Below are 288,358 nucleotides of genomic sequence, written 5' to 3'. Positions count from 1 at the left end.
TTTCGATTCACTTTAAGGATGATTTCATATTAGGTCAGCTTCACTTTAGTCTGTAATGATCTCTGTCCACGAAGCTCCACTTCCTGTCCTCTGTGTCTCTGTCTTCACCTCTGTCCCTCTCGCTATCCGTCTCCATCTGTCTTCAGGTGTTGTCTGTCCGTTTTAAGAGGGGGGGCAATTAGGCCGTCAGTCTCATTAATAATACATTGTTAAGCTCGTTAATTATTTACCTTAATTGCTGATTTAAGTTTCCCTTTCCTTGACACAAGAAGGCACCCACACACACACACACACACACACACACACACACACACACACACACACACACACACACACACACACACACACAACACACACACACACACACACACACACACACACACATACATGCACACTCAGGTCATTCGCTCAAAGGTGACGGATGGATTAAGTTTCTCCAGCTCTCTTTATCTCTCCCTCTTTTTTATCCCTTTGTTTTCTGTGGTTGGTGTGTGTGTGTGTGTGTGTGTGTGTGTGTGTGTGTGTGTGTGTGTGTGTGTGTGTGTGTGTGTGTGTGTGTGTGTGTGTGTGTGTGTGTGTGTGTGTGTGTGTGTGTGGTGTGTGTGTTTGTGTATGGTGAATCATGGTTCTCAGATCAATACAGTTGATTGAGTGTAAATGAAAAGAGTGCGGCAGCTACTAAAACTAAGTGTCACCATGTTAATGAGGCTGCAGGCAACAGGGAGTACTGATGTTTTTATTGGGGGGGGGGGTTCCTCTGGGTTTGCTGATTCGACAATCAGAAAACTGATCAATTGAACTGTAACCAATGTACAATACGTATACAAATACACACATTTAAAGCTGGATTTGAATGTGTCTTGCCATTTGACAAACTGAAACAAATCACTGCAATTTTAGCTCCGTTTCTGGTCTCCAACAGGAAGAATATCCGTCTCTTTAGCTGCTAAATGGTCCATTTTGTTCACTGTGCAAAGGTCAGAAAAGCAACAAAAAAAAGGCGAAAAGAAGCTCCAAACTCAGTAGGGACAATACAAATATATTCCACATTACTTTTTATACATTTTTCATAATAAACACGTTAAAAATACAATACTAGACTCTTATCCTAGAGTAGAAAAGACCATGGACTTCATACTGTGTTTTGCATGATCTCCTTCACTTCTATTGGTGTGTGTGCTCCTTGCTTATCTACAGGAATCTTTGGACTTAACCTTGACTTTCAGACCCAGATATCAATGAGTCTTTATCAGTAATAAATCCAGTATGTGTGATAAATTGCACAAACTGGATGTATCAGCATTTATATTTCTGTCTATCTTCATCCGTCCTCCTGTTGGTAACTTCCTCTCTGTTGGTCTGACAGCATACCTCTTGGTTTTTGTTTCTGTGCAGGTCGTTTCCATCTCTCAGTACTGGGAGACAGACGGATAGACGGACAGATTGAGATGTAAAGACTGTGATTGTAATGCCCGTGACGTGTCGCTGTCAGTAACAAGGATTCATCCTGTTGTGATTCTGCAGGTTGACAGGAAATCTCTGTTACTGTGAGCGAGTGTCACACACACACACACACACACTTCTGTCACTCTTTACTGCATGTTCAAGCATCTCATGTTTTGTGATGTCCTTTTGAATAAATAAAGATCTAAAAACTCTCTTCAGCCTCTCTTGACTTACAATACTTTTGTTTTTGCCATTAAGCTTTAAGTTGAAGTTGAATTGTATGTGCAGTAGGTCAAAGTGTTCTAAACTGTAGCTTCTCAACTATTTACATTTCTATAACATACCCTGGGAAAGTAAAAATAATTCACAGTTTATTTTCTCATTTTAATTGGACTATTTAACCACTCAGCCAATCAGAACAGAGCAATTATTCTTCTTCTGCTTCTTCTTCTTATAATTTCATTCAATGATATTGCACATTCTCCTATTAGAGTGTGTGTTCTGTTGGTGCGAGCTCCCATCACAACTGGACCTCCACACACACACACACACACACACACACACACACACACACACACACACACACACACACACACACACACACACACACACACACACACACACACACACCCTCTCTCCTCTTAGCGCCTACACTGGTTTTGTTTCACACGGCTAGTTTGTAGACAGGGTGTGTGAGTGTGTGTGTGTTGTGTTTATTTACCTGCCACACAGAACTTTTACTCCACTAAGCCCTTCACTCTGACCCTGGGGAACCTGTACACACACAAACACTCCGCCTGAAGGCATACACACGTGTGCGCACACAATTAAGTACTGACAAAACTTGTGCCTACACACACACACACACACATATACTCTGCCTCTGGTTGAAGGACACAATAAAGCCTCTGTACACACTCTCACGTGCACTCCCAGACCCCGCGAGGCCTCCCGTTAGCTCTCCGGCAGACGTTTGGTCGTGACACGCCGGAGGAAAGGCGGCCCAGCGGAACCGAGCATGGGCAAACAAACAAACACAGCCAAACACATGCCAAAACAGCAACAGGAGAGCTGAGCGGCAGCGAGAGGAGGAGGAACACACACACACACACACACACACACACACAACTACTGCTCTGTCTGGAGGGAGCAAGTTCAAACCCCCTGCTGAATGGACGTCATCATTTCAGTTGATAGAAACCAAAAATGCCATGGTGTTTGAAATGGAGATCAGTCTAAAAACCTTAATTTTAATTCATAACAAGGCACCATATTTATTTTAATGATCAAATTGTGTGTGGAAAACCCTAATATGCAAAGTTACTATGACCAAAGCTATCAAATTAATACTCAAATAGGGTCCAGGTGGGGTCTAGGGGATGGATAGGTGAGAACAGACATACAAAATCACACATAATTAAATGAAGTCTTGCAATTAAATCACTATTGGCGTTCGAAAACACTGCTAAACACACATGTTGTATCGCAGTGTAATGCTCACCAGGGAGGGGCTGAATGGACGCTGAGCGGAGCGTAGGGTATCACGGGCCGTCCAGAAAAAGGTTGAGAAGCGGCCCTGGAGATCTATGTGGATCCTCTCTGTCTCTGAAAGATTTCTGCTCATGTTTCCCTCCAGCAGAAAGTGATACCATCCCCACGGAGCCTTTTCCCTTTAACAAGCCCCAATAACAGTAAAGTTGTCATATCAGCCCGCTCCTCAGGTTGTGCTTTTCACATTCATTCATTTCTATTTTCGATTTGGACATACTCTCCTTACCTAAGATACCTCATATTGACCTCTGACCTATTGCCTGTAAACCAAACCTTTTTTGCCAAGTAAAGAGTTTTTTTTTAGAGTAATTCCTTTTGCCTGTGGTTGTAAAGAAAAGGTGTACCTGCTTTCCAAAAGACATATCCAAGAATGATATGTAAAAAAACACTTAATTGTATTTTGCTACCTTACAATATGCTGATCTCAACAGGTCTGACCCGGAGTGAGTCACAGCCAGAAACGGAATAATAGACAGATCTTCAGTTATTGGAAAAGTAATATAGAAAAGCGATTTTCCAGTATGTTTCTTGGATGAAGGCTTACTGTAAGTTCTAATTGTATAAAGGATGTTTGGAGACTGGAGGACTCTGCCCTCTCTGTCCTTCACTTTCTATTTCCTCATGCTTACACACACAGGCTTCCCCCCGTGTGTGTGTGTGTGTGTGTGTGTGTGTGTGTGTGTGTGTGTGTGTGTGTGTGTGTGTGTGTGTGTGTGGTCTTGATCTCTTTACAGTGACATTAAAGTGGACCAGCGTCTCCTCTCCGCAACTGACTGGGACTTAAAGTGTATTGTTGTCTTACAGAAAGCCTGGGGGGGGGGGGGGGGGGGGGGGGCAATCTCTCTAATACACACACACACCAAATCCATCAGAGCATAGAATGGTGCAGCAATGAGTACCAAGTCCAAGAAATGAGTCAGCATATTAACACTTCTAATTCCGTTGTCTCTGTCAGTGGTAAGGGGCAAACATTAGCAATTGGGCCCCCTGCTTTCTGCCCAAGGTTTGTTGTATAGCAATAGGTTTTAGTAATTGAAATAATATGCATAATTAAAACAATATAATTTCAAAGCGATTCATATTCTTAAACAAATCTGCATTTAAAGTAACCAAACTAAAACTACTGACACCTGGGGGCCCTAGAGCTCCTGGGAAATACAATAAACTAATCTTAATTTATTTCAGGTAAACTACCAACTAATCTTGACATCAAATATAAATGTGATAAGTGTGAATGAAGCATACAAAGTGAGCAGTGTAGTGTAATTAGAACCTGTCCATCAATCTGCCTTCCTCAGGTGAAACCATGTGATCAGCCCAGTCTAGTGTAGAGGGAGATGATACTTCCTGGCTATCATATCGCCATGGTGACCCACTATAATTAGAACTATCAGATCTATAACCCCAACTCTACAGATTAGTCATTTAAAAAGGCAGAGTCAGCAGCATGGGACAGACCGAGGAATCGAGTGAGACTGAAGAGAGCTGCTGCACGATTGTAAGAGAGGGGTCTCTTCAAATTCTCTTTTCTCTCGGGTATTGTGCCTCTGACATTTGAACATGTCTTAATGTCCAAAAATGTATTTTCTCATACTGCCTGTGCTGCAGCACCTCTTTTCACCCTCCATCTGAAACCATAGCCCAGTCTGCTCTGATTGGTTAACTGGCCGGCTCTTGAGTTTTGTCAGCTTCTTAGAGATGTCCCACCCCTTAGCCTATCAGGTACAATGTGTTGGAGCGCTAGCCAATAGAAGCATGAGTGTTACACAGTGATGTTACGGAAGTAAACAAAGGTACGGTGGCCCGGAAGTGCAAGACACCACAGCATTTCACAAAACACCACAGCATTTCACAAAACACCACAGCATTTCACAAAACACCACAGCATTTCACAAAACGCCGCAGCATTTCAGAAAACACAACAGCATTTCAGAAAACGCCGCAGCATTTCAGAAAACACAACAGCATTTCACAAAACACCGCAGCATTTCAGAAAACACAACAGCATTTCAGAAAACGCCGCAGCATTTCAGAAAACACAACAGCATTTCACAAAACGCCGCAGCATTTCACAAAACGCCGCAGCATTTCAGAAAACACAACAGCATTTCACAAAACGCCGCAGCATTTCAGAAAACACAACAGCATTTCACAAAACGCCGCAGCATTTCAGAAAACACAACAGCATTTCACAAAACACAACAGCATTTCACAAAACGCCGCAGCATTTCACAAAACACAACAGCATTTCAGAAAACACCACAGCATTTCACATTGGACGGAAAGCGTATTCCTTTAGGGAGAACACTTCTTGTTTGTGATTGGACAGAGCCAGCCAGAGAAGCACTGCTGTGATTGGTTGTTTTTGCTGCCAGTCAAGAAATGACGCTTCGTGATTGGTCAGCACCCGACAGCGCAACATGTCCCAACACATCAACCGTTAGCTGTTCGCACACACTCAGAGCTCACAGCTCCTCATATCTGTTCAGAAACTGGACAAAAGTTAAACATGTACAAACCACAGACTGTCTATGTCATGGTGAATACAGTCGCTGCTTTATTTATGTCTGTATGACGTTGTGAGTGTGGACGGAGCAGCTACAGGTTAGTTTAGCCTGATGGATCCGATTCCATTCAGAAAACACGCATTTTAAAAGCTTTTCGCCTGCTGTCTTGTCTGCAGACTTGTCAAAGCATTAATTCATGGTTTTTACTAACCGGTATCAGTATGTAGTTACTTCGGCATCACTTTGAAACATGTATTACAATTAAATCACGGTCAATATGTTCATTTTGTTGTAGTTGGTATCTCCCATAGGATTTACATGGAGATACGCCCCGCCCCCTCTCCAGCGCGTCTTGTTTGAATGACAGGAGCAAACACAGCTGACAGCCGCGGTGAAACTCGAGCGATTAGAACGATGCGAATATTGGGTAGTCTACCATAGTATTTACATGGAGATAAGCCCCTTAAAAACCATGAATTAATAAAGCATTAATTCATGTTTTTTTCGCATCGCTCTAATCGCTCGAGTTTCACCGCAGCTGTCAGTGTTTACTCCTGTCATTCAAACAAGACGTGCTGGAGAGGGGGCGGACCGATCAGGCTAAACTAACCTGTAGCTGCTCCGTCCACACACAACAGCGTCATACAGACATAAATAAAGCAGCGACTGTATTCGCCATGACATAGACAGTCTGTGGTTTGTACTTGTTTAACTTTTGTCCAGTTTCTGAACAGATATCATCACTCATTAACACTTTACCAACCTGGGTACCTGTCCCCTCATTATGACATCATCACTCATTAACACGTTACTAACCTGGGTACCTGTCCCCTCATTACGACATCATCACTCATTAACACTTTACCAACCTGGGTACCTGTCCCCTCATTATGACATCATCACTCATTAACACTTTACCAACCTGGGTACCTGTCCCCTCATTATGACATCATCACTCATTAACACGTTACTAACCTGGGTACCTGTCCCCTCATTATGACATCATCACTCATTAACACTTTACCAACCTGGGTACCTGTCCCCTCATTATGACATCATCACTCATTAACACTTTACCAACCTGGGTACCTGTCCCCTCATTATGACATCATCACTCATTAACACTTTACCAACCTGGGTACCTGTCCCCTCATTATGACATCATCACTCATTAACACTTTACCAACCTGGGTACCTGTCCCCTCATTATGACATCATCACTCATTAACACTTTACCAACCTGGGTACCTGTCCCCTCATTATGACATCATCACTCATTAACACTTTACCAACCTGGGTACCTGTCCCCTCATTATGACATCATCACTCATTAACAATTTACCAACCTGGGTACCTGTCCCCTCATTATGACATCATCAATCATTAACACTTTACCAACCTGGGTACCTGTCCCCTCATTATGACATCATCACTCATTAACACTTTACCAACCTGGGTACCTGTCCCCTCATTATGACATCATCACTCATTAACACTTTACCAACCTGGGTACCTGTCCCCTCATTATCACATCATCACTCATTAACACTTTACCAACCTGGGTACCTGTCCGCTCATTATGACATCATCACTCATTAACACTTTACCAACCTGGGTACCTGTCCCCTCATTATGACATCATCACTCATTAACACTTTACCAACCTGGGTACCTGGCCCCTCATTATGACATCATCACTCATTAACAATTTACCAACCTGGGTACCTGTCCCCTCATTATGACATCATCAATCATTAACACTTTACCAACCTGGGTACCTGTCCCCTCATTATGAGATCATCACTCATTAACACTTTACCAACCTGGGTACCTGTCCCCTCATTATGACATCATCACTCATTAACACTTTACCAACCTGGGTACCTGTCCCCTCATTATGACATCATCACTCATTAACACTTTACCAACCTGGGTACCTGTCCCCTCATTATGACATCATCACTCATTAACACTTTACCAACCTGGGTACCTGTCCCCTCATTATGACATCATCACTCATTAACACTTTACCAACCTGGGTACCTGTCCCCTCATTATGACATCATCACTCATTAACACTTTACCAACCTGGGTACCTGGCCCCTCATTATGACATCATCACTCATTAACAATTTACCAACCTGGGTACCTGTCCCCTCATTATGACATCATCACTCATTAACACTTTACCAACCTGGGTACCTGTCCCCTCATTATGACATCATCACTCATTAACACTTTACCAACCTGGGTACCTGTCCCCTCATTATGACATCATCACTCATTAACACTTTACCAACCTGGGTACCTGTCCCCTCATTATGACATCATCACTCATTAACACTTTACCAACCTGGGTACCTGTCCCCTCATTATGACATCATCACTCATTAACACTTTACCAACCTGGGTACCTGTCCCCTCATTATGACATCATCGCTCATTAACAATTTACCAACCTGGGTACCTGTCCCCTCATTATGACATCATCACTCATTAACACTTTACCAACCTGGGTACCTGTCCCCTCATTATGACATCATCACTCATTAACACGTTACTAACCTGGGTACTTGGTCCCTCAATATGACATCATCACTCATTAACACGTTACTAACCTGGGTACCTGTCCCCTCATTATGACATCATCACTCATTAACACTTTACCAACCTGGGTACCTGTCCCCTCATTATGACATCATCACTCATTAACACGTTACTAACCTGGGTACCTGTCCCCTCATTATGACATCATCACTCATTAACACGTTACTAACCTGGGTACTTGGCCCCTCAATATGACATCATCACTCATTAACACGTTACTAACCTGGGTACTTGGTCCCTCATTATGACATCATCACTCATTAACACGTTACTAACCTGGGTACCTGTCCCCTCATTATGACATCATCACTCATTAACACGTTACTAACCTGGGTACCTGTCCCCTCATTATGACATCATCACTCATTAACACTTTACCAACCTGGGTACCTGTCCCCTCATTATGACATCATCACTCATTAACACTTTACCAACCTGGGTACCTGTCCCCTCATTATGACATCATCACTCATTAACACTTTACCAACCTGGGTACCTGTCCCCTCATTATGACATTCATCACTCATTAACACTTTACCAACCTGGGTACCTGTCCCCTCATTATGACATCATCACTCATTAACACTTTACCAACCTGGGTACCTGTCCCCTCATTATGACATCATCACTCATTAACACTTTACCAACCTGGGTACCTGTCCCCTCATTATGACATCATCACTCATTAACACGTTACTAACCTGGGTACCTGTCCCCTCATGACATCATCACTCATTAACACTTTACCAACCTGGGTACCTGTCCCCTCATTATGACATCATCACTCATTAACACTTTACCAACCTGGGTACCTGTCCCATCATTATGACATCATCACTCAACACTTTACCAACCTGGGTACCTGTCCCCTCATTATGACATCATCACTCATTAACACTTTACCAACCTGGGTACCTGTCCCCTCATTATGACATCATCACTCATTAACACTTTACCAACCTGGGTACCTGTCCCCCTCATTATGACATCATCACTCATTAACACTTTACCAACCTGGGTACCTGTCCGCTCATTATGACATCATCACTCATTAACACTTTACCAACCTGGGTACCTGTCACCTCATTATGACATCATCACTCATTAACACTTTACCAACCTGGGTACCTGGCCCCTCATTATGACATCATCACTCATTAACAATTTACCAACCTGGGTACCTGTCCCCTCATTATGACATCATCAATCATTAACACTTTACCAACCTGGGTACCTGTCCCCTCATTATGACATCATCACTCATTAACACTTTACCAACCTGGGTACCTGTCCCCTCATTATGACATCATCACTCATTAACACTTTACCAACCTGGTACCTGTCCCCTCATTATCACATCATCACTCATTAACTGGGGGGAGGGGGGGAGGGGAGGGGGAGGGGAGGGGGAGGGGGAGGGGGGGAGGGGGAGGGAGGGGGGAGGGGGAGGGGGTGTTGTGGGAGATGAAACTCCTCTAGAGGGAACACAAGGATTTTTATTTTACCCTTTGCAGACCATTTACATGCACAAAAACTATAACACTACAGGAAAGCGATAACCCCAAAAAAGCCTAATAGGGCCTCTTTAAAACTAAGGAAATAAAGCTGTAAAACTGGACTAGCATATCTTCCATACCTAAAACAACCAACAGAAATATATGAGGAAGATAAAAAGGTTAAAATCCCAAACTAAGGTGACTGAATGGCGAGGCGTCCGGCAGCTGAGACACAACTGTTCTCTTCCTCCAGCCTTCCTTTACATGGGTCGTTAGTGCAGATCAGGAACACCTGGTAGAGGGAGCAGAGAGTTCAGAAAGGGGGAGTCCATTTAAATGCCTAAAATGGATTTAAACCGTCCAAAATACATGAATATATGGATAAAGAGAATTAAAAAAACTTGATTAAAACATAAGTCTGGAGCTTTTATTTAGTTTTTAATTATATGCACTGATACTATCCATGGACCACAGTCATTAAATGGATGCCTGACTGGGGGTTTACTTCTAAAGGTTTGTGTAAGAAGGGGGGCGGGGTAGAATTATGGAGAGGGAACGTTTTTTTTTTTTTTTAAATCAGGTAGAGAGCAAAACTGGGTAATCAAGGAGCCAACTACTCAAGTTTAAATTAACAATACAATTTATTTAGGAGAACATAACAACTTTACTAAGAAACAAAAAAGCCTGAAACTATTTTAAAATACAATTCACCCCACTTAAAGCAATACAAACAATTCAAATGCTAAAAATATTTTATTTAAAACCAAACTCTTTCCTTGGCTGCAAAGGTGCTCCATCCAGCTGCTTCTTTGAAGGCCGTCAGCTGCTCCAGCTTCACTCCCACTAAAAGCAGATACAAGCAGCAGTCACTTTTCTTATACAAATCAACAGGTCTTTTCCTTGAGAGTGTTCGCTACTCACAAAATAAGCTTCACACTCTCTCACTGCCGGGGTCTCTTGGTTCCTGCTCTCCTCTGATTCTGCTGTCTCCAGTCTGGCTTCTGCCGCTTCTGCCTCTCAGTCCCTCTCCTGCTGCTCTTTCCTTCTATTTATAGGCAGGGCCCATCGGTGCAAATTGGCCCTTAAGGTGTGGCAACTCATTGTCAATCAGCATGACAGAAGTCGGTTAAAATCCAATCCAAAGATTTCAAAATAAAAGCATGCAGCAGGAAGTAAAACCAGGTAAAAAGAAAACACATTTCAGAGTAAAAGCACACAATAAAATCTGAATAATAAGTATGAAAAACACACATAAAAACCATGCAATAATGAACAATTAAAAATACTCTGCCATGTGACTTATGGATAATTAAAAGGCCACTACAAGAAGACCTGATGGAGACCAAAGAGAGCTTTAAAAAAGCAACATTTAGATTTTAAAGTCAATTCTGAAGCTAATAATAAACCAATGAAGAAAATTAAGATGATGTGCTCCAATCAAGGTCTGTAGATAAGACATATTTTTGATTTAGTGAACATAAGTGCAAACAGGGAAAACAAGAGAAGAGGAGAAAAGAGAGAAGTCTGATAAACAGTATAAAAGCAGAAGATAGTCATATAAAGGGGGAATAAAAGAAGACAAAATGAAGATGGGAAGGGAAGAAGGAACCATTTCTCTCTCTTGTGTTGTCACCGGACACCCGAGTGGACTGCAGTAAACTGGACTTTAGTTACAGCAGAGAAATGACACCGGATCCACTGAGATCAGGTCGCATCTCAGAGGAGGAGAGAAGAGAGAGTTCAACAAGGGATGAGGAAATGATGGAGGAGAAGCGACAAAAGGAGGTTTTATAGAGATGTTTACATAATGAACATGGTAGCAATGCAAGGGTTCTGTAGGATTCATCATCTGGGGATCACGAATGTTTGATCTGCATACAATTCATTTTCAAGATAATCCATCCAATAGTTGCAGATGTTGATTCCTTACAATGTGTGTGTGGCTGTGGCTGTGTGTGTGTGATGGATGCTCCAGCAGAGTGCAGTGGTTAGCATTAAAGTGCAGCCTCTCGGGTTCCTCGTCTGTCAGTATCAGCAGCATCACCTCTTCTCTCTATGAATTCAGTTCCATTTCAAGAAAAGTGTTTGTTGGTGTGAGCATACTGGGATTAAGCAGAGAAGATGCTCGTGGGGGATCGTGACATATCAAGTTCTGCAGTGTGTGTCATTACCCTCGGAAAACAGCACTGATAGGATGCATTTGTGCAAATTGGGTGTATTTCAAGCAAATGTGTGTAATTGTAAGATACTATAATGATTGTGAGGACACAAGTAGTCCCGTATGTAAAACACATCTCAGTCTCACCTGCACCAGCAGAGTGGTTTCCATACATAACAGTATGTCCATCACCATCATAGTGAAGCCTCACAGAGAAATGATCAGTCTCTGTTTCCCTCTCCCTCTCTATCATCCATCTCTATCTCCCTCGCCCTCCTCCTCTCCCTCTGTTTGTGTCCTTTGCCCACTGCGGTGGTCTCTGGTTTCCTTAATGGTTCCCAAGATGCATTGTGGCTTTGTGGGAGCGGTAAGGCGCAAGGGAATGTGAGCGTGCGGGTGTGTGTGTGTGTGTGTGTGTGTGTGTGTGTGTGTGTGTGTGTGTGTGTGTGTGTGTGTGTGTGTGTGTGTGTGTGTGTGTGTGTGTGTGTGTGTGTGTGTGTGTGTGCGTGCGGGCAGAGAGAGGTGATGCGGTCATTTCGACACATGAGAGGTTTTCCATCAGCAGGCTGAGCGAGCCTTCAAAGGCACTTACACACACACACATACACACACACACAAACATACACACACACACATACACACACACTCCATAGACACTCAAACTGACGAATTCACACATTATGTACATTGTAGTTGGAAAGTGCTCCATGCTAATACATTGTATTAAAAATCCATCCCAGCGGAAGCTATCTGCTGTTTCCGTTTGTTCGTCTAATGGGAACAGTTCCTCACTGTTTGTCAGGACTGTACTGTGTCCTATTTAAAAAATGTTTTACATAAAGGAAAGTTCCAATAGCAAAATAATGCATTACATCGTTCTTAGCAGATGATTAAAATAAGGTTTGTCATGAAAAAAGTTTTATTTCACAGATTCCTCACGTAAAATGGATGCTTGTAGACTCTATGCTGGGGTCACTGTGCAATTAAAAAATCTGGGAGAGGTCAAGAAGTCTGGAACGGTAAGGAAAAAGAGGCAGGAATGCACTTTCTAAGAATGAAAAAAGTTTAAGGAAAGTATTTGAATAGTAAATTATGTTACAGACCCTCCAAATTCCAGATTATTTTTGGAGGAATCAACTATTTTCTTCAGAATCTCGTCCCAGATCGTCTGTTGACCTTAGCTGACCTTTGCAAAAGCAACCCAGCAGGCCCGTTTTTTTCCCAGAATGCAACACACATCATCTCACTGTCACTTTTCTGTCTGACAAAACACACCAGTTTTGCATTTGAAGTGTTTTGTGAAAATTATACCGATTCAGCACTTATCACAACTTAGACATCTCCACAGTTGAACGTGTGTGTGTGTGTGTGTGTGTGTGTGTGTGTGTGTGTGTGTGCGTGCGTGTGTGTGTGTGTGTGTGTGTGTGTGTGTGTGTGTGTGTGTGTGTGTGTGCGTGCGTGCGTGTGTGTGTGTGTGTGTGTGTGTGTGTGTGTGTGTGTGTGTGTGTGTGTGACGCAGCTCAATATGTTTGATCAAACCAATTAAAGGCGCGTCGCGGCGATGGCGTCGATGGATGAGTTTCTAATGATGAGAGCGTCAGTGAATATGCAAAGCGCCAGCGGAGAGCAGATTTCATAGCGACAACTTGATTACCTCATTGATTTTTATCTAAAGTGGCATCAAATATGAATAAATATTCACATTAGTATGTGAGGGACAAAACGTGTGGAAGTCCGAGAGATGCAAAGGTGTGTGCAGTCATCCACGGGATTATGGGAAGGGGCCATTTGGGAATCTTTCTATCTCTGTGAGAAGTTTAGGACTTTTGGACTTTCGGACCCTCCACTGTCCTGATATCAATGTAGTGTACTTTAAACTGATCCTGGATATATAAATTAATCAATTTGGGAACCAGGGCTTTTGGAGCTGCATCAGTCCACTTTTCATTGGGTATCACGCCTGCTTTTTTGTTGTCAAAAGCTCTGTTATTGTGAACTTATCACCAAGAGAACCACCATCTTATCTGCCAATAATGGAACATTTTCCATCAGTCCTCTGACCTTGGCCTAGCCGGTCACCTTCACTCTCTCTCATTAGTCCTTCTCTGTGACTTCAAGTAGTGATCAGTTTCAATATGAAGCTACGGTCGCCCTGAGAGCTCAAAGCACTGCAAGAACATAGAGAAAGAAAATTAAGATGACATTTAGACAAAATACTGCAAATGTAGAGAAAACTAGCATCTATAGAATAACACTGCAATTAGCTTTCATTGCAACATCAACTGCAGATCCATTTAGTTAATTGCGTAGAAAAAATGCATCATGTTCATCTAAAAACCTGATATAACTTGAAAAAATTACAATTTGCATGATCTGAACTACCATTGAAACCTATTTGGATACATACTATTTAACAGTATTTGTATGTATTTTGTATCTTGTGTTTTTGTACACTTCTACAATCTATATTTTTGTTATTATTCAAATATTTCTATTGCTCCTCAGTTAATTGATCAGTGTACATTCCACACATAAATACAGAAAATGTGCTATGATCGTTTTTCATTTTAAATCTCCACGTGTCAACTGGTAGTGTCTCTATGTTCCCCCTATCTCTCACTCTCCCCCCCCCCTCCTCCCCCCTGCCTGGTAATTTGATGCTGAAATATGTATCTGAGGATATTAAATAAATTATGTATCTGTTATTTACTAATGGCCCTATCGACTGCAGAGGCTGCCCTGTGATAGGGTGAACCGGGAGAACTGGAGAAAGACATGATGGAGGGACAGAGGGAGAGAGAGACAAGCCTTAAAAGGGTTTCACTGGTCCCTGGAGGGGGGGGGGGAGGAGGTTGAAGCCATCGGTCTCTCTCCTCCTTCCCTCCTCCCTCTTATCTGTGGAAAACACTTTTTGTCACATTTGAAGGCAGATAGTGATGCATTCAGAAATACTGTAACAGAAGTCAAGTACAAATCAGAGTCAATGGTTCCAACGAATAAACTGATGCATGTGTTTTTGTGCATGTCAATGGTCTGCAATGGCTACAATCCCTGTGTTTCTCTCTCACACACTCCTCCCCCCTGCCTGAGACACCTCCACTGTACTCCTTTGTCTACTTACGGAACAAAGTGACATCACTATGTGACACACGCGCAATTCCGTTGGCTAGCGCTCCAACACATTGTACGTGATAGGCTAAGGGGCGGGACATCTCTAAGTGGTTGACCAATCACAACAGAGCCAGCGAGCTAACCAATCAGAACAGACTGGGCTCTGGTTTCAGACAGAGGGTGAAAAGGCATTATGACCTCTGAGTTTCTAGTTTTTATTTTACATTAAAACAACAATTTAATAAAGTTTACCTAACTAAAAATAACAATTTCGTAAGTACTTTTTCATCATTGGAGGGATTCCCGACCCCCCCCAAAAAATTCTTAAGATTAATGCAACTACAGATGTGGCTGGAGTCTATAAGTCTGAACCGTTTGTGTGTGTGTGTTTGTATGTGTGTGTGTATTTCTTATCAGCATTTGATTCAAAGCTCCATGGCACCGAACCTGGGATCAATGGGCCTAGACCAGCAGACGCAGAGTTTGTGCGAGTGTGTGCTGTATGTCAGTGTGTGTGTGTGTGTGTGTGTGTGTGTGTGTGTGTGTGTGTGTGTGTGTGTGTGAGTGTGTGTGTGTGTGTGTGTGAGGCCAGAGTTATAAGAGTGTGCATCTGTACATCATTGTTTCTCTTGAAATGTGTGTGTGTGCCCATAGTGGAGCCAGTATGTGACCAGATAATGTTGCATATCGGACCAATTGTGGAGACCTCAACCAATACACTCTCAAGTGCATGACAAGACTTATCAGTGTGTGTGTGTGTGTGTGTGTGTGTATGTGTGTGTGTGTGTGTGGTGGTCAATATATTTGATTGTTCCAGTCGCTGTATTAGTGGGAAAACAGCAGCGCAGAATTTATTTGAGGGGCCAGCAGACAAGGAGACATGCTGTCTGTGGCTGCACACACACACACATACACAAACACACACACACAGAGAGACAAACACACATGCATTTCTTTCTGTTGCTGTGGTTTCTTTTTGTTTGCCCTTCATCCTGCATCATATAACTGTCAGTGGTCACAATAGGCACAGAGTCACCTCTCAGTGCTGCAAAAACACGCCGGCTGTTTGTTGCTCTGAGTTATTTTCCTCTTCCTGTGTGAACGGTGTGCACACATCACACTCCATCAGTTGGGCGACGACAGAATTATTATATTATCGCTGATATAGGTGTATGGCAAATGTAAAAAATCATACAGGTTTGACATGGGTTAGCTTCAAGACATACCGCAAAACTCAGGGCACAGAACAGTATCAACAAACTGTGTATAGCTATAAACAATATTTAAAATATTTGAGTTGAACCAAAGTAATGTACAAACCAACAGACGGACATGCAGCTCTATCTTGGCAAGGACATTCTGCCAAAGTACACTTCAATTAGAATCAAGCAAACAAGTGGTGCCAGCAACCAGTCCTGTCTCCACTGGTGTAATACACACTCTCTTATGTCCTGGATTGTTCAAAGTCAGGTTACTTTATGGTGTCCCATGGGAGAACCTTGTTGTATCAAGAACAGATGAAGCAATGACAGAGGGGCTAATGTATGTAGATTGACTATGCTTCCTGTACCCCCTACCGGAATCACAAACACATACTTTTTTTTTTAAAGTCAAAAAAGCCCTCAACACTAACCTTTCACTCTTGGCTTTAACTGTTATTACTCTACTGTTGCTGTCTTATTTCTACGTGATATGTATTTTTTATTTTATAGTTTTACATTAGCGTTTCCAGTATCGTGAGCCTATGTTGCATGTTTTTACTTGTTATTTTAAATTAAATGTGTTTTTTAGGAATGAAATAAAAATAAATAAAGTGAACATCCTGGAAGAGTTTGTTATGGCCCACTATTTAAGCAGCCCTGTGATGCTAACGACATTCAAGCACTGGTCCAAATACACCACAGAAAGACCTGTAAAACAATTAAATGAAAACGATTTATTACAAGGAAAAATAATAATTGATGCCTAGGTTGAGAGGCAGAAACAGCAGCAGTCCCCAGCACTTCCTGCACGTGCACCTCGTCAGGCACCTCTTCAGGCACCTCGTGACAACAACGCAGCACACCTGCGTAAATATGTGCTTATTTCCCTCAAGCTTTCATATTTGTTCATCAGTTTACACTTTTTTTTATGTTCTTCATGGTGAAACTTTATGTTGCTATGTCATTTCCGACCTGTGGGGGTCACTGTAAACCATTCCATGCCGAGGGGAGACACACACATGGCTAAATGGCTGCTAGCAAACACAGCAATACTTCAAAGGTGAGTCAACACACACACACGATCAAATAAATGAGCCACATTACTAAAAACAAGCTAACAAACACACACTGTTTTAATAAAAGTAGATGTAATGTTTGCTGGATAGAGCGTGTGTGTGTGTGTGTGTGTGTGTGTGTGTGTGTGTGTGTGTGTGTGTGTGTGTGTGTGTGTGTGTGTGTGTGTGTGTGTGTGTGTGTGTGTGTGTGTGTGTGTGTGTGTGTGTGTCAAACAGTGTCATTTCTGTTTTAAATTTAAAGCAGCAGCAGTAGGTAGTTGCTATTAAAGCCAACTGTGTTTCCCAACAATTAGCTGGTAGCAGCTCACATTAAAAGCAGATGTTTAAATGGCTAACAACTGGATGTTCCAGTAATACTGAATGTCTCTGCCAGGAAATGCTTAGCAACATTCCCAAACTCCTGCTGACGGACCCTAGCTTTTGGTTTCTCTGTTTGCTGTTTCATTTTGTAAAATGTCATGTGTCATGTCTGCCTTGGTACAGTAGGCCTAAGTCAACTGTCATAGTAGCCTGGAATAAAGCTTTATAGAAGCACAAGACAACAACAGCCTTAAAGGTATTGATAATAAAGTTAAAAAGAAAATTATTAGTTAAGTTTAATATGTCAAACTAAATTATGTTGTTCAATAAAATGTTTAGTTATTAGAGAATATACTCATTATATTTACTTCCCACTACAAAAGTATATGATCTTCTCCATAATAGAGTCAAGAATTAAACAACAAATACTAAATATTAGGTACACCAGTTTATTATTATATATTTATCTAATTTTTTATATAAAATACATATGATATGTGTTTTTTGTATTTCCTCTGCTGCACACAGGGATAAGTTTAGGAGAAAAAAAATCTGATTTTTCAGTTTATTCACAAAAGTGTTCGAACCATACAGTACAGTGATATCTCCAGCAATGAAGTCTGGGAAATGTAGGCAATCAGATACTGACAATAAAATCGAATAAACGCAACTCTGTTAACACAGACATAACAGTGTACATGGAGTATAGGTATTGGTCAATGTCTTTTGCATGTAAACATGATTAAAATGCACACACACTTTTCATTTTGGCCTTTTAAACACCACATTGTTTCTTTGTGTTTGGGTTTGGCCGACATTGTGGCGAGCCGCTCACCACAGACCTCTTGGCAGTCAGACTCTGGCCTCAAAACCTCTTTCAACACTGTGGTCTATCTGTGTGTGCGTGCGTGTGTTTTCCGTCCGTACATCTTCACATACTGTAGGTTCTGCCGGAGCTAAATGACACATTGAGAGCTGTTCGACCTCTCTATTATGGACTTATTTTATTAGACTTATTCTTAATATAGTTTATTTGCATTGAACACAATTTATCTGCACATAGTTCTTTGTGCAAAACATTTTCTTAATATAGTGAAGTTCATGCTGCTGCTCTGGCCAAAGCAACTTATAAAGAGTCTGAATTCAGTCTTATTTTTGTACATCTATTGAGAAAATAACATTATAAGAAAAATACAATTAAATCACATTTGTAGATGTAGGAAATCCGTTTACCTCCTGTGTCCCTGAATTGTGTTTAAATGTCCAATCATTTGACAATCTGATATAGCGGCCACCTGCTGCACTCCTTAGCTCCTCTTACCTGTAATTACACACTGTATAAGAGCGTGTGTGTGTGCATGTGTTGGTGATAATTATGGTGTTCAAGGTAGCGTGGCGGTCTTGTGTCAGAACAAGTCTGCTATTAACGCGCCACTGATCAGGTTGCTGCGCGTGTGTGTATGTGTGTGTTTGCTTGGTAATTAGCTGCAGCGTCATTGATAGCTTTGATGTAAAGAAGCAGGGAGACATGAGGAGAGAGTGGACAGATGCAGGAGGTGTGTCCCCTCAAACACACAGCAAACCAAAGCATCACACAAACACTGCCGGTGTGTGTCCCATTGTTTGACGGACTGTTGTAGCGTGGATGATCATTTCTATATATGACATCACTTTGGGGGCTAATTAGGGTGACCAGGTGCCAACAAGCAACATGTTGGACAAACAGACTAACCCTTCTCATAAAACCATTAGCTTATAAATACAAAATGTGATGTACTTGGGCCAGTGCTTTTGACCGGAGCTAGCTTACTAACAGTTTGTTGACCTGTATGAATGTGAGTGCTGCACAGGGTGGTGAATGTTTGAAAAAAACCTTGGAAAAGTCATACAAAACTCAACCAAAAGTCTCATGCTACACGTTAGATGACTGAGAATGAAGTGTCTCTTGATTTCAACCCATTTACAAGCCCTACTGTACATCTGACTTTATGACCAATGAAACCTATGCATGTAGGAAGGGTTAAATGCAGAGTCTGTGTGTGTGTCCTGTGCATGGAGTGCGATCAAAGGTTTATTCCCTTTTAATCCTTTATTTCTATTAACTTGTATGGAAGTGTCAGCTGCCCTCCTTGATGGCTTACATAGTGCTGATTCTAAATGCATATAAAGATGTATGCATTTAAGTTGTTCCTCTATTTAATAGAACAGTAAAGAAGCAGGGGCAATATTAATACCAACACAGAGTGACATATATACTTTGTTGTGTTAGGATGGACAGCATTCCCTTTATTATATCAGTTTTTTCTGTTACTCTTTTGAGAGTGTGTGTGTGTGTGTGTGTGTGTGTGTGTGTGTGTGTGTGTGTGTGTGTGTGTGTGTGTGTGTGTGTGTGTGTGTGTGTGTGTGTGTGTGTGTGTGTGTGGTGTGTGTGTGTGTGTGTGTGTGTGTGTGTGTGTGTGTGTGTGTGTGTGTGTGTGTGTGTGTGTGTGTGTGTGGTGTGTGTGCCATTAGTCCATTAGAGCCATGGTATCACACACTTTGAATATTCCACGTCAAGTAATCTGCTCGTAATACTGTTAGCTCATTTGGGATGTCGTAATGTCATTAAAGCCATCACATAGACAAACACACACACACACACACACACACACACACACACACACACACACACACACGAAGTGGTAATGTGGTTACTGTAGGCATTAACAACCACATTATACAGTAAGTGTGGCATCCATGTGTTGCTTTTAAATTCACTCATTATGTCATAAACACAAACACACACAGTCGTCATAAACCTGGTCGTTACATCGTAAGCCTTTACACACACACACACACACACACACACACACACACACACACACACACACACACACACACACACACACACACACACACACACACACACACACACACACACACACACAGTGTGTCATTAAAGCATAGCCTTTACAGTTGGTAATAATGTCATAAATGTCAAAAACATAACGTAGAGCAGTCGTCAGCCAGTCGTCAGCCAGTCGTCAGCAGCGTTAGTCCTCGTTACTGCAGGAGGGCCACATGTGCCCGCCCCTCTCAGAGCTGTATACCCATCATGCTCCTGGTTCCTCGGGGGGCTGTTGATTAGCCAGAGGATGTAAAGAGGAAATGTCCTATTTGGTTAGCCCAACAGGCAACTTTCAGGGTCTACTTTCACAAGAGGATGGAGCTGCCTGTATTATCATTAGCACAGAATGGAGACATTTGAACATGGACACTGCATTTATTTGTATTTCATATACTGTATGGGAGAAATCTTGCTATCCTGTTTATATTCCCCCTCGAATAACGTTTTATTAAACCAAATGGTCTGTGTTTTCTCTTCTCCTGTCCTTCCTGTACTCTGCTTCCTCACTTTTAACTGAGTTAAGGTGAACTTTGCGGACTAAAACTTTACTCAAAAGTGCTATGGCAGAAAAAAAACAAAAAATTACCAAATAAACAAACAAACAAACTAAACCTTTAACACACACACAGAAATGCACTCCTGAAATCCACATGGGACCAATTATCACATTTACCATGCTCTGTTTGCCAACCCCCGATGTGTACACTGACAGAGAGAGAGGGGGAGAGAGAGAGAGAGATGCTCACACACTCACCCTCTCATTAGCCTTAGATGGCTGTGTGTGTGTGTGTGTGTGTGTGTGTGTGTGTGTGTGTGTGTGTGTGTGTGTGTGTGTGTGTGTGTGTGTGTGTGTGTGTGTGTGTGTGTGTGTGTGTGTGTGTGTGTGTGTGTGGGTGTGTGTGTGTGTGTGTGTGGTGTGTGTGTGTGTGTGTGTGTGTGTGTGTGTGTGTGTGTGTGTGTGTGTGTGTGTGTGTGTCCATTTAAAGGAAAACATGACATCATCCAGAAAGCTTTTATTAAACCATCACAGAGCTTTGCTATTGATCATCATGTACATCAAATACTCCGATAGCTTTATGTCCACATTCTCTATGTTCATGTGCAGCTGTCCTGCACACCACCAGGTGTGTCTGATGGAAACACTGCTTCACTTGCATCATCCTGGTGTGTGTTCAGGAGGAGGTATTTTACTGGAAGAATCCGGCTACTCCTGCTGAATCATCAAAATGGAGGCGATGGAATCTCCTTCACATCTCTCTGTGAGACACACACACACACACACACACACACACACACACTCACACATGTTGTATATGTCCCATGAGTGGTCATAAGAGGTCTTACTGGTCCTTTATGGGCAGTGTTGCTCAGACGATGCATCATCATTGACATCTGTTAGACTGACACACACACACACACACACACACACACACACACACACACACACACACACACACACACACACACACACACACACACACACACACACACACGCACACAATGCTAAATGCTACCCTCTCACATGACATCATCAGAGCTCAATGGAAAAAAAGCATTGTGTGAGTATAGTACTTCTGTTTCTCAAATCTGGATTTAATATGATGGTTCACATTTAATATAGACCACCATAGTCATTAAATATTACAATTTCCTCTATTGGAATAAACCAAGACATTAAGTTTTGGTGCCTGAGTTCAAACTGTCAAAGTTCACCTTAGTGATACAAGTGGACAGCTGTTGTGTGTGTGGGTCGGTGTGTTTTGGTGTGTGTGTAGGAGGGTGACTAACTGTGCTTCAGTATTTTCTCACACTGCTCAGACAGACGGACTACCAGGAACATCTCCGTTTGAACTTTTTTCCCAGAATTCCTCCTCGACTCCCTTTGAGTCCATGGGATGTCTGAAGCATTCATCACATTGTCTCTGATGATGATGAGTATCACTGACTTCGTACAAATATAATGTCAGAAAAAATAATTCCGAGGTGTTGGCGAGGGAAAGAAGGTCCCCATGTGGATGTCATTAGATGTACTTTAATGGTAAAGCCCCTGTTTGATTTTTGATTTTTAAAAGGAGAGTGAAATAGTTGTATATGATTTGCATTTCATCTTAGGGCTAAGGATAGCACAAGTCATGTATCTTTCTGGCTTTAAAGGCTGCATAAAAGAAAAGGGATGTATTTTTCTGAATTCACTAATAAGTGACAGCGTAAGATTATAGAGGACAGTGTGTCTCAATGTGAGGCCTTGTGGGTAATTCAGTCAGCCATTGGACAGCATCCAGTGTGTCTGCTTCTGTTTGTTGTTTGATTCAAAGGCCACTTGAACTGTTGTATTTTAGCAGCTGGTAAGAACACACACAGCGACGTGCCCACACACACACACACACACACACACACACACACACACACACACACACACACACAGCGATGTGTACACACACACACACACACACACACACACACACACACACACACACACGTAAGCAGGGTCTGACCTGGTGGGGTTTGATGTCGTGGGAGCTCCGTGGGGTGTAGAAGGGGAGGAGGGTCAGGGAAAGAGCTGGAAGAGAAGGGATGAAAAAAGAGTAGGACGAGAGAGCAGATACTACTCTTTGTTTCATCACTGCTTCTTCTGGGGACCAACATCAGGGATTTATTTTCTGTAACACGTCATAAAATGATGTCATAGAACAAATCGTGAAAATCTCCTAAGCTAGTGTTAACCACATACACATTTCAGGCTTCTGACAGAAACACAAAAAACCGTTGACTTGGGACAGGAAGTGGTAACATGCTGACTCATTTCCGGGTTTTAGGATTCACCCCTCTATCCACAGTTAGTTACTGTAACTGTTGAGAATAATGCTATGTTCTCTCTCTCTTCAGATTTTGCCCCCCGTAGCGGTGTCTGACCCCGGTGTGACCCAGGAAGCTGCAGCTGGAGGTCATGTTGTGTCTGGGAGGGGTCAGGGGTCAGCGGGTGAGCTGCCTCCCACTGAGCTCTCCCAGGACAGACAGTAGGACATCTACCGACCTGATTCCCAACCCAGTCCTCAACTACCCTCCGTCCTGAGAAACGTAAGCTTTTTTCTAGACACTGTGCATCAGTAACAAACAAATATTTAACATAATGTGTTTTTGCTTTCAGCTGAGCTTAGCACTAAACAGGAAGTGTATTGGCTCTTCTTCAGATGGGTGTCAGAAACCCATATGGGTGTGGGTTAGGGTTAGTGTGTGTGTGAGGGGGTTGGGTGAGGTGGCTTTGTTGCGGTTAGGGAGGGGTAGAAGTGTGTCAGTGCAGGTGTTGGGGTGTAAGGAGGCGTATATTTGAGGGTCAAGTTGCATGTGTTTGTGTGTGCGTGTGTGTGTCTCAAAAGGCTGATTACATATAGTTAACCAGCAGGTGTTTGACCACACACATATACATTACAATTAAAATGTATTTAACAAGGTTTTCTTTCAGACTTAAGACTCCTGAAGCTGTATACCCCTGTTTGCAAAGGCTAAACCTTAGCCTAATGGCACAGTCCAATTAACCAGGCTTATCTACATAGGAAGGTGTTGACCAGCAGCTCAGCCTTTTACCAGAAGCAAGGTGCAGAGGAGTCTTCACAGGGCTCCTTTAAGTGTCTGCACTCATAGCTTGTACATTTTAAAGTGATAAATATGACAGCAGCTCTCTCTGATGTTTCTTTTTATCAACTGTCTTGGAGCCACAGAATACATTATACAACATGTCAAGTCAGTGGAATTCCCCTTTAAGTATTGTTACTCACATGCATCCTGTATTAAAAGCAACGCGGTGATCAGTTCTACGCAATATAAAACAGCAATGGATACACTTCTCTCCTTAACTAACCTTCAAAATGCTCCTACACACACACATACACACACACTAGTGGTCACAGTGGTCTGACAGTCTGACCTGCTGTGAGGCTTGGTGAAGTAAAGGTGACTCACTCCCTCTGTCTAACCCCGCTACAAACACACAGACCACAAACGCACATATGGGCGCTCACAAACACACACCACAACGCCCTCTCCCTCCGTTTCGCTTGCCCTAACCACAGCTACTTCCTCGGTGAGGACTGTTGGCTGAGGGGGGCAGGTGGTTAGTTTGATTACACACTCACACACAAGCACACAACAAAGCCACAATGCCAGATTAATAGAAGAGAAAGACTCTTCGGCGACTTTGAATGTCAAAAAGCTCATCAACAAGGGGATCTGGAGAACCACATACTCAACGCTGAGAGAGAGAGAGGAAGATGGTGACAGAGAGGAAGAGCGGAAGCAGAGCTGCAAACACGTCCACGGACAGAGAAGACACCATGTAGAGAAAGGTACACAGAATGAGTTTTGTGGATTATTCTGCATCTGAGTGGACGACTGGGAAAACCAAGGAGCTTTTTCAACCACCTCTTTCTCAGGAGCGGGACACCTCAGCTGGGGTAAGAGTGCCTCTCTACTATTCAAGTCTTTCTGTTTGTATCTCAGGGTTTTAACATTAGAAGACAAATAAGCATTAAGGGGGAAATCATCTGTGTTCATTGCTATGTAAATCATTTTTAAACTTCTTCAAATTTGACCAGGATGGAGCTGATGCATGTTGAGTTTTTACACATCTCGAAAGACGTTTCCAGTTTTAGTTTCGTCTTGGCAGGAAACACAGCTCCATCGACCTCACTTTGTCATCATTTCTGCACGAAACTAAAACATAGCTGCACTTGAGGAGAATATACCCAAAGTGCTTGCTTGATACTCCGTTCTTCTGACCTCCATGCCTGTGCACGTGAAACATAGGAAGGCAGAACAGACATGCTCATCATTTCTTGTTGCGCACGCTTTTCTTTAGTTTAAAAAAAAAAAATGCAGTTACTGTAGATTACATATTGTTTGTTTAACATCCATTAACTTGGCAACAGATGTTTTTTTTTATCTGCAAGCTTGTCTGTTTGATTTAGCATACAATTAAACACCCTACTATTCAAAACTCAAAATGTTCTTATTAACCGTAGCGCCAAATGTTAGTTATCATTCTCTGTAATTTAATTTAAACATCGCTAGTGTTCAGTACCAGTTTACTTCCAAGAGGCAGTTAACCAGCTGGGGGTAGTTAGGTCTGGCTCAGGCTTACCTTGGACCAGCCCTTAGTTTTGCTGCTACAGGCTCAGAAGGCCTTAAACAGAGCTCCTTCCATAAATGAATAGAACTAACTCAGCATCTGTGTTCACATAATCATTTTTGTCATGTAGATTGCCTATTGCAGTGCAGTGAGTTGTTGTGAGCAAGACTTCCTGTAACTGGTGTAGATCAGCGAGGGTTACATGTTCCCTTTCACATACTTGCACGCCCACATAGATGTGGTTTGCGGTTTAGAGATTGGCCATGAATGTTGATGCTGCAGCTCGTTGGAGGATCTCCTATTGACCTTTCATTTTCTGTTTGTATTTGTGATTTTTCTTATTCAGATGAAAAAAGGTGGAGTCTGAAAAACATCTGAAGAGTAATCCTTTCATGGCATCCAACAGTGTCTTTGGGTCATTGTCGTCAGCTTTGATTATAGGTAAGTGTTTTTTTTTTTAGCTAACGTACAGAAAGGTATACTGTCTATTTAGGGCCAGATTACATTGCACTTTACTATGTGTGTGAGATTGTGTGTGCCAAAGAGTGAGGTAGTCATGTTTGCATTGTGTTATAGTTGGGTTGACTTTGATAGTGCTGGACTCTGGTTCTCGTGGTGGTCGAGCAGGGAGCACTTTACGTTGTAGCCAATATTTTATTGATCCATTTAGGACTTTTAATAAATCAGGTCTGCAGGCATTGTCAGTTGTTGGTGGATGCATTTACAGAATTCAGTGTGAGCATATTCAACTGGAGGCTTTAAACAAAGCTTGGGTTTGTAAAGTATTTCCATTGGTTTTGTTAGGGGAAAAAGTAAATGCATTGTACTGAGAAGTGACAAAATCAAGTCAAACATCACATGTGGTTAAACCATCTGAATCTCTGTGGTTCTCAACTCTGATTGGTTTCCACCTCCTACAATCCTATTGGTTGTTTCTGAGTGGCTATGGCCTCACTCAACTCTCCTCCAATTTGCACTTCCACACGTACTACTAACAAATCTACTGAATGCACGTTGCCTCTTTATCTCTCTTCTTGTATACGTGTGTGTGTGTGTGTGTGTGTGTGTTACTGTAGTTGTTCCCCCGTTGAGATGATCTGCTCTGACTACAGTAATTTAAAGTTTTTCAGCTTTACTGTTAGTTTTCATATTTCTAAATGTACAAAAATGGTTACTGAATTGATCACAATAAAACATCCACACACTGTTATAGGCCAAAAATATCTGTCAAACCTGTAAAAAAAAAAATTAAACAACATTTTTGTTGTATTTTTGTATGTGTAGAAAATCCTCTGAGCCTGAATCTGTTGTGAATCAAAGCTGTGTACTGAACTTCAACTAATCTGTAGATTAGAAGAGATTTAAACTGAATTCGGAATCCAGAATAAATAAATATAATTCAATTAAATAAATAAAAAAATAAAAAATTAAATGGTAATATTACAATAAAAATACTGCTTGTTGTTACTTTTAAAAATATATATTAAAAACATTTTAATCTTTAAAATAACAACAATAGTCTGCATTTTTACTTTTCTCCATCAATGTAATTTATTTGACACACTTCATATTTCCTCCGTCCCTCCTTTCCCGCTCCATAAATTTCATATTTTTGGCTGAAAACGCTCCGCCACTCCAACTTGTTTTTGTAAATGTCCACCCGCTTGTTGTATTAGCATTGTTCCCTTCTCTCTGTTCATATATCAAACTGCTCCGGAGCTGTTTTTCTGTTCTCCGGAGTCCTTTTTTCTTTAATTTACGCCTCTCGTTACGTGTGAACCCATCGTGTTGCGTGCCACTCTCCACTTGTGCACATTGTTGGCCCGTGGTGTGCGCCTGTGCAGATTCTGGTTATCTGGACGCTGCACCTGCACACAGAGACAGCAGCTCAGCGTTATCAGGAGACGGCAAAGAGAGGCAGAGGAAACTCCACAGGTCTGCCTCTGCTGATTTTACAAGAGATGATGCTGACTCTCAGTGTGCAGCCACAGAGCACTTATACAACCTCACAAACACTAATATATGAGCTTTCTGACATTCATCAGTGTCAAAGCGCAGTAAATAAGAGCGGTGCAGTCACTAACAGGCTCCAGGGTCAATACTGCTGCAACTAGCTATGTTCTTCATTATTTAGGATATAAAAGTGACTAACAGTTCCAAAGTAATGTTGTCAAATCCCATGTTCTGTAGGACTAAAACGTATAATAATTAGAAGAAGAAGAAATTGATAATAAGAAGAAATTGATAGTCATATAAATATCTGTACAATTATATTATTCCATTCATATAAAATGTAATTTCATGTTTCTTATTTTCACAATAAGAGGGTTTGTGAAATGTTCACACGGAGGCTGTTTCACTCTTTCAAAATGTCTGTTGGCTGTGTCTGTGTCTGTGTGTGTGTGTGTGTGTTTTGTAACAGTCAGAGAAGATAGTGAAGGAAGAAGGAAGCAGAGAGGATGTGTGTGAACGAGCAACCGTTAGAAAGACAAGGCCTCGCATTCAACTCTCACACACACACACACACACACACACACACACACACACACACACACACACACACACACACACACACACATGGTGTCGCGGTTAACTTGCAGGAAGTAAATCTACAGTGCATTTTAGTGGGTTGTTCACAAGCAGACGTTGATACACAAAGTTTGTGATTAACTGTAATATGATAGAGGAACCGTTCTAAACAAATATTTGTCCATGCACAATTTGAATGTAGACATGTAACCAAATGACCAGAGAGAGAGAGAGAGGATCAGTGTGTGTGGTGCCCAGTTTTGCATTTAGAGAGTATTGGTTAACCATGCTGGTAAACCACACACACCCACATTCACACACACAAAACTACAGCATGACGGGAGCTAAATATGTTCCACTTCTGCAGATTTACCACATTTCTGATTGGCTCTGATAATCTTTGGGTTCCTTTGGATATGGTGCCCAAAAAAAATTGGATCCATGCATGTTGACTCGGTGTGTGTGTGTGTCTTTTTGGTCATTTGTCCAGCTGTGATCTCTGACTTATTTTGAAGCCTGGGAATAAGCATAGCATGCCTTTTTATATATACATGTTCTCCCTTATTACACACACACAGACACAGAAACACACACACACGCACACACACACAGTGGCTCCCATGTGGCGTCCTGGCCTCACATCACACAGATGGGCTCTGCTGTTTGATCTCCGCACCGCCCCCTGCTAAAAATGTTGACACTCACTTTTATTGTAGATTAGCACATATTCCATATAAACAGACAGAAACAGTGTGTTGGGGACTATTTTAAGCGGCGGATTAATCCACATTTGGTAGTGTAGAGAGTGTATGTGGCCGCAGGACGGTGTGTGTTTGAGCAGAAATAAAGTGTGTGTGTTCATGTTAATTGTGGCCCATTGTTGATTTTTTTACACACAGGGAAAAGATTGAATGAAGTTAAATCTACTACAATAACTGCAGATCAGTTTAATAGGGTCTACTTGTCTCCATCCCTCCTGTATGTGTGTGTCCATGTCACATGCAACACTGCATTCTCTGGGTAAGAGTTTAGCGTTCCTTTTCGAGCCTGTTTCCCTCCTCCACTTCTCCGCCATCAGCTGCAGCAGGAAGACGGGGCTCCCATAAAGATCCTTTCATTTCCTCTCCTCTTTTTCATCTCTCCTTCCTTCCGACCGCCCTCCTTAATCACTTCAATGTTGTAATATCAAAGAGTTCTGGATAGCGTCTGCACTGGTGTTTGGTGAGATTTGACTGATAGTTTCACACATAGATATTTCTTTGAAGAAGGGGATAGATTTCATTACAGAGATCTAAATATTGTTTCAAATGCTGCCGATTTGAGTTTGAACCAAACACCAATGAGAGTTCCTCAATGAATACCCCACTTGGCGATAAACCTCATTCTGATTCAGTTTTTTCGTGTGCGTGTGTGCATGCATGTGAGTTGTGAGGGGTACCACCAGCTAGGCCACAGAACCATAATAATGGTAAAGCTGAACCATACCACAGTGTGCTCCCAATCCGAGCACACCAGTCAATGCCATGTCCAATGTGTGTGTGTGTTTGTGTGAGTGGTTGTGTGTTACAAGTGTTGGTCAGTGGTTAGCCTTGCAGTTGGGTTTTGTTACAGGGAAAAACATTGACAGTTTTTCTTGCGCTTTTACAATAAACATAATATGTTAGCATTGTTGGTTTTAAAAATGGCGTCACCAATCTCTATTTTCAGCCGCCCTCTTTGCTTCGCTACAGTTCCCCGCTGATTTTAACCTCTCCCGAAGTTTCGAGAAACCGCCAACAGCGAACAGCCATCGCACGATCGATGGAGCCTCTGATCATCCACAGCTTTTCCAATGTTTCCTCCAAACCGCACTGCCTCGCCCTCAGCCTTAATGGGCGAGACGGCGGGTGCGTGTCTGTAAAGTCTGGTGGGACCGGGTCCTGTGTGAGTCGAGGCGAGGTCCCTTCAGTCCTGTGGTTAACGAAGAAGCCATGCAAAGAGTCTCCTCACCCTTTTCTCACTCCTCCTCACCCCCTTTCTTCCTTCCATCCCCATTTGTCGCCACATTGTGGTTAACAAGTGAATGCAAAGTGTTGTCGTTATGTGTGTGTATGTGTGGCTCGTACCCATTAGCGCCCTTCTATTCTCTATTCTAAATTCCGCCCAACGACTACGCCTTCTGATTTATTCATTGGCTCGTTTGGGACTCCTGTGTGTCCCCGTGTGGTCGGCTGCAGTGAGTCTGATTGGCTGGTTCCTTCCACTTTGGTGATCTATTTCTGTTTTCCAGAACCTTCGAGCTAACTTGGCATGCAAATGTGCACTCGCATAAACACACACACACACACCCTACAAAAAGCATAACGTAGCCAAAGCCTGAGGGGTGTGAATGGATGATTAGTTGATTGTAAGTCTGCTTCTCTAACTGTCACAAATGATCTCGGCCATGGAAACACTCATTGATTTTTTTGGGCTGTCTTGAGTGACTGGCATATTGAAGTGTATGTAGCTACAGTGTGTGGCTTTTAATAATGAACATTGTCTTGATAAACCTGAGCCAGAGACACACCGCTAAAGTCAAAGTAAGAATGTTCCTAGACAAAGACCAGAATATCCATGAAGTTATTCCCTTTAGCATTAGCCCTTTGTTTAGTGATAGCTAGTGTTTGCACACTGAGCTAAGATGGCTAACATGGTAAATATGCTTATTATAACCATGGACAGTAACCATTTAGCTCAAAGCACCACTGTCTCCAAGTAGCTGCTAGCTTGGCTGAAACCTGAGCCTTTTGGAAAGTTAAACAGCTGTGTGTGATAAAACAAAATGGAGCTTTAGGCCTCCCGCACTGGATGGATGAACTGTTCTGACATCACATAAGATAAGATAAACCTTTGTTCATCTCTGTAGGGTAATTCCTCACATGTGCTACAGTTTTAGTTTCTCTTAGAGGACCGGCCCATCTGTTTCTGTTGGCTTTTGAACGTCACAGATATTATAAGTCGCACTTTATTTACTGTCTGTGTCAATCCTCCAGCAGAGTTTTGGACATTTGTATCAGTCCACACAACCTGCATCAGTGTGAGGCGTGCGTCATTCAGCTCTTCAGGAATGGATACTGATGGGACCTCCTTACAGTAAAGCTTTCTGATCAGTCGTGAGGTCCATATTCACTGTCCAGCCCCAAGTGTGTGCATGTATGTTAGTGTGTGTGTGCGTGTGTGTGTGTGCTTGCCTGTCTGTGAGTTAAAAGTTTCTGCTCTAATACACCTGCTCAGCCATTCAAACTGCACTAAACACAGCCTGAGGCACTTCTGTCTTCCTCTCTCCATCTCTTTCTGTCATGCTGTCTCCCTGCCTCAGAAACACTGTCTCACTCTGCTCTGTCTATTTCCATTTCGACATTTCTACGATGAAAGAATGAACATTTAACTAACTTTGACTGTGTGCATGATTGAATAGGTATCCCCCCCCCCCCCTCTCTGTCTCTTTCTTTCTCTTTCCCTCTGTTTCTACCTTTCTCTCTTCCTCTCTCCCTCTGTCTGTCTCTCCTGCATTTCTTGTGTCAGAAAATCAATTTTTAGTTTAGCAAGAATAAGCCCATCTTCTCTCATCGTAGAGGCCGGTTGAATAATTCAACACACACACATGCACACATTTTTTTTCACTTCAGGGAATCTTCACTTAGAAAATGATTAAGACATTATTGGACCTCATAGGTCTACCAACAATTATACCTCTTTCCCAGTATAATCTTTTCTTGAAGAGGCTCAGTAACAGCTGGCCAAGTTAGTAATACATATGTTTATGTATTCTTGACTATTTGTAGTGTACAAAAAAGCATTTAAGAAAAAAAAATATATACCACTGCTCTTGATTCAAGGACTTTTAATGGTTTATCAACTATGGAAGCATAGTTTGCAGTAAAGACTGTCACTGATTGGTCAAACCCTAGACTGTTTTTACAGATGGTCCATACTTCCTTGAAATGTAGAAAAGTGACGCCAAAATGTCCTGAATGCAGGCACTGCCATTTTGCACTTTTGACATGATTTCGAGCCAGAATCTGCACAGAAGTCCTCGGGTCCCACCCAATCGAGCCAATGACACTCAATTTGTATCCATCCTGTTCCCTACGCCTCTTCGTAGGTTATCCATGGATGACCTTTGCTGACCTTTGCTGACCACCAACCTTTTCACCTCTTCCTCCATCCTGCAGAAACACTGAGAGCTTTACAACAGCTCCCCTTCGTGGTTAATGCCGTAAAGCAATGCCCCTCTGTGCCATAAAGTAATCCAGTCACTAAGCGGCATCATGCAGTAAACGGTGCAAGTGTGCAAAAGTTAAGTAGGTGTATGGTAGAGACATAATATACTATAGTTTTTGCAAATGAGGCACATTAATGCTACATGCTTTATTTTTTTGTGTGTGTATTGGGGATTATATTTATCTTAAAAACAGGATGATTGAAGCAATGTGTGTGTGTGTCATTGTGAGAGTCTCATGTGAATAACCTACCGTGTGTGTGTGTGTGTGTGTGTGTGTGTGTGTGTGTGTGTGTGTGTGTCTGTGTGCTGTGTGTGTGTCGTGTGTGTGTGTGTGTGTGTGTGTGTGTGTGTGTGTGTGTGTGTGTGTGTGTGTGTGTGTGTGTGTGTGTGTGTGTGTGTGTGTGTGTGTGTGTGTGTGTGTGTGTGTGTGTGTGTGTGTGTGTGTGTGTGTGTGTGTGTGTGTCATTTGGTGCTGCTGCTAACTGATATGTCAGAAAATCAATTAATTACTTTTAAGCGGCAGTTAACTGCATCCGCACAATACACCCCATGAATTATAGACGAAGTGTGTGTGTGTATGTGATAGAATTGGCTGCTCTGTTAACTAGAGACAATTGCGAGCTCCTCCGTCACTGATCAATTGATGAGAGTGCTGTGATACAAATCAACTGAGCACACTGAAGTGACTGAATTGACTCTATATCTATCGCTCTCTATCCTTTTTACTGTGTGTGTGTCACCATGTTCATCTTACTTGAAAACAACAGGACTGCCACCTTTAACATTCATGGTTATTTTACATTTAGCGTTTGGATCTTCATCTGTGTGTGTGTTTGTGTTACTTTTTTGATTTTGCTGTAGTGAGAATGCCTGGGTATTTTTATAAATGGTATTATTAATACATAAGTGGAATCATTTTATAAAGTGGTATAAATAATTGTTGTTAAAAGTCAAAAAGTCTCTCTCTCTTTCTCTCTCCCTCTCTCTCTCTCTGCCAGCGGCTGTCTGTCCCTCTCGTCCCCTGAGTTGGGGCCACCCTGAGGCCAGTGACAGTGGCATGGCAATGATCAATACCACACACACACACACACACACACAGACACCCGCATGCTGCCACCCTTGGCGAGGGATCGATGGAGGGATAGATTGTTACTTCTGCTTTTATCTCTGGTACCTCATCAGCACCTTAACACCTTCAACATCCTGTTTTTCAAGAATATATGAACATCATAATTTATCTATATATTTTATTTGTATTAACTATTATTTAGAAAGTTAAAACTACAAGGTTACTGAGTTGAATTTGATGATCAAATCAGATTTCAAAATCCTTAAATGTCTTGCCTTGGTGGAAAGCCTGTTTCAAAAACGTATAAAGAAATGATTTGTCAATGTACAATAGAGCCAAATGGACATAATGCAATTAAAGTCAACAATATAGGTTTAGTATACAATTATTCTAAGTTAAAATCACTTAATCACTTAATAGCGGTATTCTTGTAGTAAAACCAGTATTAACAAATCATCATTGTTACACACACGCAAACACACTGTCACGCACGGCTGGTCTGAGTTTGCAGAGTTGTCATATGTCGCACACACAGATTCTTTCTCTGAAGACACAGAGGCAGTTTTGTGGTGATGTCGGCAGCCAAAGAGCCGCTGAGAGGTGTGTGGGTGGTGTGTGTGTGTGTGTGTGTGTGTGTGTGTGGTGTGTGTGTGTGTGTGTGTGTGTGTGTGTGTGTGTGTGTGGTGTGTGTGTGTGGTGTGTGTGTGTGGTGTGTGTGTGTGTGTGTGTGTGTGTGTGTGTGTGTGTGTGTGTGTGTGTGTGTGTGTGTGTGTTGTGTGTGTGGGTGTGTGTGTGTGTGTGTGTGTGTGTGTGTGTGTTGTGTGTGTGTGTGGTGTGTGTGTTGTGTGTGTGTGTGTGTGTGTGTGTGTGTGTGTGTGTGTGTGTGTGTGTGTGTGTGTGTGAAAACAGGAAAAGTGATTAAGTAAATTTGACATACCGCAATAGTCTGCTGCAGAAAATGAATATTAGTCAACTTGTAGAGAGCTGTAATCAGCAACATTTGTAAAGAAGTTGGAAGTGGCTAATGAGAACCACACAACCCTCTACTTTAAACTCTAATTTGAGTTATTTTGGACATTTTGTTAGCTTTTGTTAGCTTGTAGGTAGCATATAAACAAACCAAATGAGCAACATGCTAATCAAAATGTACTCATATCCAAATGTTAAAACCAAAAAGATATTGAATATAGCCAAAACAGCCACTATCTATCTTTCTTTCTCTTTCTTTGCCTATCTACCTGGCTGTCTGGCCAAACAAACTATGATCGTTAGCCCCTTTTGTTTCATCTCTACAAGACATATTATGTAGTGTTCTCAACATGTCTACCTTTCACAAGCTAAAACGATGTATATTAATCCCATTTATTGAACACAGTTTTTAAAAGAACAAACAAATAACTCGACAAATGGGCAATGTGCAGGTTCAGTACTCGTCAAACAAACTCATATCACTCAAGTGTGTGACCTCAATTTTCACCCAGAACTTCCGAATAGCAAGGAAGAAGGAGGGGGACGGAGGAAAGGAGGGAGGGAGAAAATCATTTGAGTAGCTAAATGAAATTAGCAGCTTTAAAGAGCCCGAGGGCAAAGTGGAGTCGTGTCCCCCGTGGCTACGCTTTAGAGAAGGAGGGAATGAATTCAGCTTGACTGGCTCCTCTCCTCCTTCTCCTCTCTCCCTCACTTTAACTCCCTTATTTTTTTTCTATTTTTACTAATATGTAGGGTGAGATGGAAGGGGGGGGGGTGATGAATGAGGCGTATAAAAGCCGTTTGGGAAGGTGAGGATAGAGCTCTTTTTTCGCCGACAGTCTTTAAAGTGTTCTAGTTGACTTCCAAAGTTGGACTTACCCAAAGTAGAAAAAAATAGTTTGTTCCTTCTCTTTGCCTTTTTTCTTTTTCTACAAATTCCCTCTTACTGTTCTTACCTCTTCGTCTTATTATTTTATCCCTTGATACCCTCTTTTCTCTTCCCTCTGGGTGTTGGAAATTTGGCCCCAGCTGTTGCTGCTTCTGCACCCAGGATTGAGGCATGAACCCTGGGGCATTCTCCAGCTCTGGCCCCCTGTCCTGGGCCATGTACCTGATGAGGAAAGGCCGGACAGGCAGCGGACTCTTTGGTAAAGCTAATTCTTCTTGACACCTCATATTCACCTAAATCAATATTATTCAAGTTCTTTGTTTTACTATGTCCAACTCAATGTTGCTTATTTCATGTTATGTTGTAGAAGAATTGCCTTCACATTATTCTGGCCACAATTATCCTGTTCATTTTCTGTGATTGTTCTGAGTAGCGTGTCACACTATAATCCTCAAGACATTTGATATGCACTTCTTTTCTTGGAATATTTTGCTTTAGTTTTCCAGCTCGAACAGCTGATAGTTTCGAAGAACTTCGACTGATGTGCAATGCGACACGGTGAACTGAACTTAGGACTGTTGTAGTCATCTTTCCTCTCTGTACTTTTCCATACTTACCAAATTCCTTGGATTTGTAAGACTTGTCTTAGTGATAGTATATTTCCTATCCATACTAGAATCATCCCAAGCTCCAGGAGACTTCTTCTGGAGCTTTAAGCATTCTTCTGGTGGTTCTCAGACAGGTTTTAGAGGTCATTTGGGTGTCCTGGAGTTCTTGAGGATCTATGTATTAAGTGGTATTAAATTACAATATAAATATTCCTAAATCTACATGCTGCTTATACTCAGTTAAATTGTTCATTGGGTATATTTTCTATTTGGTATATATTTAATTGACCCACAAACAAACAACAACAACAAGGTATTTACTGAGACTGATAATATTAGGGAATGCTGGCATCAATAACTGATAGGCAATTGTGACTGCGTATTGATTATGGATCAGAGTACAGCTAACATTTCAAGGCAGTGGGAAACGCTGGCGGAGCGAAATCCCACTCCCTTCCCTCTGTCGCGGCTTCTCTTTTTTTCTTGATCATTTCACTCTTTTATTAATGTCTTATATTAAAATAATCTCAAATTATTTTCCCCTTGCATGACTAGTTGGACTCAAATCTTAAAAGCATCCAATCCAATTTAATTTTAGGAGATCAAGTCAAGCAAAGCATTGAATTATGAAATACATTATAATAATGAATATTAAAAAATGGTGGCATCATTTTACCACAAATAGCCATCAGGGTATATTTGTGTATGATGTTACATGGCTATATGAATTGCTCACAATTGCTTCTATAGAATCAGTCTTTATTTGGCATAAGGCCTCACAGATATATAGTTTCAAAGCATCCTTCAGTGTTCCTGAATTATTAATAAGTGTGGTTATATGAGGAATAAATGTCCAGTGTCAGATGTAATGTCACTAACTTTGATGAAATTGCAGGTTGACAGAAGTGCTTTAGCTGCAGGTTTAATATTGTGATTGTAGAGAAACTGAAGAGAATACAGTGAGGATAATTCCAGTGTTATCAGGGGTAAGCATCTGAATTGATCATAACAAGTAAAAAAGCACAAAGAAGCCTTCGATGAGGAAGTGAAAAATAGATATTTCCGGGGGCAAATCACGTCACGTCCATCTGAGGCCGAGACCAGAGTGCAGGCGTTTACATTTTTTATCATCCCCCCTTTGGCTACAGAGGGATGGACGCAGAGGCAGACTGGCGTTTCCCTAAAACTCATCCGACAGCGTGTTGAACTAACTCAAACTGAACTGACTGAATCCAGAATGGCTCTCTGTGAAACAGGCGGGATGAGCCTTGAGATTGTTAAGTTCTAAATCCTTATCTTAATTCTTAAAATGAACGATGAGCAGGAAGAAAACAAAAAAAAATGTTTTATATATAAAGACATAGTGAAAAACGACGCTTCTTAAATTCAATATGAATGAATATTCATATATATATTTTAACTTTGAACGTGCAAATACATTTTTGAAGGTGAGTTTTTTTTATTTACTAAATGTAAATAACCTAGTTTAACCTTAAAATACCATTCCAACAGTTTTCAAAATGTTCAGGTTAGTCTGAATTGTCTCAAATAAGAAATAATGGTTGTAATTATTTGAAATGTAAAGCAAATTTATTTATGGCATTTCAACTGAAAATCCACGAAAGAGCTTAGCCATTTTACTTTGAGATATGAATGAATGTTGTTTCAGTTTCTCTCTTTAAAATCCAAAGTGCATAATTTAAAGTCATTTATTTTAAGGGACACAAATGCATTGAAAAAGGGATTCATAAAATAAAAATTTCAGTAAAGCATGGCTTAGGACATGTCTTTTTTAATTGGGCATATTGTATTCGGTTCAATGACAGTTCTCTGTCATTGAACCGTTTCTCTATATAATCACAACAGGAAACATTTTTAAATAAGCTGATCCAAATCAAATCCACAGACGTAATACTTACTTCATTAAAATGTTGCACCCACTTCTATGTGAGTTGAAAATATCATCCTAATTGGGACAAAATATCTAAAACAAACGTAATCCTAAAGCAACATAAATACACCTTCGAATTATCTTGCAAAATAAAACGGACTGAAAGATTAAAAAAAAAAAAATGTTGGTAAAATACAACACCAAATATAACTTCATTTTTTTAACATGGAGTTTGGTGTAGGACTTAGATCGCCTACTGCCCCCTGCTGTCTATATCCGGAACTGACAGCCTGCAGCAGATGCACTTGTTTTGCATAGTTTTAATCAGGCGACGGCATGTAGTATTTCTAAGTTGAAATCTTTAAGGATGGACTAGGGTAAAATATATTTTACGTTTTAAATATGTGGATTAACATAGGGAGACATTTGGAAAACCTTTTTTAACATAAGTTTGAAATGGTATTCAATGTAACTGAGTTATTTTAATGCGGCTCAATCTTTCCTTTCCATGTCCATTGTGTGCGTACCTTTACCCAGATATTAGACATGTCCCTGAATTCAAATACAATATACATATTGAGCACATAGTGAATTCATTCTCCGCAAAAGAGGAAGTACGACTGCCTTCTCCCCCTCTCAGTTTCCCCTAAACCCCGCCTCCTCTCGGACGGACATAACTCTGATTGGTCAATCCCTTTCCGCGGCGACCCCCCTCATTGGCTGAGAGCTTCTGGAGCGCAGATGAGATGCAAATCGCGAGGTCTGCCAGTAAAAGCCCTGCGCTGTCAGACGGGATGTCCATTCATCTCAAGGGGGAGGGAGAGAGAGCGCAGCTTGTTCGTAACACTGCATCAGTGTAATGTTACAATCAGGAGGAAACGACATTTAGAGGAAAATTACTTCACATTTACCTTCCTTTTTTCGTGTTTTCGTCAGTTTCCTTCCACTTTTGATGCCAAACATGTGTGATTTTAAGCTGCAAGAAGATTTTCCAGCTGTCATCTCAAGTCTCGAGTCTTGAATTCTGCGTCCAGGTTTTTGGAAAGCTGCTTTCTGCTTGGTTCTGTCCGCGACTTTTACGCACAACGGCTGAAATCCGGCGCATTTGGATAAAGCGCCTCAACTGGAGCATTTTTACCGTCGTGACACGCTCTTAAAAAAATATACATACAATATTCTGCTTCCTGTTCTCCAAACAAGACGAAAATCGGGGGGTTTACAGTGAAGCAATCTGGGTATACCTGGACGCACCGTGGCGCACAAATGGTGTTCCTGTGGGACGCGAAATACGGTACAACCATTTCTCTACGATCTGTTTGTTATGCTTTATAGTAGCCTACGTGTCTTTGCACACACACCTAATATACCTACGTTATCTTTTGTGAAGTTGGGAGCTTAGTCTCTCTTATCTTGTTACTTGTGAAACTTACCATTTCATTTAGAGCGTGATGCATTATAAAAAAATATTTAAAAAAACTCGTTCCTATCGTAGGTTAATATCATATTAACTCATACACAATATTTGTGTTTTTGTATTTGTGAGGATATCAGCTGAGGGTGCATGGACTCATTTAAAGACTCATATTATACACAAAACAAAACTGGTTTTCAAACATTTTAAAAATAATTTAGTGTCCATATGATTTACAAAAGTCATTCATTTTTTCTTTTCTTTTTTCCCTAAATTTAAAATACTTACCAGACAATGTACAGTTCAACAAAATGTGAGATATGATCCAACTTCACTTCATTATCTGCTGCAGTAAACAACATCTCCTTCCACGACACATGCTGACTTTAAAACAAATCGTTTTAATTCTCACATTTTGTCCAAAAAAGCGCACAAATAACTCTGGATCTCCACATTATTAATGCAACTTTTTAGAACTGAACTCTAATACTTTACAGTGAATTTAAAGTTTTGTTTTTTTAAATCCAACACACAGGCTTCACTAACACACATTGTATTGTATGTGAGGCTCTCTCTTCATTATGTGACATGCTCTGAAATTGACCATTTGTGTTGATGGCGTTGACCACTTCCCTCACTTTTATTCTTTTATAAGAGAGGGCAGAAGTGCTGCTTCTGTCTTCAGTTTATGACTCCACTCTGTGGTATTCAGTCAGTGTGACCACAGTGTGTGTCATCATGTGCTGTAAATGTGTGTTTGTGTGTGTGTGTGCAACTGTGTATCTGTTCCATTAGTGTTTATATATCACAGTTCTCACTGATATGGCTGAAACTATTTTTCTTTTCTCCATGGCTCTTTGAAGGACATATACAGTAATACTGAGCGATATTACGCTTTCAAATATCTTGTGTTGCCAAACCAATAGTCCGAAACTCAAAGAAAATACATGTACGATTATAGAAGACTGAGAAAAACGTTTTTATTATTATTAAAATAATATAATTATTAAAATAAATATTATTACTGTACAGTATTTATTCTACTATACATTATTTATTTTACATTCTGTTTTATCTGTTTTTTTATTTCATTTTATTCTATATTCTAGGTTATATTTTTAGAATTACTTTATTGATCCTAATTTGGGAGTAAGGCATTTCACGTAGAATACAAATTAAATAAATTAGAGAATAAACAGAAACAGTAAATATGTACAGGGAAAAATATATATCCGTAGAGTATCTCTATTGAATACACCGTATAAATATACAGTATTGAATTAAGTATGCACTATAATAGACCACATATCTTATATGTATACATATTTATTACTCCTGGAATTCCTGTACATTACATAATTGGAGGATTCTGTGACCTATTGCAACAACAAATACTGCTATTGTGCATATTATAATAAATCCTTAGAATATTTGAGAGGACTGTGAAGTCTCCTTCTCAGATATTTTAATCGTTTTATTCAACCAGCGATCATCATGGAGATATTAAGAGCAGAATAACCAACTCATGTGTTCTGTTTCAGACCCAGCCCCTGGCCGGCGTTACACCCCCCCCTCCACCACCCTCGCCTCGGGGGGGAAGATGGCCGAGGCCCTGCCCCTGGGTGCCCAGGAGGCCGGAGGCGGGGCCTCTCTGGTGGGCAAACTGCGCATGGCTGACCGAGGCATGGTGGAGGTACGCTGACACACACTCCTTATTAATATCTGTTGTAGTGATGTAAATGTCCCTCACGGCTCTCCGTTGTCCTCTCAGGTGATCTCAGATCATCCGGGGGAACTGGTGAAGACGGACAGCCCCAACTTCCTGTGCTCCGTGCTGCCCACACACTGGAGGTGCAACAAGACCCTGCCCATCGCTTTCAAGGTGGGTACCTCCACCCAATCCACTGCTGCATCCAACAGTACCCTTAACCTATTAGGTATGATAAAACATATCGATTTGTTAGAGATTAAACCGCCACACAGTAAACATTAGATTAGATGTCATTTATTGATCCCAGTTTTATGTGATTATTACAATTATTTGTTACAGCAGCATGTAAACAAGGCATTGCAAATTAATACAAAAATAAAATATGATGGAAAATCAACATACAAACAACAGTAAACATATACATATCATCACCAGAGCAATATATCACAATCGCATACACAATATAAAATATAAACATGCAGAATAAGAGACCGTTAGGTTGCTAAGTTAGTTGTATTCCTCGATAAAAAGTAGTATTTTAAATAGTTGATTCACTTAAAAGTAGGAAAATCTTTCCGTACAATTATTTTCGTATTATAATATATTACATTATTACAATTCCTTCCATGTAAAACTCTCTCCATAGACGACAATTTGACGATTGTTTGGGTTTTATACTATTTCCTATGAGAAAGAGAATAATTGGATATATCATGGCTGTGTATTCCCTCGTGTGTGTGTGTGTGTGTGTGTGAACAGCTTATCTGCACTTTGAGACAAAATGCATTTGTGGAAAAGCAGCTTTTAGCCGCAGAACACACAGCTGATTGATTTATTGAGTTTTATGCATTAGTGTTCGCACATGCGTGTGTGTGTGTGTGTGTTTGGTGCATTATGCGTCATGAGCGGATGTCACTGCCTCTTACTGATAATGGACGATTGTTATGATGCACACACACAACCAGAAAACATACTATAAAAACCTATACTATACAGAGAACTGTTCACACAATAGGTGCACAAAATAAATGTATTAAAATATGAAACTAGCAAACAGAATCTGATAACTTCCTAAAACTAAACTAGAAATGAATTAAAAAGTCAAACCATTAATATCTTTGTATTCACAGGCACCTGTTTTAAGAACACACACACTGGCCTTTTCCTGTTTATCCGCTGGGCTTGTGTGTGTGTGTGTGTGTGTGTGTGTGTGTGTGTGTGTGTGTGTGTGTGTGGTGTGTGTGTGTGTGTGTGTGTGTGTGTGTGTGTGTGTGTGTGTGTGTGTGTTGTGTGTGTGTGTGTGTTGTGTGTGTGTGTGTGTGTGTGTGTGTGTGTGTGTGTGTGTGTGTGTGTGTGTGTGTGTGTGTGTGTGTGTGTGTGTGTGTGTGTGTGTGTGTGTGTGTGTGTGTGTGTGTGTGTGTGTGTGTGTGTGTGTGTTCTTTCTTCCTCTTTCAGTTCTCCTATATGAAATTATTTTTGTGCCAAGACTTGTATTTTTGTACCCAGAGTAACTGTTTCTTTAAAATCCCCACTCACCATTAATTCCACCATTCCACTCCAGATCAGCTCAACACTGTCGTCATCATCAGCACAGCGAATTTTCAGCTCATACCAAAGAACTTAAGACATAAAGAACACGGGTATAGCAATATGTTATTAAAAACAGAGCAGTTAGCTCAGGTGACAGAGAGGAGAGTGTCTGTTACTCATTTGCACACGGACGGTGTGATCAGCGCTCGTATGGAAATGTTGCTGGAGGTGTGGAGGAGGACAGTGTGCTCTCTAGTGCACGGAAAGTTTCATGTTTACATGTTACACATACGGAGAATCATTTACCTTTATTCCATCATTTGCAACTTGTTCATGAAGTTTTGAGGTAGTCAAGCTTATCGCTTCTCTGTGTCTGAGTATTTATCTGGGTATGTGTGTGTGTTGGTGTTCGTTTGTGCGTGCGCAGATTCCATATATATCCCAGTATGAGTGTGTGGTTGCTTGTGTGTCTGTGGGCCTGGGTGCAGCACATAAGGTCACTATCTGTTGTCTGCTTCTATCCCCTAAAAGCATGATGGGAACTGTAGTACGAGTGAAACTGAATATCATTATTTTAGTTTTAAACTATAAACACATGTATAAACTCAAAATATCCTCTATCATGAGACATCACACATCTCAAACTTTTCGACAATTTTCTTCCATGTCTCTAGGTGGTTGCCCTTGGCGACACCCCTGACGGCACCTTGGTTACGGTGATGGCGGGAAACGACGAGAACTTCTCCGCTGAGCTTCGTAACGCCACGGCCGCCCTCAAGAACCAGGTGGCCCGATTCAATGACCTGCGCTTTGTGGGCCGCAGCGGAAGAGGTACACACACAAACACACACACCAAACACACACACACACGAGTGCCATTGACCCAAATATGAGTGAGATGGGGCTTCAAACTCTTACACAACACAGCATGGATAAATTAGGGGAAGTAAATGTGAATAAAAACGGTGTTGTCTCAACTTCCTCGTAAAACCCCGTTTAACGTCCCCCCCCCCTCTCTCTCTTCAACGGACACACTACACTACAGTTACACTAAATCAGTCGCAGGCAAATGTCCCCACTAATCTATTTAAAACAGTGTGTACACATGCTCTGCTAACACACTCACACACGTATAAAAATGACAAGTACTCCCCATGCTGCTGAATGGAAATATGGAATACCTGTCAATATTTGATAGATTCCACAATGCTGCTGTTGGAAAATTAGCATACATTAATGATTCATGTGCAGTCCAATTCAAATTTAGAAAGTTGAGGAGTGAACATTTGTTTAGATGCAAATGTAAGCGCACAGAGGACAATGAGTACATTTTCACAGTATTTTAAGATACAAAACGTGATCTTCTTTGGAGTTATTAACTCACATCTGCAACATAAGAGGGAGAGAAACTGTCATGTATCATATTTCAAACTGAACCCTTTACATTCTTCACTTTTCTTTTTGTTATGAGTAACTTGCTAATAAAGATTTTTTTAGATGTATTTCATGTGCCACTATAATTTAAATAATTTAAATGATAACATTTTCAAATGATTCTATACATGATAATGTTCATCCATTTGGACTTAACATTCCGATATATTCGAGTTATATTTATTTAAAATAATTTGTTAATGATAAGAGCATATTCTTTCAAAAAAAGTAACACGGGCAAATACATGTTTTTTGTATAACACTGAGGAATATTAACGTTGTTTCAGGAGCTTCTCCTCCATAATTTGTGGAGGAAACAGTGAATCATTTGCATGTATCATGAGATAACAAGCCACATGTGGAGCAGCTTCTCCACCAAAACCTCCAAACGGTCATCAACTGTCTGTGGTGAGGGTTAGCTTAGCGGCTAACCCCAAAGAATGGTTTGGTGGTTATAGTAGCGGTGTGTGTGGTTGTGTGTGTGTGTGTGTGTGTGTGTGTGTGTGTGTGTGTGTGTGTGTGTGTGTGTGGTGTGTGTGTGTGTGTGTGTGTGTGTGTGTGTGTGTGTGTGTGTGTGTGTGTGTGTGTGTGTGTGTGTGTGTGTGTGTGTGTGTGTGTGTGTGTGTGTGTGTGTGTGTGTGTGTGTGGTGTGTGTGTGTGTGTGTGTGTGTGTGTGTGTGTGTGTGTGTGTGTGTGTGTGTGTGTGTGTGTGTGTGTGTGTGTGTGTGTGTGTGTGTGTGTGTGTGTGTGTGTGTGTGTGTGTGTGTGTGTGTGTGTGTGTGTGTGTGTGTGTGTGTGTGTGTTCACACAGGGTGAGATGTTGTGAAAGAGAAAAGTGATTGTCCTGTTTAAAAGAGGAACTAAAAGAGAGACTGAAAACTGGTTGCCCATGAGCCATACACACACACACACACACACACACATTGGCAGTAGGCTGAAACATCATATGAGAAAACGTATGAGAAACCGCATGACACATGCTGCATCATCATTTTCCTTCGTACGTATGCACTGTTGCACTGAGATGCCTATAGGTTAAATCTGTATTGCTTTCACGCAATGACTTAGCTAAAAAACATAACAACCTTTACTCAAACTGTAACAGCGGTGCATCAAACAAGAGGGTGCGTTGCTGGAGGCATGCTGCTTCAGGAACTGATGAGATTAGGAGATATAATGTTGGAAACTTGATTGAGTCACAGATCTACGAGTTTGAAGGTCTGTCTTGTTGCATTGTGCTCAGACAGTACTCTCATTGAAATGAATGAGGGAACGGCTGCAGCAACAAATCAGCAATTTCTCCCAAAATCGTTTTATATGTTGGTGTTTTAACATCAAGGCGATAGTTTTGGGGATTTTTGGATTTGGGGTTGCCATACCACTCAGGAATATAATTGTATACGATTATTATTGGCAGGAAACAGATGATGTTCACTGATATGCAGATATCAGTATGTGTTCTGCAAACACACACACACACACACACACTGATGTTGCTTTGTTGAAGATGGTAAACAAGAGATTTCGTGTGATCGAATGATTATGAGTAAAACTGGACAACCCCAACTCAGCAAGCCCTGACACGATGCGATATACACACACACACACCTCTTGTGAAATTCGCTCTTATCTTCAGTAGATGACAGAGACATAGAGGTGATTATAGAGGCCTGAAAAACACTGATGTCAAGATACACACGCCTTTGTGATTTGGTGTGTGTGTGTGTGTGTGTGTGTGTGTGTGTGTGTGTGTGTGTGTGTGTGTGTGTGTGTGTGTGTGTGTGTGTGTGTGTGTGTGTGTGTGTGTGTGTGTGGTGTGTGTGTGTGTTGTGTGATGTGTGTGTGTGTGTGTGTGTTGTGTGTGTGTGTGTGTGTGTGTGTGTGTGTGTGTGTGGTGTGTGTGTGTGTGTGTGTGTGTGTGTGGTGTGTGTGTGTGTGTGTGTGTGTCACCGGCTGGCTGATAGACATAACACACACAGACTTCAGCTGTTCTCTCCCTCCTCCTGTGTCTCTCTATCAGCCACCATATCTTACTGTAAACTCTCTCTGTAAGCAACCTGCACTAAGGACAGGACACCATCTGAGCATTCAGTCAGACAACAAAAAGGGCAGCATTGGTTTGGGCGTCTTGCTACATATACTAATGAGTTTGAGTATTTGATCTATGAGTTTAAACGTCTATCAGTCACTATAAGACTGTCAAATTGTTCATAATATTCGTGAAGGGACTTTACAAGTGTGGAAAGTTGGCACAGCTGCATTATTTTGCATTTACGACACAATGGTCCTTATCGAAAATGTAAAAAAAAATGGCTGTTATGCAACAAAGTAAAGAAAACAGATGTTTTAATTATATTCATATTCCTTAACTTTTGGTGTTATTTGATACGTAGAGAGAGAGAGAAGTGAGAGTAACACCTGGCGTTACCAACAAAAGTATGGTGTGGTGTGGCATCACACTGTCTGCATGTGGTAACTTTACTCCGGCCCTGGCATAAAACAATAGTGTGTGTGTGTGTGTGTGTGTGTGTGTGTGTGTGTGTGTGTGTGTGTGTGTGTGTGTGTGTGTGTGTGTGTGTGTGTGTGTGTGTGTGTGTGTGTGTGTGTGTGTGTGTGTGGTGTGTGTGTGTGTGTGTGTGTGTGTGTGTGTGTGTGTGTGTGTGTGTGTGTGTGTGTGTGTGTGTGTGTGTGTGTGTGTGTGTGTGTGTGTGTGTGTGTGTGTGTGTGTGTGTGTGTGTGTGTGTTTGCAAAAGTGTTGAGTGAGTGTCTACCAAAGCTGTGTCTGGCAATGACCCCCCCCCCCCATCAGGGTCCACACATACATACACTAAATGTATAGTCCTATAAATGTGTACAGGAGAGAGAAAATTAGGAGGACAAATATACTAGTACTAATAAACACTTCTTTCCTTCCCTGTTTTTCTTCCTCTTTCTTCCTCTCATCTATACTCTCTCTTGTCTTCTTCCCCTTTGCCTCTCCTTTTTCTCTCATAGGGAAGAGTTTCACTCTGACCATCACCGTGTTCACCAACCCTCCTCAGGTGGCCACGTACCAGAGAGCCATTAAGATTACAGTGGACGGCCCCCGAGAGCCAAGACGTGAGTGACACATCACTATGTTCTCCACAGCAGATTATAACATGTGGAGTCCCACAGGCTTCACATTTGGGTCCCCAGAACGTTTTACATTTTGATTCATGCATATCCTGTAGTCTATAAGCTAGATACTCAGAGAAGACTGTAATCCATAGACAGACTCTCGGTTTGTGAGTCAATAAGGATGATGCAACACTGAGTTCCTGTGTGATGACACATGGGGAATTCTCAAGGCATGTTTAATAATAAACACGAATACTTATAGTTTGCTTTGATTCGGAGTGAATTGAGCGACGGTGTTCAGATAAGACATGAGGTGACAGAAAGAGAGGAAGACTCCTGCCAGCTCCGCTCAGCTGTGAATAACCATCACTCGTCTCTAACTCGCCACACACACACACACTCAGTATAAATACACACACATGCACACTTCCCCCATTGGGAGGAAGTGCCTGTAACTGGATCTCAGTCTCACTGCTTTGAAGTGCAGCCAACACCACAGACAGCGTGACAGACCACCACACACCCAGCCACACACACACACACACACACAGGGAGACAGTCAGACCCCTATGCGGCGCCCATCGTCAGATTTCCGAACGCATTAGCAGACAGTGTGTTAACAATGTTGGGACATTGTTACAGCCTGCTTTGGGTTGTAGCTGTTAATGTAATCCTTATATTATGTAATCATAACACAAGCAGGAAGTCATCTGCTGACAAATCACCTCTTCATATTTTGATGGAACGGAAAATGAGGACTGAAAACAAATCCATGTTCAATCGTCACACAGCACCACGCACACAGTGAAATTGAGCCTCTGCATTAAACCCATCCTATTATTGTGGGCAGGTATTATAGCTCAAGGGCAGTGCCTAGAAGGTGAACTGGCACCTCTCAAAGTACTGGCCAACACTTTCTACTTTTACTTAGTTCTCAAGACACTGCCATACACTTTCAATTGTGGAATAAGTTGGTGCTTTGGACCTTCATATTTTAATTTGACCATCATGACAGATTTGTGTCATCTCTTCCTCCCAGGTCATCGTCAGAAGATGGATGAAGTTAAACCCGGAACGCTGGCTTTCTCCGAGAGGCTCACAGAGCTGGAGCAGCTGAGACGGAGCTCCATGAGGTTGACGCCTCCTCACCACCATCACCATCAACACCCCGCCAACAGCCGCCAGTCTGCAGCACTCAACTCTGCCGCCTTCTCCAGCCCTGCACACGCTCAGATTACTGCTGGTAAGAGATCTAAAGGGATTAAATCCATGAGCCCAAATCAAGGAATTAAGGGAATTGTCATTTACCATATTGTACACAGCAAGAATGAGGCTTTCAGGGATGAATTGACTTCAGGCAAAGTAACTAAAAAACACAACAACCAAACAACTTTTCTTATCAATTCAAACAAAACGCTGAGCTAAGCTAGAGTTGCTAAACCAACCCATCTAAATACGTTGTAGTCTTAGACCCCGGATATAAAGTATGACTGGTTCATCAGGCTAGAATTTAGACTATAATACATCTTCTTTTAAAAGACAGGGAATTCACAGATAGATCAGAGATTTACTTTCATGGAAACTAATTTACTGTAGCTTAGTTTAGTAGAAACTTGAATGGTCACTGTTTTGATAGATAGCAGCACCGAAAGAAAGTTCCCCCAAAAAGACTTTAACATAAATAGATGCAGAGAGAAATAAGTTATTTATTTATGATTCCTCAGAAACCCTGTGTGATGAGCCATCACTTAGTTCATCTATTTCTGGAAGCTTTTTCTTCTTTGGAAATGATCTAGTTGCATGATATAAGCATCATAATAATGATTCTCAGAATAGTCAGAATGTATGACGTTATTAGGTTGCCCCCAACCCTAACCCTACTTTCTTATAACCGGAAAGCCAGGGATTTGCCTTAAACTGCAGTTTCTTTAATGGCCGGTAGCTGCCTCCATGCATCCACACTCATCAATGCGCAGTTAAGCAGCAATGTTATTAGCATAAACCTAATTTATAATCTTTAAATCTAATTACATTTTAGAGCGGGATCAAACTGACTCGTTTCCAGCATTTAATCAACGTCAAAAAGCGTGTGTGTGTATTTCCCAAACTTGTGAATTCATGTTGCATCAAACCTCATTGTTCCTCCTTGTGGTTTTAGCGAGATCCATTGTGGTCTGTGTGCGCGTGTAGGTGTGTGTATGTGTGTGTGTGAGTTTGTGTTGCGGTTGCCGTGGATACACTACCACCAAAATGCATTATCTGTTCCTCTTTTGCCTTAGTGGTAGTGACGCCACGTGTGTGCGTGTGTATGTGTGTGGGTGAGGAAGCAAGTCATGCCTGAAGGAGGAAATGAGAGTCAGCTGGCAGGAAGTGCTACTGTGAGAAAAAAAATCAAATGTATAACTGTCAGAATTTGAAGCATCCGAGATATCTGAAAAGTGTGTCAACCATTGGCTATGATACATTTTACCGTCCGAAATATCAAAAGTCAGGCCTTAGATGACCATAAACAAATAATTATAGTAATTAATAAATGCAAGATAGACCAAAACAAACACTGCTTTTTCTTTATTTATACTTATCTTCTGAACTTCACCTTTTAACCAAACTTAAATACAACATGATAGCCTTTGTTTCATATTCAAATGTCCAAAACAATCTCTCTCGGGGTGAACAGGTGTCCCACGCCGCGTAAATTATGCCAATGTCCAGCATTTGATTGACAGCTGCCATTTTAAACTTGCCTTTTATCCAATGGCAGTGTAGAAAAGAAAAAGATCACCATTGCCTGTGTCAGCTGTCAATCAATCAACACACACGTGGGCAGGTCAAGGGCTCACCGTTCTCGTTTCCTATGTTATGCCCAATTCGCACAAAACAGCACCAGCTACAGACATCCACTTTTTGGTGGAATAGGATGTATTATCCATCATAGTCATTATCATATCTGCTCATCATATTAGAATTTCACTAGCACTAACTGCACATGGTAAAATGGGTAAGTGTCATAATTTCTGACATTAATTAGCCTACCGTTAAACGCCACAGATACAGTATGTAGTTCTTTGTGTTCTACTTCTACTTCTTAGCAGCCAGCCGGGGTGACTCCTGCCTCATATTAGTGCTCTGTGCACGGGGAGAGAAGCCTGGAGAGGAGGGGGCTTGGCACAGGGCCGGCCTTCATCACCACCCAGACCACACCACACACACACACACACACACACACACACACACACACACACACACACACACACACACACACACACACACACACACACACACACACACACACACACACACACACACACACACACACACACACACCACACACACACACACACACACACACACACACACACACACACACACCACACACACACACACACACACACACACACACACACACACACACACACACACTCTTGGCTAGACTTGAAAAGCCTTCATTGACGTCTTGGCTGCTGTGTACAATTTGCTTCCTCGTCTGACTGCACATACACGCACAAACACACACATGTACACACTCTTGTCTGCAAGTCTGTGGGTGATCAGTGCTATTTATTAGACTGTGTGGAAAAAGAGGGGATTGAATGAAATATCTCACACACACACACACACAGCCCTTCCTTTCATCCGTCGACCCCCAGACTGAGTTAACTGCTTCCTCTTCTCCGTCTCTCTCCTCTGTTTCTTTCACTATCATCAGCCTCTGTCTCAAGTCATTTAAAATCACCCTTTCTTCAAAGATGATGCTATTTAACTGTATTCTTACTTGTCTTGGTGAACAGCATTGTGCAACCACATTTAAATCCTTTGCTTTACATCTCTAAGTTTCTCCATGATTTTATCTCTCTCTCTCAGACTCCAGGCAGATGCAGTCATCTCCATCTTGGTCCTACGACCAATCGTATCCCTACCTTGGCCAGATAACCACGCCCACTGTCCACACAGCCAATCCCCTTTCGCCTGGTCGATCTTCGCTCAGTGACCTGTCCTCGCGTCTCACAGGTAAGACACACGAGCATGTACACTGATCATTTTCAGTCTGTTCATATTGTTTAGAGGAACGCAAAATTAATATTCTAAATAGCAGTTAAAAACATACTAAAATCTATTTCTCCTGCACCCTGGGACTCTATCTGGTACAATTCTATTGTGCGTCCTCTGAACAGTTGTAACCTAGCCTATGTACTTGGAAGGCCACTTCTTTCCCAGGATGCATACTTGACTTTGGGAAAACAGAGAGAATAGACTGTATAAGTAACCTTTTACCTTTGCCCTCTCAGGTCCTGACCTCACAGCCTTTGGCGACCACAGGATGACCTTGGAACGACCTTTCACCTCCCTCCCCTCCTTACCTGACTCCCGCTTCTCGGATCCCCGGGTCCACTACCCCTCTACAGCCACCGCCTTCACCTACGCCCCCTCTCACAACGCCGTATCCAATGGCGCCCTCGGCCTATCCATGGCGACGGCCATGGCGAACACTCCAGCGGGGAGGTACCACACCTACCTGCCTCCCCCCTACCCGGCGAACACCCCCCACCAGGGTCAGAACGGGCCCTTCCAGTCCACCTCCTCACCGTATCACCTGTACTATTCCACCACCGCCGGATCATACCAGTTCTCAATGATGGCCGGCGGTGGGGGAGGCACCGACTCTCGCTCCCCGCCCAGGATCCTGCCGCCGTGCACCAACGCCTCCACAGGCTCCTCCCTCCTGCACCCCTCTTTGCCCAATCAGAATGAAGGAGTGGGGGTGGAGGTGGAGTCCAGCCACAGTAGCTCCCCCACAAACATGGCCGCTGCAGAGTCCGTCTGGAGACCGTACTGAAGCAGGCTTAAGGTGCTCCCTGGTCATGTGACTTCACTGAATATACACACCAACACAAAATATGATGTGACACGAGGCACAAGTCAATGTAAAAACGATAACTCGCTCCAACAATCTTATCTCGGTTAAAGGATGAGGAAGTCTTTTTTTTTACGCATAAAGAGCGCCAAACCAACCATGTGTGTCTCTCTCTCTGGATGCTTTCTGACTTCACCATCCTTCTGTGGCTCTCTGCTATCTATGTTGTTCCCAGATTTCATCCTAGACCTTACTGATTTTACACACCTCTACTGTGAGTGGAGTTTCATCACAGTCAGGTTAGAGGAAATGTTGCCACACAGGGTACAATGTTGAGGGTCACCTTTCCTTGGGTAAACTACAATTTTAAAACCTGCTGACTATTTTATTTATATTCAAGCACTGGATTTTTTTCGTGACATTAAATATTTGGAAAGACTTCACAGAGCACGGTTCGTCATGACTTACCCAGGAGGGGGATAAGAGCACCCAGTTTAAACAGCAGTGAAATAACATTGAAAAGGGCTGGAGAAAAATGAGTGAATATGGACGGATGAACGCAGCTTCCTTTGTAAAACTTTCTCATAAATGGTGTTCATTAGAGATGATTTGCTGATGCCAAATAATGCGATTGCCTGTTTATGTTTATGTTTGTCATTGTTTCTTCCCATGATTGTACCTCCTCTCTCATTCTTCTGACATTTTTCAAAAAACTGCCCATTATTGTCATCAATAAAATAAGATGACTATTGGTGTTATTACGGCCCTTAAGACAAATTTGGACAGAAAATATAAAAACTGCAACAAATCTTAATTGACATTGATTACATATTTATCATGGACAGGCCTTACCACACTGATTTCTACATATTTTGAGAGAACATTACAGCATGGAGTTCTGTAAAATGCATTAATTTATTCCATTTTGGTAGCATGTTGTGTGTGTGTATGTGTGTGTGTGTGTGTGTGTGTGTGTGTGTGTGTGTGTGTGTATGTGTGCGTGGGTGAGTGATCCACTGTCAATTTGTACTGTATATAACCAAGGCTGAAAATGATACCGGCATTTGATCCTGTTTTCATCACCCCTTCTCTTTTTGTTCTGACATGTTGATAGTACATTTCTGATTTGTGTTTTATATAAAAGTTCTTGGGAAATAATCCAACTTTTTTTTCTGTGTTTACTGGTTGTCTGATCCTTACCCTATGTAACCCACACACACAAACACATTTATCCATTGCTATTCCTAAAGCTGTAGGAATTTACAGGCCAACAGACAAGCCCTAGCTTGCCTTCTCTGCCAGTTTACACACACACACACACACACACACACACACACACACACACACACACACACACACACACACACACACACACACACACACACACAGAAGTTGCTAAATAAAGGTCAAGTGTAGCCAGACAGTGAGTCCACAGTATGAAAAGCTGTATACAGTTAGATAGTACTTTTACATTGACATAGACCCTAAAGGTACAAATAGCATTACTTCAACTGTATACAAAACACACATTTGACACAAAATGTCCTTATTTTAAGATTAATAACAAACAAGAAAAGCACAATATGCTCGAAGGGCAGTTAAACAATTTTCAAATATGGAATATTTTGCTGCTTGGATACTTGTTTAGCTTTGGTAAACAGTGACTTCTAGTGGTTTAATGGCACATTATCTTCCCAATTGGGTATAAAGAGGTTAATTTTTCGACTACAATAAGAATGTTTTCTTATAGATGGAGTTCACTGGGCCTAATGCATCTTCATTTGGGGGTCGAGGACATGCCATGATTTCAGCAGCCCTGTTAAGGTCACTAGCCATCAATTCAAACCTGACTTTTGATGCAAATAGCACTACTTTTCTCTCTTCTTCACTACCAAAATATATGAGAATTGATTTCCTAACAGCAGCCATCATATAGCCTTGCTGAGGTTCAGATGTGATTGATGACCCAGAGTAATGACAAACGAGGGAGAAATTAACATGGAGAAAACATTTACATAATGTCCTATTAATCACTGTGACAGAGGGACAGAGGTGGAGATTGCAATGAGAGGTGTTGGGCAGGGGGGGCAGCTCTAGCAGGGAAATTCACTGTCCTCTGTGGTCATCAATGCACATTTTGCCATGATGACGCACACTGAATCACAAGGCTTTGCTGTTGCAGCTGCTCCACAAGTTAAATTACCTACAAACCGTACAACTTAAGACCAAAAGGGCATACACTTCAATATGAAGATACTAACATATTAGTGTTGTTTAAGGAAGTTGTGGCTTATATAATATTTATGCTGGCATATTTTCAGCTCATTATTATGTGTGTTATCATGGTGCAGCAACTTCAACATAGGATCATTGTTATAGATGTATTAAAGATGTCATTTATTGAAAAACTCTAATAGAGTTTGATTCCTAAAGTGGTAGATTTTCCTTCTTAGATCAGTACCCCAAATTCCATTTTTGTTCTCTCTAAAACAAACGCAACACGTACGTGACGCTTGACGTCAGCACGCTACGCGCCAAATTTGTATAGTGCGGAAGGCGCAACAACAAAACGTTAGTGTCAACAGCTGCAGTGTTTTTAGCATTTTGTCGGTTATTTTCTGGTATTTTAGAGAAATTATTCCTCTGCAGTATGTCTCAACCGAATGGCTATTCGCCGAGCTTCAAGCGACCGGCTGAAATTATGCGAATGAGGAGGAAAAGAACCAGAAGCGACGCCAGTGTGTTCTCCAGCCCGAGCGGACAGGGCTCCACTGTCGGGCAAAGCGACTCTTCGCCGGCAGGAGTTCGGCCTTTCTCCCCGGGGCCGCTTTTTAACACCCAGAGTCGTCCCGGAGGTGGAATAAAGCGCAGAAATCCGTTCGCAAACATTGAGAATACGTACAGTCCAAGCAAGAAATGTCTAATTTACAACGAGGACGGACATGCAGAAGCTGTGGACCGGTGCAAGAGAAAGAAATTGACAGAAAAGGAGGGAGAGGAGGAGATGTCAACAAAGACGGACTGTAATGCAGCGTTACCCCTCAGTGCGAGGCTGACTGAGGCAGAGAAACACGAACACCAAGATGTTAACAGCAAGGTCAGTTATACACCTACTACTAGTATTTTAACTTGCAAAACCCCACTACAAGCTGCACAGCTGTTATGAAAAACAAGGTGCAGTATATTAGCTTTTCAGAACACATTATTAGCCTACTTAACCTCGTGATAATCAGAATCAGAACCAGAATTAAGGTTCATTTCACATAAAAGGAATTTTCTTTGGAGTTTGGTGCAAACATAAACATAGCATAAGGAAATAAGTTGTAAGAGAAGATCAAAAAGATAACGATTATATAAAGAAAAAGACAATATTATGACAAACAGCAGTATAATATATTGTTGAGTGGAAGGCTGCAGATTTAACATGAACAAAAAAAAACGTTATAAGTGCTTTACAGAGCGAGTTAAGCTAAACAAAACAATAACCATGACTACAACAACCATTGAGAAACATCATTAAAAAGACATGGACAGTTAGTAACATAACAGATCTCTAAATATCAAATGCATCACGCGAGGCATTGGGGCAACTCGCTTTTAGCTATAGGTCTATCTGTGTTTAATTATCAGGTGGAATTTATATTTATTATGTGATCCCTGTTAAATAAACTTGTAAGGAAATGTTGCAATTGATTACTTCATTTATGCATACTTTTCTGAAAGACAAACATAGTGTTTAGGCACCAGAGACCTTTAGTTAATGTTCATCTGACTCCTATTTTTATGTATGAATCATTTGTTAAAGATGAGAGGAATACAGGACATTTGTTTTTGGGGTGACATGCTGACATTTTGATATCTTTACCCTTCTGTCCTCTGCTGTAGAAATGTCTATCTTTCTCTGAAGATGACTCCTTGTTCGAAGAAGAGGAGGAAGATGTCGTGAGCCCACTAATAAAGGTTGGATTCTTCTCTTGATGTTTTGCACTCTGATTAATCATATCTATACAAAACATCTGTTGGTATGTTCTAACAGAGCCACATGTGTTTAAACACTTCTTCAATGTCTCTCCCCAGAGTCCCCAGGCCATTGCTCCTGCCTCCATCGCCCCCCCCGTGTGCACAGTGTTTCCCACAGACTGGAGCCTGAAGACGCGCCTCCTCTTCACCTCCCCCCTCACCCTGTCCTGGGCCGAGAACCCCAAAGCTCAGGAGGAGGCCACAGGGCTGAGTCAGCACCTCAGAGCTCACTTCATCACGCTGCCACACAGCCTGCAGGTACACTCACCACTGGATCTCTTACATATGACATTACAGCCGTTATCCTCATGTCTTTTCACCTACACAAGAAACAAAATACACATTGTAGTCTAGATGTTTGCTGACATGTACCTTGCCAACCTTGTAAAGACAACCCTGCCTTTTAATAAATCAATATTATGTAATATGGACCAATATCACAATAAATATATATAAAAATGAATATGACTGACAGTGCAATTATGATATGATATTAGAGGGATTGATTATTTTGCATAGTTTTTCCGTCGTCATTTGAAAATGTATTAAAATAAATAAGCTCGATACCAAATAAATATGACTTTATTATTAAGTCGGCAAAATATGATTTGTAGGCTTTTATTTATTAAGCCTAACAAACAATATTCCTACTGCGGTTTGATCATTGCACTAATCTATATTTTGTATTATTTGTAATTAATTGTACAGCCCTAACTAGGATCATGCTACTTATGAAATACTTCACTGTTGCTGTTTTGTAGAAATGTAGTTTCTCAAAAAACAAAACATTCCTTATAAAAAAATAAATGTTTAATAGGTTTGCTGAACTTATCAAAGCTATCCTCTTCAGAATGAACCTGTAGAGCAGGGGTGTCAAACTCAAGGCCCGGGGGCCAAATCCGGCCCGCAACTTCATTTAATGCGGCCCCACAAGAGCTTGCAAAGAATATAATATGTTTATTATACGGTTACATGCTACTTTACAGAAGCACGTTGCCCATAAACTACATATCCCACAATGCATCTCAAATTTGACTTTTTTTCTCCGAATTTGACTTTCATTTTGTGACATTCTCACTGAAGAGACTTGCAATTATTTGCCCTAGACTTCTGCTTTCAGACGTAGTTAATTATGAAGTTATTACCCTATCCGATAATAATCCAACACAGAGGCAATAATGTAATATAATATATAATACATTATTTTATATATATTCAATATTTATATATGTATTTTTATATATAGTCTTAAAGTTACAACCGGCCCTTTGAGTGCAACCATAATGCTAATGTGGCCCGCGAAGAAATTGAGTTTGATACCCCTGCTGTAGAGAGAGAAGGACAATAACAGCAACAGTAGGGAACATGTCTTCAGGGGTTTGTAAACGATGTCATTGCATCTGCAGGACCCCCGCTCGTGCTCGGAGCTGCGCTGTGCGTTCCAGCAGAGCCTGGTGTACTGGCAGCACCCCTCCCTGCCCTGGCTCTCCCTGTTCCCCCGCATCAACGCTGAGAGGAGCTTCACCGGGAAGTGCACCCCGTGGGCCCAGGACCGCGCCCTGCAGCAAAGTCTCATGAGCGAATGGTGAGGCTTGAGATACAGTAGTGTACAGAAACAGTTTTGTGACCTTTTTGTGACTTTGGGACTCTGGTTTTCTCTCAGGTCCGTGAGTCTGTCGTCCCTCTACAGTCTGCTGAAGACCAAGCTGTGTCCGTACTTCTACCTCTGCTCATATCAGGTACATGCCGCTGTCACTTGAATCCCGTTATAAAGGAGGGAGAACATGCTTGGTGGTGCTTTTCACACTACCATCCAAATAGACATTTTCACTGCAACTTTGTGTATAAACTGGTATAAAACTAAATCCCCAAGTGCCGTACAAGTACCTCCAGATTGTACTTTAGTACAGTAATTAGTTGACTTACCAACTCTGATTATTTCCCTCTACCTACTCTCAGTTCTCAGTGTTGTTCAGGGCAGCAGGAGTGGGGGGGGTCCGGCAGCATCACAGCCCTCATCTCTCCCACAACCCGGGGTCTCAGAGAGTCCATGAAGGCTGAAGGTGAGTCTTACCATTACACTTTTAAAAAACCTTTATTCTGACTGCATATTATGGTTCTTCGTTGGACTCATCTCTATCGTGTCCCTATGCAGGTATAGAGTTCAGTCTCCCCCTGGTGGAGGACAGGAGAAAGGGCAGGGAGCAGCAGAAGCACCCGGGCGAGGAGGAGGAGGAGCAGGAGTAAGAGTCCGCTGTTCTCCACGGCAACCAGAGTGTTGTTGTCATTTGTCTGGCCTCGTCTTTAGCGTACAGGACTTTGCATTACGCTCACTCATCCACACATACACGACTGATACTACTGACAGACACACTTCATCTTGGTAGCTTTCCTTTGGTTTGTTTATTTAGCCATAATAAATACATTTACTTTACACATACCTCGCGTCCTTTCCCAATTGTTGTCATGGCCAAGAGCCAGACCATGACAATCAGTCTCCAAAGTCCCGTTTTGGACAGGCAACATATGGCAAGACGTCCCAAAGGATTTACAATTGTATTCAGACTATGAACATATGGCAAACTCAAAATAAATAATAAACAAAACATGTTGTATTGATCTGCAGGTGTTCTGAGCTGAAAGAGGCTGAGGAGCGCGACGGAGAGAAGGACGAAGACAACGACGATGAAGACGGCAGCTTCTCCTGGCTGAAGGAGATTGGGGTCCAGGACAAAATCAAGAAGCCCGACAGCATCACCATCCAACTGTATCCTCCCCCTCCTTCTGCCTCTAAAATGCAGACTCATTTCTATGTTTAGGACTCATTCCTGCACCACTCTGTTGTACCGTGTCTAATTAAATGTATGATAGCTGCAGTTAAAGCTCCTTGACCCCAGTGCAGGCAAAAGGAGGGTCAGACCGTGTCTCTGGACCACAAGCCCGAGTCGGTGGTGTGTGTGGAGGGAACACACACCTTCACCCTCATCAACTTCCTCATCAACTGCAAGAGTCTGGTGGCTGCGGCGGGCCCCCAGGCCGGGTTACCCCCAACGCTTCTAGCCCCGAACGCTTTCAGAGGAGCCACCATGCACACACTGAAGGTATGGAGAAACACACACACACACACACACACACACAAATATTGCTATGTCTGCAGTGCATATGACTGAATGTGTGTGTGTATTTCAGGCCCGCAGTGTGAATGTAAAGAGCCAGATTGGGGGTTCCTACCAGGACATCAGCAGTCTGGAGATCACAGGTACTTTGTCCTATTTCATATCTCCATCATGGTTAGACATGGTAGCAATTTTATTTAGTTGTGGAAGAAATTGACTTTTTTTTAATGTCATTTTTCTTCAGGACCTATCCTCCCCTCGTCTCTCCACACAATCACCAACCTCCTCCGGCCGGCACAGAAGGGAAACTTCTCCTCTGCTCTCTACACACACACTCCTACCGCTGTCATGAACACACACACCACGGAGCAGCAGGTAAGACTGCCTTAAATGGAAGGCTCACATTTTGCCAGATCTTATTTTCTTCCACTTTTTGATGAAATAAAAGCGATGGATGCTCACATCAGTTGGAGATACTGATGAGGGTTTATAAGGGGGTCACCCACAAAACACTTTTTTAAATCATAGTGTGTTGAAAAATATGGAGAGAAAAGTCCTTGCATGGCATTTTAAAATATGAAAAAGTATAGTGTACTTTTAGAATTTGCTCCACATGTATCCACCCACTGGATGCCAGAAATGCTCCTGTGACTATGATGTGTGTGTATAGCTCCACCTGGTGGTCACTCACTGCACATGCTCTCCCTCCTGTCTGCAGAGCTCTGCCGGCTCCTCGGACCTGTCTGCCTGTGGCCTCCACCCTGCCTCCATCCAGCAGCTGATGCAGCCCTCCACCCTGGGAAAGACTGCTCTGAGCCACATCAGCATGATCAACTACAGCTACACCTGGAGGAGCTGATGGAGGAGTGATGGAGCCATCAGCTGTGAGAGGGGGGAGCACTGCTGTTCGATCTGCTTCACCTTCTCTTTACAGACACATCAAAACAAACTGTTTCTGTCCATACACATTTTATTGTATTTTAATATCTATATCTGGCATGTATTGTGAATGTGTTTTTAATGTTGATCAATTTATTTTTTCATTAATATGTTTTTAAATGTATTTAATGACTTGTAATTCGTTTTTCTTGATGACGTATTTTCTGTTTTATCAAATAAAATGAATGTTGCAACATCAAATGTTTTAAAGTTGTGATTCAAGACCATCATTCATGGTGATGCAAACAAAGTTTGTGGAAAATATTAAAAGAAAACGACGTAGTATAGTTTGTTGAAAATGTGTGGAAAAAACAATATAGTATAGTATGTAGAAATGTTTCTATATTTTTACATGTCAAAGATTACTATACTATCTATATATAGATTACTATACTTCTGGGCTACAGGCTCTGATAATGTATACATTTCATACATTCATTATTTTTAAATATTTTCTGTTGCTTAAACATGTTTTGTCCATGGAAAAAATGTAAGAAAGAAAACGGCATAGTATGTCGAAAATGTGAGATAAACTGTTAGCTATTTTAAAAATCAGCATTCATATATAGCCTATAAATAAATGTTTACAATAAATATAAAGTAAACTAGGTGAGAATAAGACTATGACAACAATTATTTGCCATGGATAGCCCAACTTTAGCAGGCTCAATTCAATGTTAACAAACTAAATATGAAGATGGTTTATTCTGCCATGGCCCCCCCACAGGATGGTATGACCTGTAGACGCCCCGCCCCCTGCTGGCCAGAGACGCTACATAGGTAAGGTCAGCTGACTGATACGGATGACGCAATGGCAACAGCTCACAACAACTTCGCCAGCTCACGAGATGCACACGGAAGAATGACTGGAGGGAATAAACAGCGATAACTAGAGTTTCCTGTTATTTAAAAGGTCAGTCAATGGCCAAACGTCCACACAAACTTAACAAATAAGCAAATCAACACATAAGCGAAACAAATAAGCAAACAAACACATAAGCGAACAAATAAGCAAACAAACAAACACGTCCCCGCTGTGTTAGCTTACAGCTATGCTAACGCCGCTACAGTTGCTACAGTCCGGCCGAATAAACAAACCGCTCATTGTCAAATTCACCCGAGTCATGGTCACTTCGAAATAATAAAATACCATGACATTTCATACTTTTTTTTTAATGGACTGTGTGATATTTTCGCTACTGTAGTTGTCAGTGGATGAGCACTTCCGGTTTACAGGCTCTGATAATGTACACACATCACTTCATACATGATTCTCTACATTTTCTCTAGCTTAAACATGGTTTTTCGAGGTATTTAATCCATTTGTGTTGTATGTTTAGCAGCAGATATACTCTGTCTGCAGTGGTGTTAGGGTGCAGTTTTATTCATAGGCACATTGCCTATCTTGTAGCTATGATGTGTGTGTATAGCTCCACCTGGTGGTCACTAACTGCACATGCTATAAGTCTTTTCTGATATTTTCATTCTATAGTCAGTACGTACTATTCTGACTTCCTGGTGTCTTTTTCTTCTTTTCTCCCCACAGGACTGCGAGGACATTCATCTGACATCAATGAAGACGGTGGCTTCTTGTGTTTCTGAAGAACTTACGGTACTAAACTGTGACTATTTCTGATATTGTCGACATACGTCGACAATAACGTCGACTATGTCGTTTTTGTTCATTTTTTTGGACATACTATACTTTGTTCATTTTTTGCATTTTTATATATTATATATATTTTCATTCTACTAAACTGACGTCATGGTGTCTTTTTCTTCTTTTCCCGGAACACCGAGTGCAAGTACATCTGACATCAATGAAGACGGTGGCTTCTGGAGTTTCTGAAGAACTTACGGTACTATACTATGACCATTTCTGATATTTTAGACATACTATACTATGTCATTTCTTCTGATATTTTAGACATACTATACTGACTTCATGGTGTCTTTTTCTTCTTTTCTCTCCACAGGACTGCGAGGACAATCATCTGACATCGACGAAGACGGTGGCTTCTGGAGTTTCTGAAGAACTTACGGTACTATACTATGACTTTTATGATATTTTAGACATACTATACTATGTCGTTTTTTTCAAAATGTCTTCTGATATTACTATATTATACTTTTTCATTTTTTATTCACATTTTTCACCCTAATATATTAATAGTTTTTTTTCTAAAACTTCTATACTGTGTAGTTTTTACTGACATTTTCAATCTACTATACTGACTTCATGGTGTCTTTTTCTTCTTTTCTCCCCACAGGACTGCAAGGACATTCATCTGACATCAATGAAGACGGTGGCTTCTGGAGTTTCTGAAGAACTTACGGTACTATGCTATGACTATTTATGATATTTTAGACATACTGTACGATGTTTTCTTTTTGCATTTTTCCGGCATTGGTTAGGGTTAGGGTTATGACTTGCTATACATGCTATATTATGACTTTTCGGTCATCGTTATCGACATACTATACTATGCCTTGTGTCTACGCACTAAACCGTGCCTTATTTCCACATCAAATACGATGTTTTCTCCGACATTGGTTAGGGTTATGACTTTTTTGTCATTTTTTCAACATGCTATATTTTGACTTTTCTGTCATTTTTTACGAAATAAAATACCACGCCTGGTATCCACACACTATACCGTGCCTTATCATGGCATAAAATAATTAATTTTATTTTTTTCCAAAAAAATCGACATACTGTGTCGTTTCTAATTTTTTGAATTTTTTATAAATGCTATATTATTACTTTTCTGTCATCGTTATCGGCATTACTATACTACGCCTTGTGTCTACGCACTAAACCGTGCCTTATTTCCACATAAAATACGATGTTTTCATGGGTTAGGGTTAGCTATACTGACTTCATGGTGTCTTTTTCTTCTTCTCTTCCCACAGAGAGTGAAGACCCCCCCCCCATCATCGGCTGCCTATGTTGCTGAAAAACTTGTGGACGTTTTCAGCCTTGGGGAAATATAGCAGACTTAGCAGCCTTTGGGACGTATAGCAGACTTAACAGACTTAGCCAACTTGGGGCGGTGGCTGGGGTGCCGAGCGCCCCCCCCCCCAGCCACATCAGCCCCCCGACTTAGCAGACTTAGCAGGCTTAGCAGACTTAGCAGACTTAGCAGACTTACAGTAGCAGGCCTACAGACTTAGCAGACTATCGGCAGTGGCTGCAGGGCCAGTCTCACTGCCAGGAGTGCAGTGAGAGCCGGCAGCCACCTATCGGCCGCTTAGCAGACTTGGGGACGTTTAGCAGACTTAGCAGACTTAGCAGACTTAGCAGACTTGGGGACGTTTAGCAGACTTGGGGAAAAGGCTACACTGCTATGTATGAATTGTATGAATAAATGTGAATAAAAAAAAAGTTTATTAAAATACATTTATCTCCTTTGTTCATTTCCAGTTCCTAAGATAGTATCCTATTCACTACTCTCTTACTTCCTAACCCTCCTTTCTTCTATTCCCTTAATTAGCATCCTATTAACCAATTAACCCTATTAATGTATTCATGACCCCTTTATCCTTATCCTTATCTACTCTCTGCAACGTATAAGGCTCGAACCTGCAACCTCTGGCCTACCAACCACCCTTCTTATCTCCTTGAGCTATCAGACCTGATGACAGTTCTCTGCTTTTACTTGTATTTGACTTCTTCATCAAGGGAAAGACACATTCAAACTCTGCATGGCACAAGACTCAAACTCCTGGGATCTTTAAACTCAGTGGACCACCCGAGGTTTGAACTCACGTACTCTGGTCTCCAAGACGGGTTCTTATCACAGTGAGCCATCCGACCTGACACAGTTAGATGTTCAAGCACCTCTTATTTGACCTGAGACATTATTGTTTCGTAGAGCTTATGTGTTGTTCATTTGGGTTTGTGGACCTGAAAGATGACTGCACCTGAAGAGCCTTGAACCGACAACCTTCAGTCTCACAGGCAGTCTTCTAACGCTCTGAGCCATTTGACCTGACACAGTATGGGAAGGTTTTCAAGTGGTTTTGCCTTTTTATTTGGGATGATGGACTTTAAGAAACAATGCACCTCACAAGGATCGAACTAACAAACGTTAGGTTTCGGGGCAATGTTGTATCTCTCTGAGCCATTTGTTCTGGCTCTTGTCCTTTTCATTTTCTAATCTAATTCTTCACTTTGGTTGTTGCTTGTTGGCTTTCAAAAATCACTGCACCTTAAGAGGATCGAACTTAAGACTTTAGGGTTGCTGAGCGGTTGTGTATCTCTTTGAGCTATTTGATCTGAGCATCTGGTGTCTGGTTTGGTCAACTAACCAATACTTCACTTTGGTTGAAAGATTGCAAAATATCACTGCTCATAAACCCTAAGCCTAAACTTCAGCTTTCTACAATGGTCCTCTGTTTGAATCTGTTGTCTGTATTTCATGTACTGCTTCAGACTGAGGTTAGGACCGCCCACCTCATTAGCATACGGACACATAAATAAATAAATAAATGTATGTCGAGTAAATGTAGAAATATATCCGTATGCTAATGAGGTGGGCGGTCCAAACCTCAGAAGCAAGAGATTCGTGGCAAGTCATATCTGTTCATTCTGAGCCCTCTGCCAGAAATGATCACACACTCCTGTAACCAATCCTGCTTCAGACTGAGGTTAGGACCGCCCACCTCATTAGCATACGGACACATAAATAAATAAATAAATAAATGTATGTCGAGTAAATGTAGAAATATATGAAGGATATATAATAACGTGTGTTCTGTTTTATTTATTTATACATTGGTGTATTTATTTCCATATTTATTTATGCATTTATTTATTCTTTTATTTATTTATTTATACTTAAGTCATGTTCCGTCCTCCATAAAAATACAAAGCTCAAGAACAGGAACCAGATTACATTTAGAAATAACAGTTATAAAAATAGCTTTTTGTTACGTGGGTAATAATGGACACATTAAAGAAGGAGAGCCAAAGCTTGCATGGAGTGATGACCTTTTATTTGAGGAGGATAGTGCTGACAAACATTCATATTAAAGTGAGGTGGCTTTACAGAAGAGATGCTGTGAGGCTCGACACTTTGGTACATTCTGGTAAGACAAACTGAGGGAAATATATAACTATGTTCATAATGTGAATGGATATAATATTAGTTTGTACATTCAAGTGTGAACAAAGGTCCCAAGCTGGATCATAGCTCCTTCTATTAAATATCAGGGTCATTTCCTATGAAAACATTCCCATGTTGAAATCAGATGACCTAGTTGTTTTTGACACCTCCCTCTAGAATAACTATCTTTTGCTCTGATCTGGTTGTGTGGGGCAGAAGCAGATCTTTAATCATGGGGAGATTACAAATAAAATAATGCAATTATCAACTGCACAATTAATTGAAATGTATAAAAAATGATAATGATTTTATCCGGAATAGGGTCTTGTGGCGCTGCAGAGAAGTCCCAGTGTTCTACAGACTAAATAAAAAATCCTGTTTGGGAGTGTCCTCTTTAAAAACACACCATGATCATTTTTAATATATCTTTCAGTTATATAACAAATCAGAGTAAATGGATATGCTTACCTACTAGGTCATTTAAAACATTGCAAATAAGTGTTAACCCTTTTTTTGAATCTGGTACAAAATCACAAACAACACTACCTCATAAAGTGAGTTACATTCAAATCACAGAACATTAGAAAATCTCATTTCTTCTTGTCGATGAAAAAACTGTAACAATTCCATTCCTGCACTGGAAAGGGAGCAGAAGAGCCTCTCAGGGAAATCGCTCAAAGATTACCAAAAGCCATACGAGAAAGGGGAGTGCAGAGTGAACGGGCCACAGGGTCGGACCCCCGAGACCACCAGAGGCTGCAGCTCTAGCAGTGAAGGCAGTGTTCGCTTCTTCTTCCTAAAGTGATACAAACAAACCCCCCAGGTCGGGCTCCGATTGGTAGAACCCTGAAAGTAAAAGTTCTGGTCCCAAAGGCAGTGATTCTTCATTCCTCACATCACACAGGTGTGTCACTAAGTTAAATACGTGCAACAAAAAGGTCCTTCGAGTGCAGCTTTATCAAATATAGCCCGTCGTGACAGGAAAGGGGCTTTAATCCAGCTTCTTCTTCTCTACCAGCAGCAGGCCTTGGGAGGGGGTTCTTGGTCGCACCAGGGTCTCATTCCAGTCCGAAGGTGCTGGTCTCCTCCACGGCCGTCAGCATCTTCTCGTACAGCATGGAGAAGGAGGGGTAGGGGGGCAGGTCCAGGCGGTTGAAGCAGGTGTGAGCTCTGCAGAGGGGGGGGGTAGAGTTAGAACGATGTCATTCAAAGGATCAGTTTATTATTGAACGTCTGTATAATCAATATAACATTTTAGCCACTGTGAAGCTCATGTTGAAGTGGCTTTACCCTTCTGAACACACCTCAATCTAATTGTATTCATTATAGCCCAATATCACACCAAGGTATTGTTTTATCAAATGAAATATACCCTTAAAGGTGGGGTAGGTACGTTTGAGAAACCGGCTCGAGATACACTTTTTGTTATATTCCATGGAATGCTCTTAACATCCCGATAGCAATGAATATCTGAAGTGCTTTGACACAAAATCCATAAAAAAATTTAATCTGTGGAAGCCGTAATACTGTAAAAAGCACGACCAATCATTTTAGCCGGCCCGGCTAAAATAACTGGATGGCCTACCTGCCTGTCAGCCTTCCATCTGTGCACAAACTTATCTCGTGCCCTCATTGGTCATGTGTGCGTTCGTGTGTGTTGGAGGAGGGGCTCTGTAAGGAAGTGGCAGATTTTTTCCGGCTGTGTATTTTCAAATTTTAGCGCACTCGAGTTGGTTTCTCCAAAATGACCTACCCTACCTTTAAGCAAACAAGTAGGGTGTGGAACTGTGACTGCTATTTTTACCTTAGCACTTCAATTTGAGCCAACTAATGACTTATATTGTGTTATAATAGTAACAAAAGAAGAGAATACTTTCAAAATGAACGCTGGTTTATCTCACTAAATGAATGTTGATTTAAACATTTGTGTTTTATTAATGTATGGGATTTTCTAAAGAGTTCCATACTAAGGCTATACAACCATGTCTCCATTCCTTGGTATTTTACTTATTTAAACCTAAAGAAGAACTAGGCATTGTCATGCCACTTGCATCACTTTTTGCCACCGAACAGTCTACCTTCCTGAGGCTAAAAACGATGTGAAATCAGAACTTATTTAAGTTAAAATGTCCAGAAGCAGACCATGCTGAGCTTCCTACCTGGGCAGTGCGCTGACCTTCCCCCACTTCTCCACACAGAACCTGCGGGGCCCGTTGCTGCCTCGCAGGGCGGCGAAGCCCTCGTAAGGAATACTGGACGTCCCCGTCACAAACTGGAGAGGGGGGGGGGGGGGGGACAGAAAGAGAGGGAGAAGATGGGGTTCGAACTGTTGTGCTTTACCTCAAAGTTGAAGAAATATCACAACACACACACACACACACTCTCACACACACGTACCTGCAGGAGCCGTAGTCTCTGTTCATTATTGAACCTCTCCACCGCTGCCCAGAACCACCGGATCACAATATGGTTGTCATGGTAACCTAGACATAAAACATCATATCAAATCATCAAGAAGCCTGTAATCGGATCCCTCGAAAAGCATGAAATAGCCGTGCCTTTATTTCCTATTTACAATAGAGGAATAATAATAAAAGCAAAAGATATTGGGTTGCAGTAAAGTAAATAAAACAGCATTTAAAGAATCTAGTCTGTTTTTCTTCCTCACCTCCTCTGTACTCCGTGTTGCTCCTCCAGTCTGATAAATCGATCTCCGCTGTGCCGGCGATCACCAGCTCCAGCTCCCTGGCATCGAACACTGACACCAGCCTGGAGTCCACCACCTGGAACACAACATGAAGAGCCTCTGAGGATCCCATTTGCTACTGTACCGGTTTATACTTCTTACATATCAGATGGTTTCATGAAACAGATGCACTTTGATCAGAATATGAACTGTACATAGATCGATGCAGAAAAAGCTGAAGTACCTCGTAGAAGCCTCTGACCAGGCTGTCGGTCTGCTGCACCACCCCTCTCTCTATCCTCCACTTCACCATCCGCTCGATGTATTCCTTTTTGTTCTTCTCCGACACTGGGATGTCTGCTCCTCCGGGCCTCAGCTCCCTCTCTGTGATCTACGCACACACACACACACAGGAAATCAAACAAACTGAATCCACATTTGTCATCGCTTCTTTTGTCAAGACACATCACAATTAAATACAAAGAAAGCTCACTCACACCGATGCACACCATTAAGAAGAAACACACACACACACACACACACACACACACACACACACACACACACACACACACACACACACACACACACACACACACACACACACACACACACACACACACACACACACACACACACACCACACACACACACACACACACACACACACACACACACACACACACACACACACACACACACACACACACACACACACACACACACACACACACACACCACACACACACACACACACACACACACACACACACACACACACACACACACACACACACACCTGTCCGAAGACCTCCTCATTGACGGTGAAGGTGAGGTCCAGCATGTCCTCGATGTCGTTGTCCTTCATCCACTGCAGGGACTGATGGAACTCCTCGTCCAGGTACTCCAGGTCACTCAGCTCACAGGGGCTGGGGGGGGGGGGGGCAGGGGAGTGAGTGTGGGAACGTGTGTGTGTGTGTGGCCGAGGGGGAGCAGCACATGTGTGGAAGAATACTCCAATATTCAACATTTTAAACACGTCAACAGAAATATATAGAAACATTGAATACATGTGTATTTGTGCATGTACACACACACTGTACGTACATGCGCAGTAGGCCTTTGTAGAAGGGTCTGGTGAAGAAGGCGTCCAGCAGGTACTGATGGATCAGAGCCAAGCCCAGAATACGACCACTGAACCGGAACCTGAAACACACACACACACACACACACATTAGATCCTCTGTGCGCTTCATTGTCTGTTGAATAAAGCTGGTAGTAGAAGCTCACCATTCGTGGTGATTGTCTACGAAGGCGGACATGGGGCTGATCTGCACGGTGTAGGTGTCATTGGCCGAGTACTCAAACAGACCATAATAAGGGTTGAACAGCTCCCTGGAAACCAGGAAGAAGAACTCTCTGGAAGGCCCGCTGTAGTCCAACCTGCAAAACACACATTTAGATACCAATAGTTACTGCATTGCTGTACACATTACAATCCAAGTTATGATGATAACTCAAAGTATTCTGATTCTGATGGATATACTTATTTACATTCCACCTGTGTGGGTTTCATGCTTATTCCTTCCCTCCCACCTACTCACCCCTCCTCCCCCACAAAGCTGACGTAGAGCTTGCTGCGCTGCAGGTCTTTCCGGGAGTAGCACATGATCTGATTGAAGGCATCCTCCAGCAGGTGGTCCCGGCGGATGATCAACCTGAGACAGGGACAGAAGGCAGGTGAGCGGACAGACACACAGAGACACAGAGGAGATGCTTTTCTCCGACAGATGTGAATCCCTTACTTGAGCTTCCCTGGTCCCTGACCGTAGCCTTTGGTTTCCAGTTTCCTGTAGAAGTTGCGCAGTTTGGCCTCAAAGTCTCTCTTGTACGGGGCTGGGGCTCTGGCATTGGCTCTCTGAGTCCCTACAGGCAGAGAGGAGGGGGGGGGGGGGGGGGACATGTACTCCTTCAGGGCCCGTGTCCACAGCTGGTATTACTGGATATCAATGCAGGTCTGAAGGCAGCTACTGTAGGTTCTAATAACTTCTGCCTACAAGGTGTTGGCCTTAATGCAATAAGATGCCATGTCTGTGTCTCTTACCAGGAGAGTTCTGCGGGGAGGAGACGGGAGACCCCCGGGGGGCCTGGCAGTAGCTCGGGTGCAGTAAGGCGTGAGGCGGTACGTAGCACATCACTTCATCTTCAAACAGACTGCAGAAGAGAGAGAGGAGAGACTGAGGTAACTGAACACATTCAATAGAATTGTTGAAAGGCAGGAAGTGCATTAGGAGGAAGTGAAGAAGAAGAGTGATACACAGATAATACAATAAGACGAGTAAATGCAGCTGTTACCTTAACAGCATGACAAGGTCAGCGTCACCTGACAGCCGGGCCAATCCTGAGCCTCCGTCAGTGCGGATCAGCTGCACCTTCTCCCTGTCGTCATAGCAACATTACAATGAAACAGATGCTGCTGACTGTAACTGTGATTTTGAATACAGGACTCGTAACAGGTTTTTTACCCATCAGACAAATGTGTGAATCTGAGTGTGTGTGTGTGTGTGTGTGTGTACCTGAGTGAATGGTTCCGGTTGAACTCAGGTTGTCTCTCCTGTAAAATCTCGAAGATGTTTGGTTGTCGAAGAAACGCCACAATTTTGTCGTTGTAAGCTGGAAGAAAAGCAGAGACATTTGTGTCGGTCATATTTGACTCATTTCTGAAAAGCAGACGGGTTGTGTGTGTTGGTACTGACCCACTGGCACCACGTCCTGACTCTGCCCCCTGTTGGTGGAGCTGAAGGTGCTTGAAGGTCGCGGCAGGACCGGGGGGCCGGCGTGACGAGGGTCTTCACCAACCTTCAGAGAGGACAATTATTTTAATGTACGGCTTAGTTGAATACTGGATCCTGATTGGTCCATTTCCACATTTGAATGTCTGTTATTACTCTAGAGAAGACTGCTGCTAGGTATAACGTTGATCATAGGACGTTGATAGATGTATTTAGTAAGCCGTCCTTAAAGTGGGATAATGTGCAGTTAGCTGGTCAATATTACACTGCACATTTAAAACATCAGTCTACTTTAAGTTATTTGGGATGACACACAGGTGCTTCAGGTATGTAGCTGACGTACCAGTCGCCGGGGGCTGACCTCCCCGGCGCTGTGGCTGCGTTGGCGGGTCAGGTGTTGGCGGTGAGCCAGGACGCTGGGGGGTCGGGTGCTCTGCAGGGGCAGCCGGGGGTCGATGAAGCTGGTGGCGCGGCAGTTATGATCCACAAAGAAAGGCTGCGTGTATACACAACACAAGAAATGTCAAGTATTACATTACATGTCATTTGTTAGACGCTTTTATCCAGCACACTACCCACTGAGCCACAGCCTCCCCAAGTATTTCTTCACATATTTTAAAACATCAGCTCAGGGTAGACAGCTTAAATGAACTCTAGATATATTCAGGATGGAGGTTTCAAATGTAACATAATGCTAAGGACTTTGGGTGCGCCCCCACCTTGCCGGTGTGGTCGTGCTTCATCTCCCAGCCTCGGGGCAGCTCCAGCTGTTTGTTGGCCATCATGTTGAGGAAGGCCACCAGGTCTCTGTTGTGCTGGTAGCGCTCAAAGTGGTGAGCATCCCTCCGCACCTTACTGATCATGTGCTTCAGACACGTGTTGGTGGTGAACATACGGTAGGCACTCTGAGCAAACAAGGGAAGCAGGAGAGGAGAGGAAGGAGAGAGGAAACGTGGAGTTAAGTGAAGTGGAACCACTGGGATATTATATCATCTATATCAATTCACCAATTTGAGAAGTAGTGTAATGAGTAAAAGCTAAATGTGTGTGGGGCAACCATCCAACCCTTTCCAGAAATGAATGTAGTTTTGGCAAATAGTGAATTATCTACGTCAGTGCGACCTATAATATGGAGGTAAGGGCAAAGAGAGACTGATCTTTGGAAAGAATAAAGCGATAGAAGAAGAAAAAGAGTCCGTACAGGGTTGGAATGAAGCACAGTGAAGAAGTCGGGGCTGGTGAGGAACTTGGCGCTGGGGGACTGGAGCAGCAGGCTGAGGCGGGACCTGGAGCTGGACTGAGCCACAACGCTGTCCCTGCGGAGTTCTGACACACACACACACACACACAACGTATCAGTATCTAATCATGCTTTACACATGGACCAGAATGCAGTGCATCGACAGGATCACCTGGGATGGACGGCTGCATGTCGGTCTCATCTGGAGGCAGCTCATTGGCTGGCGGTTCCTCTGGTCTGCCGTCATTGGTTATTGTCCTGCGTATACTCTGATACCTGCAGAAGTGTTGAGTTAATTACCATAGTGACACGTGTGTGTGTGTGTGTGTGTGTGTGTGTGTGTGTGTGTGTGTGTGTGTGTTGACCTGCGGTTGAGCTGCTCCATCTGCTGTATGGAGCTGGACCTCTGGAGGGTCTGTGGGGGGGGCGGAGCGGTGGGACGCTGCCATGTGGTGGTTCTGTTCACGTGGTCCACGTAGAAGATCCGACCGTGGCTGTCGATACGAGCCTCCCAGTCTGGCACACACACACACACACACACACACACACACACACACACACACACACACACACACACACACACACACACACACACACACACACACACACACACACACACACACACACACACACACACACACACACACACACACACACACACACACACACACACACACACACACACACACACACACACACACACACACACACACACACACACACACACACACACACACACACACACACACACACACACACACACACACACACACACATTGACAGAAGTGAGAACACATTCTGCAGAGTAGCTTTTGTGCATATGATAATAATAAAGCCTTTGAGTCTTTCTCTCTGAAAGTCATAATTACACCATATTTTGAGGTATGACAAAATAAAGAACGTTTTTACTGAGGACGTGGAGGTGAATCTCTAACTTATTTAATGCTTAGTGTCAGTTTAAGTGATTGTTTTCTATAGTAAATCATACAGAATACATGATAAGCATCAAGAAGCAGTTCATTTAGAATAAATCACACACACACACACACACTCACTAGGTGGTAGTGGCTCGTCCACTCTCTGGTAACGACTGATGTCATGGCGCACAGATGGCAGAGAGCGAACAGACTGGTGGCCATTGACCTGAGCTGTGGCACCTACACACGCACACGCACGCGCACGCGCACGCGCACACACACACACACACACACACACACACACACACACACACACACACACACACACACACACACACACACACACACACACACACACACACACACACACACACACACACACACACAGAAAACATGATGGAAAGTGCTCCAGTTTTATATTATTAATCCCTGATCCTATGACACGAAAGCTGTGGTCCACATTTTGGATGGGGATGTTCCTCTTATTACTAATTTCGGTACAGCATATGATTAATTTGGTCATGGGATTAATTTGTTTTAATATGCCACTTTCAAATGTGAACAATTCTGTCAAATAAAGGTCGTGTGTGGAGAAGTGTTGCTATAAAAACGGTTGTATATAAAATGACTTCTCTGTTAAGCATCTCACCCGTCTCCCCCTCCACCCCCACTTCCTGGGTTTGGACCGGGCCTGCACAGGCCTGCAGGGACTGCCTCCTCGTCCACACCTCCTCCTCCTCCTGCTGCTCCCGGCTGCTCCTGCTACTGGCCCTCGCTCCTGTAAACAACAACATTTTTAATGTGTGAATGAACTGTAATGTGGGAGATTTAAAGTCATTCAAACCGTTAGACACATTTCATATGACATATAGTATTGTAATCATTGTATTTTAAACAACCACCTACCAACTTCTGATGTCGCTCCTGCCTGGTCAGCTGTGCTGCGGTTTGCAGGAGCAGCTGCTACCGGAGCGTTGGCCTCGCTGCTCGATGACTCCCCCTCCTCCTCCGCCTTTGGAGCCACTTCGTTCCTTGTGTCCACCACCTCCTGAGGACAATAGAACAAGAGATTTAAAACCTGCCAGTTTGCTATTCTGTCTCAAAACTGGTGGATCAAGCTCTCAATTGATATCAGGACAGCCAATCATATACGCATCAGTTTGGTTTATTTGAAGCTAATGTGTGCCAGTTGAAATAAAAGCTACATTTGATGTAATGAAGAGATTTTGAAGTTAGTAAGTTAGTCAACAAACTACAGCTGCTCACCTGAATGGGGGAAAGTGGACCAAGTGAGGGGGTGCAGGGCAGATCACCCATCCTGCTGCTCTGCTCCTGACAGGTACACTCCCCCAGAGCCCCCCCCGGCCCTGCTGCTGCTGCTGCCTCCGCCCCTGCTGCCTGAGATGAGCTGGGAGCTGAGGAACTGTCTGCAGCTGACGGTCCAGCAGCTGTTGCTCCGGCCTCAGTTTGGACGGCCCCCTCTGCAGCTCCAGTGAGGGTCTCTGCGTTTGGACTCTGGTTCTCCTGAGACTCAGAGGATGTCTTTGATGAGTCTGTGTTCTGCAGCGTCCTCGCCTCCTGCTGCCCTGCCTCCTCATCCTCGTCTGAGTCTATGTGCAGCATGGCGTTGAGCCGCGTGTCCGTGGGAAAGCTGGAGCGCAGTTTGGGCGAAGGCCCCGCTGGGGGCCGCTCCCCTGGACTCGTGGGGGCCTCGATGGCGTCCAGGTAGTCGTTGAGCGACACCTGCCGGTGGGTGTGACCTCCCGCTGCCAGGGCGAGCAGATCCTCCTCTCCCATCTGCCCAGGGTCCCGCCACACGCTGTCATCGCCATAGCAATAAGCGCCATTGACTAACAGGGAGTCCTCATCGGGGCCGGTGGGAGAAGGTCTGTATACGCGTGGGGAGGAGGACAGGTGGGGGAAGTCTTCGTCGTCTGAGGGACTCCCAGGGTCCCCGTTAACTGCGCCGCCTAGGAGGGTCCCCACTATGTCAGGAGAGGCTTCTAACAGAGAGAGGGGGGGGGGGGGGGAAAGATTCAGAAAACGGCATATGTCATTTTGTAGAAAATGAATACAGAGAGAATCACAGCGACTTTGTCGATGCTTTAGCTACGTTTCTGGAAATTGTCGGACTTCATGCCAATTCAGATATCATTTATAATAAAGTTAAAAACCCTCTGGTTTCTCTTACCAGTTTTCATGCATTTCTTTATTTCAACAATACATGCAAATTTGTTTTTATCCCCGCCAAAATACAAGTACATACTGGTATTTGAAACTTGAGGACTTGTTTATAGTTACATGTATGTGATTCTCATATACATTCCCAACAAAAAGTATAATGTACAAACACACACACACACACACACACCTTCATGTCCAATAGAGGTGATGTCCACTCTGAACACGAGCTGCCCGCTCACATGGTCCGTAGGTAGACGCCGACACAGGCTGTAGCTGACTGCCTGATCACTGCACACACACACACACACACACACATAGGATTTCAATACTAAGGATACATTATCAGAAGTTCCCAGAAACACCAAATTCAGGCATACAAGCAATTGTGTGCACCCACTACATATACCTAACATTTCTGAAATATAATATGCATCTACATTTAAAAAGGGCCTACAAACGGTCCCCCTGTGCACACACTATACATCACAATTCACTAAAGTACATGATGTCCTCAGTCGCTAATCAATATCAGATCAATGTCTGAACGATGAGCTGATTAGGACTCATTGATCGGTATTGACTCAAGTTTGTAGAGTCACTGTGGTTAAGTGCTGAAGGTCACATTACTGCTTTCTGTCTGAGTGCACATTCAAAAAAGCAAGAGGTGCTATGGCTATGGCTATGTATGTGTGTGTGTGTGTGTGTGTGTGTGTGTGTGTGTGTGTGTGTGTGTGTGTGTGTGTGTGTGTGTGTGTGTGTGTGTGTGTGTGTGTGTGTGTGTGTGTGTACTTACTCCAATGCCGGCCCCTCCAGAAGTCTCTGCACAGGGAGGATCAGCTGACCCAGAAAGCGCTTGATGATTGGCCGGCTTTTGGCAAACTTATCCTTCACCTCGATCTCCAACACGTCCGTCATCAGCGCCACAAAGGTGTACTTCTACAGAGATAAATTGGATTTAAATGTTATTAAATGTTATTATATTGGGTTAGTTCCATCTCTGCTTTTGTCCCTTAACTGCTGAAATTGTGGAAGTATTCCCTATTCTGAATATTTGCTACTCTAGGGACACCTCATTGTGCATTCACACTAATTGAAACACTTTCGGATGCCTTGGATTCGTCGGTGTGTGTGTTTGCGCTGACCTCTACGTGCCACTCAGGGTTGGTGGTGTTGGCGATGATGGAGGAGCGTCTCTCCTGGCCGTGGTGGGTGAACTTGGGGAGGCCGCTCCTCTTCCCAGGCTGGATGGACATCTTCAGGTAGGGGTCGGGGTTGAAGAACATGCCCTTCTTCAGACCCACCGCCCGGATGTCTATAGTGGAAACCACGTTAATAAGAATGGACGTTTATTTAACTACACCACAATTGAACAGAATCACTCCTCGCACCTGATAGGGTGAAGCTGACTAGTTTCCGACAGTGCTCAACGCCTGATTGGTCCTCCACTTGGCCTTCACCTCCCACCTGATGAGGAAACCAATAGGAGAGCAGTATGAGTGGATTACTTTTGACTACTTTAAGTGATTTATTAGGGAGAAAAATACATGAGAGTTTGATGAAAAGCTAAAAGAAGGAACATGAGAGAAGGAAAGGAATAACGGAGAGTTCAACATAACGGCTTTAAACTTTACTGACTCAACTGGAGCAAGCGTCACTTCATCTCAGTTTCTTCTGCCTCCCTGCATTCTCTATTTTTGTTTCTATGTTTGCTAAGAGGAGCCCAACATGTTATGCAATTCAATCTAGGTGTTAAGGGGCTGCAGTGAAGAGGACTTTCTTCGTAGACCACACATGTCCTGAACTGAACCCTATTAATAGCCTTCATTTTAAAACATTTGTATATACCGGTAGTAGGCAGTGGAAAATGCTTAATGCCTCATACGCACAGGCCTTATCTATATGGAGCAAGAGTCTCCAGTAATACCATTAGCTCTTTAAGGCTGTTCTTGTTCTGAAATATGCTCACTGATCATCTGGAATCCGATTAGGCAGCAGGATTGAGCATGTGAGAGAAATTCCAATGCACAGAAAAACTGGGAGAACAGTTGTCAAGGAAGGAACATGAGAAAGAAAGGAGTAGAGAGAGAAAATAGGAGGAAAGATTGGGTAACGTACCGGCACTCCAGGGTTCTTGACAGTGATGCAAGGTGTTGTTGCTCTTAACGCTCCACTTACACCATGATAGTACTTAAAGCAGATCTTAGTCTCCGCTGTGGGGAGAACACGTAAAAAAATATTACACCATCAGGATATCACCGGGATTTTTCTCTCAGACTTGACTCAATTCTTCCATGTCCGATGGAGAAGCAATAGAGTGGTCCACCTATTTTGACCTGATAGGTGGGTCGGACTACAAAACTACATCATCTCTGCCCCACTCTGTACATACTATAAAAGAGTCTTCACATGTAAAGTGGGGTTAACTTAGAAAAAAAACACCACTCACTCTCCGTGAAGTTGGGTTCCGTCTCCAGTCTCCACACTATCTGTCCTCTCTGGGTTCCGTTCACTCCACGATTTTTTGAGTCCCAAACATTGGCCACGCACGTCTCATCTGTGAAACACACACACATTTACATTCAGAAGCTGTAAGACATTTGGCAAGGTCACAAAAAGCAACGCTCGACTTAAATGTGGAGGAGTGGTGGTTTCTTTAATGTCCCGAGGCAGACGTAAAAAGGAAATACTCAGTCAAAGTAATTTAAAATTGTACTCAAATACAGTAAATGTACTTTACTATGCTCCACCTCAGGCCACCACTCAATTTATGCTGTCACTGAATGTCTTTCCTGTATTTCTTTCATGTTTCTGTGTATTTTAAATGAGGTAAGGAAGCGTGTTGGTGTTAGTTATTCCAGAGGGAGACCCTGCCCTCGGGTCATAAAGCACATCTGTGCCTGTTGAGCCATCAAACATTTATGTGTGCGTCCCGTGACAAATGGCCCGTGTCCTAAAGGATCAATGCTGATGTCTGTCAGCTTCACACACCCTCTGTCACACCAGGTCATTGTCAATCAATCCTCAGCCTTTGTATGTGACAGTGGATAAGCATTCCTCACACACACACACACACCTATTTGACCTGATAACCCTGCAATCATCCAGACCTTACAGTCAGAGATGCGACACACACACACACACACACACACACACACACACACACACACACACACACACACACACACACACACACACACACACACACACACACACACACACACACACACACACACACACACACACACACACACACACACACACACACACACACACACACACACACACACACACACACACACACACACACACACACACACACACACACACACACACACACACACACACACACACACACACACAGGTCAGAGAGCAGGGTTAGATGGAGCTCAGGGTTCCAGGGAGGCACGGCCGACAGTCAGGCTGGAAACAGAGCTCATCCCTGGGGAGAAACACCCCCTGAAATCCTCCTGCATGGGTCAATACCATCTGCAGAGAGATAGATCACCTTTCACCGGCTCTCTCTGCCTCCAGTAAAGGATTTCCCACTCTCTCTCTTTCACACACACACACTTGGTCACCTGTGGTTTGAGATGATATAAGGCTTTGTGTGTGTTATTGGCAGCTCTTTCACACCTGAGCCTGAGAACTGCTGGGCATCACATCACAGACCAACCGTTAGCAGAGAACGGCTTTTAGCTCACAATAATCTCATGCTACATTATCAGATTAAGACAATAGTAGCCAGTGGGAAAACATATATGGATCAATGCTATAAGGAAGAGTAATAAAAAACACTTGCATGTCTAATTGGCTGTATAACCTGTGCAATATTCAACTGTGCAATACTAACTTGATTATTACACTTGGGTATAGCATGTACATATTGCGATTATATATAATTATGTTATAATAACTACTAGGTGGGGAGGTGTGTTTGAGTTTCTCACCGATGTGGTACAGGCCGATCCAGTCGGTGGCGTCCACTTCCTCCTTGATGTCCCAGGAGATCACCATGTGGGTGTGGCCTAGAGTCAGCTGGTACGTTGACGCCGTGAGCGATGAGCGGCTGTCTGATGTCACCAGGTCTGTGTCGCTATTGGCCCGCTGGAGCCCCACCGTCGGCGTTTCTGATTGGCTCCCTGGGGAAATATCGGAGGGGGAGGAGGACGCAGATTCTTCGACTGCGCCCGTCGAAGACAGACCCTGGAGGTTGTCCGGACCAATGGTGTACGGTCGGATGTGCGGGGTGCGCCGACGCACCGCCAGCAGGTGCTCCCGGGCGCTGCTGTTGCCAGGCGATGAAGGCGGGGGAGAGGAGGAGGCAGTGGCAGCCATCGCCATGGCTCCCTCAGAAGAGTGGCCGGAGAAGGGAGGAGAGGATTGGTGGTGGTGGTGATGGTGGTGGGGCTGGGGGTGAGGATGGCGGTGGTGATGATGATGATGGTGGTGGCGGGGGGAGGAAGGGGCAGAGGAGTGAGAGGGTGAGGGGGAGGATGATCGGGGGCAGGGGCGGAGGACAACGGTTGCTAGAGAGGGCCGAATGGTGGAGGTCAGGTGGGTGAGCCAATAAGAGAAAACAGGAAGTCAGGGAGGACGAGAGACAGGAAGTAGACACTTTAGCTTAAAAGTGCACCACTAGTCCAAACTGAAGTCGCTGGAGAGATGAAGAGAAGAAGAACTGAAAAAAGATGGAGGGATAGAGGTACCGAAGGGCGATCACAAGAGAAGTATGCTGTCAAAAGCAACTTAAAAAAGAGGGTTCTGAATTCCTTGATGTACATTTCATTGGCCCTGCTGGCATTCCATTGGGCAAGGCACTTCAGAGTTCATCATTCAAGGTCTCATGAAGCAATATGAACCATAGTTTGTCTTCTGTCTTTGATCAGTCATGAATATTAAGTTTCCACCTGGAAGTCCTAACACCCTAGGACACCTGTCCAAAGTCCTGCTCTAGGACGATATAGTTCTTGGTGAATAATCCAGCTACCCATGATGAAGGACAGTGGTAGAAGTGGGAAAATATGGATGTATTGCGATCCAGGGAATTCTTCTGCTGGTCTGTCCACAGGGAGGAGAGGGGAAGGTGAAGACCTATAGGATAAAGAGAGGAAGAAAGAGTTAGAAAGCTGGTCGGGGAAAGAGGAGGACAAAGGGGACAGCAGCTACAACACAGATTAAGGTATTTTGCACTTCCTGGTTCATATAAATCCATATCTGCTCAACCCTTTAAAATATAACCCACACACACTTTGGTTTCCATAATGAGGGTGTTTACGTCCAAATCAGTCGCGTCATCCAATGCTTTCCTCCCTTCTATTGTTTGCCATAAGACTGGATGAATGGATGTGCACCATCCCCCGAAGCTTCAAAATGAAGCAACATGCTGCTGATAGAGAGATGATGTATGGGAGGTAGAACTCAATTAACCATCGAAGAAGAAGAGAAGACACAGGGTATATTATGGAATATTTGAAATGCCTAAATGTTGGCCACTTGGGGGCAGAGCAACATGACATAAACACTGATACGGCCCGTCCACACGGCGGCGTGAGTTGAAGCTTCAACGCTTCTGCCCATTCACTTTGAATGGGGTGACGTCACGCTTTGCCGAACTGCATTGTGGTTCCGTCGCTTCGCTTTGCTCGTGTTGCGTTACGCAGCGTCCACACGGCGGCGTGCGTTGAAGCTTGCCGGTGGGCGTGTCTGAAACTCGACCAACAACCAATCACATGAATCTCCCGCCCCGGACACACAAGCACGCGGTTTGATTGGCTAGAGCTTGTACTGGCATATGATTTGTTTGGCTGACACTTCCGCCGAAGCTTCAAAAGTTGAACATTGCTCAACTTTTGAAGCGAGCAAAGCGAAGCGACGCGACCACAATGCAGTTCGGCAAAGCGTGACGTCACCCCATTCAAAGAGAATGGGCAGAAGCGTTGAAGCTTCAACGCACGTAGCCGTGTGGACGGGCCGTTAATGTTCAACTTTTGAAGCTTCGACGGAAGCGTCAGCCAATCAAATCATATGCCAGTACAAGCTCTAGCCAATCAAACCGCGTGCTTGTGTGTCCGGGGCGGGAGATTCATGTGATTGTTTGTTGGTCGAGTTTCAGACACGCCCACTGGCAAGCTTCAACGCACGCCGCCGTGTGGACGCTGCGATAGTGGATATGGCTGGTTAACTATTTACACACCTGTCACATATGTGGCAAAATTAGAAGGGCAATTATTTTCATATTACATTAATCTGACACGCAGTTTGTTGAAGTTCAGAAAAGGATGCAAAAGCTCTTTCTTTCAGTCCCCGATAATTGGAATGTTCAATGTAATGTTTTACAGAATATCCCTGGCCATGCTAAAAAATATATCAGCTCATATAACAGGACAGCACATTATTCTTTTTCTCATAATCTTGACAAATATTTGAACTTCTTAGTAAAAAAAATCCAACCAATTTGTTTGTATCCATGGCCAAAAGATTTAAATACAATTAAATTATTAATTGAGCTCCAAAATTAAATATATTTTCTACTACCCACAAATAATCTTTTGTTTTGCTATTTGTCCATGTGGGCCACCTGAAGTGTTCCACTGTACTGTGTGAGGTTGATTTAGTGCAATTGTTCCCTCAGCAGTAGCTCCAAGTCTGCAGGTTATTTATACATGGTGAGACTTTGTGCCTAAATATATACACAAGCCAGTGAAAAAAAAGATCCAGGCACTGACATCAATACACCAACCAGTGGTAAACACACAGGCAGGCACAAACACTCCTACTACTCAAACTAGGCTAAGACAAATAAATGATGAATAGCATGCACAAGTGTTTCCTATAAAACCCTAATGTTTGTAAGCTGGACAGGAGGAGCATTTCACCCTCTAACTCTGCACTAAAATCGAAATACTGCTGATATTCGTCTTTGTGAGGCGGGGCTTGGGTTATGCGTACAGAAAGTGCTACATTACTGAATTATGCAAGTGCTTAAAAGCAGCATTAGGAAAGCTCAAAATGTAAAGAAAATCAGCCTAATTAAATCACAAAGTGGCGCTCCAGCTGAGGCTGTCCCTAAAGACATGCCAAAAATGTGCCCTATTTCCCCAAAGAATGTTGTGTAATGTTGTTGTGCTACACTTCTCTGCAGGGAGAAAATGAATACAAACCGCCCCTTTAACTGCCAGCGTACAAGATTTCTGGTTGGGTGTTGTTTAATATGGGAGACAAATTAAAGGTCTATTAAGTTAAATTTAGATCTGGATGAGGTTTGTACAAACGCACACACACACACACAGTCCTGAAATAGCTGTAGCGTGATTGGAGAACAATGAGGCGGTCCCGTCTGAGGCGACAGCTTCCTGTCCCCAAACACAACCATCACATTCCTCTGTGCCAGTGCTTGTGTGTGGGTTTGTTTCATGAGATTCTTTCACTTCTAACTTGTGCGGATCAAGTGCCAAATACATTTTGACAAGACATGACAGTGCTCCACCAACGAAGACACTAATTTATCCCCCAACAAATAGTAGTAAGGGTTTAAAACAATTGGATTTGAATTGAAAAAAGACGACTGGGTTGCATTATGGTTGTGTTTTCGTGGCTTCACCCATACGTCATGGTATCTCGGCCTCTAATGCTCCAGTCATTTCCTGTGGATAGAACATGAAAATCTACAGGGTCTTTATCTGGGATGGGAAATGATTTATCTTTTGTTGCCACACTTTGAAATGCTGTGGTTGTTTTTAAATCATGTGCCTAACAATAAAGATGCATATGTGGATTTGTTAATTAGCGCAATATGGCAGCAGTTTTATCCAAGAGCAGATTAGGAAAGGTCTTTTCAGTTGGTTTAATACAAAAAAGCATGGGGCAGGATGCATCAATAATTGAAGTATCACATAACTGGTCAATAGGCGTAGTAGTCTAAAATAGTCTCATGCACTTGAGTCTCCCTTGTACTTGAATGCAACGCCAAACTGCAGCAGAGGGATGGTGGAGTATGTAAATGCTGCTTCAACTTCTACTAAAGTGTTTTGAGCAGTACTCGACTTTCTACTTGAGAATTATTACCATTAAAATGTACTTATTGTACCAAAAGTACACTTCTTTTGTTGTGCATAATAGTCCATATAAATTCAATTACTGGATTATGATGTATTAATGTGATCATAAATGTGGAGCTAACTGAAAAAGATATACTGCTGCTGGACACCTTAACATTTAATAATATATCATAGTTCATGTATTAGTTTATTTTGTATTGGCTTATAATTTAAATCTGTAGTGTAACTAAAGTGATTCAAATTAATGTAGGGGAGTAACAAAATATAATATTAGCTTATAAATGTGCTGGGGTGGAAAAACTCAAATAAAGTTTTAGTACATAACTACAGTACTTGAGTATGCACTTACTTACATTACGCCAAGCCACTGGACTTACTGTAAATGTGTCAGTTAAGGCTATTCCTTCAGCATGAATCTGCTAAAGGAAGCCACATCCTCATTGATCGCAGCACAATAACGACCTGTCAATCATTTTCCTGAAATATTTAACCCCAGATTACACTTCCAGACATATGGGGCTATAAAGTGAGATAATAGGAGATGAGCTGTTATTCTGAGGTTGATCTAAATTGTGATTACTGCTCTGATCTGATTTACCCACATTATTTAACAGTGTGTAGGCTATGTAAGCACTGTTGACTTGTTTTTGCTTTTTGCATAAAGCTCCTTTTTATTTAGAACGTACGATGATGCTGAAGATTAATTTTGGCTGTTGTTGTTGTTTTTATCAGGCCTTTAAATGTTGCTCATGCGCTCAACATACCACATTAAAGTATGACTTCATCAGTTAAAAAGCAGCCATATACACAGCAGTAAACACATTTATGGGTGAAAAGAGATATGATCAAATGCATTTGAGTTCAGAAAGAGGGTCGTTAAAGGCAACATACGAGGCAACCCCCCGGTGTAAAATCAACCACATAACTGTCTATTATTATAACATACATCTGAGACGCGTCACTTGCCTTATTTACACCGAGTTAAACGTCGACTACGACCACACCTGAATGCAAGCCCTGCAGAATGATTATGAGCGAAGGACCTCCATACGGCCCGGGCACCACCGACCCTTCATCGGCTTCCAAGCGGGATCCAGAGCTCCAGAGGCCGGGCGAAGAAACGCTGCCCCTCGGTAGCCAGTCTGGTCAAACAAGCCAAACAAAACAATGTAATTCCCGTTTTTAAATCATAGTTCCGATCTCATTCTCTGAAAAATCTCCGTCATGATGCCAGGCTGCATAGAAGGACGCGTTCATCTCTTATTTATTCGGCTGGACCTCTCCACATCCGCCTCTCCGTTTCCGCCGCTTCACGCACTCTGCTCCCGGGCAGCTGACGCCCTGCCATGCCGGGGGAAATACAACCAGCCGCCTTCTGGTTATCACAATATGGAATCGTTATACCTGCTGGTAAGGAACTTTGTTTTAGCAGTGCATACTGATCGAGCTCAGCATCAAAATAACTGCTTTAACACCTCCCACCACCACCCATTTGTAGGTTCCCAAGATATAGGTCGCGGGTTAAAGGGGTCGCCAGACACAGGGACCACAACTTTGCTCCATTAAAGGTCCCATAATATCCTATTCTCACTCAGGTGTATTTAAGTCATTTTGAAACCATTAAAATATGTTCACATGCTGTTATTAAAAAAACATAGATGAATAGCTATTAAAAAAAGGCTTGTTTTTTCTGACACATATGTAAAATACCAAAAAATTATAATATGTCACCTTTAAGAAGACCATGAACCACTTTGTACTTTTCTCAGCACCTACCATCTAAACATGACACCCAGAATGACTATATAACTATGTAGATATCATGAACCCACTATTTATTAACTTCAAAAGAAGGTAGGTATATATTATTAATGATTACTAAGATAATATTGAGTACAACGGGCGGTGCAAATACGGAAGCAAAATCATAAATATTAATACTTTTATATTAAATATCTTGTACTAGAATGTGGCACTTTTTTAAAATCATTTTATTATAAATAACTACAATGAACATCCCACCACTTAATGAAGTACATGTAAATGATAACAAAAATTAGATACTTGAACTTTTACTGAGTATTTTCATTTTATGCTACTTAAAACTTCGAATCAAATACATTTTGGATACCAATATTGTATTTAACAAGTAGTTCATTCTTTTTTGATGCCAATACTTACGATTTTCAATGCAGGACCTTTACTTGTAACTGAATATTTTCAAAGTTTAGTTTTGCTACTTTTAATTTTTCACCACTGATTTAACATATGATCTCAATCCAGACAGATATTACAGGATTATTACCATTATAACAGGTCTTTTATGCTAGTTATGATTGAGAAGGAAAACGTTTAGTAGTATTTATACTGCGTTTTGAACAATAGTACTGCTCACATTATTCAGTGGCTGGGGAAAGCCCCTCCCCTCCATAAGTAGGCTGTCCCGCCTCTGGCCTGGCCTAGATGCAGTGCAGTGACCCGGGAGGGAAATATGATGGAAGCAGATGCTTGGGAGAGGAGAGGGAGGGATTTGGCAAATAATCCAACAGTCTTAATCCCTGCAATCACAAAAGAAAAAGGATGTCCATCACTCTTTCTGTCACATCACTGAAAACAAAAACATTTAAAAACAACAAAAAAGCCACAGAAGCATTGTGTCAATAAAAAGAAAAAAATGTAAACATCTTTGGTTCGAGTGAAATTCTTTATAAAACAAATATGACTTTCTTTACATGATGGGTTATAGCAGCCTTATTATAGTCTTACTGAAGCATTAGGACTGTATATACATTTATAAATAATGCAAACGTAAATCAAATAATTCATAAGAAAATCGGACATTTGCTAAAATGGGATTGGAACAATTATGAAATTGCCTAAATTAATTTAGCAGTAGTGCTACCAAAACTAGAAAAATATCAATACTATGAAATACTCTTACATCTCACAGCCTTATATACAACATAACTGAAATTACAGCATTTATATACATATGTACAGCTGGTTTGTACCAAAAATGCCTTGCTTACAAATGAATCAATACAGAAATAAAGACATTTCTAATTAAAAATGTAATACATTTAAACTTTTATTATTTTGTGTATCTGTATAAAAGGTATGATTTACCTTTTAGTACAATTTGGACATTTTTTTATTTACTTTTTTCTTATGTGTAAATAAATTTCTTCAGAAAACCCAATTTCCACCTAGGATAGATAAATATCTTTATTCTTTTTTCAGACAACGCAGTGTGTTTTGATGATCTGGTGGGCCATGTTCATGTTCCCGCTGGCCTGGTAGATGAGAGACAGGTTGAAGGCGATCTCTCTGCTCAGATCCACCTGATCGTCAGGGATACCCTGCATGGAGGGTCAAAAAGAGACAAAAAGAGGAAAAGATGTTGCGTTATTGAGGTCTACTGGAGAATTGTGCACAAAACTAGCAAAAAAGTAGTCACAATGTTACAGCAGACTGTAATAGTATGCGGTTATGTGATAAATAGTAAAGAAATGGTTATGTGATGTATGGACACACACCTCTAGTTTCTGAGCAGGCAGTTTCAGTGCCTTTTGATAATAATGTATAGCCAGATATGCGAGGCCCATCTGATGCAGCGCTCTGCCCAGGTTGTACATGCTCTCCTGACACACTCCCCGCAGCTCCACATACCGCCACAGGAAGGAGAAACCCTGAAAACACACATATTTGAATAGGAGAGTATGTCACTGTACAGAAACTGTTAAAGAGGGAGTATGATTCAGACTCTGTACCTGTAGCACCAGCGCATGGCGTTTGGCCACATATTTCTGAGAGGCCATGTGGAAGAAGGTGAGGCCCACACACAGGCTGTGGAGGGGGGTGTCGGGGTGAGTCTGGAAGGCCTGGACATACTGGCCTAAAAAGAAAATGTGTTAGAGAATCATAACAATGGAAAACAAACAAATACTGCCTAATCTCACACCAGAAACAAACAGGGCTAACGGGACGATTTGTGGAAGACCTGAAAGCAAATTTAAATTATAGTAGCAATTCAAATCTATGGGCAACAATGAACAAACCTGGACATCAGGAGAAGGATGCTGTAACAAACAATGTTGAACTTAAGTAGAATATAATACAAATAAATTAAATATAAAATGGTACCTAGGGCATGTTTGAAGCTTCCGGAGACCATGGCGTTGTGACCGCACAGGAAACACAGGGCGTGGTTGTCAGGATGCTTCAGCAGGAGGCGCAGACAGAAGCGATGGTGACGCTGGTGTTGGGAGGTGATAGTCAGCTGAGGGGGAGAAAAAACATATTAGACATGTTTTATTTCACAAAAACAGCCACATGAACAGGAATAGGTACAAGATTGTTTGCTATTTAAATGAGCATTTACTACTCAGAGGGTCAGTGGTTCGATCCCAACACAAACAGTCAATTTGCCAAAGTGTCTTTGGGTAAGAAACTAACTTAAAATACCCACATTTTCCCCCCAGGCATGTCTACAGTATTGAAGTATATGCAGACCTGGTTGAAAATATTCCAAAGCTGAGGCTGATCCCGATTTTCCATCAACATCAATCTGGTGAGAAGAAGGAAACAGACACAAGACAATTCTAACTTTCAACAATTAACCCTCCATGTGAACATCTGCCTGATGGAGCTGTACGCTTGACTCTACCTGATGTAGTTGTATGCTTTGTAGTAGTTGTGGTCGAGGATGGTGGCGGACAGGCCGAAGAACTCCAGCTCCTTCCTCCGCGGCTTGTTGTCGTAGAAGGAGTAGAACTCCATGGCAGACTCCACCAGCAGCTCAGACTCCTCGTAGCGCTTCACCTCGCTCATCGTCTGCACGCAGCTCACCAGCAGCTGCCACCAGTCCTCTCTGGACAGGACGTTGGTCTTACCTGGGGGCGAGAGGAGGCCAGCAGTATGAAATGTAATGACTCATAACAAGAGTGGATAAATAGATAACACTTTATATTGGCTTTATTTAATTTTCTACTTATCATAGACAGAATAGAATTGGGAGGGATGAAACCCTCTTTTAATGGTCTCGCATGCAGAGCACACAGCACACACAGTGAAATGTGTTCTCTGCTTTTAACCCATCCTAGTACCAGGAGTCTAGCACTAGGAGAAGTGGGCAGCTATTGTACAGCGCCCGGGGAGCAATGGGAGTGAGGGGGGAAGGGGGCTGTCCGGTGCCTTGCTCAAGGGCACCACGGCAGGGCAGGAGGTGAACTGGGACCTCTCCAAGTAGCAGTCCACACTCCATATTTTAGGTCTGGTCGGGGACTTGAACCGGCGACCCTACAGCTCCCAGTCCAAGCCCCTACTGACTGTCGGACAATTACCTGTGTTGTCCAGATATGCAGCCTCATGATCATCAATCTCTGGCACCATGTCTTTAGACTTCACCAGTCTCAGGTGACTCTCCCCCGACAAGGTGACAGAACGCACACACACCTTAGCTCGCTGCATGGACACCTAACACAGAAACATGGAATCATCCTTTAATGACAGAATGAATGTCTGAAGCTTCTATGTGTCATATAAATAGCGGTTACTAACAAGTGACTAAATGAGACTACACTACACAACATTAGCCGCCTTTAGCTTAGCGGTGGTGACGTGAAGATGTGTAGTTCCTTAATAGCCTAGTGTTAGCTTTTTGTTTCTGTTGATTGCTTTTACGCTTTAACTATTATAACAGTGTTGTGTGAGTGAGTGTTACCTTCAGCAGCATGGAGATCATAGTGATCATAGCATCCAGGTAGTCCTGTGTGAGTCCCTGGGTCTTCAGCAGGGTGGAGCGATGGAGAAGCAGCTTCAATTCCTACAACCACGGCACATATAGTGATGAGAGTATACACACATTGACAACTCAATAATCCTGGCACTCTCTAAAATCCATAAAGTAGGACAATGGGGGTACTGGATAACTTGAGTTTTTTTGTAATAATGTATTGCCCATGAATTTAGTGATGGATCCCTGCTCATACCTTCTGTGCGGCTGAAGAGTCCTGTGCCAGAGTGTCACTGTCGTACATGGACTCCAGAGCTTTGAGGGCGCAGTCGGGTCGGCCCAGCTGCTGCTGCAGGGTGGCCAGGGAGAGCCGCGCCTCCAGGTGCTGGGGGGCCATATCCACCACTTTAGTGTAGCTCTGTGCCGCCACCTCCATGTGGCCCAGCGCCTTCAGACACTCTGCAAAAGTGTCCAAATAGGTGATTACTATACCTACTATAATTAATAGCTAATTACATTTTTCTGCCATATATGCCCCCTCTTCTGCATGACAGTCTACAGATTGTGTTTTGTTCACTTTAACTTTCACTTCCTGTCGGCCCCACCTGCGTGTCGGAGCCAGACGACGGCCAGGTTGTACTTCTCGGAGATGACGAGGGCGGACAGCAGAGGCAGAGCAGCCATGTACTCGCCCTCCTCCAGGTAGGCTTCAGCTACATCCAGGTACAAGTCCCCGATCTCCTCCTGACTCTGCTCCATCAGCGACGACACCAGGCCCTGTGGGGGGGTTCGTACAGAGATAGATGTTTTGTTTATTGAACATGTCAGAAACAAAACGTTTACGACAAGTCTCCAAAAAAGTTTAAACTCAATGGTAAAAGTAAAGTTGTGTTTACCTCCAGGGGTGTGATGACATGCAGGTGAATGAGGCAAACCATTAGCTTGGCCCTCAGGTCCACTGGGACACTGTCTGGTACTTGGACATCCCGAATTTCACCTGGGGAACAACAAATAATTCTCAATAAGCGTAACAATGCACGTTGAATACAGTTTGTTTGTGATGAACATTTGGATTTTGTGTTAAAGGATTGTCTATCTTAATCCATTTTGGCTACATAAAGTACCCTTTGATAGTGATGACTAGTGTCTGCTCATCTCTGATAATTGCATAATTTTGAAAAATAGTTACTCACCGTTCTCTTCTGCAGCTATTTCCTCTACAGTCTTCACAGTTGTTGTACATTCTTCATTCGTATTTGCTTCTTCCTCAGTCATCTTCTCTGCCTCCTTCTCTTCTTCCCTTGGTTCTACAACATCTGGGTTGGATTCATCCCTGACCAAAACTATAGCTGCAAACTGGACCAGCACCTAGAAGAGCACACACAGAGTATTTGCTTCACTAAGAAAAAACGCACCTTTTATTCCTCTGAATGACAAGCAAACTGTTTATTCACTGAACACACACACACACACACACACCTGCAGGGCCTTGTTGTACTGCCGGTTGGAAATGAAGAGCTCGGCGGCCATGTTGATGAAGTCATCGCTGACCAGGTCGGGGTGTCGCGCAAGAGCTTCCTCAATTACCCCCAGAGCTGAGGGCAAGTCATTACTCTCATAGTAGCTCCTAAACAAGACACACACACAGAGATGTTGCTAAACCTACAACCTTATGACACTTTATTAAGGAAATACTGTGATAGTGGATGTGGTTTGTCTCTCAGTGTGTGTTCTGTACTTGGCCATGTCCTTGGAGAGCTGCATGAAGTGCTCCCCGTCCTCCATGGGCAGCAGGGACAGGATCCTGCGGTATCCGTCCATGCACTGTTTGTGTTCGCCCAGGCGCATGTGCAGGCTGGAGCGCTCCCACACGTAGCGTACGTTGGTGGGGTCATATTTAATAGCTGCAGAGGACAAGAGTGAACGGAGAATATTAATATTGATAGTAGGCTCAATATTGCATTCTTTCATTGTTAAAAAAGTAGGTGAAAGAGTTATAGTTGTGCTAACCCAGAGATAGTAACGCAAAACACAATTATCCAATAAGTGGTGCAGTGTTAGGTGTGGATTGATTCAAAAGACGATGATGAGAACAGCCTACTCAACTTTGTGGCAAAAGTACTCGTAGAACCCCTTGCTAGACAAAGAATACACCATGGTTCTTCTCATGTTTGAATCTAAAGTCACTGACCCTTCGAGTAGCAGACGATGGCCTGTCGGATGTTGTCCTGCTCCAGAGACATTTCGGCCAGTCTGACCCACTCCTCGCAGTCTGAGGGGTTGAGATGGGCCGTGATCAGACCGAACTGCAGCGCCTTCTCCATGTCCTCCTCATCCTCGTAGATCATGGCCAAGGTGGAGAAGGGCTCATAGGCCAGAGGAGCTGCAAGAGAGAAAAATTCAGTATTGGAGAAATATAAAAAATAATAGCTAAAAGAAAACAACATACAAGTGGTCTCATACCCTGTCGTATGATCTCCATGCACATCAGGATGGCGTCCTCTTTCTCTCCTCGGGCGTAGCGGATGTTGGCCTCTCCCATCAGGCCTCTCAGAGCTCTGGGCAGCTTGCTGCGATGACGCCGCTCCTACACACACACATTAAGTTGAACACTTGCACACATTCAAAGTTTGGAAACACACCTTCCAACTCTCGTCCCCACCTTCATCATCTTCTTGTTTTCTCGGTTCAGCTCCATCTCCAGGGCAAACACATCCCCCACCGTCACGTCTTCGTCCTCATCCATCTCTCTCTTCTTCTTCTTCTTCCTGCCTTTTCGTTTTCTTTCTATTGTCACCCCTGGCCCCTTCTCTGCCTCCTCTACCTCTGCCGCCTCCTCTATGTCCATCTCCATCTTGCCCCCCTCATCTTTCTCCACCTTGTAATCCTGATCTTCTTCATCATCCACGTAGCTCAGGCTGTCCTCCTCCTCCTCCTCCTCTTCCTCCTCCTCCGGCTCTTCTGAAGATGCTGGTTCTGGCTTTTCTTCCAGCATGGAGGCGAAGGCCAGCTGGACCCCCGGGCTGACCCCCTCCTCTGTGAAGGGATGTGATCAACAGTAATAAATATAACAGATACGATAATAGTTGTATTCTTTGATTGATTATTATTTTTGGGAAATCTGCTACATGTCATTTATGGCGTACTTTATTGTTTGAGTTTGTTAAAGCTTTCAATGTTTTTCAGAAACAATATATAATTGAAACAATAACACTGTAAAGTAAAAACTGTTTTGAGACTGTTTTACCTATCTTTCCCGGGATAATGGAGGAGGTGGAGGGCTGAGCATCCTCCTCGACACCTGCAGGTACCTCCGACTCCTTAGAAAGGAAAACATATATTTACCTTCACCGTTTGAGCAACGTAACAGAGTCAAAATAAAAATCAAGCATGGAAGTATTGTCGTAGTACATTATTATCAATTACATGTAAAGGGGCATACTGAGTTAGCTAGCTTGTTATGCTAACTTAGCTCTACTTTTGAGTGCTGCGGCTCTCCTTACCTTTGCTTTCCGCTCATCTCTCCGCTTGTCGAACTCCTCAAAACTTATCCTCCCCTCCAGGTAGTCAATGAGCTCCGCGCTGAACCCAGACATGTCTGTCTGCTGAAGACCCAGGAGATTCTTCTTTATCAAAATGTGTCCTGTAACATCCTAACTAACTCTCTATACAGCCATACTTGCTACTGACTAAAGTAAACACAAATCGCCCGGATGTTACATACGTGACCTGCAGAAACTTCCGGTATAGCGTGTCTTAAAGCACCACAGAAGAAGAAAGGTGTTTCTGGCGACCTTCAGCGGTGAAAGTAGGAAAGTACAAAACACTGTATTTTCTGAGCTTCAATTTAGCCTAAATACTGAAACTACAAATATTGAAATATATGTATTGTTACTTTATATAACTAAAACGGGGTTTTGACATTGAAAAGTGAAGGAGTGGATACATTTGGATGACATTTAAGTGATACAAACTCATACAGAGGCTCATCTGAATTAGCTGCAGTCTAATCGATTAGTCATTGTCTTTCTTGAGTGTGCTTCTGGTTATAATAAATAAATAACATGTTTAATATGCACATAAAGTTCCATAAAGTAGGAACTTAATGTGCATAAAGCAAACACAACTGCAGAGCTCTTATACAGTAAACAGGTTACAAGGGGACACTTTACATGTTCTTGTTTTGTCAAACCAACAGTCCAAAAATCTAAAGACACCAATATAAATATATATATATACAAATACAAAGAAAAGCTGAATATTCTCACATTTGAGATGCTTAAGCTAGCAAACATTTAAATACAATTAATTAAACAATGAAAAAGATTTATTGACTAATCAATAAATCTAATATTTTTAACAAATGAAAAATTATATTCTAGGTACATTTTACTAATAACGCTTAGCCTACTGTATGCTTTTATATCATATTGATATAATATCTAATCAATGTAATTTAAGCAGCATATGGTATGTTTAGCGCATGTTTTGGCTTCTGTATTTGTTGTTCTACTGAAGAAAATTACAAATTATTTTACTATATGAAAGTGTAGCCCAAGCGTGAAATTTTGATATGACATGTTTGTTTTGTTATGAACAGGATGGAGATTTACGTCAAAGCATATCTGCTTTTCCATTTCCCTCAAATCTATAACAGTAAGGCAGCGGCTGCTGTTCATTCAACAGGATCCTGCTGCTGACGTATGCTGCATTCTCCTTTTATCTCCCCTGTAAGAAACAGTGGGAACACAGAGGGATGGAGAGGAAGTGTGATGAAGGACGGTTTTATCAGTTGATGCTCCTCCTACTTATTTCCCAGTGTCCTTCCAATGTGCACCTGCTGCCTTTCCTCATCAACTTTAATTATGTCAGTGTGCTGGATGATGTTCCAACTTTGAGATGAATGCACCTGAAGGTAAGTAAACTTCATTATCCACAAATAATGACTATGTCCTGGGGATTTTGGGTATGAAAGCCTTTTTAGTTTATAATCTCTAAGGGATTGAGTTAATTACAGGGTCACACGTACACGTGTATGTTTTTTTGTATGTCTGATTTTTCAGGCCCTTTAATTTCGTCATGCACCAGATTTATATTTTATTTATCTGTATCTCTTGAGATTTACTCGCTAATCCATTTTACACATATTTGTAAAAACATGCCTTGTGTGTACGTCATAGATGCATAATATTTTCAAAATGATGATCTTTCAGCAAAAAATTATTAGGAATAGATATGCATTCGAGTCCCCCAACCCACAACAATAATGTGTAGTACTGTAACTTCAGCCCTGTTTTATTTTGTGCCTTTTCACTGCAAATGTATCTTTTACAATCCATGTGTTTTAATGAAGCAACAGGGAAGCAGTTTGAATCAATATCAGTGTGTAAACAGTGAACACTTGTTTGGGTGCGCGTGTCGATGTTTTTGTCCCTTATCAGGAACAATTCTTCCCTCTCAGTTGTTCAGCACAAAGGCTGCAGACTGAGCTTCATAACAACCTCTCTCCTCTCATATCTCCTTCTTCTCTTCAAAATAATGTAGTGTGTACTCAGTGTTAAAACTATATACATCTCTCAGTATAGGACAAATTAAGTGGAAGATTTGAACACCTTGTTCACCACCGCCGGCTGAATGGTACAGTTGAAGGCTTCCCATGACTGAGTCTCCGCCTCCTCCCCATCATGAATGCGACCCCCGGCAGTTGCTCGGCAGAGATGCCGTACGGGTTCCTGCCCCGTCTGAAGGGCCTCTACATCGCCACTGAGCTCATCATCGCCGTGCTCGCCATCATCGGAAACTTCCTGGTGTGTCTGGCTGTCAGCTGGAACAAGAAACTTCACACGGTCACCAACTACTTCCTGGTGAGGAAATACAGTCCTGCAGTCTGTTTCATCCCCATCTAAAATGTTGGATCTTAACATTGAAACCTGTGATTTGGGAAAACTGCAAGAAGTCCAGGGCTAAATATCTATATGTATCTAGATCTTATATGTTGTAAATATATTTAATTTTGTTGCATTATCGAGATTGAGGTATTTGACCCAAGATATCCTGACATTTGAATTAATCCATAACTATAAACACTTATCCAAAGGAATAAAAGTGTGTTTTACTGTGTCTGAAGGTATCGTTGGCAGTGGCAGACACTCTGGTGGGTTTGGTTGCGATCCCCTGTTCGGTGCTCACAGACCTGGGTCAGCCTCACCACAACATGCCGCTCTGCCTGGTGATGCTCAGCATCCTGATGGTGCTCACACAGGTAGGAACATCCACTAGATAGTAACAGCAAAATCGTTTCAGCATCATTTTCTGATACCCCTCCCTCAAGATTAACACTGGCCCTTAACACAGAATTGGAGGTAAGCGTTTCATTACAGAAGTGTTCCTTCCCTTCAAGAGCTCCATCCTGAGTCAGTTAGCAGTAGCAGTGGAGCGCTACATGGCCATCATCCTGCCCTTCCAGTACCAGCGCGTCATGAGCCCGAGGAACGCCCAGCTGGCCCTGCTGCTCACCTGGGGCCTGGGGGCCATCTCCGGCTCCGTGCCGCTCATGGACTGGAGAAGACAACAAGCAGGCTCTAGGTAAGAGGAGGAAGAGATGGATGAGGAGCAGAGTGAGTGGTGCAGGGATGACGTGTATTTGTAGGCCAATCTAGAATTGCAATGCTCCTAAGAAAAGTGGGACATTGTCTGATTGGATTTTGGAATATAGTGCCTGACAATGTCATGTGACGTGTGCTTTTATATTATATAAATATGCCTCCCTGTCTTACCAGCTACTGTGTCTTCACTTGTGTGGTGAACATGAGCTACATGGTCTACTTCAACTTCTTCTGCTGTCTCCTGGTGCCACTGCTGGCCATGTTCATCATCTACGGCCACATCTTCCTCACCATCCGACGGCAACTCAAACGCATCGCTGTAGCCAGGGGGTCTTCGGAGAACACGAGAACTGCTGGTAGTGGGAGCACCGGGACCGAGGACAGTGGGAGTTCTGCTGCTTGGGGACATGACACAGGGAATAGATTCAGTAGACAAGCTAAAGAAAAGGCGGGAAAATGCAAGACTGAAGTGAGGGCTGTGGAAGAAGTGCAATCCAGCGTTGGTTCTCTTATTGACACTGAGACCACCGCTGTGTTTACAAATCCAGGACTCGGGTCGGCCTCGTCTGGGTCCAGCAGCTCCAGCTGTGGTGCGGCTGACCCCCGGCCAGGCAAGCCAAACGATGCCAGATCAGGCCTCCGCTCCCACCAGGAGGTGCGCAAAGCCACCTCCCTCTTCCTGGTCCTGTTTCTGTTCATGGTGTGCTGGATGCCCATCCACATCATAAACTGCGTGCTGCTGCTGTGCCCACAGTGCCAGGTGCCCATGTCGCTCACACTAGCGGCCGTTCTGCTCTCCCACGCCAACTCCGCTCTCAACCCCATCCTGTATGCGTACAGGATGAGGTCATTCCGACACACTCTGATAAGGATGTGGAGAGCATTGAGGAGCTTTAGGCTGAAACGCCAGTAAAGGTGTGGTTCTTTAGCAATTATTGTTTAAAAACGTGTTTTGCTGTCTGAGTTCAGAGGATTTATTGGAGTTTTTGTACAAATATTATCTATTAAAAACAAATAACGTCTTATTTGACTATCATAAATATTGCTTACATGGCACATAAGGAATATAAGTGCCCTATGTTGTTGGTTTCTATGTAATAGTTGAATAAATTGATTTTATATTATATAAATTGCACTAGCCACTTTGTGGCAGATTTTGAGGTTGTTTTAAAAATAAAAAATGCATTTATTGTACCGTGCCCATTCCGCAAAAAATAAACACAATACACAGAGAATCAAATCAACATAACTGCGTGCTTTATTGATATACAGTAAAGCATTTTATAATACAGTAGTAAGGCATATATTTGGTGGAATCTGATATGTTGTGAAGTATTGAACTGTGTTATTTAAAAAATGATGCGAGAATGAAACACAAACGTTAGACATGAAAAATAAATCGAATTCAGTGTCTGGATCAGAACGAAAGCCTCTTAGATCATGCCGCGAGAATATGACGCCAAAAACAAACGAGTGTATGAAGCCGCGCGACTTCTGAGTGGTTACACATTAAAGAAGGATGAGCTGTATATAGTCACACATGCTAATATTGAACACCTCACACGGCACAAAACAAAATAGCTTTTTAACCGAGGACAAAAAGACACTAAAATAAAAGCATCCTCCACACAGAAAACACATATCTAGTATGTCCCAGGTCTGACAGTAGTGCACACTGATTCATTTGTGTGAAATGTTTTGTAACTGGTCGTAAAGCTCTGATAGAGATGCATCGGAACATTCAGATTGGAGGCTCTACAGTGAATCAGAAATAACTAATAAATAATAATCTGAAAGGTGTTGAGTGCATTAGAAAAAATGCCGGGCTTTGACAATTTAGACGAGGTAGAGCTTACTGGGCTTCCTAAAATATTTCTCTGTTAGTGTTCAGACGGAAGAATTCCTTTAAAATAATCTCAGCTAGCAGCCTTGCAGATTTAAAATCACATTCTTCTTACAGTGCTCCAGTCAGCTTAGAAACCAACACTCAAGAGTACCGCGGGTCCTCAACCGGCCCTAAAGAGACACTCGGAGAGCATCGTAGAGATCAAAGATGTACCAGTGCAATAATCAGGACGTCTTTCTGAAGGACTGTGTCCAGGCCTGATTCAGAACTGATGAGGAATATCAGTTTGGATATAAAAGATGTAGCTTCCTTTTCCCCTACAAAAAAAGTTGCATTATGGGAAATGTATGAGTCAGTGTGTTTAAAGCTGGACACATATTAGCTTCAAAAATTGACTTCAGCTGCAGCTTTCCCCCCAGATTTGGGGTAAAGTACCATTTATATTAAGTTTGAAAATGATGCAGGGACATTTTAATAATATGTTAATTAAAGATGAATCGCATAGTAAAAAAATCTAAATAAAATGTATATTTGTTTCCGTAGGGATGCCACACTCTAGGACTATCTGGTGCTTAAGAGAAAAATAATCTGAGTAAAATCGAAATAAAAATGATGTCTAATTCTTGCCCAATATGTGCATTAGGTATGTAGTGACGTGTCTCAGTTCTGAATCAGGCCAATTCCAAAATCTGTCTACACTGATAAAAACTAATTCAGGTATAAAAACGTTTGTAAATCATAGGAATTACGAACTCACTGATGGATGGAGCGACGGACGGACGAATGCATGATTCAAACATGGGGTTTGTCAGCCAAAGCAACGTCAAAGCTGTAATGCAATGTGGAAATTAGGCACCACCACACACACACACGCACACACACTCACACACAGACAACGCACTGTAAAGATCCAGGATGCCTGCATTACCTTGACAGTAGTGTACGCTGTTATAGAAATTCATTTTCCTCTTAGAAAGCACCCTTATGATTACAATCATTCTTTTTCTTTTTTGATACAAATGTCTGAAATGCTTTAGCCGTTTCCCCAATTACAAAAAGATGGCCACACTAAACACACTGATTTGTATCTCTCTTTGCACCCACCCCCCCTCTTTTTTTTTTATACAATTGCATAGAAGTTTAAAAACCAGCCTCTGTTATTAATAAAACAACTTCAGGACGTTTTAAGAAACTACTTAAATCTACAAGGTATAATGTTATTCTTTTGTTTGTTTTTTAACGTTGCTGGAACCGCGATCCTTCACAAAAATAGACGTTTATATATTCTCTTTGTAAACTGTGTTTCCAATCCAGTTGTTTGACTAGAAAAAGCATGCGATAGGTAGGAAAGGAGGGGAGGAAAGGAAGGGGGGAGGGAGGGGGGGATAAAGGGGGGGTCAGAAGGGCAGGGCCTCGTGCTGTTCGGCGCTCTGCTCGTCTGTCATCAGGCTGACCAGCGACTCCATGGCCCGGCCCACACCATCGGCCATGTGGAACAAACTGCCGACACCTGGACCTGGGGAGAGACCGAACACAATCAGAAACACTGACTAACATCGCAAAGGTGACACAAGAAGCTGAACACGGCTGGTATTGGTGCTACATGTAGATTCAAATGAAGAAACGGCCGCAGAAGTATAAACGTTTTAATGGTGTAGCTGCTAAATGTCCTAAAATCTGTCTCCGAGGCACCAGGAAGTGACTCTAACATGGGATAAAGCCCAATGTCCAGCTCATCATTTCATTTTCAATGATTTAAACATAAAATAAAATGGCTTTACCTTCCCTTTTGCCCTGGTAAAAAAACATGTCTTTCCTCCATCTGTCTTCCAATAAATAACAAATCCCTGCTTTCAAAATAAAAGCATCAACTCAATAATGACTATTAGATATTACAAAAGAATGAATAGCTTCAACACATGGGTTTACTATCTATTTTCTCTATATGGTTCATCATATGTACATCAAACTTCCTCTTGCATATATTTAGCTTCAAGTACAAAAGGGCCTGGTTCCATTTCTATGGACGCTCATATTTGAAACAGATTAAACAAATCAATGTAGTGAAACGTGTGGTTATGAGGCTACACTGAGAGCACACAGAGACAATGGACTGCATAGAAAAATAAACATGTGACAGTAACTAAACATACATTGTGGAGATATTCTAATGTTCTGTTCTAAATGAGACGTTACTGGAAACCACCATTCGAAGAAAAATATGATGAATGCCTTGCATGTTATTGTCAACCCCCACATTGTGAACTGATGTGTGACATTAATACATCCCCTCATTCCAGATCTACATGTTGGTCTAGACACACACCCCCCCCCCCCACACACACACACACACACCCCCCCACCCACACCTCCCTACTGTGAGAACAGAGCGTCAGGAGACAGAGGAGGGAAAGGAAATTAAAGGCAGTGAAAGGGAGGGAGGAAAGATATTAGATTTTCACCATGACGTCCCACTCTGTTGTTTATTCTTTGCACCGAATACAACAGCCGTTCCCATTATTAAACCAATTATGAAATCGTCTTGTGAGTTTTTGTTCTGATAGTGGTGCATGCATAAACATGGCTTTTGCATGATGAGGAGGTGGAGATGGAGGAAGGTGAGCAACTAACCTCTCACGGGTATCCCCTTCTTCCTCCTGGCTCAGGGAGGAAACAAGGAAAGGAAGACAAGAAAGGCAGAAAGAAGGAAACAAATCAGCTTTGTGTCGCTAATAGAGAAAAAGAAAGTAGGGGGTAATGCTTCATTTAAGGACTAATGAAACTCAATTTAGGGTCAGAAAGGGATTTGATTATGCACATCTTAAAACAGTGATGGCCATTTTTTATATGTTTTTTATTTATTAAGCATGTAAACTAGTTCATAATAGTTTTACTGACTTTAAAGTTGCCAGTTTGACCTTTCTCTATGTGTTATCCCTTAAGAAAGGATTCATTCTCCCATTTTTGTTCTACTTTTCAGGAAATATAGCAGAATTGTATCTATTGATTGGATTTTGTAGAGAAAATTGAAAATATTGCATGTAAGAAATGGTGGTGTTAGTGTACTGTACCATGGCTATGAGGAAACGAATTGTTGAGCTGCTCCATCACTTCCTCCAGACCAGATGCATCCTGGGAAGGGCTGGACAGTTCGTCATCACCTGAAACAGGAAGACCATTTTTAGAACTACAGGCGGCTGAAACTAATGCTGAGTCATGGTCTCACACACACTAAAGCAGTTCATTGTAAGTTTAAGAGGTGTGTGTTCTCACCCATGGTGTCAGTAGTCTGGCTGGCGGCCACACGCAGCAGGGGGAGGGACGAGTCGGAGCGCTGCGAGGAGGTGGAGGGGGAAGAGAGGGCGGTACCGTTCACCTTGGAGTCCGTCTGAGACACACACACACACACACACACACACACACACACACACACACACACACACACACACACACACACACACACACACACACACACACACACACACACACACACACACACACACACACACACACACACACACACACACACACACACACACACACACACACACACACACACACACACACACACACACACACACACACACACACACACACACACACACACACACACACACACACACACCACACACCCACACACACACACACACACACATTAGATACACATTGGCATCCAAGCCACACAGCTTACTTACAGGTAGTCAAAATGTTGATGAACAAACTATAAAAGAAAATTATAGCTTTATTGGTCAGATTATAACATCATTGGATTTTATTACATTATCTGGCATTTTAAAGAAATTATTACATATTTGGGTGCTTCAGTTTGTGAGTTCCTGTGTCTGTACTGGCTTCATGTTGTGTTCCTGTGTGTGCATATGTTTCTGTGTATGAACCTGCTCCAGTGTGTGTGTGTGTGTGTGTGTGTGTGTGTGTGTGTGTGTGTGTGTGTGTGTGGTGTGTGTGTGTGTGTGTGTACCTGCTCCAGCAGCTGCCTGAGGGGGTGTAGTTGTGACTCCAGCTGTTTGTTGGATCCTCCAGGGATCTGCATGCGGGCCTCCAGGCGTCCTTTGTGCTGACGCAGCAGTTTTGGCCTCTGCGATGAGCTCGGCGTCGCGGGCGCTCTGCGGCGACGCCGGCATCATCTCCGGGGGCGACGGCAGCGGGGACAGGCCCTTCCTGTCGTGGGCCTTCTTCAGGCGGTCGTACTCCGACTGCAGCTTCCTGTGGAGAGGACAGCAGGAGGATCAGTCACATGAGAAGTAATAAACACACAGCTATGGGGAAAGGTCACTCTGTCCTGTCACTCACATGTTCTCCTGCTCCAGGTCGTTGAGGACCCTCTCCAGCTCCCCCTTCTCCTCCGTCTCCATGGAGATGAGGATCTGGGCGGGGCTGCGGGGCTGGCTGAGGGGAGAGCCTTGGTTCAGGGATTGGCAGTAGTGCTGGATCAACATGTGCTCATCATCGCTGCACACAGACAGAGAGAAAATGATTTAATTGAAAGAGAACAGAAAAAAACACCACAGAAGAAGAATCTATGAAACAGAGGGGATCGTACAACACATTTCTCCGGACATTAGATAGACATTTGGAACACTATAGGAAGTGTTTGTGAGGTTGTTGTGACGATGTTAATTGGGCCAGGTATTGAGAGGCTGCTGCGTTCACTGCCCTGCTTTCAGCTCGTTCATTGTGAACACTGTAGGAGCTGCAGAAGTGTGGCGTTTGAAGATTACTGCTCACATGAAAGTAAAACTCATTATGGGAGCAGTGTTAAGCTCTCAGTCTCTAGATGCTCTCTGCTCATCTTTTTCTCTTCATCATTCCACTTGTAAGTTATGTGGATATATTTATATTTGTACTACTTTAATTACAGGGTTACGTTTTCATGTCAGACTCCTAGCACTTCTTGTACAAACTTTGATCTTGTTTGCCCCTGATGGGACATTTACTTGCAGCTAGACTAAATATAGAACGCACAGACTTAGGATATACAATATATAACATAGTTCATGGACAGTTGTAATCCAGGGACAGTGAGGGAAAAATCTATTCAAATAAGAATCAAGAATTGTATCTTCTAAGACTATCAATAGATTGATCAAATTCCCCTAAATCAAAATATGTGATGATAGAAACACAATAAAAAACCACAACATGGGGTTGTATCCAGAACATTGAGCATATGTAACATTCATCACAATGAGACAATGTAAACAAAGAAGGCGGAGCCAGTTGACACACAGCCAATCAGTGAGTGAGGTCAAAGCAATCAAACAGAAAGCGGTTCTCACATGCTCTCATTGGGTGAGATACTGTCATTCAGATAAGAGCCATTACGATTCTCCATTTCTGCTAACCTGCGGAGGGGGGGGGGGAGAAACAGAGCAGTCAGTACCAGAACCACACGCAGCACGTTCTGAGGGGAGCGGACCCCTCAGAGCAGAGTTAGGATTTCCTTTGCTCCGGCATATGCTGTAATCATTTCACCCTGTGTGCATCCCTCTGTAAGCGTCACTCTGTTGCATTTTATTTGATAGCGTTTACAACTGATGCACTATAAACTCAAGTTGCACCTTTTTTACAAGTTGGCTTATATTGCCTTAAAGGACCCTTGTAAAAGTGGCAACTGGCAGACAACTAACACGTAAAACTGCTGTTTGTTTTGACTTCATTGTCTGACAGCCTTTAAAACATTGATTTACAGCAGTCTCATTAGTCACAAACACTGCAATAGTACTGTATGTCATGTGGGAATCGAAGATACTATGACATTAGGGGTTTTATTTGTCTATATTTTGAGATATGTCTCTGAATGGTATGTTTTTTATTTTTCCATTTATCTCCACTTTTTGTTTAGGGGCAAGGGGGGTGAATAGCTATATGGGTGGCACTAGAAATAAGTAAAAAACATGTGTTACGTAATATTGTTGAATCACAAAAAGGATAACTAAAGACAAGCCCTGTGAACACACTCCCGGCTGTTCTTCTATCATGATGAAGCAAAAAGCCAGAGATTTAAATCGCCGTGTCGCTATCTCCACTAGATCAGTTGCCGGTGTTTGGAGTGTGTGCCCAGAGCGCAAAGAGATTTTGGGGCTTTATCAGCTTGGATAAAAAAAGAAGCTTGGTGCTTGGCACTGAGTGTTTAGGCAGATGGAGTGTGACAGGCCGGTGTGTGTTTGTGCTCATAATCTGCTGCGCTACAGAAACAAGATAACCTCGTGGTTCGGAGGATCACTCCAGGCTTAATGATGTTACTTCTCCGCCCTACCACCTCCCTTTAATCGTGCTATCTGGAATCCAACAGATCTATGCGCAACAGCGGGAGTGTGACTCAGCATGTGTTTGTGTCAGTGTATTTATACGTGTATGTGTGTGTGTGTGTGTTATCCCGAAGGCAACAGTGAGTCGTGTCAAACACTCTCTGGCAGGGGTCAGAGGTTCAGCCTCACACTGACTCCACTGAGGAATGCACGGAGGGAAAATAAGTATTTACATCCTTTACTTGAGTAAAAGTACCAATAAAATACAGGGGGGGGGGGGCATTTCCAGTGGTTCAAAGTAACTGACTGATTCAATAAGGGATTGATTGCCTGTTTGATTGACTCACTAGGGTTGATGTTGCTTCTAGTTCCTCAGTGGTGCATTCTGGGAGCAGTAAGCGTCACTGCACAACACTGAGATGTTTTGCATTGAGGGATTTCTCTCCTCTGAGTTCATCATTAATGACGTTTTAAAGCACATGCTGGTGAACTGGATGGCACAGGCAACATCTCAGGAGCATTAGCATATGCTATTATGGATAATTCACCATAAAGCCAATGCATCACTTTATCATGTTAACAGATTCTAATATATGCAAAGGGATATCTTGACATTTTTCTGAGCAAATTTGTCATTATTACCCGGCTAGTAAAATAATTGTAGCACATTTAAAAGCATATGTAAGTACAGTTTTCTTTTATGCGAAAACCCCTGCCGTGATTTCACTTTTCAAAGGGATAGTTTGGATGTTTTGAAGTGGGGTTTTATAAGGTACTTCTCCTACAGTAGATAGCGTTCGGCACTCCCCAAGTTTGGAGAAACAGACAGGAGCACCTGCAGGAAGCTAAGAAAAATCAATATCATCTTAAGTGCACGCTATATTTAGAATATTTTCACTGCTTTACCTTGCTGTCAGACAGCCTTTTTCAAGGGGGAACTGAACCCTTTATGTTCTCTTCAAAGCCGACAGACTCCTTTGACAAAAAACATGATTTTACCCTGCAGGACACAGGATTGCTTGTCTGGCAGGATTACAAAGTGCTCAGCTCAACAGAATGGTAAAGCAGTAAAACTGATATTGTTTTGAGGTGGGCGGTCCTCAGCAGTACATAGCTTAGCATCCTGAGGCTACTCCTGTCTGCTTTGATAAACCCTCATCGACTGTAGGTAAAACATTGACTATGACACTTCATACAACCTTACTAGATACATAAAGTACCTGGTGATACCACATTATAATATAGTTTATCAAGGTATCCCAAAAAGATTCACCAATCATGCATACACTACTTTCAAAACACTAACATATACAGCCGTTCATATGTTGAATATTCATCTAGAATGAGTTGTTCTAGCTCTTAAAAAGGTACTTGAATGCACCACTGATTATAAAGTGTATCAGTTGCTGTTCTTGTGTCTTTACTTACATTCTCTCTGTGGGGCATATTATCTCTACTAAATTCCTGGGACAGTAACGTATAGACCTTAATGTAGATGGAAGACACACAAATGGGAGTTTAGTTTCCTTTAACTAAATAATAAATATATTACACGACACAATTGGATTATATATTAAACATAGAATACCATTGGACTGGCTGTATATGACAGGTGCTTGAAAGCTGCTTCACATCTGTAATGTTAAGATTAAAGATTACTTATATAGACTCACTGTGTTGCAAACAATTGCTTTAAGTCTCTCAAACATGCCTGAGTAGGTAAATGAGAATTATGTGACTTTGCCCAGCTCTCATATGTGATTAAAGAATTAAAAAAGCTCTTTAATAATCAGCTTTACCATCTATTAAGTGTAATGAAAAGGAAATGCTGAACCAGAGTTCCCCTGAAACACGTCAGCAAGAAATGAGGGCAGCCGATCCCCTGTGAGTTAAAGGCTGCATGAACACAGCGAGGGGAAGAAGTGTGCTGGGATTTAGCTTTTTTTATTCTCCATCACATCAATCAAAAATGTTTCTGGTGTCTGGAGTCACAGGGAAGGTGACTTCAGTTGGCAACACTGTGAGTCTACGCTGCGAGGAGCTGCTGTGAATGCAAAGAGTGTGTTACCGGTTGGCGTAGTGCTCGATCCGAGTGTGTGTGTCGTCGTGAGAGAGCTGAGGGGACGATCCAGGCCTGCGACACAGAGAGAGAATGGAAAAGGTTTGACACTTTTTCATGTAAACGTTTGTCTGTTAAAAGCCAATAAATAAGTTTTCCCCCACGAAGTAAAGGTGGATGAGTACGAAAAATGTCAGGATAATCCAATTACACTTTAACATGATATATGCCAGACTCTTGAAGCACTTAGTGAATATTTGTCTTGCACTTCTAATTTTGTATTCTGAATGCAACTGGTGTTTCTTTCTGTGTAAAAGTGTGTGTTCTGCAGAGGAATGACGATGACGCACATGCTTGTGGTAATTGTTTTTCAGATGACTAAAATGAGCTAACAAATGTAGCTATTACACACAGACTGTCGATCTGTTTAAAGTCAGAATCCGAGGAGACTCATCCTGAATCACAGATCAGGGAGGTGGAGTTGTGTTTGTGAGTTTTGTTTTGGATTTAAAGAATTCAATGTTATCAAGTCTTTTTGTGAGTGTTTGAGCGTGTGTGTGTGTGTGTGTGTGTGTGTGTGTGGGTAAGGTACTCACGCATGGTCTACAGGCCAGAAGTTGATCAGGGTAACAGGACTGAAAGACAAAAAAACACAGATGATGACACATCACAGCAAGGCATGATGGGCAGAGTCATCATTGGTCATTATGAGCCAAAACCACCCGTATGTGTATTTAGAGCCAAAACTAGTATGATGTGGATTTCTATAATCTTAAGTATTCATCCTCTTAAGATGCTTATCTCTTTATGGTGTTTCAGTGTAATGTTCTTTTTTTCTTAGCATGATCTGTGTGTGTGTGTGAGACCCACGTTTCCATGTTGTCCCCCTCCAGGATGGTCTGCACGGGCAGGTAGCCCATGCGGGGGTGTTTGGCGAAGTAGCGCTTGGTCCTGAACTTGTTCTTCAGCACCTTGGCAAAATCCCTGACATCCTCTCCTGACGTAGTCTGCAGAGAGACAGGGCACAAAGGGGGCATTGTTCATTCATGGAAGTGGGGCAAACTTCCCTTTTGCTCTTATTCACACATCTAGCGAGTGAAGTTAGCTTTGGAGGCTAAAGTGAGTCCTATATATGAAGACTCTGAAGTGCAGAGGCCTAGAATATGGTTTTCACTTCATAACCAGAGCAAGACAATTATTCAAGAAGTCTGGCACCCTAACATTTCCATTATCCCAATTTCCCTACACACAATGCAGAGCAGGAATATAAATACATTCATACCGGAGTGCAGTACTCGACCATGGGGTACTGCATCTTATGTCCCTTGGCGACGCGACCGGAGAAGAAGCAGCTTTGGCAAATGTCATAGTTGAAATGCTTCAGACTCCGATATCTGGGGACGGAAAGCAGGGGAGGTCAAGAAAGCCCAGACAAAAGGAGGAGGGTAGGAGAGATGTGGGAGTGAAAAGAAAAGAGAGCAAGGAGAAAAAGGGAGAAGGTGGAGAAGCAGGAGGAAATAAAATAAAGACAGAGGGAATAAAAGGGGGATTTATGGCTGTGTTTTCTCCAGGGTAGGAGTAGTTAAAGTTCTTTCAGCCAAGTAACTAAAGGACATATTTATTCCCTTCATTAAAATGTATCACTGTCAAGAATAGCACAGACACACCTCCTTTAAGGGCTCAACCTGAAGCGGGGCGAAAAGCTTCCTGAGCATTAAAGGGCTGAGGCTACACATATAACAGCCAGTATAATCACACCATCAATCAGTTATACGTACTCATAGGCTGCCCTATTGCTCTGCTACTTCTCATGTTTGTATAAATATTGTTAATTTCTTTTGATTTGTAAAATAATATTTAAATACTTAAATTCTGCTGATTACATTTGCGCCGTGCATGAAGAGTGGTGATGCTTTATGGTTGTACGCACCTGAACCCGATGATGGGACACTCCTTGCAGATGTTACACTTGGCCTGGTGCTTGGCGGTCTCTGCAGCGGCCACGCGGTGCAGGACGGGTAACCACACCATGGACTGAGGCTCCAGGCGCATCCAGTCCAGGAACATGGCCGCTTCCAGCTCCGGTTTGTTGTTGGCCTGGACAAGAAGAAGTCATGGTAAGCATAGTGTGTAAATCAATCAAAACATGACCTGATTGTAAACTATTAATGGGTATTTAGTCTGTATCCAAGCTTGATATCTCCTTAGTCTCTGTAATCAAGTTGAATTTTGTCAAAAAACTGTTAAAAACCCATTCCTTTATCCCCTTTGAACACACACACATTTGACTCAATCCTAGATACAACTTCCTGTGCCAGAAATATTAACAAGAGAACCAAATATTGATAAATACGCCGCTGAAAATAGTCCCAAGCAAATAAACAATTTCATGACGACTGTTAAAAACACTCTCTTGCTATAAATAAAAGAGTTGGACAGACGGGGAAAAAATACCCAGAGACAACATGTTGGCTTCATCCACTGCTCTCCCCTCAGCAGGGACTCTGGGAACTCCGGGGTTTTGGAGTTTCCATGGAATTGACCCCCCCCCCCCCCCATGTCCCTCTTTCTGTCTCACGCCCACATGCATACTGCCTCTTCAGAGGGAGCAGCTGGGATGGTGCTAAGCTAACTCCAACAATTTTAGGGCTACATAAGATGAGATGGTCCACCTCATGTGTGTGTGTGTCTTAGTAGAAGATTTCCAGCAGCATCTCTGCAGCTGTTAGGGATCATTTGCAGGCTGTGGTTCATGCAAAGACTCTTACTCTGGCCCTGTTTACTGGAGTCATGAACTTTTTTATCCCTTTTGTTTTATAATCCTTGGTTTTATCATTTTTTTGTCCTGTTCTCTAAATCTCTGAGCAACAATCCATTTGCCCTTTTTTAACTAGACAAGCATTGTGACATTGTGTGCACTGTGCTCATATGTTAGCTTCATCTAGAGGGCCTCGGGCATCAGTGCATGTGGCTTTTGCAGTCCTCTTATCATCATGCATGAGTGCCTTTATTATGACTAAGATAACTCAAAACCAAAAGCTACAAAATAAGAGTTTGTGTGAGGGAGCGACGTACAAACTGGAAGCAGCTGCGGACGGAGGGCTCGATGTTGGAGCCGCCGAAGGAGGCGACCTCTCCGAGCTGCCGGGGGATCTGGATGGAGTCGTGGAGGAGGAGGCCCAGGCGCCGCTGGTCACAGAAACCTGTCGCACTGGCAACCTGTCTGAACAAGACTGGACAGAGGAGAGGTAGATAGTTACAAGATGACCACATACATTACTACATGCATCCCAAAGGTGGGTTATACCTCAAATATTGTAATTGTTTGTCATCAAAGTGCCTAATGTGGTGTGAGTGACTTACATCTGTATTTATCCTCCAGGTGAGCCTTGCAGAGTGAGATGATTCCAGTCTTGAACGATAGGGTTCGGATCTTTCCGGTGCGACCACTGACCAAACAAACAAAAGAAACATGTGAGCAAGAATTCCATCTAACTCCGACTATACTACTACTACTACTACTACTACTACTACTACTACTACGGTGTGCTTGTACTTGACGTACGTGTCGTAGACGTTGAGCAGCCAGTTGAGGCACATGTCCACACACAGCGGGACGTTGACCAGGTGAGAGTGGCTCTGCTCCAGCCGCTGGTACAGGCTGGTCAGACAGGTGACCAGCTGCGCGATGTCCAGCAGCTGCTCGTTCTGCTTCAGAGCGTGCTGCTCGAACACCTCGCACGCCATCTGCATGCTCAGCAGATCCACTGCACACGGAAACAGAGCATTGTGGGTTAGCAGACACACAGCTGAGCTCACTGTCCTCCATCAAAAGCTGCTGACCTTAAGGTGTCCACTACAAGGTTGGGAGGGGTACTTTAGAAATGTATTCAGTAACCTAATCTTAGTATCACTATATTAAGTAATCTGATTACTTTACATCACTTTCGGATAACAAATGAAATGCAAATAAAAACAAGACTATTTCCAAAATTCAAGGAAAGGGTTAAAGGAAACTAAAATGCCAGGCGCTTCCATTGCAAGGGTTAATACAAAAATGTTTAAGTTATATTTATTTTGATATCCTCCTTTCCATAAATAGTGTTGTGTGCTATACGGCACGATCCAGCCATCCGCCCTAAAACATATCACACATACTGTAACAGCTCGTAGGCGGCTCACACTCCTCAGTGAGAGACGAGAAGGATGTAAACAACAACACACACACACACACACACACACACACACACACACACACACACACACACACACACACACACACACACACACACACACACACACACACACACACACACACACACACACACACACACACACTCACACACACACACACACACACACACACACACACACACACCCACACACACACACACACACACACCACACACACACACACACACACACCTAGACTATCAGAGCAGAGATGGCAAGAGAAGAGAGAAGAAGAAAAAGAGGAGGAGGAAGACAGAATAGACAAAGGAGGAAATGAAGGGAGACGATGGAGAAGAAGAACGCCGCGGCAAATGAGGTGAATTTAAGAGAACAGACGTGGAAAGGAAGAACAAAGGAGGAGTGTAGGAGGGCTGGAACACAATAAGAGAAACAATCATGGACACAGAGAGCGTACTTGAACTATATGTGATGCACATTCAGGAGAAGTATAGAAAACGATATATAGAGTGTACTTACAGCAGAGAGCCTTCTGCAGGCGTCTGAGCTTCATGGCTGTCCGGTAGGCCGAGAATCGAACATTGTTCAGGTCGGCTAAAGGGCGAGAAAAAACAGAGTTAGGGATGAAGAGCAAGGAGACATTGGTTCCATTATTTCTGTCTGTTTATGAATTGGCATCTCACCCAGAGACTGGTAGAGCTCGGCCATTTTGGGATGATCCCAGCATGTTGTTTGGGTCTGGTGGCTGGAGAGGGATTCAAAAAGACGGAATGGTCAGATGTCGAGTAGATCAAACACATCATCATCCTAAAGCTCCCCTTATTGGTCATGAAACATATCGCTACATTTGCTAATTAACACTGCTGAGTTTTGTCGGTACCAGAATGTTGTTATACCTTTAATTGTTGAATGATTACATATTTGATTGGATGATGACCCTAGAGGAAGTGTTATGGATCGTCAAAGTCCTTACATCTCATCCTGATGGGAACATGATTGCCTGGACCAAATGCAATCCATCCAATAATTGACACTGACATCTCCAGGGACCATGAATGTCTGTTTAATGTCAATATAGCCAATCGTTGAGATTTCTGAGCCTGGACCACAGCCATGACTGTCTAACGCTGCCATCACATCATGTATTTCAAGCCTTGTACATTATCCATATTCACAGGACTTATAGAACACTGGCTGTGTAAAATAGACATATAAAACCCTCTAGATAGTATGTCAAATCTGAAGGTTATTATTTAAACAGCATAAGAACATCATACTAGTGTCCAGCGACTGCACCTGCGCCTGCCTTCCTAAAACAAGGAAAAGCCTGTAACAGAAATGATCATACGCACTGATGAATTAGCTTCCTTTAAATCCCACACTATGACATTAATCCTAGTTTCTCTCTTCTATATTCTAGAAAATGACAAGCTACCGTGATAGAGGAAGAGAGGAAGAAAGAGGACACGGAGGGATACATGGCTGCTGTGTCATTCTCCCCTCACACATCCTCTCCTCGTGACTGCTGCTCGCCACTCACAGGAGACTTGCCTGTCTGTGTGTGTGTGTGTGTCAGTTAAAACAGTCAAAAGGGAATATGTGTGTGATTCATGCCTTCAGAACGGCAGGCTTCTTTTCCATGTACTGTAACAGAATATGATGATGTTTAAAGAACTAGTGTTGGTGTCAGTCAAGGAGTGCGAAACAAGAACAACTTGATTTAAAATATTTTTCCCACATGTTTTCAAATAATGGGTTTATCAGTAGTACAGTACTGCATCATATCATATAAACATATATGTGTATCATGTGTTTTTATATATAAAAAGTAGCCAGTAACAGGAGTAAAAAGTGAGATATTTGCCTCTAAAAAGGCAGTAGGGTGGAAGTATAAAGTAGCATAAACTGTAAATACTTAATGCCAAAATAGTATTTAAGTACAGTAATGGTACTTAGTGACATTCAACCTCAAGCTTACATACATGTGAACAGTAGGTTTGCTAAGTGGGCGATCCATAGTGAACCAAACAAACTGCTAAAAAATAACACCACTGTTTAAAAATGCAGTGCTGCTGAGCGCTCCTCCACTGTTTTCTGCTTTATAATTCAGTCCTGAGGCGCGTTGTCACACAAACAGACCCCTCCCCTGATGCTAAAAGCACACATGTCGAGTCGATGGCACACAAGCGTACCTGCAGTTAACCTTTGTGTGAAAAGCAGCCAAACAATAATCCATATGCTGCTTTTTCCCCCGCATCGCCCTTGTTCTCCTCTCTCCCATACTCCCACTCCAGATAATGAGGAGAAGGGTCCCATGGTGAAGAGCTACTTAAAAATCCTCAAAGCTCCGAGTCTGTACTAACAGTAGCTCAGTCACTCAGCAAGGGCCACTCGGACAAATGCTCCTATTAGCCGCGCTGAGTCAAATACGCAGTGGCTGCTAGATATGGGATGCTAACTGACAACTGATGGAGTTTAGTGCACAGCTGAGACAAAACAGGAATCCTTGAGAAAGATGGGGAACCTGCAGATGCTCAGTAGCACAAACAATAATAAGGAGCCCTTCTATTTTCATATAAAACTGTGATCCCATGCATTTTTCCCCCTAAAGAGATCATTGCTTTGAGATGGAACCTTACATTCCCTGACCTGCCACACCACCCATTTAGGGGTTCATGCTTTGTCTCTTTCTTTATGCTTTTTAAAAGCAGACACTGTGTGCCTAGAGATTGTATCATGGCCCCAGGACAAGCCAACATGTTGATAATGCATGGTAACCTGTCAGAAGATAAACTACTGCACACTGTGCGAGGCTGGCGGAGCAGTCGTGGATCTGCTGCCTTGCTCGAGGGCGACCTGATTGAAGCTGACAAGCATAAGGAACAGCATTCAACATTCACAAGTCCCCGCCCACCATTTACCAGGATAGAAGAAGTAAAGAAAAATAGCTGGTTTAAATAAATAACTTAGCAAAAAAACACAAGAAAATGGAAATAAATAAAGATACAATTCCTTTGAGTGTGCTTATGTCTGATTTTACATGGCATTGTTTGATTTCCCCAGTTAAATCCTGATATATAAAGCCTACTTTGGTATAAATATTAGTCTATTAATAACACCGTAATTAAAAAAAGGTTTGCTACAGCGAAGACAATGAAATGATGGCCAAAAGTTCTATTTACAACCACAAATAGCAAGATAAGAAACCATGTTCTGTCTGTCTGTTGATCTTCTCTGCTCTGTTTCAGTAATATGCAATGCACCTGCACGCACACACACACACACACACACACACACACACACACACACACACACACACACACACACACACACACACACACACACACACACACACACACACACACAACACACACACACACACACACACACACACACACACACACACACACACACACACACACACACACACACACACACACACACACACACACACACACACACACACACACACACACACACACACACACACACACACACACACACACACACACACACACACACACACACACACACACACACACACACACACACACACAGCTTTCAATCAGTGAGCAGAGACAACGAAACATGAGCAATGGACAGTAGAAACTCTCCACTAATAGACTGTCTGACAGTGATGGCCATTAATGGAGTCCCCAGTGTGGGAGGTGATCCAAATTAAAAATAAAGGTTTTCAAGTATCTATAAAAAAAGAATTGTCAAGTTTCATGGACTTTTTGAGAAGGTTCCAACTTTAGCGGGTCAAAATCACTCAAAGTGGTGTCGCACTGAGGTGAAAATAACACTAGCTTTGGAACATTGGCCAGCTTCATTTTTAGCATTTGTCTGCATGCACAGAAATGAAGGGCCTGTCCACTGTAAACCTTTAAAACTACAGTCAAGGATCTACAAATAAATTATTGAACTGGAACAAAGTGATATGTAATCCTCACGCTTTTTACTTTATGACCTTTGGCAAATGTTTTGTTTTCACAACCTCTGCTTTCTGGATTAATCGATGTGAAATTACATGAAAGGAGGGAGAAACATCTTTTGAAGCTTTTGGCTTTAAAACCACTGGTAAATATGAGTGATTGTAGATAACACTTGGAACAACTGTTCTCTCGTGAAACAGCTCATTGGCGATTTTATAAACCCTTTTAAAACAGGCCCAATCTGTCATCGGCTTCATTGTCACTACTTATCAGATCCGATGTTTGTGTGTAGGCTGTCTGCAGATTATCTACCCAGCAAGACTAAACGCTTAATTAGTTTGACATTGTAGACACAAGCAGTGATCTTTCATGATTTTAAAATACAGAGACAACTACTTTGAATAAGTACAGATGTATAATAACTGATATTACTGACTCATACATGAAGTATGGGATGAATGTATGTAAATGTAAATTGCAGGGATTACCAAAACTGAATCCAAATCTTTAGGATCGGATCTTTTTGATTCTGCGATCAGAGCCAGTGTAATTGATTAGTCATTCAAACACCAAGACACCTGAACGGGAAAGGCTTGCAGCTCGAATGTGGAAAAGTTTCTTCTGTCTGACTGCAGAAACGTGGCCTAAAAACCACACATCAGGATGAGCTAGATCCTGTGGTTGATAATCATCCACACTGAATACAAAGACAGCACACACACAGAAACCATAACAATCATGCCTGAGCACGTCAGCACCACTATCCAGCAACTAGAGTTGGATCTGTGTGTGTTATGGCTGTATATCCATCAGCTGTATGTAATCAGTGCCCACACACACACACCTGCAATCACATTGGTGCCAAAAATCTGCACCAGCCAGCTCACATTCCCTGCTCCCATTTCACCATCACTCCACACACACATGGATAGGTCCATGCCATATCAGTGCAGGACAACCACATCTCTCTGTACAGCTGACCACTGATCAGCAGATGATCTGGAGGAACTGCACACATGCACCTTCAGCGCCGCTGTTTGCGCTGGAAAAATAAGGCCTGGCGTTATTTCCCATCCGAAAATAGACCAACATTCAAATATCCGCACACAAACCGTGCAAAAACGCACTGATCCAGCCCGGGCTGCTCTGCTGGCACGGAGGTGATTGTGTTTGCACCTCCGTGTGTTGCTGTGAAGGAATGCAACACAGTGACACAATGCCGCTCCGCACGGCTCTTTTCTCTAAGCCAAACGCATATATTATCGCAAATCCCTTTCGGGGCTCTGTTTGCATTCTGTTTGCTTTAAGGCACTCAATGCCCTTGTTTTTATTCCAACATGGCAGCGACGAGCCATTGAAAGGGTGCAAAGTGAGGCTTCAGAGTTTAGGATCCGGAGGGGGACAGCGGGGCGAGGAGCCTCACCGGGCCGTGCACCTCGCCTGGTTCCCCGGCAACAACCACTATCAACAGCCGCTGGGAAGAAACGGGCTGGTAGGGTTTAATGGCTACCAAAAACAATAGTTTTCCTCCCTTTTCATGGAGGTGTTAACATCCCGTTTATATTTGATGCACGATTTGCTTCATCTCTTATATGCAAACATGTATTTTAAACCTCTGAATACTGTGACATGCTGCAGAATTATCGGCAAAATGTAGGCTATTTAAAATACTTGAAATGCATTTTGGAGTAAGAAAATATTTTCCCCATGTCCAATATAAAATGTCAATGTACATATGTCCAGAATTTGAGGCTGTTTTTGCGCATATTCTGCACTACAGTGAAATAATGTGCGTTTTCTGCTGAGTGTGGGGGATAGCTCTGCTCCTCTGCTGGCCATGAACACCCACAGCCAGTGTGAGGTCCGTGAGAACAGGTTTACTGCATTACGAACAGCACAATTACCATCACCATTATTAATCACCACCATAAACAGCCCCCCAGCCCAGCACTCACTTCCGAAGCTGCTCCCGCATCGCCGGCCGATCACAGCGCTCAGCGCTCAGCGTCCGGCAGAAATGAACCGATTCCCGGGCAGAACCGAGGCAATATCCCGACCCCCTCCGCGGTCCGACCAAGCGTCCTCTACCACCGGAGAGAGGCGTCCGAGATTAACGTGTGTAGCCTACGTGTGTGTGTATGTGTGTGTTCCTCTGCAAGGCAGCGGTTGCAGAGACGGACTGGCCAGCGAAACACGATGGTCAATTCACCCGAGTGCAACGAAGACCACTTCCGTTTCAGGTTTCCAAAATAAAACCTTCCACCTGAACAATGCTGGGCTTTTTTTCTTTTCTTTTTTAAAAGCTGTATAAGTAAATATCCTAGTGTGTGTTTTGCCAAGTTAATGTTGTACGGAATGTTTATTTTACAGCATATGTTCCTTTTCCTATTGTTAGGTCAAGTATGGACTGCCATCGATGCAACAACACAATCCCTCATGTAGCAGGTAATAACTATAATTATTTATTTCTCTAAGGTTATTTTGGGTCAGGTTTAAAGCCAAAAATATATTTGAAAGGAGGAGATAGAGGGGGTGATGACACACAAAAAGGGACCCAGTACATGGGGTGCATCAACACTTAAATGGGGTGCATCAACACTTAAAGTTTAATAACTTCCAAATGTATTTATGGATATGTACTACTATTTTGCAATGATGTGATAAGCTGCTTTTACATAAGAGGACATTCCCTGATTTTCCATCAGGGTCCCCAAGGTTTTTTTTCAGCCATAGCCATGTTGATGGTTAAACAATTTGACATATGTTGTAATTTCTTTTTTAAATACCCAACATAGTTCATGCCTTTATTTTGAAATTCAACACCGCTCACTTCTGGTCTAGCCCTATCTGCATCTTGAAAACTTGACGCAATTTAGCTAGACGAGGCGGATGTCAGGCTCCCTGCCTCTGCCTCCCTTCCCCCCATCCCGCTGTTTCTGAGAGCAAAGGAGCCTCTACACACCATCCGAGGAGGTTTTTCACCTCCCTGACGAGAGGGAAGGAGGGAGGGAGAGAGGGAGGGAGAGAGGCTCTTTGCTTTTCAAGGCACACATATTTTCACGTTCAAGGCTGAGAGAGAGATAGAAAGAAAGAGGGGCAGAAGAAAGAAAGAGGAAAAGTGGGAGAGACAAAAGGGATTTTTTCTTTTACAAGGTACACAGGAGAGAAGAGACAGGAAGAGAGAGAGGGTGGGAGGGGGGTTTCTTTGCTTTGGGAATCTGTATTCAAGGCTTGAGAAATGTAGGCTATGTTGCACCAGCAAAGAGAGGGAACAGCCTGTAATTTATAGGACAAGTCTCAACTGTTATGTTATCCCATCACAACAGTGTGTCTGTGTACCTGAGTGTGTGTAGGTGTGTGAGGGACGGATTCAACACAACTTTCATGATTGCTGATTTTAGGCTCTCGGACGTCATTTTGCAGCTGACTGTGTTTGTGTAGGAGGTTGTGGATTTAGACTGACTCCACTCGTGGGGGAGGATGCTCGCAGTGAGGCAAATCAAACACACCCTCACAGGACGGATAGGCAAGGTGGATGTAGCAGCTTTGAGTTTGAAACCATCTCCAGAAGCAGATAATTTAATGTGTAAAAGAAGCAGTTGGTGTGCCATATGTTTCCCGCTGTGTGGGTTTATAGTGTGTGAAGTCTGCAATGCGTGCATGGACACTATGTGGCCAAATGTATGCAGACACGCCTGTAAACATTGCACACTTTTGGGCTTGCTTTCATGGCTTGAAACCCTTCGAAAAGAGAAGCAACAGAAGTAGAAGTAACCTGACTTTTATCCCGTGCATGTGTCAAACCTATTTTATATTTCCCATGATGCAACTCAATGACGTCTTTCATTAGATCCACCCAGCCCATACTTTTGGCCATGAAATGTGCATTATGTGTGTGATATAAATCCATATTGTATTATATATTATGTGTGCATGCTGTGTGTGTGTGTATGTGTAGACAGATGTGTGTGTGTGTGTGTGTGTGTGTGTGTGTGTGTGTGTGTGTGTGTGTGTGTGTGTTGTGTGTGTGTGTGTGTGTGTGTGTGTGTGTGTGTGCGTGTGTGTGTGCGTGTGTGTGTGTGTGTGTGTGTGTGTGTGTGTGTGGGTGTGGTCAGCTGGCACTCACAGGGTCTCCGTCATCAGGTCAGGTCCAGCTTTCTCACTGCATGAAGAGGAGAATCTGTCACTTCTCTTTCCCTCCCTCCTTCCTCCTCCTCTTTTTCTCTTGAGTGAGTGTGTTTCTCTCACTTGCAGTTAAATCAGCGTCAAACATTAAAGTGTTAACTCAAACACACCAAACTGCTAGTTAGTGATTACCAAATCCATGCAATCTACTGTACAGTATGTCGTCTCCACTGAAGAACGAGCAGGAAGTGGGATAGATCAATCATACTGTGGGGCTCTTCTGACCAATGGGTAAGGAATGTGAGGTGGAGAGTTAATTCTCTGTCAATGAAAGGATAAAGTGTAATAATCACCTCAAAAATTGTTGTGTAATTGCAAAATAAATTGAGCTAGAAGCTTTGTGACGAAGCTACCCCTCACAAATGTTCAATGAACCGTAGGGAGATGGTAGTAAAAAACGGTGTCGAGACGGCACATTTTCCAGCTCAGTTAATTAAGGGGTTTATTTGGATTTGTTAGTTTATTTTAGTGCTGTCGAGTTTGAATGCGAGTATTTTACGATGTTCTTCTGTTCAAACACACTAGCTGAAACTATGCACCACGCAAATATAACACAAGCCAACATTAGCTATTCTAAGCTACATGCCATACCTTGTGTGCGTCTTATTGTTTATACTTTAGACTTTTATTTGTAAGAAGAGAAAAGTCTTCCTTTTTTTTAAAGTGCAGAATCCAAAGTTCCTAACCGCTACCAAAAACATCTAAGTGTGCAGGAACTGCATGTTGTGCTAAGATTTATTTTGTATTATCACATCAACATGTTTAACTCAGTGAGTTGCTGTAACAACACGCCTGTTTGTGCACCCTGCGGCGCTGAGGCACAAGCTGCAAGACAGAGCTCACTACTGTGCAACACCCCCCCCCCCCTCCAGGACGTATGCTATCTGCTGATGGGTGCTGAAAAGTCTCTGAACGGTCTCCCAGCATTCACAGAAACCCAACTGCTCTACAAGCTGGCTTTGAGACATAATTTTAAGTCAACATTCTATAATTATAAATAAACATTCTAGAATTGTCATTGTATGAACATCATGAGACCTTGGAAGCGCTATCAAGTATAAACCAATCTTATTCCTTCAGATGGCAAATAATAAGCCAATACTGCATAACTACCACATGTTGATGTTCTGACCGAGGGTCGATTCGCTGTGGTTACCTAATGCTATCTGGGGCTACATGTATATATGTATAAATGGATTACTGAAGGAATATATGTGCTTAATGTGAAACCGTTAGATGAATTATTCAAAGCAACAAAGACAGAGAGGCTAAATGGATGCATGTTAGACACAAGGCAAGCCAACAGTTAGGGCTAAACAACAAACTGTAGTTAGCAGACAAGCAACACTGCATCAATCCAGCTCAAAGGATTCAAAGTCAATATTTTGGCAGCATCTCACTTCCTTAAAAACACACAATACACTTTGACTTTTAGAAATATACCAGATCATTATTTTATAGTGTTTTCTGTTGCATCACTTTGAGAATGCACACACTGAAACAGACACGGCGAATGTCAGTCACAATGATCTAACCCTTCATTTTCATCCACATTATTTGGGAACTCAAACAAAGGCCGTACATGTTTTATTAAAAAGACTTATCCATTTGCAGAACATTTCATTGAAATCAAATCCTCCAGTATTTTTCTGAAATATTTAGGAATTAAATAATTGAACCTTAAAAGAGAGACATACATTTGTAGGCTCAGCAGGCTAAATGAAGAACTTCTGTAGAGTACACTGGATTATACTTGTCAAAGAACAATATTACATTCTCTTCAGGGATGAATGTATTAAGGCCACAACGGATTGACAAAAACATGAGAGTGGGTTATTCATCCAAATGTAAAAATTGAAAGGAATAAGGTAGAAAAATACTTTATTTGCATTGTTCTATAAAAATGATTACAATTTTTCCCCTACTAAGATTGATTTTGTCAAAGAATATTTCGAAAAAGTTGGTTGTAATATTGTATGCTTTGTATAAATGTTTATTCATATTTATCTTGTCAATGTCAGCTAAATATTTCATTTGTTTTGGCTATATTTATAAACCTGCCTTGATACCAACATATTTTTACAATTATTTCTAATACTTTTGCCAAGTTAGATACTTCTTTTTTTGCCAATGCACAGAACAGCGCTTTAAGTTTATTAAAAGGTTAGTACACTCAGGTGAGAAATCCGTGCTCATTCCATGACATTTAACCAGACCAATAATCAGTGTTGACATGTCAAAATCATTGGGACTAGTACTGAATAATTAGGTCAGAATGTGTGTGTGTACTAATGGTACTGTTCCATTAACAACAGCTCAGAGGTCCGTACTTACTTGATGTAGTAGGGTACGTTGTTCGGGGAGATGCCCTGCTCGAAGGGGCTCTCCACAGATCCTGCCAAAACAGAGAAACAAGGTACAAAAATAAAAAAATGTATGTAATTTAAATGTAATAAAGAATAGGGCCCCTTTGATTTTTCACACACACATTTTACAGCAGCATGCCCACCCAGGAAGTGTGTATGCAGCAGCTACGAAAACATCATGAAACATTTTCTTCAAAGTAATCTACATGATAATGAAAAACATGAGAAATATTGCTAATTATCCAAGTTATTATGCCTCCAACAGTTGGCTCAGCAACGACTAATATAAAGCAGACCGAGCTTTCTGGGAATCAACAGCACAGTTGGAACACCGGTCTGACCAATCAGATCGCTTGGCTGAAACTACCCGCTGTATTATTGTGCCTCACGGGTAACATTTGCTGCAGTTAAAAACAGAGCGATGCATCGTGGGACAAGTGCCAGAACACATGCAGTGTAGATCATAGCAGTAAGATATGAACAACGTGTCAATTAACAGTGTTCATTTTTTTTATTTTAAGCCCCCCAGTCTTAATCTGCCCTGTTATTTTTAATATAGCTCAATTATAAAGTTAATAGGAACATTAATGCATGATCAAATGTGACTATGGGAATATTAGACATTTTTTAAATAAGAAGGGATATTACGATATTATATCATGTGGGGGCTGTTCTCCAATCTGTTCCACCATCTGACCTGATTGTGTCATTGCTATTTATCCACTTCATTTATATCTGAAGTGTTGATTTCACTTTTTGCTTCTACTTGTTTTCTTATTACAAGCCCCCCTGTGGTGCTTTTAATCCATTTTTAATCAAGTGCAAGAGAAACAGCTATTGCTTGGGGCTGCTTTCGATTTTGTTTCATTTTTTGGGGGATTCTTGTCAATTGATTCTGCTGCTGTTGGAAAAAAATGATATCTCTGCTCCTTTGATAATAGATTTCAAGCCGAAAAAGACTGTAAGAATCGAAAACTCTAAATGTGTTTTATATCTTTGACCGTTAATGTGCTGAAAAACTGCCGGCCAGCAAACTGTACTTACATTGGAAATATGCCAAATGATCTCTATCAAGTTAAATAATTCATAGGTATTAATATTTTACAGCACATTTATCTGTTTACAACCCACATATGCATATATTATTACAAAAAGCACAATTTGATTCCGCTGTACGGTATTTCATTTCTGTTATACTTCAGATTTCCAATGCCAAAACTGCACTGTAGCTCCTGTGCATATGACAGTAAAACCTTTGAATCATAATTATAAGTAATAATTTGTATGTATTTTTAAAACATTTTAGTTTGACAAAGATTAGAACCTTCACCAAGCCCTGCTAAGCAAATGGTCAAAATGTGATATTGTTGCTACACCCTCAAGCTTTCCGTCAGAATGACATAGTTATATAATGACATCATTAACATAGTCACTTCCCCAGAGTAAGTGTTAAGACCCAAAGGAGAACAGCATAGTGAGAAACTAGTTTTTCTTATGGAATGATCATCCACTCGAGTATTGGATGTGTGTGAGATCATCCCAACATGTGTCAGGCAGTTTCATGTTTGTTTTTTTAAGAATAATGTTTTTATACCCAAAATTAAAATAAATCAATCCACTAATTAGCAACCAGACGAGTCTTTAAAAACTCTTTCCCTCTTCACTTATTCAGTTACTTAGTGACCTTTTGACAGTTGAGTGCTGTGTCTCTCTCTCTCAAACTAATAAACACATCACTTATTGAGTGCCACTAAGTGATTCATTTAGTCTAACACATTTTGTCTCGTCCCTTTCTTACACCCACTTTCAACTGGTGTGTGAGTGTGTGTTACTCACCGTGCAGAAGGCCAAAGTCCCTGTGAGCGTCTGTCAGCTGCTTCAGATGTTCACTGATGGACATCTGATGGTGAAATATGAAAAGAAATGCAAAGATAAATTAAAAGATAAGGATTCTCATGCGCTAATGACTAATTTGACAGCATGAAATGAGAATACTTTACAATCAAAGGGTGAGAAATCCATATTTCCTAGGAAAAGATGAAATATAACCCGAGGAATCACATGGAAACTTCCAGCCCATATGCTTCCTCAAAGCGATGAATACATTCATAAAGCCATGGTAGGAATACACTTTGTGTCACATGAATACACATGATATACTCCAAGAAGTACAAGGATGAGCAGAGAAATGGAAAGGACGCGAGGAGACACAAAGACAAGCATGGTGGAGATAATATCATTTGTAGTGAAGGAATCAGAGAGGATCACTTGCGAGCCTCCTTCAGATCTAGATGGATTTGAAATAATTGTTCTAAATCAGTAGGATCTGTAGGAGGCAGCACATGAATCTACTGCCCCATAGACCCTACCCTGCAAAAAGTAGCTTCTGTCAGCCATAATACAGCAGTTTGAAGATGAAATGCGAGAAAGGCTAGTGGTCAATACTCAAATGGATTTGAACTCAGCCTACATTCAGTATGATATTCAATGATCTATGTGTTTCCAGGCAACACATGCAGCTCGGGCCGGCATGCAGAGCTCTGGCAGACTCTGATTAGAGACACATTCATTCAAATGAATACAGTGTTCTTGGAATCATTGGAAACGGTAGGGTCTCAACTTCCAACCATAAAAGTCAAACATTTTTTATTTTCATCCACAACCAAAAGAAGATGGATGACACATTGTCAGGGGTGGGTGTGTGTGTGTGTGTGTGTGTGTGTGTGTGTGTGTGTGTGTGTGTGTGTGTGTGTGTGTGATTCATGGTATGCGATGACGAACAGACGAAGCTATGACGGTAATGACCAGTTCTTTTTTTGGGTTGGGTTTTGATGACATGGAACCAATGGATAAAATTACCTTGGAGTCCACCTCACCCAATCCATTTCTGCCTGAGTTCCTTTTCCCCGTATCCACGGTAGCCTAATTAGATTCGTACAAACGAGAGGAGTGGGATTGTTGAGGAAGAATTTGTCCGAATGACTCAGATTGCAAGATGTCCCGCGCCAACCAATCAACCTTTTGAGGCACGACAAAACTCTGTGAACGAACTAAGTGACCTGAATTTGCAGGTCACACACACACACACACACACACACACACACACACACACACACACACACACACACACACACACACACACACACACACACACACACACACACACACACACACACACACACACACACACACACACACACACACACACACACACACACACACACACACACACACACACACACACACACACACACACACACACACACACACACACACACACACACACACACACACACACACACACACACACACACACACACACACACACACACACACACACCATAATTCCCGGGCACACTCCACCTGCAATGGAAACTGAGTCTTCACACACTGGCCGTCAAATCCTTTTTTCTGGCCAAATGAGATACTTGATTCTCTTTTTACAATTTTGTGTCAGCTGCTGCACATCAGTGTAAACAGAGAGAGCAATCTATTGATCAAGGTTCCAAAATTAAAATATATACAAGCACATATCTTTCACGATTATTCCTACTTTAAAAAAACTCAAGCCTTACTACATTGATTTGACTTTAACATGCTTTTAAATGTAAATGCTCATGAGGTCTTTAAAGGCAGAAACTGAGCCTGTCTTAAATATTTATTATATATATATATATATATAGAGTGACAGACCGGCTGGTCCCGTCACCATGGTGTCACCGTGGTGCCCGTCTCTGCCCAGGAATCTGCATCAGCTTGTCCCTCTGGCAGCAGATTGGCTATGTGTGTCACCCCCGGTAACAATCACTGTCTGACATCCAGCATGGCTGCCCTTGGGTTTATATTGAGACTGATGGAGGCACACCCTGCGCTGCCTTTGATCACCAACACATGCAGTGTGTGTGTATTCCTGTCAAGCATTGGATTTTGTCGCATGTTAAAGTGTTGTGCATGTTAGTGGTAGAGGAGATCTCAGTATATACTCAGTATTTGCCATAGCGAGAAACACAAACGCAATATTTTCAATTCATCACGGCAGGGGGTTTCCTTTGAGTCTCAGACCTGGCGAGGCCGCAGCAGGAGGGGGGGGGGGGGGGGGGGGGGTGGCTTTGTCTTTTACCTGGAGCAGCTTCCAGCGCGTATTCAGATCTTCGATGCGTTCCAGGTTGCTAGGCGACAGCTGGATGTCGTGTGGACCGAAAGTGGACGCCAACTGGTTCATGTGTACGACGTCATCCTTGATGGGAGCGATCTCTTCCTGGAACTCCTGCAAAACTCACAAACACACACACACACACACGGTGAGAGGACAGTTGGGACACAGACAGGTTGTTAGAAGACACCGGTTCAGTCTCACCTCAACAGCTCTAACAGTGAGAAACAGATGCCTCCATTATGTAAACTCAACTCTGCTGCTTGTTTAATGCTTCTGATGTGTGTTACACTGACAGGCCGAAGTACGATGCATGCAACATCACTACCAGTGTAACATTAAAGCAGACATATCATTAGAAAACCTGTTCAGTGCTTATGCATGTGTTGATAACTTCCTTTTCAATTTTTTCTCACTAGCCAATCAGATCAGACTTGGCTTTTCCACAGGCTCTTAAACTAATTTCAGGCAGAGGGATCAAATTGGCATATTAAGACGATCAGTAGGAAAAAAAATGTAAACAGTAAAGCATGCAAACATGCTCTGGCAGAAATTCAACAACCAAATATTAACAGGAAAATTATCATAATGTGTTCCCTTTATAGGTTGATTGCTGAAAAGGTTGTCTACATTTTCCTATTTCCTAAATGTTTCATTTAAAGGCACTCCATCTGACCTTGACTCTCTCGATGTGCTCCGGCAGGGAGTCGATCAGCAGGTCGCCCACAGGTTCCCACGCCTCCCTCACCATCTCGGCCTGCCTGAGCTGTCCGTCCAGCAGGTCCTCGGCCTCCTGGAGGTCCATCAGCCGCTCCAGGGCCAGCTCCAGCCTCCTCTGCCAGTCGGCCCAGTCGATGTTCAGCCGGTCCCACTTGGTCACCACGTCGTCTGCCTCTTTGCGGAGGATTCGCCCCACGTTCTGAGCACGCTCCTCCGGGCTGATGTCTGAGGGAAAGAAATACCATATCTTACATCATATGCGCAGATTAGTATGTAATTAATGTCAACTTACCTTTTACCAACAACTGTGGGGAAAGGCATGTCCCAATGAGGAGAACATTATCATCATTCCATTTAAGAAAAAAGCACCTGCAGTTTGCATTTGATGTCTTTACTTATTCACACTTTTAACTCAGTTTGAGATGTCGCTTTGTGTTTAAAAGCCTCTCTTAAAGCATAAACATTAACTGTGACAATAAAGGCCAGCTCCTGAGAGAGCGCCTCATTTATATGTCAAAGCACTCAGTCTTTTTTTGGAGACACTGGTTATCTTTAAGGAAATTAAACCAAGCAAAATGTCATATACTCTAAAGCGCTGTGTCAATGCAGCTTTTTTAGATGTCCCCAAACGCTGCCGATGTGAAGGTCAGATCGCAGAGACTGGAATACTTTCTAAAAGGGAGTAAGTGCTTGTTTCCATTCAGTGATTAGCAGCTGGAGTTCATTCTTTCTTTCTGTGTACTCTGAGTGTTTTTGAGTTGCTGGTTGAATGGGTTTAATGGCCCACAGTTAAAGTTCAGCTGTTTTCTGCAAGCCTGGTAACCGGGCTGCTGCCATGGTGTAGAGGGTGCTGCGGGAAAGTGTGTGTGTGTGTGTGTGTGTGTGTGTGTGTGCGTGTGTGTGTGCATTAACCCCTGTTTGTTACCAGGCTGTTGCTAGGGTCCAAAGTTCACTATGTGAGTCAGAGATGAAAAGAAAAGGAGCTTTATGTCTTGAGAAGAGACAGATCTGTTCAATTCACTTCATGTTTGCCTTTTATACGGTGGCCCTGAAGGTCACATTTTTATGTGTTGTTCCAAATGTTTGTGTTTGTGAGGTGTTTTTTTGTGTGTTTTCTAAAATGTAATTCAGTTTTCTGAAACGTGTTGTGTTTTCTGAAATGTTTTTGTGTTTTTTTAGATGTTTTTTTGTGTTCTCTAATTTCCAAAATTTCCCCCGAGATGAATTATTTCATATTCTGACTAAAAGGTTTGTGTTTTCTGAATAAATGTTCTTGAGTTTTGACCTTCAAGGCCACCGTACTTTAATGTAGGACTTGAAGTGTTGCAGTCCATCAAGGCGTTGCCCTGGTAATAAATGAGCAATTTCCTGTGTTTTCTAAATTAAATGGAAATAGGATTAGTTATAATAGCCTAACCTAAAGAAAACTTCAAAAGAGCTTATCCTGCTTACAATGCTTACATTCTTAATCCGTACATCCAACTTAAAAAACCATCAAAACAAGTCTGAAGGACTGAAATAGGACAATGTAACCAGTGTTAGAAAAATGAAAGGAAAGCCTATATGCAGACTTGTCTGGATTGAATCCTTTTTAGAATGTGTGTGTTACCTCTCTGCTCAGGTGAGGGTGTTTCTCGGGGCAGCTCAGACAGGAAGACCCCCACATCGTCCAGAGCTTTGGTCACAACTGGCTCTTTGGCTCTCAGTTCCCTCCTTAAACCCTGAGAACACACACCGAATGTACACACAACTTATTATCCGCATCAATAACAGGTTATAAAGAAAGGTTGGGAGTGATATACTGAAGTAGTTGTGTTTCTGCCTTATATTTTGTTGGTCGTTTAGGCATTCATGAGCTTGGGTCCCTGGGAAATCTACATTTTTAGGTCCCAAGATAAAATAACTTTAGAACACCTGCTTCAGAAATGCAAAAATGAACAGCTTTGGGAGTCAACACATCACTGCAAGATGTAGCGAGTGCTTTACATAATTATGATAAAAGACACGTTTAAAAGGTTGTTAGAAATGTTGCATGTACTCCGTGTGTGGTTAGATTAACGCACAAACATCACTAATGCTAGATTTAAATGTCTTTGTGCCCGAATAGCCCCTCAAGCTAAAACATTTCTCCATTTATTATGAAATACTTTGACTAAAAGCCTTTTCCTAATGCTTATATGCATGCACTCACCATTTGGCAGACTCATTGTAGTTTTATACATGAAATGACTAAATCAGCGAAGTCAATCATCTCGCTTTTTGCATAAAACGCTGCACAAAATGGGTTTTTCATTTAACTATACTTCCCATTTATTCTGAGAATTAGATTTGCATAATGGTGGTCAGAGAGACAGGAAGTCTACCTCATATGTAAATGGCTGCTTTTTGCAATGAGACCACTAAACTTTCAGGAAAATAAAAGCCAAAAATGTCCTGTATGTAAGACCCCCAATTTGATCTACCCTGCCCCAGATTCAAAGTAAAAAAGATAACTACAAATTATGTCCTTTTTTGTTAATCCTACGGTGGCCAATCAGCATAAAAACCACATCTATGTTGTTTTGTGCACATTGTTAGTAAAAAAAACAACAACTTCATGAACATTCAACAACTCCAGAATCAGCAGAATGTTAGCTTTTCAACAAAAAAGCTGCAGAGACAAGCAGTGTCTGTTTGTGTCCCGAGTGTGTGTCCTCCTACCCGGTTAGTGTCCAGCTGTGTCTGCACGGTGGGCACGTCTCCCCCTACAGGCGGCTCCTTCTCCAGCTGTTGACTTTTCAGCCTCAGCCAGTTCAGCAGCTCCTGGAGCGACATGTGGAGCCTCTTCCACGGGGCCATCTCCGAGTCCAGATGGGCCCTTGAAACACACACAGGCTTTTTTTTGTTTCTCGTACTTTATAGGAACTCCATGATTTTGCAGTAAAGACTGATCCCCTCCTCACCTCATGCTGAGGGTCTTGTTGCGCAGGTCGTTCCAGCGCTGCGTCATGTTGTCCAGGCGTCTCTGGAGCAGGGCCCCGTCCCCCGAGTCCCGCAGCGAGCTCACGATCCTCTGGCCGTTCTCATCCAGGGAGTGGTACATCTCTGTGTGGCCGTCAATCTCTGCCTCCAGCTCCTGGAAACACAAAGCTTGAGTCAGTGGGGAAAAGATAGTAGTGTAGTAGTAAATACTTCCCTGGTAATAACAGCAACCTTTCTTGGATTAGACGTGAGTAATGGCTTCAGAAAGAGTGATTTACAGCCATCAGCAGGATTGCGACATAATAAAGGGCTTAATGTATTAGAAATGGAAAGTTTTGTAGAACGTAAATGTCAAAATGCGTTATTCAGTGAGAAACTATGCATTACGGAAACTGTTGATGCATCTTAAAAAGACTCCTGAAAGGAAAAAGGTACTTTAAACCAATCTTAGCAGAGTGAAAAGGGAATAAAGCTGAATTTCTGTGAACACTTCCTGTTTGGTTTGTGCAATTTCCCTTTAATATGGCTGGCATTTAGCTTTACCATTAATTACATTATGGTAAGTAAAATAAGAAGTATTGGAATCAAGTGCCACGTTTTAAGGAATAGTTTATATTAGTTTAAATATACACTTTTATTTTTATTTCTAAAACACTAACATTGAGAGATCCATTGATCTTCCAGTTATTTGTATTCATTTAACTTTGTGTCGTCAATAAGCATGTCATTTCTCTCATTTTATTTAACATGATAACAGGCCATATGGTCCAACAAGCGATTAAACCATTGTTTTTGGTTTCGTTGATACAATTTCTCCTGATGCACATACATTTTTGTTATCATTGCATAAACTGTAATTTAATAATGATCTTAAAAACAATAAAAACAACCGTTCTTTAGGGGTGTCTTTGGGAAAAATGAGAGATGCTGGAGGGGGAATTCCTGCAACTTGGCAACTTAAACAACTCGTAAAAAACAACATATTTTTTATTAAGAACATTACTTTTTATTTATTTATTTGTTAGGTTAGTTATAGCCTCAGTGCCATCTCAGAATTCTGACTTTAATCTTTCAAATCTGACGTAAATTTTAAAACTAAAAAAACAGAAATTCAGATACCACACGTTGCACTTCCTCTCCCGTATGTGTGGTAATGTTGTTATTGAATTTAAACGCCACATCACAAACACTCAACAATTAGCTTAATATACTGATTTATTTTCGATTGATGACACATTCTTCCATATAAACATTTAGGAATACAATGCTTATTTGCAAAAGACCAGCGCTTGATTTTCTTTCCCAACCTGAACATTGTAGACCTTCCTGCGCAGCATCCTCAAAACTTTACTCCCAGAACTAGACGTGAAGAACAAGAGGCGTCATCTTCTGCTTCCTAGTCCCTCAAGATTAGCTCCCAATGTGGATGCATAAGTGTTTAAATGTGCGCGTGTGACAAAGAGATTTGGAGATGAAGAGGAAGGGAGGGAGAGTTAGTTAAGAACAGGGAGACAGATGGAGGGCGTGAGTCAGAAGGAGAGAAGAGGAGAGAACTTGAAAGGAGGCATAAAAGGATGAGTGCGCTCGTTTTCCAATTAAACGTTATCTGCATGCAGCGTTGCAGCCTGAGAGTGTGTGTGCGCTCCCTGGATGCTACTCCGTGTTGCCGTCCGCCATTATAATTGGACACAGAAGACTATCTCAGCTCTGCATACAGTGCTGCTGTTGTACTGACAGAGCAGTGTGTGTGTGTGTGTGTGTGTGTGTGTGTGTGTGTGTGTGTGTGTGTGGAAATTAATTTCCAAAATGCTGCTTTCCTTTATAGTAAGTGTGTGTTTCGTGCACACGCCGTTCCACCAGTATGTGGGCGCAGGGTAAGGCCGAGGGTCAGAATTTGTTCTCGTGCAGAACAGAGCTTTCCCTTCAACACCCACAATGCAGTAGGGGGATTTTGCATTTGTCTGCAAGGCACTGACCGGCCAATGAGATCTCTCGATGCTGCCGTGTCAGCATTCCTGTCATACCAGCCAGGGCGAGGAAGAGAGCAGCAAACTCGGGTCATGAACTGGAAATGTCTAATCCCATATGACAGGTTGTGCACAACATTAATATTTAATTATCTTTTAGCACTGTTTCTGTGGTGAATTTTAAATCTTGCTGTAACCTCTGTGAAATTATTCATCTTCTGTTCCAAATAACTCTTTATTCCCGCAGCCACTAACAAGTAATGGATGTATTGCTTTGCTCCATTAAGGCGTATGCACTGCCATGAACAGGGTCGAATGGTAAGAGGTATAAAAAAAGTTGTAAAGCAAATAATAATTCAAAAACCTTGTGTTGCTTCCCACAGTGTGCTCTAGTAATTCCAAATGAGAGACGCATCACCACTGTGTTACAATGCAGCTGGTTTCAGACAGAGGGGGAAATGAGGTGCTGCAGTATGTGAACATGTCACCGTAGGGACACTAAATACTGATATGAACCTGAGGATTTGAAGAATAGGGCCCCTTTAATAAGGTGTTGTCCTGTGTGCACAGGGTAGGAACAGGAGTATCTGACAGTGTTCTACCTTCCACTGAGCCAGCAGGTTGCGGGCTGCGTCCGGCTGCTCCTGCATCCTCTCCTTGTTGGTGGCGTCGATCAGCACGTTGCAGGTGGTCTCCGCCTCCGTCAGCCAGTTGAGGAACTTCTCCAGGTTGAGGTAGAACTGCTGCAGCAGCTTCAGAGCTTCCTCTACAGCCACCTCTCTGTCCGAGAGACTGCAGAAACAGGACAAAATGTCACCAAGGTAGACTACGTGCACAAACAGGAATACAAGTGGCACACTCCACATCGATTTTCTTTTTCTTTGACAAGTTGTAGAGAGATGTTTTGTACAGGTAGTGTGTGTCTCGTTACCGCTTGGTGATGTGTGTCCAGGTGGCCATCATGTTGTCGTTAACCTGGGTGACCTTGTGCGTGTCATCGTTGGCGTACAGCGTGAGCAGTTTGTCAGCCAGAGCGTTGGTTTCCTCCACCTGCCCCTGCCACTGCTGCAGCTCCCTCACAAAGGACTGTGAACCATATGAGGGAAGAAAAAAAGACAAACTGAAACAATTCTGAAAGGCGATGATTCACTCTCGCCATATAAATGTCTTTTGAGTCATCCCCTGTGTGAGTAGAATCATATTTTTCAGCCATCTGTTTATGAATCTCACTTGATTCAAGGTGAAAAACTGTGTGTGTGCATCTAAACTATTTTTGCTCATTTAGAAACACGTTTGAGACCTTCAGTTCAGAGTTTTGTCTCTTCAGCGCCTCCACCGTGTACGTGATCTCCTGCCAGGACTCCAGCCTCTCACTGGCCAGCTTGATGAAATGGTCAGCTTCCTTTTTGGCATCCAGCCAATCGGTGGAGTCCTGCAGCATGTTGTGGAGCTGCTTCGTCCTGTCCGAGAGTTTGGTCTGGGAGTCTTCCCAGTGAGCCTGAAGCCTGTCCACTACAATGACAGACAGAAAGAGAATGGCAAAGTTTGTTTTTATGAAAATTACGATGAGATTGAGTAAGATTGTGCTTTTCTTTGCTGTGTGTGTGTGTGTGTGTGTGGGTGTGTGTGTGTGTGTGTGTGTGTGTGTGTGTGTGTGTGGGGGGTGTGTGTGTGTGTGGGGGGTGTGGGTGGCTGGGTGTCTGTATGTCAGGTTGTCTGCTAAGTGAGTGTGTCCAATGTGTGTTTGTGCATTCATGTTTACTGCTTTATTCAATGTTAAATTTAAGGTGTGTGTGTGTGTGTGTGTGTGTGTGTGTGTGTGTGTGTGTGTGTGTGTGTGTGTGTGTGTGTGTGTGTGTGTGTGTGTGTGTGTGTGTGTGTGTGTGTGTGTGTGTGTGTGTGTGTGTGTGTGTGTGTGTGTGTGTGTGTGTGTGTGTGTGTGTGTGAGGCATACTGCGTTCAGTGATAGCGTTGCGGGTGTCCTGGTTGCTGGTTTTGTTCTTCAGGTTCTGAGCTGCTGTGACCTGTCTCTCCAGAAGTGGGCGACGCTGGTCCATCTCTTGCAGGGACAACTAAAAAAACACATGATCATTATTTGTAATTGTTTTGGTTATAGAGTGGTTCAGGTGAAGTATTTTTGTAGGCGACAGAGACATTAGCATCGAAAGGGTTCCCTCGACAAAAAGCAGTGGGGTATTTGCTGACGTATTTGTTCTACCTTGAGGCTGCTGATGTTCTCGTTGATGTCCTCCAGGTCGGCCACCACCACCTGCTTGTTCTGCACCATGTTGTCCAGCATTGTCAGCCAATCGGTGAGCTCGGCCCAGGACTTGTTGAACTGAGCCAAAGCTTCAGATTCAGCCTGGGAACTTCCTGTCAGAGTTTCAGCTGGGACAAACGAAAAAACACAACAGTTTATCCATCAATGCTCTCTAACACACAAAGGCATAGACCTCAACTGACGCAGCAACTGAAGAAAAACACAGGCTCAAAGTCTTACTGGCTTTTTTGGCTATTAGCAGAGCGGCCATCCTCTCCTTATGTTGCCGCACCAGCTCCAGGATCACAGTCCAGTCTTCCCTGAGCTTCACATACCTCACCTGTCACAACACAAACCAAAATCAAGAACAACGGGTTGGCGATAATGGACTTTCACAGATAAACATTGAACAGATGCAATCAAAGGCTTTTATTTTGATATGGCAACTTCACACATATATGTCACAAACATGTCCGTCACCTTGTCTTGTTGGTTGGGAGGATTCTCCTTGAACAGTTGATCGGCTCGCTCCAGAACTGCCTCCACCTCTGGCTGCTTCACCTGCACTTCCTCAACGAGCTGGAGAAACAAACGGAGACAACAGACAGTTAGAATAGAACGTTTGACTCAAAAGGACTCGCATGTATTTTTGTGTGTGTGTCCTACCCGGGGCTCATCAGGGCTTTGCTCCAGCTTGGCTCTGGTGATGGAGGCCCAGGCTGACAGGCCGTCCAGCTGACCCTGGAGCTGCTCCAGCTCCCTCAGCAGAGCCTCGATCTCCAGCTGACGCTCTGGCAGAGCCTTAGACACCTACACAAAGACAGGATGGGTTTTATTCAGGTATAGCTTTGCCATATGTTTGCCTCTAAATGCTCTTAAATGTTTACCAACTAGTCTCTAACAGATATGATTCTAGCTTGCTGCTGCTTTGTTCTGATTAGCTACATATGAACAAAACACTGTTGTGCTGTTAGCTGTGGTTTCCCCAGTGACGGCTGCTGACCTGAGCCCAGCGACTGATGATGACCCTGACGTCGTTCTGTCTGTCAGCAGGAAGTGTTATCTGCCTCTGCTTCATGTTCAGATCCTCCATCAGCGCACTCCTGGCAGGAAGCTCCTCTACGCGTGCCTGACACACACACACACAGGGTGAATTCAGTAAGAAACCATTGCAGCCGCTTAAAGTAGGACACAGCTCTTCCAATCTAATTATGTAAACACAAACACACCAACAAATAAGGTTGGCTTTCAGAATGAAACATTATAGCATCTAATTTGAAACCATCATACGCTTTGAAATTCAATTAACACACATGTTTTAAAGGCTTGGTGTAGTAATAAAGAGCTGAATCTCATTTACACTATGACGGCAGCTAAATTGAATTACGCTGATCGTCACACCCACACACACAGCTCAGCGGCTCATTATAAATGCTGTGTTGTGTCCTGATGCTACCTGGACTTTCCCCAGAGTGTCTCTGATGTGCTGAGGCTCGGCGGGCTGTAGCGGGATGGCCAGGACCCCCTCCGCTTTATCCAGCCAGCCCAGCATGGAGCCCATGTTCTCCTGCAGCTCCGCCGTCGCCGAGCGGGCCTCTGCAGACCTGCAGCGGGGGGGGGGGGGGGAGTGAGACATGTTCTGAAATGTAGACATATACAAAACAGCAGGCTTTTCTCTGCTGTGAACTCATACATGACACATAAAAAATAAAGTGTTCCAAAATCATTTTCTTCAAGGGACATTTGAAAGAGTCACACACACCTCCTCTTGCGCTCGTTGAGCTCCAGGCAGACGTTGGCCCAGCGAGTGTTGACTGATTTGAGCTGCGTCCGGAGCCGAGAGGAATCGTCCGGTGTGCTCAACTGGCTGATGTCCTCTCCCGCAGAGATCACCCTGCCCAGCACCACCTCCTGCAGAGGGATGGCCTCCGTCAGGTCCTGCACACACACACACAGAAGGTTGAGAAGTTGCGTTCAGGGGATATTAAGTGATCCGCTAGCCACATATCACTTAATTCATTCATCATCCCATCATTTATTAATCAAATTGTATCTGTATAGCCAAATATTACTAACTACACATGATCCTTTTTACAATCTGTTTTATGTAACCCTGTTATATTAGATCCTCTCAGATAGATATCGATCCTATCGTCTAATTCAAGGGGAAGAAATCGAATAATTATATTTCTTAAAACATCAAACTATTCCTTTAAATGCTTCGAGTAATGGGATCTTTTTTCTGCAACCATTCAGGGTTGTGCTTTCTAAAGAATTAACCTGAATACATCCCTCCCACAAGTGTATCAACAGTAATTCATTCAATATATCTGAGTGTGTGTGTAGAGAATCAGGAATGGGTGCGGTTCAGGTGGCAGCTTGTGCGTTGAGGTAGCAGATGGTTCTCTGTCTCTCACACACTCACACTCACACACACATATGTTGGCACTTGAGTGGCACTTGGACGGTGCATCCTCGTCTGTGCAGGTGGACATTGAGAGCTGATCACAGCAGCCTAAAGTGGACTGGGCATGTCTGATGATGCAAACAAACACTTATGCACACACCGAACACGTAACAATACTTAATATGCAGGGTGGAATGCATCAGTTTAACCACAGCTACTGAAACTCAGAGACACATCTTTAAAAAACGTGTGCATTTCCCTCTGTGAAAACCATTCCTCCTCTCAGTCATGGTGTTTTATTGTATTATAATCAAACTCTTTCTGTTTTATTTCTGCAACTACTTTTGACTCATTTAATTAAATTAATTTCAACTTAATGAATTCATTATCTAAATGATTTAAAGGACACACAGTTCATAACATTCTTTATGCTTATTTTTAGAAGGAATATTAACATGGTCTGTTTACATTTACTCATTTGTTTTGCATATCAGGAGTAAATGAAACTACTCTAATTATATTTCCTAACAAACATAAGAGATAAAGCCTGGAATTATTGTCGTAATATACTTTAAGTAATTCTTTTATCAGGTGCTAATGGACCATAAATGAATCATGAGGACACATTTTGATATCAGCATGTCCTAATATTACGTGTTATGCCATGAGATGTCACATCTTGTTCTCGTGTGCTACTTCATCCCACTGTGAAAGATAATTTGTCTTTTTATGTAATCAGTGTGAGCAGAAAACTAAGAAACAGAAAGGGAAGCAGTTCTGTGCCTTGCTCAAGGACACTGGAGATTAAATATGACAGCTGGAATACACTCAGCAGCTTTCTGGGTACAATCAGCGATGTGTGTGCAAGCCTGTCTTTATAATTCTGCAAAAATGTGTGTGTGTGTGTGTGTGTGTGTGTGTGTGTGTGTGTGTGTGTGTGTGTGTGTGTGTGTGTGTGTGTGTGTGTGTGTGTGTGTGTGTGTGTGTGTGTGTGTGTGTGTGTGTGTGTGTGTGTGCGTGCGTGCGTGCGTGCGTGCGTGCGTGCGTGCGCGTGTTACCCTGAGGTGCAGCTTGTGTGCTGCTGGCTCGCTCTCGGCCAGTCTCAAAGAGCTCTCAGCGTCGTTCAGCCACTCCTCCATCGCCTTCTGATCCGACACAAACTTCTGCCACTTGATGTTGCAATCCTGCCAACGCCTTGATGTGCGCACACAAAACAGATTGTCATTAAAATATGTGGACAAGATGAATCAATATCCATGCAATTATTTCCCACACACTGCTGCCTACAACTAAGGGCTGCAGTGTGGAAACTGGACAATTATAAAGCAGAAGACAATGTAAGAAGCGCGTTAAAAAGGCAAAAAGGGACTGTTGAAGCTTATATGGTAACATGTGACAAATAAAATGGATTGATCCCTCCACCCCCTACTTACTTCTGTCAAGTGTTAAACAATAATTGGCAATTATGTTGAAAGCAGAGGAGGAATATTTGTCTTTAAAGGGCAAAATCTGTTCCCTATTTTAAATAAAATATTGTCGTGCTACAACATCAGAACAAATCTTTTGATATGTCTTATATGTTCAAATAAATACAAATCATATTCAACCCACAAAAACCGTACAGCCTTACTTGAGTCTGTCCTGGTGGAGCTTGTTCAGTTTGTCCCAGTTAGTGTTGAGAAGGGAGGAGGTCTCCTGGATCCTCTGAACCTCCAGGTGCCGGGCCCCCGACACCATCTCCTCTCTGCGGGCCAACGCTCCCTCCACTGGGCCCCGCAGCTCTTCAATGCTCGCCTTCACCTCCTGTGTGGGAGATGGATGAAGTTATCTTTAGATAAATACGTTACCCTCTGCCTCCAGTCCTTATGCTAAGCCAAGCTAACTGGCTGTATCTTCATATTGTAAAGATTTGATTGGTATCAATATTCTCATCAAAGTCCAGTAGCCCACCCTCTATCTATCAGTGATGAAGTCATGACTGCATGTACTCTGTGTTTTAATGTCTTTGATATTTGCTGAGAACTGTTTTCTGTGTCTCAGACAGGAACAGTGCAGCAGTACTGACCTTCAGACAGAGGTCCTGCTGCGGCAGGTTATAATACGCTGCTGGCCAGTACTCCGGAGAGTTCAGCTTGAAGTCCGTCTCCGACACTGAGCGCAGCAACGCCTGCAGCTCGATCAGGTACTCCTGAAGAGCATGTATTCACAAACACACAAAGATGAGAGGTAGTTTAGAAAGAAGGAACATATTACGTCTTTATAGAAAAAAATATGTTTTGTATCATGCTTCTCTAACAGGCAACATATCAAAGCTAGCTCTAAGGGGGGACATATCAGTTGTTCAATAGAAACTGATCTGGGACTTCATTATTAAACAAGATCATGGGTGAAATTACATGTAAGTCTTGACAAGATTTGAATCAGTTTAACATGTTCAATGAAAAAAGGATACATATATTTGTTTAAATGTAAAAATGAATTATTGTAGATTAATTTTAGATGATAAATTCCAACAGTAAAGCCCTAGATCGTTTCTTTTTGAGCAGGAATTAAACACATTATTAAACCTTATTGTATATCATGATCATATCCAAGCTTGCGTCAACTCACATTTTATATATTTAATCATTAGATTATGAATACACTTTTGTATCCTCATAGGAAGTACATGATATATTTCCATGACCATGATGCACAATACTCATCTCAACAGAAACTCAACATGGCAATGTGTGCAGAGGGATTCTGGGTATTAACACTCGGCTCTGTTCTTTTCACCTCAGTGTTATGCTCCTTTCATTGGAGCAATCGCTTCTGCCTTTAAATTACATTTTTTAATTAACCCAAAATAAAAAACAGATTAGCATTATTAGCAGCCTCACAGAACGTTAATGATCACTGCTGGCCTTAATGAGTCGGCTCTGTGTTTGCCTGGTGTGACAGTAATAACGTCTATAACGGGTGGAAAGCTGGTGGAAAGGAATTATCAGGGTCCAAGTTATCCGGATTTCTGGTCTGACACCATAAGCCTTACATTTCCCATAATGCCACTTCACTGTTTCTCCATGCATCCTTGTGAATACCTACTTCCTAACTCCATACCGTATTTTACAACACATGCTTGACATCAGATGACATCATCCGTTATTTCATCAGTTTTAGCTCAGGAAAAAATTCAGTCTTCCCCATTTTTACTTAATTGAAGAAAGTATAATCCGACATCTGACACCTGTATGTTTGTTATGAAGTGAAATATGGCCAGAGTTTTAAGAGTCCCAGTATCCCTGCTGCACACAGAGCTATTCCACCTGGAGTTTGAATGGTAAAATAAAAATATTGATCCAAGAACATAACTCTGACGGGGCTCATTCTGCTTAAAAAGTATTACTTTGTTAATTGTTTCATTGTACACATGGGTATATGTGAGAATTGTGTTTGAATTAGATTTACTTCCCAGGTAAGTGAGTCAGAAATGTCTCAGTTGCACCAGGAAGCTTCTTCCAGCTTCTTTAAGCTAAACCAGAGTTGATGAGCATATCTTGGCATTATCTGATGTTGCCACTGCTCCAGAGACATATATTGTTATATGAATTAAATGCTTGAATGTGTCTGTAGTGACTGCAGACCAGACCAGGTTTAAAAAAACTCTCTCTGATGATCTGGTTTACTCTTCCCTTTCTCTTTCTATACCACTTGGACTGAATACACATCTAAACTGTTTTTGTCTTTATAACAAACTAAAAAAATATGATAATAGATGGCAACATTGCAGCTGTTGTGGCGCAAAAATATCAAAATTCAGGAGGAACATGTTACTAACATTCAAGTTTTTGTATTATCCAAATGAAAGGTTACAATGGGCCCTCTGTTCTTATTTGTTTCATTAAAAAAAATCATGAATTTGCATTGTAACATTACTTGTATAAAGGAATAAATGGATTCTTATGTCAATCTGATATGATGGCTGTTGTCTCTCCGCATGTCCATCTACACAAGGTCAGCTCGACAACACCCCTGGAGTTGGCAGGGATTGAGTGATTTGCTCAAGGACACTTTGTGTTACATAAGTTTTGGTGCCTATTATTAGCGCGTACCCAGCTTGGAGAATATGGAAAGTAAGTGCACCAATTACTGCTCAAGAGTCCTAAAGCAATGCACCAAAGTGCCAAAACAGCTTGAGTGGAGCCGCTCAGAGGCCTTACACTGAGTGTGTTCTGAGTGTGGTCTCTCGGTGACTCTTAATACGTGCTTATGATTCCTCTCAGTGCGCCTGAATAAATGCATAACTGAGAGTCTGAGATCTGACAGTGCAGATGTGCATTGGTCCAAGTGTATACCATATGGTGTATGCAGCTGATTCAACTGATGTGATTGGTTGACAGGATACATACATCTTCAGTGATGGGCAGATCAGGGAACTGCCAGGGTGTAATGTGATTGGTTGGCATGCGGTGACACAGAGCAAGACAGAGCAACCAATGAGATTCAGACATGTGAGCTTCACATGAACACAGAAAATAATGAAAATGCAGCAAAGAAAAACAAAAAAAGCAACTCACACCTTTTTTATTTGACCTTTTAGGGGCATTACTGAAATTATGTAGCTTGATTTATTGTAATAGATTTAGATAAATGTCTTACCTACATTTAGCAAAATATGCTTATTAGCTTTCATGCCAATAGTTAGCTTATAAGTTAACTTTGGTGCTATCTGGCAAAACTTGTTGCATAACTTTGTTTCTAAATAGCACTGGTGGGAATTAGCGTTATAGGGTGGTGCAGGAATGAGTCCTTGAACCCAGGTCAGACCTCAGATAGTTGTATTAGTATTTGGAGCTGGAATAAGTAGTAGAGTATTAGTACTGTAAATATAGAAGTCGTGCCTACTGAAACTCACACATTGTCTTTTGAAGGGTAAGAACTTGCCCTCCACCTCAACCCAGCGCGTGTTGAGCTGGAGTTGGCGGGGCTCCACTAGATTGGCGGCTCCAGCTTCTGACAGCTGATTGGCTAAGCCCTGCACCTCGTTAAGCTCCTCCTTCTTCTTGTCGAACTCTGAGCCAATTTCCTATTGGATGAGATCAACCGTGGGGTCACTCGCTATCGGATAAGCTCGAGGGGGGGGGGGGAGGGTAAGCACAGAGAGGCATGTGGATGTGGAATAGTACACATTCACACACGGTCGATAAATATATTGTAAAAATGATAAAACACTCACACACTCCAACAAAGACACAACACATTGATACAAGGGACATCATGTTTGTAAGTGTCAAACATACACAAGTGGTTCATATTGATACTATACTGTATGTATCTCCACTTCAACAATCCATATCAAATAAGAAGGTGGTGCTGTCATTAGGTGCCGTGATACTTTATTTACATTGAGAAGTAGTACAATCATCAGAAGTGTGAAGTGTGAAAAGAAGCAAGGAAAGACAGAAAGACAGATAGATGAGCAGACAGACAGACAGACAGACAGACAGACAGACAGACAGTGAGGAATCTCAGTTGCGGCAATGACAGGTGAGTCTGAGGCGAGCGAATCAGACGTCCCCTTAGCGAAATGTCATAGTGACCATCTGAAAGTGAAAGACACACACACAAAGTCAAGGTGGGGGAAGAAAAACAGGGGGGACCAGGGCTCCTGTGTCAAGCCTTTTCCACATCAACACATTGGACAGGGAGCTCAAAGGTGCTCCATCAGTGTGTAGCATTCCCATCAATGTATTTGTTGTGTAGTGAAATTGCTGAATACAAAAATAAAAGTCTGGTAATGTTTTTAAAAATGGTTTATAACACACTTTAAGTAGTATTGTAGTATGTAGAATGTCATACTTTGTCATATGAATCATCTGTACCTGGTGTAAATAGTATAACAATTATATAAAATACAGTATTTCATATTCATATTTAATTAGCTGGGTTTTTTGGTTGTTGGTAACAGAAAAAAATTGTTTTTTGTGACGGAATAAATATTTAAATAAATATAAATGTATCAGAACATATATAAATATAAACATAATAGTACATTAAAATATTATAATTATTATGTACTCACTTTGCGAGTTATTTTGAACCTCAGCTGTTATATGCTATAATAAAAAACAAATAATGATTCCACTGTTTCACAAATAACTGTGTAATTAGCCTCCTTCCAACGCTTGGTCTACCACAGAAAAAAGCCAGACAAAAGCGGTCGTTTTTCTGGGGGGAGGGAATTGATCAGCAATTACTTTCTTTAAATAGAAACAAGGAAGATGTCCTGGAACAATTATTCACAAAATGGTCTTCCTAAGGGAATAAAAGCAACGAAGCATTTGGGGAAGAGGAGAAGTGAGAAACAAAGAGAATAAGGATTTTAGAAAAGACACAGACAGCGTGAGATGAAGAGCTGGATGGAGAGGAGAGAGATAAACAATAGAATGGATTTCACGCTTTATGGTCATTTCTTAACATAGCAGAAAGATATTATTATCCATGTACATATGCACAATGTGTGTGTGTTATCACCTTGACCCTCTCTCCCTCGGGGGGGTCGGGCAGTTGGTCCACGCTGCGTTGAATGTCGTCCAGCCAGGCCAGCAGGTCATGTGACTTCCTCCTGTACTGGTACCACTGGGGAGCGATGGCCAACGCCTTCCTGTTCCTCTGCAAACGCAGGTCCTACACACACACAAAATATAGAAAGATAAAGTGTTTGTAGCAAGTCTCTCTAAATCTTTAAGGAGGACAGCATTTATTGTATTTCTACTCCACTTGTGTGTTGCACTGTGTAACCGAGTGTGTGTTACCTTGACGGTGTTGTACTTGCTGTTGAGCTGGTTCTGCTTCAGCCTGATCTGCTCCCTCTTGTCCTGATCCGGGGCCCTCTTCTGTAGATTCTCTCCTTTCAACAGCAACTCCTTCACTGCACCTTCCTCACAGTCCTGCGCCACACACACACACTGTTTAGAGCTGCACACATGATACCTAAGGGAAATAATAATCATTATCTGTGTGTGAGGGACCTTGTCCTCCTGGAAGTCCTCCTCCTTCAGGTTTTCCCCCTGCTTCACTTCCTCCTCCAGGAGCTCCAGCCAGATCTGAGCTTCACTGTGGTACTGCTCCAGCTCCTTAGCCGACGCTGCCGTCTGACACACGCACACGCGCACACACACACACACACACACACACACACACACACACACACACACACACACACACACACACACACACACACACACACACACACACACACACACACACACACACACACACACACACACACACACACACACACACACACACACACACACACACACACACACACACACACACACACACACACACACACACACACACACACACACACACACACACACACACACACACACACACACACACACGAGAAAAAGAAAGATCATCAGTGGCCTAGAGGGAGAGCATTTATTGGGAGAGGTCGGCGCAGATTACGAGTCTATTTAGAGAAATCAATTTAGGGAGAGTGTATTTAACGGGAGTATGTTTGGAAGTACATTTATGGAAATACAATTTAACTGTTTTCAAGCTAAATAACAAACAAAAAATCTGGACTAAATCTTATCAGACGCTCTTAGAATTTCAAAATGAAAGTACTCAGAGGGCTTTATTCTTCCTACCATTCCGCTGGTGATGCGTTGTGCGATGGTGTCAAATCTGTGGTTGAGCTGCTCCACTTTGGGCCTCACTTGGGCCTGGCACTTCTCCCCCCTGGTGGACATGAGCTCCTTGACCAGAGTCCTCACCCCCTCCATCTTTCCCTTCGTCAGATCCAGCTCCGCACGCAACACCTGCAACACACACACAGTTAGCCACAGAAGCTCTTTCCTAAGGAAGGACATTCTAACTATTGTGTCACACAGCTACATATCTTATTGCGACAGACCACCATGCAGAATTAAATAAGTTAAATTATACATTTTTGTTGCCTCCCAGAGAGTTGTTAACAACAGGATAATTATCTGTGTTTTTAAGAAATACCGCATTTCTTCTCAAAATCCATTCACTGACATCTAATCTACAGAGAATTACTGGAGGTAAAACACCAATAAACACACAAGATAAGCACAACATATGCACAGACACACATTACAACCTTGAGCACAGCGTCGTTGGGTCCCTGGCTGTCTATCTCATCCATCTTCTTCTCCGCTCCGTCGATCCATCCGTTCACTTCCTCTATCTCTCCATCTAACTTCTGCATCTGCCTCTGGTAGTCCTGAGGGAGAAAGGAGAGAGAGAAACTTGAGTGTGCAAACAACGACACTTTTAGAGGGTTATTTTTAGAGTTTGGGTTTAATTTTAGCACTGATGAGACGGATAAATATGTATCAGATGTGTTTTTTTGTTCTCTGACCAGCAGCAGGTTGAGCCACTCCTCTGCTCTGGATGTGACAGCGATCCAGTTGCAGCGCAGCAGGCTGACTTTGTCGTCCACCAGGCCCCCTTGGCCCCGCAGCACCGCCTTCAGGGCCTCCGCCAGGTCCACCACGGCCTGCAGCTGCGGCTGGCGCCTCTCCGTCTCCTCGTGGATCGACTGACAGGATTGAAAAGAGAAGAGAGTTGAGAGACAGAATGCCATTACCTATTGAAAGCTCCAGTTAATTGTTTCTATTTTTAGCAAATTTCTATATGACCTTATGTTGTGTATACCTGTGCCCATTCCACCTCCGCCTCCAGGTCGCTGGGCATGCCGTCCACAGCGGAGCGCTTGGTCAGCTCAGCATCGGTGGCAGCGAGCCACTCCGTCAGCCCGTTGAGCTCCTTACGCAGCTTCCTGGACAACTTCAGACTCTTCTCCAGCTCCAGCTTACTCTCCGTCACCTACACACATAAATCATGTTTAAATCTGACCTGTATGATCATGTGAGCCTAACTATCTGTGTGTGTTGTTACCTGAGAGCCCAGCTGGTTGTAGAGCAGCTTCAGGGCGGTCACCCTGTCGTCCATATCTTTGGGCTGCTCCGTCTGCTGCTTCTGCACGATCTGCCTGCCGGTTTTTATCACCGTCTCCACCTCCCCTTTCACTTCACTCAGCACCTTATACAACTTCTGTTGGAAACAAACACACAGCAGGGGCTTAATGTAGGATCAAAGCATCTATTCACCGCATCTGATTGGATGACCCACCATGCACTGGTCCAGCTGTGACTGCACCACGTCCTGCTCCACACTGCGGATGTCCAGCACACCCCCCTGGCTTTTGACCCCAGCCAGCAAGCGCTCGCACTCGGTCAGACGAGTGTCGAAGTTGGCCGGCTTCTGGAAGAGCCGGAACTTCGTCCACACGTCTGCCAGCATTTTCTGTGAAAAGGAAGAGACACAAAGATATATTAAAATAAATAATGAAATGCAGGTGTTCGGTGAAGTTTGCAGAGGAAGAAGAATCCATGTTGTCAGTGGATTATTTATCCACACCTCTCCTGCTATGTTATGCACAGCTGGCACAACTTAGATACCTTCATTAATCATTTAAATCTCCTGACAAAACACAATTCTCCAGAAAATCCCTCAGTACAATTTTGTTTTGTTTTGTACTTTTCTCAATATGTGTGTGTACATGTTCATGTGTGAGTGTGTACCTGCGTGAGGTCTATCTGTCCCATAACCCTCGGGTCTTTGTCCTGGTTCTTCTTCTTCATGTCCTCCAGGGTCGCCTCATGGCCGCTCAGCTCCGCCTGGATTTTCTGTTGAACACACGCATGCACGTAAAAGACCAATTAAAAATAAAAAGGATAACACCGATTATGTTAATGAACCATAACTTTATTTTGACTAAAATTAATATAAAAATGTGATGTAATGGGTCTGAAAATGTTGTTTTGAAAGTCAGACTAAAGCCAATAAAGTTGGAATGCATTGATAGTGTACCTCCTAATAATAACCACAAGGGGGCATGAGGGATCAAGGAGATAGGAGAGGATGCTTAAAAGCATTAACAACCTGTCACCCCCCCCCCCCCCTTTCACACACAGAGGCCTCTGTCACCCCTCTCACTTTTAAATACCAAATGCCCTGTAATCACATATGCTCATCCACACCAATCTAATCCAATCATTCTCCCATCCGCCTGTGTGTGTGTGTGTGTGTGTGTGTGTGTGTGTGTGTGTGTGTGTGTGTGTGTGTGTCTACAACATACGTGTATTCAATCTTTCCTTCCTTCTCCACGTACACACACTCTCCCTCATCAGTCTTTCTATCATCGCAGGCCATTATTTCACCATCGACTGTCTGAATTGTCTAGAGGCTGTGTGGAGGAAGAGACATACAGACAGAAGTGTATGTGTGTGTGTGTGTGTGTGTGTGTGTGTGTGTGTGTGTGTGTGTGTGTGTGTGTGTGTGTGTGTGTGTGTGTGTGTGTGTGTGTGTGTGTGTGTGTGTGTGTGTGTGTGTGTGTGTGTGTGTGTGTGTGTGTGTGTGTGTGTGTGTGTGTGTGTGTGTGTGTGTGTGTGTGTGTGTGTGTGTGTGTGTAAGAGTGTGTGTGCGCTCTTGTCCGTGTCCAAAGTTGCCCCGGGCTTAATTAGGACAACAGAGAGAAAAAGAGCATTCGCCATTCTCCCTTGGGTTCCCATGCATGCACACAAAAAACACACAGACAAACGCACACACTCTCTGAAGTATATTTCCACTCAGCTGTCATTCTCTTCTTCCTCTACCTGTCCACACAGCTGTCACTCTTAGTGGTAAAACCTGACAGGGCAAAAAGCTTGACAGTGTTTCATGAGTCAACTAAAAGCTGCACTTACTGATGATGAATTGGCATCTTTATTCTACATTAGGAGCATTTTTATTCAAACTGACTTCAGCCTGGCGTAGTCTAAATACTGCAGGTCCAGTTGGGTCTGCTTACATCGGGACCAGCGGGGTGAAGTTTGGTTTGATTAAGTCTTATCAGTAACGCTAGCATTTAATTGAAGTATTGTCATTCATTCCTATGAAAAGTTCCTCAGTGGAGCATGAAACTAAAATATCTTAGGATGCTCTCCCACATATTTGTCCCATAGAGCACAAACGTCTCATTTACATAAAAGGCAGCATGAAAATAATTCAACTAATTAGGTATTTTTAAACTTTTAGGACACAATGAATGAAATAAAACGCCCTCTCTAGTTCTAAAGCCACTTTTAGTTTGTCCGTTCTGAGCTACTGTAGAAAGATGGCGGTCTCCGTGGGGAGGATCCCTGTGATATGAACGGCTCATGAACACAGCCAGTCTTAGTGAACGGAAAAATATAGAGATTATGTAGAAGCTATGGCCCACAACGATTCTCATTAGTCCCTACACGCACACACAGCTACACACTGATGGCTACCTGAGCCTCCTGCGGTATCTGCTGGGCGTCGATGTGGTCAGCCAGGTACGCAGTAAGGTGTCGGTCGGTGTTGGCAAGCGAATCCTGGATCTGCCTCAGACTCTTGTCATTCTCCTGGGCCCACTGCACACTCTTCTCCAGCTCCTGCTTCCTGAGCCCCGCCTGGGTAAACACAAACAAAACTGCGTCACAAAACAAATGAAGTGGACCATTAAAACAGATAACAGCAAATGGGAAACGTATATAATGTATATAAAGAGAAATATTCAATCCCTCGTCCCTCTAAATAACAGTTTCTCGCAACACACAACCCCACATGTACCTAAAAACAAACAACACAGACACACACACTCTCTGCATATACCCTCTTGAAGGACGGAGGCCGGGGTTTCTCTCTCATGTTGCCTCAGTGTGACGACAACATCAAGGTTGCCAGCGAACAACCCAAATAACAAACGATCTTCTGATGCCTGAGAAGTAGGACCCTCTGCAACTACTGTTTCTGTTCTGCTCTCCACCTCTTGTCTGCCTACGAGATTAACTTTCCTACGGACATGTTGCATCACATCCTGTAAGAGCTTGTGAGTTGTGAGGAAGACCATGTGGTCACAGGTGAGCATGCTAAGCTCATGCACAAGGATAATGACTCTAAATATAGCCGTGAGCCGCTAACGCTTGTGTCACACTCACAGTGCTCCCAATGTCACCGTTTCATGGCTGATAATGTACGAAATGAGCGCGATATTAAATATTTAGACAAACATTGATAACAACCTTCCCCGTGGCCATGTACTCCATTTCCCTGGCAATTGTCGGCTCATGAATACATATTCTTATTAAACACTCAGTTTTCCCTTATTACTAATTTCTCTCACACATCGAAAGGAAGTCAGTGATTGTGAACGGGCGAGATAGAGGATCGCTGTTTGCCTTGCGTCGGAAACGCCGTCGGCTAAGCAGCGATCTCCGCGCTACACTTGCTCTTATTGGTTGTTCAGCCGTTACAAAAAGCTCCAAATTAAAATGGCAAACACGCCTCTTTGATCTGAGGAACAGCAGACAGAGATATAACACAACATGGATTTATCTCAACATAACTTTTTAAGTGGGACACAGATATAATGAGATTATATTCCACTGTCTCTGCACTTTCTTGGACCCGTGCACTCTGTTGCCGGGGGAGTGTTGACACTCAGCTATTTGAGTCGTGAATTTATAATACTTTGGATGGAAAGAAGTTGGAAAATAGATAAGAATTATACTTCTGTGATGTTTTACTTTGATTTGATAACATCAAAAATGTCTTAGTTAAGTTAGAGAGGCAACTTTACAATTTAGTAAAGACTATCCATAGGACATTCAAGTTTAGTTTCTTCAGTTTATGTCCAATTGTATTTGATCTTTTTAGAAGAAAAAGAAGACTCTTTATTAAGGGGAAATGGTCTTTCAGTCAGTTGTTCACACACATGCACAGGACAGGACCTATACATCTGAATACATCTGAATACATACATATGGATACAAACACATGCATTTTGCTTTTATGGAGAGGTTTCAGAGCGTATATCGATATGTCATTTCATTTAGTTTTCTTTGGAGTTCATTTTAAAATTGAACAACTGCCATGAACGCCCAATTTCCCATGGGATAATTATTATTAGTATTTCTTAATCCGATTAAAAAAAAAAAAGAATGAACTGTGTATTTTTCTTCAAAAATCCTTTATTTCTGTGATGCCTTAACAGATATATCAGTTTATATTCACCTCATTAAACACCTTTTTGGAAAGCTCCATTTAAAGACGGTTTTAGTGATGATTTAAGGTGTTTGTTTTAATAAAAAAATAACCACTGCTTCTAGGTGATTTGTCTAGTGTCTGTCTTGTGGTAGGATGACAAATGACCGTTCCTGAAACCACACAACGATCCAAGTTTGAAAGAAATACATTTAAAAAAGAAATCCCTCCTACAGTTCCCTCCGGTCAAAAGAGAGGAAATATTAAGGCAATATTTTGGTCTGTGTGCTTTTGCTCCTGCATCTGTCTTTCCAGAGTGACTCTCAAACACCCGCTTCCTGTCTCTGCGCTCCTCGCCCTCAATATAGATGAGAAACAAACAAACAGCCCCCCCGCCTCACCTCACATGCTGACACACACCGCGAAACAAAGGACACCGGCTTCAGATAACACACACAATGACACTTCCAAACCAGAAAATACAAAAAAGTCTGAAATAACACACACACACACACACACACACACACACACACACACACACACACACACACACACACACACACACACACACACACACACACACACACACACACACACACACACACACACACACACACACACACACACACACACACACACACACACACACACACACACACACACACACACACACACACACACACACACACACACACACACACACACACACACACACACACACACACACAGTCTCTGATGGGTAGACCAACAAAGGGAGGCTTATCAGGCTGCAAGGAGAACATTAATCTGGTGCTATTGTGAGGGAGGATCAACCCAGCGGGCAATGAGTGTGTGTGTGTGTGTGTGTGTGTGTGTGTGTGTGTGTGTGTGTGTGTGTGTGTGTGTGTGTGTGTGTGTGTGTGTGTGTGTGTGTGTGTGTGTGTGCAAGAATGTCTAATCTGTCGCTGAGGATCACCACAAGAGGCTGAGAATGTTTCGCGGCCGCTGATGCCGGCTGATGAGGGCTGGAAGGAAGACGTTGAAAGAGGAAGAGGAGGAGAAGGAGGAGGAAGATTACGAAGAGGAGGAGAGAGTGCAGGGGTGGAGGAAGAGACAATCAATTAGGAGAAGACAGACGGAGCTGGGGAAGGAGAGGGAGAAAGGAGAGGAGGGTTGTATGGAATAGAGAAACGATTGGAAAGGTGTGATGAATGAGAGAAGGGTAACGTGAGAGAATAGGAGGAAGAAAAATGTGAATATGGCGGAAAATAAGGAATATTTTCAGATGTATATTTTTGTTAATATACACTTATTGTCTGGTCAATAAAATGATTGAAAATAGTTCAACATATAGTACTCCATGACACTCAGATTGATTTGATTCTAAGCAGAGAAGGGCTTGCTCAGCCTCAGGACTTAAAGGTTTCCAAAGGGGCAGTGCATGGAACTCCAATACTTTTGCAGAAACTGGATCGGTTTTATCCAAAGCACGATCAGGCAGACCAAACATGACCTCAGCATCAGAAGATCAATACATCAAGCTTGGTCCAGAGATAGATAGAGCAGAATTCAAGAGCAAGAGCACGATCAAAAGAAGGACTTCTCAGGAGGGGAAGCGAGGTGAAACGCTTTGAGTGGGCTGAGAAATACAAAAATGTAGAGGTGGATAAAGTCTTATAAACTGATGAATCCAAGAATGGGATTTATGGTAGCAACAGATGGGGGGGGATGTAAGGAGAGAACAGTTGAGAGAATGATACTGCAGTTTATCAAACCCAGCATAAAAGACATTGCATTTTAGAGAAGGATTCATACAGCGGGAGGATAATGACCCTAAATGCACCTAGTTGAAGAGCAAAGATGAACAAGTCCTGACTATTGTGCATTTTCCTCCACAGTCACCTGACCTCACCCCCATGGAACATTGAGGACAACAGTGAGAAAGCCAAGCGTTATGCAACATCATAAGAGGCTCTTTGGAACACTGTCAGTTCATGCTGGGATAACATGTGTCGTCAGATTTTTAACAAACTCGTGGAGTCCGTGCCAGCTCGAGAACATGATGTTATCAAGGCCAAATGAGGACGTACCAAATACTGACAGAAAATAAAACGTACATTTTCCAAAGAGAATTGTTGAGCTGGTTTTATCATTTGTAATAAAAATGGAAGTTTCTTGAAATGTGTTCTCAGAAAAAACGAAATCAGTTGTATTTTTGGTATAAGGAACGTGATTGGTTTATCTTGCAGTTGCCAGCATTTCCAGTCCACATGTACATGCTGTGCTCAAAGCCTTTTTTCTTTGGTTATCTATCGGAACACTTGTCCAACGTTGTACTGTGAACTTGTCTTAAAGCAACCAACGACAGCCTGTAGCATCATTCTGACTGTGAGAGAAATGTAGGACAGAAGTCCAGCGATGTGACGACTCATGTTTAGTAAGCAACAACTAAAAACCCAACAGGAAGTGATGGCTGATGATAATGCTAACATATATCATTACCATAAACCCTGCAATGTCTCTGCTTGCATATATTATTTAACTATTTGCGCCTAAGAGGTGATTTAACCAGGCTTTAGCGTACCATCTGACCTAAGTGTGTCCATGCTTCAGGTCTAAGGTGATGAAATAAGGTGACATTTAAAATGTTAATCCCCTAAGAATACACATTTTCTCCCCAGGTGCACAATGACAACAACTTGATTTTCCAGGATAAGACAGCAACATACCCCAATAATTGTAGCATGTTCGATAAGAGCCAACACTGACAGACCACACCAAAGCAAAGTAAGGGGGTGATAAATAATTAGACAACCGTTTTTTTTTTTATGAAAGACTTTGTATGATTCCTCTTACCCTCGCCATGAGCTCATCCCATCGTGTGTTGAAGGCGTCCAGTTTCTGCTGTATTAGTTCATCCAGAACTCCTCCGTCCATTAGCGTCTGGGCCAGCTCCCGAATCTGGTTCCTGTTGTCATCCGGGTGTTGCAGAAGAACATCCAGACTCTGTAAACACACAGAGAAAACCTCCATCAATTACACTCGGCCATTACACTTTGAAAAATATGGGTTTGATTCAACTGTTTTTTTGCATACTTTGTTTTGTTTGAAGCTGACTCAGGATAAGGTTAGGAGACGTGTATTAAACATTATGCAGGATAAGAGCGTTTGGTGATGACATGCAAAGCTTAAATAGGTCAATTAGCCCCTGTACGTCTGACCTGGGTGCTTAACAGCTTTCCACATCTTCCTAAATCTTTGCTGATGTCAGTTTAGCGAAGTGAAATACAGCTGAGTAGGCAGTTTGCATTTTTGCTGTTCTGTTGGAGTTTTAATGAAATAATGCATCATGGTGGAGGGGCTTAAAGCTTTTTGCATTGTTTAATCTCACCAAATCCCTGGATGTAACATCTGAAGCACTCTGCAAAAGCACAGTTTAAGCAAATTAACAAGTTAGGGTTAACACGTAAGCCTTTCACTTTACTTCTTCAAAGAAGGCCAGGCAGCTCCAGTGTCTCTAATTACAGGATTCAATGCAAATTCCATGGGATTAACACTTTTTAAATTTCATACAAACGCCTGCATTACAGAAACAATCTTGTTTATGTTTCTGTTATGTGTTCTCAATTTAAGCCCACTGGGTTTCTGATGTTCTTCTCATGGTGGTGGTACGGGTTTGTAGCTGAGGGAGACCTGAGTTCTCATGGTTATTGTTTAATTAAAAAAAGGAAAGAAATCCCTTTAAAGCTTACAAGGATCACGCTCCCTGCTTGAGGGTCTGGTGGCTGTTTGGATTGCAAAAACGGTCGCCTTAAACTGGTCATCCTTCTCTAAAAGCTGGGTTAGCCTAGCTGAGCCGTAAGCACCGCGACTATTTAAGCTGATCCGAGACAGGGACACTGATTAACCACAACACAGCAGAACACTGACGTTGCTAAGAAGTGTTGGAGGTGTGCTGATCACAATGCCTTGGTATAAGCCTGCTTTTATTCTTGTATTTTATACCTGTTTTTGATATAATAGCTTGTTTTATTTTAACTTTATCATCTTGTAAGAAAAGATACAAATGAAAGGCGTTTCAGAGTGACTTCATACTGACATCCAGCGCCTCCTGCAGCTCCTCCGCTCCTCCCTCCAGGTTCTCCGTCTCGTCCAGCTTCTGCTCCAGCTGGTCCAGGAAGGCGTTCTCCTGCTCCAGGTAGGAGAGCAGCTCACACCAGCACGCCCACACCTCCTGCAAACACACAGGGAGGCACACACAGAGGAAATGCATCAGTGAATTGATTCATACGAAAACAGATGAACATTTTGACATTTGGCAAGATGAACGGTGCAGGAAAAGACGGATAGTGAAAGTGAAAGAGAGAACTTCCCCCGTAAATTTGAAAGCCCATGACTACCAGTTTTTCATATTCACTTATTCAGCGTTGCTGCAGGCCGTCATATCAACATCTGTTCAACATCAACATGTTTGATGAGTTTGTTCCAGTCTGCAAATTAGCAACAGTTGCCTCTGTCTGGCTAAGTGATTGAGTTGGCTTTCTAATTGTGAAATGAAGCTCATTTGAAAAATATGTTCCAAATGGCACAAGTTTCTTCACACAGGACAAAGTCTGTCAAATGTGCAATATAAAGATCAAATAAAATAAAAAAGGATATTTATAAATAATAAGAACATTCAAAGTAAAAGTATGAAAAACAAGAGAAAGTCAATTATTAAAACCAAAGATGTGATATTTTGCCGTAGGGGGGGTCATGCACTATTGATCTGCTCTGAGATTTCTGCCTCCAGACCACAGAGCACAGTCTTCTCCACAGTTTTCATACTGAATATCTTCTTCTGAAGAACATGTATTTATCGAGCTCATATCCCCATCACTTTAAGCCTGAATGTGAAATATTTAACCACCTTGTGTTCATTAAAATATACTTTATACTTTGATTAAGCTTACAATTACTAAGTCAAGAGGTAAAAAGATGCAAGAAGATAGCCTGAAACGGTTCTACTCGGCTAACCTCGCTTCGCCTCTGCTCATCTATAGTAAACTGAGTACATTCACACACTGGCACTGATGTATTTTGTACACTACCGCCTTGGCCTTGACACACACATGGACACACACTTTCTCTTTCCCCACTTTGTCTTTACCTAAGCATGGCGAGAATGTCCGATAAACACTTCCAAATGATCACAGAGAAAGTTCTTACCTCCAGCGTTTTACATTTCCCATCCAGCCGGCTGCACAGGCGCTGGTAGTTAGCCGTCAAAACGTCCAATTCAGACCGCAAGGCATCATGGGCCGTGGGGGGAGCCTTGGCGATGAAACTGTTGACACTGTCAGTCAGGAGTTTGACCTTCAGCTCCTTGGAGTGGACCTCTTCCTGGGCCCTCTGAGGAAGATAGAGTAAGGGATGTTGATTCCAATTGCATAGTGGTGCAGTGATGACGTATGATTTCAGGCATCTAACCAACCAAAATATACAGTTTTAGGACTCATTCCTGCACCACTTTATTGGTAAGCCTTGTTACAAAAATGAAAGAGCAAGAGAAGGAAGAAGGACAGAGAGAGACAGAGAGGCTTAATGGAAGGAGGGACGGATGCACAAACAAATGAATCAATGTGTCTGCAGTTGACAAAGCCACAGTGTAAAGGGACAGAGACAGACGGAGGGAACAACCTAGGCAACGAATCAATGAATGAAGCTAATACTTTCCCAAACCAGGCAGGGGGGGGGGATTTGGAGAATAAGCGACTGAACAGATTCACCAATGGAGTTTCCTTTAGCTCGGAGCAGAAAGGGGGAGGGGAGGAGAGGAGGAGGGAGGGAGGAAGAGGGAGGGATTAGCAAGAGCAAGCAGAGTGAAATCAATTTTTAATTTTCAACTTGCCTCTCAAGTAAACTTTTTTTAAGCGGGTGAATGGAAGGGGGCTACTACTGCCAAGGCTTTTGGGTTTATTAACAAAGGACATTTACATCACAAATACATCGCATTAGGGTTATGAAGGCAGAGAAAGTGCAGCGGGGAATAGGGGCATTTATGCAATTTGATACGAAATTGAGTTATGGAGACAAAGAGAGTGGAGAGGGGGTTAGACTCAGAGCTGTGAGGGAAGAATACAGAGAGAGGGAAATAAATATAGACCGAAATAAGTGTTTTTCTTCACAATAAAAAGAGAGGCAGGCAGACGGGGGGCTATGGATAAGGAATGAACCAGGATCAGAAGAGAGGGACAGGGAGAAGCAGGTGCAGAAAGGTCAGTGAGATGTAAGTCTGTACTGTGAATAAAGACCCTATGTAAATCCCTTTATAGTCACAATTACGGCAGAAAAATAATAAAAATACGTATATCTGTATACATGCCTTTTTGATTGAAAATCTGTCTATGCCTGCAAATCATTGTAAATATTAATAATTCAGTTCACAAAAGATATAATGGTCTACAGACATAAATAAAACACTGTGTCAGAGTCAGCACTTTCTGAGGCTTACGGACCGTCTCCACAGCAGCGTTAAAACATTTTGGAACGCTTCTGCCCATTCACTTTGAATGGGGTGACGTCACTTTGCCTCACTTTTCGCCGAACTGCATTGTGGGCAGCAGAGCGGAGATTTTCAGGATTTTCAGGATTCAAAGTTGAGCAATGTTCAACTTTTGAAGCTGAGGTGGAAGCGTCAGCCAATCAAATCCCGTGTATGCAAATCTGACAGTTCAAGCGCTAGCCAATCAAACCGCGTGTATGCTAGGAGAGACATATATATTTTTCCTTCCAAAAAATGGAGGAGAAATTAGCGGTAGGGAATCACCCGGTGCTTTATGACCAGTCCCTATTTACCTACCGGGATATAAACCGGAGGAGCCAGGCATGGAGGGAGGTGGCAGAGACAGTGGTAGGTTTTCGCCTGTTTGGGGAGTTTATATCCAGTTTACTTCGGGCTTTTTTGCTTCGTATGTCGGGGGCGGGAGATTCATGTGATTGGTTGTTGGTGCCTTGCTCGCAAAAAATTCCCAAGCTTCAGATACGCCCACCTCCAAGATTTTTTTACGCTGCTGTGTGGACGGGCCGTTACTCAGCAGAGAAGTCGTCCTTTATGAGCCATGGTGCAAGAACATTTTTTGTATCTTAGTATCTTAGTGCAAAGAAATAGTGATCATTACTCTCAGACTAAAACAAATGTGATATTTACTCTAGGAACTACTGTCACAGCAGCAGCAATCTACTGTCCGGTTCACACACCTTGAGCTCCTCCACAGCCTTGCGCAGCTCTTCAGGAGTCTTGTACGTGAAGTCTCTCTCCAGGTAGTCCTCCTCCGCCTGGTTGATCCACTCCTGCATCTCCTGCATCTCCTTCCTCAGAGCCATGGTCTTGTCGAGGCCTCCTTTCAGGGCCGACTTCTTGGCGTAGGCCTAGACGGAGGTAAAGAAAAACATTTAAAGGTGTAGGGACACATAAAGCAGGAAAACACGACCTCTGGATGAAGGGTCCGCACCTGTTTGCAGACGTTCTCCCACTGGGCGTTGAGGTCGTCTAGTTCCTTCTGGATGTGGACGGCGTAGGGTGGCTCGGCCTCTTTCTTTAGGTACAGACCCACTTCATTGATGCCGTTGACGCTGGGTTGGATGGTGTGGATGTCATTCACCAAAGCCTAGCCAATCAGAATGCAAAATATTCAGAACGTTGTCATATTTCCTTGTCATTCGTCGTCCTTTAAAGTTAGGCTTGCCCAGCTTGGACCTCAGGCTTTACGCAGCTGATGACAGGAAAGGGAAACTGTTGAAATAAGACTTTGAAGTGAGGTCCAAATGATTTCCTCACCGTGCACTGCTCCAGCTGTTTCTCCAGAGCTTCAGAGTCTCCCAGTGCTGGCCATTCCTCGTTCAGGAACACGTCCACATCTGCCATCCACTTCTTAAGAGTCTTAACGTCATTCTGTTGGCGAGACAAGAACGAGTATTGAGATGAAAGATATCTCACTTTAGTAAGCTTGACTTCTAAGCAACATATAGCGATCCCCGTTGTAAATCTCACCTCAAACTGCAACAGTTTGGCCATGAGTTCCTGGAGTTTCTGGGCGTTGTCTGTCAGCGTCGTGCCGAGTCGTTTCCACCGCGCCATGATGCCGTCCATCTCGATGCGATACCTGCAGGAAATCACAGAAGCTCACAATTGGCTTGTGACATGGCATATATGTTTACCTATGCTTTATAAGTTCTACACAACTTTATTTTTTTATATTCAGACCATTTTGATTGGGCATCGACTTTGCTTTTATTAGCAGACAGATGCATAGATCAATAAGGAGACGTGCAAATAAAAAACAAATCAGACAGGGGTTAAGACAATTTTGACTTGGGTTCATTCAACTAAACATTACAGCAGCGGTCGTTTCAGACACGGATTTACTGAACTGGAATCTGCACCCAATCTATTTTGTGTAATCCTTTCCTTCAATAGATTACACAGCACTCTTTATTTTCCATGTCTTACTTTTGGCTGATGTCTGCTGGTGCTTTCTGGAACACCTCCTCCACAGTGGAGGTCAGGTAGTCCACCTCCCCCTGGTGTTCAGCCAGAGCCACCTGCAGGGCCTGGGGGGGGGAGAAACAGAGAAATAATGAGGAGGGGCAATGGAAGTTTTGATTGAAAAAGTACTTATATAAAATATATATATATTATAAAAGAGGACTAGAGACACATGTGAATATATTTTGGATCTGACCTTAAGTGAATTCTAAGATTAAAGCCAGAAGTCAGATTTTTATGTCTGAATTCTGAGAGAAAAGTCAGAATTCGGAGAAAGAAAGTAGTACCCTGACTATAAAGTCAAAATTCTGAGATTAAAGTCAGCTTTCTGACTTTTTTCACAGAACTACAAAAAATCACTGAGGTCAAATCTAAACAGATAATTCACATGCGGCCCTAAGCCTCCTCTGTAGTCCAGAATAAATAAAAAGATAAATAAAACACACATGTATCAACAAACGCAGAGGGGACCCATATCCATAAACGAGTTATCCAATTACCATCTACCACGTGTTCTAGCGTAACTGGCGTAAATGCCATGGAGAAAAAGAGTCGATTCAAAAGCTTGTCCGTAACATTACTCAGTATTTATCGAGCGGGGGGGAAATGGGAGAGTGAGGGATGACGAGCATGAGAGGATATGAGGCTGCCACTGTTAACATTTTGTAATGAAAGCCTTTTCACACTGTTTGATTTTGCTTAGCCTGCAGTATGGGATGAATGATAAGTGGAGAGGTGAGGGAATTCCCGGTGAACTATAGCTGGCGTGCAATGGAAGATTTCTGGGAAGAAAGCCTCGTTCACACAGAGGTGGCTCAGAGGCTTAGTTTAGCTCAGTTCTAGCTCAGCTCCTGGACGGGACATCCGTCAGTTACTATGGCTTACCCACAATCCTTCCGCTGCAACACTGAATCCAAAGCAAGGAAGCATTAGAGACTCAAAGTTTCTGCTCAAAGGGCTTTTTCTTTTCTTTCCTTCTCGCTTTCAATTTGTACCAAGCTCCATTTGAGGGCACATGGATAAGCCTGTTTCTTTACTTCAATGTTCACTGTCACTAACGGTACAACGGAAAGGTGAGAGGGTGATACATCACAATGTCAACGTCGATGGACAGCCTTACTCCAATAGGGTATGGTTGTGTAATATGATGACGTTAGACAATAGAGAGTTTACTTTACCTAAGTCACAAAAAGGCCTTGTTTAATGCAATTCTGTCATGTTACTTGATGTTATAAAGATGAGCCAACTGTTATCAACCCAAGCATCTGTTTCACTATCAGACAAAACTGATTATAGTCTCTAAGAAATGGGATTAAAACAATGGTCTCCTATTTCCAAGTCACTGTCTTTGTGGACCCAAAACACAGCACATGTCCTCCCTAAGGGGATTAGCTTGTGGTGCTATGACAAAGTCACACTACCAGCCTGACAACAGTCATAATTCTCTCTATCACAGGAGGTTTTTGCCAGGTAGACATGAGTTGTTTCTGGCATTTTAACAAATGACCACTGCTGCTGTTTGTCTCAAGAGGACGCTCTCTTTCTACAGTGCTGCCCAGAGGTTGCGATAGACTTTTTCACAGCCCATTTTGACGGACAGGAATGCAACATTTCCGTCAAAATCCACTATTACCCGTCGGCCTGTACACAACTCTGAGAGCACGCTTGTGAACTGTCAACGGGGGGGGGGGGGGGGGGGGGGGGGGGGGGGAGTGGACACTCGCTCATGAACTGTTAGCGCCGTGTTATGCATGCCCACACAGCACCTCGCGGGTACGCGCACAGCGTAAAGCAAATACTTTCGTTGATCTGTTCGGCAAAGTTAGGTTTGGAAACGATATCATTTCCTTTTGGCATGCATAACACGGCATAATACCGGAGCCCTGCTGCGGGGAAACTTTGGCGCTGTTCGGAGTTTGTTCTAATCTGTCATCGTTAAAAAAAATCCATCATAGACCTCTGGTGCTGCTACCCTTTAATATCTGTAGTTCACTGGGGAAAATCAATGAGCTGTGATGCTTTATGGTCTGAATGAATCAGTCAAACTGGGAAATGTGACTTTAACTCCTTATGTTCATATAAATATATTTATTTTATCTTTTGATTACACATCCTTACTTTAACTTTGTATGTCTATGTAAAGATTTAAACTCAATATCTCATTTTCAAATCAAATGTGTGTAAGTGTTCTGAAGTAAACTAGAGTCCTACATCAATATATCTATACAGTCTACCCCTACTTACTGATCCATACATCGCTACAGCAAAATCATTCATCAGATGTATTTGACGCCTGATTATAGGTAGTGATTTAATGCTGCTTTAAGGTCTTTAATAATATCTACCAGTAGCTGTGGAGGATATTAATAATCATCTGTCACTCACTTCAACCATTATCTGCTATAGTTTTGTATTTTGAAACACGAGGTCAGGATTCTAGCAAAGTTCCCACCTGACAAAAACTCTCATTATTTTAATGAAATAGAGCGAGGGGAGATACCGTCACCTGGGTAAAAAAAGAACTGTTTCTAACTACACACGCAGAAGTGTCTCAGAGCAGAGGGGAAAGAGTTGTAGTGAAAATTAATGACAGCTCATCAGTATGCAGAATGAATTTCTAATTATTATCTACAATCAACTTTAATTAATCTCCGGCTACAAGGCTTCATCTCCCTGCTATGACACAAGACCATTATCAAGTTTAAAGAGGACACACACACACACACACACACACACACACACACACACACACACACACACACACACACACACACACACACACACACACACACACACACACACACACACACACACACACACACACACACACACACACACACACACACACACACACACACACACACACACACACACACACACACACACACACACACACACACACACACACACACACACACACACACACACACACACACACACACACACACACAAGAAACCAACCCTTCTAAAACAACTAAGAAGTGTGTGTTTGAAGGGGAATACCGATAAACACTGACAAAATGAGGAATATGTGTGTGTGTGTGAGTACGCACCTTTGTATTGTAAGCATTCTGACTCACTGGTGTTTGTGTGTAGACAGATATTGTGCTAAACAGAGACACTGATTTGCTCTCCTGGGATTTTCTCACCCGCCTCTCATAATTGCAGAGTTGTAGACAAACACACACACACACACACACACACACACACACACACACACACACACAGCAGACCTGCTCTCTGCATGTTAAGCAGATGGAAGTCTGGCTCCACAAAATCACACATTTGCACTGAAATTGAAATTCTCTCTGCTTGTTTTGGGGGTTTCAGAATATAGATTTTAGCTTGCTGCTGCTTTGTAAATACAGACTACAGCGTACAGAAATGAAACTGCAGCAGGGTTTACATTTAAGAAGTGACTTATATATATAGTTTGTATATTAATGGCTTTAAGGAGGATTGTATTAGCTTCTTGGTACTTATATAAGATGTTTTCATTCTTAAAAGTGGATTTTGGGAACGGAAATCATTTAGAGAAAATATGTTAACTATGGGATATCACTTAGATAAACAGGTCCACATACCGCCTTTCTCTGAGCACCAGTGTCTTATGTCAACATGTTTAACGTAGCACAAACAGATGATAGATGCAAGCAGGCGAAGCTGGTCTCTCATACAACAGCGCCGTTTCGTTGTACAAATATCGTTGTCAAAGGAACAACTAGAGGCTCTATATTCATGAAACTCGCTGGAAAGTTGAAGGATGGGCCAAAGTAGACACACATTATTTTCCACTTATGGAAACAGCCATAGTTTGAGATTTGTGCATTCGAGTGGCCTTCCAGAAACCACAATTTAGGAGAAATATGTATAATCTGTAATGTGCTTCCTAAAAAACTCCTTTGCTATTTACACTTAGTCTTTTTTAAAGGACACTTTGGCAAAGGGCTTAATGTTTACAGCAGTGATTTAGGGATGCCCCTGTGTATCAGATTCAGGTTGTGGCTATGAATCAGCGTCTTGGTTAATGGTGCATTTCATCTGCTTTCTCTCCCTCCTTTATCCTCTGCCTGTTTCCTCAAAGAGACGCAGAAAAGCATCCTTTAAAAGAGTGCTGCTTTCGCAGTTTGGCATCGCCAGCGGCCGTATAACTTTACAGCTCGTAGTAAAAAACTGATTACACTGTTACACAGGCCCACAGGACGATAGAGCCAGCACCATTTTGGTGTTTGATGGGAATTTGTGTATAGATCTTAGGAGCAGTGTTGTCAAGGGCTTCCACTGTTGACTCCTAGTGGATGATGGGATTATAGAATAGCCACATAACAGCATAATTACCTGTGATTCATACCAGATAGTGGGCTGCCATTATACCAACCTTAACTCCACTATTTAACAAGTTAACTGATCATCTAAAATATCTTAACAGGTTGAGCTTTTCTGAGTTTGAGCAGTTGAAGAAATAAAAAAATAGGTTGAGCTGTGAGTTAGAGAATAACACATGATGGCTTTTCAAATGTAAGGTCATGTGCAATTGGTAGTTTAAATGTGTGTAATATCTGAAAGCAGTTGAAGCATGAGTTGAGGAGTAAGAGTATAAATGTCAGTCGATGTGAAAACACTGAAAGCAGTTTTATCTCATTGAAGGATTATGGGTGAAAGCAGTTAAACTGTGAGATGGACAGGGACACTCTAATTTAAAGTATAACTTGAAATATATGAAAGTTTGAAAGTATGAGATGAATGCAGTTGACATGAAAATTGAGATAAAGGGTGAAAAACGATGAACTTCATTCATAGAGTGCAAGATTAGAAAATAAATGCAGTTGAAAGGTCAGTTGTATCAAAGCCCAGAAACACCAAACTGACAAAGTAGTGGAGGATTGGAGACGTAAGCCAATTCACGTCGCCTACATCTTGCCAAATAAATTAATACTACAGCTAACAACCAGCTAGCACAAACAATTCCCTTAAGCTGAACAGCCAATCAGGGCGATTTATCTCAGCAACAGTGCGAGAACACGGGAAAATATTGAAAAAAAACAGGAAAAAACTAGGGCGACAATCATCACCCATAGCCTGGAAAAAGGACCGACCTTTGGTTTGTGTATCAGGGACTTTTGGGGTAAAATAAGTCTCAGTCTAGGCTCTCTATACTAAGCACTGTTCTGTTACAGAAGTTACACATTGAAAAGTAAAATCTGAACGAAGTTGGTAAGTATTGACATGTTAAAGTGTACGATCAAAAAGAAGTTGGTCAGTAAAACCGTGGTGAGTAAGGCTAAGCGCTTCATGCTGGTTTGAGTTGTTTGTTTTCAGCAAGCAAAAGCTGAATAAATGCAAACACTTTCTCAGTTTTATGCATCTAGCTCCTTAATGGAGAATAGATTGGAGCTCGATATGCTTTCCCTTTCAGCTGCAACACAACCACTACAGCTCAATGGAGATAAATGAGTAACTATGTACATAATAATACAGTTAACAGCCCATAGTAATGTTTGTTTTTACAACTTCTTCATGCTGAATTTAAAGCAGTGCATAAGCTCAGCTGTTATTATTCTAAGTCCAGATGTTAACACATGATCTGCAGACAGAGTGTGAGTGTGTGTGTTCACCTGAACGTCCGTAAGTCTCTGTTCCATCACAGGATACTCTGTAACCGCCGTGGATGGGATGGACAGCTTGACCTCGCACTGTTGTAGCCATGCCAACAGTGTGGCTATAGTTTCCTTGTAACGAGCCGGGGGCAAGCTCTCCAAAACTAGAGGCACACAGAGAGATATGTCAGAGAGGCTGTAGGCGTTGTTGGAGCGCTGCAAAAGGCAAAGGCTTAATGTATGACATTTCTTTCTGGTCAACTTTTCTATTCCTTCTTAAAAAGCTTCCATGATTTGATCTCAAATGTGCTGACTTGACTCTATAGGAGAAAGTAGTTTTTGTGGCATTCTTTCAGGTCAATTATTTTCTATTTGCTTCTGAACTGAATTTAAATCTATATCATTCATCTTGCTATATCTATCCATGTGTGAGTAGTTAAATATGTGTATTGGATATGTATAAAAGTGCAGAGTGTGGAAGAAGCTGTCTGACTGAGTAAAAAAGCAGACTGTCAGCATCTTTCTCTATTCTTCCTCCTCCTTCTCTCAGTGACTATACTTTTAGTTTTCTCCTTCTTTTCAATCATTGTACTCCCCATGATTATAAATAGCTGTGCGCTCTTGTTTTGTCTGTCTCATTTGGTTATTCTGTTCCTGATGGGCGATGCTTTCAGCTCATTTTTCTATCTCATTAAGTCTTATTGTCAATGGGGAGCATCTTAACACAGTGAGAGTAGCACTACAAATAGGAATCAATGACTCACCCTCACCCGCTTCTCAGCATGCAGACAGGTGAGAAGGTGTAACCACACTGTTCACACATGAGTCACTCCACTTGTAAATCAGCGTTAAAATTGGCTTTGTGACATTTAATTTAAGCGTGTTTACAGTCAGGATGACAGAAAACTAGAGTGTCTAAGTGACATTTTCCTTGTTTTATTTTACGGGAGAATGTAGATTGCTTTGCTGCATGATCTGGTGGGAGCTGTCAGGGTGTGGAGGTCCTCAGAGGGGGCCTTAGGTAAATTACAATCTAATTGGGGACATTTCTACCATAAAAACGCCATAAAGCAACGTCTGTAAAACCTTACACAGAACACCTCCAACTGCAAACGAGGTCAACTATAACTCATTTTAAACCCATATACGTTTTAACTCTTTCTACAAAGTAAAAAGAAGTGGATGGTGTTAGGACATACATTTTTAAATTGTCTTGTTCTTGATTCCTTTCCTATTATTACTAGAATTGACCAACCTACTCCTCAAATAGAGAGTTCATTATCAGGCAGGGATCACCAGGTGTAGTTACAAAGGTTAACTCTCTTACCCAGCTGCAGCTGTCTCTCTCTGGCCCTCAGGTCATCCAGCACCTGCCAGTAGTGCTCTTTGAAGGCACTGATGTCAGCGTCAAGGAAAGCTGAAGGGTCCTCGTCCCCTTCCTTCTCCTCCTTCAGCTCCTTCAGGTGCTTCTCCAGAAGATCCACCTGAGGCTGCAGCGAGGCCAGGCGAGCCACCTCCTCCTGTCAGGACAGAGGGGGTTGTTACCATGGAGGTTAAGAGAAAAGCTCTATGGTTATTTTCCGTACTACTACAATACAAACTGATCAGCTGTTGATAACATTTATAGAGTGGTGCTATCAGTGAACCTGGCATTAGAAGAGTGAGCGGGTCTGAGTCTTTGTACCAGCTCAGTAAACTACTGATACTACTGAGCCTTTATCAGAGCTTAGCAGGATGTTATTTCAGATCAGGGAAGTTTCTGTTAACCTTTAAGGTCCATCAGCTTCCAGAAGAAACTACTCAAAGTTGCCGGATCAGAGAGCCTATTCTCAAAGAAAACATTGGGTCCAGTACACCCAGTTTGTTTGTTGAACACTGCTCTAAAATCTATTTGCTAAGTAGAACAAAATATTTCCAGCAAGTGAGTAATAAGTCACATTTTGAGGTGCTGGTTGGATGATTTTTTTTAAACTTTGGACAGAGCCAGGTGACCCCCCCTGCTACCAGACTTAAAACAAAAGCATGCTAATATCAGTGCCTCCTCTAACCCTCTGCAATGAGGGGACTGTCTATTGTTCCGATGTTCTGAATTGTCTTGAAACACCAATATTCAGAAGAAAAAACAAATTCATATTTTTAAACGCATGAGAGGAAATGAAAGGGAACTTGGAATTTAAAAGTTCCTAAAAAGACAAACTACTATGTGATTACTCAAACAAGCAGAACAAGTGTATTTGTTGGGGTTTATTTTCAGTAGCACATTAATCAACATTTAGTGTCTTGTTTGGATAACAAAAAGTAAGAAGTATCAGTAGGGATGTAGCCGTTAGGGCAGGTTAATACTCTCTAAACTGAACTGGGTTGGCTTTGAATGCCGCTGAGTAACTTAAACTCCAGCCTAAAGCCACGCTCCACTTCATGAATAATGTGAGGAAACACAAGCATTCATAACCTTAGCAGTCTTTGTTTTCATAAGCTGACAGTTGGCGGCACAGTTTGCCATGGGGAAGGTTGTTTCAGAAGTTTGAATAAATACTTTATGCTGAAGTCTTTCCTGTTTAATACGGAGATATGAACACAGAAAGAATTTATGTGTGAGTGTGTGTTCACCATGTGTGTGTGTGTGAAGTGGAAATGTGTGGGCGCACTTCTGAGGGAAAGCTTGTTTGTGTGAATTGGTCTGACACATCTTCCAAGAAATATCGAACTCCAGCACTCCATGTCTTATTTTCTCCTTGCTTCTCCTGATCATTTCTTCCTTTTAATTCATTCTTAATCAATCTCCATTCTTATTGCTCTCTTATGTCTGTGGTATTTACGCCTCTCTATACCTTCTTTTGTGTCCTCTCGTTCACTTTAATTATGCCTCCCCTCTTCTTATATCTCCAGAACAGCTTGTCACCTCTCTTCTCCTGTTGTTTGGATGTTCTAAATGAACGTGCGTGCGTGTGTGTGTTTGTGTGTTTTCGCCAGTCAATACTCATTCACAAACACATAGGTTAAAAACAGGGCTTTTCAGAGTCTGAACCTCCCGTGAAACTGAAAAAAAGTCCCCATTAAAAGTATAATAAGAGTAGTGGATTTCTGATAACTATCCTTGGATTGCTTTGATTCTGAAGAAAACGTAAAGCCTTGTCATTCCCAGGCAAGTTATTTGCAATCTGCGACATTGGATCATTTCTATATCTTAGTGTAGGTCAAAATGAGTTTAAAAGTATATATGTAATCGATTTTTGACATCGATTATGGTTCATTAATCTATCATTTTTGTTTTGCCAGGTTAGCTTCAGCTAAGTTCTCGTAGTATTCACAGGGATAACATATCAGATGGTTTTCCTCATAATCTTGGAAGAAAGATTCCAACAACTTTGATTTCTGTTTCTTCTTGCACTATTTTCATTGTGTCATTTCTTAGGTATGTTTATGTTGCATTGTTGGAGGATCCTAGGAGCCTGTTGGAGGATTGTCATTGCCAATGTAGACAAACCAACCAAATAAAGATATGGTATGAAGAAAAAATGAAAAAACTAAACAAACAAAAAATGAATTTGTGTGTGATGTTTATCAGTGTTTGCCAATTACAGATTATAGGGGTCATTTTGAAGTCATTTTGGGTTGAGACCACTTTCTTCCACTCACCCTGCACCGGTCCAGCTGTACTTTGAGAGGTTCTGGTTCAGAGGCTGGGGGCGCCTGCACTTTGAGCCAGCTCTCACTGGTGTCCACCGCTTGCTCACACTGCTCGAACAGGCTGTAGAAGGCCAGCACCTGCAGGACACACACACAGCAACATGTCAACTAAAAGAGAAATAAGCCTCGGGTAAACTCCCAAACAACATCTGTTTTGCAGTAGAGCTGCATCATAAGTCAAAGTGACCAAACTCTTTCCGCACCTGCGATAATGTGAGAGTGAGTCACATCGCATTTAAATTCATGCTGTGTAGCCTGCCTGGGTAGCAATTGTGTTGTCTAAATGATATGCATAGTACATCTTTGCTATTCATTGCCTATGGACACCTTCAGAGGAAATACTGTGGGCACCATATGCTTCAAATACAGAAAGAAAAATATGGCTATATAGTTGGTGCATCCTGTCCACAATTCGAGAAAAATTGGACAAATAACTGTTCACAGTATAATTTTGTATTAATTAAAGCAGAAGAAATTAAGAAACCAGTGTTTTGAAGATAATATGAATTGCAAATGGCATTTTAAAACTATTTCTCAACTATTTTTCACATAAATATGAACACATATGATGATGTAAGCGAGATCAAAATAATATAGCTTTAAACAAATCCCTAATTGGATTATCATTGTAATACCTGCATGCTTTAAAGAATTTGAGTGCAGAATCTCCTCACTTTCTGAAGTTGATAAGTGCGTGATGACATATGAGTGGACGTGTGTGTGTGTGTGTGTGTGTGTGTGTGTGTGTGTGTGTGTGTGTGTGTGTGTGTGTGTGTGTGTGTGTGTGTGTGTGTGTGTGTGTTGTGTGTGTGTGTATGTATGTATGTATGTATGTATGTATGTATGTATGTATGTGTGTGTGTGTGTACCTTTGTCTGGTAAGCCAGCCATGCCAGCTTGTCTGCCAACAGGGCACAGAACCCCACCCAGCGCTGGTTCAGCTGCTCCGCTGCCTGGGCAATGTCATCAGCACGCATTCCCTCTGGAGGGGGGGGGGGGGGGGGCGGGGACAAAGAAAAAGGGGGCTTTCACACACACATACTCAGTGATACATGCTTCACAGTTCACATGGTTATGATTGGTGTCTCTGTAGGGGACAGACATGAACACACACTCTCCTGGTGAATGTCATCTGTAGGAGAGGTGAGGCGAACCATCACAAAGTCTGTTTTTATGCCCCCTGAACACCGGGACTCACACTCTCTCATGGTGCATTCACACTCACTGGCAACATTTGTGTGATGTAAATGGCCAATTTAAGTGTAAAAGTCCAATGTCCGGCAAAGTGAAAACCTCCAAGAGGTTGCAGGAGGGGGGAAATCAATGCTAAAGTTGTACAAAGATGGATTCACACTCCGGCCTCTCAAAGGGCAGACTGAGGCCCATCAGCTGGATGATAATTGGACCAAGGCAGCATCCTGGCTCGCAGGTCTCCAGATTGCTCCTTCCAGTAATCCTACCTATATTAGCGCTGCCATTTACATGTACAACGTTTGTGGATGCTGGCCATAGACACAGACACAGACACACACACACGCACACACACACACACACACACACACACACACACACACACACACACACACACACACACACACACACACACACACACACACACACACACACACACACACACACACACACACACACACACACACACACACACACACACACACACACACACACACACACACACACACACCACACACACACACACACACACACACACACACACACACACACACACACACACACACACACACACACACACACACACACACACACACACACACACACACACACACACACACACACACACACACACACACACACACACACACACCAGTAAGTTGAGCGCTGTCCAGTGTTTACAGCAGTGAAAGTGAAAAGTATAAATGGAGTGTTTCTGCTTTCAGAAGCCCCAACAATAACACAAGGACAGAGGAGAGGACACGAGGAGAAGCATCCCTCTCTTTCTGTCTCTTCCTCTCTCTATCAGCGTTTCTATGGAGACAAGGGGAGAGGGTGGGACAGGTGGAGGCGTTGCCATGGGGACAGACAGGGCGTGTGTGTGTGTGTGTGTGTGTGCATGCATGGGAATGAGTGTGTGTGAGTGGGAGAGTTACCCTGCTCGACCAGGGTCTGCGCCGTGCGCGTGGCTTCCTGAAGCTTCCGGAACTTCTCCGGCCGCTCTCGCTCTATCGCCTGTGGCAAAGAGAGATAGGAAGTTAAAGGACAGGAGACAGACACGGAGAGGCAGCGAGAGAAAAAGTACCAGGTACCAGGACAATTATTATTTAATGCACAGAAGAATAAAATCAATGTCCAATTCAACAGGCTATTTCTTCCAAAGAGTGAGAGCTCCTGCAGCATCGACCTCTGACCTCATTCTGCTCTGACATTTAGGACAACCTCAGCATTTCATGGGTCAACAACGGATATGTGTAGGTTTTTGCTGCATTTTAGTGGCAAAATAACAATATTGCAAAAAAAAACTTAAAGGGATAGATAACAAAATGATTTTATGTTGAGATTTAGATGAGAAGAACAATAATACTCTATTGCCTGTGTGCTAAATATGAAGCTAGTGGCGTGTATTCACCAGCACTTTGTCGTACAGCTCCTGGATGCTGCCGTCTTTGCGTGACACGGAGCACTCGGGGCTCTGCAGGATGGCCTCTCCTCGGGTCATGTAGCTGTGCAACTCTGTGAAGTCCACGTCAAACCTGAGGACACATGGACGCATGGACTTGGCATTATTACTTCCAGTGATGTTATTGTTTAGCCCAATATGGTTAAGTCGTTTTTTATCTTGGTCATTTAGTAAATATGTCTTTAACACGTATTTACATCAAGAAGAACAAATATTGAATGAATGAGCAAGTAGTTTTAGTTTGTGCCCTTTACATTCCAAACAAGTTAATGAAACCAACAAAACATAACAAAATTAAATAAAGCCCCAACCATCTACCAGATTAATAGTTGACATAATTTAGAAGTGAAAACTACAAATACAAATAAAAATATATATATATATATACAGGTGCATCTCAATAGATTAGAATATCGTGGAAAAGTGAATTTATTTAATTAATTAAATTAAAAAAGTGAAACTCATATATTATATGGATTCATTACACACAAAGAGAAATATTTCAAGGCTGTATTTGTTTTAATCTTGATGATTACGGCTTACAGCTAATGAAAACCCCAAAATCAGTATCTCAGAAAATTAGAATATTGTGAAAAAGATCAATATTGTAGACTCCCGGTGTCACACTCTTATCGGCTAATGAACTCAAACCACCTGCGAAGGTTTCCTGAGCCTTTAAATGGTCTCTCAGTCTGGTTCAGTAGGCTCCACAATCATGGGGAAGACTGCTGACTTGACAGTTGTCCAGAAGACAGTCATTGACACCCTCCACAAGGAGGGTAAGCCTCAAATGGTCATTGCTACAGAAGCTGGCTGTTCACAGAGTGCTGTATCCAAGCATATTCATAGAAAGTTGAGTGGAAGGAAAAAGTGTGGTAGGAAAAGGTGCACAAGCAACAGGGATAACCGCAGCCTTGAGAGGATTGTCAAGCAAAGGCCATTACAAAATGTGGGGCAGCTTCACAAGGAGTGGACTGAGGCTGGAGTCAGTGCATCAAGAGCCACCGCGCACAGATGTATCCAGGACAGGGGCTACAAACTGAGCCTTCCTCGTGTCAAGCCACTCCTGAACCAGAGACAACGTCAGAAGCGTCTTACCTGGGCTAAGGAGAAAAATACATGGTCTATTGCTCAGTGGTCCAAAGTCCTCTTTTCAGATGAAAGTATATTTTGCATTTCATTTGGAAATCAAGGCCCCAGAGTCTGGAGGAAGAGTGGAGAGGCACACAATCCAAGTTGCTTGAAGTCCAGTGTGAAGTTTCCATAGTCAGTGATGATTTGGGGAGCCATGTCACCTGCTGGTGTTGGTCCACTGTGTTCTCTTAAGTCCAAAGTCAACGCAGCCGTCTACCAGGACATTTTAGAGCACTTCATGCTTCCTTCTTCTGACAAGCTTTATGGAGATGCTGATTTCATTTTCCACCTGCCCACACTGCCAAAAGTACTAAGACCTGGTTTAGTGACCATGGAATTACTGTGCTTGATTGGCCAGCAAACTGGCCTGACCTGAACCCTATAGAGAATCTATGGGGTATTGTCAAGAGGAAGATGAGAGACACGAGACCCAACAATGCAGATGAGCTGAAGGCCGCTATCAAAGCACCCTGGGCTTCCATCACACCTCAGCAGAGCCACAGGCTGATCGCCTCCATGCCACGCCGCATTCATGCAGTCATTCATGCAAAAGGAGGCCCAACCAAGTACTGAATGCATACACATGAACATACTTTTCAGAAGGCCGACATTTCTGTATTAAAAATCCTTTTTTTTTTTTTATTGGTCTTATGTAATATTCTAATTTTCTGAGATACTGATTTTGGGGTTTTCATTAGCTGTAAGCCGTAATCATAAAGATTAAAACAAATAAAGCCTTGAAATATTTCTCTTTGTGTGTAATGAATCCATATAATACATGAGTTTCACTTTTTGAATTGAATTAATGAAATTAATTAACTTTTCCACGATATTCTAATTTATTGAGATGCACCTGTATATGTAATTATACACTCAACACTTTTGGTATAATAATCATAATTATTATATGAACAATATTGAAAACAATAATAGACACATTTAAACAAACATGATACAAACAGAGCAACAGTATGATATTGTTTAATTGAAAAGGGAATTGTATTCTAATGTGGGTACTTGACATTTCCTAGAAAACATCATTTTAAAGTCATCTATGTAATCACTTTAAAATAGCATAACAGCAGTGGTGGAGAAGTATTCACCTCCTTCAATTCAGAGAGTACAGTGGGTACTTAATTGTAACCCTGATGACATCACTATGACATCATCAGGTTTATTAATGTTGTTCAGAAGACGTTGCTGTATTAAAGCACAGTACTTAAGTTAATGTACTCTCCACCACTGCATTCCTCCTCTAAGGTCTCTCTACTGTCTACATGTGGTAAGAGGATTTTCATCTCCTACTTTACTGCTATCAAAGGTTTATTTCAATTGTATCACTATCACATATCATCATTATCAGTTTGTGCAGTATTTCATCACCTACCTGCTGAGATAAGACAGCAGAAAGGGGAGCATGAAACTGAACATTTACCACAAGTTAGGAAAGAAGCTTTATATGGTGTGGTACTGATAATAATAATAATAATTCAAAGATGACCTCCTCACCTTTTCCTAAGTTCAGAATCCACCACAACTTGTCTCTTCTTCTGTGGTGGCGGTGAATCACGGGTCTGGCGCACAGCTGACATCTTCTCCCTTGTTGTCACCTTGGTAACGGTCGTGGCGACAGAGTGGGTCAGCTCCGACTGCTGGACCACGCTGACAACAGTTGACAGCTGCGCACAAAATAATTAAAAAAATAAACTTTTAGACACAGCGACAGGTACAATATCCAGGGTTCATACACTTTTCCACCCATTAGGCGAATTTCACCGAAAGAGATAAAGTATAGTATTACTATTTCGGCGATTAGATAAAATATAAATTATATTTGATGTAACTTTAATTACATTTCCATGACTTTTCCAAAACTTTGGGAAAAATATTGTTTTCCATAACTTTTCCAGGGCCTGGAATTTGCATTTTGAATTTCCATGACTTTTCCAGGTTTTTAATGACCGTACGAACCCTGATTATCAGTTAACAAAGATCTGTCCAAACTAAACACATCCCAAAACCACATTTAACACACACACACACACACACACACACACACACACACACACACACACACACACACACACACACACACACACACACACACACACACACACACACACACACACACACACACACACACCACACACACACACACACACACACACACACACACCACACACACACACACACACACACACACACACACACACACACACACACACACACACACACACACACACACACACACACACAAAAACAGACAGACTAAATCACTACCTTATTTACTCAATCACTTACTCACAATCACACACACACACACACACAAACTCTCTCTAATGCAGTTTTCTTAAGGAGTCAAAGATCAATCAGAAATACATATGACCGTATGTCTGTGGAAACTCAACAGCTACAGTTGTGTGTGTTTGTATGTATGTGTGTGTGAGTGTGTGTATTTAGACAGCTGCAAGAGTGTTAAGTAGCGACTTGGGAGTTGTGTGACAGATTGTAACTGCACAAACAGATGAGAGAGAAATCAGACAAATTGTTTGTGTGTGTGTGTGTGTGTGTGTGTGTGTGTGTGTGTGTGTGTGTGTGTGTGTGTGTGTGTGTGTGTGTGTGTGTGTTGCATGTAAAAAAAAGGTGTGTGCTTGTGCTGATTGTGAGCCTTGTTGGCTGCATTCTTGCGACCAGTTGTGTGTGTGTGTGTGTGTAGGTTTTGTTCAAGCGGGGAAGAGTCTGATGACAGTTAAGCATCGGGTGCAACTCCTAGGATAGCCTTGTCACCATGGAAACGTACATGTGCGCAGCTGAAGTGGTTAGAGACGGCGCGTAGAGGTCAGTCTGCTAATTATCAGACTGATTATAATGGATAAGTAATTGAGAAGGAGACGAAGACGGAATAAAGGGATGGTGTAAGAGCCACTTCAGCACATATCACATGCTATAGGAGTTATCATATTATTCAAGTGTAGGCACTCCAGAGGGCCTTCAGAATAAATGCAGCATCTTTATCAGCAATTCACACACAGAAGCACTTTGTCTTTATCCTATCACTGTCAGGGAGCATGTCAGTTTTAAAGCACGGAGACTGAGAGGAGTGAAGAGTGATTATGAGGGGTGATAATTGTATAGCAGGGCTGTTTGATCCCTCATCCCTGGGTCTGCTCAGGGTAGCGAAGGCAGGTACGAAAATGATTACACACAAGTGTCAGTCCTTATTTGGGCCTACCCTCTGCAGTATGCTCCCCTGGCGTGTAATATAAACCTCTCTAGATGTTCAGTGACCCCTCTCCTCCAGTCCCTTCACTCCTCTCTTTCCCTGAGGCCAAACACCTGCAGCTAGCCGCACTCTGTTCGCTCACAGCAGTGTTTCTTTCTTTCAGCTACGAAGTCATGACATTCAGCTGTATAGGACACGTTTGCAATACTGTAATCCGAATATAAAATCTGCTCTATAGATTTTGTAATGGGAGTGTACCTGGGAGCTGCTCATCTCCAGACTCTGGATCAGGCGGTCCCAGCGCTGGGCGAAGCTGTCCAGTCGGGCCTCCAGTTTGCTGGCCACCTCTTTGTTCTTGACGCTGGACAGCAGATCCTGACTCATGGAGCACAGCTTGTCCATGGTGGGACGCTTCACCTCCAGTTCGGCCTTCACCGTCTGGTGGGACATACACAAACACAGGGTGGGGTTTAAGCTTTCCTGGTGTTTGTACAGCTATGTGAAAGTGTTAGTGGTTTTGTTACAGGGACACTCACAGCGAGGCGGCGGATGCAGGCAGTCATCTCCGCCTGGTCCTTCAGGTTGGTGGTCTTGATAGAGCGAACATGCTCCTCCTTCTGAGTCAGCCAGGAGTCAAACAAAGACTGAGAGGAGAGGAGAGGAAGAAGGAGAGGAGAGGACAAAAGATGAGATCCGTTAAAGTTATATTGATAGAGAAATGTGTATTTGATTCCTGTATAAGTAGCGCTGTTATCAAAGCAGTACATTTAAGCAAAATAAATCCAGCAACCACAAATAATGCCTCTGACCCGACAGGCAGCAAAGCAAATCCAGTTTTGTGTTTAATTAAAACTGATCAGCTAATCTTGTATAATCCAATGTTTTTATTTGAGCTCCCTCCATTATTAATAACAGAATATGAGCAAGTCGGATATCAAGACACTTTCAATTTCCTTCACAACGTATGCTGTGGCTAAAAATATAAAAAGGCAAATAAAGCAAGAGAGAAAATATGATGACGTGAAAGTAATCAAAAACAGCGGCTAATTCATAATTCTTATCAAAGGACAGGATGGAAGTTTTAATTTTGTTCTGACATGCATGTGTAAGGATCTGGATGAGTAAAATACTTGTTATTGCAGTGTGATAGCGATGTAACTGGATCAGCCACACCTCATCTGGCTTGCATTGTGATCACATCAATGATGGTTTAAACGCAATCAATACAGTATAACAACATTCTCCACCAGCAAGTTGCAAGATCAACTCACTGCCCTTTCCTGCAAGCTTAAGCAAGTCAAATAGAAGCAGCAGCAGCTATAATGAATGAAGCCTCCAAGGCCCGATGATTATTTGCATATTTGCATTTGATCACAATTCATGCAGAACTCATATAAAAATAACTGGTATTGATGTCCAATTCAAATGCAAATATGCCAAAGATAACAAATGGCATATCACAAATCCACAGTGGTTTGTCAAATTGTCTTAAAACTAACTTCATCTTCAAAAAGCTTTGTTTTGTGTTTTAATATTGAATCTGAAGTAAATTCCTAAACGTTTTGAGACTGCCAAATATGGAAGTAGACCAATCTGGATGATCTACAGTAACCTCATTATACATGCAGAAAACACTGCTGTGATATTTCCTCACACACACTCATACCTGTTCATTAGTGAAGTGTTGCCATTTCAGTAGAATCTCCTGAAGCAGGATCCAGCGTTCTTCTGTCCATCTGCAAATGGAGGCCCAGCGGTCACCTAGCACCTGCGCACACACACACACACACACACACACACACACACACACACACACACACACACACACACACACACACACACACACACACACACACACACACACACACACACACACACACACACACACACACACACACACACACACACACACACACACACACACACACACACACACCACACACACACACACACACACACACACACACACACACACACACACACACACACACACACACACACACACACACACACACACACACACACACGATCATCAATGGAATGTTACATTAGTACACAAAATCATTTGGAAATATTTCCCTCGAGGGACTGAAACATTCCCATCGTGTTGCCTCGGAGGCTGATGGATCCACATCTTCACTTGCCAGTTCCATTTTTTAAGCTGCCAAACATACAGCTCCATTCTCTTCTCCCTCGCAGCTGATCATGATTGTTGAAGGGCATGAAATACTGACGACGAAGACAAAATATATTTGTTTTCTTATTATATACAAGTGTATGGCGTCCAGTGGCAGAACAAAGAAAGTATTGATGATCTGGAATAGTGCGGCAGGATTTGGATACATAACGATTTGTGATTATTTTTGAGTGATATTGCAATTGCGATATGATTCATGATATTAGAGGGAATTATCATTTTTGAAAACATGATTCACATTAGATCACTTTCATTGTATTTGAACCTGCGCTGCTGCACTAAAATGGAATGGTTTAATCAAACAGGACTGAATATTTAATGCTCTTATTCATCCATTCAAACACACACAGAGCAATGGCTGAGGAGATGCTATGCGAAATGTGAGGATTAGTATCTTGAAAGAGACAGGGATTGAACCCTCCAACCCACTGACACACACACCAACACACACAGAGGCGGTGAGATGTACAACTTTATTTTTCCTGACTCCATTGTATCAGCATATTGGCAGCTGGCTGTTAGCTGAGTAAAATGGGAGAGACACTCTTCCGTTCCATTTAACTCACAGACGAAAGCCACAGTGTGACCACTGAACAGAGTCATCAGAGTGACAGAGAGGAGGCGAGGCGGAGAGAGAGGGGAGGAAATAAAAAGACAATGAGATGCAGAAAAGTGTAAGACAAGCGCGGGGTGCAGACAGAGAGAGGCTCAGCAGGTTAATCTTAAGATGAATGGCCTGTAATTAATCAAGTGACAGTTCAACAGCGGGGAGAAAGCAGGGAAGGCACCTTCCATTTGCATTTTTACATTCCGACACACGCCGTTCCCCCTCAGCTATTTCAAGCTCTTATCTTGTGCTTAGGAATAAAACGCACTGCAGGAAACAGACACTTTAGAAAGTCCAACAGAGTTGCATTAGGTTTCTCATAAAAATAATGTTAAGTTTGATTATACTTTGCAAACAGCACAACTAGCAAACTGTGTGCTGCATTATGATACTTTTGGGGATTTGTTGCTCGACTAGTGACTTCTTTCTCTAACCACCTTCCTCAAAGATAACACATTGAACTTCCCAAAATTAACCCACCATGACGTCTCCTTTTTCTCCCTGCATTCACTTCCTATTTTCCAGTGTTGCAGCCCTACATCACAGTTCAAAACGTCCTTTATTTGTTATACAGGATGCCATTTGACATCGCTGTCAAAGAGCCCTAAGACAAAGGAGGCTAATGACTCTCCATCCATCTGTGCTTACGTAACGTCCCATAACTACATTATTAAAAAGCACCCGAGCCTCATTTCTTAAAAATAACTACATGTAAACCATCAGGCCTTAAAGCAGCTTACACAACCAGCTCTACTTCAAACTTACAAAACTAAGCCAAGAGCATAAAGGACCTTTTCTGTCACACACAAGGTCAGAGGTCGCAGCACTGCAGCATTTCATGAAGAGCTTCAGATGTTGCTCTACTGCCAATCAGCACCTACATCCTTTGGCCTAGACAGTAACAATGTCAGGGTGCTTCATCGCAAAGTGCTTAGAAAGCAGTGGAAATCAGCGGCTGCAGTTTTAATAGATGTTAAGCTTTATTTTTGCAGGGAACAGGAGTTAACGAGGGGAACGAAGGCCCATGCATCAGGCGCTAAGAGAAATTAGCCACACAAACAGGCAGCAGAGTCTGGCTCCTGGCTGGAGTCTGACTGATGATAACTTATGGAGTAAACAAAATCAGCAGAAAGCTGCAACGCGCTCACATAAAGCACATCTCGCCGGCAAGGTCTAATTACTGCGCTACAGCAAAGACAAAACTATCTCCTGTTCAATCTATTTCCCCCCAGAAACAACAACCGGCAAGTGCTGAGCCTGCTTCAATCCGGAGAGAGAAATATAAGGTATTTGTTTTACCACAAAGTTTCCTCTACGCTGTGTGTGATCAGCAAAGTGTGTGCGATGTGAACACAGATGTTACTGTAGGAGACAATGTGAGTGTGTGTGTGTGTGTGGTTACCTGGAGTTTGCTCTCCAAAGCCGCCGTGGCGCTGTCTCCGCTGGTCTCGTCCACCACCACCACCATGTGGGTCAGAGAGTTCACCCTCACCTGCTCCAGCTCCAGGTCCTCCTGCAGCAGCTGCAACAGGAACACACACCATGTGAAAGAGGGTTAATGGCAGGAGATCTAAACAATTTGGATTTCCTGTAAGATCAAGGGAGCAAGGATTCAATTGGATTACCCGAACACAGTCACAGAACAGTTGTAGTTCACTTTGGATATAAGGTTCTCTTTTTGGGGCAGATTTTTAAACTGCTATTTGTTATAATTTTAAAATTTTCTGTTCATTTGGGACATCTGAGAGGTTGAAGTCAAACTTTAAAGTTTTATATTGTTGTCTAGTGCACAGAATGTTACAATCTACACCTTAACTTCAGCCTTTTAAAATACGTTCACATTAACTGCATTCTAACTCCTTTCACTAATTTAAATTAGATGTTCAACTGAGCCCTCAAGACAAATGTCAATGCTTCAACCTAACCTATAATTTCTTCTCTCTGCACTTATTTAAATTGATGGTTTTACTTCCCAAAAGTTCACAATTAAATCGACACTTCCATCAAATCCAAAAAAAACTTTAACTGCCAATTTAATTTATTTCAAATGAAATTGCCACTTTAACGTCTTTACATATTCTAATTGCATTTTCAGCATCACACACACAACATTTCTTTATAAAAGTATTATTTGTTGTGTTTTTTATTCAAAAAGTAGATTTCTTATTATAATTGATTGATTGTTTAGTCAGGAACACTTCTGAAACTGTTGTGTTGTGTTCAGGAAGCTTCACATACTGTAAACATTCAAGGCTTTCAGTGAGATTCACATTTCTATATTTTCCATTATTCAATCTGTACACATATTGATACCAAAACCTTGCAACAAAATAGAGCAAATCCCAACAACAAATATTAAAGTTGCATTTTTCATATTGTGTAAAGCCTCCACTGCTGGTAACAGGATTCAATTTCCAAATCTTCTCTGAGAGCTCCCATTTTCTCCAGATGATTCTGCACTCCCAGTCGGAATGAGATTCCAGTGTGCAGCAGGGGAATTGGTTACGAAAACAACATAAAAGAAGTAGGACAACACACACACACACAAAATAAACAAAACCAGGGTCTGCTGATTTTAGTTTCTGTTGCAGACCTATGATTTCTAAGTGGATGTCGGGATGTCTGGTGTCAGTCCTCACTCTTGGGGTAAAGTTGTACAGCAGTTTTGTCTCAGAGCCCACTACCCCTATGTTTAAAAGTGGCAGAAAACAAAAGCATAACCTGAAATGCAGTCATGGCTAGTTGTTGGAGATCTTTACAACTTCAAAAGCCACTTACTATTAACTGCAATCAATGATTGTCATGGTTGATCTTGGAAATAGCGGTCGGCAGAACAACAAAAGCTCCATTTAGTAACTTTCAGTCTCAGTCGTCACGGAAACAAAGATGCTTTAGAAAGGATAAGAACTGGCTCTCTTCTTAAACATAAAACAAATCTGAAGTACGTGTGAATTCATTTCTACCAGCAGCAGTAAGATTTATTTTACATTTTGCATAATATGAGTAAAAGACCAGCAGAAGGAGGGGGGGCTGGTATACTGTACAATAAGGGGGCTTTTATGCATCGTTGTCTCATAATCTGCAGGAATATGACACATGTATGGGCTCGGTTGCTGAAGTATAGGCTTTCCTGTTGTTCTCATAAAGCACATCTTTCATTAACTCCATGACATTTTTCACTGAGGTTTAGTAAAAGTGGTTCAGAAAGACACAGGACCAGATTTGTGTTACTATTCGATGGCAGCCACCCACCTTGTGCTCTTCCACTTGGTGCTTGACGTCCTCCAGGTCAGGACCCATCGGTTGGGCCCCCATCCTTTTAATCCGCGCCTCCGTCACATCCAGCCAGTCGGTGAGCTGCTGCAGCTGCTGGTGCTGCAGGCCCATCAGCACCTCGTGGAGTCTGGGGGGTGAGAGACAGTTCAATGAGCTGTCAATCAAACGTTGATATGGTGGGCGTCAGTGCTCATCAGAAAGAGTCCAGCTCATGAGGAGTCCACAAGGTCAGATCAAGGTGTGGTGAAAGACTCTGAGGCCTCAAGCAGCTGATTTAATTGGTAGACATGATAAGAGCTACCTCTCCTGTTCTTATACTAACCCCCTGCTGTTTTGTCTAAGCGCTGTTTGGTAGTCCAGGCCATGTCTGCACGGCTTTGTGAATCAACAAGATTATCAAAGCAGATAGCTGAGCAGTTAATTAAATTTGGCTCGGTGTCAGTTATCATTGAATGCACCATAATTAGAAAGGCCTTTGTATCCAACAATGCCGGCTACTGTGGTCCTCTTCATTGTGTGAGAAGAGAAGAAACTTTATTCAAAGCAATAAATAAATCCTTTGAAACCATATGAATGTGTATCTGAGTGGGTATCATTTTTCATTAGGCTTTGCATTCTTTCACACCCCTTAACCCTTTCAATCTTTTTCAATGTCTTTGTTATGTATTCAAATATGCACTCTTTGGTACTTTCACTCGCTTATTTGACTTCACGTTAATGGATTGCTTTATATATGGTGGTTTTCTAGTCTTAGCAACCACTCAAAGCACTTTAAAACACAATTTAGAATATGAAAAGTATGTCTTTATTTTATGGTATTTGGCCATAAGCCCTAGGATTGTACAATTATAAACTGAGACACGATGACCAAAGTTCTTGCAGTACTGGGGATCCGTTCCAGCTGCAAAGGACCTGGGTTTGAATACAACCCGGCACTTGTTATGGTGTCATTCCTACAAGTGTGTGTACCTGGTCTGTCTCTCCATGCTTGCCACTCTCAGGTGTTCCCACCGGGCGTTCAGGAGGTTCATCTGCTCCCTGACTTCCGAGTCCTCGTCTTCACTCAGGTTCCTCTCCCCCAGCAGGGCGGCGCCGGCCCGGAGGACCCGCCCCACGCTGCCTTGATGGGTGGTCAGCTCCACCATGTAGCCCTGGAGACAGAGAGGACATCACACACTCACACCGGTTCTTCTCATTTTGCATAATTAGGAGCACTTCACGTCACTAATCCCACTGAATTACCCTCATTCACTTTAACTGCTTTCAAAATACATTTCACCCTCTCAACTCAGAGCTAACTCTATTTCCTCTGAGTACTTAACTCCTATATGATCCTCACACAGCAAAATGGGTTAATTTAATTTTGAAAGCATAAAAGTGGTAAGCGAGTCGGCCAAGTCCACATCTATTAGAGTTAATTCAACACTCTCAGATAGCTTTAAAACAGCTGCAGCTCTGTAGGAGGAGACACATTAAAAAAATTACAGATCAATCCAAAATCAGGAGATGTTTTACTCTTAATGGAACAACCAGTATTTGTAGACTTGTTCTTCTTTTTCTCTGTGCATCTTTTAGTTTTTAGCCAACAACAGGGGCACATTACTGCTGCTCTGTTAACACTGTCAGAAACTATGATGTAAAATATTTAACATCTCATGCAATGAACATCTGGCTGTAGTATCATTCATGTGTGTACCCTGCCGAGCACATCTTTCTCGTATCAAACTGATGCTCTGTTAGGAAAAATAATCAATTCACATCATTTATTTTTACGGGAATAAAGACATGTACATTAACCGTTGGATATCACTTAATCCTAAACACTGCTCCTTTAAGAACACTAGATACCTTATTTGTAATGAGGTGCTTTTCTGTTAAGTGCAAAGTACTCTGAATTGTTGTTACCAGTTAAACAGATGCTGTTGAAAAAGCTGTTCTGATAGTATCACTAGTTACAGCAGACTGCACGGCTCTGGCTCTCACCTCGTGCGTGTGGAACTGCTCCTTCACCTCCTCCACATTGTCTGAGATGGGAGGCTGGCCCTGGAGCCCGTCTTCAGCCGACAGCAGCCAGGTCAACACCTTCAGATTCAAAATAACATAACACACTCGAAGTATAAGTCTGGAGATATTCTGTTTGTCTACTAAACTAAGTGGTTGCTATTGATGATGGAAACATTTGAATAAATACAAAAAGAGCTCAGTAACAGCTGGTAACTGTAGTTCTTCTTAAACAGGAGGAAATAGGTCATTCTTTGGGGACCATTTTCAGCGGCAAGATGGCGAATGTGAGATTGACTTAAAATAAAACTAAAGTGTTTATCACGGTTATAAAGTTATACATCAGCCAGAGCAAAAGTGTGGCATGTTGATGTATTTGTAACGCTTTATGGACCAAAATAACTGAGCTCTGAGCCGATATATGAGGCTTTGATACACACAGTACTTTGGATCTGTTGACTATTAGTTTAGTTTAGTTTATTTTATTTTTTTCGAGCGTGTAAAACCAAAGAAAATACAAATGAAACAAAAGGTGATACAGACATGATACAATACTATACAAATGAATGCAATAACAAAACGAAACATTTAATTAATAATTGAATAATCTGTAGTATCATTGTCTGATATCAATAAACAATAAACAACAAAGCTTTAGCTAATTACACGTCCGAAAAGGGGTCGGAAGAAGTTTACACTTATTTAATCCGACCCCTTCTCCCTTTTTTTTTTACATCTTAATATATCTTAACATACAATATAGACGTATACTTATAATCTTGAATAATTTATATAATCATTCATATAATATATACAGGCAAGTTAGGACAATGGTCTCTATATATTTATATATATACATATGTACATACACAAATTCATACAAACACAAATCAGAAATATAAAAGCATAAAACAGAAGAATACATGAAATATAAGATATGAAACATTTCTTGATGACCACCATACCTCCTCCAGTGCGGCCTGGTAGCTCTCCAGGCTGGTGGAGCCTGGAGGCAGAGGACTGAGGCCCCGCTGCAGCTCCTCCTGACCCGGACTCAGGAACTAGAGAGGGGAGGGGAGGATGGGAAGTGACGGACAGAGATGATTGTGGAGAGGGAAATAAGTGTTGGGTTTGGGGGTAAGATGGGAAAAAAGGGTTGAGAAGTAGAGGGAATGTTAGGAAAAAGGGTTCAGGGGAAAAACACGCAGTACAGAGAAGATAGAGAGAGACGAGGAGAGGCCTGTTAGTGTAAGCCATTACCGTCGCTGACAAGCAGTTCTGGCCTCGCTCCAACCTCAACAACTTGTCCTCTTTCTATCTCGCTTCCCCCTATCTGTCTTTGTGTGCTGATCTGGACACTAACAACTTTTTATCTGGGCTCCATGCTCCTCCTCTCCCTCTATTCTTCTCTCTGCTCCTGAACAGATACAGCAGGCTGATAACTGTCCAGCCTTCGTCACTTGTTTTGTATTGAGACTCAGAAAGGACTGTACAGACTGTAAAGGAATCTAATGTTAAAATAAAAGCTTGATATTCATGTCCCTGACACTCTTAAACATGGTCTTTTTTAAATATTCTATTGGCAGGTACTAAATTGTCCTCAAAAACGTGTTTGACAGAGAAAACTAGACAATCGGTTTCTCTTATCTCAAATGTAAGCAACATTGTCGAGATAAGACGGGGTTTTAATATGCCGTGTTTCTGTGTTATATTCCACTTTAAAAAAAACAGCGGGTGTGCTTCAATAAAGCTTACTGGACAAATTGAGCCCCCTGCTGTTACAGTAAATATCTGACACAGTCTCTGAACACATTCCAGCAAATAATGAGCCCCATTTTGTGATAATGCATGGGAACATTTCGAAATGTCATGTTGTGGAAATATAGAGAAAAAAAAAAAATGTGTGTTTGTTTTCAGAGGACCTTCAGTGTTATAAGGTTTCCACTCTTTCCTGGTTGTAGCCTCATAGTCAATATCGATATTATCATCTTATTATAAACAGGTAAAGTTTGCCGAATTATGATTCCTAATATTGCTAGATTGGGGAAAAAAGGGTTGTTAAAAAAACCTCTTAGTTAGAATGACTTATATAATAAACACAAACATATCACACATCAATCGCAAAACATTTCAACCATGAATTATTGCCTAAGCATCAAATAGTCCAACTTAACAAGTCCCATGGTTTCATGTACTTACTTAGATATTTGAAGTAAATTCATATTTTGACAGTATTTCATCTTTTCAAACTAAGTCAGGTATTTACACATTTAGACTAGGAATATTTGAAAGTACTTTTAAAGTGTTTTTACTTACTTTTATTTGGCAAAACCACCTTTAAAAATACAATTGCCTATATATATATATAAAACCATAGACTTGCTAAGATGGACATTTTTAGTGAATGACGCAGACAAACAGTGGCAGCCGGATCGTGCATAGACAGACAGATGGACGTGTGGCGTGGAGTGTTAGAGCTGCAGGACACGGACCTGATCAGTACAACGCCTCCTCTTTTGCTCGGGCGACTTGACATATGCAGCCTGGGTGTAGGCATAGCTTTTATAGCGAGGCTGAGAGGAGGGGCTCTGCACTCGGCCCTGAGCCACACTCACTGTGATCTGAGAGAGAGATGGAGAGACAGAGCAGGAGGGAGGGAGAGTTGGCAAGAGAGACCAGAAAAGAGAGTCGAAAGAATGCAAAACATCGAGCGAAAAGGATCCGAAAGCCAAATTAAAATGAAGAGGAAGAGATGCAGCAGGCGGGAAAAAGGGACAAGGAGCGAGTGATGATGGGAAATGAGGATGAGGACAGATGAGAAAGAGAAGGAAACAGGAGAAAAAAGAAACATGAATACACATAAGCTCCGTTTCCATCCAAATGTCAAGCTAATTTTACGTGAACTTTTGAATGTAAAAATTAACGTGTTTTTCCATCAGCAGAGTTAGGGCTGCTCAATTAATCGTATTTTAATCGCAATTACGATCTTGGCTTGCAACGATTACGAAAACAACGTAATCGAAATAAAACGATTATTATTATTTTTATTTTTATTTTTTAATTGGTTTTTCAGTTGAATTATACTCAAAGTTCAGGGTAATCAACTGTTAAAAACATACTTTTCACTTTTTTTTCTTTCAATAAATTGATGTTTTCAAAGTAAATGGATAATCGTTTTTAATAATTGTGATATAAATTATTGACCCAAATAATCGAGATTATGATTTTTGCCATAATCGAGCAGCCCTAAGCAGAGTGTCAAGAAACACATTTACAAGAAAAATGGGAAGTCTCCAAAACTGATATTGGGTAGTAGTTATTACTCGCAGACGTTATGGATGTTGCGGTTTTTAAAGTTCTCTGGAGATGAAATACTGCACAGACTGTGTCTAGGGCTGATGTTAGCAAACTTCAGACATATTTAGCATTTTATATTATCTTGGAATTGCTAATTCCTGTTACAAAGCAGTTATCCTATTCTGCAAACGCTACATTGGATTATTGTTAATGATGCATTAATGGGAAAGTAGCATTTTGTATTGAATACATAACATTTTGAGGCTTTGAGAAGATTTGTAGAAAAATAAAATGCAGAAAATCAAGTTAACACTTTCTGGTGCTTATGATATTGTTTTAATATATATTCAAAGGCACCTAATCTTATTAAGTACGTAGTTTTCTAACTAGAATCCTCAAAAGTGTCTTGGATGGAAACCCGGGTACCGTTTATGCTGACATGAGAGAGGGCAGAAGTAGACAGAGAGAGAACAGATGTGTTAATGCAGATGTGCACAATGACTGACAGACAGCAGCGCAGAGTCAAAGCAGATGTTGTGAGCAGCTCCTATTCAACAACCCAACCACACACACTTTCTTTCTGCCTGCTGATGTGTAGAAGTCATCAGTTTAACACTTGGTTTCCTCTCCAGGGAAAGAGATCACTGGCCTGTGTGGCTCTACACTCACTCTGCTCCATTTATCCCAAACGAGCAGCCGCTCTGAACGGCTGCAGTCAGCAATTCACCACCATCTATCAGCAACTGACTTTTAATTTCACAAGTTCTCATTAGGGGGGGTACACTGAAATAAGCTCTTATTTTGAAGGGACAAATAACTCCTAATTGATGACAGATTCTCCCTCTTGATTGACATTTCCAAGCTGCCTTTCCTTTGACAGCCGGGTGATCTGCTGCATCGCTAAAACCGAGTCAACCGTTCCACCACAGACACCATAAAAGTTTAATCTCTTGCTGTCACGGAGGTTTCTCCCCAGCTATCAATCTCTCCTTTCACCTCCATCCCCTGAATCTCCTTTTCTTCTTCTTCTCTTCTTCACCTGTCATCATCTATCTGTCTGTCTTCCTTTCTCTTTCGCCCCTCACTGTTTCCCCTTCACTCCATTTCAAGGTGGATTAGGTGTTTTTCTTTCTGTAAAGAGCAGACAGCCAGAGGCGACCCAGCCCTGGATCAAACGCTCCCTAGCAGGGTGTTTGTTTTCACCCGCTCCGAGCACCAGACAGGCGGGGTTTAACTGCGCGGGGAAAATGTCACAGAAAAGCTGACTTTATGTCGTTTCCAGCAAAAACTTTGGCAACTTTATTTCCTTACTTTCATTTCCATGAACTATCATCCCTGAGTCCCAGGTGGGGGTAGGATGGTGTTGCTGTACGGAGGTGTTGACAGCGCCGCTTTGATGATGACAGATGACGGAGGAGGCAGATAATAGCCGCTGTCAGTAACTCTTTTCTTCCTGACTCCCTGTTTTATTGCCATCCGACTTGCTCCTGCACTCCCTATTTGTCTGCTCCATCTCACTCTTCATTCCCCCCCTCCATCTTTCTGTACATCTTTATACATCTCCCTACTTCCTCTTTGCCCTCTTATCTTTTCTTCTCAACATGCGCCAGTCTGTCTGGTTCCCAGAAGGAAAAATATTTTCTCTCCACTCTGAGGAAGGGCTTGATGTGGCCATTAAACTAAGTGAGATAATGATATTAGCAGCCATTAGTCCAGGAAGCTCGCTCCATCCTGCTGCGATTCGGCGCCACATTGACCTCTTCTTAACTCGGCTCTAAAGGTCAGCGCCGGTGGATCTCATTTGTGGCTCTGTCAGGCTTTTACAGCACTTTCTTTCGGAGTCCCTGTCTCAATTTAGCTGTCAATTCTCACTCCGAAGCTCACAGATATAATGACTGTAAAAGTGAGATTTCTCTACTCCTCACTGAAAAGGTGACTACAACTCCCAGCATGCCTGGCTGCGCTAAGTTATCCAGGAAAAGAACATCTGCTTGCCTCCCTGCGCTGAGACTCGAACCTGATCATGTGATGGTGGATGGTGATTATATAGATGCGGAATTATTTATATATTCATTTATTGAATTGGGTAATTGTAACAGTAACTGCTTTGTGTGAGCAAGATTGACAGTTATTTAAAAAAAGACATATTAAGCTCATTTTCAGAGTCCTATTGGTATGTTGTGCCCCTACTGTGACATGCTTTAATGTTAAAAAAGGTCCTATTTATAATAGGGCCTATTTAATTATTTTACTGAGGGACTTTTCAGGCCAGAAAATGCAATCTTATTTCTATTAGGTCAACTATATGATATTTTATCACCACATTTAGTTTACTGATAAAGTATCACTATAAAGAGCTTATAATTTATTTAGCTTTATCAGCCTTCAGCAGCAAATAGATGAGAGCTTTTAAAAAATGCCGTAGCTTTTGGCAAATATAAAATCATATATCTTTCAAAATACGCCCACACAAAAATAAAAATGGTGTTTTCCATCAAAAACGTGGCAGAAAAGCTCAAAGGTTATTGCCTTGTGGCTTTTTTATTTTTTTGTCTGCTGATATAATCACAGTATTTACTGTACATTTTCTTAATCATGATGAAAATGTTTGTGATTATCATGCTCCTCCACGCTCTCAGTGTGTGGTACCGCTGAGAAGTGAATATGCCCTCCAACTGTTCATTATCCAATTGATCATTAAAAAGTAGAATGCAAACTAAGTATGCTTGTGAACCTGTGTGGCAGCTGATTAGCATCTTTATTTTATTTCACAGAACTTCAGGGAGAGAGGGAGTTTCAAACCTCCTTCCAATGTTTTTATTTCACTGCTTTTGTGAAACTGAAGCGCTCCACAGTAATGCTGCTTTAAAATTCATTCTCGAAAATCACCAAATCTCAGCGGGTTTCTGTTTTTAATTAATTCTGTTCTCGGTGTCAACACTATAACGATGGTTTAAGACAAATGGCATTTTTTAAAGACATTTTCATCCCTTTACTATCCCTCCAATAGTACATTCCTGCTGGGAATTTCCCAAGCCCACTTACTCATCCCGATAAAGGTTGGCAGGATGATTGTGTTGATGCTTAGAAGGAGTTCAAACTAATTTCACAACAGGGTGAGATAATCCGGTTCTGGAGCTGATAATATGCGGTGTACAAACAACCGCAGTCATTTAGTGGTTTAATATGCAATACTATAGAGTGTACTTGAGTGTTATTACCTAGTGTGGGCGCTGACACAATAACAAAGCAATGAAATGTAAATGTGAAGCTCTCAAAACAAGTGAAGCTGAGCACAGATGCAATACATGCAGAGCAAAGGCTCATGGGAAATGAATCATGGCATCATCACAGCACAAAGACAAGAGTCATTGGAGTGAAGATGCCACTGTCACTAGTTCCCATGAAGAAAGGGATGGCACGTGAGTTAGGAAACAGGATGCCATGCTTCTTTAAAGGTGTCTAGGTCCCTTCCTTCCTTTCCTTTCCTAGAGGCTAAAGATGATTCTTTACCTAATGTGATTAAAAAGTATTGCATTGCTGATGAGCCATAACAGTGTCACGTGACCATTGTCAGTGTGTCTGACCTGCTGGGAGAAGCGCTGCTGGGTCTGGATCTGGTAGTGCTCCTCCGTCGTCATCCGGGCAGCGCCGGATGCGGTCGCCCGCGGCAACGTCTCCACCTCCTTAATGGATTCCATGGAAATGATTTGGGGGAGCACCTGGAAGAGCGACGTCACGTACATGAGGACACTCTTCTTGTCCGGGTGAGGCACGGCCACATCTGAAGAGCGGGGAGAAAGAGGAATAAAGTTATTTTCAAAACTTAAGGATCAACTCTTAACTGCCTTTTTCAATGCCCCCCCGTGTTGTTTCTATGTTGACATTTGCTGTTTCTTTGAAGCCTTATGTGCTAGTAAAACATATATGTTAGGGGTTTGTACACTTGGTCAGACGAAACACAAAATGTAAAGGTGTTTTCAGAAACAAAGGGATATTTTTTTTGTATTTTCTGACATATTATTCTTGATAAAAAGTAGATTCATCAAGAAAGATAACTGGAAAAATTATTGTTGCACTTGAGGAAGTTACTTCAATGAGGTTTAAAAAGTATGCAAAGGCCACTTAAAAGACACCAACAAGAGATTTCACTCCGTGTCTGAGAGCAAAATTAAGTCGGAGAAAGTTTTCCAACAGGTTGGAGGAGAGATATAACAGAGTGATGATTTCAGGAAAAGTACTCAGGAGTCTGTGGCCTGGCAGCTCGGCCCGGGGCAGAACTAACAGAGACGGATCACAGCGCGGCCGGGACACAGCGGATAAATGAACACCATGAGGTAAAAAGAGAGGATGGGGGGAAGAGGGTGAACAAGGGAGCAGAAGGGGAAGAAAGGAAGGCAGAGCTAATGAACTCATAGTGGTAGGTTTTTCTAACAGAGCAAGTTCACGAGAATAATGAGAGCAGGAGAGGATGACGAAAAGAAACAAAGACATACTGTAGAAGAGAGAAATAGCAAAGTAGCGGCGTCTGGGCATAGATAAATATGTGCGTCAGAGGAGGGATAGATAAAGCTGGAGTCATATTTCTGCCGTTGGTATCCTGATTTATCAGCATCACAGGGAAATCTAAGGATGTTATTGTTTGTCTGAGGAAGACAAACAGCCCCGTAAATAATGCCACCATCTGCAAGTGTGTGTCTGAGTGTGTGCACATCCCTCACTTGTTTGGTCCAATCTGTTTCTCTATTCCATCATCTCCATTTTAATCATTTCGCCAAGAATCCATGCGTGTGCATACCTATGAGGCTTTGCAGATGTCTGTGTGTGTGTGTGGTGTGTGTGTGTGTGTGTGTGGTGTGGTGTGTGTGTGTGTGTGTGTGTGTGTGTGTGTGTGTGTGTGTTGTGTGTGTGTTGTGTGTGTGTGTTGTGTGTGTGTGTGTGTGTGTGTGTGTGTGTGTGTGTGTGTGTGTGTGTGTGTATGTGTGTGTGTGTGTGTGTGTATGTGTGTGTGTGTGTGTGTGCCCTGCAGTGAATACATCTGTCTTTGTAAACATGCACTGTGGAAATGTCATTAGTTTCGATTAAAAATAGTTCATCAAATGGTTCCTTAGAAAATATCTGGTTTCCACCGTGATGTTCGACCTATGACCGGGATATATATTCTGACAACAAACTATATTAAAATGTATCAGCTCAGTAGAAACATGTCTAAAGAATATTCCACAGTTTGCTGATGTGTGAAGAACATAGTCTCAAAAAGAAGTTTGAGACATTGGATGTCAGCTTTGATCGCAGGCTAAAAAAGCAAACAAAGGCTTTGGAGAAACAAAGCAAAGACAAATAAAATCATTTTGTGGAGAAGCCAGGGAGAAAAATACACATGTACATGTCAAATTGTATCTCAAATATAGAAATGCAAATGGCCAGACCTCTTCTGATCCCTCATATTGCAGCGCTCAGTGTTCCAACTCCACTGAAGGCACAGTATAGGGTATCAAATAAGGATTGTGATGTTGGCATCCCACAATTAAATGATAGATGATTGCATTATGATTGGGATATGGACGTTAGTAAATGTGTTTTGGCTTCAGTGTTGTGCACGCAACACGCTTTTGTGAATGTGGAGCTCTCCTGATAATCCCTCTTCTAAACATTTCGAATAAGAGATTTCACAGAAAGAAGAAACAGACTGAAGAAAAAGAACACAAGGTTTATGTACAGCGAAGAATCATGGTTTGACGCCTTGCATGTGTTGTTTGCAAAACATCAAAACACCAAAATCCAGAAAGCTTCTTTATAAAGAAGACATGAATATCTGAAAAGCACAACTTGAAAAGCGTCATTTTCAAGTTTAGAAAGCACGAGAAACTGTTCAAAAAGCTTAGGTTGGGGGGGGGGGGGTTAATTGTGTTTTGAGCGCTGGTTCACAGCATAAAAAAAAGACGTTTGCCCCACTTCTCAAAAACAAGTAATTGTTTTGTGTCAGATCAATGTATATTCATCTTCCGAGATGTGTCATTTCAAGGCTTAAGCGGGCTGTGAGGGATTACATAGCCTATCTCTCTGGCTCAGAGCCTGAACACAGCACTCACAGGAGTGGGGGTGCAGAGGGATACTGCTAAAATTCTTATTCCCAGTTGATTCCAAAATGCCTAAATCTACACATAGTGAGATTCAGAAAAAAATGTTATAGTCGTATTACCGTTTTTCTCGATTGCTAACACACTAAAATTATACATAAAGCACAATTATTTTAACTGACACTCAAAGAGCAAAACATCAGCTTAAATCTCCAAAACTCTAAACACGTTTTCAGCTTTTCACACAATTTGCAAATCAACATGGCACTTTTTGCAAACCATTGCATAAAGTCACGTGTTAGCTGGTTTAAAACACTGATATTCAAAATGCCTCACACATGGACCAATAATCAAGAAACACGTTCCACCTGACCAAACACCACACTTTTGAATAAAATATGATTTTTTTCAACAACTCATTTGTATTTCTTCATTTACTGTATTTCTGTATAAGCAAGCAATCTTTCTCTGCAGAAACCTCTATGTACAGAGCATAGCCCATAACAGATGAAAGTGCTTTAGGTTATGCTCAGCAGTGTGTAGTTGGGTGGTCAAACAATCTAGTATTATGAATGAAGTGTGTTATATTTGGTGCAAAAGTTTGCATTTGGTAAGTGTTTATGTAGTTTTGAGTGCAGTTCTTCATTTAGCAGGAGAAATGAGGTGTTTTGCACTTTGGGTGTGTGGTTTTGTGAATTGTGTTTAGTGTTCTGAGAAACTGAGCAATTAAAAAAAAAATGTGTGTTAGCAATCGAGAAAAACTGTAATATAATATAATCACAGTTCATATAGTTTATATTTAGAAACATGTTGCTGAAAATGAAAGACACTTTTTTCCCAAACTATCAGTAAGTTTATGAAGTCCTTCCACCAAGGTGAACAGTTATCACCACGACAACACCCAATCACAGCATGACACATCGTGTTTAACTGGGCCAATTAAGGTGCATGATTGGAAGGCGTGAAATACGATGAGCGCTGTAGCTCACCTTGAAAATTCTCCGCTGGAATTATTGGGGTGTGTGTGCAGCTGTGTGTGTGTGTGTGTGTGTGTGTGTGTGTGTGTGTGTGTGTGTGTGTGTGTGTGTGTGTGTGTGTGTGTGTGTGTGTGTGTGTGTGTGTGTGTGTGTGTGTGTGTGTGTGTGTGTGTGTGTGTGTGTGTGTGTGTGTGTGTGTGTGTGTGTGTGTGTGTGTGTGTGAGTTACCCTCAGGGTCCAGCAGTCTGTCTATCCCCATGTGTTGTTCTGCCTTATTAAAGGCGTGTTCCAGTCTGTCGATCGCAGACGTCTTCTTCTCCACTGAGGCCCAATCAAAAAGCTCGGGTCTGTGGAGGTAAAAGGGAAGTGATCATGTGCCCACTGCATCTTTATTTTAAATCCATCTAAATAAAGAGGAACATCCAACTATTTAGCGTCTTCAATTACCTGGTAGATGCTTTCTCAGTTACACTTACATTCTTTAGCATTTGTTAATTTAAAGGAGATAAAAGGCCTAATTCAAAGTAAAAACTGACATCGAATTTAACAAATAGTATTTTGAGTGTTTAGTCTTAAAAATGAAATACACTGTAGTGATCTTACTTGAGCTGATGCAGTCATTTGTATTTTTGGAACTACTTTAAGTCGGCAACAATATATTCATCTACCAGGCAGTCAGTGGTTTTAGCCGTACACACTCAAATAGTGAAAGTAGACCATAATAATTCAAAGCTGTTTGATTTAAACATTGCTCTGTGAAATCAACTATCCGTAAACAGAATGCTGTTGGCACGGAGCGGATGATCTGCAGGGTGATGGCTGTGGAGTGTGTGATCTCGCACTCTGTATTCCTGTAAGGACACAGCGAACAGATGCTCATGCTGGCTAGCCATGATTTAATTCATTATGACACGAGTCCAGGCCTGAGACCCAGACTCTCAGGGGCGTCCAGAGAAATATATCAACACTGATTCACCTGTGCTAAACCATTCTTCCATCAATTCATCCGGCTTTCATCTAATATCCAATTACTGCTGCATCTATATCTTCATTCTTTACTCATTTACTGCAGTAGATATGTCATTTTGCTAGATATAAAGTATATATATTCTCACTGGCTGAAATATAAAGCTTTCTCAACTGATTAGGTTTAAACAAAGAGCATGACATTCTTGGAGTTGGCTTCCTGTAGCAGTGCGTCACTAATTGCTAGCTGGCACTAAATAACCAAATGTTGTCTTTTCATTGTTTCCCTTCATATCCTGTTTCTCTTAGTATTCAGTACTAACGGGCTGCCTACAAAATATGAAAACAAGACCACAATTCACACACACATATTCTCCAGTGAGGTCATATTCAAACGCCTCTCTTTTGTGCCTTGGCTCCTGTTCTTTCATGTGTCCACCTGTGGTTTCTTCACTTATCACCTACACCCACACACAGTCGACAAGACACACACACACACACACACACACACACACACACACACACACACACACACACACACACACACACACACACACACACACACACACACACACACACACACACACACACACACACACACACACACACACACACACACACACACACACACACACACACACACACACACACACACACACACACACACACACACACACACACACACACACACACACACACACACACACACACACACACACACACACACACACACACACACACACACACACCACACACACACACACACACACACACACACACACACACACACACACACACACACACACACACACACACACACACACACACACACACACACACAGTATGCAGTACCTGTGGCTGTGGATGAGGGCATTGAAGGCCAAGCCATCATTCCAGCTGCTGGAGAAGTTAACCACATTGACCTGAGGACAGAGATAATGGTTATTAAAGGGCCAACCTGTGAATGCAGTGTGACACTCACTGTCGAAACGCTGTCGCCTCAATGCTGGTTCCATTTTCATAGGTAGATATTACATCGTAGAGACATTTTCTTCTAAAATTACAAGTCTGAGCTATAATACATGGGGTTACAGAGTACTGTAGCTAACAATGGGTTTCAAATGTAATACAAAGCGACTCTGAGCTCTGGACGTGCATGTACTCAGAAGAAAAGTCAAAAAAAGCAAAGATAAGTTATTTATGAGAACGCCCATTGATTTATTTTGGGATGTCTAGAAGATTTTAGTAATGAAAGCTAACCAACATTAGCTTATTTAACTGTTAATTAATTGTGTCCTAATAACCAAACTGTATAAAAATGTCTTACTTGATTGCTACACACATGATATTATACTAAAAGACTTTGGAAAAAATGACATGTTACTTAAATGAAAAGGCTTTTACAATTAGAACTAGCTGATCCCCTAAAGGACAGAGAAGCTACTCTTAGCCTAAACTCAGATATAGTAGCTTGTTGGCCTCTCTTTATTTATGTGTTAGTCCTGAAATGAATTCTTTGTAATGATAATAATGATATTGTCCTTGGCTTTAACAGTAACCTCAGGCTTTTTCTGTAGATAGTTAGCGGGACTTGCTCATATATTAAAAGCTTACATTGGAGACACACAGACACACCTCTTTTGCTCCTGTATTGTTTGTTTTGGGAAGGTCAAATCAAATACAGATGTTTTAATAGATAAGATTAGAGAACACTTAAAATAAAAAATGTTTAGACACTAGACTTCTACAAACTACATGTGGAATTTGTATTTTAATGGATTCATATTTTTAGGACAAGCCTCTCTGTCTTTTAGTTTCATACTTAGGGCTATGAAATGATAATCATCTGATGGCACTAAACCCAGATCTGGATCACCACCAGAACTAATCTATCTGTCCATCTGTCAAACCACTTCCGCAGAAATCTGTGCAAGAGGGCTTTTATAAATCCAGTCAGGCAGATAGAAAAAATATGTCACTGTGGCAAAAATATTGTATGTAGAGCACCAATGAGACTTGTCGCCATTGCTTTTAGGTGAAGAAAGAGTTTTGCTTGACATTTACATGGTCTATTATTCAGAGGACTATTTTTTATGGTGTCACAGGACTATAGTTTCCTGAGATGCATGAGAGACTGCTGCAGAAGAGTCAGTGAGACAACAGTGAGACACCCTGTGGATTGAGGATAAGACTGAGTGAGAGGAAACAGACCTGAGGGTACTGGCGCGTGTTCTGACGAACCCAACTCAGCAGAATCTTCTCACTGTTGGTCTGCTGTAGGCCCGCCATCACATCCTTCATCACATCCTTTACCTGGACACACAGACAAAGCAGGGCTGGTGTTAAAAATGAACATTTATTTCTTCACTAAGTGTACTAAAGTGCATTGTTAATTAGAACTTTGATTTGACTGTGATGTAGACCCTGTGTTGTTGCAAATACAAATCTTAAACATTCCCACTATAAAGCACAGACAAAAAGGATGTGCTGTCAGTTGGAGTGGGATAGTAAGGCAGCAACATACACAAACAAAGATCCAGTAGAAACACAATATCCATCTAGAGAGAACAGACATGAACAGTTAGTAGTTGGTTACTGTTGGCAGTTCCCACCAAACACACCCATAACCACTCTTTCTCACACTCATAAACTCAGACACGCACCACATTTTAAAAACTCTCCTCATAGTCACAACAACAGATTATGATCCATGCTAATATGATGCCTGGCGATGTGACATTACCATAAAATTGCCATTTTTTAAATACCTGCTGCTTTCTAGCAAAGTTTTGACGTGGCCTGTCAGTAGATAATTTGCATATTCCCACACACACACAAACACACGGAACTCAGTGAGAGCAGTCACAGTCAAAAGGACATTTGTGTACACACATATCCACGCACAAGTCTGTGTGTGGTTGCATCCTCACAGGCTGGATTTTTGGCAGCTGTGATTGACAGTTTTGGAGCACTTGTTCAAGGCTCAGGGGGGGGGTGAGGGAGTGAGACGTTATACTTTTCACTGCCCAGTTGTGCATTACTTATGCACATCTTACCCTTACCTTTCTATCAGCCACATATCCACTCACACAAAATAAATATTGTTTGTTTCCACTACTGCTCTTTTTCTCCCCCCACGATACCACTCAACTCCCTTTCTTTGTCTCGCTGCCCTTGTTTTTCTGCACACGCACACGCACACGCACACACACACACACACACACACACACACACACACACACACACACACACACACACACACACACACACACACACACCACACACACACACACACACACACACACACACACACACACACACACACACACACACACACACACACACCGTGTTAGCAGAGCTCAGAGCAGGGGCTGGACAGATGAGTGAAAGACAGAATGATACAAAAAATCAGTTCAAACAGGGTCAACAAAACAGCGGAGAAACTACCACAGACACACAGTTGAACTGAGATATGTCAAGTAATAGAGTTAGGAAGAGAGAAACACACACACACACACACACACACACACACACACACACACACACACACACACACACACACACACACACACACACACACACACACACACACACACACACACACACACACACACACACACACACACACACACACACACACACACACACACACACACACACACACACACACACACACACACACACACACACACACACACACACACACACACACACACACACACACACACACACACACACACACACATAGAGGTAATAGACTTTGATGTAATTCGGTGTTGAGGTGAATTCCCAGAAAGAGGACACACACACACAGGTTTGTTAGCAATTCCTCAAAGAATGTGGAGTGCCGGGTAAAAAAAAAAAGGGACTCATTTGGGAGTAGGTCACTGCATGCATTTCCACTTAATTGGATGGGCGCTTTGACAAAGACACACACACAGACACACCCACACACACCCACACCTACATACTGACAGAGATCCACACTCAGACTGGCATACGTGCCCACACACAAGACGATGATAACCTCCAGGGCATAGCAGCCTTTGACAGGCAAATTCACACAAACACATTACATACACAGACACACACATGCTATACACAAACATTCTCACTCACAGCTCATTACAGAATTGTGTTTTGCTATTAATCGCGTCATTAAGTCTATGCCAAAACTAGCGTGATTGAGACATTAGCCTCTCTTCAACTTAATGAGGAATGAAATACAATTAAAATGTATTGTAATATGAGCAGTGAAACCACAGCCTTTACATGGAGATGGTTTTAAACAGAGTCCAAAAAAGATTATGAACTTTAAATACAGCTTAAGGGGAGAATGAGCCAACAGCTATTTTGTTGTTTAATGCATTGGCAGAAAGATGAAAGCTCTATTATATAAAAAGAAAAGATTAAAGGAAACTTCTGAGCGCCCTGTACTGTTTTTGGTCACACATAAATGTGGCTGATGGATGTACTTTTCTACAAAGTTATGATGTTGAATACCTGACCTCGGAATACCCTCCTGTTTTGTTCAGAAATACAAACAAATATGATTGCAAAGAAAAGTGCATTTTAATCATATGGTAGAAGGTGAGCATAAGAATGCAAACTAATTGTTTCTTCTGCCAAATACTAAAAGCATTCTGGCAATAAATTATATAAAATATTAAAAATAAACAGTATTTGAAACCAAATGTCTTCGGTATATAACCATCTTAGCTTATTATTTAATTAAACAGATACCTATAGTAAATCAATAAGAACAAAAGTATTTTTTGCATCATAAAGAAAAAGGCATTTTCAACTGTTGTTAGAGTGATACTTTAATTGAAGCTTGTTTGTGTACACTTTAAAACTTTGTGTGGACCACTAAATAGGTTCCATTGATTTTTTCATTTTTGTAATTACAAAGTAAAATGTATATGAACACAATTTGGAGTTCAGGGAAATTGCAAAGCTTTATTTTCTGTTTTGTTTGACTCATTGCAGTTGGAGTAAATACTCATTAAAGTCAAATTAACGAAGCAAAATTGTCTGCCTCTGCAGAAATATTGACCCTTTACCAAAATGTGCAAACTCTTATTGTCTCTAAATCCCTCCAGGGAGCAGCATGCTAACATATTCTTACACACACTCAGCAAATAAATACACATGACATGCATGCACACACACACCTGCCAGTGGACAATGATGCTCCAGATGAGCCCGAGAATCAGTTTGTGATTCCCATCAACGATGTCTGCCGCTCCGATATTCACCAATTCAACCTGGGGAGAGATTAACAGATTGGTTAATTCTACATTTAGTCACTTCAATTCTCGACATTTTAAGCTATAGTGACCCCTTAAAATTAAACAATTTACAACATGAGTTGAGAGCAAATGAACAAATTGATAAACCCTTCCACCTAGCTTAGTCTAATTATAGCTTAGCAAATTGCTCCACTTTAGTATTTTTCCAACTGTGAATAAGGTATTCAAGCATGGCCTGTTTTAGCAGAACTTGGCATACAAACACTCTGAACTGAAGCATGGTGTGTGTTTTTCCTTGAGCAAAAATGCAAGAGCAAAAGTTCAAGGAATAAATTATGTGTGTTGGCTCTTACGCAAGCTAAAAACGTTAGCACCGCATGGCTAACTAGCTTGCTACAAAGTAACTAGCTTACTACCAATTAAGCTAGCTAGCCCTGCGTGCTAACGTGTAGCTAACACACGCTAATTCCTCAAAGTAGTATATAATATATATATAACAACATTATTGTTTGTTTAAGATAGTTAACACTGAGTTAAAACATACAGTTTTGTTAGCAGCAGTCGTTTCAGCTGACACAATCCATGCTTACCTCTTTGTGAATTGAATACCATTTCTTAAAACACTTAACAAAAATGAGTGCTGAATGGGCAACTGTATCATTGTAAATAACATGCTTTGTAGCTCTACAGATAGAACACTGAATGGAGCTTAGTCACTTCAACAAAGGGGTGTTTTTTTAATTTATTTAACATTTTAGAAGCCATACCATTATTTCACAAATAAATAAATCATAAAATAAGGAATTTAGTGTAACAAAAAATATTTCTAGCATGTATAAAAAAAATCTCTTATTACTTTCATCCTCTAATGACCACTTAGACTATGACTTTATGCAAGAAAAATGCATAACCAATCTGTCTTTGCTATTTTAAAATGCATGGTGTGGTAACCCACATTTGAGCTATCTTCACTTAATTAATATATTCTTATAAAGATAGAAAATTTTACATTAGAAGGGAAAGCAAGGCAAGGCAACATAATGGGGGAAATGCTTAAGGATAAATGAGGCAAAAGAATAGTTGTGGTAAGGGAAAAATACACAATAAGAAAGAGAGTAAGAAGGGGTGTTTTTCTCAGACAGGAAAATAAATGCATCCTGGAGGAGACAGGTGTAAAGGTATGTGGCAAGTTGGAGAGGATAGAGAGAAACATGAAAGGCCTTGCAATTTAAGCATTTCACTGTCTGAATCCAACCACTGATTTATATATAGTCAAATCCATAGCCTTTTATAATGAACTCAAACGGCGATGAAGAGAAATATGTATGCGTCAATACATGTACTCACATTGTTCTTCTGCAAGATCTGCAGAGCACGGTTGACATTGTTGAGCGAGTGAACGCGCGAGAATCCTCTCTCCAACCTCACCTACAAACAAAAACACACACACACAGACCAGACAGTGGAGGTTATTGAGGCATAAAGAGACCTTGCTCAGGGGCATCCACAAGTGCTACAAACAACCACATTACAATAAAAGTGTGTGTTTTAATGTGTCTGTTTGCCATTACAATAGGAGATGGTATCAAACAAAGAACAAGGATGATAACATCTTTCCCTGAGATAGAAGTGGGGTAGAGTGAGACAAAATAAGTGAGAATAACAAGAAGGCAGGAGGGAGGGATTCCAGCAAACAGACAAGGCGCAGGAGGAGAAGAGAGCTGGAGGGGGAAATAAAAACAAGGTGGGAGTAGAAGTTTGATTACCACAGTGGGCCGCGCTGCTGTGTGTATGTTTCCTTCTAAGAAGCAGATTAGTATGTTAATCTTGACATTTGGCATTTATTTACCAGCTTATAAATGTACCAGTGATGATTTTGGTTCAGAGAGGTGGGATGGGAGGCATTATGAAGTTTAACATCATAACAGTTACAATCTACCAGGTCAGTCAGGTGGAAAAATACAATTTATTTTGTTACTAATAAGGAGTGCAATTAACATACTGGGTGAAGTGTTATCTGACGTGGATTTAAAACTGTATAATCAGCAGAGTTATCAATGTGTGATAAGAAATGTGGCAATCTTTCCATATCTCCTGGAAACTACAGCAGTACCTCTCGGGATACAAGCACAGATAGTGAACATGTCTTGGCAACATATTGGCACGATTTCTTTTCAATGTTTCAAAAAGTACTAATTTGTGCAAAATTGGAAAGTGCTGTATCTGGTGATGCCATGGGGAAATTTAAACAGATATGAAAACAGTTAATTCAGACACTAAATGCATTTCTTAAATTTGATTTTTGGCCCAAAAGGAAAAAGAATGAAATGATTCAAAATTTCATTTAGTCGATTTCCCTACAGTGTTGCTTGACAGGGAGAAATACTGTTGGAAGTCCAGTGACCCTAAATCATTATTAAAGCACAAATGGGTCCTAATATTGGGTTTTTCTTCAGGCCCTCTGCAGTCCACTGTGTTAGATTAAAGAGGTTTAAACTGCGATGTGTCAGTCCAGAGTTTGTTCAGTCCCTGATACAGATTTAATAGTGCTAACCCTATAATAACCTATTAATTCAAGCAGGTTAGTGGCATTGTTGTGTAGTTGACACTGAAACAAGAAGCATTTTCCCTCTTCTAACATGTTTCTAAGCTTCAAGTTTTTTGTTTAGCAATGACTGCTGATTTCTTATATTCTTATTCAACGGTTGCCCAGAGGAATCTTTGTCTCTTTTTGGTTCTTTCAGTTGTCAATCTGGTGGAACAATTGTACAGCGTGTAAAAAATAACAACTATTTGTAAAGAGGGCTTACAAACACAATTCAAACACATACAGTAGAGAGTACTTTCCCACTTTTTTTCAATATGATAATTTTGTATACTGTCGTTTTAATCTGCTACTGTGAATGTTGTTTGTGCATAGGGAGGGACACATTTGAACCATCAATACAGTGTGTGTGTGTGTGTGTGTGTGTGTGTGTGTGTGTGTGTGTGTGTGTGTGTGTGTGTGTGTGTGTGTGTGTGTGTGTGTGTGTGTGTGTGTGTGTGTGTGTGTGTGTGTGTTCATGTTCATACCAGCTCATGTCCTGACAGCCCCTCCAGCAGCTCCAGCAGGCGTCTTCCATCACACAGGTCTGAGAACAGATTCTCCACAGGGGGTTTCCCTGTCTGAAACACAGATATTTATGAATAAAAGTTATACTTCTGCAATATTTAAGTCTGTAGAAGAAATGTACATCAGTTGCTGGGAGTCAAAAGAGACTGTCATTTCTTCAGTAAGCACAAACTGACTCTGTGTTAAATGTGAAGATAGCAGTTAATACCCGAGAGGCTGCTCCTTATCAGTGCTGGTAAATCTGGGATTACAAGCTAGCAGTTACTTCACATTTTAAAAAAAAATGCTGCAGGCGGAGTGTCTTCTCTGGTGCCTTCACAGCCACCAGAGTGAAGGGAACAGGAGCTACTTCAGTACATAAAAAATACAGTACATCACAAAATAAAAAGTTGTATTTGTATTTCTTTTACAGCTATAAAAAGTAGAAAACTACCTACTATCAGGCTTCTTTCTAATATTTTTGAAAGGGTACCTTCTATGAAAGAGTGCCAAACCTGAGAAATGAGTTAGCATTAAACACTTCTGGGCTCTCTCGGCTGATTTTTTCAAATGTGTTTTTGGTTAGAATTCTAAAATAAGGTCATATTTTGCTTGTATTCAGGTCATATTAGTATGTAGTGTCTCTACTGTGACATGTCTCCATGCTTTAATGTTCAAAAAGCTCTTAATTCTTCTCATACTGCCTGTGCTGCAGCACCTCTTTTCACCCTCTGTCTGAAACCAGAGCATGGTCTGCTCTGATCGGTTAGCTGGCCGGCTCTGTTGTGTTAAACATCACCATTATATCTCACATATGTTTTACCTCAGGAGTGTCCACAGGGCTACAGCTCTTAACTTGAGGCTGATCAATTAGTTCAATTTAACTTGAATATTGCATCTGACCTTCACATGCCTACGCTTTATTAGAGGTGTCATAACAGATTTGAGATCAGCTAATCTGGACTAATTTTCTCGCAACACTTGATTTAGCATGGTGAGCAGAATGATTGCATTATTTGAAAATATAGCCAAAACCTAATGAAGTAAGAAATTGTGAGAAAGTGTGAGAGGAATTGGCAAGACAGGAAAAGAACAAGGACAGTAAGCAAAGCAAAGCTTCATTGCTGCATTGTTTGCCAGCAGCATCATATAAAAAAAAAAACATCATGAATCTTCCTTGTATTATTACTGTCCTTACTGTGGCAGAGATCTCCTTTGTGCATCAATCACACATCATTACAACAAGGTCTGCCACAGGAAGAAGCAGAAACTACCCACAATATAGAAAGAAAAAGGAATTCACTTTTCTATAATGAAGGAATTCTGTTATCCATCTTCTGTGGATCTTCCTATCAGTTTCCTCGTTTTCCTTTTATTTCTGCTCTGCCTCCATCTCATATTTTATACTCCCCTTCACATTCTCTCACATCTCATTCTCTTCCTCTAATGTCTCCTCTTTTCCGCCCTCGACCTACGCCTCTCGGCATTGTCCTGAGACTCCACGTTATTGAGTTATTCTCCATTCGCCAAGGCAATGTGTGTGTGTGTGTGTGTGTGTGTGTGTGTGTGTGTGTGTGTGTGTGTGTGTGTGTGTGTGTGTGGTGCGCTAGATGCATTATCCGAGTGTCTTGTGGACTGTGTGTGGGTGTAGGTGATAAGTGAAGAAACCACAGGTGGACACATGAAAGAAAAGGAGCCGAGGCACAAAAGAGAGGCGTTTGAATATGACCTCACTGGAAAATAGAATATACAAACGATAAAACCATCACACAATTCTCTTTCCTTCTTAATTTTCACAATAAACTCAACAGTTCTTTAGGTCTTTTCTGGGCTGAATGGGTGTTCCCATAATGCAGCTCTTGGAAATGCTTGAACTTTAGAAATCGTTCCAGCACTTATAACTGAAGAATCCTCAGAAATGTACTCAAACACATCATAATCTCCATCCAGAGCAGATGCTTTCTTTTGCAGCAAATCCAATCAAAATGTTTTGCATTCTTGTTGCATCTACCTCGGATTTCTTAGAAAGATCTGCGTCATGGCAGCAGAGAGGAAGCATACAGTAAGATAGCATTATATATTATATAAAGCACACATAATGAAACATGTCAGACCATATCTCACTACTGTTGTTGCCTGCTTACAAGCAGAAACTTAAAAGGGACAGACCGATAACAAGGACAGTACAACGATGGAGCGAGGAGTCAGATTCAGCACTGCAGGATTGCTTTGCATCCACGGATTGGAGTGTGTTTGAGGACAATAACATCAACACACACACGGACACTGTCATCTGCTACATTGGGAAATGCATCGATGACGTGGTACCGAAGGTTTCTGTACGGACATTCCCAAATCAAAAGCCCTGGGTAAACGGTGAGGTGCGCGGCAAACTGAAAGCGCGCACTCTCGCGCACACAGCGGGAGATTTGGAGGAGTACAGGAAGTCTAGGTATGATCTCCGGAGAGCAATAAAAAATGCAAAGAGACAGTACAAAGAGAAGGTGGAATCTGACTTCAAAGGCTGTAACACTAGGAATATGTGGGCGGGACTAAGGACAATGACTGACTACAAAGGAGCAGCGGGGGGTGCTGCGGGAGTGTCTGCGTGCGCATCTCTCCCAGATGAGCTAAACAGTTTTTTTGCACGCTTTGAGAGCAGCCAGGCTGTGGAGGTACAGAGGGACCAGGAGCTACACTGCCCTTTTGTTTTAAATAGGGCAGATGTGTGTAAATCCTTTAAAAGGGTTAACCCACACAAGGCTCCTGGACCTGATGGCATCCCTGGCCGTGTTCTCAGGGTGTGTGCAGTTCAGCTGGCAGAGGTGTTCACAGACATCTTCAACAGGTCCCTGCTGCAGTCTGTAGTCCCCACATGTCTTAAACACTCCACCATCATTCCTGTCCCCAAAAAGACAATCATCACCTGCCCCAACGACTACCGCCCAGTAGCACTCACCTCCATCATAATGAAGTGCTTTGAGCGGTTAGTCAAATTATTCATCACCTCCTCCCTCCCTGAATCTCTGGACCCCCTGCAGTTTGCCTACAGAGCAAACAGGTCCACAGACGACGCCATAGCCCTCACCCTCCACACTGCCCTCTCACACCTGGACCCGAAGAACAGGAACACATATGTGAGAATGCTGTTCATTGACTACAGTTCAGCATTCAACACCATTGTGCCCTCCAAGCTGGCCATCAAGCTCAGAGACCTCGGGCTCAACAGCGCCCTCTGCGACTGGATCCTGAACTTCCTGACGGGCAGACCCCAGGCAGTGCGGGTGGGAAACATCACATCCTCCACCCTGATTCTTAACACCGGTGCCCCTCAAGGCTGCGTGCTCAGCCCTCTCCTCTACTCCCTGTTCACCCACGACTGCGTGGCCACACACAGCTCCAACACCATCGTGAAGTTTGCTGATGACACGACCGTCATCGGCCAGATCACAGACGATGACGAGACGGCATACAGAGAGGAGGTCGAAAACCTGACATCTTGGTGCCAGGAGAACAACCTCCATCTCAACATCAGCAAAACAAAGGAGCTGATTGTGGATTACAGGAAGCAGCAGGGAGAGGGACACGCCCCCATCGCCATCAATGGGACTACGGTGGAGAGAGTCAAAAGCTTCAGGTTCCTTGGGGTCCACATCACTGAGGACCTGACATGGTCTCTTCACACCACCACCATCACTAAGAAAGCTCGACAGCGGCTCTTCTTCCTCCGCAGGCTGAGGTGGTTCAAAATGGATTCCAGGATACTCTGCAACTTCTACAGGTGCACGATAGAGAGTATCCTCACTGGCAGCATGACGGCCTGGTACGGCAGCTGCACCGACCTCGATCGTAAGGCTTTACAGAGGGTGGTGAAAACTGCACAGCACATCACCAGGACGGAGCTGCCATCCATGGAGGACCTTTACTCCCAGCGGCTCAGGAAGAAATCACTACGGATTATCAAAGACCCCCATCACCCCAGCCACAAACTGTTCTTTCTGTTGCCGTCTGGCAGACGTTACCGCAGCATCCGGGCAAGGACAAGAAGATTCGGAGACAGTTTCTTCCCGCGGGCAGTGAGACTGTTAAACAATTGAACTGTTGAAACAACATCAAACATTCAACTGCTACTCAGTAGTATGTATCTAATACCTAATATATATATATCATTCCAATAACTTGTATATAGACTCATACTGCACTATTCCACATCATAACTTTATTTCATTTTTATAACTATTATTATTTTTGTATTGCTCTTGCTCTTATTGTTATTATGTTATGTTATTATGTTGCATTGTTGGAGAAGCCTGTGACATAAGATTTTCAACTGCATAATTACTCTGTAGCTATGTCAGATTGACAATAAAGAACCTTGAACCTTGAACCTTGATGTGAGTCCATTTTCATGTTGTGATTTCACTGCTTTGCTGACACAATCATGAAACTATCCCTAACTTTAAACAGAGGGAAATCAGCACAAAGTCAACTAAGGTTATAATAGCGATATTGCAATATGCCAGTTTCTGTATAATAAAGTTGAGGATTATCATACCGTGTACATTTTCTGATATAGGGAATTGAAAAAAGTAATATTGTGATTTATTAAAAAAGTTTCTTATGCCATCATTCATTTAAAAAAAAAAAAGCCAGAAAAACAGTCTGCTGCTGTGAATGATACATTGTTGAAAAAAAGAATAATAACGAACAGACCCTTCTGGATGTACCAACAGTAGTTGTGACGGGAGCTAAGGGCAGCCTGTTCTCTGCGTCTGCCAACAGATAAGTGTGAAATCACTGCTGCTTCTGAGACACACTCTGCCCTGATTTGTTTTAGCACTTATGTTTCCTTTTATCGTGTTCCAACAACAACTGGAATTACATCCACACACAAATACAAACACACACCATCCACTGACACACACACACACACAGTTTATACACATCCTACAGGTTTATCTGCATGACTATGGGGTGTATAGAACATGTTTTATCTAACAAAATTCTGCAGCTCATTTCTCCAGCCTGTATGTTAAAGTATTAGTCACTCTTTCTAAAGGCACACTTCTGGTGATTCAGAGAACCAAGGACAGTTTTACCTTTTCTCACCTTTAGAGGGGTTGCTGGGTAACAATGTGTCTGTGTGTGTCTGTCTATCCATACAGTAATTTCACAAAGAACATCCTATTAACCATTTACTGACTTTAATAGGACAACACGGTGAACAAAGCAAGATTTATATTCGAGCACCACTCATAAACCGAGTCTAAAAGCACTGTAGGAATATAAGATTGAAAAATTGGACAATTGCATTGAGGAATACATACTTTTTATATAAAAACTGGAGTGTGTGCGTACAATGGAGAAGGTACAGGTGTGAATTGCCTTCAATTTAAAGAAAAAAGCAGAAAATAGATTGTCTTGGTCAGTGTGAATGTACTTTTTTTTAACACTTTAGCAGGTCAGGTTTAATCTGCTGTCAGATCACACAAGCTGCACGAGGTGAATATAACATCTGTGGAACATCTGTCAGGATTTATTCTGCTCTGCACAACTGATGAAAAGCTGTTGAGGCTTTCTCCTATGATATCTAAACAGACGTATGAAGGAATACGGGTTATAGATGGGTTATCTCTGGGTTTGCCATCCGGTCTCTATGCCAGACACTAACCCACCATCAGCTATGGAAACACATCAGAAGCAGAGCTGCTTTAAGACATCTGCTTCTGTCATTTAATCTTCCAACTTGTCCTCTTTTGAATTAATCACAAAGAGGAATGACAAACGATAACATAACTCTCAAAGTGTGATCATAAGGGCAACCTTGAATTCCAGTGATTGAGTAAACGGTACATTTCTCTTCAATCCGCCCACGGGCCACTTATCTTCATTCCACAAGTGTCTGCATTTCACTGAGATAGCAGCGACACGTTTAATGGTAACGTCTTGTTTCCCTGGCAGGAGCCACAGGCAGATGAATGGCTGCTTTGAGTTATTTTTTGTTAGTGACAGGTCACATCAGCTGTCAACAGACTCCCGAAAGAATGACAGAAATGATGAATACTTCAAAGTTTTAGTCCAGTTACTTGGGCCCCAAAACCACCAAGGTATATATCTTATTAAATTAGTAGAATATTTAATTAAATTGTCAGTTCATAGCCACAACAGCCAACCTGAGGCCAGGCAGTATTCCAGAATGGTCTCTGAGGCAAATTATAATTAAGATGCCATGTGTATTCTGTTTTTAATTAATGGATACGTGTGTAGCATGGGTAACAGTCCAATTCAAATATGTTTTTTAAATATGTTAATAATTTAATATGTTAATAATTTAATTTGAAAAGGCACACATTATGTAGGAATGACTTGCATGCTTTCCATTCTCACAGTGCTTCCCTGGTAACTACAAGCAATTAGGGTGCAATGGAGAAAAAACTACCATCAACCGAAATGAACTATTCCCATTTTCCTATTGGCTGTGACGATGGCACATTGTTAAGGCCTGATTTTGCCGCTTATCATGCATGTTCAATTAACTGATTGACCGGAAATGATTAAAGAGAGAGCATGTGAATGAAATGCAACAAAGATAATTATGGTTATAAATGTAAAAAATAAATATTTTATGTGGAAACTTAAAGGCTCACACACACACTGAGGATGGACCTTTCATTGAAGGAGAATACTTCTTGTTTTCTGGATTGTTTTATAAGACAGAAAGAGGAAGATAATTGAATGTTCTGGAACCATCTCGTTTACTGCTTTAGTGGCCTATCTTTGCCTAACAGTCATGACATGATTTAATGAAGGTCTTTAAATCTGGAATAAGGAGTCGACCATACCATCTGCAGGTTTTAGAGGGGGGAGTAGGGCTGCACCATTTGGAAAAAATACATTGAATAATATATGTTTGTAGGCCAGGACTGTTCAGATATTCCGCATATTTTCTAACGATTTAGATATTGCACTAGTCCACATTGCGAATTTGATCAAACTTAGATTAATTGTGTTGCCCTAGGGTGGGAGGCTCAGGAGGTTTCTAATAAAGAATCGTCTATCAGGCATGAATATGTAAACTAAGACTGGAAGGGCAGTTTTTCCTTGTTACAGAGCAGCTTTCTAACATGACGCTTTCAAAGCTTACCCCTGTTTACTGAGATGGTGTTATCAGCAATTTAACAGGCAGAATGCTGTGACATGTTTCTATTTAATACATATCTCTGAGGAATCCAGAGTTTCTCTTTCAGCTACGACACACATCGATTTTCCAGTCAAGGATCTTGGTAATTGCTGTTTCCAGATTTTACATGACTTTAAGCAGCAGCATTTTACACACTGTGTATCCTCCCAACGCTTTTGTCCAGATCATGCTTTTGTTGGATAACTAAAAAGAACATGGCATATCGGAAGATTCAATCTGATATATTTAGATTTTTTTGAGTTTGAGTTGATAAAAAAGTCAGAATTCTGAGTCATTTTTGATAAAATCTCTAAATTATTTGGACATATGGCCCTAATCCTCTTCTGTACTTCCACTATTAACCTGAAATGGTAGTATTTTCTTTACCTTTGAGATAAATAAAACAAGCATTAGGAGGGTTTAATAGGTTAAAAGATCTTTACCAATACTACTGTAAATTAAATTGATTAGCCCACGTGATCTTTTGGAACATTTTTAGGCACCAAGTGTTTTTTAATCCAAGATTCAATACTTTACCAACATCACAGCTGACCTCATGTTTCTGTAATCCTATTGCTACCCAAACATTGCGTGCAGAACAACTTAAATTTGCATTTAGATTTAAAGTTGCTGACACTTTTGAGGTCATGCTAGCAGCCTGTAGCTCTGGACACAGTGTGTGCTAACGTGTTGACATGGATCAGCAGAGCAAATGATCACCTGCGGACACAGGGAGGAGATTATTCTGCGGCACAGGTAAGCTGTCCAACACAACAACATGATCAAAGAAGTCATGTAATTAAAGTGAAAGCTCTGAGTGACAAGGAAGATAGGAGTCTGACCTAAATATGTAAATGCAACAGACCAGGAGGTGATTTAGGTAACTTTTGAACCACAGCACTTTATTTAGTGGAGTAATGCTTCTATTTGCCGCAGCAGTTTTCCAAAAACAGTCAGCAGTGATTCAGTGAAAATGAGTTCTAAAACCGCTGCCAATCACTAAATCCCGTTGACAAAGCCCACTAACCTTTGCAAACTTCTTCCAATGACCTTTAAATCCACAGTACAGTAGGTAATGACGCTCAGTGGAAAGAGCAAGCAGCTCTGCTCCACTCCGCTCTACAGTAGGTTGGGATTAGTTCTGACTTGGAAAAGGATCACTCAGCGGCTGTTACTGTGTGACAGCTCCTAATTTTCTGAAACCCCAGAAGAGATTCTAGTGCCATCGAGGAAGCTAAAAGGGAAGAGAGAGCACACTAAAGACTGTGAACAGGATATATGGCTGGATGAGCTCATTCAGATTCTTTGATATCAATATTTCATTTCTCTTGTTTTATCCAAATGCTGTAACTGTTCTAACCATCAGTGGATAAAAAAAGCTACCTTGAACTTTAACTAATTAAGATTAAGAAATGTAATACGCTTTTTAATGCAATTTTATAATGTGTTTCCACTGCACTATTTCTTAATGCTCTCAATGTTTTTCATTTTTGTAAAGCACTTTTTTGAATTGCCTTGTGTTGAAAGCTGCTATATCAATAAACTTGCCTTGCTTGCCTTCTATGTTCTGTCTTCACAGTCCAATATACTGTACAGACGATGTCAAAACAACATCCATGCAGTGCAGACTAAGGCACTACATGTAGATACTAATGAACGATTATCCAGTATAACCATGGGCTGTGTAATCAATAGCAATGGGTTAAGATATACACATTCCACGAGGCGATGTAGAAGTGTTTTGCTTCAACTTAAAATGACAAAGTTAATGTTTATGGCACAATGTAATGACTGTAGAATAATTACATCAGCTTTTTTATTGGATCCCTGTAAGCCTAGTTTTCAATATGCAATTCTGTCTGCCACAGTCTACGATCTCCTGGGGCCCAATTGATGGCAAAATGGAAGAGGGTAATGCTTAGTTTGCACCTATATGGTACTTGTAAAGGTAATACAATAATAACAAGGAGGCTTTGTAGTGTGTACCAAGGTGGCAAACGGTAGCACATTATAAATATGGAGTTTCTGGTTCAAAGTTGGTATTTTTCTACTTTTAGCGTGTATCATCAGCATAACGATACCTGCATTATGATGCTTTCCTCACCACCATCTGTGCTCCCAATCCTTATCTTTTCCTTTTTGTTTCTCAGCCTCATTGTCCTCCCGTTCCCTTTTCTCTCCCCCCCTATCAGGGTTATTCTGCACTTTTTGAGGACCTGAGCACACAGTGACAGCCAGGGTGTGAAATTAACAACAGGCAGCGGACGCATGCTGTCCTCCTAACTCTTTCCGTCCCCTTTTTACCTCAATTCCCGCAACTTCGAGGTAGACTATTTGTCCTAACTTATGGAAAAAATACATAAATCATTATCCACCAGTGTAGACTCTGAAACCTGAATTTAGAGAGTTTCTTTTACCACTTAGACCAAAAGAAAATACCAAACTTAGTTTAAAGATTGCTGGTTAACTCACATTAATGACATAACTAAGTCTGCTCTTTTTCCCAAGCATACCGCTGCTAAGGATAGCAGACTAATGCTAAGGATAGCAGACCAATGCTAAGGATAGTAGACATATGCTAAGGATAGCAGACCAATGCTAAGGATAGCATACCAATGATAAGGATAGCAGACCAATGCTAAGGATAGCAGACCAATGCTAAGGATAGCAGACCAATGCTAAGGATAGCAGACCAATGCTAAGGATAGCAGACCAATGCTAAGGATAGTAGACCAATGCTAAGGATAGCATACCAATGCTAAGGATAGCAGACCAATGCTAAGGATAGCAGACCAATGCTAAGGATAGCAGACCAATGATAAGGATAGCAGACCAATGATAAGGATAGCAGACATATGCTAAGGAAAGCATATTGCTGCTAGGGATAGCTGACCGTTGCTATCCACTTACAAAAACTTAGAAAAAGATTGAGGAAGAAAGGTTGGATTGGGAGGCAAGGCGATAGAAATAGGGGGATAGAGATATAGGCGAGAGAGGAAGGGAGAGAAATCCCCTCATCCATCCAAACTCAGCGGAGCATAATGAGTACCCCATCCTAGATAGATGAGTCTCTCACAAACACACACACACACACACACACTCACACACACACAGGCCTCAGGAGAGTAACAGATAGCGAGCCAGCAGATGTGAGAAAGTGAGATTATAGGAGGGGGGAAATTGAGAGGAGAGAGGGAAGGAGATGAAGGATGTAGTGGGAGACGTAATGGAAACTGAGTGAGAGGAAAACAAAAGTTCAGCAGGGAGAGCGAACACGTCATGGCAGGAGGTGGAAGGTGTAGTTACGGCAGCCCAGAGAAATATGGAGGAAAAAGGCGTAGAGATGCCTGCCAGCGATGTCTGATTGTAGTGTGATTTGCTACTCAGCCAACCATAAAAAGAGGCACTTCAGGAATATGTGTGGATCTGTCACAGGGTGAGCTTATTCCCTCTTGTTTACCAACCACAGCAGTACTTTTTAGGGAGTACCAGAATCCATTACACTACAGCAAAAACTCCAACATCCCAACTATCATTTACATTTCTGACACTCCAAGATATCTCCAAGTGGAAATAAGGAAAAGAAAATGGAGGAAACTAAAGGAAAGGGGAAAGAAGGTGAAAACCGGAAGGAGATGAGGGGAAGCAAGGGAGAAGAAGGGAGGAAAGAGAAGAATGAAGGAGGAAGGAGTTGGTAAGAAAAATAACTGAAAGGGGAAAGGAAATAAAAGAGGAAAGACATACGGATGTCACACGAGTTACTACTTTAGGGAGTGTATGAAGTATCCGGGATTTATTGTGTTGTTCATTTTTTTATATCAAATTAGGTTTGAAAAATAGCATTACTTCACTGGTGTTGCTGTCGGCTGCTACATTTCTGATATGTTGCCATCCCTAGAGAGAAGAATGGATGATAGGAAAGGAAGGACGTGGAGAAGTTGAAAAGAAAAGAGGAGGCGAAAGAAATGGAAAGACAGGAAATAGAAATAAAGAGTTGTCCGTCCTTGTCCTGGTTTAATCACCTGGCTTAGACCAGACTCTGTTTCAATAGCTTTTACTCACACACACTCCAATGAGCACCACCATGCACACATACTGTATGCACACACACTCATCTAAGTCTCCGTCACCATGGCAACGGCACACCTCTAGCCCCCTTGTAATCAACTTTGAAAATAGGAATAGAGGAGATGTGTTGGCACGCAAACCAACACAAATAAACAAACACACACACACAAAACAGGAGTGTAATTAGAATTAAATACAAAACAAGTCATGGGGGGCGGGGGGGGGGGCTTAGAGAAAGTGACATCAATGTGCAATAGACAATAATCAAGCAACATAATTGAAAAGAGATGACAAAAAAAAAGCTCTCTTACCTTAGACAGCTGTGAGTTTACCCATTTTGTGAAAGTCTTCTTCTGAACGACTTCTCTCTCATCTACCGGAAGAAGAAAAAACACAGTCAGGAAAATGGAGCTGGATGTGTGTGTGTGTGTGTGTGTGTGTGTGTGTGTGTGTGTGTGTGTGTGTGTGTGTGTGTGTGTGTGTGTGTGTGTGTGTGTGTGTGTGTGTGTGTGTGCGTGTGTGTGAGCACAGGTCATGTCTGATGTATGGCAGCGGCTCAAACACAACATGAAAAGGGAACCCAGACTCGATATTTCTGACAGACTGGTTGACAGTCTATCTGAATACACATACACACACACACGGACACCAAATGCAAGAGGTGCTCAGCATGATAAGAGGCTCCTCTTATTTAGCTCACGGCTAATTGCATCCTCATCATATCAATCAGCGCGCCACTTACAGGCCTTCAACGCCACATCAAGAACTGGAGAGAGTCTACACAGCTTAACACTTGTTGCCTTCAGGTAACAGCTTCCTCTGCACTATTTAGAAAAGTGTTACACAGAGCTGTTTGGCATGGCATCAATAAAACCACACGCTGTTGACATTCAAAAGTCAATCCCTTTTATTTCTGCCAGTAAATGACATTTTCTTTTAGTTACTTTTGCATATTAGCAAATGTTCACAAAGGACAGCATTTTGATGTTAGCCAGACAAAGTTCAGCAGCTACTGTATGTGAAGCTGTTCTGAGATAATGCTAACATCAGCACGGTCAAAATGACAATGCTAACATGCAGTTAGCATATTATCTACGCTACGAGACGTTGATTTTACTTTCTTTGTTATTTGCTTCTGTAGATTATTTCCTGGGTAAGAGCAAATTACATTTTGATGTACATTGACGTTTATTTCATTTTCAAATCGAACAAAAGTGGGCGTCACATACTGTAATGCTTTGTTTGCACATTTAAACTTCAGAAATGTCTGTATCTATGTTTATAAATCATTTTATCCCTAAAAAACATATTGTTGACTGTATTTTCAGATTCATGGAGTGATTCAAATTCCCTTTTTGACTTTAACCTGAAATAAGCAAAAGACAATACTTCATTTGCATATGTTAAACACTTCAGAAGACATGTAATACTGAAATAACGGGGGCAGTTTCATGATGATATGTAATGGTTGGTTGTAATGTTTACCTTGTAGTGTGTCCTTTAAAGAGTTGCCTGTATAGCAGCAGCATTACTCAGAGCTGTGGTGCAGCCGCTGACACGCATCACAACGCAAATGATTATATGATCACTTATAATAACACCTTTCCCCGCCTCTCTCATTTGACTGGAAATGGGGTCAGCGCCCATTACTACAGATAATAAATTACACTCTCATCCTGAAACAGAACATCAGGTTAAATATTACACCAGCCCGGCTAACAGTACTCTTTCAGTGTGTGTGTGTGTGCGTGTGCGTGGTGCGCTAGATGCATTATCCGAGTGTCTTGTTGACACCAGGCAGCCACTGACTAATGGAGCTGATAATGAAACTTCTCCCTTAATTAAAAGGTCCCACGTCGAGCAGTGCACTGTGGTGAGACGCCGGACACACACAACCAGGTATACACACACAAGCAAAAAAGCATTCACACACACACTTGCAAACACACATATATTCAGTGTTAGATAATGGCAGGCTCAGTGGGGAAGCATGAATAAAACAGAAGCATGTAGCCAACAATCTCATCTAAAGCGGGCAATCCATACACCTCCGTGTGTCCGTGTGTCCGTGTGTGTGTGTGTGTGTGTGTGTGTGTCAGTGTATTCCCATGATGCAGGATTCACTTCTCTATGCATTGACGCCACTGAGATGTTCTTCTGCATCGGTGTGTTCAATTAATGCATTTTCAGAGTGTGTGAGTGCATTTGTGTGTGTGTGTGTGTGTGTGTGTGTGTGTGTGTGTGTGTGTGTATTCCCATGATGCAGGATTCACTTCTCTATGCATTGACGCCACTGAGATGTTCTTCTGCATCGGTGTGTTCAATGAATGCATTTTCAGAGTGTGTGAGTGCATGTGTGTGTGTGTGTGTGTGTGTGTGTGTACACATATATGTGTGTCTCAGGCCAGAAATCCACTCTTCCTTCACACATTTCTAACCTCTGTGTCATTTCAACCATACAAGGAAAAAACGGCATCATAAAACTGCACACTAACTTTTTATAGTTAATAAATGTGTATTTAATATCCACCGTATAATATCCATAAAGAGAGGATGTCAGTGGGTTTTGCAGCAGGAAGGTGTTAGGATTCAGTCCGTCTCCCTTCAGTATTAGCATAACAAAAAGCAGCCCTGTAGAGGCATCTGCAAATGTCACTGAAGAAATGTTTCATTCTGGTCACATTACTGAATCAAACTGCTGCTGCAGCGTATTATTGTGTGGCTCAGCGTTTTGCCTGCTCACAAACAACATTCCTTGAGCAAACACCTGGATTTAGTGACACTTCAAAATAAAATGTGCTTTATCAATATAGATAAACTTGTCCTCTATTACTTTGATTTGAAAGAAAGAGATAAGTGTGGCCTGTTTCTCCAAACATCGAGGAACAGGAGGAAAAAGAGTGAGGAAATAAGATATCATAAACAAATGACGTTGTTTTTGCAAAGGTTGACCAATTGGTGCTTTCAGAAAAGATTAACAAAATGAGAATATTATTAAGTAATCATCAGTAATGTGGATATAATGACATAATAATGACTATAAAGTGGCTAAAGGCAAAAAATAAAGCAGTTCAAATCTTGTAAAGTTAAAAAAAGGCAGCCCGGAAAAATAGGAAAAATGCACAGTATCGGTATTATATAAATATATTACCCAACCCTAGTTACAGTGAGATTGTATCCTACTTTTCATCATATATTGATATATTTTATGATATTATGATGGTTATTAGAGTCATAAAATAAGCAATATTAATGGAATTATGTACAAAAGGTCCAGTTTGAGTATAAATGTGAGGGATTGATTGATATTCCTATCAGTATGTGTTCGCTCTTGTGTCCAAGTGTGTTTAAAAGGCTGCGTTTGAATTAGCATATACGTGTGTGTGTTCTGTCAGGCAGAGTGAGTGAGTGTGTGAGAGCTGGCGGCGAAGGCAGGAAGCAGTCAAACACTGACAGGGAGACAGAGGCACGATCAATAGTCCATTTAAACTGTTGTTCTCCCACTGAAACGGCACACACAGACACACACATGACGCACACACTCACACAGACACACACAGCCACATCTCATTAAAGAGACCGCAACATTAATAGCTTAATCTTGCTTTGAGAGAGGCGAGGAAATCAAGCGAGAAGGAGCGGTGGAAATGGAATTTGAGGAAGAGAAAACACAAGGGTGAGGAAGAGAAAAGAGACATTAGAGAAAGAGAAGGACAGAGTGCTAGAGGACAGGAAAGGAAATGTGGGGCTCAAACAGGTTTCCATGACCAGAGGCACAACTAGAAAACATATCTATAAGCCAACAGTAAATCATTTCCTCCTGCATTGTTTCAACTCACTAGTACAAGTATCCAGTGGTAGCAGTCCTCTGTGTCATTGCTTGTTTAGACACCATTTGGGAAACAACAGCATATGATTTCAAGCAGCCTGTAAATATCGTCCCGCAGCACATTTACTTTTGCATTCAAAAGAAATCACCAGCATGATCAAAAGACTCTTTCTTTAAATATGCGTCCACATCTCAGAGTTCGTGTGCGGTGGCAGCCCTTTCATGTTTAAAAGTAATCTCTTCAAAAGCATGGAACTACTCCAACACTCTGTAAGTGGTACAGTATGACTTCCTTATAATAAAACATGTTGTGTGTAATAATATATAAACACAAAGAAGAAGAACAGGGCGAGGATGTATGAATTGTGATTGAGGCTACATTAGCTGCTACAAGCTAACACACCAGAATCACCAACTGAACTTTTGCTGCTCCTGTTGCATTGTGGGTAACGTAGGGGCACATTAGCAGGGACAGTATGTCTGCTGCATCAATGTATCAATGTGTAGGTCCATCAAAGGTCCAACAATGTTTGCAATTAGTGTTTAGAGTACGTTTTCTTACGTGACAAATTCATCCGAAGATTTCTCCAAAACTCTTGAATTGACTTCCAAAAATACTGTGTCTCCTGGAGAAAAACATTTGTACACCAACCGCTGGGAAGGAGTTTGGTGGAAACCGAACTAGAGTTAACTAGATGGTCAGACAGCAGGAGAGGAAAGGAAGTAAACTGAAGTATGGAGCTGTTTGCACCAACAACACAAACATCAAAGCAGCTGTCCGGTAATAGTGTCGGCTGAAACTAAGAGGGAAAGGAGAGTTTGTTCCAACATGGGATTGGACTTCCAACACGTCAGTTTGTCGGTTAATGACAGCCGGAGAAACTGGAAGGATGTTTGATCTGTGGTGCGAGCCAGCTGGAGTCTGTCAGCAGGGAGAGTACAGAAGCTTAGGCACGACTGGAGAAACAGAAACAGAGAAACTCTGAGCTCATCAAATATAGATGCATATTTTGTCTTACACAGAGGAGGGTAGGTTAAAAACAAGTCAGAGTTGGAACACTTAAGCCGCATGGGCATGTTTTTGCCTTTCTTAATGGCTAAAGTGGGAAAGGACAAAGAGAGCACTCTCCACGGGAGGCAAAAACAAAACCATAAATACATTTACTTGACTCATTACAAATCGCTTACCAAAAGTGACCAGTAAAATAAGCTTAAGGTCGTGGCTTATTAAAATTGCAAAGAAGTAAAAAAGAAAAATGTCTAAGGAGACATGTGGGGCCCAAATATTGAACCTATAATGGGACATTAGAAAGGAGATGTTGCGCACAAGCACTACCCAGAATAATTTGATATATGTTCATATCATTTTCATACCCATTTGCGTGTCATTGTGATATTAAAATACAACATTTTTAGATAAAGCAAGAATACAGTATAGTGTGTTTAATATTTGATGTCCAATCTTGGACAGCAGGAAGGCTGTTGAGTGGTATTTCATTGAAGGAGGGGGGGGGGGGGGGGGGGGTGCTGGGTGTCTCACACTGGGTTCTGAGCTGAAGTTAATGGCCCAGAGTGGAACTACTGTTTGCAGCAGCATTTTTTAAGGCTTAATGTTGAACTCCAGCAGCGATGGAAGATAGGATGTCTCCAGAGAGGACACGCAGCCTGTGTTTCAGACTGTAAGGTTTGTAAAGGAGCTCTATCAAGGAGTGTCCATGTGTCTGTTCACCTGTTGCTTTAAAGAAGTGCCATAACCATAACCATAACCATTATCCAAAAGACTTGCAGATGAACAACCAACTAGCATGACTTGTATTAAACGCCAAATCATCACCCATCAAGCTATCTAGTACAACCACAGCGCGGCAAATCTTTCTACAACTATATCTGATCATAATTAAATCTGAAGTTATGTTTCACTGAAAATTAAACCCCAATATATCTCCATATATTAGCTTCACTTTCTCCAACAGCTGAGGTAATTCTGCGATGCAAATGAATTTGACATCACACAAAGGGCGAGGATGTATTATCTCCTTCCTGCAGAGGCTGCACTCCAATTTATTTAATCTCACAGCTTTAAATCTTTATAACTTATCCTACACTCAAGCGCACGGTTATTACATCTCCCTCGCCATGCATGTAATATGCTTTAAGTCATGTTTACGGCCCATACTGTATTCTCAGCAGGAGATCACATTCAAATGGAAAGGTAATTAACTGAGGCTGTCGCTAAATGTCATTTATATGTCACATATCTGCCAGGAGATTATGCAGAATCCGTGCTTATCACCCTAAACTGTATCATGGAGTGTGTGAGAGATGGATACATTCATAAAAAGTGTCCGATCATTCATAAAGGAGTGCCTCGGAGCTCAGTGAGCAAAAAGGCAAACAAGTGATCCGTCTGTGTTGTCGCCGCGGCCCGGCGTAACGGCCATGTTTGCCGCTGTTTTGGCGCCGGCTGCCTAGCAACGGTCACGGCCATTAGCCACGGAAGGAATCTGAGACCAAATCCAATCAGATTAGGTCATTACGGCGAGATGAGACAGAGAGGAAGTGATGGAGAGGGAGATTGCTGCTGGAGAGAGGGATGAGGGGGAGGAAGAGGCAACCAGGAAGTGACAGCAGCGGGTGGGTGGGGGGGGTGGGGTGGGGTGATTGGAAAGTGAGAGGCATGGATGACAATCTAATGTCAGTCTCAATGTCAATTAGCAACACACACACTCACAAAGTCAGAGTTGAAGCAATGTTTCAGTTTTTGTTACTGCCAGTCACACACACATACTGAAACTTATGTCTCAGCTTGTTTGACTGCCACACACACACACACACACACACACACACACACACACACACACACACAGGCACATAAACAGTTTTGTTCACTTGTGTGTGTGTGTGTGTGTGTGTGTTACATTTGAAAATAAGGCTGCCACAGCTGTACTCTAGCCCTTTCTCTCCAGCGCTCAGGAACAGATGGGTAGGACCGTTGCTAATGTTGTGTGCGTGTGTGCGTGTGCGTGTGCGTGTGTGTGTGTAGCAGTCCAGGAATAATACATTGACAAGCTCCAAAATGTGGGGCTAATACCCATCATCCTCAGCCAGAGAGCAGGAGGGTTGACAGAGGTAGGAAGAGGACAGAGTGAAAAATAATTGGAGAAGTAACGACAGAAATGTGCTACGCTACAGAAAGGAAAACTCTATTCACCTCTTTTATTAAAACACGTCCGTCAGCTGCCAATCACAGTACTGCAACGCACACAGATTTGATTTTGAAACTCTAAAACTTGCCATAGTTCATCTTTGTCAACACAGAACGCTGCTATGCACATACACTACGCCAATGTTAATGGAATGAGTAACAGTTTGATATATGCTTTCTAAAAGCACTTTTCCACAGAAATCCTTACACCGGATCTAATAAAACATGGACAAGGAAGGAGAGAAAAGGAGGAAGGGATAATGGAAAGACAGGAAAAAGAGGTACAATAATAAATGAGTGTGACACGAGAAATTTAAAGTGGATTTGTGAGAAATTGAAATGAATGAAGACTGATTTCCCCTGGCTGGAGGATCCTTGTTACACTGTACATCAGCGCCCTGCTGATGGAAACATATGGTGCTGTGTGAGTGTGTGTGCAAACACTACTGAGTCTGACAGCGTCTGTGTGACACACTGAGAGGCTGCTGACGAAGTGTGTGTGTGTGTGTAGACTGTGTACACCTGCAGCTGCTATTAGGTCTTCCTCGCACAAAATATGGTAGAATAAAACCTATATTATCATGGTTTCTATGTCTTAACAGCAACAAAAAGTGAAGGAAAAATCTAAAATCAATCAGGGTTATGACCTTTAATACAATCTGGGCGCTCAGCAAGCCTCTTTGTAAAGATAAATGTTATTTACTCTTAATAAAGTGACCGAAATAATGTATGTTGTTGCATTTCCAAACCAATTTTATACAGAAATCCTCCTGCTGTAAACACCTGTCCGTGCATAAAGCAGCTTAATCCTTTTTCTGCTGTCCCATCATGTGTGTGTGTGTGTGTGTGTGTGTGTGTGTGTGTGTGTGCCACATCCCCCACCTGTTCCAGATTAACCCAGTGTGCTCTTCTGCCAGGTAAGGATTAACCTCACTACAAACGCAGATTAAGCACACACACACGAGCACACACAGAGGCAGGAAGCACTCAGGCAGAAACACACACACACACACACACACACACACACACACACACACACTGTACAGAGAGATGATAGAAAACTATGGAAGGTAAAGAACGCACACACAGTTTCATGATAAACTGTCTCCCTTGTAATGTATTTCTACCTACACAACCGACCGCTGTGTTTTATTAGACGGGAAACCTTGGAGGACTTCTTCGCTCTGACTTGTTCACTACAATTCAAAAGGGAAAGTTTGAAAGGAATGCTTTTCAATTCAACTTTCTTATTAAAATTCAAGGTACTGTATGAAAACTGAAAAAAAGACTCCCTGATTTCGCTGTACCTCAAGGTTAGTCTTTTCAGTGCGTAGATGTTTCAAACTCCTACTGTATGTTGACCATCCAAGAGTGGCTTTCTGTATTTTTTCCATCCCTTTAGTTGGAGAATTCTTCAGATCTGGATACTGGCATCAGATTTGATTCCCAAATTGGAGAAAAATGATACCAGCAAATGGTGAAAATCCCCAAAATGGCACCACTTGGGATCGGTAAACTATGCAAAAGGGTTTGTATATGTGCGTTTGTACACATTCAGGGTTGCATTAGAGCACTAAGGAGCGTCTTCGTGGTCTGAATATATGAATACTTTGTCTGACTTGTTATGACAAACTGTCCAGGCATAACCTGAGGCCTCACGGAGAGAACTGGCCTCATTGAGCTTGTTGTCCATCTCCAGTGGCAAGTAATAACTTCCTATTGACCTTCAACTGTAGTCGTAGCTGCTACTCAGTCGAGATGTTAAATGGATTTTCAGAAATACCTCCTGCATGCTTCAAAAAGCAGAGGAGTGTAGTTTTATTTTGGTGGATGTCTTCATACCCATGCATCAAGAACACATGAAATATGGATGCAAATGCACCAGAAATACACAAATATTGCATTAGCCAAGAAAAGGGCTGAGGGATGACTTTAGCCACTTTAATAACAAAGTGTACCTTTCATGCTACACAGACTCCGAGAAGTTGCAAAAGCAGGATTTTTAAAGTAAACTTTAGAAAACACTGATATATGTACTTCAGCCTCACGGTGTCATTTCATTAACACACACATCCTATTCATTTTATTAGGATAGGCTCAAAATGTTCATACAGTACAGCCATTTAAGATTTGGAGACGTTTCACTCTACATTACCTTTCAGTGAGGCTTTCATTTACTCACACATTTCTCCCTCAGATGATTCGAGAAGAACTTCAGGTATTCAACTTCACTGCAGTCAGAAGTATTTGCAGGATAAACACACAGTGAAACACTGGGCACACTCCAGCAGGGTGGGTGAAGGAGGAGGAATATGTTTGGGATGAAGGGGGAAACATTTACGGCTGAGGACTGTGCTGCATAGAAGAAAAAAAGAGCTTGGCACTTTCTGTACTCTCTCAGAACTCACCTCGAGGATTGGGGTCTAAATAATTGCTGCCACTGACTGTTACGCTCCCCGCTGACTGCTCGGCCGCTGGTTCCTGCCACAAGCACAAATATCAGCTACCTTTGTCAAAGTTCTGTTTGCTTTGCGGGTTCATCATCCATCACTGCTGAATTTCAGTTTAGCAAATGGCAGGAAGCAAGTGGTGCCGCAGCATTATACAGATGATCAGTTACAATACAGATTGAACATGTGTTATTAAATTATATGTGTGTCTAGCAGGATTGGTGTCTCATTCAATTTACTAATAATAGTAATAATAAAAAACTACCTATATTTTCAATTTCATCTTTTATTTTGACATTTTACGATTTATTTTAATATATTTTTATTGTACATTCTCACTTTTTACAAATATCTCACGCAACCGTATTTCCCGCAGGATAAATAAAGTATTCTGTTTCTGACTTTGAAGTTCCTTAACCTAGGAGCACATAACTGTTGGATAGATGTGTTCGAAAGACGTGAAGGCTGTGCAGCATTTAGTCAATACATCTAAAAGCCTTCATGAGCGCGTGTGTGCAGGACTGCACCACGCGTGGCTCCAGTGAATAGAGTGTTAACAGCACATAAGCAGACCTGAGTGATGACCATTGGGCGTTTATGAACGCTGCAGGTAAACATGTCAGAGGAAATATGAGCTAAAGTACAGGAAGCAGGTCATTAATCTGATGAGAGGGAAAGCGAAGGGTTGACAAGCAGCTTTTATAACAAGATAAACTCCCACAAATTCAGACGGTAAATATCAAACACGCTCTGAACACATATCAGGCTTTAGTGGCCTTGGGGAAGGCTCATATATAAGAACATACATCTAGTGTAAAGCCTCTTTCTCCACCCTCTTCCATTCACCTCTCCTCTCTGCTTTCTCCTCTTATTCCCCAGAGAGATTAGCCAAAAGACCAATTTGCTTCCTGATTTTCACTTCTCTAGTCCCTAATTGGCTTGAGGGGATCTAGGGGGGATTTGCAGGGGGGGGGGGCGGAGCTCCAAACAAAGCAGACTCCTGGCTAAAAGTGGACACCTTTCAAAGAAAAGGAGCGACTTAATAAAGCCTCCGTTCTGTAACAGCAGCATGACACCTCGTTATCGGATTTGTTTACACTTTGCCTAATTGGATTGAAGACTTTTGACCTCGGGGCCGGGGGGGGGGGTAAACACCGTAGGAGTCGTGGTGATTTGGTATCCAGTCCTTTAGCTAAGCAACAACTGATTAGATTCTGATTGGAGGCCTCAACCTTAATATCTCACAGAATCAGTTTAACCTAAAATGTGAGGTCAATGGTTGAAGGTTCTCTCTTTTTGTCCTACAGAATTAGAGGGCGTCTATGTTTTAGGAGGTAAAGCAGGATGTCCATTATTGAAATGGCATCAGGCGCAATTTTTGTTAAATGCAAAAATTCTGATTTCTCAAGTCCTGGCCTACAAACGGCAAACAGACTTAATCAAAAAATATCAATATCAGTAAAAATAATCCCACATTTGTATTTGTTCCCTTGTTTTCTCACACTTCACATTGGTTGGTGCACTCTGTCTTGGTTTCCAAATTCTAAGGAGAAAATGTCTATCCTAATGCTAGCACCGCTGCACCCTGTGTACACAGCGCGACCATTAACCCACCACCCACTTGTGCTATGGGGGAGTTAAAACACCTCTGCACTGACATTAGTTGCAGAATAAACAGCCGTAGGAGGCATTTTGGTAGAAGATCATCAAGTTGTTAGCTAGTTTTGAGCTCTGGCATGAGGATGAAGTTCTTTTTCCATGGCTTTAAAGTCAATGTTAGAACACTAAGCATGAATATGGTTGACATGATGGAACACAATGGGGAGACGCATCATGTCTCAATCGAAATCTGTGTCTGAGATAGGAGGCACATGAATAATGTAGGAACTGATCCACGCCTCCCCAAAAGCTTCTGCAGACTCTCTTTTCATATGCACAATATACATACAGTCCATATATAGAGAGTTGACACATTACACTGAATATAACATGATGTGTTCTTCTTGAGTTTTTACAATTGCTGTGAAATATAAAATATGTTGTACTGGATTTTATACTGGATAGTTTATTATCGATATTCACAAATCATTCCAAAAGCATGTGGCAGTGAATACATATTGGGCCCAGCATGTTGTATGTCTTATACTGTAAGTAGCATTTCTAAAGATTTCACATCCCCAGGTGTTTTAGAGATTTCCTGAGATAAATGAGAGGTCTCTGATGTGGGATCCCTCTCCATAAATTCTCATTTGTGCCGGCTGTCTAATTGTTTCTGCTGAACCCGATTTCCAGGCGCAGTGTGTATATTCAGAATGAGTCAGAGAAGAATCCCTTGCTTACTTCTTCAAACCACCATATGTCAAGGAAAAAGCAATTGAGAAACACACAGAACTTACTAACATCCAACTTAAGCAGTAACTCTCCACCTACAGCGTTGAGGTATACAAAAACCATTCTCCCTGTTCTCCATCTCTATCACAGTTTCTCTTTCTATACGTCTCCTTTCAGTAATAGCTCTGTCAGTGGTCAAAGACAAGGGTCCAGGGTGTTTCTCTTCCTAACAGCATATTGGAGCCGTGAAGGAGCCTGTTGGAGTTAGTGACTGATAGGGAAGCTCTTTCAGCGGCAGGTAATTACCAGTCTGCGAGAAGCATTGTGCTTAAGAAGAAAATCGGGGGGGGCAGGTTACTGGCATTTGCCTTTTGTTTGGAATCCCAGACCATGAAGCATGAGAAACCTTTAAAAATAATGATATTGTCTTTTTAAAAGCTCAGAATGCTGTCTACTGACCGTGGATGTGTTGGCATTATTCTCTCTAAGAATTCTCAAGGTCGGTAATTGGTCATTTGGGGTGACGTAATCCTTACAAGGACTTCCTCCTCACTATAAAACCCTACATTTCTGCCACCATGAGCCATTGGAACGTGACTCTCTTAAACACCATTCCTGAAAAGCACAGCTGTCCATTTTAATATTACACCTGTTTCCTCTAATCCAAGACGAGAATGAACGTGTTCTTAAAAGACCTTTGTTATCTTGAAGTCTGTCATCACACCCACGGAGCCCATTTTGTACCTCGCTCGGTGCATAAGTGCAAAGCTGTCATTTGCTCTCGCTTTCTAGGCGCTAAGAAGTGCTTTTTACAAGTCATTTGATTCCCTGGTTGGTCTTAAAAGCACACTGGTTTTAGCACTTTAAGAAAACTGTGTGGAGAAAAGCTACAATTTTCATATTTTTCTCACTGTCTTCTTTGCTTACAATCTTCTCACATCCCTCTCCTTCCATTTCCCAGCATTTCTACCTTTCACTCTCACGCTCTTTCCCTGTGATTTTCTCCCCATCTGTCTCTCTTTCATGCTCCTTCTCTCATCACAGCTGAGAAATACTGTAAAAGGACCTAAAAATACCAGCACTCCTGCCAAGATGGGAGAAGACAAACAGTGCTGCGAGTAACTTCAACGTGAAATATCCAAACCACTTCAGCTGTCTCCACCCAGCTCTGTCAAGCCCTTTATGAAAGCTATCTCTCTCCACCCCTCTCATTAATCTCTTTTATTTCCCTTCCTACATCCTTATCTTTCTCGCGCTTAATCGCACATTCTTTATCTAACCCCCTGGCCTCTCTATCTAGAAGGAGAATAAACGGTCGGACGGTAAACATTATTTTGTATGAATAATTCACATCTACGCTACAAAACTGACATAGATTTGACCGTGGATTGCTGCAACCCAATTAAATGCTGGTCAGTGCCGTTATTTCTATATTTTTCTAAACATATGAATGCATGGTAGCTACAGCAAGGTTAAGGTATCATTAAGAAAGGCATTTAAATTGTTTTATGTGCCAAGATCAGTTTATAGGTGATGGGGAGTACTAGAATGTTGGTTAAAATACTTTTTATGATCAATGTTTTCTGTGGACATTTCAAATATATGCTTGGATTTGTTCACCAAACATATTTATCAGAAAGCCTGCAATGGGGCTAAAAGTGTTGAGTTTGAAAGACATTTAAAAAGGCAGGGATGGTATACCAATAAATGCAATCGAGAGGTGCATTATGGGAAGTGTAGGATCCACCATTTTTGGATGTTAAACCAAAAATGTCCGTCTTTTGCAAGTTTTAACATCTTTATGGTACCACGAAAATAAATCTTGTGCTGGTGTTCAGATCTGTATGAGCTGATTCCTTCAGAAGACATCTAAATGTGCTCTATTCATATTAAAACAAGCTCACTATGCTCATCACCTGTCTATTTATAAGCAGCCATGTCGGAGTTCAGGCATTAAATCATGTATCATGACCCCTCAAACTGCACTTCACATAACAACCAATCTAATAAATTGAGAATAAACCAAATCCGGCATCCAAATCTGGTTTAATCTGTAAAGCAGAGAAAGTAATAAGAGAGCAGATCTCAGTTAAAAAAAATCAGTGTTTGTGCCTCGCTAACATAATTCCTAAGCAGACAATCAAAGCTTCCCCCGAAAAATATCACGCTGTATCTATCCGGGGATGCTCTGCTGCTCTTTGCAGTAACACCCTGCCTCACACACTAACACTGATCCAACATGGGACTCTCCTGTCACAGACACTTGACAGCAGCTGTGAAGGGAGGCCACAGTCACTGTCCACATGCAGATTTCAAGTGTCTGTCTATCATCCGACCAAAGGGACCAGGAGGCTTGGGGCGAACACTGAACCATCTTACCGTCTAGCACCATGACATACACTCACAAGGACCCCTGGTTAGCATTGGGTACAAATACAGGGATCCGTCTAGCTCTAGAGAAATTGTGCATTTCTTTTGCAGAAGGATGGGTGTTAGTTCGTTTTGAGGGAGAATTATGATGCACACGTTTCCCTGTATCTGTGCATGTGCTCATTCTTCAGTGCAGGCTGGTATAAAGCGAGTGTGTTGATAACACTGCTGTATGTTGACCTTTGTGTCTTGCTCTATGGATTGTGCCCCCTGTGACTCCTTACTGGAAAACTACTAATGTGCAACAGTGCACTGTGCGATCTATTAACCTCAACTTCGGGTGAACTATCGGCTGATAAGCGTTCTCCTGAGATCCAAAAGGGATTCAATTATTGCCTACAGTGAGCAGACAATGCATAGTGGAATCTCAGTGAATAGATAATGTCCGGGTCGAAAGTGAGGCTAGTTTTTATTCTTGTATAGTGGATAGACCCAAGGGATAAGCAGATTACTAAGAAGAAACCACTAAAAAGATAGATATACAGATATGAAACTTATATAAAAATGGCTCCAAATGTCATATCTCTAATGTGGAGATACCACTATTCTTAAATATACTGTTGTCCTTCTCTTAAGAAAGTCCCTGTTAAATCTCTTCCATAATTAGAACCCGTTATAGTGATATTTGTTCAGTGTTCTCCTGTTGTTCCGCCGTCCCCCTCTCTCCCTCATCCTGCTGTCGCTGCCAGCTCCAATCACCGATACTGATGACAGCAGCTGATCGATAGCCTGCTAGTCCTGGTCACGCTTGTCAAGTCAATTCCCCACTAATGAATCCAGTTCGATCCTCTTTTGATGAGCAATCTGAACTTGTTTATTGTGCACTTGCTGCACCGATGCTGAAGGCCTACTGTGGGAAAGAAACTCCCGATGATGCCTCTCCAGTTCCCAGGGTTGGATATTTCTTGCAGCCAAATGCAGAGAAACGTCACATCCCATCACGATATTCACAGCAAAAATAGCGAAGGACTTTGATAGCACTTTAAGCAATTTCTCAGCCATCTAAATCATCAATGGTCAGGTTGGGCTGTCAGCTGCTGGGAATCAAAGAGCGAGGGCTGCTTTCCAGATTAATCATGTTGAGCTGATATTCCACACAGAGAGAAATCCATCTTGTAAAACGCAGAGATGCCATAATGTCTCCGAGGACACCGGCCTCAAGAGGAAGCATTGAAGGTGGATAACGCAGCACAATGTCATTTCATTTCTATAATGTGTGTATTGAAACATATTGATGTACAGTGCTCTGTGTATTGTACAGTATTTTTATGGGGATAAATTTAAAAGAAACCTTGATAGAAAGTGGTCCCCAAGTATCCATTTAATCCTCACAAAAGAGAATAATAGCCTATTGATACGAACCAATTGAAGACCTCTTATTCAAAAGGGGGAAGCATTCATCATTCACAATGGCTATTGAGTAAGGATTTCCAATGGGGACTCTGCTGGTTGTTAAGAAGCACACTGTAACATATACAGGTCTATTGTGACCAGGTCGCATGCCATTGCCCTCTCTCAATACAACAATAAATGCTATCAAGAGTTGCATTATGGGAATTGAAGTAAGACCATTATAGGAAGTAAAATAAGTTCATCTTGGTCTTTACTCGTTCAATAACAATGAGTCTTTTAAAAAGTGTATCTTGCAAGTTTCCCAACTTTCACAACTGCATTTCGTTCTATGTCTTTCGTGCAATGACAAAAAAATGAATATAATCTAATCTAATTTTCATGGAAGTGCAATATTAAATATTAGTATTGCCTTAGTAGGGTTAAGAAAAGAACATTTTATTGATAAATTATTAAAAAAAATGCATCGAATTACACATTATAAATATATGAGTATTTTCATTTTGTATTTACTTTTAGAGACACTTGACCCCAAATGTGACTTTTTCATGGATGTTTTGCTTTAAATTACTGGCAGGGTTGTAAATGTGAGTTATTAAAGCTATAATGAAATGCTAACTGATAACCAAAGTAGGGGCTACACTACAGACTATTCCACAATTCTACCCATAACTGCCTTTTTTTTAATATCTCTGTGGTTTGTCACATTTAATATCATTCAAGTTCCACCTACAGAATCAACGAGTGCTGCTTATAACAGCAATAAGAACCTTCGTGAGCCCTTGGTGTCCATTAGCTTCAGTAAAATGCTGCATGACTCACGATCATAAATCCAAATTAGATTTCCCCAATCTAATTTAAGTGATTTGAGAAACATTCTTGTACTTTTCCAGTTCCGTTTTACGCCCCTCTGGTCTCATACATGCAGCCACAGCAGGGGACCTCTGCACACGTCATCTGAATGAAACATAATCACAATATTGAGTTTCTGGACCACAAGAGGCTGTCCATTTCACGGTAGCAGTTTACAACGGGTCGCATTTTGGTGTACTAATTAGTGCATTTACCCGTGAAAAACCATGTATTCACAGAATAACACTGAGCTTGTATTGATACAAACATTTGGAAGAAATTGCATGTGGTAGAAGAAGTAGGAGAAGGAGAAGAAGAAGAAGAAGATTGCAGATTTGATGAGGGGATTACTGACACACACACACCCCCACCGTTTTAGCTTCTCTTCTCCCACTTGTTCCGTCGTACCAGCGAAGACAAACACACACCGTAGGGGTGTTTCCCAGCAGGAAACCATGTATTGAATTTTCTCTGTTATCTATCCAACACTCTCACACACTCACAAACACACACACAAGATACAACTACAGAAACTCCCAGCACACACACACACACTTAGCAGGGGTGATCTCCGTTGGGTAACCTATGATTGAACTCTCCTCCAGTCGTCTCCCTCTCTCACACCCCTGCCCTTATAATGATCGTCCACACTGCAACACACACACACACACACACACACACACACACACACACACACACACACACACACACACACACACACACACACACACACACACACACACACACACACACAACACACACACACACACACACACACACACACACACACACACACACACACACACACACACACCCACACACACACACACACACACACACACACACACACACACACACACACACACACACACACACACACACACACACACACACACACACACACACACACACACACACACACACACACACACACACACACACACACACACACACACACACACACACACACACACACACACACACACACACACACACACACACTCTCTATATTCCCACACCAGGTCTGTAATGATCTGCCAGGCACTCCATGCTCTGAATCTTTTAACAGTCCACTCCTTCACGAAGTCTCAATGGAGAACTCCGTGTGTGTGTGTGTGTGCGTGCGCACGTGTGTGTGTGTTTTTGTGTTCTGGGATGCCTGTATTGACTTTGTGCACGCAATTACTCTTTAAAATAATGCGCTTTGTTGGAAATATGTGCACACACTGAATGCCTGCTTTGCATTTTCTCCCACTCCTGGAATACAAGTGTGTGTTGTGTTTGTTATGCATATGCACTTTCCTTCTTAACACAGACACACACACACACATCATGGCAGATAAGCTTTTAATCACTGCGGCACAACAAGGGGAGAAGTGTTACCGCCGCAAGGTCTTATAAAGCTGCCAAATATCTATTGAGTTTAATGCTTATTAATGATATTGCTATAGATTAAGGTAGAGAATACATGTACAAATAGGAGTGGACTTTTACAAATATGACACTTTAGCATATTTTAGTATTCATTTATGAATATTACAAGCTTACTTAGCATCCATTCAGACTACAAACAAATCCAGGAGACAACGCTACAGCTTCAGAACTTTTAAAATATGAGCTTTCAGGTTAAACGAATATCAATGTTCCCATATGGGAGTGCCGGGCAGCTTGGCGTCCGTGTGTTCTGATGATGTCTGTGTGAGTGTGTGTGTGTGTGTGCAGAGATGCATTAGAGCCATGCAGAGGCAGCCCCACTACATCCCAGGCATTCCCTGGACACCTCTAAGTGGTTTTCTTTGAAAGCCACAGTCTGGCAGCCAGACCTCTATTACTGATACGGACGCACTGTGTAATAAGGCTCACAGACTCACACAAAGGGAGTGTATCTCTGCTATCAATAGCATATACCAAGCAATCTGCACGCAACTGTGCCGAGTTAACAACACTGGGTAAACATAAAGTACATGTATGTACACACGTGTGTGGATCTCAGAAGGTAAAAGAAGAAATAATAATAAAGGAGAAATCTACGGGCTGATTGATGGCCACTTTCATGTCTAAAATCAGCCAATAACAACGGAGAGATGCGCACAAACACAAGCATTTCCCTCCTGTCATCTCTCAGACGGATCATTATCTGGCAGGAGATCGCTGTGTTACAGGAAAGGAACCGACACTCAAAGGACAGGAAATGAAGACGTGGTTAAGGCCTATCAAGCTCCTCAGGAGACGACGGGATAAGAGGGGGTGTGTATCGCCCTATCACTGTCTCCGGGGAAAGTCATGTGATAGTAGAGGCAGGAAGTGGGTTTTGAATTAGCCCCACCCTGCAGAAAGGCCAGGATGAGTGGGTACAGATGGACATGTTTCCAGAAATATGACATAAAAGCAGATCTACCTGCCGCCCGGACACTGAGGTAATCCTGAAATACCTTTCTGCCGGCAGCTGTAACCGATTGTGTTTTTTGATGATTCATTTATTTGTCAAGGGCCACTGTGCCTTTCCATTCAATTAAAAACACGTTGACTTCCCGACACCGCTGAAGGCGATACCTAAATTGACTCAAATAGGCAGCGGTCAAACAGAATCAATAACTAGAGAAATAATATGTGGGAGTGACATCTGCTCTTGGACCTGCATAGTCTTTTGCTTTTTGCATATACATGTAAAATCAACCTGGCGTTATTATCTGTAGAGGAGAGGACACTGACCCTCAGCAGCTGCCTGTTGCTCGAGTTTAGAATAATGAAAGGGGTGAATATAAGAATTTAGAGGGAGTGATGATGACTTGATATAGCACTGTATATTTTAAGACACATAGAAGCTGACAAAAAAAAGGGGTCCATAGATCCACCCCTAAACCTCTATTTTCCCTCCTCAAAATCTCTCTCGATGAAGGAATGCACACACATGCTAACACATGCCAACCACAGCACGGACAAACCGACTAGAATTACGATAAACCTCGAACCGCCATTGTCAATCGAGCAGTCAACAGGAAGTCAATACACAATCAGATTGAATTAGGAGAGCTCGGTGTAACCAAATCGCTCCACAGAATCAACCCCTGCACAATGTCATTTTTCTTTCTTCTACCACCAACTGAAAGCAAGCAGATCTCGTCAAGAAAGTCGGGAACAATACACGCGCGGCGGTCCAGGCTAATCTCTGGATGGCATCTGTTTGCAATGAGGTTTTCGTTCCAAGCTGCTGAATCACGACAAGCCCTGGCCCCGGCTCCATCTACGACACGGGGAATGAAATAAGGAAGGAGCATCGTGGGTGGGTGTAATCTCCACACTGCATCTGTTTTCTGTTGAACGCCGGGCAGAGGGCATCATATTTACAGTTTATTTACTGTAGAATTGTTGTTGACATCCACACCGTGTTACAGATACTGCAGGAAAGCACAAAAAGTCTCTCGCAAACACATGCAAGTTCAAAATGTTTCTCATTTGAAAACTTAAAGTCACAAGATAAGGTTGAATTCAGATGGCAATGTAGCTCGAAGCTGGACGTATACACTGATTATTCATTTCCCCGTATATTCAGGTTGTAGGATACTCAAAAAACAATCCAAAACTGTTTAGTAATTCTATTGTTATTGCACTAACATTGAAACAACACAAATTGTCTCCTGTGATTATCAAAAGTCAAAGTACTTAGTCCCAAAGTTTTATATATATAAAAAGTCCTCTAAATAGACACATACAAAATGGATTACATAACCTTACAGTTATCAAAATAAACAGGCACAATTTTCTCTTCTGTCAATCAAGACAAATGCCAGTTTTATGATGCTGCTCACTATATTTAAATGTGTGAAGCATAAATACAGAGGCGACAAGATTAAATCCAATCTTTATATATTTTTTTTGTGATGACTCGAGATCTCTGCCCCTGTACGACTCTGAGCTGAACATAAATTCAACTTGCCGGTGAGCAGTTATTAATCACAAAGTAATCTTGAAGGAATAGCAGCACCGACGCCTCTCTCTTTAAGGTGAATTATCCACATAAAAACCCTCTAAATGAAACACGGATATTCAAAGGGCTTTCTTGTATGACATATTTTCCTTTGTAGTCATGCCAACCATACCTATTACGGCGATAATGAGATTGCCTCATTAAGGTCTGAGTGATAAGTAGCGGGAGAGTTTTCACCAATCTCCTCAACTTGAAAGAAGTTTTCTGCAGATGACTACTTCAAGCGGCGACGGAAGATGCCTATCAGTGTGTGTGTGTGTGTGTGTGTGTGTGTGTGTGTGTGTGTGTGTGTGTGTGTGTGTGTGTGTGTGTGTGTGTGAGAGAAGGAAAGGAAGTAAGTCATCATTCCCATGGTCTCCAGGGGATTTGAAGCAATTTGGGCAGGCTGTGACAGCGCAGATTTCTGTTTTATATCCATCCCTCCTTTTGTTCTACTCTCTACATCCGACTGTTCTATCCTAGCTCTCTTCTTCCTCTTTCTCTTCAGCAGATACGCTTTGATAACTTTTGCTTTTAAAGCACTTTGTTGAACACAGAGTTCATGACACAGGCTTTCTCCTCTTCATCCCCCATTCACCCTGACACTTCTTCTCTTGGTCCATCTCTTTCCTCTGTTTTTATCTCCGCCCGTCCCTCTGAGGGGTCCATCTCTATGCCTCACTCCACCACACACACACACACACACACACACACACACACACACACGCACACACACTCAAACGCTTAACATTTCAGTCCACGGTCCAGCACTTACAGACACAAAGGAGCACGGTGAGTGCTGGCCGCGGGGCTAAAAGCAACATCTCTGATAGGAAAAGCAAGGTGAATGGTCCTGATTGATGCAGATGGGGTTACTTCTGTGCCACATACAAAAAACACACACTTTGAAATGGACATACTCGTTCCCACAGGTGCATTAGTACGGAAACTTCACACACACACACATGCCATCATTAACCACAGAGTGCTCTCACACCCATGACATGAGCAGAGATCATTTATGGTCACACTGAGAAACAGTAACGTCTGAATTTGGCCTTCTAAACATTCCTCATTTCCTTTTACTGTACCTTTCATGCATTCCCTTTGTATGAGCAATATTCCAAAGAATGCATTCAATGTCAGCATCAAATTAAAAGTTCAGGGTTTTAAAGCCATAACATTACAGACAAAAACAAGAATTGTGAGAACAAAACTGCATTCATCATCGAACTGTAAAACCAAATTCCTCTATTTCCACAAATGCTGAGAGAGAAATGTAACGTTGCGTTTCAGAGCTGTTCTGAGGAGCCTTTGCTTTGATGTTCAAGGAAAGCCTCTTTGAAAAATAACCACAAACAACTCTCCTTCTCTCTCCTTAGGTCTCTGTTCCACACTAACCTGGGAAGGAAGCTGGACAAATATGTGTTTAATGTGAAATGTGCACATTTGAGGCCAGAAACGGCTCTTCCTTTGATTGGCTGTGCAATGCATTTGTATTTCCTCCCACTTTGTGTGCTTTCTTTCAATAATCAGACCATCTATCGACCATCTCATGCATTGATTTGTTCATATTTGCAGTGGTAATGTAAAGGACCATGACTCTAATCAAACCCTATTTGATGTGTGAACAAAATCAATGTTGGACTGCCATTTCAGACTTTGTCTAAATCTTAATTTTGCCAAAAGACTGGACAGAAATATGTGACAGTTTCTCTCCCACCATGTGATGTTTTAATAAAGACAACTACAAGGATCACAGTGACAGCGATAAGTCAATCCCTCTGCACTAGACAGCTTGAAGAAACAAGGCGAGGAGAGGAAAAATCCTTATTAAAACTACAAAAACATATATATGAGGCAACACTTTGCAAGCGGTGAGCTGGCGGCTAGCCCTTCCACTGGGATCAGAAGCAAGCCTTCCGCTCCTCGGGTAAAGAACGAGGGTGGTAAGGAAACTGTTTTATCCTCCACACTATGAGGAATTCCTGGTGAGCAACAATAACTGGCTGACAAGACACTGAGGATTGAGTGCAAGATGAATGGAAACCAAACAGATATCTATGAAGCTAGGGTGAGAGTTTTTACAAAATAAGTCAATATGTAAGCCGTTAAAAGGACAAAAGAAAAAGCACATAGAAAATCAGACAACCTGAAAATTCGTTTTTGGGCCAAAGAGACTGCCGATTAGAAGTGTGTCAATATAGTTGTTTCTGACTCAAAACGCTTCTTGGGAACAACTTTGTTCTAATTATGAAAGAAAATGTCCAATGTTTGAGGATAAGTGACTGCTCCTCATATTTCTTCTAAATGTCGTCTCTCAGGATAATTGTGCAACGTCTAACTAATGGTTCATGCAACCGGCCGATGGTCTTTGGAGTGTTGCACACATCACAATTCATTTGAACTTTTTACCTTTGAGCAAGTCTTAACGCCAATGATAAAGATAAAACCTAGCTGACAGGATGTAGAATTATAGTTTTTGCCTGTTAGCGCCTCTGGACATTTTATGTCTTTTTGTGTCTTTAATTGATAGACCCTGTCTGTAGTAACCTTCCTACCTTGTGAGGAATTAGTCTGCAGTGAGTATTTCACAGAGACATCTCTCCTCTGTTTAGAGGCCTGGACTGTATTCGCACTGACCTTGAGAAGTAAACAGAAGAGAGGAATGCACATGCAGGACGGCAGTATTGTTAAGACATACTGTGAACACAAACAGTGGTGTTTTTTATATATATATATATATATGAGGTTGAATTTATGCTCCATTTCAACTGAGTTGCACTGTGATCACTTTTCAACCCATTTCCGTGACTACACCGCAGCCTTATAGACTAAACATTATGAAGCCGTATGCTGTAAAATCGATTAAGATCCCAGGAGAGAGCAGAGCCGTGCAAAAGCAGTTTTTGATTTAGGCATACTTCCCTCCTTTGTTTTCATCCTTGCATCAAGTCAATAATAAACGAATCAGCTAAGCCATCTAATTGTTGAATAGCACAACGAAAAGCCCTGTAATCACTTTGGTGTTAACGGGCGGCAGTTTATATGAGAGAAAATGTCAAAACTAAATGAACCATTAAGTGTTTCCAATGCAGTTAATGGCAGAGGATGATGGTGCAGAGTGATCATTGCTGTTATTTCAGCAGCTATTCCTTGTTTTTCTATTAACCTTTAGCACTAATCGATGCCGAGTTGCAGCCCCTTTATCAATCGTCATAAAGCAGTCAAACTGGAATTGGCTGGTGGAAGATACATAATAGAGAATAACAAAACAATTGTCTGATGTCTGCTCTCATAAGTGTCTATTTATATCCATTGTAGTAATCACTCTTAAATGCAACCCAATACGCCAAAAAGTTGTTATGGTAACTTGATAAAACTGTACTTGGCGTGAGCTAGCGGGAAGCTAACAGAGCAATATCACAGTAGGAGCCTATGTGTTTGAATACCAACAGGTACAAGCTTTTGTTAAGAATGCTCTCGTCATATTGCTGTGCTCCTTTTAGAAAGAGTCATTTGTAACAAGTTATAAATCTTGAAGATGATCGAGCAGCTGACTTATTGGTTATTTTTCCACGTCGCCCTATCCCCTTAAGGCTTTATTTTTCCAGATCACGCCTTACTCTGCTAATAATCCATCTCTTACCCTCTCACACACCCCCCAACGTTGGATACACACACACACCGAATGGGGGCTTTGGAGTCGGGACGGGGGTTGGTTCAGTGAGTGTGTGATGTCACATAAACAGTCACCCAGGATGAGGGGACGGGTGATTTATCGAGGGTCTCAGTGCCGACACAATAAGCTAGCTGTCAATACAATCACGTCTTGTGCCAACACACAGACACACACACACACACACACACACAGCTAAGCTATTCATGTCTATATCTCTGTTTTTCATCGCTCTTTTCCGCTGGCAGACAAACACACAGACTTCAATTTATCTGCTTTTCATTGCTCTATTCAGCCAATGGTCCGACAGTCCAGCAGTGATAAACACACGCAGGAATCCAAGACCTCACTTTATATTTCTCTCTGCCTTTTCCTCCCCCCCCCAAAACCTTGACCTTTAGAGACCTTCCCTTACTTCTTAGGAATGTTTACTTCTTTAAATTGCCTGTTGTGTTGCCTTCAGTAAAGTGCTTTACTGAAGCTGACCATTTTTTCATTTTGAAATACTGATGAAACTTCATTAAGTGCATTTATGAAAACTACAATACTATACAACCACTCATAATTTGTGTTATTTGTTACAACTGAATTATGTGGCCCTAATTCTACCTAAAAGCCCCTCCATACGTTTGGTTCACATTTGCTTCAAGCTATGAAAAAGAAACCTTTGTTCCCTCACCCTCCTCTGTCTCTCCCACTTTTAACACACACAGTTTTAAACCTTGCTCTCTCAGTCACGGCAGCCCCCCCGGGACGTGACAGGGGCGTATTAGGCGGTGAGAGGTAGACCGCCAAGGGTGACAGAGCAAGAATCATGCGCCGCAGTTTAACGGATGGCGACATTTTGCTTTTAACTGCCCTCCGATCTTACCTTCCCCGCCAACCCATTCCATGTTACCCGTAAGCTACTCTAACCCGCCAAAGCAAGCGTGACGGGTGGGCCGCAGACTAGACTAATCCATCCACACCTGAGACAGAGGTGCAGGACACGGGGAGAAATAGAGAACGGAAATAGCACTGGTAAAGAGAAAGGTATAAAATGATGCAACAGAGAGACAGACAGAGGGGAAAAAGAAGAGGGAGATTATGTCCGTCCTTGTCCAAAGAGGATAATGAGGTGAGTGGAGCTGAGCTGACCCAGTGTCGCAAATCCCAGCGTGCACCTGGTGCCTGGGACGCATGGTTAAGATAAACACAGCCTGACACACACTGGTAGACTGTACTGAAGGATGCTCCATCCCTGGGTGTTAAAGTCATGCTTTCATTTGGAAGAATATTAATAGTGTTCGGCAACATTACATGCTAATAATACTCGGAGTTTGGATGGGTTTAATCACTTTTTAAGGACTCAGTGACCTTATAACCTAAGCTTAGGGCCTGCCATTTATAACGGTTATGCTCAGGGTGAGTGGTGGAAGATTTATTTAGATTCCGCAGTCTTTAAACGTATTATATCCTTAATTGTTATTACCTTCATGACTAAGTATCTTTTACAAATTATAATATTATTCGATATTTTTCCTGCCCAATTATCTCCATCTTACTAATCATTAGTTTGATGTTAGCCAATGGCATTAGTTGAACTCATGGTGCCTGAAGAAGCACTATGATTTGTGTATAGATTTGTCAATAAATAACATATTGATTGATGTGAATGTTACAGTACTGGGTCATGTTTGCTCCGTCTGGTTGAGATTCCACTCAAAATCCACTTTGTGATCTGAATTTGAAATGGCCGCTGCGGGGATAAGGTCAGTATGATAAACTGCTGACCTCACTGACTGGATCAACAGTGACTCATGGAATAAAATCACTCTTTAGCATCGGATTACGACGCACATTTCTGGATGTGTTCTATCACTCCATGCTCACTGTGATTTTTGAAAATGGTCATATTGACTAGTCATTTTATATTTCTGGTTGAGTTCTTTAAAATAGCCAACAAACACAGGTATACACACTCACAGTAAGTGCTTAAACACAGAGGTCAGCGAGGGTGAAATGGAAGTGCACCCTTTATAATAGCTGCTTCTATGCAGCGGTGTAAAAACAGAGGTAAAATACCACATTGATTTAATGGGATAAGTGCAGCATAACTACCAGTTCATTAAAATGTTGCCCTATAGTGCGTATTCCTCACACACAAACAAGAAGATACACTGTGTACACATACATACATACATTTCAGTGCACACAATGGATTGGATTGAACACAGTGGAAACCACTCACTAACAACACTAACATCTTCCTCTGTCACACACACAGCTCATGCTCAGCTCTGGATCTCATTGTGAAGTACTTTGGTGTCCTTTTATTCCAGACAAATCACATTTAGGGACTCAAACACACACACACACACACACACTCAGTAGTGGGGCTCTCTTTTCCCTCCCTTTTCTCACTAGACCCTTGATCCATCATCCAACATCCCTCCTGCATGTTATCATAGGGGCGTGAAAGTGATTTTACATCCCTCAGCCATGCACACTAATAAGCCTCACCTAAAATGACCAGGCTCAGCTGGCTGCGTAGTGTCGCCAGACCCTCAAGAGATGTGTGTGTACGGAGAGCCTTTAGAGGGGGGGGGCTACACACAGACAGGAAGTGTTGTTTGTTTACTAGTCACGTTTGGCTCACGGCCACACGGCTACCGATGGACTGCCCGACTGCCAGGCACACGAGTCGGGGTGGACCGATTAGCTGGCAGCCTGGGAAAAATCACTATGATATCGCTATGATACCACTGTGGGACTGTGCTGTAAATATATGTGTCTCCTGCTGAGCAGAAACACCATAAGAACAGGACTTTGCCAGTAAAAAAATAAGATATAAATAAGAACAAAACTGCCAAAGCATTTCTACAGATCAGATCAGGTTGTTACAGTAAGCCTACCTCACGTCAAAAAGTAACACTATTCCTATACCAATAAAGTCTCATTTCAACAACTCTTGGATTCTTGCAGGACGTAATTTGACTTAATCGTTGTACATTATTTGCACGGTTTTATAATACCTAAGTCTTATATTATAGCATTTATTTTAAATCCCCCTGCGGTCAAAAATGTGTTTTGCTCCTCACTGTGCAGAGTGATGTATGTGCAGTCTGCTCTAACATTCGTCTGCTGCAGGGGAACTTTCTCTGTGCTCACCTTAATTCTCACTGTTACACATGGGCCTACCTGCAGGATTTATGACATCACAACTAGCCTGGAGCCGATCAGGCTGCAGTATGTTACTGTGATGGTGAGAATTGAGCTGACACTTAACATGGACTAAACAGTGAAATAGGAGATCGTGTTTCCAACTGTTCTATTTTAAATTAACACTGAAATCTACAGAATAATAAAAGTTCTTCATTTGTTTACTCTTACAGCTCTTTTGATTGATTATTTATTTGTTTTGTGTGCGTTTCCCTTGTGACTAGATAGTGATTTAACAAAAAATGCTATGTTTACCCCCTAGTAAAACCACAGTTTTCACAAACACTGTGTTTGTGTCTCTGTGGGGTTCCTTTACAGTTATTTTTTGCACAATGGTTTATAGTTACCTGATTGTACTTCAAACGATTTCTGTCTCACACTGTTTGGCATCAATATACCTTAATGGGCTTACAGTGTAGACGCTCAATAGTGCTTTTACAGCCTTTAAAGTATTTTCAATCACTTTAAAATATAGGCCTATTATGCCTTTGTTTACGTTGTTTGTGAGTTATATTAAATCAGTACCGAGTTCATCAAGCATCCTTGTGTTTGCATCCCCCCTGTGTGTCCCTATCATAATGTTTAATTGGCTGTCATTCCAAGTGGGAGAACACATTTTCTGAGCAAAAATGGAGCTGCTTGTAATTATTTCAGGATATTAAAACTTGTGGAGTTTATTAAATCCAGCTCAATCTTTAATTATAAAGAGCGAGCTGTCATTGTGTAGAGGGTAAACACAACAAGAGATTAAAAAAAGGGAGTAGATAGTGTTGGCCACACATAAACACTGGGTGTCTCTACAATGAATGACACTTTATCAGAATGACATCACACGTGTTGCCTCTAATCAATGCATGTCTTATTATAGCATCATCAGATGACTTGCAATAATCCCTCAGAAACACGCACGTGCATGTTAATGCTGAGGAATGTCATATCTCCTGCAGAACAGCGACATGCCTGCCTGTTGTCACACTGAGTTTATTCCTGAACAACATGAGGATAACAGGCAGCAGAATTCACCAAACTCGCTCCAGGACTAATCCCCCAAATTCCCGTTTCCTGTCTGAGCAGCTGCTCTCGTGACAGGCACGCCAGCCGGACTTGTTTGACTAAAAGATCATTTGCACGGCAGATGAAATGATGTCCAAGTGTTTGGTGCGCTGGTTTATCCAGCCTGCTTTCCAGGGTCTTACCTGAAAACGTGCCATTCTAGCCGCTTGACATCTCAGCCGCCTTTAATCCCGTTTAGCCGAGCCGAGCCGAGCTCTCCGCAGCTCGGCGCAGCTGAACAGGTGAAAGCCTGGAGGTGTTCTCCAAAATCCCCAAACTGTGCGTAACCGCGCTGCTGCTTATCCAGGTGAACGCGCAGGCACTGCTGATGAAGGTGTGTGTGTGAAACACGTAAGGGTTCACTCAAGTGTGTGTGTGAGCGGTTTATCCGATGCTGTCAATCACAAATACTCCCGGTGTTTCTCCCGGTGTTCCTCCCGGTGCCGCGCTCACAGCGGCCGAGACTCCTCCTCTGCTCCGGCAGCGCTCTCACCGTCTGCCGTGGTCCGGTGTTCAACACGCAAAGTCTCTCTATCTCTCCCCCCTATCTCTATGAGAGTGTGTCAGTGCTGTTATAGTAGCTGTGTCAGTGCTGTTATAGTATCTGTGGCAGTGAGGGTACAACTCTACAAGTCCTGCACTAATGCAACCTTTTCTGACTATCCCATTGCATTGTCAATAAAGTTTTGAGGTACATTGAAAAACAAAGGATGGGGGGGATGTTTGTTTGGGGGTTGTGTGATGACACCCATTTTATTCATCAGCTGTGGTTGCATCTCTTTGTAACATGCTGAAATGCTAAATGTAAAGTACTCACAAGTAAAAATAACATTATACAAAGAACTAGGTTTCATGTGGGACACGTGTCAGATTCAGATTACTTTATTGTCCGTTAAATCAATGTACATAAAAAGGAAAAGTGTCTTTAGAAATGACGCATGCAATACACAGCACAACATACAGTTCACACACAAAATGTTGCATATTAAAAGTCTAAAAGTGACTAAAGTGCTTAGTGGATTGTTCTTCCTTAGTGTATAGTCCATTAAAATATCACAACAGAGCATGATACAGTAAATAAATGAATAAACATTAAAATGATGGTTGTCCTTAGAAGCAACCTTGAGGCTTGGAAATGGGGCATATAAGGTTGACATGAGGTGTGTGAGAGTGGGGCGGGGGGGGGAGGAGGATTATTTACACAGGCTGTTGCTGAGAATGGTCACAGGTGATGGAATGAAAGATTTCTTGTAATTGTAGGATTATGGCCATACAAGTTGTCGAGACTAATGTTCACACACACTGTTGGCCATTGGAAGAAATGTAGGAGTCAATATCTTGCCCAAGGACGGCTGCAGAAACGTAATTGTGCAAGACAAATTCTAGGATCACATACGTTTTACTCTGAAACCGTATCGTAATATGTACCTAAAGGGTTCCTGGAAGTAGGGGTTCTCCTAAGAGTCATTATAACCCCATAAACTAGAATATACCGCAGGCTTTCTGCCAAAAAGTCTTAAACCCAACATGAGAGGACCCTAGTGACATCACTGCGCCATCACCAGGTCTCAAAGCTAATTGGAGTAATACGATTTGTTCTCCCTATAGAAGACAGGAAGTAGCCAGTTTCTCTTATACAGTAAGAAACCAGAATGATTGTTCACCTACATGAATGCTTCATCAATCAGCCTTATGGGCTTTTTGTGGACAGGATTTGATATCAATATTACTGCAGCCCATCCGCTTGACAGATGATGCATTAGCTTTAATGAAAAATAATTATTATTTCCAGTTTCCTTTTATCCAATGTTGTTAGTAAAAAGCTAAGCTGGTTGCTAGCTGGCTTTGATTGATGGTGTTGATATCTCAGCATTCCTAAAATACAGATGATTTTGCTCGTAATCACACAGCTTTAATAATCACTTTCTTTACACAGTGTTTTTTTTCTTTAAGATGAAGGTCTCGTTTTAATTTCACACCCTTTATTTGATTGGAACAAATTGCAGCCGGTCAAATACAAGTTGTTGTTTTCACAGCTCGTCCCTCCTTCGCTTAATTCCTGATTGATGCGCTTACTGTTGTTTATTGACTTGTAACCACCTCGGACGGGCTCTGTGAGAAGCCCTGCAGCTCTCACTGCTCTGCAACATTCATCAAACCCAACACTTGGACGACTCCACCAAACGGAATTTGATTTTGGAATATCTAAATGAGATAAAACTTAAATGAGGGACAATTATCGAGCGTGAGGATCTGCACCGGGGTGACTTGATCTCCGCTCTAGCTCTGCAAAGTGTATTTTTCTTCTCATGAATAGAATATCAGCTCATTTCCTGGGTCATCTGCTGCCGGGGTAATTGGTGGAATGGCTGAGAGCATGCTGAACACATCCAACATTGGGGAAAGCACTGTCTATGTGACACTTTAAAAGGCATTTAAAGGTCTTAAACACTCAAACAAACATTACAAATAAAGAATAATTCTGTTGCAAATACAATCTGAGCCCATCAATGTGTAATTTAAAGTTTGTTTTTGTATCTCTCCGTTTACTGTTCAGCCTCCTAGATGGATTGAGTTACTGCTAATGCTATCCCAACATTTCTACTGCTGTTGACAAAAATGAACTCGAGAAACAATGTGTTTTTTACTGAGAAGCAGTCACAATGTATTTGTCACAGAAGACAGCACAGCCAACTATTCATCAAAAACATGCCTGCACGGAAAGTCATGGTTGTTTGTTGTTTCTTTTTGACAGTAAATCAATTCTAAAAAAGGTATAAAATAAACATTCCGCATCAAAAAATGTTCATTGACAAGTAATATGTTACTTCAAGACATTGTCAAAGTCAGTCGTTTCAAAAATAACATTCTTCCTCTTACGTTTGAAAAGGTCAGGGAGTCTCAATGGTTGTCTTTTAGTCACATGACCAATCAATGGACTGCATGTATCAAAGCTGGAAACAGACTGTAGGAAAGTAGTGAGTTATATGTGTTGTTTAGATTTGAATGTGTACGTATGTGTTCACAAAGAGACCGGTAATAGATGCAATTTGACATATATCCCGATCCACAGCTCAGGCGTTAAGCTCATGCAGAGACTCAGTGTTTTTGTTAACCAGAGCCATTGAGGGGAGAATTGACAGCATTACTTTATTTCCTGAATATCGGAACAGCTACTATTTCTTACATTTCTGAGTATTACATGTTATTGGGCTTTGGGGGGTTAAGCAATGAAAAAGCTGCTCTACAGTAAAACACTTGTGCTGCCAAGTGTGTAGTTAATCATTGGTTTAAATTGCACTGCAAGACTCTTTACAATTAAAACAGTAGGGCAGTCTCATTTACTTTCTTTCTCAGCTGGCAGTATTGACAAGAGGAAATAAAAAAGGGACCATTAGGAACCAATTAAAGGGAAAAGAAAACTGCTTTTATTCTTTATTAGATTTCGTTGCTTTTCATTTAGGATCATATTACAGTCAAACAAGGAGGGTGACTTCTTTGAAAACGACGCTTTGATAAATGTCATTCCTGAATTTAACGTCATGGTTTCCTTTTTTATTCATATTGCGGTCTAGCAATTTGTATAAATCTGATAATGCAGGCAAAACATTACAGAACAAATAAATTAAGTTTAAGTAATTTTTCTTAATTAGATTAAATCTTGAATGCTCTCTGCCTGTTGCACATGAACACATTTACCACTGGATAAATGCATACATTTGCATTGCACCTATTGATAATTCCTCTTAATGTGAAAGCAGTATTAATGTGTATCCTCCCTGTTTTAGAGCAGGAGGAGCGGCGATTATTCACACACCGTAATGAAAGCCATGGTTGGAAAATAAAGCGATCCTTCATATAAAACTAGTTCTGTCAAGTGCAGCCTTATCTACTCAACATTAAATGCTAGTGACAGGATAATGCAGCGACTGCGCAGCGTGCGTGACAGCCAGCGTCCCCGGAGACATCATGAGAAACACTGGAGCAAAGTTAGAAGGACCTGTGATAAGCACACTAGTTGTTTACAGCAGTGGCAAGGAGAGAGAAGGTTACACTCATTCACACCTGGGAGACGCCCAGTATAACCACTGTTAGGTTCTAGGGGCCTTTTCAAGGGTATCGAAGACAGAGTGCTTCTCTCTACTGTTACTGACCAGATGTTTCTAGCTCACAGGAACTGACATTAGACCAGGAACGACGGTGAAGTGAAAATACAAAAAATGTCCACGTATTGTATTTAAACAATTTCTTAAGCTTTCCATTTGTTCTACTTAACTACATATCTGAGTAAACATTGCCTTTTTTGCACATTTATCTCTTGTTTTGCTACTTCTACAACATTAAAATGCAGTTTACACATGAATGCATCAAGCTAGGACCACGTACAGACATGCATCTACGCCTTCATGGCATCACACACACACACACACACACACACACACACACACACACACACACACACACACACACACACACACACACACACACACACACACACACACACACACACACACACACACACACACACACACACACACACACACACACACACACACACACACACACACACACACACACACACACACACACACACACACACACACACACACACACACACACACACACACACACACACACACACACACACACACACACACACACACACACACACACACACACACACACACACACTGTTGGCTGTGTACCGTCCAAACGACTGCTAAAAAGAGCAATATACACTTTTGTTAGTAAATAATATATCCTACCTCTGTGGAGGTGTATTTTTACTTTTGATACTTCAAGTTTATCTTGCTATTAAAAGGGTTTAGTTTTTTGGGGGGTCAGCGGAATGAGAACATTAAATTATGTCAAAAAAAGACATAGAAATATTGTTTAGTGCAAGTGTTGGAAATTAAGAACTTTAGTTGACAGAAGTTGAGTATGTATTTCTTTCCTGTTCCAACTGACACTTTTTCAGATTTATAGTTGCAATTAGAGAGACCTGTAAGAGATGTAGACCGTTTGAGCAACCCGAGACTCTGCTGACTCTTTAGTAACAGGATGCGTTCAGCATTTCAGGCTTTAACTACTTCCTAATGAAATAGAAAAAGACACAAAGAGGGAAAGAAAGTAGAGTTTGAACTTTAATAAACCCCACAGGGACACAACAGTCTCAAACTGGTGGCGTTAGTTTGTCAAAAGGGAAAGTAAGATTTCAGTGGCAGATTAGGAAATTGAGAGGACAGTGAGTACAGCTCTCCAGGGGGGCAATTATTAGAGCGGGAAGACGGGGAAGTACTGCACAGGTGTTTTAATGTGAAGACGCGTCCTTGATGGGAACTAACCTCCCCCATAACTGCACTTAATTCATCCAGATTTTACATAACAGAGTTTTTCTGTGGCCTTAAATTCTTAAAATATGTTCAAAGCAGCAAAGTATTTCTCGAGCACAATCCCTCTATGAGGACTGAGGTCACATTTGTACTATTCCATCACACAGAACGTGTCCTCCACATAACATCCATTGAATACAATTAATCACAAATCCTGTTTTGTTTTTTTTAAATAAAAAACATTCTTGGGATAATCACTGGGTTTCTCCAAAGAAATATCACTTTAAATCAGAGCTGGACCCAAGCCAAGGTAAAGGAAGGGTCAGAATGAATAAGCTTCCATGCAGCAAACCAAACGAAAACAGCCAAATAAATCTGGAGGACCAACAGGAAGTAGAATTAAAGAGTGCAGAGAGCCAACACCTGTCCTCCCAGGTTTATTCTAAATCAACGATGAAGACGCGTATATTCCCTGACAGTGACTTCTACCACCTGTGTTTGCAAAGCCTATTTCCTGCTTGATTGACTTGTTGCTGAATATTCTGCGCCGCGCATCGACAGCGTTTAGAGTTCTTCTCCGCTGAAGTGCTACTCTAAAAATAAAGCTGGCAGGTCGGCAGCAGATATGAGAGCAGTCAGTGTCAGGAGGCTAATTATAAAAGGAATAAGAATGCTGAGCGTGTTTGGAGGAAGACAGCAAGTTGGACTTTCAACATAATTAACAACAGGAGATATACTATAAGTGATCCCAACCAATGTCAAGGTAGTTTTGCATTAATATTGATGACATTTGATATGGAGTGACAGACTGAGATTTGATCGTTTACTTAAAACCTGACTCTTATACACATATTACAGTATTAGAATCTCACTTTTTCCTTACTTGTGGGCATCTGTCAAGCCTACCAATCCATAAACTTAAAATACAAATAAAATAAGTGAACCATGTGAGTTTTTGATGGTGTCATGGTCAGTAAAACAAGCTGTTAAGATGTATCTTCCCTATTATTTTGCATTATAATAAGTTGCCAACCATCTGAGTATCTCCGTCTATGGCCTAAAAACTACATTTACCAAGGTGCAACTATTTTAAGATAGAGAGTATGAGGAGAAAGTAGTGAAATACAAGTGATAATAAGCCACATATGTGCAATATGTGAATTTGAAATATAAATGGTAGTCTTGTAGGATAGGTTTCCATCAGGTTCCAATGTAGAGTTTGGAAATGACATATTCCTGACCATGATATCACGGATAGCTTCATTACACCAAGTGTGCATGGCTTTCATTTCACATTCTCAGTGTTTCCTGCAGCTCCACGGTGAAGCATTGTGCTGCGTGATGGGAAGTGACAGGAAACACGTTTAAACGTCCTCCAGGAGACAGGTCAGGCCCCGAAGTGGGGGGGGGGTGGGGGATCAGCCATAACCGGAGGGCAGCTGGACTGATCTCTGCTGCCTGTGTTCCAGCTGTGATCTGGGGATTGGAGAGCGTCTGGTTTCTCATCTGCTCGGCCCACCCCGATGCTGAACAGCCTGTGGAGGAGCACTGAGACACAAATTGCTCCAAGTACGCTGCAGAGATGAGATTCCTGTGTTCCTGAGCTTCCTGTGTTTACATGCTGCCTGGTGAGAAGCTTCAGATATCAAAGTCTGATTACCATGTCATGTATTATGTAACGGTGATAACTCAAGTACTGTATTCATACTTTTTTGAGGTACTTTACTTGAGTGTATTGTACAGAATTTCTGCTCAGGATCCTCTGTATTCATGTAGTATTATAGTAGTGTAATTGCTGCTTGCCTGATGTGTATTTCCCTTACTGTACTCTCATTATCCCTCAAAGGCACCTGGGAATAGCATAATTCAATTTTGGGCCTGCTTGCCAACTTCCTGCCTGCTAATATTGTAAGAGCAAAACAAAATCGTACAACTCAGTGCAATATCCCCAGCAGCTGACGTGACACAAACACACACACACACACACACACACACTCGTATGGTGCGTCCTCAGCTAGCAAACATATGCCTGTTTTTTACGGAGATCACGAGCACCATTTAGCGTAGCCATTAGTCAGCCAGCGCAGGAAGTAGAAGGGATCCCTCTTGCTCATTGGCTGGGGAACCTCTTGAAGAGGTTTTGATTGGATAGACAATGACCTCTCTGTGTGAGAGTGAGTGAGTGAGTGAGTGAGTGAGTGAGTGAGTGAGTGAGTGAGTGAGTGAGTGAGTGTATGTGTGTGTGTGTGTGTGTGTGTGTGTGTGTGACAAGGGTGACAGATAGGAAAAACAGCCGGACCAGCTGGCTGAAAATCACCGCAATCTGCTGCCTAGTTTAGCTGGCACAAGAACAAACACACACACACACACACATTATTGAACAACAATTACATCCTTAAATTAATAAATGTTAAGTTATTTGGAATGTTCTGTGAATTACCATATAATACAGATTTACAGTCAAAAGAAACAGACTGATGTGTGTAATTTGGCTCAGACAGCAGCTATACACACTTCCCTTCCCTCCCCCGGTGAAACCAATAGTGTGTGTCCTCTCTCTCCCCCCCCCCTCTCTCTCTCTCTGAAAAGAAGCCAAACCATTTGCGGGTCATTAAAATAATTTATTACAATTCTCAATATTCTCTTAATTAAAATTCACTTATCGCAGTTGGGGACTTGAGAGCAGGGCCATTAAGGAGACTGCTCTCTGGAGTGTACGTATAGGAATGTGACCGAGTGTGTGTGTGTTAATACAATCACCTGTGAGTGTGTATGCGTCGGCACCCGTGTGAGCGTTAGGAAATATGAAAGGCTGCCATCAGGCGGGCTCTTTTATCAGCTGACATGGACACTCAAACACCCACAACTCCACTTAGTGAATAAACAATTCAAATGTCGCAGGTGATCACCGTTCACTTTGCCCTGCTTCTTTACTGTTGCATATCAACAGCAACTTTTATTGGATGTAGCTAGCAAGTGTTTTAACGAAAAAACAATACATTTAAATAAAAAAATGTCATTAATGAGGCCCTATGAGGAGTTTGTGTCTTATATAGGTTTCTTTCACAAAATCCACATAGATAGACCAAATACAATACAGTGGGGAAACGAGCCATTCCAAAAGCATATCCCACAACCCATTGTGCACATGTCATTTTGTAATGGATGTAATGAATGCTAAATGTGTCACAACTAATAATTCAATGTGTCAATCACACGAAACAGCTTTTTTTTTTTATATCTCCATCCTTTCACCTATTCTTCATGTCCCTCACTGACACATTGTGACCCTCTATTCATCAGCATTATTGTTTCCACAGACACTGATGCTGCGTCACACGAGCTCTTTTTCTCTTTAAACAAAAACTGCAGGGATAGAAAAAGATGCTGCAGGCGAGCGTTCAGCTGCAATCCCTCTCATCGAAGCCCTAAACGTGATTTGTTAGATACAACGGCTCAGCAGTGGGGGCAGATATGGAATCTGATGCTCTTCTCTCTATCTCTCTGAACACACACAGGGGTTGCAGTGTGTGTGTGTGCGTGTGTGTGCGTGTGTGTGTGTGTGCCACTGTAGCCATGTGTCAGCTCCAGCTGCCTTCGGGCTCACAGAGAGCTTTTGAGGAAGTGCCTGGGTTGCCAAGGACCTCAGCGCCTACAGTATTGTATCCCGGGCTACAGTTGCTATGGCATCTGTATTGTTGCGCTGCCAGTAGCGATAAATGTATGCATGTTTCCCGCAGAGAGTAATCCCGCAGAGGGCGGAGTCATTAGCTAAACGAGCAGAATGACAGAGACACACAATGCAGATACACACAGACTCACAAGTGCACACTGGTATGTTGTAATTACCGCCTCTTTACTCCTGGCAGCATGATAAACAGGTTTTGCTCCTGCGTGCCTTGAAAGTGTGTGTTGTGAGTCCATGTGTGTGTGCAGGCTGTGGCGAGAGGCTTCGATGATCTACTCTGCTGATGTTTCATTAAACTAACAAGCCAGGGGACTTCAGATCTCTGTCAAATGTCACCCAGCTGATCACACATATACACTCAAATCCTGTTTGAGTCATACGACCGCCCCGAGCCACACAACCTGTGAGCTAACTCAAGTTTGTTTACAAGTGAGTGAAATCATCGTACGGGTGTTTTGTTTACTTATTAAAAGCATTTGCGCTCCAGAAACGCCGGCACAGCCTCCTCTGGTGAGCGAGCAATTAACCTGCCTGAAAGCCTCGAGTCAAGCAGAACTTATTTCCTCAGTATTTCATTTCTCAGGGATCACTTGAAACCTGACTCCTGAGTATCAATGTGATAATTGGGATTGTTTTTTTATTGGAAGAAACAGTCAACCGGCAATCTTCTTCTGTGATTTAATTAGTTTAATTAATATACCAAGTCGCTGCTTTTCTCAAATCAGCATCATCTTATTTAGGATATATGCAGAATAGAACCTGACTCTGAATGTCCTTGGCAAACAAAGCTGCAAACAGACAACACTAGGACTAGCTAGTGAACATATTGGAATAAAGGGACTACAGTATGCTCACAAATGTTGTTTCCACCGTGTGTTACATTTGTTGACACTGTAACTTGTCGTGGTTGACTTTTGCCAGCAAATGTATCACACCAAATGTTTGAGCTTCTGGCAAATCTAGCAATACTCATCCTAACTTAATCCTTTTGATGAAATCCCTGTATTGCAGGCTGTTGACCACATGTTACAAATTGCTGAAGGCAATCAAAAAAACCTAAAACACCTGGTTTCCATAACTCTGTCGGTAGAGAGAAACATATTTCCTTTGTGTTCAAACAAACAGACATACAGAACAATTCAGATGTCTTGAGCAGCTGTGGCATCCAGTCCAAAGCCCCGTGATGAATGTAATTGTAGATTAAAGCCGTGTTAACAAGTCAACGAACAGCGTACCAGGCCCTGAGGCTAAAAAGTGACCAGCCAAGTGAGACTGGCTCATTAGGACACAATTCAGATTGATCTGCTCTTCTGCCCGGGTCAAATTAAATCTAATGGAGTAAACTGAGCAAGACAACAACACTTGGTTCTAATTAAGTTCCCTGCAGAGATGTGGAAATGATCAATGATAGAAATGTTCAACAAACTGTTGCGTTTGATGATTTTCAAAATGGTGCTGAAAGTTGAGTGATGTCTCTTAGTTTCACACGGGACAGGATCCCCATTCCCCTGGTTGAACGTCCTCACTTTGCTTTTTATACTATGCCAGTTGCTCTGAGTGCCTGAGTTAAAAGCCCATTGGGTCCCATAAAGGGTATCCTATGCCTAGGTATAAAGCCACAGAGGGGTTCTGGACCCGGTGTGTGATGCTCCGGGAGTCAGCCTGTGAGTTCAAACATCAACGAGTCGCTGACTACACCCTTTAGTCTCGTAAAAGTGAATGAAATCAATTGACAGGAGACAACAGATGGGGAATGTCTCAATGGGAGGGGGTCGCTGCTGATCACTCTCGCTCTGCATTTCCTAAACTGTACTCCAACTCAAAGCAAAAGTCAGGACCATAAAGTACTGGCGTCTTGTTTTTGGAAATGTGCCTAATGGCATTAGCCCTCACCGTGTTTCTGTTTCAATAAGTAAATACCCTTCCTGCAATATTTCATTTTTATGGTTTAGGAGCAAAGGTGCCTTCACGGTCCATTACAAATCCATTATAAGAGTTAAAGTGTCATCACCTTCTGGCACACTTCCTAGATCTAGAGTCCCACCCATACTAGATTTCTGGCCAGAAGTATTACCTAAGAATAATACAAATCGGATTAGAAATGATTAGTAAAAAAAAGTTATTTATAAGCTGTTCAACTGGCTCCATGTTTCTCCTCTCAGTCTTATGTAAGTTGAGAGGGTCTGTGTCTGGTTGGGGGGCGTGGAGGATGCAGGGGGCTAATTATACACCAAGGCTAAAGCACGACCAAACCGCTGCTCCAATGAGCTCAAGGCTGTACACACACACACACACACACACACACACACACACACACACACACACACACACACACACACACACACACACACACACACACACACACACACACACACACACACACACACACACACACACACACACACACACACACACACACACACAGCCTCGGAGTGATTAGACCCGCCCTGGATGTGAACAGCAATTAACTGCAATCAGAGCCGTATCCCCCTCCTCACAGCCCTCCCACCGCCTCTCCCTGTGTCCCCCGTCCCTCGCTCTTTCATCTGCACGTCAGGCCTTGAACTTGTTTTTGTCTCGATTATTTTTTAAGGGATCCCTTGATAGTTGGAATTATACCCGGTATCTTTTCTTCAAGACACATTTAGATGGTGCAGCTGCAGGAGAGCGACTCTTCTTTACTGCCCAGCTTTGAGTGTACTGTGAACTTCTTCCATCATCAGTATGTAGAGTAGAATGGGAGGGATGAACCCCTCTTTAATGGAGCAGTGGGCAGCTATTGTACAGCGCCCGGGGAGCAATGGGAGTGGGGGGGGGAAGGGGGGTGTCCGGTGCCTTGCTCAAGGGCACCACGTCAGGGCAGGAGGCGAACTGGGACCTCTCCAAGTAGAAGTCCACACTCCATATTTAGGTCTGGTCGGGGACTTGAACCGGCGACCATACGGCTCACAGTCCAAGCCCCTACTGACTGAGCCACTGCCGAACCAGGTCTCTGCATTTGACCCAATCCTAGTGTTAGGAGCAGTGGGCATGTTAGCTCTCTCATGTTAGTAACATAGGGGAGGCAGAGGGGAGAAAATGAAAGTATTTGGCCAGTGGGAGGCTTCTCACAGCAGTCTGCTGAGTCAGACTCCAACATAACGTGTTCAGAAACCCACAAAACATCCAACACTGACTCACATATTTATGAAACAAACTTTCAGGATTCTCAGACGCCTCCTTCCTGCCACCTCCGAAGCAGAGTTGTACCTTCAGAACAGTGTCTTTTCCCTACTTATTTTCCATTTTTCGTTGGTTTCTCTGTATTATTTTTGTTCATTCTGCCATCTTTTCTTCCTTCATCTCATCCATTCAACCTTTTAACCCATTTGCCCTCTGGCCATCTGTCTCCATTTCTCAGAATCTTTCCCTTCACTTTTCCTAAAATCATCCCTTCAAGTCCAGCTTTCCTTACTGTGACCTTGCGACATCATTTTAGGGGAGCAAAGATTAAAAAAAAGAACATTGCTGACAGCGGTGTGAGGAATATAAGAGAGTGAAGAAGCAGAGAGTGTTCGCTGCGTGTGTCAGTGAGAGCAAATAAGAGAGAATGAAACAATAAACTAGAAATGAAATAAGCCATGTTGACAGACAGCTATGGAAGAGCAGAGAATATAGAGTTGAGAGACTGGGGGGACAAACAAGGAGAGACAATAGTGAAGAGAGCAAAGGCTAGATTGAATTGCATAAGTGTACTAAGGGAAGTATCCAAAATGAGACTCTGTTCATTCATTATCCGTTTAAAAGTTAACAAAAACTGTTGATCCACATTTGAAAAATCCAAACTAATGCAAACCCAGGGAGGATCCTGAGCCTGATGTGCATTCAGGTTCAGCATACACCTGATCCCTTTCTAGACAGCGAACAAATCACAGTGTCAGACCTCACATCAACCGTCTGCGAGCGGTGATGATAAGAGAGGCTTGACACATCGCTGAGGCATGATAATGTGCAGGGAGAATGACTTCTTGCGGTTGCCTTCAGCCCAGCGTGACTCCGCCTCCATCAGAGCCGACCTGCTGCGAGCTGTTGGCCCACTTCCCTGAGAGCGGGGTGCGTCCTGATTCTGAAAAACCCACTTTTCCTGGCGTGAGTCCTCCTAACCCAGAAAGTTTCTGTATGCTGGGAGTTCCAGTGGGATCTTTGCCTGCCAGACTCATTATAACCTCCACACACACCTCCTCCTCTGGCCTGTAGTGACCCAGAAACTCCATGTGGGTCAGATCATACTCTGAACCCTCCACTCCATCCTGATTGAAAGACAGAGTGAGTGTTTCCATTGTTATTCAGTCAATTGTTTCACCACCCGTGCTTTTCTTCCCTTAAGAAGACAACAGCTGCCTTTCTTCTCCACCACCTTGTTTTGTTTCCTCCTGTCTGTCCCTCTCTCATACAGAGCCAGACTCAAATCTCCCAAGAACAGGCGGATCTGTTCCCACACATTCATCTTCATTGCCAGCATCTCACACAGTCTCTCTGAGGACTGACTCAGGGCCAGCGGCTGCCTCTGCTGCCATCTTCTGTCCAGACATTACATCATGCAGACCAACTCACTCAGAGATGGGACTTTCAAGTTGTTTAATTTTAAATTGTGGCTTCCTTCCTTATTACTGATGTGCTCTTTGACCTCGGAAACAAGACTGAATTAGCATTTATTTAGGTGGTAAGATGATTAGCTCAAAATGCTAACGAGTGTAGCTTCTGTTACAGCCATTGAACACACTTTTGATAACTATTCTTACATTTCTCCTTGAATAAATGCCAACTCCATCTTGTTTCATGATGCTTCCCTTTTCTCCAGTTGACACATTGTTTTAAAATGTTCATACTCGCTTTAGATATTTGACTTCTGAGCTATAACTGATCCTGTGTTCTCTAAGCGTTTGGCACAACTTTGGTTAGAATCCTATTAAACCAAGCACTTCAAAATTCAATTTCCCAGAAGCCATTTCTCATTCAGCCTTGACAAATTAGCATGGCTCATTCCCATCATGTCACTGGGCTGGATTGAACATGACAGGAACACGGTACAGCTGTTCTCCTGTCAGCGCAGACACAGGTTGCTTAGAGAGGTGTTTGTCTCTGCTGGTTGAGATCTTCATGTCTTGTAAACATATGGAAACAGGAGGATAACATAATGATTCAATTGTTATAAAGAATGCATCCATCTTGTTTTCACTACATTGTCCCCCAGACGACCCCCCCACCCCACCCCACCCATGCTGCTGACAGATTGGAAAGGCCGCTCCTAAAGCAGCATTGAGGGACAACTTTAATCCCAGCAGCACTGTAATACTGTATGAAGGGGGATGCCATACCCTTGTTAGTAGATTGACCAAAATACTTTCCCCATTGTTAAACTGCCACCCCCCCCTCCCCATCCCCTAGTAACAGAGAGATTGAAGGTGTTAGGTGTTAGTCTGTCTGATTCACTGATCATTACTCTGACGGATGTTTGAGCAAATCTCTCTATAAAAATCAATATCTCTGTGACGGCTCCATTTCATTCATTCACGTCATTTTTTTGCAGCATACAGTACTCTCTGTCCTAATTGGAAAAAATATGTTTAAAAGTTGCTGAGAAAAAGAAAGCCACTAAATGTATATGTGTAGTGATAAATCTATGGCGCTGTCCTTGGTGCTGAAGAAGCAGACAGATATGAAATTGCAACTTTTTCTCTGAGTCCCTCCCTTCCTGAGTGACGACAGGAGAGAAATCAAAGGAGGTGAAGAGGTGAAGAGCAAAGGAGTGAAGTGAAATTAAATGAGGAGACATGGAGAGGAGGAGGGGAAAGAAACAGAGAAGGCGAAGAGCGGGAGGTTTAGTAAAGAGAAAAGTGCTAATTGAAGAGAAAAAGAAATACGTTTATATGTCAGCTTTCTATCCTGACCATAGAATCACTAACAACCCTACAGCCAGATGTAGCAAGGTATGATGGGTAATCGTGAAGTGGTAATGGACCTGTGGGGCGTGATAACAAGGAAGACATGACACACAAACACGATAAAGGGTTGTCAGTGTTGATAAATCCTACAATTTTAAAACCAATCTAGCCCCCCACAGCCTCACACACACTCCGACACACACACACACACACAGCCCGGAGGACGGATAAATCAAGTGTCATTGGCTGAAGATGGAATGCTTTTTGGTATAAATTGCAAATCATAATGAAAAATGCAGAGCCAAGGAAACACCGTCTATCTGTTGTCAAAATAAAAATCACAATAAAGAAATGTTAAATGTTAGGAGTGAATCTGGTCTGGATCACAGCTGGTAGACGTAGAGGAGAAGTCAACTGAAGGTAGTGACCTCCTGCACACTCGGCACTTTCTAATGAATATAATGCTGACAGTGCGTGGGAATCTTTATGGAGACAAAACACAAGGAATAGGTAAAGTAACATATTGTCTTTTAAATCAGGATTTATCAAGAAATAATCAAATGCTTATTTAGACGTGTAAAATCTGACTTACTATTCTGATACTATCTTATAGTATAATGTCATTATTTTGTACCAATAATAACATATGCACCAGTTAAATGAAGTGACATGTTTTTATGCACACATTACACCACACACTCGACTACGGCATGTTTGAGGTGTTGCCTATGCACACCAGAGACAGACAGATTTAGCTGCTGACAGACAGACCATACGAAGAGCACAGTGGGTGGTCAAATATGACACAGGGGGGGACATGAGGAGTGGTGGGGGGGGGGGGCATAAAAAAGACAAAATGTGAGATATACTGAGAAGTAAATCAGAGAGAGGAGATACAATGGGGGGCAAAGGGGTAACAAGAAGAGGGAGAGGGTGAGGGAGAAGCAATGGAAGAGCAGTTTGGAAGGGGACAGTAAGAAAAATAGAAAGTGAGAGGTGGGGGGGGGGGCACAGTAACCCCCCAGGCCAGGCTATCTGACACCGCACAACAACCTCCATCAGGCCAGCTGACCGCTATTTACAGCATGAGGTGACCCGGCAGGCGGCAGCTGTACATTGGGGGGGGGGGGGGGGGGGGAGACACACACAGAGACAAGAAATAGTGCGAGAGAGAAGGGGGGGCTTTATTTATTCATTAACCCTTTTTTTGAGACTCAAGAAGAGAGGGACTGAGTGAGGAAGCAGTTCCTGTCCCAGTCACACTGAGTGGTGCAGGAATGAGTCCTAACACCGGGAATGAGTTAGCATTTGAGCAAAAATGTAACTCAGTTAACACCACTGACGTAATGCAACTGTTATGTGGTTCGTTTATAGCATAGCATTAGCTTTCTGGCGTCATAAGTTATTAAAGTAGTGTAAATATGTTAGGATTATCCTTCAAAACAAAACTTTTAAGCAGCAGAAATGTTTGTCTGCCACAGTTTATTTTCTAATCCATTCATCCTTGCACTACTCTATTTGTATAAAAAGATCCTTGACCCCACTGTCCATCTGTCTGTCTCTGTCAGTCTGTCAGTCTGTCAGTCTGTTAGTCTCTGTGTCTCACCACCCGGTGGACCATTCCAGGACATACAGTATTTACAAGCGCTATATTGGGAAATCAAACCTCTGCGGCCTCTAACTCATCTCAGCACGCTGCGAGACACTCAGTGTCACGGCCACACAAACAACACTTTCACCCAGAGCACATTCAGCCTGGGCGAGGTGGAACTGACAGGAGCCAGGGAACTAGGTCCTGATTTTTTACAAAGAAGCAAGGACACAGAGGACTTCGCTAAACTAAAGGGACATTCTGAAGTCAAAAGGACGCTTCCTTTTCTTGAAACTTCACTCCTTTTCAGGAAAAAGTATTGTAATCTTTGCACACCAAAATGTGTCCAAACAAGGCCTGAATTCAGATGCATATTAGCTGCTCAACCAAACACACATTTATAGTCTAAACACATGCTTTCAACTCAATAAAGACAGAAACAGTTTGTCCCAAATTGGTAAAGTTATCCATTCTACAATATAACAATCACTGCCCGACCCCACAACATTATATCCAACTTAAAAAGGGCCCAAAGCCCAACTGTTTACTCTCCTGAGACAGGACAATTCATATTAGGGTCTGACACTGAGGCCTGCATCTCAAACACCAGGCGTGCAGTCTATTTAAATCCTAATGTACTGTATAAAGCATACCATTCTAGTGATGTAACACACATGGGGGTGTCACTTACAAAATATTCAGAACTTCAAAATTAGAGGTCTACACCCAATGTCTCTCTGCAGTAAGTGATCATATTAAACGAGATGTATGGTTCCTGTTCTTCATCAGGAGTGTATATTCATATTAAGTCTTTCAAAGTACATTATGTTAACCCATGTCCTCTATGGGGGGCAGTGCCTTACTTCTAACGTTCCATCCTTTAAAACCTCATACACAGAGCACTGAGTGCACACACACACGCGCACACGTACAGGGACTACCAGTGAAATGCTAGCAAGGTCACAGGCATCAGCTGTTTTTAGATTTGACAAAACCCTGTGTCAACATCCTCTTTAGAAGGAAAGACATAGTGCACCTGGGAAATGTAGTTCAACATTTGCCACAGCAATCTCAAAAAGTAGAAGGACTTTTTTCAACCTAAAAGGCATGAAAGATCATCTGACTGGACCCAAATAACTTTTTTTTGTCTCATCATCATCCTCATCCATATTTCAGAACTCCACTTCCTGTGACAGCTGTCAGTGTGATGGTGACAGTGTGTCAAAGTGTGTGTTTAAGGAGTTGTCAGAGCATCCTCAGCAGGCTATTTGATATTACATAGTCAAGCATATGGTTTCTTTCACACACACACACACACACACACACACACACACACACACACACACACACACACACACACACACACACACACACACACACACACACACACACACACACACACACACACACACACACACACAGACGCTGTTCTACCTGATCGACACTTGATGATCTCTCCAAACTCGTCCTCCACCGGCTCGTTGCAGTAGTCCTCGGGACGCACACCCTCCGCCATGGATCACAGGGCACCGGGTGTTAAAAGTTACAAGGTGGGGGGGTTATTAACCCACAGGTAAATCCACCAGGAGATGGGGAAAATATCCAAAGTACAAATCCAGAACAAACAGCCAAAAGTTGCCCGATGTGAAGACAGGAGCTCCGGTGGAGGACGAAGGCTGGGTCTCTCTGACAGGCGGGTGGACGGGGCAGAGCAGGTGTTCGGGGGGGGGGGGGCTGGGGGTCGCAGCATTCTCACCTCTAAATAGTAGGATGCTAGGAGGTGGTCTCCTCGGGGCCCAGGCTGGTTCAGAGGACGCCAGGCGTAAAACCCGACACCCGGCGGACACATTGCCGCTGACGCTTGTTTCCGGAAGATGAGCTACATGCTAAAGATCAGAGCGAACCGACCTGGGGTGACCTCTGACCTCAGGTGGTCAGGCGTGGCAACCAGCGTGAACACATGTATATCAAAACACCACGGAATCCAGCTTTAAATGTATGTTATAAATACTCAATTGTTGGAGTCCTGGATTCAACATTTTAATTAAATAAAAATACAAAAATATATTTTAACTACCAAAAGTATCATGTAACACCTGTGTCACGGTGAGTCCTTATGGGTTAAAAGTAATGGCCAATCTTACAATAATAAGATAACTATGATTATTATGCTGTTGCATATATTAACCTATATTTAGCCTATATATGTCAATATGTGTATTCACTAGTTAATTTATATTTTGTATTAGCTAATAAACAACATTTATAAAGTAACTAAGACTGTCAGATACATGTAGTTGAGTAAAAAGTCAAAAATAGGAGTTTGTAAAGGGTATAAAGTAGCAAAACTGGAAATAAGTAACTGTACTTAGTTACTTTCCATCCCTGGTAGTGATTTTAATGTTCATGGATTTCGGTCATAGATTATTCAGTAACAAAGATTTGTACATTAAAAACCAAGCCTGGTATTCTTGAGCTTCAACATGATAAAATGGTTGATATTCACTGTGTGTGTGGGGTGGGGGGGTACAGTGGTTACATGGCAGCACCGTTACACACATACTAATATTAGATTTGCTGATAAACTGATATACCCACTTTGGGTTTCCTGGCTTTTCAAAAGTAGGACTTGGTTACTGTAATGGCTCCATTACGCACATTGGTGCTGCTATTATTAGAGATGATGCTGAGAATGATCCACACACTCCCAGATACACTCAGCCTGCAGGGAGCTGTGAGAGAATGTTCCAGAAACAGAAGGCCCGGCACTGACTGGCATCCCGAGCAGCCGGCTGGGCCCCCTGACTGCTGTCTGGGGTGGGGGGACTGCCCCTCCTGGGCTTGGGGAGGAGATATATTTAGAGGAACACTTGTGCTTTGTTGACATTGCCTTCACTTTCATATTCTGTTGGATAATTACCTTTTTTTCACTCACTCAAAGCCTGGTGCACCTGTAACCACACCCACTTCTGTGATGTCATCATAATGTACATTGCCAGGGATCTTCCAGTACAACAGCAACCTGAAATCTGATGGTCTAACTGCTTTTGAAAATAGAATTAGTGTAACACTGACACTTTTAAATGTCAATAAACGATCACAAAAGGAAGATAAATTAATTCGTTTTTTGTTTCTGAGCTGCCAATCTTCTGCCATTTACTTTGAGTGTTGCATTATGGGAAAATAGTGTTTGTATCCTGAAGTTTTTAAGTAATCTTAATTTAGTGGTTGCACACGGCTACATTCTGAAAATCTGTTTATCTGGGTGGTCATGTCAGAGTGTGGACAGCAGAGGGCAGTATTAGCACAGATTTGACATTACAAGTCTTAACTAGGCCATTGAATCTTGGAAAGATTCAACACTGCTTGATATCATTTTTATCTCAAGTCTTACATCCTTGCAGTGATGTGCAGATGCTCCCTGAGCTCTCAGTACGCCATGGCATCAACAACAAGTTTCCCTCCACCTTTTAAAAAGTGAAAAAGGTAATATATCGATGTGACAAGGTAACACAGTTACTTTATATCCTTGCACCCACTTCTTCTGCTTTAATGGCACCCAACTGAAGAATGAATACCACCACCGGTTTATTTTTAATGCAAGCAAATCCATCAAACAACAGGAATACTTAGAAATATACATACATTTAAAATGTATTTAGCTAATTTGGAGGGAACCTAGTGTTGACTTTGGACATTGAATGCACCAGGTACATCACCATATTAATAAGGATGTATATTCATGGTAAAAAAGAATACAACATATTTAAAAATGTCTATCTTAGTGGTGGTTTTCCTTTTTTCAGAAAAGTCTTATACCTGGAAACTACAGTCTATTATGAAAGGGTTTATTGTGTTGAATTTAGCTTACAACAATCCTGGTTCTGTAAATTATACTAAAAGTTAAATAATCGTTTCAACGCTCAGAGGATGTGACAACAAAATGAGACACAGAGTGATGCGGAGACATTCTGGTTAGTGCTTTAATGTGCCAACGTACAAAGAGATAAATTGATTATTGACATCGCTATAATGGCATCTAAAACATGCCAACACACATGCACACACACACTCTTTCTGTCATTCACACACACTTCCTAAATCCCTATGCACATCATTAGACAGTGTTGTTCTCCATTATACTGGGAGATGAGCGTCTACTTTTCATCAGTAAATGAATAACCAAAGAAATGCTAATAACTACAAGTCAGACCTGGGCTAAAACATACAATCTAATAATGGGTAGAACATATTAAAGGCTAGTTCTGTGTTTGTTCCACAAAGAACAGCACGAATATTATTTTTCACCCTGAACCACATGGAAGTGCTTCATTCAAAATCAAAGCATGTAGGTCATTTTTGAAACTGGTGCAAACATATTTGCTTTGTCATTTAGAATCAGAGACTCAAAACATGCAGCTTTGAGAAGTTAGGGTATGTTTGTTTTATGTAAGTGCTGTAGTATTGTCACTTTGAATCTTGGATACAAGATGTATTAATAACAGCAGATGTATAATGTTCAACTACATGGCAAAATAAAACTGTACATCTTAACTCTGTCTGGGGATTTCTTTCCCTTTGACTGTGTCTAAAGTGAGAATAAAAGTGCTGTAGCATCAGACTGTAAATCAATAGCAGTTTCAGTACATCAAATATCAGTGTTATACCCATGGAAGAGGGCCACATTCTCATTGAGGTCTGAACAATAGTGATTTTTTGGTTTGTTGTGTTCAGATCTAAAACAAATGAACACGTGGCCTCAATTCTCTTCCGTTAAACCAGCGTGAGTTTGAAATGTGAACGTTTAAAATGCGAAGTCCTTCCATTACTGTCACATATGTGGATATTGTAAACGTAAAGTGTTAGTGTATATTTGAACCCAGGTCTGTTACAGTGTTAATGCCGAATGCTTCTCTACTCCACCAAAGCACAGAGACGTTTCTAGGAAGCAAAAACACCGTCACTAATCTGTGATCATTCAGTATTCAATACTGATCAACTGCTGAAATACTGAAGAGCAGGGTCTCATGCTGAAAAGCTGTTATAACTTAAGGAATAAGTGCTTCTGTTTTACTCAGTGCTAAAAAAAAATCCACTTACAAGCAGGAGTTTTTTCTTCCCAGAAGACCCTACTTTCATTTTACATCCACCAGTTGAATACTATGTACTAGAATATACACTGTGAATTTACAGCATGAGGTCTATGGGAGTCTGAACAGGGTTTTAAAGTGAGAGTAAGGGGCTTCAGGCGCCAACACATCCTTTTGGCAAATCAGTTGTTGCTCAAATGAGCTGCTTTTAGAAGCAATGCTGTTGTGGTGACAGGCAGAACTCATCAACAAGGGACAACCGACATCATTGTGGCATTTATATGGAATACATGGACAGCCGCACAGCCCTTCATTTGTTAAAGTGGCGGGGGAGGCGGCCTGGATCCTATCTTTGGGTGATGGTTTCTAGACAGCTCCTCGGAAGAATATGCCACAATGGAGAGCGCAGACAAAATGCCGCTTGAATCTCCGAAATGTCATCTGGAGGAGTCTTATTTTGCATTCGGCTCCCTGTGAAGAATGGAGGTCACGGGTTAGGGAAGTAATTCAGGTAAATCCACAGGAAATGGAAATAGGTTTTTGCACAGTGAAAGCTAAAAAGATGCTTTATCACCTGCTTCTTTGGGAAATAAAATGTGTTTACTTCTCCATCCATATTTAAACTTCAACAATTACATTAATAATGTTATCAGTTTTCTATGAATGTGATTTTAAGTTAGTGCATTTTGACACAACAGTACCACACAATTGCAACTTGTTGGAGCAGAAAGCATAACCAATACAATTATAATGTGTTTTTTTAACAATGAGTTCAGAGCCACACACTCATATAGTTGACTCAGACTGCAGTTGGTCATAAAAAGGAAGTGATTTTGGATTCTGCTCTAAACTCAAATGCCACCATATTGGCTTAAGCTGGCAACTTACATTTATGAAATTAGGTGTTTTTGTGAATTCTCTTCAGCTCAATGCATAATCACATTATTCCACTTTCTTAAACTATTGATGTGCACTCAAGCCCCCCCGCTGGGAGATCTGCCGGTGGTATAGCGGACGCAGTGGAGCCAGACCGAGGAGGACGGATGCTCCCAAAGTCACGGTGTGGACAAACTGGCCTCATTGGGAATCGAACTTTCAGCAGTCGCTTGGAGGCGGCTTTACGCAGGCCCGTCTCACACCTCCGGCCGAGGCTAATCAATCATGACAGCTCCGTGTCGGTTGCCTCGGTTACAGACGACGGTCGATGACAGAATATTGAGCCGGTGTCTTTGTTTTATCATCCACCAATCTGTCTTATGATAAGTTATAATTGTAGATCCTCTTCCGTGTCCTTGTGAAAGTTTACTCCAGATGAAGAAAAAGTGCTAAGCTAATGATGCACTGATGGGACAGGAGGGGGGGTGGGGGGTGGGGGGGGGATGTTAAAACCCCTGGAGGATTGGATGATGACAGGTGAAGATACACGTCCCGTTGCATGTGCATGCGTGCGTGAACGTGCGGGAAAAGCCACTCATGTTTCCTCTACAACAGAATCAATAAGTGGGGCTGATAGTTGCTATCCTTTGTTACTGCAGGTGTAGTATGACCCCTCCCCATGATACATCTGGTGACATTAGGGCTGGTTCCAATATGCAGCCTCACTTCTGTTCACCGAGGCAAGAAAATAAATCCTTGACAACCAGCTTAACCCCTTCAATTGCCCCCAGGGTTCATTGAAATACAGTTATCGGCTCAAAAATGGTTTATAGTACTCGTTACAGTTCATGGGAGATGAGCCGTTTTCCCCCTCGAATACCTTATGTTCTCAGCTGGATTTGGAACTAGTAATACTCCTCGTAGTTCTTGGGGTTCAGGCAGTAGAGGATTCCCCCGCCGAAGGAGAAGATGGTCCCCCCCCAGGCCAGGCCGTAGCCCCAGTTGAACTCGTGGTAGATTCTCAGGTTGATGCTCTGGACGAACTTGATGGGGTAGAGGACCAAGCTGAAGGCCTGCAGGACCACTGGAGGGGACAGGAAGACCATAAGTGTCATTTATTAAAGGAGACATATAATGGACAGAACAAGAATATGTTTACATGCTGTAATGTTAAAAGAAACACATTATTTTTCTCATACTTTCTATCTGTATTGACCTTCTGTCAGAAACACTCTGTTTTAGCGCCTGTCTCTTTAAGGCCCCTCCTGAAAAAGACCACTTCTGATTGGTCAGCTGTACTTTACTTCACATTTGTTAGCAGTCACGTACAAACACTTGAGAAATTCCAGAGAAATAGCAGAAATTAGCATCGACTGAGTCGTGAAGAGCCTCGGGGGAATGTCATTTAGTTCATTTAGCACAGCTTTGAAAAACAAAATAAATCAAACTGGATCAGGCGGGAGGCAAGGAGCAGGGCTGAGGGAGGAGGGAGGAACAGGAGGAAGAGACAGAGGTGGACTACAGGCTCCAAGGACACAGGACGAGTTTGATGAAGAGATGAGGGAAAAGATGGACGAGGGGGGTGAGAGATAGATATATAAAAAGGGAGGGGGGGTTGGATGGCAGTGGAACAAAGGAGAACACATCAATTGTTGTTTCTTCAAAGGGAATTCATCTTGTGGGAACGCAGACAAAAAAACTAAGACGGGATACATAACATCCAAAAACACACGAACATTACCACAGATTGTGTGCAATGCAGCTTTAAAGAAGTAGTTAGTTGTCAAGAAAAGTGTATGTGATCCATCTTTCCCCGAGGGGTCTCTTTAAAGTCCATTCAACACACTTTGCCTCTGTGCTCCGCTTTTCAAATATCTTTTACAGAGGTTGTTTGTGTTCCATCACGGTAAAAACAACTTTATTTTGACAGCTAGTGTTTTTTGTGCGTTTGTTTGTTAGTATTCATAGATTCTATCCCTGTTTTGCTCCCTCTAAAAAGAAGCTGAATGCTTTAAATATTGATTTAATTGCATCAAAGTTAATGCTAATTAAAATCCTTTTCTAAAGTTGTATGATGTGCTTCAAGTTTGTGTCTTATTTTTGTGTTTTTGTGCAGGTTGACATCTGAGAAGCCACTGCAGTAAGGGGCGCTTGTTTTTTCCACCTTCAACCCTGAATATTCAACAATATGAGGAAATGGAAACCCCAAAAATCACAATCGGGACTTTTTAACATATCAATCCTAAGTAACAAATATAAATATGTTTATATCCAATCTGCTTTAAGCATTTTTACTTTGTATAGATGCATTGAAAGTATTTCCAGGATAAGAAGACTCTTTGAGAAATCACACAGCTTCTGAATTTTCCAACACCAGCCCTTTAAATAAGATTGTCTCCTTGTTTTTTTCACTTCAGTGACATTCAGAAGGCAACACATCCAGCTTTGGAAAATCAAACATTTCACGCCTAAAAATAAATACAATTTCCAATTATTCCGGGAGGTTAGAACGCGGAAAAAGGAGGAAACTTGTCAGTCGTCCAACTTGAGATTTGGGCTGGCGGGGGAAATTAAAGGGACAGGCGTGACTCTCTGCTCTGACCCGACTTATAAAAATAGGATTTTCTCTAAATGAGTTTGCAGGAGAGAAAAAAAAGTGTGTGTAAGCCTGACTGTGTGTAGTGCGGTCTGTGTGCACATTTAATAAGTAAGGATTATCATTTAAATGCATGTCAGTTTTCAATGTGATACCATCAACCTTCCTATTACCTTGTCTGAATTGGCTAATTAAGTGTGTAAGTGTGTGTTGTGTCATCAGGTGTGTGTATAATGTGTGTATGGCCTCAGACCCAGACCTGCTGAGTGTGTATTGACAGCAGTTAATTGTGTGTGTGTGTGTGTGTATGTGTGTGTGTGTGTGTGTGTGTGTGTGTGTGTGTGTGTGTGTGTGTGTGTGCACGCGCGTGTGTGTGTGTGTGTGTGTGTGTGTGTGTGTGTGTGTGTGTGTGCGTGCGTGTGTGTGTGTGTGTGTGTGTGTGTGCTGACCTGCAGCGAAAAGCATGGAAGCGACGGGTGCGTAGAATCGTCGTCTCGTGCCGATGCACACGGCAACCAGAGCGACCAGGAATGACATCAGCACCAGGGCTCCACCCCCTAGCAACAGGGCCAGCGTAGCAACCTGCCAGTCTGGAAAGCAGAAGGAGGAGAAAAGACCAAAGGTTAAAGTGATGGATGACAGAGAAATTGGTAAAGAGAAGAAGAACGGGACAAAGTAACACAGGGAACAATCATGAATAAATGCAATATAGTATCAATAAAAATGAAATCACAAGTGGGCCTGGGACGAGAGACAGAGCCACCAGAAACATATCATTTGATTTGACATTTTATAGCACTGCCTTTACCACAAGCCCATCAAGTGTGTTGATTAAATGGAGAACAAAGGAGCAGGTGAGGACAGGAGGAAGGAAGGTATTAAAATGGAAGGCGTAAGGAATTAGGACAATGATGTGAAAGAAGGAGGAAAAGATGATAAAAAAAGGATAGAAAGTTGAAGGAAAGATGGGATAAGGGAGATAAAGAGGGAGGGGGCCGGGTGGGAAAGAGGCAATGAAAAAGAATGATGGTGGAATTAAGGAAGCATGAACACATAAAAGAAAGTGAAGGTAAAAACGGAAAGCAAGGGGACAATTTAAGGGAAGGAAGGAAGGTTGAAGGGAATGAGAGGGATGGGATTCATCAAAGGATATAGCAGGAAGGATGTGAGGATGATGATAGGAGGAGGAAGATGAAGGAAGATGGACTGAAGTTAGGAGAAAGAGAGAATGAAAGAAAGAAAGAAAGAAAAAGGGTGTGATGTCCTTAAGGGAACACTTAGAAGGAGCAAGGACGGAAGAAAAAGACAGGCAGAAGGAAGGGAAGGCAAAAGGAAAGAGGGAAGACATGGAAAAGCAAGGAGTGTTTAAAAAAACAAAGTTAATAATGGATAAAAGTGAGACAAGTTGAAGTGAGATCAGGAGAGGTTTGGTGGCGATGAACCGTCTCTGATAATGCTACAAGGACAGAGGGCAGGATGAAAATAAATGCCAAAAGGAGGTGGAGAAGAGGAGGGGTTGCTGCTTGTGGTGAAGGCCGAGGAGGAAGAGGAGGAGGTGGGGTGGGGTGGGGGGGGGGGGGGGGGGGTTTGGGGCGGCGTGAAGGGGCTGGGGACCGAGCAGCGCTGAGTGAAAGTAATGAAGAGAGGGAGAGAGCACTTAGTATACCTGAGCTGACAAAAAGCCTTGGCGAAAAAGCTTTACTGGCACGTTATCAAAAACCTGTCCGCGTTTATATATAGGGGAGCACTGTGGCGCTGGAATAGCACACACACACACACACACACACACGCACGCACACACACACACACAATGTCACTTTGCTTTTTGTTTGGCCACACAAGAGAGTGTCACAGTGGAATTCCTCTATACAGTATCTTCATTATCACTATAGGGGTATTTACGTCAATTTCAAGGGACGGAGAAATTAGAACTCCCATTAGCAACATTTTGCAAAGCTCTTACACAATGTACGGTACTGTCTTTATTAATACATTTTATTGTGAATTAGAAAAGAATGGTCTCCGGCTCAAGTTAGTGGGCTAAAGTTCACTTGGTTCTCTAAGAAAACAGATCAGTTGGAATGGATGGATTTCACTGTGAAATGTCCCTATTTGCCATGCTGGTGTGACGGCTAGATATAGACACTAGATATAGACGGCTAGATATAGACACTAGATATAGACGGCTATAGACACACATATAGGCTACACACACACACACACACACACACACATATACACACACACACACACACACCTCATCATTAAATCCATCTGGGCTCAGGTGGAGAAAGGAGAATTGGCCATTTCTCTCACCTTCTCTCCCACCTGATGCTGTCAAAGTGGTCATGTAAGCTGCTGTAAAACCTATTTCTGTGCACAGCTGAACTAGGATACGATACATGAGGAAAGACGTTCATAAATAAAGTAACCCGAACTCCTTAAGGAAATACATAAGCTTTAAAGGCTTCAAACTTAAAGATCTGGATCAAACATCAATGGAATGTCTGACGCAGAAATGTAGCTGTCAGTATTGAAGATGTTTAGGTTGTGTAAATATGGTCGGGCGAAATGTACCCCCTTAGTTTGGTAAACAAGCCAATGGAAGATGGAGAATGTGATATTTGGAGGTAGAAGGAGAGGTGAAAGATGAGATGCAGAGGTGGATAGTGGGAGGGAAGGAGGAAATGAAAAGGAGAGAGGAGAAAGTGGGAAGGGAGGAAGAGAGAGAGCAGGAAGAGGAGAGGACAATCAGAAGCATCTTGTAATTCAAATGGAAAGCAACCAGACATTTTCTATTTGACTGATGCTGAGGATCGTCTTCTGGACAAAAAACTATTCAGATGTCTTCAAAATAGTTGCAGGAAATGTTGCCCTCTATAAGCAACACAACAAGGACAGAGGTAGGGAGGCAGAGGGATAAAAAAGGGGCTCAGGTGGGATATCAGTCCTTCGTATTTAACTTTCCTCGAAGCCTAGAGCTGCTTCAATCTGGGGAAGCAGCCACAACCAATCAAATGTCAGCATGAAAGTGGAAGGAATCCAATAACCAATCAGTTGTGACAACACATGTGTTCCTACTTTAGTGAGATTCACATTTCTCTCAGACACCCTGAGGCAGAATTGGCTTTTTTTTATACGTGTTTCATGTAAGATTTGCAGGAAAAAGGAGGCTAGCTTAGTTAGCCTAGCTCGTCAGTATCAACCAAGATCTTCCTAATTTGAATGTAAAGACACATACTGTTGCTAAAATAATTACATGAACCTCACCCCCTCTTTCTGGCTCACGCACACACATGCACAAAATGGCTTTAACCATAAAACTCTTTGCAGTTTAGCTCTCATACACATACAATATGCAAAGCCTTTCCTCCCTGTCTCTCTCTTCCACACATGGCTGGTTTGAAGTTTTAAAAATGTATCACGGGGGACATATAGGAACCGTACAATTTGTCACATGTACCGTATCAAACCTCGTTCTTTCTCACACACACATACACTGGTTGGGGTATGTAGCTTTCTAATTAGTGCCTGCACCAGCTTCTCACACACAGCGAGCTGTTCTCACTCGCAGGGAGAAATACCTCGTGCTGTAATGTGACTGTTTGTCATGTGACAGGGTTACTGTCACATTCTCTCTTTACTGTAAAGAACTGCAAAACAACCAACAACCAGTACATGTAAAGCAAAAATAATCCAGTGTGATTCCAAGTGAACATTGCAGATACAAATTCAAAAACAAGGAAATGATTTAAAAGATATATAATAAATCAAAGTTACAGTTGTGTTCTTGTTTAAGTGTCCAACAAGTAACATGGTGTTTATGTGCTGCTGTGCTGCTGCTGCTGCTCTGCTGCGATACTGTAGCTGCTTTGAAGCTTGATTTGCATCCACCAAAAGGATTTGATGTGTTTGGGCACATGCATACCCCTTTCTCCACCATGCCCCCAGTGTGTGTGTGTGTGTGTGTGTGTGTGTGTGTGTGTGTGTGTGTGTGTGTGTGTGTGTGTGTGTGTGTGTGTGTGTGTGTGTGTGTATGTGTGTGTGTGTTGTGGTTATTCCCCTATCTGTCTGTCTGTCTGTCTGCCTGCCACATAATTTCCCATTCCTCGTCCTGCTGCTACAAATAGAACGGGGTCTCGGGGGGCTCCACTCACTGAGAGGAGCGATGGAGTCAGAGGAGATGAGGGGGAGAGAAAGGAGGGAGTGGGGGTGAGGGAGGAGAGAAGAAGAAAAAAGGGGGAGAGACTTGATCCTGGAGAAAATGGATAGAGGGACATAGAGGATGGTGAAAATCCAAAGGGGAGAAATGAATTGGGAGGAGGTTTGAGTATTACAAATGGGACAATACATTTGAGAGTGCAGACGGAAAGGGCCTGGCGAGTAAAAGGGAGGGACGGATCGATGGACTGATAGAGAAAGATGAGAGGGGCAGACGGGAGGAGGCAGCGTTAATGGAGGATGTAGGCGACTGATCTCAGATCTGTGACAACAAAGACTGGTCAGAAATGACATCACTGTACACAAAATGTGTCGACATTCAGTACATCTTTTGGGATTTGATCATTAATAAATCAAATGGCTTTTATGCTGGGAAATCTCATACATTTAAAAATTGTTAAACAAAGTGTAAGAAATTAGAAGCATGTTATGGTTTCCTCGCTTTAAGTAATGGTTTCTCCTGCAATCCCAACAGTGGTCCTGGTTCATCTTCTCTCAAGGTCAGGTGAATGACACAGCTGTCGGTAGCAACAGCTATCTTTTGTTCCCTGAAATGGATTTTGCTTTGGTTTTATTTAACGCTATTGCTGTTGCATTTTTAAACCTGAAACAGATATGTTTGTTCATGAGATTGAGCGTGACATTTAGGTGGAGGCTGAGCCAGACAGGAGGAGATGAGGGGGGAGGAAAAGGAGGAAGAAAGTAGGTTGGCTGCTAGGTGTAACTTCTAGCAACAGTGTGTGTGTGTGTGTGTGTGTGTGTGTGTGTGTGTGTGTGTGTGTGTGTGTGTGTGTGTGTGTGTGCCCACTTTAAGATTTTTCATCTGAAGCCGTGTTCTATTTGTCAAATATGACGGCATTCGACTCGAGGATTTCTGTGTGGCGCTGATTTGATCTCACACGCTGCTGGTGATTGAAGTGTCTGTCGGCCACTGCCATCAGTATCACACATCCTGACGTAACGTCGCTTCATCTATCGGTTAAAGTGATGGCCTTTTTGTCAGAGTGGCACATAAATGTTGCATGGCTTTATTCAGATATGACATTTATAGAAAGTGGCGCTGCTGGAGAAGTGAGCTTGAGGAAGAAAAGAGATTTCATCAACATGAAAGCTGTAATTATGACTGGGAAAATCCACATATTTTAGCAGAAGCTCCAAAATAATACCTATTATCATTCCACCTGCATCAGTTAGCAATGAAACTCATATTTTAATTGCTACAGCTGGTCTTTTTCAGCAGTTCTGCAGAGTCAGATGTTTCCGTTATGCCTTTGTTTTCCATCCCACTCTAATTAATCAGCGGCTATGCTGTGCATGTTGTAAACTGAACATTTCTCACTCTGATGGAGGTGTTACGATCTGTGTGCACACATTACATCTGATGCTTGTTGTTGGGGGCGAAGCATTTGTGTAAAGCTTGTTGGTGTTCCCTTGGGTATTGAGAGGACCATATAAGCCCGTTTAATAAAAAAAAAATTAAGATCAGTGTGTGTGCGTGTGTGTGTGTGTGCGTGTGTGTGTGTGTGTGTGTGTGTGTGTGTGTGTGTGTGTGTGTGTGTGTGTTGGCAAAGCTCACACACATGTTGGACACACACACCTGTCGCGCCATGACATCTAATTAGGGAGTCTCTGTCTGGAGGCTGGATGTGTATGAATATATGCGAGAAGGAACAAAGAAAGAGAGGAACTGATTAAAGTTGTGGTCACAAAATGTGTCAGGGAGCGTCTGTGTGTGTGTGTGTGTGCGTGTGTGTGCGTGTGTGTGCGTGCGTGCGTGCGTGCGTGTGTGTGTGTGTGTGTGCGTGTGTGTGTGTGTGTGCGTGCGTGTGCGTGTGTGTGTGTGAGCAACAACAGAGAAATCAGAGTGTGACATGAAATATTCAGCTGGGCTTCAGAGGAGACTGTCCAGAAATAGGTCAGCTCGACGTGGGAGCCTCTTATTGGCGCACACACACACACACACACACACACACACACACACACACACACACACACACACACACACACACACACACACACACACACACACACACACACACTACAGACTCCCTTTCTGTCACACGCACACAAATCATGATCTATGATACTCGATAGATAGATAGATAGATAGATAGATAGATAGATAGATAGATAGATAGATAGATAGATAGATAGATAGATAGATAGATAGATAGATAGATAGATAGATAGATAGATAGATAGATAGATAGATAGATAGATAGATAGATAGATAGGTAGATAGATAGATAGATAGATAGGTAGGTAGGTAGATAGATAGATAGACAGATATATATATAGATAGATTCTTTAAATGTAAGTAATTTTGTGAAGTAAATTTTAGCAATATATAGATAGATGGAGTCTGTCACCATCTGACAGTTTAAAGACCTCTTAAAGTGATTCCATTGTTAATGCCCCCCAGTGTAATGAGCTTTATCAGCGCCAGAGTCTCAGTGGCAGTAAACAAAGACACTTTCACCTCAATTTAAGTAGTGCTCGTGAACTCTTGTTTCCCTGGAAACCAATCCAACTTCCAAAGATAAACCCCGCCCCAAAAACTGCAAGCCCTCTCCTGGGTGTGACAACAAGGACGATTCCTCCTCAACAAAAGAATCATGAGGGTACAAAAGTAAGTGATATTGAAACGGGATGAGCCAGCACATTTATTTCCCCCCTTCTCCTGCTCTGACGAATGAATGAATACGTGCAGGTAGGTGGTCACACCCAGGGGAGCCGATGAAGTTGGTGGCAGTTTTGCTGCATTGATATTATGGTGATGATCATTGCAAAAACAGGACGAATACGTTATAGCTCTTAGCAGCATTCAATTGACTTTTATTTCCCTTAGAAGGGCCAAAAAGTATTATTATTATCCTCTTTTAGACATGATAACAGAGAAATGCTCTATTATCATTACATTTTAACATAAAATAAAACAAAAGATGTATTTGAAGGGTTGCAACTAACTTTCTTTTTGAATCACTTTATTAAATTCCATCTTAAAATGACTTATTATCAAAAGGTATTCACTTTAATATTATGGAATAGAATGAAAAAATGACATTTTAAAGCATTTTTGATCTAATAAATGACCAAAATTATCAATAGATGATCAAAAGTGCCTCTTTATGAATGTTAATAATTGTTTCAGCTCTAATGCATCAATACAAAAAAACATTAACAGGGTTAGTGTTTACTACACGTTTGTGTTTTCAAAATGTCACGTCTGCTTTTAGGAGGAGGGGTGAGAAGGAATGCCAATGTGAACAGAATCCTTTGGTGCAGGTTTAACAAACGGCAATCCTTATTTTTTAAATGTATGACCCATTTTTCCTTCAAAAAGCAGAAATAATATTACAAATCACAATGAATGTAAATCTTTTGGAAGTTAATTCCAGCCTGCATAATTTCTTCATCTCAACTCCACAATAATTAGTGTGGCTATCCCAGTGGAGTCACAGTATGAGGCTTTGGATAGAGACAGTAATAGTCATACACTTATTATATCTTTGGGCATGTTGAGGAAGCATCCCTTAATCATGTCATGAGATCAACTCTTTGTTCTCTACCATACAAACAGCTCCTGATAATGCATAATAGAAGACACCTGGTAATAACCGGGTGTCTAATAATATAATAATAATTTATCCATAAGCCCTAAATCCTGATTTACCTGAGACCAGCGTGCTGCTGCACTGCCAGTTGTCGGTGCTGGCAGGCTTCCAGCAGGACTCCCACAGGGACAGGTAGTACTGGTCGTCGGCAGTCACCCACGCGGGGCTCATCACGGCACCCACATCCAGGCAGAGCGCGAGGAAGACGCACACCAGCCCGACCAGCTTCAGCGGCGTGATCGGTGAGCTGCGCGCCGAATCCTCCGTCTCGGTGACCGCAGAAGACATAGCGCGGAGGAGAAGGGGACCGCTTCAGAAACAGGGGAGAGAGCCGGTGTGTGGATGTACTCCTTCCTTCCTGATGATGATGGATGCGAGTGGTGTTGTTGCCGCTGCTGGTGGACCCGCAGCCGCCTGCGTTGCGCGCTGGTCGGACGCTGTGCCTATGGGCACCGCTCCGCCGCGCACCGGAGATCTCCCCGTTTACCGCGCTGACGTCAAGGCTCCGAGGGATCAGCAGGTGCCACAGGGTCCTAAAGAGAGAGAGGCGAGAGAAGAGCCCCTAACTCAGGACTGGAGATGTTGGGAACACTGAGAACCTGAGACCAAATTCATAGAGACTTGGAGCCATTTACCAAACTCTGTGCACATCAGAAACAACTTTATTAGGTTTACACATACAAGGAATTTGCAAGATGCATTGTAAGAAAAGCACCACACTACTATTATAACAGAGAGATATAGAGCAATATGTACATGAAATACCAACACAACTACGTAGCCTACAGTATGATTTGACAAGATCATTTTGTGAATATTTGCCAAAATTTGTCTTATTCATTGCTATACAATGTGTTAATTAGGCTACACCCCCCTTCTTTATAGCCAATGTTTTTAAGCTATTCTACAATGTAAATGTATTTTACTAGGGCAATTCTAATTCTAATCAAATTTTCCCCAACTTTAGTTATGTTGCTGTAGTGGATTTTGCCTGCAACACATTTTTAAATATGCCTATCAACTCTTAGAAATACCCATCCAGACATTTTCAAATCCATTATAGTTGGGGTATGTAATTTATTTCAGAAACACTTTTTGTTATATTCCATGGAATGCTGTTAACATCCCGATAGCAGTGAATATATTAAATGCTTTGACAATAAATATATTAAAACATTTCTATATATATATATATATCAAAATCGATCAATCTAATAATGAGTAGATGAATACTAATGTACTAAACTTGTCTTGTCCAGAAATATTACTGAGGTCATGAACACATCCAATATATCTAGAAAAAGTTTGGTAGCCAATATGTTGTATTGCTTATCAATGAACCTTTTGTTTGTAAGAATATCAACAATGTCATGTTTCATAGTCTTGCTTTAAAGTCCACTTGCTTTATTAGAATGCATAAAAAAGGATGACATCATCACTTAACAAAAAATCCCCAATTGATCGTTAGACATTATTTAAAAAAAGCCCTTAAAACCTTAATTTATGACTTAATAAAACAGAGTTTGGATTCATTACTAGATTAGGCATTGGGTTCTTGCATTAGAGGAAGAAGCAAAGACAGAAATGGAGGGCAGAGTGATGGAGGAAGTGGGAGGCACATGAAGGAATATTATTGTTTCTCCTCCTCTGCATACTAATGCAAAGCCAGATATGAGACGGAGAGAGACAGGAGGGGGGAGGAAGGGGAGGCAGAGGTGAGCAGGTTTAGGGAGGAAGAGCCGTCCATGTGTTTATTGAGGCGGAGAGAAAGGAAGGATGGAGAGAACGATGGAAGGAAAAGATGGCCTTGTTTACTCTCCATCAGGGCCGTAATGAGCGATGATGAGGAGGAGACAGGGGGAGGCAGGGGAGAAGAGAGGGAAGGGCAACAGATAGAGGTGAGATAGACGGAGGGATGGCAGCCTGGAGGAATAAAGGTAGAGCTCTTAATGAATAGACTTACTGTTGATCAGTTTTTAATAAGAGCGCTTAATGAGGAAATACTTCCACACCGCCACATCATCTGCATACATTTACTCTTATCAACAAAGTGAAACTGCAGACATATTAGTGAGTAATAAAGGAACCAGTAAGAGTCAAGGAAGGCTAGTGATATTATTTGTTTATGTATTATAAATTCCCCGCAAGGAAGATTAAAAAGCGATGGAGTAAAGGAAAAAGCAAAAGCATTTACTGGAAACATAATGCAACTTTATCAAGGACAAGTTTAATTTAATCTCACTTGGGGGATACGTAGTATGATCTTCTGCGGATTGTAGCGGGATCAATACTTCAGGGACAGTGGAAGATGTTCAGTGGAGTTTCATTTTAGGTTTTCAGACCTAAATGTGTCAAGTTCTCAAGGCAGAGAAAATGCTTACATTTGTATTTTGGGAAATCGGCTCAGTTTAAAATCCAATGTGTAAGATATGGCAGATTTAAAATGTAACTAAATACATAATAATAACTTTATTACCAGGATGTGAAGTGCTGACATTATGTCAAAGAAGTCTGTATTGTGTTGCAAAGGATATCTACTGAAAGTAGCATGCTAACTGGATATAATTAGCATATCTTGAAAATAGAATTGAATAACTCAGAAAAAAGTAACTTTTCTTGACATATAGATAAAGTTTTGTCTCAATATATGCAACTTCATGGCTGCAGAGTGATGAAAGCAATCAACAAATGGAAGGATGTATTATTAATGCCCGGTAGTTGCCTTCCAATCCAAATCATTTGAATGTGCATTTGCTGGGAAGACAATACAGATGGGCGATGAAGATAAGTGAAGTGAGTGAGACTGAGTTCCTCTTCATGATCATCTGAGATTATGGTCTGGTGCTGCTGTAGAACGTCACTCTTTTGTCTTCTTCCTGACCGTCTGTGAAGAGGCGTGTAAGAGGGTTGGGAGGTCAAGTTAATAAACTATTAAAAAAAAGGGACTTCAAAAAACGTTAGAAGTGCTCACCTGTCAAACAGATGAAGTAAAGGTGATCTCCACATGGGAAATCCGTCCAATGGAAGGGGTCGCTGGTGTCGACGCCCCCACAGGGACTGGAGATTTGCGAGGGGGAATGTGTCTTCCAGTAGCTGTAGTTTACTGAGGCGCCAGACATCCAAAACCAAATGCTATCCATCAGGTACCTAAAAGTGATGATATTTGAACTTTAAACGTAAAGATTTTTGAGAGAGATTCATATGGAGGGCTAATGATTTTATACAATGTTCCTGAATAGTATACAATGGCTTGGTTTACCTTTACATAGTCATTTTAATATATAAAAATGGAGAAAGAGAGAGGTAGGCAATATGCATTATAGTATTTTACTACACAGTCTATGTTACTGTTAAAGATTCCTCACAATCATTAAGTGTTTTTACAAAAAATGAAAGATGAGAGAATCCACCTTTGATGAAGTGGCCCTTGTTATTAGACAGTACCTGCGCAGTCCCACCCAAACATGCGGTGTGAGGAGGAAGGAGGTGGTTCTCAGCACCTCCTCCACCTCCTTCTGCTCCTCCTCACTGCGGATGCTGAGCAGGTCCCAGTAGAAGTCTCTGCAGTAGAACAGAGCATCCGACCAGCACAGCTTCTTCTCCACCACCACTATACGCCGGCCCAACACCACCGCACTGAAGGAGGGCGAGGGAGGAGCCAGCTCTGGGAAATGTGAGCAAAAGTTCAGGTAGTTTGGAGATTCAGGAGGAGATTTATGGACTAAATGTCATGTGTTCTTGACTTACCTCCATACACTTCCACCTCACACAATGTCAATACTCCGTGAGGGTGATTGAGACTAATTCTGACCAAACGACCTATCATCCCTCCGCAGTCGAAAGTGCGAGTACCTCCAGCTGGTATGGATGTAACAACAGCACAACTGAAAAACAGACAACACGGGAATTAAAGCATCATCTGTTCTTTATAAACATGGTTGGTACATTGAGTGGGAAAAAGTTAGTGGGAGAAAACAGCTTATGCTGACCACTTTTTGGAAGTGGAAATGTGAGCACAAGGACAGGGAAATGTTTATTGTTCTCGAGGATTACATTGGGTTGTCGCTTCCGTTGTCCTTTGTTGAATTCCCAATACGGATCTCAGCAGAATCGAGCCGTTTAGGATAAGCAATTCTGCCGGTGATGCTAACAGATGTGATATTATACACGGCCGGCAGGAGCAATTTCCACCAGAGGTTCTCTCCTGTATACGCTGTATGGGTGCAGGATCCAGCCGAGAAATATGGGTTACTGTCTCCATCGATGGCTTTGGAAGCAACACCACCCTTCTCACGTGTCGAGACTTGAGATGCGGTTCCACTGGGAGCCACGTTTGGCAAAGAGGAAGCTTGGTGGTGACAAAAAACAAACAGAAAAACTCTTGCACAATCCTTCCATCTCCATTTTTGAAAAACAATGTGTAGACTCCAGTATACAGTGTGGTTGTTGCAATAGAAATTATCAAGAAACACATATCTATTAACAACCCTGAAATGTGTTTAACAATTAAGTAATACAGTATTTTCTTATCATGCAATTGTATAATTGACTTTTTAAGACTTTTTTCACAAAACACCATACAACAATTTGTGTAGAAAACACATAAATCAGCAGGATCTTACCTGTGAAGTCAGGAAGGAGGCACAACACGAGCACAAGCCCTTTGAAATGAAAAGGATTCATCATTTACAACAAGGAGCTTTTGATGCGCTTCTCAAGGAAGGACCGACCAGATACAGCACACAGTTCAAGTGTGCATTGTGAAGGTTGATTTATAAAGCAACCTGTCAAACTGGTCACTGTGTGATGAGGTCAGCAGTGTCAGGTAAACAGTGACATTTGATAGCTTTGAAACGTCATATTCAAATGAATTAAAATCCTGTCAATGCAAATACACGTAGATCTGTAAATCTTCTAATCCTAGATACTTTCATGTGGGAACATTTTGAATTCAGTAGGAAAATGTATGTACTTGTTTTGAGTTTCAAGAACTTGATGGAAATGTTCACTTTTAGGTCAAATATCTGTGACCTTCCAATTGGAATTACATTGTCAAAATAGAAACAATAAAACTACTTTAACAGTTTGCTGTTATATTCTTTACTAGTGTTTTCAGTTGTGTAGGTACACTAGTCAGTCTATACTATCTTCTAAACTCATGCACACACAATCATTATATCATCAAATTATGATAATAGTATTTTTTTTAATGAAATGAGAACATTTCTGAGACACCATTTGAAGAATTTGAAACACACTTAAAAAACACAATATTTTAGAAGGTAAAGTCTAAATTATTTTGAAACCCAAATGTGTTTAGGGGCCTTAAATCTGTTAAAAAGCTAAAAACAGTCAACTGTATAGGAACAACAGGTGCAAAGTCAGCACTTTACACTCATACTGTTAGAAATGTCAACGCTGATTAATGTGCGTTCACTGACATTTGATCTGGCTCCCCAGGACACTAAGTATTAACCAGACATTTTCATTATTTGCATATCCCCCCGCTGTGTGAGGTGAGGTGGCTTTATTCTTCCAAATATGTTTACTACAAGAAATAAATAGATTAGAAAAGTTCTTATTGTAACTGTACACTTTGTAAGTAACCTATACTGTTTGTGTGTCCAATGGAGGCGTTCAGGCAGGGTGTGGGAGAGTAACCTCTGGAGGTCACTTTGGGATTTTAGCCTTTGCATACTATTTACATGCATACAAAACTATATAAGACACTACAGGAAAGTAAAAACCCTAAAAAGCATACTAGCGCCCCTTTAATTCAGCTCAGACTATCCTGATGTAGCTATTCATTCCTAAATAAACGTTTCGCCCTGGTGAGGATAACTACAATTTTGCATCTAAACGGCGTTAAAATAAAGACAAAATCTTCGCAAGGTTTTTAATTTTCTTTCTGCCGTGTGTGATGATGGGTAATTATTATGTCTGCTCATTAGCATATTTCATATTTTGCATGCTTCCTGAGAACACACACTATGAACAACAAACAACAATGGCTCATCATTCAGCAAGATTAGCACGCATCAGTCAGCGTAAGAGCTTCACATTTACAAACACATTTACATGAGTACACTCTCACACAATCTGTCAAGTCATCAAAGCTGCTTCCAAATGTGTCACACAGCGCTCCGACAAACACACAAACACATGCCTCCTGTCCTTCTCGCACAAGTTCTGCTTTGGAGGATGCAGACAGAATGATAACTCGTACAATCGTCAGCCGCATGAAATATGTAAAGATGTCTCTCACACACACACACTCGCACACAGAGGTGATGATTCCTTATGTGTCAGAGTTTTCAGGCAGCAAAAAGGGGAGAAGATGAAAGCGGGGTTGAGCAGCTTGTTCTTTCTCCCCGTCTCTTCTGTCATGTTCACCGGAGGGAGTTTTGATAGGTGCAAACACACACACACACACACTCTTGCTCGGAGGCACACACACATGCAGTGTTGGTGGAGAAGTGCCGCAGCAATAATTAGATTTCACTTCAAAGAGCCACAAAGTTTTTTTCTGAGGGAGACGGGCCTGATGTGTGATTGGCTACTCAGGCTAGCAGGTGAGGGACTGCTACGGGATACCAGACCCCTCTCCGCTGGTTTTGTTTCAATATCATGCGTCAATTCGCTGTTTTTCTTCTGGCATAAGCCACATAATAACGGTAGCGGTAATAGTAATTATCAATCTCGAAACCATTAAGCCACTGATCTGATGACGATTGGCCTCTGGGGGTCACGTCATCTATTCAAGGATTGCACAGATTTGCAATTTCGGTAGCTTAGTCCATTATGCTACACAAGAACAAACCAAAACATCCTTTGGATTTGCATACGGGTCAAAAAGTCTGGGGTTCCGGTGTTGCGAGCTGCTCATACATCGTCTATGCCTGAAATGTTTGACAAGTAGCCAGCTTACAAGCTAATTTTAAGCTTATACTAAGCCTAATTGTTGTCATTCATATGCAGAATCTGTCTATCAAGATTAGCTACATATTAGCCTTGTGCAACAATTAAAGCAACCACAGCCTGGGACAAAGTTGGACCATAAGGGCACTACACTGGCAGTACAGCAGTGAAAAGTGGTACCTGTCGATGGAGCAGAAGTGACAAGCTGCCACGTTGAAAAATGGAATCTGTCACAAGTGAAGGAGTGACATGCAGGTTATACTGCGAGTGCCAAAGCTAGTAGAACAGTACAGTCATCAACAGAGACATGCATTTTAGGTTTGGCATATGCCACAAAAATAATAGCATACATCAGCCAATGTCCATTGTGGATGCTGCAATTCTTCAGTTCAGAAGCTGTTTACTAGGCACGGAGGAGAAAGAGACTATGGATTTGTCTTATGGGAAATGTATTACTAAATGCAGGAATGACTCTTTAAGTTATTTCCTGTTATTTATATTTCCTGACTTAACTTACTGGCAGTGACCAAGTTTCTTTTGATGAATCAGTGAATAATCTAAAATTGTAGGTCCTCTTAAATGAAATGGAGTATTGTGCAAGCTGATACTTATTATAACAACGTTATACAGTTACTGTTAAAGCAAACTTACTGTCAAAACGACACACTTTCTCTCACACACAAACAAACACACACTTCTCTTCTACTGGCAGGCCGTCAAATCATTTTGTGTGCATTTCAGGGAGAAGCGGCCCCTGCTTAATTACCGCCATGCTAATTGAATCCCAGTGTGAGTGATGTATGGGGATAGGCTGTCTGTGACAGAATGAAAATGAAATAGTATTAAGCAGCCAAGCAGATAATCCAGTTAGGAATGTCTGGAACACGAGGAGGATTAGTCAATGCAGCGCCATATGGCTCCCTGTCAGAGCACATCAAAGTTGTTTGAAATCTAAAATATTTTCATTCTCAGACTCTCTGTCCTTAAAAAATAAGTCTCTGACAAACTTAATAAACATGCCCATGGCACATCTTAACGTTTTGTCAGTCTGTGGAGCATGCTTTATTTAAATTGAATATTTTTCTTAAGTTTTAACAGAGCTTCTGTGAGTCCAGTGAAAACACTTGGACTGGCTTTTTTTTTTGCAAACATATCCATAAGCATGATTGCTACAATTGCTACAAACGTGGGTCATGTAAGCTTAAATCTCAATGCAGCATTTGTTGGCTGTCACAGAGTAGTGACAGAAATGTCTTATGTAACTTGTCAAAGCAAAAAGACCCTTCAAAGTATGATGCAGTCATTCAATGCAGTGACTTGAAGAGGCCCTACTGTGCTTTCTGGGGTTTTCCCTTTCCTTGAATGTGTTGTATAGCTTTTGTGCATTTCAATTATGACAACACATTTATTAAAAGCACATTTTTTCCAAGAAAATAATCCTAATGAGTGACCTTGTTCTCTCCACAAAAAAGGGTTTCTTTCTCAACCTTGTGGAAGTAAAATGCAGCTTTGCTAAAGTGATGATTTCAGGTCTGCCCCAACCGACAATTTGACAGTAATGGCTTTGTGAAGGTGAGCAAGGAGTCAGGGTTAAATCTTCTCTGTCGAGTTCCCTTTTACACAACCATTCCTGTCAGTTTCTATTCCACAAAGCAAGTTCAACAATGTGAATGTCTTCAAGGAGTTTTGCTGCATATTTAACGATCCCATCTCCCCCTCTCTATGACCCCAAGTGTCACTGAAAGGAGCATTAGGCATTGGGGGAGAATATCATATATTTTTCATAGAAAGGGCTAACAGTCCACAGACTGTGTGCAACGTCCAACATCGCTTCACTTGCCATCCTGCGCATTATTATGCAAAATGCAGCACTACCATAGCCAGTGGGCTGACAGGGATAATTTCACTAATGTATGCACATTTATTGTATGAATGTGGCTTGCTGCCAGTATTTACTTTTTAGCTTTGTGGTAAATAACATCTAACTTAAACTATTTATTTTGGTCTAAATCATTAGGATGATGCTTCAGAGAGCCAGAGTCTAGACATAACACTGTTCATTTGCCACAAACATTGCTGCAAACACCAGCTCAAGAGGAACAAATGAATACATGTCTTTTATCTCTGCACAGCTGTTAATCAGTGTTACAAACTTCAGAAAAGTTATAACCTTAAAGTTATTTATATAGAAAACGTCATGTGGGTTGGTGCAGAGGTCAGTGGATCTGCATGGTTCCAGATTGGTGTCAGCACGTGGTGGCTTCTCATTATAATGTCCTTGTTGTGAGTCTCACTTCTGTGTGATCTCTTGCTACTGCAGGCAGCATTACAGACCCTCCACCAATTATTGTTGGCTTGGCTCATCTGTTGCTGGGGCAACGCAGAGGAACGTGTGGCGGCGAGCTCATCCCCGCAGGTAATCTATGGACAGAAATCAACCGCCGCACAGCTTCACACGATATGCAAAACCTTCGACCTACCTACCTTTTACTGTTCACTTTATCTGCTGCTGTTTGTTTTGTCTCTTCCAAACCCTTCCATCATCTCGGACCCCACCCCTTGTGTACTTTATTCCACCATCTTCTATTCTTTGCTCCCTTCCTTTATATTTCCTGTCCCCTCTCATCTCTCTCCATGAGGCTTCCTATCTTTCTCTCTCTTCCTCTCTTTCCTCCCCAGCAGGCTGCAGATGGTGCTTAATGGACACATAACTGAGCGTAACTGCCTCGTGAATAATTTCAAAGGCACAAGGTGAGCCATAGGACAGCTCCATATAGGGACATACAGGGAGGGAAGCGTGCACAGAAACTACAGAATGCAAACCTCTAACACATCATCCACACAATAATTCTACAAATTCATTTATATCATCAACGTTTATTTTCAGATCTCTGCGACTGGGATCTCTCTGAACACACAGCCCATGTTCCACGGAGAGGTTCCTCCCGTGGAACTCCTCCTGGCAGAAACCGCAGCTATAAGGGTACACTAGACGCCATATGGGATGCATTTGTATGCACACAGGCCCACAACCAACCTCTTAAGGCGCATGTGGTTTGATTTATTAAATGATAGATACGCAGAATTCAGAAAGGTGGCAGAGTATTTCAAGGTTGTCCTGGTTAGTGTAATATAAAGTGGGATGGCAATATCTGTCTAACAGGGAAGCATTTTAAGGGGAAGGATGAATAAAACGAGGTTGGTAACATTTTACTTGAAATGGACTCTGAGGCATAATAGGGACACCGTAACCATTACTAGCATTTATTGCTCATCATATATCTATTACCTGCTGAATGTGTAAAACTTCAGGGACACTGGCTCTATTCATGAAGAACACTGATGAGGTGGAGCCAGTAAAAGCCTTAATCCCTCATCGATTTCACTTATTCAATCTATACCAATCATACAGAAGGACAAAGAGATGAGGTAGGCAGCTACAGAATTTTTGCAAGTGTAGAATTTTGCCAACAAAGTTAAGAGGTCAGTTACAGTGCTTCCAATGTAATGTGTAACCAAATGTTTGACGATAAGAACTGTATCAGAACGAAAAGAGATAAGAACTGGGTCAAGTTTTAAGATTGCTTTTCAAAATAATTGTCATTTCATTTCGTCAAAAAATCCTTCACTTGCCACAGGGAAGACATTTTAGTATTGGCAGCCGTGTGTGTCATTATAGCTGCTGCTGAGAAGCACTAACAGGACTAATGGTCCATTTTAAGAGAAAAAAAGGACAAGCGGTGACACCCATCACCATCGCTGCCATATGGCAACGTGCCAGTCCAGATAGCTAATTATAAAGGTATGTCTTTGGAGGTGACATTGTGTGGTAGATGTTGCTGGGTAAAGGAAATCAGACAGAAACGTCGCTGTTAGCTGTTTGAGAGTAGCGGTGCCTTTATCTGCGGACTTTGAGAGGGGACGAGTTAGCCAGGGCAGGGAGACGGAGGTTCTGAGCCACAAAGCTCCTCAGCTGTTGATTGGTTGGATTGATTGGCACAGGAAAGCTACCTCTGGTGGGTGTGCTACAGATGGGTGGGGGGTCAGGAGGGGTTTCCCCTCTCACCTCGTAGGTCCACTGCACATCTTCTGTCTGTAATTAGAGCAGTATCTGTCAATCATTGTATGTGTTGGTTTGGCTGCAGAAGTTATCTGTAAGGGAATGTTGACATACTTACTTTAATAACAACAGACATATCTATATCAGAGGATACTAATTGACATACCTGGATGGTTAGCCTTGCTCTGTGGTTGCTGTGTGTGCTGGGTGTGAAGCACAGACTGAAGGGGGCTCCGGGAGAACCAACAGGAGGTAACACCCCTGAGGCTGGAGTCACTGAGAACTCACTGCTGCTGCCGGGCAGGAACGCTGCGGTGAACCTCTCTGGCCTCCTACAATGGGAATGTTAGCGACTATCACTAGAACCTTTCCGGGGGTTAACAAACCTCATGAGGATCTTCAAAACTTTACATTTGACTTTCAAAGAGCTAGGGACTTAATTAAAATCCTCTATGACAGTTCTAGGATAAATACAAAAACGTTTAGAGGGCTATATGGCTACACCTAATTGTCGAGGTGCAGCTTGTATTCAATTATAAGAACACTTTGATGGAATAAGTTCACACACACCTGGTGGTGCTGGTCAGATGGAAGCCCACAGCTGATGTCTTGCCTAACTCAGTGGCCTCAGTGATGATGACATCATCCACTTGAGGCTCTGTGCTAATGAGAGAGATGGAAAACTCCCAGATCCTGCCGGACACACACTGCACAGCTAGGACGGCTGAACACCTGGACACACACACACACACACACACACACACACACACACACACACACACACACACACACACACACACACACACACACACACACACACACACACACACACACACACACACACACACACACACACACACACACACACACACACACACACACACACACACACACACACGGTTATAATTGTCAATATAAACTACATTTTGCAGATATGTATATATTATTTCAGAAACTGATACATTTAAGCTCAATACATAAAATAGCTGAAATTGACTGTAATTTGATACTTTCACAACAAAGGGATCGATAAACGTAAGTTCGTACAGCTGGCAACACGTAGTAAGTTACGACTTCTGTCAAAATGTACCTAAAATTAGATCAGGAATACTGTATAGGTGTCGACTAGCCAAAGATATGCAGAGTATGATTTTCCTGAGAACCTTTATCTAGAGTAAAGAAGTAAATCAGTAAAATGAGCTGCATTAGGCTTTAACTATAAAAAGTTTGCCCTCCATGGAACACAGATGAATACCACGATTCAGTCTGCTTTCCGCTCATCGATTTTCTTCAAGTCATTTTTCCACATTAATTTATCGAGTAGAGTGTAATTTGAGCATTCCTATTTATCTACAGAAACATGATTAACTAAACCGGGTCTTTAATATTCCCGCTTTCAGCTTGTGATACTTGGTCCGCTCATCTCAGTACCCGCGGCAGAGAAATAACATGTAGATAATGGAAGAGCCTATTAGCGGCACCACACCCCCCGTCATTTCCTCGTGGAAAACTCATTAGCTCTCAGAAGTATTGATTCTACCAGGGCACGCCTCATTAATGGACTCCGCAGATGAAGATGGAAGCTGATAAATGAACACACTCTTCACTCGGCAGGATGTCACATGCAATGTACAGTAAGGAGGACAGAAGAGGATAGGTGAACTGTGATAAACATTGACAGCATGCTGTATATTTGCAAGATAGAATGGATATTTGGTAAGTGACTAGTTTTTAATTTAAGGCAAGAAAGGTGGATTCAATTTCAGTTAAAGGTACCCTTTGGTGTCCTTGGGCAAGATAATGAACCCCAACTTGCTGTCTTTGGCCTAGCTAACAGTGTGAGTGTGTGTGAATGTGTATGACCCCTGATGAGCATGTGACACCTTGTGTGGCAGCTTATGAACGTGAGAATGATGACTTGTGTTGTAGAAGTCCTTTAAAGGGTTGTAAAGACACAAAAAGCCTTATATAAATGCACTCCAATTACATGTAGTGGTAATGTGCCAAGAAGCCGTCACTGAGCCAGCAAAGGCAGGGAGGAAGCAGACTTAAAGCAAGGTAAGTGGAGCTGTGGCTGGGGGGATTCAAAGGAAAAACTGTTGATAAATATGTTTTAATTTGTTAAACTATCCTTTAATAAACAGCTACAACAAAAAGGAGGTGGGGATGACAGCTGTGAACACTTATAATAGCTATATTTGCTGTTGAAGTTTAATTATGATCATTTTTATAGAGATGCTTTGTAGGGAGGCCTGAGGAGACGAGCTGGTGTTGCCAACTTGGCAACTTCCTGGATTTGGAGCTCGAGCTCAGAGCTACTTTTCTTGGAAAGGAGTTGGCAACACTCGGCTGAGTTTTTCAGTTGGATAATGTTCATAATTTGGCTTACTCTTTCTGCTTTCTCTAATATTACCTACCCAGGCTATAACATTGGTTCACCCAAGTGTCAAGGATAAAGTGAGTGAGTGGTTGACCATTCAAATCAAAGAAGCTTAAAGAGCAACTTGCAGGTCGTTTTTTTTACTACATTTATGCTTAACCTTGCCTGAAATTTACAATTAAAAAAGTTAATGCAGGATTTGATGTTTTACGAGACATAAGGGCAGGAATTCAGAGGGGAAAGGAGCCGTTTTGAGCTCTGCTACTAAAAACTGCTTTTTTTAACGTCATACGTCAAACGCGTCATATTACGTCACATGGGGGAGCAACTTTCTCGGACTCCTTCTCTGCCCAATTCACGGTAGTAGTTGGTAGTTGGTTTGAGCGGTTGTGATTTAGTGAGCTGGTATTTTTTCGGTAATTTTACATTGCATTTCACCATTTTTAATCATGGTGAGCTGGAGTTTGTGCAGGTTGCACAAACTCCAGCCTGTCAGGACATCGAGTCCACAGTTTCCCTAACAGGAAAAGGACCGGAGCTAGCTTTCGTTCCTGGGTGCGTTGTGCGAGGTGCATCCACCTCCCTGCAGCACATACTCTCCACAGCTGAGGCTCATCAAACAAAACGTTTATCAGGAAACCGGATTTAAAATGCCATGATTGGTTTGATTTGAACAGCAGGACGGAAATCCCCGGTTGTTGTAAAACCTACAATTATAAAATGTGTTTATAGGTCACACTGAAGTTAAAAGGCACATATTATGCTCATTTCATTTCATATTTGTATTGTGCGTCTCTACTGTGACATGTCTCCATGCTTTAATGTTCAAACAGCTCTTTAGTTGTTCTCATACTGCCCTGTCTCCCAAATTACCTGGGAAAGAGTACAGCAACCCTAAGCTCCAAACATGAATACTCAGCACATGTAGAACGTTTGTAATAAATGAATGCAGAGAGGAGACTGTACTGTAGAGGGAGAAGACATGAAATAAATGAATGCAGTGTTTACTCGCAACGCTTAATGCAAGTGTGTTATCTGCAGAGAGGGAGAGAGGAACCCATTTGGTTTGTATGCCCTCTGTTGTGTGTGTGAGAATGTGCTTATATAGTATGTGCTTGTTTTGTTTATCAGACTTATTATTAGGATCCTTTTGTTGTTTTTCCCGTCCAGAGGAAATGTGCGTATTTCTTTCTCTGTTGTGTGCTTTCTAACTTTTGAGGTATTTGTGTGCCGCTCCCAGAGTCGGCAGTATACTCTCACTCTGTGTGTTTAGTTCTCTCCGTAAGTAGGTGTTGTTGTGTATGTCTACATCTCTCGGTTTTCTTTTGGCTTTAATGTGGTGTGAGTTTGTGGTTTGTATATCTCAAAATGTTTTCTCTATTTGTATTTGTGTGCACAATGGTTTCTCTGGAGTGTGCAAAGTGTTTGTTTGCTTTAGCTCATAATACCTGGAGTGGTTTAACAACAGAACGGCAGGATTTAACTCAAAATCTGCTGCAACAAAAAGACACATTCCCTCTCCTATCTAAATATTTTCCTCAGTGTGTACTTCCTTTTCCTGGTACTTGTCATTGTGTGTCAGGTGTATTCATGTTTGTGTGCAGTAGTGTTACCTGCATGGCCTGAGGGGACTGTAGACTACATTAAGTGAGAGTGTTATGATTCCAGTCTCAGGGTCCCTCCTGGCTGCTTCAGCGGAGACAGAGAGGCAGTCTTCCACATCTGAGCGCTCTGTTTCAATGTCTGAACGAACCGTGCACAGGAAGTCTTCTACCATCACCTGGGAAACTGTCAGGAAGGAAGAAGTGGGAAGAGGGTGATTGAGTTAGTGCAAGAAAGACAACTAGAAATAAAGACAAACCAAAACAGATTTGAGGAGAAATTAAAATGCCTGCAATTTTTGTTTAACTTAAAGGTAGGGTAGGTAAGAATGGAGAAACCAGCTCGAGTGCGCTAGAATTTGAAAGTACACAACCGAAGAAAATCTGCTCCTTCCTTCAGACTTCCTTCCAGAGCCCCTCCTCCAACACACACGGACGCACATGACCAATGAGGGCACGAGATAAGTTTGTGCACAGATGGAAGGCTGACAGGCAGGTAGGCCATCCAGTTATTTTAGCCGGTCCGACTCAAGATGATTGGTTGTGCTTTTTACAGTACTACGGCTTCCACAGATGACATTTTTTTATGTATTTATTGTCAAAGCATTTAATATATTCATTGCTATCGGGATGTTAAGAGCATTCCATGGAATATAACAAAAAGTGTTTCTGAAGTGAATTACTTACCCCACCTTTAATGTTAGAATTATAACCCTCAAAATATCCCCTCATTGTACAAAAAATGATCCTGCTTGTCCTCAATATCACAAACTGGCACACACCTTCCTGGCTTTTCCGGACTCGATTCCCCGGCACATATCCAGTCAGCAGA

At 42.1% G+C, this 288,358-nt stretch overlaps 9 protein-coding genes across 15 annotated transcripts in view; 3 read left to right on the top strand and 6 right to left on the bottom strand.

Moving 5' to 3' along the window:
- Window positions 1-23,623: 23,623 nt before the first annotated feature.
- runx1 (RUNX family transcription factor 1) lies at window positions 23,624-52,862 on the top strand. 4 transcript variants are annotated; one of them, XM_034151136.1, is made up of 10 exons: window positions 25,841-25,907; window positions 33,240-33,411; window positions 35,309-35,427; window positions 40,620-40,771; window positions 40,850-40,960; window positions 42,994-43,150; window positions 46,748-46,852; window positions 47,892-48,095; window positions 50,714-50,860; window positions 51,139-52,862. In XM_034151136.1, exons 3-10 carry the CDS (start codon window positions 35,340-35,342, stop codon window positions 51,684-51,686), a joined length of 1,512 nt encoding a protein of 503 aa, XP_034007027.1. In that variant the 5' UTR covers window positions 25,841-25,907; window positions 33,240-33,411; window positions 35,309-35,339; the 3' UTR covers window positions 51,687-52,862. The 4 variants fall into 4 exon arrangements, with proteins under 4 accessions (XP_034007028.1, XP_034007026.1, XP_034007027.1 ...); XM_034151137.1 differs by lacking the exons at window positions 33,240-33,411; window positions 35,309-35,427 and adding an exon at window positions 23,624-24,792 and having other exon boundaries at window positions 25,813-25,907; XM_034151135.1 differs by lacking the exon at window positions 33,240-33,411 and having other exon boundaries at window positions 25,821-25,907.
- A 1,405-nt stretch (window positions 52,863-54,267) lies between these two features.
- On the top strand, window positions 54,268-59,971 carry LOC117498932 (protein downstream neighbor of son homolog). The gene is given in 13 exon segments (XM_034151126.1): window positions 54,268-54,801; window positions 55,590-55,664; window positions 55,782-55,982; window positions 57,131-57,309; window positions 57,388-57,463; window positions 57,684-57,713; window positions 57,715-57,787; window positions 57,880-57,967; window positions 58,351-58,491; window positions 58,627-58,825; window positions 58,914-58,983; window positions 59,085-59,215; window positions 59,559-59,971. Coding segments are annotated over 13 exon segments (1,851 nt in total). The 5' UTR covers window positions 54,268-54,354; the 3' UTR covers window positions 59,700-59,971.
- Window positions 59,972-64,760: 4,789 nt separating this feature from the next.
- On the bottom strand, window positions 64,761-79,793 carry hecw2b (HECT, C2 and WW domain containing E3 ubiquitin protein ligase 2b). Of its 2 annotated transcripts, XM_034151109.1 has the most exons (30): window positions 78,654-79,793; window positions 77,153-77,260; window positions 76,822-76,916; window positions 76,095-76,170; window positions 75,849-76,018; window positions 75,500-75,642; window positions 74,894-74,994; window positions 73,789-74,525; window positions 73,429-73,570; window positions 73,172-73,300; window positions 72,661-72,762; window positions 71,971-72,121; window positions 71,778-71,881; window positions 71,567-71,691; window positions 71,085-71,270; window positions 70,709-70,861; window positions 70,330-70,432; window positions 70,150-70,246; window positions 69,929-70,012; window positions 69,678-69,787; window positions 69,379-69,499; window positions 69,178-69,291; window positions 68,864-69,016; window positions 68,681-68,779; window positions 68,373-68,502; window positions 67,818-67,964; window positions 67,556-67,670; window positions 67,285-67,370; window positions 67,047-67,159; window positions 64,761-66,057 (listed from the first exon to the last, which is right to left on the bottom strand). In XM_034151109.1, exons 1-30 carry the CDS (start codon window positions 79,045-79,047, stop codon window positions 65,946-65,948), a joined length of 4,500 nt encoding a protein of 1,499 aa, XP_034007000.1. In that variant the 5' UTR covers window positions 79,048-79,793; the 3' UTR covers window positions 64,761-65,945. The 2 variants fall into 2 exon arrangements, with proteins under 2 accessions (XP_034007000.1, XP_034007001.1); XM_034151110.1 differs by lacking the exon at window positions 72,661-72,762.
- A 3,937-nt stretch (window positions 79,794-83,730) lies between these two features.
- Window positions 83,731-92,211, bottom strand: gtf3c3 (general transcription factor IIIC, polypeptide 3). 3 transcript variants are annotated; one of them, XR_004557621.1, is made up of 21 exons: window positions 92,001-92,211; window positions 91,745-91,817; window positions 91,160-91,533; window positions 90,961-91,084; window positions 90,689-90,880; window positions 90,236-90,401; window positions 89,977-90,124; window positions 89,691-89,865; window positions 89,394-89,494; window positions 89,103-89,274; window positions 88,754-88,956; window positions 88,486-88,587; window positions 88,106-88,238; window positions 87,430-87,655; window positions 87,276-87,330; window positions 86,907-87,042; window positions 86,534-86,658; window positions 86,300-86,452; window positions 85,890-86,122; window positions 85,159-85,321; window positions 83,731-84,170 (listed from the first exon to the last, which is right to left on the bottom strand). XR_004557621.1 is itself a non-coding variant. In XM_034151121.1 (19 exons), exons 1-19 carry the CDS (start codon window positions 92,091-92,093, stop codon window positions 86,000-86,002), a joined length of 2,874 nt encoding a protein of 957 aa, XP_034007012.1. In that variant the 5' UTR covers window positions 92,094-92,211; the 3' UTR covers window positions 85,449-85,999. The 3 variants fall into 3 exon arrangements, 1 of the variants encoding a protein (XP_034007012.1); XR_004557620.1 differs by lacking the exon at window positions 83,731-84,170 and having other exon boundaries at window positions 84,817-85,321; XM_034151121.1 differs by lacking the exons at window positions 83,731-84,170; window positions 85,159-85,321 and having other exon boundaries at window positions 85,449-86,122.
- A 1,970-nt stretch (window positions 92,212-94,181) lies between these two features.
- LOC117498942 (adenosine receptor A1-like) lies at window positions 94,182-96,065 on the top strand. The gene is made up of 4 exons (XM_034151143.1): window positions 94,182-94,361; window positions 94,625-94,759; window positions 94,898-95,082; window positions 95,277-96,065. The coding sequence occupies exons 1-4, from the start codon at window positions 94,182-94,184 to the stop codon at window positions 96,013-96,015; spliced, it is 1,239 nt and encodes a 412-aa protein (XP_034007034.1). The 3' UTR covers window positions 96,016-96,065.
- Window positions 96,066-96,337: 272 nt separating this feature from the next.
- On the bottom strand, window positions 96,338-257,810 carry LOC117498917 (dystrophin-like). Its single transcript, XM_034151091.1, is given in 83 exon segments — window positions 96,338-98,464; window positions 100,020-100,109; window positions 100,222-100,336; window positions 100,928-101,038; window positions 101,040-101,172; window positions 101,260-101,418; window positions 102,246-102,311; window positions 105,286-105,351; window positions 105,873-105,911; window positions 106,147-106,283; window positions 106,559-106,670; window positions 107,207-107,373; window positions 108,352-108,509; window positions 108,640-108,725; window positions 108,842-109,043; window positions 109,987-110,061; window positions 110,151-110,212; window positions 119,922-119,982; window positions 121,790-121,853; window positions 124,074-124,220; window positions 124,783-125,051; window positions 126,436-126,547; window positions 127,527-127,683; window positions 127,769-127,941; window positions 130,357-130,546; window positions 130,686-130,840; window positions 131,055-131,266; window positions 131,709-131,826; window positions 131,973-132,142; window positions 132,255-132,354; window positions 132,495-132,593; window positions 132,681-132,824; window positions 133,018-133,143; window positions 133,471-133,618; window positions 133,777-133,952; window positions 135,480-135,615; window positions 136,052-136,224; window positions 136,487-136,609; window positions 139,319-139,489; window positions 140,938-141,090; window positions 141,219-141,353; window positions 141,435-141,557; window positions 142,065-142,235; window positions 142,541-142,663; window positions 142,802-142,981; window positions 143,098-143,268; window positions 143,341-143,496; window positions 143,575-143,748; window positions 144,027-144,131; window positions 145,758-145,919; window positions 150,328-150,477; window positions 151,571-151,705; window positions 152,680-152,862; window positions 154,711-154,881; window positions 154,965-155,120; window positions 155,291-155,404; window positions 155,504-155,615; window positions 155,963-156,063; window positions 161,614-161,759; window positions 162,923-163,115; window positions 165,235-165,363; window positions 166,155-166,267; window positions 167,412-167,490; window positions 167,888-168,011; window positions 170,582-170,751; window positions 172,554-172,733; window positions 172,832-172,939; window positions 173,962-174,063; window positions 176,502-176,621; window positions 178,352-178,502; window positions 179,345-179,526; window positions 180,359-180,457; window positions 181,342-181,437; window positions 182,869-182,997; window positions 187,261-187,457; window positions 190,959-191,077; window positions 192,549-192,619; window positions 193,908-194,009; window positions 196,871-196,963; window positions 198,296-198,376; window positions 200,021-200,113; window positions 211,599-211,660; window positions 257,605-257,810. Coding segments are annotated over 83 exon segments (10,917 nt in total). The 5' UTR covers window positions 257,687-257,810; the 3' UTR covers window positions 96,338-98,345.
- Window positions 257,811-262,641: 4,831 nt separating this feature from the next.
- On the bottom strand, window positions 262,642-273,085 carry LOC117498950 (transmembrane protein 47-like). Its single transcript, XM_034151156.1, has 3 exons — window positions 272,627-273,085; window positions 265,182-265,322; window positions 262,642-263,220 (listed from the first exon to the last, which is right to left on the bottom strand). Exons 1-3 carry the CDS (start codon window positions 272,853-272,855, stop codon window positions 263,042-263,044), a joined length of 549 nt encoding a protein of 182 aa, XP_034007047.1. The 5' UTR covers window positions 272,856-273,085; the 3' UTR covers window positions 262,642-263,041.
- Window positions 273,086-275,089: 2,004 nt separating this feature from the next.
- LOC117498944 lies at window positions 275,090-277,291 on the bottom strand. Its single transcript, XM_034151145.1, has 6 exons — window positions 277,190-277,291; window positions 276,621-276,915; window positions 276,315-276,451; window positions 276,012-276,231; window positions 275,539-275,714; window positions 275,090-275,451 (listed from the first exon to the last, which is right to left on the bottom strand). Exons 1-6 carry the CDS (start codon window positions 277,251-277,253, stop codon window positions 275,399-275,401), a joined length of 945 nt encoding a protein of 314 aa, XP_034007036.1. The 5' UTR covers window positions 277,254-277,291; the 3' UTR covers window positions 275,090-275,398.
- Window positions 277,292-282,365: 5,074 nt separating this feature from the next.
- LOC117498918 (cilia- and flagella-associated protein 47-like) overlaps window positions 282,366-288,358 on the bottom strand; it is a 39,333-nt gene continuing 33,340 nt past the window's right edge. Inside the window, exons 63-67 of the mRNA XM_034151092.1 lie at window positions 288,309-288,358; window positions 287,539-287,713; window positions 284,116-284,277; window positions 283,712-283,877; window positions 282,366-283,578 (exon numbers count right to left, since the gene is read on the bottom strand). The exon at window positions 288,309-288,358 is cut by the window's right edge and continues 135 nt beyond it. Coding sequence (XP_034006983.1) covers window positions 283,384-283,578; window positions 283,712-283,877; window positions 284,116-284,277; window positions 287,539-287,713; window positions 288,309-288,358 — 748 coding nt within the window. The 3' untranslated portion in view covers window positions 282,366-283,383. The remainder of the gene's footprint in view (window positions 283,579-283,711; window positions 283,878-284,115; window positions 284,278-287,538; window positions 287,714-288,308) is intronic.

This window comes from Trematomus bernacchii, unplaced genomic scaffold (assembly GCF_902827165.1).
Source record: "Trematomus bernacchii unplaced genomic scaffold, fTreBer1.1, whole genome shotgun sequence".
Taxonomy (NCBI): domain Eukaryota; kingdom Metazoa; phylum Chordata; class Actinopteri; order Perciformes; family Nototheniidae; genus Trematomus; species Trematomus bernacchii.
Note: the sequence above shows the minus strand (reverse complement) of the source record. Positions and strands in the feature narration are given on the sequence as shown.

Excerpts from the sequence above, each read along its gene's own strand:
- LOC117498944 (XM_034151145.1), bottom strand. The coding sequence starts at position 277,253 with ATGATGAATCCTTTTCATTTCAAAGGGCTTGTGCTCGTGTTGTGCCTC. Across the intron at positions 276,916-277,189 it reads CCTCCTTCCTGACTTCACAG|CTTCCTCTTTGCCAAACGTG; the intron begins GTAAGATCCTGC and ends GTCACCACCAAG. Across the intron at positions 276,232-276,314 it reads TGAGGTGGAAGTGTATGGAG|AGCTGGCTCCTCCCTCGCCC; the intron begins GTAAGTCAAGAA and ends CACATTTCCCAG.
- LOC117498942 (XM_034151143.1), top strand. The coding sequence starts at position 94,182 with ATGAATGCGACCCCCGGCAGTTGCTCGGCAGAGATGCCGTACGGGTTC. Across the intron at positions 94,362-94,624 it reads CGGTCACCAACTACTTCCTG|GTATCGTTGGCAGTGGCAGA; the intron begins GTGAGGAAATAC and ends CTGTGTCTGAAG. Across the intron at positions 94,760-94,897 it reads TCCTGATGGTGCTCACACAG|AGCTCCATCCTGAGTCAGTT; the intron begins GTAGGAACATCC and ends CTTCCCTTCAAG.
- hecw2b (XM_034151109.1), bottom strand. The coding sequence starts at position 79,047 with ATGGCGATGGCTGCCACTGCCTCCTCCTCTCCCCCGCCTTCATCGCCT. Across the intron at positions 70,433-70,708 it reads AGGTCAGCCCCCGGCGACTG|GTTGGTGAAGACCCTCGTCA; the intron begins GTACGTCAGCTA and ends TCCTCTCTGAAG. Across the intron at positions 68,780-68,863 it reads GTAGACAATCACCACGAATG|GTTCCGGTTCAGTGGTCGTA; the intron begins GTGAGCTTCTAC and ends TGTGTGTTTCAG.
- gtf3c3 (XM_034151121.1), bottom strand. The coding sequence starts at position 92,093 with ATGTCTGGGTTCAGCGCGGAGCTCATTGACTACCTGGAGGGGAGGATA. Across the intron at positions 91,534-91,744 it reads CATTATCCCGGGAAAGATAG|AGGAGGGGGTCAGCCCGGGG; the intron begins GTAAAACAGTCT and ends ATCCCTTCACAG. Across the intron at positions 91,085-91,159 it reads AAAACAAGAAGATGATGAAG|GAGCGGCGTCATCGCAGCAA; the intron begins GTGGGGACGAGA and ends GTGTGTGTGTAG.
- LOC117498950 (XM_034151156.1), bottom strand. The coding sequence starts at position 272,855 with ATGTCTTCTGCGGTCACCGAGACGGAGGATTCGGCGCGCAGCTCACCG. Across the intron at positions 265,323-272,626 it reads CAGCAGCACGCTGGTCTCAG|ACTGGCAGGTTGCTACGCTG; the intron begins GTAAATCAGGAT and ends TCTGCTTTCCAG. Across the intron at positions 263,221-265,181 it reads TTCCATGCTTTTCGCTGCAG|TGGTCCTGCAGGCCTTCAGC; the intron begins GTCAGCACACAC and ends TGTCCCCTCCAG.
- runx1 (XM_034151135.1), top strand. The coding sequence starts at position 35,340 with ATGAACCCTGGGGCATTCTCCAGCTCTGGCCCCCTGTCCTGGGCCATG. Across the intron at positions 43,151-46,747 it reads TGTGGGCCGCAGCGGAAGAG|GGAAGAGTTTCACTCTGACC; the intron begins GTACACACACAA and ends TTTCTCTCATAG. Across the intron at positions 50,861-51,138 it reads CCTGTCCTCGCGTCTCACAG|GTCCTGACCTCACAGCCTTT; the intron begins GTAAGACACACG and ends TTGCCCTCTCAG.